This window comes from Molossus molossus, unplaced genomic scaffold, assembly GCF_014108415.1.
Source record: "Molossus molossus isolate mMolMol1 unplaced genomic scaffold, mMolMol1.p scaffold_m16_p_11, whole genome shotgun sequence".
Lineage (NCBI taxonomy): Eukaryota > Metazoa > Chordata > Mammalia > Chiroptera > Molossidae > Molossus > Molossus molossus.
Genome location: NW_023425346.1, coordinates 91,407,643 through 91,618,948, shown reverse-complemented (window position 1 = coordinate 91,618,948; position 211,306 = coordinate 91,407,643). Strand labels below are relative to the sequence as shown.

At 47.8% G+C, this 211,306-nt stretch overlaps 9 protein-coding genes across 12 annotated transcripts; 7 read left to right on the top strand and 2 right to left on the bottom strand.

The window, feature by feature from the left end:
- Positions 1-8,168: 8,168 nt before the first annotated feature.
- Positions 8,169-8,520, bottom strand: LOC118625055 (40S ribosomal protein S24-like). Its single transcript, XM_036253357.1, is given in 2 exon segments — positions 8,169-8,445; positions 8,447-8,520. Coding segments are annotated over 2 exon segments (351 nt in total).
- A 5,673-nt stretch (positions 8,521-14,193) lies between these two features.
- Positions 14,194-19,802, bottom strand: RETREG2 (reticulophagy regulator family member 2). 2 transcript variants are annotated; one of them, XM_036254669.1, is made up of 10 exons: positions 19,444-19,585; positions 19,049-19,155; positions 18,324-18,354; positions 17,836-17,971; positions 17,399-17,483; positions 16,944-17,087; positions 16,718-16,812; positions 16,181-16,316; positions 15,642-15,934; positions 14,194-15,536 (listed from the first exon to the last, which is right to left on the bottom strand). In XM_036254669.1, the coding sequence occupies exons 5-10, from the start codon at positions 17,451-17,453 to the stop codon at positions 15,321-15,323; spliced, it is 939 nt and encodes a 312-aa protein (XP_036110562.1). In that variant the 5' UTR covers positions 17,454-17,483; positions 17,836-17,971; positions 18,324-18,354; positions 19,049-19,155; positions 19,444-19,585; the 3' UTR covers positions 14,194-15,320. The 2 variants fall into 2 exon arrangements, with proteins under 2 accessions (XP_036110562.1, XP_036110560.1); XM_036254667.1 differs by having other exon boundaries at positions 14,454-15,934; positions 19,444-19,802.
- Positions 19,803-21,207: 1,405 nt separating this feature from the next.
- Positions 21,208-26,035, top strand: CNPPD1 (cyclin Pas1/PHO80 domain containing 1). The gene is made up of 8 exons (XM_036254442.1): positions 21,208-21,408; positions 21,842-21,950; positions 22,725-22,806; positions 22,965-23,085; positions 23,172-23,300; positions 23,874-23,935; positions 24,412-24,529; positions 24,757-26,035. The coding sequence occupies exons 1-8, from the start codon at positions 21,340-21,342 to the stop codon at positions 25,300-25,302; spliced, it is 1,236 nt and encodes a 411-aa protein (XP_036110335.1). The 5' UTR covers positions 21,208-21,339; the 3' UTR covers positions 25,303-26,035.
- Positions 26,036-28,072: 2,037 nt separating this feature from the next.
- On the top strand, positions 28,073-34,475 carry SLC23A3 (solute carrier family 23 member 3). Its single transcript, XM_036254740.1, has 11 exons — positions 28,073-28,237; positions 28,374-28,531; positions 28,646-28,743; positions 28,953-29,026; positions 29,210-29,391; positions 29,742-29,834; positions 30,060-30,105; positions 31,985-32,090; positions 32,374-32,541; positions 33,791-33,886; positions 33,980-34,475. The coding sequence occupies exons 1-11, from the start codon at positions 28,073-28,075 to the stop codon at positions 34,270-34,272; spliced, it is 1,479 nt and encodes a 492-aa protein (XP_036110633.1). The 3' UTR covers positions 34,273-34,475.
- On the top strand, positions 33,867-118,541 carry NHEJ1 (non-homologous end joining factor 1). Of its 2 annotated transcripts, none has more exons than XM_036254742.1 (8): positions 33,867-33,886; positions 37,911-38,087; positions 38,473-38,685; positions 46,132-46,270; positions 46,881-46,939; positions 115,888-116,005; positions 116,567-116,685; positions 117,144-118,541. In XM_036254742.1, the coding sequence occupies exons 2-8, from the start codon at positions 37,911-37,913 to the stop codon at positions 117,216-117,218; spliced, it is 900 nt and encodes a 299-aa protein (XP_036110635.1). In that variant the 5' UTR covers positions 33,867-33,886; the 3' UTR covers positions 117,219-118,541. The 2 variants fall into 2 exon arrangements, with proteins under 2 accessions (XP_036110635.1, XP_036110634.1); XM_036254741.1 differs by lacking the exon at positions 33,867-33,886 and adding an exon at positions 35,412-35,433.
- A 12,570-nt stretch (positions 118,542-131,111) lies between these two features.
- On the top strand, positions 131,112-137,700 carry IHH (Indian hedgehog signaling molecule). The gene is made up of 3 exons (XM_036254788.1): positions 131,112-131,877; positions 134,284-134,545; positions 136,261-137,700. The coding sequence occupies exons 1-3, from the start codon at positions 131,566-131,568 to the stop codon at positions 136,917-136,919; spliced, it is 1,233 nt and encodes a 410-aa protein (XP_036110681.1). The 5' UTR covers positions 131,112-131,565; the 3' UTR covers positions 136,920-137,700.
- A 10,713-nt stretch (positions 137,701-148,413) lies between these two features.
- Positions 148,414-183,622, top strand: CFAP65 (cilia and flagella associated protein 65). Its single transcript, XM_036253356.1, is given in 34 exon segments — positions 148,414-148,456; positions 150,641-150,726; positions 151,614-151,763; positions 153,459-153,643; positions 156,697-156,799; positions 157,281-157,447; positions 157,621-157,820; positions 158,108-158,253; positions 158,722-158,944; positions 159,305-159,570; positions 160,010-160,210; positions 160,423-160,782; positions 162,151-162,288; positions 163,613-163,858; positions 164,122-164,346; positions 165,195-165,353; positions 165,552-165,702; positions 166,144-166,272; positions 167,368-167,581; positions 167,864-167,992; positions 173,277-173,453; positions 173,712-173,778; positions 173,914-174,024; positions 176,526-176,717; positions 176,820-176,978; positions 178,145-178,288; positions 178,548-178,661; positions 178,859-178,966; positions 180,499-180,543; positions 180,777-180,979; positions 181,428-181,553; positions 182,047-182,550; positions 183,232-183,369; positions 183,490-183,622. Coding segments are annotated over 34 exon segments (5,742 nt in total).
- Positions 183,623-193,715: 10,093 nt separating this feature from the next.
- Positions 193,716-197,164, top strand: CRYBA2 (crystallin beta A2). 2 transcript variants are annotated; one of them, XM_036255055.1, is made up of 5 exons: positions 193,716-193,777; positions 193,945-194,109; positions 195,134-195,275; positions 196,421-196,563; positions 196,959-197,164. In XM_036255055.1, the coding sequence occupies exons 2-5, from the start codon at positions 193,949-193,951 to the stop codon at positions 197,104-197,106; spliced, it is 594 nt and encodes a 197-aa protein (XP_036110948.1). In that variant the 5' UTR covers positions 193,716-193,777; positions 193,945-193,948; the 3' UTR covers positions 197,107-197,164. The 2 variants fall into 2 exon arrangements, with proteins under 2 accessions (XP_036110948.1, XP_036110949.1); XM_036255056.1 differs by having other exon boundaries at positions 193,945-194,080; positions 195,165-195,275; positions 196,959-197,162.
- A 3,841-nt stretch (positions 197,165-201,005) lies between these two features.
- FEV (FEV transcription factor, ETS family member) lies at positions 201,006-204,610 on the top strand. Its single transcript, XM_036254975.1, has 3 exons — positions 201,006-201,195; positions 201,937-202,011; positions 204,024-204,610. Exons 1-3 carry the CDS (start codon positions 201,144-201,146, stop codon positions 204,608-204,610), a joined length of 714 nt encoding a protein of 237 aa, XP_036110868.1. The 5' UTR covers positions 201,006-201,143.
- Positions 204,611-211,306: the final 6,696 nt, after the last annotated feature.

The following is a 211,306-nucleotide window of genomic DNA, read 5'->3' as shown; positions in this document are numbered from 1 at the left end:
CGACACTCTAACCGCTGAGCCAAACTGGCCAGGGCAGGACTCCTGTTTTGTTTCTCCTCCATTCCTAAAGTGTGGCTGTTGTCCTTGTCCTAAATGAGTCTTTGTTCCAGGTAGCAGAATGGGGGAGAAGAAAAGGATGTGGAGGCATACCCCTGCCATTTAAGGGCATGACCCTTAATTTACATACATCACTTTTCTCCATGTTGTAACCAGCACGGTCACATGATCAGACCTAGACATAGGGAAGCTGGGGAATGTAGTTCTTAGCTAGGTGGCCATGTGCCCAGGTAAAATTTTAATTATTATGTCAGTGAAGGAAACATATTTGGGAGACAGCTAATGTCACAAAGGGAAATAAAGGACTTATGATATTGGACCATACTGAGCTTAGTAGGAGGGTCACTCAGTCACACAGCAGCCACGATTGCATAAGGCATTTATCTTAGCTCATGGGATTTGAGGATGAGAAAAACAGAATTGAGCGCCACTCTTATATTGTAGGTAGCTCACTCTGGGTTGTCCACTCGACAACCATTCCCCAGCTCCCTCCTTGAGAACAAAACCCTGATTTTAATCATCCTTTTCCAAACAGTTGTGTTTTTCATGGGTTCCTTTGCAGCCCCTGAGATGAGTCTCAAATAGTCTTCAGTGTTTTTCAAACCTTTCAACTGTTACATTAGAAATTATATTTTATAACCCAGTGTGTGCATGCACACACACAGACGCACATACACAGAGGCACAAAACTGATACTTGACCTTATTATATTTGCTATACTTTAATATTCTGTTCTATTTTTTTAAATGCTGGTTACCATGCACTATACTATTTCATCCCACCATCCCACTATTAATAGGTTGCAACCTTCAGTTTGAAAAAACCCAATGGCTCAAAGCCAATTAAACTGCCCTCATCCCCCTTGGTTAAGACATGTAAAACAATTTGAAAAAATTATCCCAAATGTTTAAAAAGACAAATGATGAGTCCTGGCCAGTTTGGCTGAAAGGTTAGAGCTTTGGCCCATGGACCAATGAGTCATGGATTCGATTCCACTTAAGGGCACATACCTCGGTTGCGGTTTGTCCCCACCCTGGTTAGGGTCATGCAGGAGGCAACCAGTTGATGTTTCTCTCTCACAGCGATGTTTTGCTCTCCCTCCCACTCTATCTGAACAAAAATGGAAAAATATCCTCAGGTGAGGATTAAAAAAAAAAAACAATGATGATTATTCATTTTTAGATACACTGCTACAATTTTTCTAATATGCCTGCTTGACCTTCATCTGATACCCTTGGGAATATAATTCTTGTCACAGTATATTTGACTAACATTCACTACTGAGACAAGCACAGAGTTTACAGCTCTCTAACATTAACCTGTAGAAATCAAAGTGTTTTTCTTGCACAGCCTTGAAGAAATATTAACCCCAAAGGCATTATTTTTAGCCCTATAGAATGTTAGTTTTGTATCTAACTTAGTAATTTTTTCATTTATTGCACACTCAGAGAACCAATTTTTAAAAATTCTTTACCAGTTCTGTTAATTATTTAAATAAGACCTTTATGAGTTCATACTGTCTATTTAGATGAGAATTTATTTCTACTCTGGGCATTTTCTGTGACACCCAGCACTGAGGCAGCCATTTGGTGACCATGATTGGAGCCGTGCAGAGAGTACAAACCAACAAGCTGAAGACAGCAGAGAGGAAAGATGAAAAGATCCAGGGTATTGATAAGTAATCAACCCTGGATACCACATCTGGCCTCATGTAAAAAAGTAAATGTCCTTGTTAGTAAGGTTTTCTGCATTTTTTAGTCCAAAGCTTCCTTTGTCATACACCTGTTATGACAACTTATCTTTTTTTTTTTCTTTATTAATTTTTGGGAAGGGAGAGGGGGAGAGAGATAGAAACATCGACTGGCCGTCTCCTGTACACCCCCCACTGGGGATCGGGCCCACCACCTGTACATGTGTCCTGACCAGGAATCAAACTGGCGACCTCTTGGTGTATGGGTAAATGCTCAACCACTGAGCCACACTGGCCAAGCATGACAATGTATCTTAATAAAAATGAGCATTTGATTCACCCAGCTGGAACTTTTTGCTGGAGTATTTTCTACATGTGGTGGTGGCTGTGATGGGAGCAATGAAATGATCGCTGATCTCTCCATCAACTTTAAAGACCCTCCCCTCATAGTTCTGGAAAGACTCCTGATATTATATTCTGTGCACTATTTTGTTGTTTTTAATTTTAAGTTACTTCCAGGGCTTTATAAATGCTTTTATTTTGTTTTAATACATAACTTTGATTTTAAATAATTCCTTTCATGTTAAACTATAATCATTTGGTTTTAAGAGTTTTATTTATTCTCCTCCCCCTCTATCTGATCCATCAGTGGCTTTAGAATTGTAGGCTTCCAGTTTTTGGAACCTTGCCTGAAGCAAACTAAACAAAGATAAACACTATCTCTCTCCCCCCTCCCACTCCACAAATGCTCAGATAACTAAATGCTCAGAGAACCCTAAACATAAAATATTTGGAACAGGCCGACGCTCTAACCGCTGAGCCAAACCGGCCAGGGCTGGAACTTTTTCTTGAGCATGAGCCAGAATGTTTTAATTGCTATAATGGACTTAACTCAGTGACCCCAGAGACCACAAGTGAGAGTGAAACCCTCATAGTCTCTCTTTCCCCAGGGAAACTTTTCCTGATAGGTTAGAGTCCAGATTAAGCTATTTGTGCTGATCAACAGCCTAGGTAGGGGCTCTGCAGATTTATTTTTGTTGTTGTTGTCGTTTTTTGTTTTGTTTTTATTTTTTAATTTAAATTTTATTTTTAATTTAATTTTTGTTACAGATGTTTCTCCTTTTTTACCCCATTGACACCCTCCGGGGCTCTGCAGATTTAAAATGGGTGATAAATTGGCCAAATACAGTCCCTAATACGTAGTTTGGATGTGAGTTCCTTGCTTGCTGTATTGTAAAGGACAAACACATGCCTTGCCCCCTGGATTTTAAGGGAATGGCAAGAACTATCTACTAATAGATAACCACTGCATTGTATAGATAACCATTGCTTTGTGTACACAGAAACTGTTCCCTCAGGCATAGCAGCTAACTGCAAATATCTGCTTCTGTACGTGCTTGCTTGCTCCAATACCCTTAATCCAAATTCCTTAACAGGGGCTAAGACAACTATATAAGCAACCCTTCCCCCCTGAGCTCGGGGCTGCTCTCTCCTCTGAGTAGGACGGGACAGTCGCTGCGTGGCTAATAAAGCTCTCTTAATTTGAACCCAGTTCGGAGTCTGAGTCTGGTCTGTCTCATTGGTCTACAACAGTATAAAGGAATAAAGGAGAGCAAAGAAATCCAGTCACATTTTCCACCTTGAACAGACTGTCAGAAGATATAAATTAACAATGGAACATTGCGTAGCCTCTTTCCTTGTAGACCAACAAAGCATACACAAATCTTCTAAGCATATTTTTGCTTCCTCTGTGGGTAACTGAGCTATAGTTTCCCACTGGAAAAGCAGAAACTGGCTTCTATACAAATTACAGTAGACCTCCTTATTCATAGGGGATTGTTTCAAGATCCCCAGTGGATGCCTGAAACCACAGATAGTACTAAACCTATAGATACTGTTTTTTTTCCCTAGACATACCTATCATAAAGTTTAATTTATAAATTTGGCACTGCAAGAGATTAACAATAACTAATAATAAAATAGAACCATTATAACAACGTACTGTAATCAAAGTTACGCAAATGTGCCATTATTAAGTAAAATAAGGGTTACTTGGACACAAGCACTGCAATACCATGACAGTCAATCTGATCACTGAGTGGGCTACTAAGTGACTAATGGTCTGGGAGTGTATTCAAAATGGATACGGTGGACAAGGGAGGATTTAGGTCCTGAGTGGGATGGAGGGGGATGGCGTGAGATTTCATCACGCTATTCAGAACAGCTTGCAATTTAAAACATATGAATTGTTTATTTCTGGAATTTCCATGTAATATTCTCAGACTGCTGTTGACTGTGGTTAACTGAAGCTGCAGAAATGAAACCATGGATAAAGGGACACTACTGCAGCAGGCGTAGTCATAACCACAAACACCTCTTATTTCAGCATTAGCAGGTTTAAAGCAGAACAGGTCAAAGTGAGGATACCAACAAGGATGTCTCCAGCCCAATTCTACTCAAATACTAGTTTAATGATTTTGGTTAATGGTTTGCCTCCTCTCACTAGGATCTGAGTAACTGCATACAGAAAGGGAAAGAAGACTGTTTTAGTTACCTGTCCTGTTCTTGCTTCGACTTACGTGTTAGCTTATTTAATCCCCCATGAAAACCTTTCGAAGTGGATATGTATTCCCATTTTGCAGAGAAGAAAACAGACTGAGATTAAGTTACTTGCTTATGGAGATGGGATCTGAACCCAGATTTTTGTGTTGCCTTAAGTCCCATGTTTTTTCATTATACAACATGGCCTCCCCAAATTTATTCTACAATCTTTTTAACAACTGAAAAGAGGAATATTAAATGGTGGTTTTCTTAGAGTATTTGTGTAAAATTCCAAATTTCTCCATGAGTTATCAATATAGGCATACCTCAGAGAGATTGTGCAATAAAGCAAGTTGTAATCTTTTACTGGTAGAGGGACTTGCTTTCAATTTGTAAAACAAAACCAAAAAACCCACAGCATCTGTGAGGCACAGTAAAGCAGAGAGCAATAAAACAAGGTGTGCTTGTAAGCAAACACCGGATTAGTGTAAGGTATTTAAATATCTAAGGATAAGCAGGGTGGGGAAGCTCTTTGACTGGAACTGGCTTTAGAACCCAGGAGATTTGTAGAGCAGCATGGCCCTGACCACCCTAGGGTTAGCCTCACTTTCTCAGGTATGTGATAGACAGTATTTGTGACAATACTCAGTTACTTGTCCTCAAGTGCCCTCTCCTGTGAGTTCCACTTCAGAAGACATTACAGGTTACACAGTGATTTCATATATATTTGATTCAATTCACTGAATATTAACCAAGACTTGTTAGATCTTACATGGGCCCTGGGCATAGAGAAGGGGAATAATTTCTGGTCTCTACCCCCAAGTTGTTTAATGTCTAGTAGTAAAGACACATAATCAAATAATTCAGATTGAAAAGTGCCCTAATACAGTGGCTTTCAAACTTATCTAACTTGACCCACAGTAAGAAATATATATTTTTTTTACTGTTTTTTTAGAGAGAGAGAGGAAGTGAGAGAGAGAAACATCAATTGGTTGCCTCCTGCAGGCCCCCTACTGGGGATCAAGCCCAAAACCTGGGCATGTGCCCTGACAGGGAATCAAACCGGGACCTCTCAGTCCATGAGACGACGCTCGATCCACTGAGCTACACCAGCCAGGCAAGAAATATGTCTTATGTCTCATCCCAATATATAAAAATATAAAATAAATGTTTTTTGTTTTTTTTAATCCTCACCCGAGGACATTTTTTGACATTTTGTTCAGATAGAGTAGGAGGGAGGGAGAGAGAGAGAGAGAGAGAGAAACATTGATGTGAAAGGGACACATCGAGTGGTTGCCACCCGCACGACCCAACCAGGGCTGGGGACAAACTGCAACCGAGGTACATGCTCCTAGAGGGAACCGAACCCGGGTCTCTCCAGACCGTAGGCCAATGCTCCAACCGCTGAGCCAAACCGGCCAGGGCTAAAATAAATGCTTTCTAAGGTCTACTAAATTTCTCTCATGACTCACTAATTCATGACCCCTAGTTTGAAAACCAGGCTCTAATAGATGTACAGAGGCCATGGGAATACAGAAAAGGAAGCCAGTAATGCCCAGGAGTGAGTTTGGGGAGGACAGTGAGAATTCTCCAGGAAGACAAGATGCCAAATGTATTCCAGCCATGGGGGGGGGGGGGGGTGTACACAACAGTGCAAATGTTATAGATTCTCCTCACAAGGAGAGCACAGAGGAGCCTGAGTGCACAAGCGGCTGGAAAGGTGGAAAAGGTGGAAAGGGGACTTTCTGTTAAATATAGTTCATTGAACACACATTTTTAATCCTTTCTCAAACTCTGCTAAAATAACAGTAAAGGAACAAAGAGCATTCTGGAAGAAAGAGTATGTGGAGATATGACAAAAATACGTTGGAAGATGAAGAGTTTAAGGAAGAGAAATGACTGGGATCTGAAAGCTGGAACCTAAGTGCTAAACGAGGAGCAAGCCAGTTTGGACTGCAGAGCCTTGGAAAGACTCAGGCTGGGAAGCAAGTACCTCTGAAGGTGGGATGGAAGGATGGGCCTGAAAACAGAAGGGTCAATTTAAAATCTATAGAAGGAGCAGTTATATTCCCAGATTCCCTCTAATCTAGGCAGCCAGTTGATTGGCCCTCTCCCACCCAACACAAGGCAGGCGATGGCCTCTAGAGTGATCCAGAGGAACTCTGGACTCAGAATGGATCACCAGATACAGCTAAAGATGGAGAGGAGAAACCACAGGTTTATTTCACCTAGATTTTTGAGCACTGGCAGCCAAGTTTATACTCCCCAGGCTGGAGATTGCAGGATTCTTTTCTAGGGAAACCGACTAGCCTAAGAGAAAATATCCATGGATATTGGCATTTGCGGATACCCAGGAAAATGCTTGTCAACCTATCAGTCCCGTCTGTGCTTAGAGAGCACTCAGTTGGACTTTAAGAGTCTGTTTGTATATGAAGGAGCAAGCTACAATGTAAGGGAAGTCTCTACCATGAAGGACCAAAATAAGAAAACAAAAACAAATGCAGGGTGGGAGTAACTGGGACAATATAGTTATATTTATAGGACTTAAAATATAACTATATTAATAATAATATAATAAATACAATAATAATGATTAATATAATATCTTCAGAGAGCAGATTCTTCATCTCACACTCAAAAGCAAGAAACCATAAAAAGGGATATTTGGACAACAGAGAAAGTGCTTAGAAATAAAATATATAATCACAGAAATAAAAATATTCAGAAGAATCATTGCCATGTAGAGTTGAAAATTATTTTAAAAAGTAGAACAAAAAAGATAAATAAGTGGAAAAACAGGAAAGAAAAGATAGGAAAACCTTAGTCTTGAAGAATAAGAGTTGGCAGATGGAAAGTAGGAGAAACTGTTGGAACTTAGACACAAATGCAAATGAATGATAAGTTAAAATGGAGAATTACAAATACTTGTTCTGTGGTTGGAATATCAAATTATAGAGGCGGGGGTAATGAGCAGAGACAAGAAGCCGAATACCTAGGAAATTTTTGTATTGCTTTGAAATGTGTGTTTATAGACATCTATATGCAAGTGGTAAAACCCACGTCTTGATTCCAAGTTTAGTGTTCTTTCCATATAGCCAGAAGTCAGAATAATTTAGACCACAAATTCTCAACTAGGGGCAGTTTTGCTTCCAGTGGACATTGTTGGGGAGGGGGTATGTTACAGGGCAGGGGGAGGGTGCTACTGTCATCTAATGGGTAGAGGCCAATGATGCTCCTAAACATTCTGCAATGAACAGGACAGCTCCTGTCACCACCAACCAAGAATTATCTGGCTCAAAATGTCAAAGTACATATGTCTGTCAACAGCTGAGAAACCCTGATTTAGATGAAAAGTAAAACTGGAGCTATTCTGACTGAGTTCAAATTCCAGTGCCAATAATTACTAGTTGTTAGAGATTGACAGAGTAGCACAAAATGACTTCACTGGTATTTCAGTATTTATTTTACATAAAACAATAATTTATTTTTTAAGTAAAATATTCAGCATTTAATAAAAAATTTAATACTTTTGAAAGGAAAATACATATTGTAAATATACACACAACTAAATATAAAATTGTAAGTTTTAGAAATATCTTTAAATATACATCATTTTAATATAAATTACCATATGAAATTAATAAAATATTAAAGTAAACTAAAAATTAAAATATAATAAATAATTGAAAAATAAAAATATTTGCTCTTTTTAAAAATAGTGATTTAAAGAACATATATAACGGTGTTACTGCTAAGTTGTAAGTGTATTTTTTTCATATAAAATTTCTTAGTTTATTAATCCTCTCATGAAAAATCTGCACCATCACCACAGATAAAGTCACTAAAGACTCTTTACTCCTTCTGTTGTCCAATCTCCAGCTCACTTTTTGCCAGCAGTCTCCCTGCCTTTCTTCATTCTGTTCCTGCATTCTTTCTGTTTTTCTGAGGTCTTCTTCTTCTCATAGAGGCCATGTCTTGCAAGTCTATGTTTGGGTTCATTTTTCTTTGCATAACTCAAGGAATCATAAATCATGCCCAAGTCCGTTGTCTTGCTACTACCAAAATGGGTTCTGAATCCAGACACAAAGATGACATCTGGCATGATCTTATACATTTTGGCTAGTTTTTCCCCTATTTCTGTCTTGGGTACTGTTGCCCAATGACCATTTGTTTCCCTAAAGTAGTCTGTTGGTCATGAACTTACTGGTCTGGATAGTTACTGTGTCATTCATGATGGAAATTGGTTTTCAAGCAGCCAGGGAGGAAAAGAACGTAAGTATATTTTTGTGTGCAAATTTTTCTAGCTGCTGAAAAAGTTCTTTCTGGTGTTATACTACTCAAGAGAATTTGAAGTGGCTATAAACCTAACCACAAATATAGTTCTCCAATTCTTGTTCAAACAATATAATCTCTTATTTGATAACTTTGAGGAGATTTTTTTGAGCAAATATTTTTGTTTCCTTAGGTGTGATATTTTTCTTTTAATTACTAGCAAGCTCTAGTTTTTGTTTCAAATGGAAATTTTCTGATTTATACTCTTTCATCTTTAATTTCATGAAGTAGATTTCGATTCTGATGCAGAGAACCTATATTAATTTTAATGTCCTGTTCCTAATTCTACTTGTTTGAAGTGTCTTTGAACTAGAAAACTTTTTCTTGTAATAAAAGTTTGTTTTGTCTATTGACATTTTTCTCCTCTTCTTGAAGTCTGTGGCATGCAACAATGCTTTCTAAACAAATGAACCTTTGTGTGTTCAGTTTTTTTTCTTTATTGATTTGAGAGAGAGAGGAAGGAAGGAAGAGGGAGAGATAGAAACATCAATGAGAGAAAACATCAATTGGTTGCCTCCTGCATGCCCCCTACTGGGGATTTGGCTCACAACCTGGGCATGTGCCCTGACTGGGAATGGAACTGGCAGCCTCTTGGTGCATGGGTTGACGCTCAATCACTGAGCCACACCAGCTGGGCTGTGTGTTCAAAATTTTAATGCTGCCCTGGCCAGTTTTTCTCAATGGTTAGAGCATCAGTCCATGGACCAAAGAGTCGCAGGTTCGATTCTGGTCAAGGACACATACCTTGGTTGCAGTTCGTCCCTGGCCCTAGCCAGGGTTGTGCGGGAGATAATCAGTCAATGTGTCCCTCTCACATCGATGTTTCTCTCTCCCTCTCGCTCTCGCCCTCGCCCTCGCCCTCTTCCTCTCTCCCACTCTATCTGAAGATAAATAGAAATTCTCAGGTGAGGCTTAAAAAAATTTTTAATGCCATTATACCTTATTTATAAATGATTCAGAATTCAGATTTTGTCCAGCCGGTGTGGCTCAGTGGTTAAGTGTCGACCCATGCACCAAGCGGTTGACGGTTCGATTCCCGGCCAGGACACATGCCCAAGTCGTGGGCCTGATCCCCATTGGGGAGCATGCAGGAGGCAGCCAGTCGATGTTCTCTCTCATCGATGTTTCCATCTCTCCCTCTCCTTTCCTCTCTCTCTAAAATCAATAAAGGAAAAAAAAAGTTTTTTTAAAAGAATTCAGATTTAGTTTTCTAATGTTGAAAAAACTATTTTACCTCAACTAAAGTTCTATTTTGGTACTTTAAAATATGAGGATATGTGAGAATACTAAAATACAGTAAAACAGTACCATAATTCCATCTGCAAAATATGGTGAGGGGAGTGGGTTCCTGTATCAAAGCACGGTGGTGACGATTACATAAAAGGGTACACAGAATATAATGAACAAAAAAGACCCAGAGACATAGGAAGGAGTAAGGTTCAGACTGACAAACTTAAGAGGAGGGGAGGGGGGTATGAGATAAACCAAAGAACGTATATGCATGTATGTGTAACCAATGGACATAGACAACAATGCCGGGGCGGGGTGGGATCGGGAGGAGGGTGTTCTGGGGTGCGGGGGGAGGAGAAACTTCTGTAACAAAAATAAATTAATAAAAATTGCAAAAAAAATATTTAGTTGAGTCTAAATACTTTGGTAAAAATCGTTTTTGAAATAATGTAATAATTTAATGCAGTCACAGATAATCAAGCTGGTTGGGCAAACTTACCTTAAACTCAGAAAAGCCTTTAGCTTCACAACCATCAAATATGAACCTGCAAATCTAGATCATTTTCATCGCCTTTAACCTAGTCCAGGAACAAAGAACTCACAAGTTTGTGGATAATTTTAACTCAGCTACCACCCTCCACTCTAGAACAATAACAAACAGAGGCAAAATATTTACTGTCAACAGATATATACCAACCTCCCAAATCTATTTGCATTGGCTGCTTCAATAGTGAGGACTTAAGTACACCAGTTTAGTTTAGTCCTACATAGATTTATTGAACAGCTACTATGTGCCAGACACTGTGCTAAGTTCTGGGAATATTCAGATGATTAAGACATAGTCTCTACCCTCAAGAATAATCAGTACAGTGGAAGCTACACATACACACATATACCTTTATACCCCTTGTACTATATTTATATATATATATATATTTTTTAAAAAAGAATATATATATAAAACTAAATCTGAATTCTTTTAAAAAAATATAAATATATATATATATATATATTTATATATCTCTATAAGAGAATGAAGATTCTATGTGACATGTGGAAAAATAGAAGTATACTGAGGCAGCACTAGGAGAGCAGGTCTGTTATGAGGGACACGTAACATGGGACATCAGGGAAGGCTTTGTGGATGAGGTATGACCCAAAGTACGTTTTAAAAGACAAGTGTTTCCCAAGCAGAGGGTTAGGGCATGTGTGCGTGTGTGTAGAGCAGGGTCAGGGAGGGCAGCACAACTGAACAGAGAGGACAAGCTCTTTGGGGTTGAATGCTATAGTGTAAAAAACAAGGCAAGTCAGGGGCAGATCTCAGGCTTCTTAACCATATCAGGGAGCTTGGGTGATGCCTTGTATGAAGAGAGCCTTTGATTAATATGAAATAGCAGAAAGGTCATCAAATTAGTATTTCAAAATAATGTAGCCATTTTGTTGGGCATGAATTTTGGTGAGGCCAAGAGTGTAGGCAAGGAAACTGTCACAGTGGGCCAGGTAAAAGATGAAAAGGGTATGAATCAGGGCTGTCATGGAGGTGATAGAACCAAGACATTACTTGGACATCAAATAAGCAGCAACTGGTGATTAACTGGGTATGGGATGAGGTAGAAGTTGACCTTCATAATTGGTGGTGCCAGAAGAAAGATGGCAAATACAGAAAGAGCCTACCTGTTTGAGGGAGGTGGGGATGATGGTGAAGTGCACAGTAAAAAAACAATGTGTCCACTTTTTGGTATGTTGAGTGGAAGGTACCCATGAAACCATCAAGTGGAGATGCCTAATTGGAAGTTCTGGGGAAGGAACTAAGATTTAGCACTCAATAGCATATGAGTAGAAACTAAATGGGTGAACATGTGAAATAGCCCAGACAGATTGCAAAGCAAAGTGAGCCAGTGATAGACCTAATGAAAAAAACAACATTTAAGGGAGCAAGTGGAGCAGGTCCAAGGAGACTTTATTTAGGTGGACACCAAAAGCAAAACAACATGGTGATATATTGTTCTTCCATGATGGAATGAACAATCCTTAGAATCTGTGTACTTGATCTTTTGTACTTACAAAGATGATTTAAATCTACTGTTTTGCAATATCCCTTGACCAGAAATACAAATTCTGCCTAGCACTGTTATTTTGTTGTTGTTGTTGTTTTATTTTTTTTTATTTTATTTTTTTTAATCCTCATCCGAGGACATTTTTCCATTTTTTGTACAGACAGAGTGGGAAAGAGAGAGAGGAAGAGAGAGAGAGGAAAACATCGATGTGAAAGGGACACATCGAGTGGCTGCCACCTACACGACCAACCAGGGCCGGGGACAAACTGCAACCGAGGTACTTGCCCTTAGCGGGAACCGAACCCAGGTCTCTCCGGACCGCAGGTGGACGCTCCAACCACTGAGCCAAACCGGCCAGGGCTGTTGTTTTTTTAGAGAGAGAGAAACATCGATTGGCCACCTCCAGCATGTCCCCCGCTGTGGATTTGGCCCACAACCTGGGCTTGTACCCTGACCAGGAATCGAACCAGCAAACTCTTGGTGCATGGGTCAACACTCAACCACTGAGCCACACTGGCCGGCTAGCACTATTATTTTTTGTTGTTGTTGTTGTTCAGACAGAGTGGGAGGGAGAGAGGAAGAGAGACAGAGAAACATCGACGTGAAAGGGACACATCGAGTGGCTACCACCCACTCAACCAACCAGGGCCGGGGACAAACTGCAACCGAGGTATGCGCCCTCAGCGGGAACTGAACCTGGGTCTCTCCGGACCGCAGGCCGACACTCCAACCTTTGAGCCAAACCGGCCAGGGCACTATTATTAATCAATCTCGTCCCAAATATTTAATTTGTCCTACAGATAACCCTTCAAAGGCTGAAGGCAGCTAATATGACTTAACTCAGGTCTCTCTTGGTTTAAACATTCTCAATTCCTTCAACATAGTTCTTATATGATACTTTTCAGCCTGCACCTCTGGAATCTGTTTTGGGAACACTGTAATTTGTCAACTTGTCTACAAGTGTAGCAAGCCATCTTCTGGCAGGATTCTAACTTGTGCACAGTATACCTAAGGTATTATCTTCCTTGCTTTGGAGACTATATTTCCAGTGATGTAGCCTAAAATAAAATTGTTTATGAGCAGCCACATTATACTGTTAGCTGTTTGAATGTATAGTTAAGTGCACTACCCTGCTCACTATATAAACAGATAAAAAACTCTCCTTCCCCCAGCCTGTACTTCTACAACTGGTTTTTGTTTAGCCTGACTGTAGGGTTCACATTTTTGCTCATTTTTCTTTCACTCACATGTAAAGCTTTCTTCTTGTCCCTTTCATCTCACAGCAGGAAATGGCCTGGACACCTGATAATAAAAAATAATTTGTAGACAAACATTTAGCAACCATTAATTAGACCACGATGAATGTCAAGAATGGACCCTCATGGAACTCCAAACCTGTGGTCAATGTTTTGATCCAACTACAGGCTTTTGATTGTCTTCAAATTTTGTTTAACAATAAAATGGATTAAAGGTAGGGTATATGGCAGCCAGTGTATGATTGGTTAATTCTAATGTTTATAAATTGTCTGTTTGTTGATTAGAACTGCTTTTCCATTTTCTCCTGAAATCTCTAGATGAAAAGTTTTTGTTCCTTCAGTGGAAGTGGACAGGGCCTCAATCATCCCTGATTTTCTCTCAGACAAATGTGAAACGAATGGAAAGAAAAAATTCTCAAAGCTTAAGGGAGACGTGGCATAGAAGTCAACCACAAAAAGACAAGTAGCATTGCCACATGGTACCTCTAGCTGAAGGCTGAGGATGTGAACTCATAAATGAGGCCATCTACTTAGTTCTGGGCTTTCTCTAATGTTTTTCCCCAAAGAGCAAGGATCGCCGCATCCATTCTTTGCAAAGCCGGGACATTAGATTGGTTCTCTAGTTTCCATGTCCTTGAGCAGCTCTCCATTTGTGCCTTATTAATGGACACATGCTTCCGGTTCCCGTGTGATTGCTGGAGCCAGACAGCTTGGGTTTGGATCCTGGCTTCACTGTAAAATGCAGTGAATAACAATCTGTATCTCGGCACCGTGAGGAAAAAAAATGAGTTAACAAGTATCAATCATTTTTATGTGTGAAGCATATATTATGTATTCAATTAGTGGTAGATATTATTTCTTTAGTGTTCCTTGGCCTGAAATCAATTTTGATACAGGTCCTTTTTGTTTGGTCCCCCCAGTATAGACAAATCAGAGCTAAGTGAGTTATTAGCATATTGATGAATAAGAACTTTTTAAGAAGACAGTGTTAAGGTTGTAGGAAACAATGGAAAACAACTGTTATGGTCCTAAGTTTGTATTGATTGGGAAGACGAGGCAATTTCCTCCTGCATACACTTTATTCATACATGCTAAATCTCACCGAACACATGACACCGCCAGGGAAGATGGTGAGGGCTGTCAGGGTAATCCTTGCTTCTGGCCTTATTTTGCACCAGGTAAATAAACAGCCAGGAACAAGACTGAGGACAAGGAAATAAGGGGTGAGGACGGGGCAGAGCAGAGTGTGGCAGGCAGTTCACAGTGAGGCAGGCAGGCAAGCAACAGCAATTCTAGCCAATCAACACTTTATTTTTCCAATCAACACCTGCACAGATGTTACTGTCTACTTCCTGACCCTAGTAGGGGGTCCCACCACACTTGAATTACCCATGCCCAGCAGAGCAGGTCTCCTTATCCTCCCTGGGACAGTAAAGAAAGCCCCTCCTCCCAAAAGATGAGCTGCTCACGAAAGCAGTGCTGGTACATGTGCTATGGGATCTCTGCTCTGCTCCCATATCATGAAAGGCCAGGACGAACTAGGCCAAGGGTGCAGGGAAGGTTCCACGGGCTACAATGACCTAAGTGCTCAACTACTGGCCTGACCCACCACCCCAGGTTTAGTCTGTAACTCCCAGACAGGAGCCTCCTTAAAATTTAGCCAGGGGAGTAGGAGCTGGCAGAGTAGGGAATGAGTTGCAAAGGACAAGACACAGCAGGGAAAAAAAGCAGAGAGGAGCACAGGACAGGAGAGAAAAATGATAAAGTGCCTAAACTAAACAACCAAGTGGGACAGGAGGATAGACCGGCACAGGTCCCTGAGGATAGGAGGAAAAAGAAAGGGATAGATCACCATGGTTTAGGGCGGAGTGGAATGAGAAGAGAGATGAGGCAGGGAGGCAAGTGCAGGCTATGAGAAGGAATTCCCTAGCCCTGTTCACATCCACTAACCCAAATGTAAAATTATTTACAAATTTAAAACCAATCCCAGGCACTGTAGCAGGCCTGAGACAGCAGGCAGGCAGGTAGGCAGAGGGTGGACTAGCTATCATCTGACAGTCAGTTTCCCTACATACTGTCCCCATAGAGTAGAGAAAGGAGAAAACAGTGACACCCGCAGCCAGGAAGCCTTCCTGTGCCTGCAATTCCTTCCATGGCTCATGGCTCTGTCATGGCCTCAGCCTCTTGTTCTGACTGTTGCAGAGAAAGGGTGTTGGGCCCTAGGAGTGGAGCATCAGGAGGCTCTAGGGATGTCTCTGGCCCCAACCCAAGCTCTGCATTCAGCTGCTCCAGCTCCCCCTGATCCAGCAACTCAAAGTCCTCAGTGGTGAGTGCCTCTTCTTCCTCAGGGGCAGGCAGGGGCTGGGGAGAGTCCTGGGGAAGAGATGGGAGCACTGAGAGGGAAGGGACTGGGTCACTTTCAGCAACGCAAAGTGGGGGTGACAGGGTACTCGAGGGAATGGCAGGGTCACTGCTCACAGCCTCTGGGCTCAGTGTCTCCACTGGTCCTACAGGGGAGAGCTTCACTTCATCTGTGGGAGAGCCTGCCCCATTGAAGTGCGTGTTCACAAAGTGAAGGGGAGATGAGAGCCGAAGCAATGTTTCCTTGGCTGCCACAACTTCCTCCTCCTCCAAGTCCACATCTTGCCTTGAGACGGCCTGAGGGGGGCCCAGCAGATCTTCGGGAGGGGCCAGCTCTGTCTCTTCTCCCTCTCCCAGCTCCCGGCTCAGGGCTTCCTCTGGCTCACTTGGCAGGCTCTGCTGGTCCAAATCTGTGCAGAAAACAAAGGGTCAGAAATGGGCCTGTTCTGAATGGCCAAAATAGACAACATGTTCAAGAGTGAGAATTCAGGACATGGAATGCTGGACTAGATCTTAGGTGTTAAGATCTTTCAAGATCTTGAAGCAGAATTAGTAGGTCAGTCTTCCAAAGAAAAGTTATGGGCAACAATCAGAGCATGGTCAGGATCTCACAACCGGGAACAGGAAGATTGGGGAAGGCAAAGGGTTTCCCATACCTTCCGAGACATCAGTTAGTTGTGGAGTTGTGGCCCGGGATACTGAGAAGCCGCCACTCTCCAAGATAGATGCCTCCTCATCTGACAGCTCTGAGTCTGTAATGGCCAAAGCCAGTGCTGTTTTCTTCACATCCACCTGCAGGAGAACCAGGATGAGGGGATAAGAGAACCAATTTTCCAGAAGCACCCCCTCACCAACTCCTACCCCTTGAGAGGTAACTGCTCTAAAGCAGATTCCCCACTGCCTTCATTTTTATTTTTTAATCCTCACCCAGGGTCATTTTTTCATTTATCTACAAATAGAGCAGGAGGGAGAGAGGGAGGAAGAGTGAGAGAAACACTGATGTGAAAGACACATCGACTGGTTGCCACCCACATGACCCGTCGGGGCTGGGGACAAACCGCAACTGAGGTACATGCCCTTAGTAGGAACCGAACCCGGGTCTCTCCGGTCTGCGGCCAACGCTCGAACTGCTGAGCCAAACCAGCCAGGGCCCCCCTGCCTTTACTTGATACCCCATTTCCCTTGGACCTCACCACAGGGGAGAAGCCAGCCAGTTCTGCCTCGCTTTCGCTCTCTGTCTCTGCCAGTGGCTCATCACCTCCACGGGGTGCATTCTTCCCTTGCCGCTCTAGAGAAACAAGAGCAGCAGGATACTCACCAAGCAGGGACAGTAGTGGGGGGAAAACATGGTCAAATTCCAGGGTGTTTCATGAGCCACAAGCCAAGGCCCTCCCCCGCCGGGTTACAGGAGCCCCTTACTCCTCTTGTCATGTTTGTGATGCAGAGTGTCAGCTTCTGCCTTCATGCTGTAGTCCAGCTGCATGAGCAGGGGCTCAAGGCGAGTATACATCCTCTGGATCAGCTCATGATACACCACCAGGGGCCACAGCAGGATACTCAGCACTAGGGGATAGAGCATCCACTCAGAGCTCCCTGTGCTTATTTCCTAAGGGCCCTTGTTCAACTGGTCCCTAAACAGAAAGGGCTGAAAGAAGATGAGGTCCTTTCCTGAGGCTGTACCAACCTTTTCCCACTATATCCCCTGCCCTCCTCCCCGATGATTCTTCCATTGTTACTAAGACTTATAGCATCATTTGGGAACCTTAATAAATGGGTAACTGAGCACAGAGAGAGCACAGTCCTCTCTTTAGGTCAGCCCAGGGAAAGAAGACAAAGAGAGGGCTTTGGGAAGGGCAAGGTTAGACCCTACTCACAGACAATGTAGGAAATCATAATCCCTGGAACATAGTGTCCCAGCACAGCCAACATAGCACAGCCGGAGCACACTCGAGCACAGAACTGCAGAGAAGAGCACAGGGTCTAAGAACTTGGGCTGAGGTATATGCCCCATTCATTTGGGTAAGAAATAACTGCTCAGCTGGTGAAAGGAGGGGTACGCCCTCTAGGAAGGCAGTGATCCAGTCTGGTCGAGAGGATGCCCAAGACCATCAGTTTAGGAAGTTTGCAATAGATACCACTGAATATCAGCTTATTTCCCGAGGCGAGACTGCCTCCTGTACCAGGCTAATAGCTGTGAACGTTCCCTCAAGTAGGCACCAGGTCTCTCCCTTCAGTGTCCAAACACTCCTCCCCACCCCTCACCTTTTTCCCCACAGTGCAGGGAATTGTTGTATGACATGGGGGAGGTTACCTGAGCTGGATTCTGCCTCTTGTACTGCAGCAACTCCTGCAGGTGAATCTGGAAGGTGAGCCAGCTCTCAGCCAGGTATCTGCACAACTCGGGCACACTCAGCAGGTGCGGCCGGGCGCCTGACCCCGCACCCTCACTGGGGAGACATGACATGACCCCTGGAGGCCTCAGATACCAGCTTCCTAGGCACTCAAATCCCTCTGAGAATGCCAATGAGATCTTCAGTCTAAGGAAATGGATAACCCTACCTCCCAAAGGGAGACTGTCCTGGTCCAGGGAACAAAGCCCAGAGCTCCCAACCCTGTATCCCAAAAGGAGCAGGCACTCAAACACCTACACAGGAACCTAGGACTAAGCTAATTAACAGTCCTTTCAGTATGTTGGGGTCTGTACCTACGGAAGCTGCAGTGTTGCCCTGCACCATGGTGACAGACACCAAAGCAAGACAGGATTTGGGCATTTGTCTTCAAGAGGTGGCCTGCACTCACCTGTCAGACTGTGGCTCCTCTGGGGATGATGCTATAGAGAGAGGAGGGGGACAAATTACTGACTGGTAGGGGCTTTGGGAGACACTCCCCAAGGCAGACATAGGTGCCCCTCTTCTGCAGTCCCAGAGGACTTTCTTCAGATACCAATTGCAAGGAGCATTATGTTGTGTTGTTTATATGTGTCTCCTTTTTAGACTTTACCCTTTACAAACATAGAAACTACACCTTATTCATGTTTACATCCTAAGCAACTTGCACACAGCCTGGCACCTAGATGCTCCAAAAAGCCTATTGAGTAAATACATGAGTAAAAAATAAAAACACAGTAAGAGCTAACATTTATATACTTCCTATGACATGTGAAGTTCTAGCATAAGCACATAACATTTACTAATCCATTTAATCACCACCTTCTGATGAAGTAAGGTCTATCATCCCTGTTTTACAAATGAGAAAACTGAGTTAAACAGAGACTGAGTGGCTTTCGCAAGGTCACACACATGGTAAATGGCTGTGCAGACAATGGAACCCAAGCAACCTGGCTGCAGAGTCCACAACCTTAACTACTACATTCACGGTAACACCAGTTTTGAGAATGACCAATTCTCGATTTCCTAATTGGGGGACTATTGGTGACTGGGAGGCAGGTGGCTCAACCCAGCAGGCGAGGTCAGCCACAAAGCAGTGCACAATGGGACCTGCTAAATGACGGAAGTAACACTTACCTGAGATGTCAGGGAGGAAGCGAGGCTGCCAGAGATCCAGCAGAAAATAGGCCAAAAGTGAGATGCTGAGTAGGAAGATGGGGCGGAGTGACGACGAAGACAGCAACCTTCGGGAGAAACAGGAACCTCAGCAGTGAATGGGTGAGTGGCTCCCGCAGCCATCGCAGAAGACGGAAAAACGCCCACTGATGCGGGAATGGGAACCTCCAGGCCTAACTCGAGACCCGAAGACAGAGTAACCGGGCAACCCATGCGCAAGGCAGTCTTTAAAAACTAGGAGATGGGTCATTCCCCAGGCCGAGTGTCAACCCCAGAAAGGGGAAGGGTACCGGGCCCCTCCCGCCCCCGCTCTCCCCACGCAGCCCGGCCCCGCCCCCTTCCCCCGCGGCCGTTACCAGAAGAGGCCGTTGAGCGCGGCGGCCGTCACCAGGCTGTGCAGGGGCTTCTCCCACACCAGCAGCCGCTGTGCGGCTGCCAGCACCGCCTCCCAGCCACGGAGCCGCAGCCACAGCGTCGTGGCCAGGCGTCCCACCGCCTCGGCCGTGGCCGCCGCCTCCTCCTCCGCCTCGCTGGTGGCCTCACCCATGCTTAGGCTCAGACCCAGGCCCAGGCCCAGCCCCGGGCCCCCGCCCGCGCCGGTGTTACCCCCGCCACTGCCGCTCGCCATAGCCCCGCCGCAGCCGCCGCCCGAGCCCGCGAGGAGCCAGGGCTGCGCGGCCGCCGCTGGGGGCGCGTCAGGCGGAAGGGGGCGCACGCCGCGATGAGCTCCGCGGAGGCAGCCGCTGGGCAACACGTGATGGCGGAGCGACTGCCCTGCCTGTCACGTGACGCGCCCTCACCGCCCGAATGGGACGGCCCGCGCCTGCGCGCGGGGTTACGGGTGACCGTGGCTCCCACGCAGGTGTGTTCTAGCTGCTAGAATCGTGACGCCAGGTCGGGTGCTAGGTGGTGTCTGTCTCCGGGCAGGACCGTCGCCGTGTTTCCCACCGCAGCCCGTTTTCTTCTCCCTGGGTAGGCAGGGCGGCTAGGGAGTCTGGGGCTGGCCCGGTATTCCGGTGTGGAGCGGCCCGAAGGGGCGGGCGGGGCTTCCAGGTGCCCAGCACCCGGGGTAGCATCAGTTTCTGCTCTGGCAGGGCGGCGCTGTCCCATTACTCAACCCTCGACGTACTGGTCCTCCCAGTTTCCTCCTCTCGGCGGGTAAACAAATCCCAGCGCGTCACCCCACAGACTCGAAAACAGCTTCACCTACTCAGAAAAGTTGTTTCCTCCCGGTCTCTTTCTGTAAACTTTCCCGCCCCCACGTGTCCGAGCTCCTTCCAATCCCCTGCTCAGAGCCGGAGATTGTGGTCAGAGGGAGAATTTAAAAATAAAATCCTGTTAAAATGCTGTTTACTCTTTGGAGGCATGTTAACGCCATTTATTGAGGTTTACAAAGTACTAGGCGCATTATAGTCCCTTGAGTCACTTAATGTCTGCAATAACCCTACAAAATGCATACTTAATTAGGTTTAAAATTCCAAACTAGCCTAAAGGTATACAGCAAAAAGTTTCCCTGCTTCCTCGTCCACAGTTCACTCACTGTTAAGTTTCTTGTGAATCCTTCCTGATGTTTATGTTCATTGCTCTGTGTGTGTGTATCTCCCCTTTAAAAAACAATGGGGAGCAACTCGCGGTCGTGCATCTTGTTTTATTAACATTAAAAACCCACATTACTACGAAAAGCCAGGCGGGCTCGTTCACCTTCAGTGCGTCAGGGCTCCCTAGGAAATGTCCCCATCTCTCAGATGAGGGGAGGGTACGCTGGGGCTCGTGACCTGCCCGGACTCAGTGCGAACAGGTTTGGAGCCCAGCTGCTTCCCGGCCTTAGGAATCGGCGGATCGGCCCAGCAGGCGGCAGGAAGTGGCGATCGCTGACGCCCGCGACACCCCCGCGGCTTGTAAACGCGGTACAGACGCGTGGCGCGGCTCGACACTGGATCAGTACGCACTGCCTCCCTGCCTGGTTTCCTCTCTACCGCGTGAGGTGAGCTCTCGGATCTGGGAGCCCGGAGCCCGGAGCCCGGAGCCCGGAGCGCGGAGCCCCGCCCGGGGCGGAACAGGAAGAGGCGCCCGCCTGACCGGGCCCCGCCTGCTGCCGCTGGCGCGAGGGGAGGGGGCGGCACTGGCGAGGGCGGCGGCCGGAGCGGAGGAAGCCGGAGGGCAGGTGAACCGGCGGGTCGGGGACAGCTCCGCACCCCCTTAGAACTTGTTCCCTTCCCATCCACCTTCGCAGGGCGGCGGCTGGAGGCGCGATGGATCTAGCCGGGCTCCTGCTGGATGAAGAAGGCACCTTCTCCCTCACCGGCTTCCAGGACTTCTCGGTGAGCGCGCTGCCCGGTCTCCCCGGCCTCGCCGCACTTGGAGCCTGGACCCCGGGCGCACCCTTTGGGGTCGAGCGGACCAACGAGCTAGCCTGTCTACCCTGGAGTTGGGAGGCAGCCGCTCGAGCTATGCTTACTTGAGGCCCCGGTTGCTTGGGCCCTGGGGGAGAGCCGTGGGGTACAGGATTGGGGATAGAGGTGGCCAGCCGGGGTTTTTTCTCGGACAATCTCATTTGGGGAGCCCTTAGTGGAGGAGGATTCCTCCTCCCTGTGGACCGGCTGCTTTGGCAAACAACCCAGAGAACACGGGGCTGGGTGGAGCACCCGACCCACTAGCAGTGAGGCAGGCCTACTGCCCCGCTCTCCCTTCTAGCCCGAAGCCAGGATCTCCGTCATACCCTTCCCTGCCCTTTACCCTCCTGCCCTGTTTCAGTTCCTTCCAGGACACCAGAAGCTGAGTGCCAGGATCCGGAGAAGACTCTATTATGGCTGGGACTGGGAAGCTGACTGTAGCCTGGAGGAGCTCTCCAGCCCCATGGCAGGTTAGACAATGTTGTGTGACTGGGCAAATGAGAAGCATGAAAATGGGGTTGTCAGGAGGCACCAAAATGACTCTAGATGTCTACACTTTAGGGCTAGCTCATTGGTACTTGGTATAAGGACTGGATTTATTTATTTATTTATTTTTATTTTGTATTTATTGTTAAGTGTATATTTTATTGATTTGGGAGAGGGAAAGGGAGAGAAAAACATCCGTGAGAGGCTGCCTCCTGCACGCCCCCTACTGGGGATGAATTCTGCAACCCTGGACATGTGCCCTAATGGGGAATCCTCCCTGACCTGGTGCATGGGATAAGCTCAATCAACTGAGCCACAACTACCAGGGCCAGGACTGGGTTTATGTTTAGCTTTTTTTTTTAGTCCCATATGAGTAAAAAACATTGCTGTCTTAAAAATCTGTATCACACTTGTTTTGTATACCAAAACCTCTTAATTTTCCAAGAACACCCATCATAGGTTTTCCAAATAAATAAGGCATGTTTATTTCTCAAATGAATAAGAGTGGGAGACACATTTAAGCAACTTCAGGTGACTGGAAAATAAGCCTTCCTACTGGAAGGAACTGAAGTTCAGACTTGGGACGGGCTTTCTGTCTCAGTGTGGGATAATTTCATCTATCTTGTTACTATGGTCTGTCTCCAAGGCCTCAGATAATATAGATCTATCTGGGTCTTCTGCTGAAAGCAGGGGGACTAGTGTGTGGGGGTTGGGGGGCGGGGTTGTTTGCTTACTCTGTCTTCCTTCTGCTCCTGCAGACATTGCTGTGGAATTGCTCCAGAAGGCAGCCCCCAGCCCTATTCGCCGTCTCCAGAAGAAATATGTAGCCCATGTATCCCGGTGAGCCTGGAATTGAGGGGGATAAGATGTTTGGACCCTAGAAAGAAGGGAATGGTTATCTCTAAAGAGAAGATATAAAGATACAGGGATGAGCATCATAAGAGTTATAAGAGCTGAAAGGCTCTTGGGTTTAATTACTTATTCCTTCCACCACCCAGGGAGGCATGTATCTCCCCATGTGCTATGATGCTAGCTTTGGTGTACATTGAGCGGCTTCGGCACCGAAACCCAGACTACCTACAGCATGTGTCCTCCTCTGACTTGTTCTTGATTTCTATGGTAAGACACCCTCCTCCCCCCCATTTTCCCAGTGAACTAGGAGCCCAGTGTGAGTTCTGTTGACACTACCTCTGGTTCCTCTGCAGATGGTGGCCAGTAAGTACCTCTATGATGAAGGGGAGGAGGAGGAGGTCTTCAATGATGAATGGGGAGCTGCAGGGGGTGTGGCTGTGCCCACTCTTAATGCCCTGGAGAGGGGCTTCCTGAGTGCCATGGTGAGTAGCTATTTTCTCTCTTGTTCTGTTTCCCTGGCCCATCTTTATGTTCATTTCACCCTTTTAGATTTCTTTCTCAGCCTTCTGTTTCTTCATTTCTCTTCTGCTTGTCCTTCGTGTGTCTTTCCTTGTTAGTATCTTTCCTTTCTGGCCCTCTGGATTAACTATAGCCTTTGGAGGTTCTTAGTGTGTGAGGCCAGAAATGGAGCATCTCCGCTCCCCCATTCCTCCAGGCCTAGCAAGGTGCACTCTGAATCAGAGTTTATCTTACTGGGTTCTGATTGTTTGCTTCCAGACTTTCTCTACGCCTAGACTCTGAGCTTCCTACGGGCATGGGCCATTTGCAGGATTATTTTCTCCCTATGCCCTTAATGGAGGGTGTAATGTGAATCCAGATATGTGATGATTAAATAAGTTAATACATAAAAGCTCTTGGAACAGTATTTGGCACATAGTATGTGCCAACTGAGTATTACCCGTAGTGGTGGTTGTAGTGCTCTTGCGGCTCTTGTTATTAAATGACTGTAGCTCATGTCTCAGCCTGGTTTGGTGCCCTTCTCTTCCTACCCACAGGATTGGCGTCTCTACACTGATCCTCGGGAGATCTTTGAGGTGCTGAGCTGGCTAGAGAGCTGGTAGGTTCCAGGAGGTGGGAAGAAGAGCTTAAGGGCTGAGGCCTAAGCCATAGGAACTAAACAGAGATGAGGGTCTGTAACTGGGGCTAGGGAGGAGACAGTAAAGAGAATTACCCAAGACAGTGGTTCCCAAACCTGTCTGTCCTCTTTGTAATCAGTCCCCTTTGGAGAGGTGGGAGAAACTTATCAAAAATACAGATCTTGCGCTGGCCAGTTTGGCTCAGCGGTTGAGCATCGGACTGCGGGCCAGAGAGTCCTGGGTTCGGTTCCTGCTGGGGCACGTACCACAAAAAAACAAAAACAAAACACAGATCTTGGTTTCACCCTCAGTTTCTGAATTAACAAGCAGCCAAGAATTTATACTTTTAACAAGTTCCCCAGTGTTCCTTGGTGGGTCCCAGGGAGAATGAGGATGCCTTTGGGCCAGCTGCAGGAGGGTTGCAGAAGATGCTCTGTCTTTTGTCCTCTCTCAACAGTGTGGCTGAGCATCAGGGATGGCGACGGGGCTGGTACACCTACACAGACCTGTGTGTGCTGCTGGAGCAGCCAGCCTGGCAGCTGGCTCTAGGCTCCCTCTGCCATCGGCTGGCAAAGGTGAGGAAGGGTCAGGAAGGATAGGAGGCTTGAGTGGGCTGGTGTGTGGGTGGGGTGATGTAAAGCAAATGCTCAAGGGCTCAGGAGATAGGGTTTGGGAGAAGATGTGACAGAGAGCTCTAACTTGAACTTCTAGAGACAAAGGGGTAGGTGTGTTAAAGACAGTCAGAAGCAGGTTTTAGGGGAAGGGTATTTGGCACTGACCTTTCTTATCTTCTCTCCTGCAGCTGTCCTGCCTATTAGCTATGGCATATGTCAGCAGTGTGGCCCTGGCTGTGGCATCGGTGGCTGTAATACATCAGTCCTTGGGGTTGTCCTGCAGTCCCCCACCTGGCCCCCCGGACCTTGGATTGGCCTCCAGGTGTCTCTTGGAACCCTGCATACCTTCTCCTGTGCCACAGTGCCTGCCATCTCCTGCTAATGTCTCCAGTTTTCTGGAAGGCGATGTAGGGCTGCGTTCACTCAGGGGCAGTCTTCTGGCCTCACCAACCCCCCTACCATTGCCTCCCCCAGATCCTCCTGCCCCTCCCACTCTTCTCCACAACTGTCCCCTTTGCCAGAAGCTCCAGAAAGACTCTCCAACCTGCCGTGCCTGCCACCATCCCAACTATACAGTCCCCACAGGGCCCCCAAGCCCCTGGCACCATTCCAATGGCCTGGCTCCACCATGGCCCTGGAGCCCAGTGCCTTCCCTGCTCCCACAGCCCCAGCAGTGTTCCCTGTTCAGCATCATGGAGCTGACCCGCCTCAAGTCTTTCATTTTCCCAGGCTAGGTAGGGTTCTGAAGAATGCATGAAGAGGACTCGGGAGTCCCTGAGAACCTGGAGGAGTAATGCTTGATTTAGATCCTCTCTACCTCTCTGGGTCCTTGACTGGTCCCCTGTTACTCTGGGTGAGGGAGCTTAAGGGGTAATGAGGCAAAAGGACTAAAGGTCTCTCGCTCTCCTAGACCTCAGCGGCTGGCTGCTTGGGCAGGGCAGTGATAGTGCCAGGGAAAGCCTTCAACTCAGTGACCAGGGACATGTCATAGATGGACAGAGGAGAAGCCCTTGTCTATTCACCTCTAGGTTTTTTTAGACTGTAGCTGTTTAGTTCCCTGTGATGGAGGGGTAAAGGTGGAAGATGGGAAGTATGAGGGAGGGAAGGAGGAAATGTTGACCAGGTCTGTGTGATGCCTCTGAAGCAAGAGAGCCAGGGATTGATAGGGCCAAGGTGGGAGCTGCTGGGGGAAGGCAGGGTGAGGTGGGAAGCCTAATCCACACCTGTCCTTTGGATGTAGTCTAAAGGACCTAGGTGCTACTGGGACCTTCAACCTTGCCCTTTTGTCTTCCAACCTTTTCCTTTTAGTACCCTGCTCCTGGGCTTCCCTCTTTTCTGGTTCCTCTTCTGGGTGTTCTCTTCACAGGCATCTCTGGCCATCTCTTTGTATCTGGGTTTTTCACGCTTTTGTAGAACTAAGGTTTCAATAAACAGTTTCAGTTGCATGGCCTGGACTTTTCCTTCTCTGGCAGCCCATGGAAGAATTTTCTTCCCCATATCTGTCTTCTAAGCCTCCCTACTTCCTGATCCCATCATCTTGCAACTCATGCTCTCTGAGCCCCATTTCAGAACTGCCTATTTGGTAGGCATAGGCTCCCATTTCAAACTTCCCTTCATTCCTGCTCCCAGCATGCTGGGGTCAAAGTGCTGCTCAATTTGGGTGTCATGGGGCAAAGATGACAACTGTACATGCCTGGGGTTGGCCCTGACTGTTGAAAGTTCTGGGTGAGCACTGTACTTGGGGATTCTGACGCACATCTTGTGGGAAGAGGCCAAGCCATGTATCCAGCAGAACCCCATCAGCTTCTTTTTTTTTTTTTTTTAATCCTCACCCGAGGACATTTTTCCATTTTTTGTACAGATAGAGTGGGAGGGAGAGAGAGGAAGAGAGAGGGAAACATCGATGTGAAAGGGACACATCGAGTGGCTGCCACCCGCATGATCAACCAGGGCCGGGGACAAACTGCAACTGAGGTACATGCCCTTAGCGGGAACCGAACCCGGGTCTCCAGACCGCAGGCGGATGCTCCAACCGCTGAGCCAAACTGGCCAGGGCCCCATCAGCTTCTTGAAGACAAGCTCCGAGGACACCTGTGAATCCTGACTTCCAATCCAGTCTGGCAAATGGTGGTAGTATTGTTAAGAGTAGTCCAAAAAAAAAAAAGAGTAGTCCAAGCTGGGTCATCATTGGAAGAAGGAAAACCTCTCTGGACAAGTGGACTGGGGGTGTTTGGGACTGCTAAAGATAATCCATAGCAGGGCTGTACTGCGTGCTTCCTAGGGGGCATTTTGGAAATTTATGGGGCTTTTTTTTTCTTTTTTTCTTGATTTTAGAGAGAGGACAGGAGAGGGAGAGAGAGAGAAACACTGATGGGAGAGAACATGGATTAGCCGTCTCCTGTATGCTCCCCACTGAGTATCAGGCCCACAACCTGGGCATGTGCCCTGACCAGGAATCAAACTGGTGACCTCTTGGTGCATGGGTTGATGCTCAACCACTGAGCCATACTGACCGGGCTGGGGCATTCTTTTGATGCAAAAATTTGAGGATATGCTATTAGCATTTAGTCAGCCTGGGCAAAATGCTAGACATCCTGAGATGCTCAGGACCCCTCTTGTTAGGAAGAATTCCCAAGATGACTATGGAATGACTGGCTGCACATCATGCATAGGAAAACTCTTTATATTTGATCTTAGAACTATCTAACTTCACATGTAAACACAAAGTCTTTCTGCACATTTGAAAAAGACTCAGTTTTCCAGGAATGCACCTCCATGCAAATTAAAACTTACTTTGCTTCAGCACGTTACCGTGACCTTGTTCACTATTTGGGAGCACCAGGTAACCAATGGCAGCACTGCCTGTGATCCATGAGTCAACACGAAAGTATCAGTATCAGTTGGCATCATAGCTACTGCATCCACAGTGATTCTACATGTGGGGGTGGAAACTGGATTACTTCGAGTCTTATTTAGTTGGGCCCAAACTTTCACATAATGAAAAACTTACCATAAATTACTTTTATTTCTTCTTTATACTAGTGAGGACATTCTATCATGGGATCAGTTGTCATGTGTGTCATTCATTACCCATGCATTTCCTTTAGAGGTTGTCCAGGGGGTTTGACCCTGAAAGGGCTGAAGACTACAGTGTAATGATGGTTCCAAATTGTGTGAGAAGGGAATACAGTCTAAAATCTTCCCAGGTTATTTTCTAGGCCTCACATCCTGCTTTATAGAGCCTGGAACAGGGGATATAGATGGAGATTCTTGGGGGAGGGATCCAGAACATGGCTCCCAGTTAATGGGTGATGGAATTTGCACAAGAACTGGGCAAAGGTGAAAGGGCTGTGTCCTGCCCCAAATCTCTCATTCTTTCGCTCTGCTTCATTGACACCCCAACCACCTCCCCACTCCAGGCAACTAACTTCACTCAAACTCTGACCTCTTACTCTACTTAATTCTGGCCCAGAGCAGTCAACATAAGACGAAAAGCAGGACAGCATGAGCCGATCACACCCCCATCCCATCCAACTCCGATCCATGGGCTCCGAGGATGCCCTGGCTGCCCTGCCGCCACAACCTGCTGTCCAAAATCCCTCCTCCCACTCTTGGGCCTCTCTATGTGGACCTCCTCCCTGGCGCCTCAGCTGTCTTCTGGCTTTGCAGGTAGGAGATAGATGTGCAGGAGTTGGTGTTGGCTGAGGTGGTATTTGGGGAGTAGATGTGGCAAGAGAAATTCTCTGGAAATAGGTTATTTCTGCCCTTTTCTGAAAACCATCCCTTCCCATACCTCTACCTGCAGCATATCTTGGTCCTGGCTTCTCTGCTCTGTGCCTCCCACCTGCTTCTGCTTCGAAGTCTCCCCGCAGGGGGACTCTCTTATTCCCCTGCCCACCTCCTGGCCTCCAGCCTCTTTTCATGTGGTGTGTCTACCACCCTGCAAATTTGGATGGGCAGCAGGTAAGGGGGACTCCCTAGTGGGAGAAAGCAGGGTCAGGCAGAGGGTAGGAGAGGCTTGGGAAGTCTGTTTGGCTGCCACTTGTTTCCAGACCTGCAGGGCTGCTGTTCCTACAGGCTGCCTCTTGTCCAGGTTCCATCCTTTGAGTTCCTTGTCCCTGCTCTGGTGCTGACCAACCAGAAGCTGCCTCTGGCCATCCAGACACCTGGAAACTGTGAGCACCGAACAAGGGCATGGGGTGAGAGTGGCGTTAGGTGCTAATCTGAGCATACAGGTGTAGGTAGGTGCAGAATGAGAATGTGCAATGGTGGGACTGCTAGGCACTCTGGGGTTTTGGAGCTGCACCAGGCATCAGCGAGGACTGCACAGCAATGAGTCTCCATCCCATTTATTTCTCTCCTCCGCATGCCTGCAACTTTTCAGCCTCTGACTTGCCGCACCTGTGTGAGGGGCCTGGCTGCCATAGCCTGGAGCTCTGGAACACTTCTCTCAGAGAGGTAACTGCTTGAGGATTGGGGATGCTCTGGTTTCCACTATGCAGGGACTGGGCTGCTCTAGGGGAAGGAGGTGGGGGTGACTCTGGGGGAGGGACCCACCCCTGGAATTAGTTAGGAAGTCCAGGCTGAGGTCACCTCAGTCAAGCAGAAAGTTTTCTCTTTGTCCTCTCCTCCACTCCACAGGTATCCGGGGCAGTGGTGGTGTCTGGGCTGCTGCAAGGCATGCTGGGACTGTTGGGGGCTCCTGGCTACTTGTTCCTTCACTGTGGGCCCCTGGTGCTGGCCCCCTGCCTGATCGTGGCAGGGCTCTCTGCCCACAGGGAGGTGGCCCTGTTCTGCTCAGGTCACTGGGGGCTGGCCTTGCTGTACGTAAGTCCTGAGAGCGGGTGGTGACCAGTGGGGTGTGCAGGATGGGGGAGGGCAGAGCTGCTGGCTTTACCAGATGGAGCAGCTATCTGAGCAGGGACAGCTTTGTAGATTTGGAATCCAGGGCTTTTGCTGGGTTCATATGGTCTCCCTAACTTTCACACTGTCTCCCACTGACCCCCAAGGTGCCCTCCTTCCCTGTCTACAGGGGCTTTCTTCTCTAGGACCCCCTTTTATGGTACTCTGCCACTTCTATTTCCATTACCTGCCTCAGAATACCTGTTTCCTCCTGCTCCTCAAGCTCCCTCTCTCTCCTAGGCTTATCGTGCTCATGGTGGTCTGTTCTCAGCACCTGGGCTCCTGCCAGTTACTCCCATGCCGCTGGAGGTCAGCTTCCACCTCTTCAACTTGCGCTCACATCCCTGCCTTCCGGCTCCTCTCGGTATGTGGGGTCTTGGCAGGGGCAGTCAAGATGAGAAGGGCTGGCATAGAACGCTAGCTTGACTGACCCCTACTCTTTGGCCTCTGTTACTCCTCTAAGGCTGGCCTGGAAGGATCTGGGGGAGGGGTTCTTTTCCATCTTAGTCTTCCCCGTCAGGTGCTGGTCCCAGTGGCCTGTGTGTGGATCATCTCTGCCCTTCTGGGTCTCAGCGTCATCCCCCTGGAGCTGTCTGCCCCCACTGAGGCACCCTGGTTTTGGCTGCCTCACCCAAGTATGTTTTCTCCTAGTCCTCCATCCTCCTACTGAAATAAAGGTGTCTTTTTCTTTCAAGATTAAAATTTTTTTTTAAATTTATTAATTTGTTTTTGTTACAGATGTTTCTCATTTTTCCCCCATTGACACCCTCCCCTTCCCCCTCTGCCCCATCCCCAGCTTTGATGTCTATGTTCATTGGTCATGTCAATTCAAGATTTAATGAATTTCATTTCTGAGTTAAATCCTGTGTTTTCTAAGAACACACAGGGAACAGAAATTGCCATTCTCAGGGGCAATGCCAGCCCCTCACCACAGATATTTTTTTGGTGTTATATCTGCAAACCCCACCACTCCCCACTGCTACTCCTTACCCAATTTACACATTGATGTTACCTACCCCACAGGCATTTGAGTTAGTGACCTATGTATAAAGATTGCTTTTAAGGTATTGTATTTGAAGTTTGCTCATTCATCAGTTTAATAAAGGTCTGTTGACTGCTGATTAAGCGCAAGATACTCGATAGGGGACATAGTGATAAACATGACAGACATAGTACCTGTTCTCATGATGCTTATAATCTGTTGGGCAGTACAGATATTAAAGAATAGGCATCCAAGTAAGTGCAAAACTGCTTGTGGTAAGTGTAACGGGAGGTACATTGTGTGATGAGAGCTTATAATGGGGAGTCTGACTTTATCAGAGAGGTCAGGAAAGGTATTCTTGAGGAAGTAATCATTGAGCTGAGATGTGAGAGATGAATGGGAGCTAACTGGGTGAAGGAAGAGAGAAGACCATTCTAGGTGGAGAGAACAGCAAAAGCCCTGTGGTGGCTAGCAGCACAGCAAATACAAGAGCCTTAAACAAGGCCAGTGTATCTAGAGTGAAGGAAGACAGGCAGAGTGTGGTGGGAGAGGAGACTAAAGGGACAGAGGTAAGGGTCTGACTAAAGAGGACCTTGTAGACCATGGTAAAGGGATGGTCTTTATCCTAAGAGTTTGATGGTTTTGTCCCAAGACATCGTTAAAGACAACAGGGCCTCTAGGATTCTTGTAGCATGGTCCTTTGGAGGCTAGGGGGATGCTTCAGACTTGAGTCTGGCTTCAAAGTGACTCTTTCTCCCTCTTCAGCTGAGTGGGTCTGGCCCTTGCTGACATCCCGGGCTCTGGCTGCAGGCATCTCCATGGCCTTGGCAACCTCCGTCAGCTCCCTGGGCTGCTACGCCCTATGTGGCCGGCTGATGCATTTGCCTTCTCCACCTCCACATGCCTGCAGTCGGGGGCTGAGCCTTGAGGGTCTGGGAAGTGTGCTGGCTGGGCTGTTGGGGAGCCCCATGGGCACTGCATCCAGCTTCCCCAACATAGGCACAGTGAGTCTTACCCAGGTATGTGGATGGGATGGGGGGTGGTGCTGGAGGTGCAGGAGAAGGAAGGGAACTCACACTGATTGACAGCTGTGTGCTGTACTGTTAGGCACTTCACATCAGTGCCCTCATTTAGGGAGGTGCTTGGAAGTGGTAGGGGCTAGGAATGTAAGGAAGACACCAAATCAATATTGAACTCCTTCTATGCCTCAGGCACTGTACCAGGGCTGGGATACCAGTTAAAAATGAGTCAGGTCAAGTCCTTGCTCTCTTGGGGACTTCAGAGACAGAGGCAGATACTTTAAGAAAGAAATGTAAATAAAGTAATTTCCCAGAGTGGTAATGCTATTAAGAAAACAAAGCAGGGTAGTGAGATAGTGGTTGAGTAAAGGAGGCCCCTTTAGGTAGAGTGCTTGGGGATGCTTCTCGGAAGGGTAACATTTGGTGGTCCAAATGGTGAGAAGAGGCCACCAGGCAAACACCTTGAATAGTTAAGGAGGTGGCTGTGTTTTCTAACGTCTCTTCTCCATGTAGGCTGGATCTCTGCGAGTAGCCCACTTGGTGGGGCTGCTCTGTGTGGGGCTTGGGCTCTCCCCGAGGCTGGCCCAGTTCCTCTTCACCATCCCGCTGCCTATTCTTGGTGAGTGGATGTATCAGCAGGACTGGTATTGACCTAGTATCCCCCAGTGTGGCCCAAATGGTTGCTGTGGCTGGCACCCTTTTTTCTGAATACCCTCCCTGATACATGGATATGTCAGCTGCCTTCATATTCTCAGCCCATTGGAAGCCCTTGACTGGTCTTCTGGCAGAATCAGAAATGAGCCTTTTGGTCATCTCTCTCCACCATAATCTGCCCCACCCTGCAATATTCCCTGCTATGCCAGCTCTCTCTCAACCTCTTTGATTACTTTCCTATGAGACAGGTGGGGTGCTGGGTGTGACCCAGGCTGTGGTTCTGTCTACTGGATTCTCCAACTTCCACCTGGCTGACATTGACTCTGGGCGGAATGTTTTCATTGTTGGCTTCTCCATCTTCATGGCCTTGCTGCTGCCAAGATGGCTTCGGGAAGCTCCAGTCCTGCTGAGCACAGGTGGGCAGAGGGGCGAGGGGAAGAGGAGTTGCTCTGTATGGCAAAGGTGAGGGCTTGAAGCTTGAGGCTCTCTGGACTGCAGGCCCCACACCCTTCTCTGGGCTTTTATATAAATAGTTCATTTGTTTAGCAAATATTTTTTTTTTTTTTTTTTATCCTCACCCGAGGACATTTTCCCATTTTTTTTGTTCAGGTAGAGTGGGAGGGAGAGAGAGGAACAGAGAGAGAGAGAGAGAAACATCGATGTGAAAGGAACACATCGAGTGGCTGCCACCCGCACGACCGACCAGGGCTGGGGACAAACTGCAACCGAGGTACATGCCCTTAGCGGGAACCGAACCCAGGTCTCTCCGGACCGCAGGCCGACGCTCCAACCGCTGAGCCAATCCGGCCAGGGCTTAGCAAATATTTTTTGAGCACCATGAAATTTCCTTGGGATACAAATGTGCCCCCAGTCTAGTAAAAGAAATTAGATGTGTAGGCACATAACAAGAAAGGTTCAGATAAAGAGCTGTGCTGCTCAGTGGTGAGAGAAATAGATGGCTTGTGGTTTGAGATGATCCAGCTAAGTTTTATGGAGAAAGTAACATTGAGCTGGTCTTGAAGGATAGTAAGATTTAAACATAGTTGGTGAGAAGGTCATTTCTGGTGAAGAAACCCTCATAAACAAAGACACAGAAGTAGGAAGCCCTAGGGGATATCCTGGGAGCAGAAAATAGCTTAGTTTGTTAGCTCAGCTTAGCAGGAGGCAGTGGTTCTCAACTGAGGATGATTTTTGCAATGTCTGCAGACATTTTTGGCAGTTACAGAAAGGGGAGAGGGGATTGTTACTGGCATGTAGTGGGTAGAGAGATGCTGCTAAATATCCTACAGTGCACAGGACAGCCCCCCTCAAAGAATTATCTGGTCTAAATTATTAGTAGTACTGAGGTTGAAAAACCCGGGCTAGAACATAGAAGGCAAGTCAGAAATAAGGTTGGACTTTCCAGAAACAGGGAGTCTGGAACTATCAAAGCCTATCTGGAGGGTATGTGGATGCTCAGAAGATAGGGTGTTGAGCAGGAATCCTGTGGGAAGGGCCAGGGTGTGGGAAATGGAGCATAGAGGGACAAAGGACAAAGGGAATGAAATAATGATTCAGAAAGATCTGTTCTTAGTCCAAGACTTAGATTTAGGTCAGGAAGTATAAGACTCTTTGGCCTTGCATAGGATCAGGGTTCCCTTACTGCCTGGTCCCAACATCCTCTAGGTTGGAGTCCCTTGGATGTGTTACTTTGCTCGCTGCTCACAGAGCCCATCTTCCTGGCAGGACTCTTGGGTTTCCTCCTAGAGAACACCATTCCAGGTAAGTTGAGGCCAGGCCTTAGCAGACTAGAAGTGGCCAGCAAGTCATCACTCCCTGGGTTGGGCAACGGCCTGACCAACCTCTGTTTTACAGGCACACGGATTGAGCGAGGCCTTTGTCAAGGGTTACCATCCCCTTTCACTGCCCAAGAGGCTCAGATGCCTCAGAAGTCCAGAGAGAAGGCTGCTCAAGAGTATGAGCTTCCTTTTCCCCTCCAAAACCTGTGTCCCTGCATCCCTCAGCCTGTCCGTTGCCTCTGCCCACTGCCTGAAGACCCTGGGAATGAGGAAGGAGGGCCCGCAGAGCCAGGAGAGACAGCCAACTTGCTGCCTGGTTTGGGGGAGCAATGCCCCAGGTCTAGCAGAGAAGAACTTAGGTCCCATTAATTCCAGGACTCATACTTCTGCCCTGGTTAGATAGCCTTATCTCCTTATCTCCCAGCTTGCTGGAGAATCAGCTCCCAGGCTCTGCTTTCTCCTAGGGAGTGTGTGGGTGTGTATGTGTAAACTGGGCCCTTCTTGTTTCCTAATAGGTGTGTTGCCTTTCCTCCTTTTAATTAGGCCCAACTGTTCCAGAGCAGGGGGCCATGAATTAATAAATGACATTTTGCCTGTGAAGTATCTATAACTAAACTCTAGCATTCACTTAATATTTATTGAGTGCTTCCCATATGCAAGGCCCTGGAATTACAGGTGTGAATAAGACAAGGTCCCTGCCCCCTCAAGACAGTTATGGTTTTAAAAGACTTATGTAATTACTAAAATCCAAAGCAGACGGCAGTTTGTAATAAAGAATAAAACAATGCTATGGGAACAAAGAGGAAGACACAATTCATTCTGACTAGGGTTGGTGGGAAAGGCTTCATGGCAGCAGCAGCACAGAGGCTGGCCTTAGCAAGAGGAAGATTTAGGATTCTGGAACATGCACAGGGAGAATTTTTCTGGCTCAGGTATCCAGCTCAAGAAAAACCGTAAGTTGTACAAAGTACAAAAGGATGAGTTGAGGGATTTCCAGCTTCTCAGCGGCGATGAAGCGTAATTATGGGACTGGAGGGAGGGAGAAATGAGACAAGAGAGGAGGTAAAGGATGAGGTCAGATCGTGGGATTTATGGTCTCCTAAAGAGCTCGACCGCTGCTGAGGACCCCGAGAGATAATCTAGTGAAGTTTAACCCTCTCCCTATGTATATCAAATATAGACAGGTAGGGGAGGGAGGGGAAGTGACATCTATTGACAAGTCCAAATATAGGGACCCCTCTCCTGCACCTCACCCTGCGTTCTTCCCACTCGGCCAGCCCCTCAACCCCTCCACCTCTCCACCAGCGGGTCGCCCCGCCTCTCCCGCTGTTAAGGCCAGGTGGGCCTCGGGCTCTGAGCGCTCAGTGGGCCCAGATGCCCCGCCCACGTCAGACCCGGGCCCCGCCCCAGTGCCCCAAGGCCCCGCCTCCCCGTGGGGGGGTGTAGGCCTCTACTCTAGGCCTTTTGGTTTGCGCGGGCGGGCGGGACGGTCTGCTGCGGGGAGGGTGGGAGCTGTAGCACCCTCTCACGGTAGGTGGGGTCGGGCTCGAACCGGGGACAGGGCCAGGACCGGGGCTGGGCGGCGAGGGGCTGCTTGGAGCCTGCATGCCTGCGCGGCCACAGGCGCTTTCTCCCAGGAGGGACCCGTGCGCGGCCCACGTTCCGAGGCCGACCTCTGGGGGTGGGCGGGGCGTCGGGGACGGCGCGTGCGCAGAGCGCCTCCCGACTGCGAGGCAAGGTCCAAGTTTATTCCTTGGCGGGCTGCTTTGAGCGACAAGGCCCCGGGTTGTCGGCTTTGTTACGCGCTGAGGGGTCTGGAGCCGCGCCTCAGTGCAGCCGGTGCTGTAGACATGGAAAGGCGGACAGCGAAGGCCCTTCTAGCGAGGGCGGTTGGACACGACGCCAGGCGGGGCTGCTGGGGTGGGACTGTGGTAACGAGAGCGAGGGTTCGTCCCCTCCCAGAAGTACCGGGCGTGGTCCGGTCCGGAGGGTTCCTGGGGCCTTGCTGCCCTCTGCAGGATGGCGAAGGCACTGCGCAGAGACGGCCTCGGCTGAGGGGCGCGCTTGGTGCAGACTCCGGGGCTCAGGTGACCCCGGTGTTGGCCCTCGGCGCACCGCCGCTTCATTTAAGAAAAATAAACGGGTGAATCTGCTTAACGTGGAAGTTAAAGGCATTCTTGAAGAAAACAAGAAAAAGATGGGATAGAGAGGGCCCACACTCAGAACAGGACGCGTGTGGGAGCAGCTAACCTCAGGTCAGGTGCTGAATATCTGACTTTTTATGGGCCTGTTGACCCTGGCCACACTTTAAACTCCTCCCCCAACCCCAAAACGAAACAACTACGAAACCCCCACATCCGTACAATTTGATGGTCCCGAGTTCCGGGCTGTCTGAAGTGACAGGCCAGGGTAATCAACCCAATTTTGATGAACCAGAGTACACTCGAGACAGCCTCTAAGGGAGAGAAGGGCTGGGCACTTCACTTGTGTTTGTGCCCTTCGGCAGCGTGGAACTCGGGTACAGTGAGGGTTGGCTTAATCATAGTAAGATCTCTTCCGGGCAGGAACAGCACGGGAGGGCTGACCATTCACCAAACTAGGTTTTGAAGCTGCTGCAAATAAGTCACGATGTATATTTATATTTCACTTGTTTACTGACTGTACAAATTAAGTTATGTTACAAGACTGCGTTTCAAAAACTAGGTTATGGTTGGAAGAATAATGGCTTCGACTGAGATGGAAATGACTGGGACAAACCATGTTGACTTTGTTAATGAAAATCCAAGGAATTTTTTTATATTCTGAGATGCCCCCTCACTTCACTTTGTATTTATATACTGAAATAATGAAGGAGCTGAAATAATGAAGGAAATTATAATACCCCCTCTTTTTAACCCACAGGAAAAATCAAACTTCTTGTCAAGTAGCTATAGTTACTGACTGTTTACTAGGTTAAGGCTACAAATTGAATTGTTGAAGTAGGGGAGTTGGTTTCTAGTAGATCTAGGATGTGCAGCAAGCAGGACATGGTATCATTGAAGGCAGTGCCTTGGGAGGGGGATGTGGAAGATGAGTGAAGAGGATGTTAATTCATCATCTCTTCCACTGTAGTGTACTCTGCCTTGTATTCATGACTTCTTAGTCTTTCAGGTTCCCCTTGAAATGGGATTTGGGCATTCTTGTTTGCTGTGGACACAGTGTTTATTAGCTCTTTTTGTGTGTCATTGATCCCTTTGAGAATTTATCTGTAGCTGCAGACTTCTTTCCAAATGAGTATATGCATGTATGCACAAGTTTTACACGTAATTCCAGAGGATTCGTATACATAGATTCCTGATTAAGAATCTGTCTTAGGGAATGTACATTTATATTATTTTATATTTATTGTTTATTATTATGTTTATTATATATTATATTTGTCATATATATTTATGGACTATATATATGTTTGAAGTTCTGAGAGCTTCCAGAGTTTTGGTTTTAGATAATGATCAAACAATTTGAATTTCCTCTGATGACACTTATGATTTACGATGTTTTACGAGACAAAAACTATTCCTTCTCTTCTAGAAGTCCTGGGAAAGGATAACATTGACATATTTCTTAGGAGTGTGATAAATACGCAACAAGAATCATTTAGGTTTCCACATTTAGTTATATTATTAGAAACCTGAAATACTAATACCAATATGCTGAGGCTTAAATGCTGTAGAAGAAAGAGATATTTTATACCCTCTGGGAACATAATATGGGGGGAAAATCCTTCAAAATTCTAAATCGATTTTTAGTGGCCAAGTGGTACTAAGATTGGTGTTCAGTTGTTTATATCCTGGAGGTGGGGAGGAGTGGGGGATGAGTGGGGTAGAATGTAAATCCATGCTTTTGGTTTTATTAGGAATTTCATGAGACATTAGATTTTGAACTATCTGGTGGTCCCCCCATCCCTTGTACCCTTGTACCAGACCTATAGTACTCTGGGACACTGCTAAATTAAGACTTTCCTGCAGATGGAAGAACTGGAGCAAGGCCTGTTGATGCAGCCATGGGCATGGCTACAGCTTGCTGAAAACTCCCTCTTGGCTAAGGCTTATATCACCAAGCAGGGCTATGCCTTGCTGATTTCAGATCTTCAAGAGGTGTGGCATGAACAGGTGGATGCTAGTGTGGTCAGCCAGCGAGCCAAGGTAAGTGTGAAGATAAGTACTGCTGGGTTGTGGTAATGAATATTATTTCTTTCCTAGTGAAGGTCAGGGGACATTAACATCAGTCAGCTTGCTAGCTTATCAGTTGTCAAGGAAGGTTGAATCAGGTTGAGACCATTTCAGTTAATGTCCTGTACTTCTACCTATAGCCCTGGGATCTTTCCATATGGGTGGGTGTGTGTGTGTGTGTGTGTGTGTGTGTTATGTGGTGCATATAGTACAAGGCAGAATTGTGAAGTAGGCCAGTTGATCTCTCTTCTCATGCCCACTGTCTTCATGTTAACCAGAGTTTTCCTTTGCTGTTACTTAGAACGAGTCAGTTTCCTTTGAGCACCCTCACTCTGTACAACTCCTGCTGAATTTTTAGGAGCTGAACAAGCGCCTGACTGCCCCCCCTGAGGCTTTTCTCTGTCATTTGGATGATCTGCTTCGCCCACTGTTGAAGGACATTATTTGCCCTGGAAAAGCTACCTTCTCCTGTGATCGTGTGGCGGAGGCACTGATACTGCGGGTGCGGAGTGAGCTCTCTGGTCTGCCCTTCTATTGGAATTTCCACTGCATCCTAGCTAGCCCTTCTCTGGTAAGTGAAATTCAAGTATTGGGTAGAGAAGGGGACTGCTAACTGCTTTGAAGTGAAGCTTTAGGTGCTCTTACTTTTTTTTTTTTAATGTTTTCATTGATATTTTTAGAGAGAGAGGAAGGGGAGAGAGAGATAGAAAAATCGGTGAGAGATTGATCAGCTGCCTCTTGCATGCCCCCTACTGGGGACCAAGCCCACAACCCAGGCTTGTGCCCTGACCAGGAATCAAAATGGAACCTCTCAGTCCAATGCTCAGTCCACTGAGCCACTCTGGCCGGGCTGCTCTTACTTTTTAGAAACTCCATTTGAAATTCTCTAATTCAAAAACTTTACTTGTCTAGGCAGAATGCAAAAGGGATTCTTGACTGGTACATCCCTTCCTTGCAAAGGGAGCAGAGTTTGGGTCTACACACTTAAATGGGTATCTTTGATTACTTTATCCAACATTTATTAAACATGTACTATGGGCCAATTGTTGGGTGTCCAGATCTAAGGCAACATAGCCTATTCCTGGAGTTCATAATCTAGTGAGAAGACAGGTAGGTAACAGGATAAAGTATGTTAAATTCTTTGATTGGTTAAGCCCAGCATGATTGAGGATGCAACAAACTTTTTTTTTTTTGTTAATCCTCACTTGAGGATATTTTTCCATTGATTTTTTTTTTTTTTTTTTTTTTTTTTTAGAGAGAGTGGAAGGGAGGTGGGGGGAGAGAGAGAAACATGCATATGAGAGACACATCAATTGGTCGCCTCCGACACAACTGGGCCTGGGGAATCAAACCTGCAACCCAGGTATGTGCCCTTGAGTGGGAATTAAACCCACGACCATTCGGTCCTTTGGCCAACACTAACAGCTGAGCCAAACCAGCCAGGGCTGACAAAACTTCTTGAAGGTTTCTGAGCTGAGTTTTGAAGATGAGTAGGAACTAACTGGGAGAAAATAAAGAGGTAATTCTAGGCAAGAGTGCATTTCGAGAGGCATGGAAAGGTTTTAGTGTGGGGCAAGTGGGGGAACTTCGTGACTGCAGGGCGTTGAGAGAAATGAGGTAGGCCGTGGGAAGAAGTGAGCATTGAGGTAGGCAGTGGCTAGATCTTGAAGGGTTCTAGTGAGTTTGGATTTTATCCCAATGGAAACATGGATTCATTGAAAAACTTTAAGCAGGGTTTTTTTGTTTGTTTGTTTTCTTTATCCTCTTTTTTTGATATATTTTGTTCAGATAGAGTGGGAGGGAGTGAGAGAGAAACATCGATGTGAAAGGGACACATCGAGTGGTTGCTACCCACACGACCCAACCGGGGCCAGGGACAAACTGCAACTGAGGTACGTGCCCTTAGCGGGAACCGAACCCGGGTCTCTCCAGACCACAGGCCGATGCTCTAACCGCTGAGCCAAACCGGCCAGGGCAAGCAGGGGTTTAACATGATTCAATTTGTAATTTATCAAGATCACCCTGGCAATAGGGTAGAGTATGTACCAGTGTTAGGTACATTTCTGGACATTATTTCATCATTTTATCCTCACAGTTGTGCTGCAAGATAAGTATTATATTCCCTGTTTTTTTCAGAGTAGGAAACTGATATTGAAGGTAATTTGTCCAAAGTCATCCAGCTTATAAATGAATGAGCTGGGATTTGACTTGCAGATAAGTCTGATTTGAAAGCCATTTTCAGACACTATGGGGACAATGTCCTCTGCTCACTTGTAGTTTTCTAGGTCCCAAGAGCTTTTATTAGAAATTGGTTAGTTGAAAGTGGACATTAAGAATTAGTTTGCAGGTATTATTGCCACTGGTCTCTTCTACACTTCTATATAAACAGAGCTTGTTTTAGTCAGTAGCAATAAAGGAGGGGGTTCTTCTGTGCAAGGCCTTTGGGTGTAGGTTTATCAGCAAGAGATCTGGCAAGTGGGCTTCATTCCCTATCTTCTTTCTTTAGTCTCCTGGAGGTGCTTTGGCATCAATAGGGTAGATGGAACAAAGTGCCTTTTGAGAAACTGTTCTCTGGTGTTTATTTTGATCTTGAACTGAGTAGAGCTAGACCTAAGTGCTTAGAGAACTATCCATCATTCAACTCTGAATTTGTAAGGCCCATAAAAAGTGCGTAGTAGATAAAGTTACTCATATTTGTTGATTTTAATTGAATTTCTGGTGAAATTTTCCATCCTGCTTTACATACTGAATTTACCTATTTGGTTCAAAACCCCTGTAACTTTTTCTGAGTAACACCAGGGGGCACTGTCCCCTCAATAATGCTTGTACTGGGACTAAAACATTAGGGCGGCCTTTGGGAAGCGGGAAAGATGGCTAGTCTCATTTTGCATCACACAGCTCTAGAAACTCAGAATAGGGAGGCAGTTCTCCTTGGAGGCTGGTAAGCCCTAATAATTTTTTCTTTCAAAAGAATATTACAATTGAAAATAATATGTAAAGAAAAAACTATTCTAGGCAAGTTCCTCTAATTGGAGAGCTGCAATAAGAAAAGAGGCAACAATGTTCAGAATGGAATGAGTCTTGGTTGGCTGTGGGGAGAAGTGAGCATCGAACAATTGCTTAACAAATATGCTTTAATGTAAAATAAAATGATTATTTTTACAAGAAGAAGAATGCCATCCCAGGGAAATTTCGGAACCTGAGGAAGCTTTATAGGGAAAAAGTTAGAGCCAGTGGACACTGGCAAGGATGTAGGTGGATACTATTTTAAGCTTATGTGTGTGTCTGTGAGGTCACATTGTCATAATTTTTGTTTGTTACTCATTCTTGTGATAGTTTTTATTTAATTTCTTTGAATGAGTAATTCATGCAAAAGAGAAACATTTCAGACATTTAAGAATATACAGTGAAAAAAATAGGTCTTCTTTCTACCCTCCTTTCCAGTCCCTCTTTTTCCTTCTCTAAAGCAACTACTGATATAGCTTCATGTAAATTCTTTTTTTTTTTATTATTATTTTTTTTTTATATATTTTTTTATCCTCACCCGAGGACATTTTTCCATTTTTTGTTCAGATAGAGCGGGAGGAAGAGAGAGGAAGAGAGAGAGAGAGAAACATCGATGTGAAAGGACACATCGAGTGGCTGCCACCCGCACGACCAACCAGGGCCGGGGACAAACTGCAACCGAGGTACGTGCCCTTAGCGGGAACCGAACCCGGGTCTCTCTGTACCGCAGGCCGACACTCCAACCGCTGAGCCAAACCGGCCAGGGCTCTTCATGTAAATTCTTAAAGAAAGCTCTATATAGGTGAGTATTTGTATGTATGTATATTTTCACACAATCAAATATTATCTGAGTCTATGTATGTGTTTTCACAAATGGCAGCAAGCTGTCCACACTGTTCAGAATCTTGCTTTTTTAACTTAATTGTAGAACTTAGAAATCATAAATCACAATACATTTAGAAGACCTGCCTTAATATTTTTAATAACAACATAGTGTTTTATTTAATTAATATATCCACATGTGTTTAATTGATATGCTACTAGTAGACACTTAAGTTGTTCCCATTCTTTTGTTGTTATATATGATGAATATCCTTGTATTTACTTTTTCTATGTGAGTTCTTAGAAGTGGAATAGCTGAGTCAAGGGACATTTGCATCTTCACTCTTGCTAACATAATGCAGATTGTCTTCTAGAGACATTATGCAGTATAACTCCTACTAGACATGCAGGAGAATAGGAGAGTACCTGTTTGCCCACACCCTCTACGACATAGTGTATTCACATGAATAATTTAATAGTTCTTAAGTCTCTGAAGGATATTCTGAGATATATAAAGCTTTGGGTTTCTGCTTTCCAACACTGAGCTCATTTCCACTTCTGGCCAACTTCTCTTATCTTTGCCTCCTTTCCACTGTGTATTCTTTCTAGTATCTAATGTAATTCTTTTTGTCGTTATATATATATATATTTTTTTTTCTAATGTAATTCTTGATATTCCATATTTTGACTTTCAACTTTGTCACCACTGGCTGTTTTATAATTCCTAGGACTCATATGCAAAGGTTTTTTTGTGGTAGAAAGAGTGAAGAACACAGGATTTGGAACTAGCAGGCCTGAATTTGTACCTCACCTCCACCACTTACATTACCTAGGATAAGTTACTGAATTTTTATGAGTCTCAATTTCTTTATCTGTAAAGTAGAGATACCAATCACAACCTTACTATGGACTTACGAGCATTAAGTAAGAGGACATATGGAATATTACTTACCTTTAGCATTATAATGGACCTGTGAGAGCAAATACTCCAACTTCATAATTTTTCTTTTTAGAAAAGATTGGGACCATGAGAGTACTTGGGATTAAGCCATTTTTACATCTAGGTACTCTCAGAGCCAGAACTAGAAGTGAAGTCTTCTAATTCCCATTCTTTTACCCTTCTCGCTACATCCAAACCTGATAGGATTTCTCTTGGGATTGATAACTGCCATTCTGCTCTCCTGCCTATGACTTGTGAACATTTCTTTGAGAGGTCTGAAGACATTATGGGAAAGTATAACTAGCTTTTCTTCTGGAGAAGATTGCCAGCTCCTGCTTCTATATCCACCACACTTCCTGACCTCCTTAACTCTTGAGCTCTTTGAGGGCATAGGCCTTGTGGGGTCAGAGCATGTATTATAGTAGATATTTGTTGAATTGACTTGTTGAACTGCATCTCTTCGTGTATTGCTGTCTATAAATGAAGGGGGTGGGGTGGGTGTGTCCCTGCCCTCCAAAGCATTTCAAGATTTTTCCTTGTAGTGTCTGTGGATTTGCTTTGAAATCTGTTCCTTCAGCCGCAATGCCTTGTTCTAATTAACTGATCTAAGTTAGTGTTCATCTAACTTTGAAGTGAGTTATAGTCCAATGATTCAGAGTGATGTAACCCAAACCTATGAAATATTTTAGAAGTTAAAATATTTACTGATAAAAACCATTTTTTGTTTGTTTCCTATATAGACACTGGAGTCTGATAGATAATTTCAGGTACCTGGCATAGCATTACCAGGTTTAATTAGACATGACATTGATTGAAAACTGCTTCTCATCATGTTTCATGTTGTTATGTTTACTACCACTCAAAGACATTGCTATTAAGGTGGCCTCCTGGAGAGAGGCTAGTTAATTAACTTTAGGAGTTTCTGTTATTTGAGTGGCTGTCACCAAATGGATGGTGATGCTGCTTGGTTAGCAAGTGGCAATTTCATTTCAGCCCACCAAACACTGACTTGCTTTCATCCAAGTACTCAGCTGTTTTTCTTCCTGATCTACCTTGAACAGGACCAAAGTTACCGAAAGCAATTCCTAAGAAGGAGGGTTGGGTTTAGAGCAGACAAATTTTCCCAAAGCAGAACTTCTGTCATATTCTGAACAGTACTTCCTGGAAGCTTAAGTTTATATGAAGGATCGGAGCTGGCAGACAGTACCAGCTTGGGACATGCTGTGTGATGAGAAGAGGTGTATGGGTTCTATAGCTGGACTTGAGTTTTGGCTTTCCACTTTGTGCCAGTACCCCTGCATTTCTTGGGTCCTGATGCTGGTACAAAATCTGCTACCATTGACCCCTAACCTACCTCTTCCCATGGGAAAAATGTGGAAAAAAGTCTTTTCCTCTCAGTTTGAGCCACAATACAACTGGAGTTTTTAGTAGGCAGTTTTATTAGAAAATTAATGGAAAACAAAAATGCAAAAGTCTGAAGAGTCAGACTTCTGATTGTGATTGAGGTGAGTCTGGCTTGCACATCTTATAGGAGAGTCCAGGACCGTTTCCTCACTTCAGACCTGTGTGGGCTATCTTGTTTAAAAGTTCTCTGTTTTAGATCGAGGACTGGGGTTAGTGTACTATGGCCAGCAGGCCAACTCTGGCTTGCTGCCTATTTTTGTAAAGTTTTATTGGAACCCAGCCACCCTCATTTATTACATGTTGTCTGTGGCTGCTTTCAGGCTACAAAAGCAGAGTTGAGTATTGCGACAGGGACTGTATGGGCCACAGAACTGAAAATATTGACTCTCTGGCCCTTACAGAAAAAGTTTGCTGACCTCTGGTCTAGGGCATTTCTTCATAGTGCCTCCTTCAGTTCATCTCCTTGGAGGAAGGGAAAGAAACTCTGATAACATTCCCAAGCCACAAATAGATTATTGATTTTAGTTATTTTCTTTAGCTAAGGCTTTCATCTTTCAAAGGCTAATGGATACCTTGCTTAGGTGAATTAAATGATAATTTTGTATAGCTGTACACTATCATATGAGAACATCATCCTAGCTACACAGCAGTATGGCTATGCTTGTGACCTTCTTATCTCTTGTAAAGAGCAGGGTGTGTGTGTTGGTGGTTTATTTCCTCCTAGGCTGGTCTCTTGGTGACTGGCTTGCTTCTATTACAATAGTGGCCTTAGACTTTGCTGCGTTGGTGGAAACAGATAGAAACTCTGGGCTTATTCTGGGCTATCATCAGCCCTGAAATGGCTCTTCATTAGTGTCTGGGTAAAATTTGACTTTGAATTTTTTACTTACTGTGGATTTTTGTCTCCTACTACACTCTAGAAAGCACACTCTGTTGTAGCCTCATCACCTTTCTTTTTTTTTTTTTAATCCTCACCAGAGGATACTTTTCCATTGATTTTCAGATAGAGTGGCAGGGAGGGATAGAGAGAGAGAAACATCTGTGTGAGAGAGACACATCGATTGGTTGCCTCTCACATGACCTTGAGCAGGGCCGGAGCTCAACTCACACCGCAGGCACATGCCCTTGACCAGAATTGAACCCGTGACTCATTGGTCCACAGACTAATGTTCTAATCGTAGAGCCAAACTGGTCAGGGCCTCATCACCTTTCTTGAAGGTTACGTGGGTTATCTGCCTGTGTCTCTCAGTCTCTGCTGAGAGATAAGTTAGCACTTTCCTCTTATCAGCTATACCACATCCTTCACTTTAAATCACAACTCTAGGATCTATTCATGAGTATTTATTCTTCCCATCTTTTTGTCCGCGACTCAAAGAAAATCCTTGAACTTCTGTAATATACTTATTTATTTTTATTTTATTTTTTATCCTCACCCAAGGACATTTTTCCATTTTTTGTTCAGGTAGAGTGGGAGGGAGAGAGAGTAATAGAGAGAGAGAGAGAGACATTGATGTGAAAGGAACACATCGAGTGGTTGCCACCCGCACAACTGACCAGGGCCGGGGACAAACTGCAACTGAGGTACGCGCCCCTAGCGGGAACCGAACCCGGGTCTCTCAGGACTGCAGGCCGATGCTCCAACCGCTGAGCCAAACCGGCCAGGGCTGTAATATACTTATTTAATAATTTGTGTTTACATTCATGTAAATGGATTGCTTGCCTATGACACTATAAGTTCCTATGAAAACATTTATTTATTTATTTATTTATTTTCTAGTTCCTAATACAGTGTTAGGGAGTATTTTATAAGTATCTGTTGGCTAATTGCTCTCTCTTCCATGAAAGGTCTCCCAGCATTTGATTTGTCCTCTGATGGGCATGAGTCTGGCATTGCAGTGCCAAGTGAGAGAGCTGGCAACATTGCTTCGTATGAAAGATCTAGAGATCCAGGACTATCAGGAGAGTGGGGCTACGCTGAGCCGAGGTGAGAGGACATTCTTTGAGATGTTGGGTGGGGAATAGCACAGATAATCAAAGGTGCCTCAGAAAAGGGGAAAACTTTATTTGCATTATTAGAGAGGTGCTTCCTTGAGGGAGGGTGCTAGCTACTGACCCAAACTGGAGACTTGATGCTTGGTGACACTTCTCTCTGCCTCGAGTACCTGGCTGGTGCCCAACTGGCCAATAGAAGCCATGACCCAGTCCAGACATGCCCTAGGCAATGGCAAGGAAAGACTTTGGAAAGGGGCCAATAGCTATACAAAATTGTACGAGGGCAACATGAACTTAGGACTTTAGGAAGCTATATAACTCCAACTTAAAAATAAAAATTTAGTTTGACCTTTGTCTTTGTGTTGGGGAAAACTCCCTCGAGCACATGCTGCCACCAAACCTGCCATGTGTTGCTAATCACCTTCTCCTCCTCCTGTTTGCCCACACACTCTCATCCCTTTTCCTGCTGGACTAGGTGCCTCTAGGTATTGCATCTTTGTGCTCTTTCCCAAGAAGTTTTGGGTTCTGTTTCATTTCCATCTCACAGGTATGAAGCTTGTCCTAAGACTCACATTTCTTTTCTGTATCCATTCTTATTACAGATCGGTTGAAGACAGAGCCATTTGAAGAAAAGTCTTTCTTGGAACAGTTTATGGTAGAGGTAGAGTATTTCTTATTTCCTTTCTCCTGTGCAACTTGGCTTTACTTCCTTTTTCCAGGTTCCCGAGTGGTGACTTGCATTTGGATATTAGGTTGCTTGCATGGTTGGAAAAGTGCTTTCTCTGGAAAAGTTGCCTATAGAAAGTCTGATAAAGCTTGAGATATACATGGGGAAGATGGGGAAAATAGGGGGAAAGAACGTAAAAGGCAAAAGTGGGGCTGATTAATATTAAAAAAACATCTCTGTTAAAGTACCTAGGTATTTCATTTGGAATTTTCTAACCTTGGAAAACTTGGTTGCCCAGTTGCTAAAATTTTGCTTGTTGAGATCTGATCGCAGGTCTAGATTCTGGAGCAGGGGGAGGGGGCACTAGTTATTATTACTTGTCAAGGCCCCTCCAACATCCCGCAGTAGAGGAAGGTGAAAAGCACAGGGCTACCATTTGGGGACTGTCTTGTGGGCACAGTAGGCTGTGGAAAATCACAGTGTTTATACAAGGGGACTGGCAAAGGAATGAATGGGGAGTAGATAATTGTGGCCTGTCAGAAGCTCCTGCCTAGGTTTCCCTTCTAAGGATTGAGCTTGGCCAAAAGAAACATCTGTTAAATGCCAAACAGGGGGAGTATTATTAATAGTGACCTTTGATAATACTAGTCAATATTGATCTTCTCCTTCTCTAACTCTTCTGGGACTTGTTGGTTGTACAGTTAGTACCTTAGTATTATTGCCCTATTTTGTAATTGTACATGTTACTCAAGTTGGTATTTTACTATGTAAGTAAATAATGCTATTATAATACTATGTTATGTATAAATTATTCACATTTCTATTCTGTCTTCTAGGCTAATTTGTAAACTTGTGGATAGGAGCTGTAGCTCATATTTCTTTTGAACCTGAAATTAGAACTTTTCACAGAGCTAAGCATAAAGCAGGTGTTCTTGAGGTGGAACTTTGTGTTCTGCCTTTGTGTGTTGACTGAGCAATGACTCCTTAGTGCTAGGGGTCTTAACGCTAAGGAGAAAAAAATGCGAGTTGAGTGCTAAGTCCATCTATTGAAGCAGTTTTAACTCTGGAGAAGGAAAGCATGTATTGTTAAGTCCTAAAGCAGAATAGGTTTCAAGTCTTTATGGGGAAAGAGAGACCATTAAACTGAGACTTAGAGATTTCCTAGTCCTTCTGTCTGTTAGCTTCCCCTGTCTATAAGTTTGGGGATAAGGTTAACATAGGTGGAAATGACATACTAGTTTGTGCCTCAGTCCCCTAGTTAAACAATGCAAGTCTTATTCTTAGCTCAGCAGAGTGGTCCCTTCCTGATCTAGAGCCTACAAAGCTATCCAGCTTGGTTTCTTGACTTTTTTTTTTTGGTATGTGTCCCCAACGGGAACCGAACCTGGAATTCTCTGGTCTACAGGCTGACGCTCCAACTGCTGAGCCAAACTGGCCAGGGCTTGACATTTTTCTTTCTTTCTTTTTCTTTTTAATCCTCACCAGAGGACATTTTTCCATTTTATTTTGTTCAGATAGAGTGGGAGGGAGACAGAGGAAGAGAAGAGAAACATCGATGTGAAAGGGACACATCGAGTGGCTGCCACCCGCACTACCCAACCAAGGCCGGGGACAAACTGCAACTGAGGTACATGCCCTTAGCGGGAACCGAACCCAAGCCTCTCTGGACCGCAGGCCGATGCTCTAACCGCCAAGCCAAACCGGCCAGGGCTTGACATTTTTCTTTATGTTCATTATTCTTCAGCCATATAGAATGACTTAAAACATTTTTTTTTTTTTATTGATTTTAGAGAGAGAGGAAGGGAGAGGGAGAGAAAGATAGAAACATTAATGAGAGAGAACATGGACTGGCTGCCTTCTGCATGATCCCCACTGGGGATTTGGCCCACAACCTGGGCATGAGTCCTGACCGGGAATTGAACCGGTGACCTCTTGGTGCATGGGTCGGTGCTCAACCACTGAGTCACACTGGCTGGGCCATACAGAATGACTTTTAATCACCAAAAATGCTTTTTCTCTAACTCTGTGTCTTTGTACACATTGTTCCCTTTATCTAGACTGCCCAATGCCCTGGACTTATCTACTTTGTACACTCCTATTAATCTTTCAAGTGTCAGCTTCAGCTTCTTTAGGAGATCTTTCAGGACTCTCTTAGTAAAGATAATACCTCATTCCTGCTGCTATAGTACCTTGGTTTGTATCTTTATTTTACCACTTGTAACTTTGTAATATTACTGTTTGTATGTCTACAAGACTCTCTTTCTCCTCTGCTGAGCTATGGACTACATGAGGGCTAGGACCATATTGAATGCTTTTCTATATCCCCAGCACTGAGCATAGTGCCTAGTACTAGTAGGTTCTCAATAAGTGTGTAGATGAATATGTTGCTAAATATATGCCAGGGGGATTTTATGAAAATTGTGGTAGTGTGGCCTGTAGATACAGTGTTGCTTGTTAGACCTGTCTTTGGGGTCTTTGGTATTCTCCTGGTTCATTTTGCAGCTTTGGATAAATCACTTATCTCAGAACCTCTATTTTCTCATTTGTAAAATTGGTGGCTCATTCCTTTCATGCTATTGGGGCAGGGAGCACCCTACAGAACTGAATATGAAAGCATATAGAGCTCTGGCCGGGTGGCTCAGCTGGTTGGAGCGTTGTCCTGTACACCAAAAGGTTGTAGGTTTGATTGCTAGTAAGGACACATACCCAGGTTGCAGGTTTGATCTCCTGTTGAGGTGCATACAGGAGGCATGTTCGATGTTTCTCTCTCACATTGATGTTTCGCTCTTTCTCCTCCCCCTCTCTTCCCTCCCCCCCCTTTCTTTCTCTCTAAAAAATCAATTAAAACAAACAAATAAACAAAAAAATATATCCTTGGGCGAGGATTTAAAAAAAGAAGACAAAAGCACACAGAATCCAGGTGCTAGTCCAGGAAGGTGCTAATAGTTGTTTTGGAACCAACTACTTCAACAATACTGGTCCTTTAGGCTTTGGGTGGATCACATCCAAACCACATAGACTTGTAGAATTTTATTATATCTGTAAAGGATCTGGGAGATAGGTAGCTATAGCTTTCCATTTCATAGATTAAGAAATTGGGCCTCTGAGAAGTTAAGTGACTTGCCTAAGGTCATAAAGCTATAGCTGTATGTTTGGGACCTCCTACATTTCTGGTCTAGGATTATCCCTATTTTGTTTTGTTCTTTGGTTGTACACACCAATTAGAGGAGATTTAAGGGCTAAGGTAATGTGGAATCTTGTGACCTCTGGGATCACTACACTGTCCTCTGGTATCACTGATGTCCTGCATCACTGCTAGAACTGAAAAGTTTCCTAATGAGACTGCAGAATCTCTTATGGCTGTTGCATCTTTTCAGTTACCCTGTTTGCCTGGGGTCCTACAAACAGGACACAGAAGGGTCATGGGGTCATTCAAGACTGAACTGAACGGATGTGCCATCAAAATAAGCAACATAGGAAGATAAACAAACCAGGGACAGAGAGCTCGGGATGAGGTGCAGGGGGGCCAGGACTGATGTCAGAGGGCCATGTGGTCAGTACCTGGAGTCTGTTTTTCCTAGTTCTCATTGGGATTATTGCTGAGCAGGAGGCCCTAAGATAGGGCAGGAGGCAGCAGGACAGGGAGGTTTCTAGGATAGTAAAGCCAGGAAAAATATTTAAGGATTGAACAGGGGTTACTTCTCCATATTTAGTCCTTTTGTACCCTCTCCCCCAAGAGCCTCTGATTTCTCATTTCCAGGGAGCCCAAGGGCACCAGTTGATGGTAGCCTAACTAGAGGGGGGATACTGGCAATGTTGGTACAAGTCAGCTGGGTGGGGTGGCTGCTAGCATGATACTCATAGAGGACAAGAGCCCCATACAGAGCATTTTCTAGGACTAGGGACTGAAAGTCACCTTTAGGAGTGGAAGATGAGTCAAGGAATTGGGGACTATTATTGCATGTCAGTAGGAACTATGTTAAATGGGGAACTTTAGAGTGATTGGGCTGGCACAGCCCACTCTCAGTCTAGTCCACTGGAGGGAGTTCCTTCCCTGGTCCTGTCCATGCCTTTCTCTCTCCATCTGGTTGCCATCAGGCTGTGCGGCTGCTGGCGGGGCTCTTTATTTATTTATCCCAGTGTAATGGGGTGAGGAGGGAGCTGGCCTAAGGCTGGCATTCCGAGGCCAGGCCACTGAGCCACAGGCGGTTTGCATGGGTGTGTGAGTCACTGGGGCTGCATGCTGCTCAAACCAGACTTGGCCAGGCTCAGGGACAGGCAGCCCAAAATAGAGCCCCGCCCTCTGCAGCTGGCAACCCCTGGCTAGGAATCAGCCCCTGACACCAAATCCTGGGCAGTTGCATGAAGTTGGCTTTCTTAGGGAGGGGAGCCTTAACAGAGATAGACATTTTGCAGTTATCTTCCTCTCTCTCTTCAGAGGAGAGTATTTAGCATAGCAATCACTTCAATTGTTGCATTGTGAATGCCTGGTAAGACTTAATCTGTTCAGTATACTACTTTAACCAATTTCTATTATATGGTTTTAGTTATATAACTACAGTTAACATTGATTTGACTCAGCATCCTAAATGTAGCCATGGCCTTTGTGTCGTGTCTAGTTTTAGTTACTATCTTCATCCGCTGTCTGGTTGCAGCCTGATTCTAGAGTAGATCTTTCAAGCAATGAAGATGGGAGTCCTTTAACCTAAAAATTGTTATCCTGTTATGTTCATTCACAGACAGCTCCTACTAGTTTTTTTTGCCTGGCTTTCCATTCTTTACCTGCCTTTTAAATGTTAGTGTTATGCATAAGTATGTCCTTGATCTTCTCACCCTTCACTTGCTGAGTTATCTCACTCAGACCCCAGTGTCAACTATCATAGTACACCACTGAGTACCAAGTTTATGTCTCTACTGTGTTTCAGGCCCATATTTCTTCCTGCATATTTGACATTTCCACCTGGATGTCCCACATGCAACATGTCCAAAATTAATTATCTACTCCCCCAGACCCATTTCTCTCTCTTTTTTTTTAATCCGCGAGGATATTTTTCTGTTTATCTCAGATAGAGTGGGGGGTTGGGGAGAGAAACATCGATGTGAGAGCGACACATCGACTGGTTGCCTCCTGCATGACCCCGACCAGGGCCAGGAACAAACCACAATCAAAGTAGGTGCTCTTGACCTGAATCGAACCCACCACTCTTTGGTCCATGGGCTGACGCTCTAACTGCTGAGCCAAACTGGCCAGGGCCCATTTCTCTTCTTATATACCTTATCTTGGGGAATTGCACCATTATCCATTCAGTTTTCTAGTTAGAAACTTAGAAAAAGTGGGAGTTACCCACTTTTCTCTTTGTCCTTACTTCCAAAGCCTAAATTGTCAACTGTCTTTTGACTCTGCTGTTTTTCTTTTTTTTTATCCTCACCCGAGGACATTTTTCCATTTTTTGTGCAGATAGAGCGGGAGGGAGAGAGGAAGAGAGAGAGAGAAACATCGATGTGAAGGGACACATCGAGTGGCTGCCACCCGCACGACCAACCAGGGCTGGGGACAAACTGCAACCGAGGTACGTGCCCTTAGCGGGAACCGAACCCAGGTTTCTCTGTACCTCAGGCCGACGTTCCAACCACTGAGCCAAACCGGCCAGGGCGACTCTGCTGTTTTTCTATGTTCCAGCTTCCATTACCTTAGATTCACCACACCTCACTTTGTTTTCAGTTTGCCCATGCAACAGCCTCCTAATGTTTCTCCCAGTCAGTACTTATTTCTTGTTGAACTTGCAGTTATGTCAAAGTGATCTCTTTGAGACAGAAACCTGACTATGTTACTCTCTTGCTTGAAGTCCTTTATTGGTTCTCAATAGCCTATAGGATACAGTTCAAAATTTCTTGCATGTCACACAAGATTATTCATGATTTGGCCCTGCTGACATCTTCAGCCACTTGGCCATAGCACCCCCAATTTCATCATGCTAAAGTACTGACAGCTTCCTGCCCGTATTATCTCTAGACCCATTTACTTTGTATTCTCTTCACTCTTGTCCTCACGACAAACTCCTATTCAACTTTCCCAACTCTGCTCCAGCATCATCTCTTTTGTGAGTTTTCCATGGCAATTTTTCCTTTCCTCAGCCCGCCCTCATTCTCCAAACATAGGTACGCTATCCTGCTATTTCATAGCTTCCTGTACCTATCTCTGCCACTCTGGTTTGAGCCATTGTCTTCTTTTTCCTACATTTTTGTAATAGCCTCCCTACTGGTACCCCTGCTGCTACCTCCACCCAGCTTCTGGCCAACAAAGTGATCTTATTAGAACATAAATCACATCATGCTACTCTCCTGCTCAAAGACCTTCACTGGCTTTACTTTTTTTTTTATCCTTATCCGAGGACATTTTTTTTCATTTTTTGTTCAGATAGAACGGGAGGAAGAAAGAGAGAGAGAAACATCGATGCGAAAAGGACACATCGAGTGGCTGCCACCTGCATGACCCAATCAGGGCCGAGGACAAACTGCAACCGAGGTACATGCCCTTAGCGGGAACCGAACCCGGGTCTTTCTGGACCGCAGGCCAACGCTCTAACCACTGAGCCAAACCGGCCAGGGCACTGGCTTTACATTTCACTTACAGGGTAAAACCAAGACCTTACGATGACCTACAAAACCCTACATGATCTGGACCTCATTACCTTTCTGACCTCATCTCCTACTACTTTCTCCCTCCCTATCTCACTGCAGTGACACTGGCCTCTTGCTGTTTTCCTAACACTCTAAGTATCACTTACCTTTAGGCTTTTATGCTGTGTGTTCTCTCTGCCTGAGATGATCTTTCTTCAGATATTTGTGTGGCCAACGCCCTCACTTCCTTTATGTCTGTATTAGTTATCTATTGCTCTATGACAAATGACTCCAAAACAAGTGGCTGAAAACAACAAACAAATAAGATTTAATATCTCATACAAGTTTTGAGGGTCAGGAATCTGGCAGCAGCTTAGCTGGGTGATTCTAGTTCAGGGTCTCTCAAGAAATTGCAGTCAAGATTTTGGTTGGAAATATAGTCATCCTAGCAGGCTGGAGAATTCAATTCCAAGCTCTCTCATGTGGCCATTGGCAAGAGGTGCCATTTCCTTGCCACATGGCCTCTGCATAGGCCTGCTCACATGAACATCCCTGCCTTCCTCCAGAGCTAGGAATCCCTGAGAGACCAAGATCAAGACCCAAAGAGAAGCTGTAATCTTTTTTAACCTAATCTCAGAAGTGACATCCCATCACTATCTTGCTGTATTCTCTTCAGTAGAAGTGAGTCACTAAATCCAAGCCACACTCAAGGGGAGGGTGATTAAGCTTCACTCTTAAGGGGAGGTGTGTTAAAAATTTTGTGGACATATCTACACGGACTACAATAATGTCTTTTTTCAAATGTCACCTTCTCAGTGGAGTTTGCCCTGACTATCCTATTTGAAACTGTAAGCCACATCCCTGCCCCTCTGCACCTGGCATTCCCATTTTACTTCACCATGTTTTACTTTTTATTTTTTCTATAGCCCTTATTTATGTTATTACCATAACATTCACTTATTTGCTTATTGTTTATGGTCTGTATCCCCCTGCTAGAATGTGTAAGCTCACCAAGGACAAGGATGTATGTTTTGTGCACTGATTTATCCAAAGTGCCTAGAACAATGTCTATATATATAGTAGGCACTCAATAAATCTTTGTTGAGTGGGTGAAGGAATCATACCTTCCCATTCCCTTTTATTTTTCCTGACTTACGAATAGGCCATCAACTTTATCACTTGTTGGTAGCCTGAGGCTCAGACAGTCCTTTGGTAAATAACGGAGTTGTCTAAGGAGAGGACCACTGTTCGATTATCATTCTATTACCTGCCTTGTTTCTTTGACACTTAGTTTACTGGGAGGTAGTCCCCAACTTTGGGATGAAGCATAAGCCTTGAATCTCTTATCATGGAGAGACCCTAGAACCTCTTTTATAGACCCAGTTAAATTAAATATCTCAAAAACCAAAATCCTTTATAGAACATTGGTCATAGAGCCAAAAGTAAGTTATTTAGTTTCTTCTTTCTTCTCTCTGGGCTCTACTTCCACAATTGGGGACATTGCTCCTTTGCACTGCACCTGTCGTTCAATATGTAGAGGAGGCATAGGATTCAGAATATGTTTTGTCAGTATCTTCATGAGCATTATACAGAAGGGACGGATAAGTCTAGATGCATCAGAATGTCCTCCCTGCCGTGGTGTGTGTCGCTTCTCTGATCCAGAGAAACTTGCAGTTAATTCATTCTTGTGGAATTCATGTCGTGCACGTGCAGGGTTCTGAACATATACGGTATGATAATATTGTCATCAAAGAGCTCACTGTGCTTAAAGAGTGATAAGAGGGGCCACAGTAGTGGAGTGACTGAAAAAAGCTTTCTGTAAAAGGCAGGTCTTGACTGGACTATCATGGTTTGTTTTCAGTTTTTCCAGGGAAATATTTGGAAGGTAATTTAGGTGGAAAGCACATGGGCAGAGGATAGACCAATAAGAATAAGAATGGGTGAGGATTAGTAGGAAATAAGGTTAGCAAGATAATAACTTGAGGCCAGGTTGTGGAGTGCCTTAAATGTGGTCTGGAAGCTTGGTACTTCATTCTGAGGGTAAATGTTTTTCAGCCTTTTTTCTGCCTGTAATCTATTTATTTGCCCATTTCTGTCCAGTTGTTAACATCTGTTGTTACATGCAGTGATTCTCAAACAGAGGCACATCTCCTAGGAAGGAGATGGGGCACTTCCTTCTTACAGTTATTAATTACTGTTGTAGATAGTGGGGAACCATTAAAAGTCTTGACTGGAGAATTGACATATGAAAGTAATCTTTCAGGAAGATTAGGCTGTCAGTGGTATGCCTGTGTGATCTGAAGAATAGTGGTGCCATTGACAGACTGGGAAAATCATGGGTGGGGCTCAATTAAATCTAATCTTGGGCATATAAAGGAATGGTTTTTCTTATTTTAAATACAAACCCACCAGCATTTGAGCTCTGGAATGAAAATCTCCAGGGAGGAAGGGATGATTGCACATGTTTCTCAACTATATTTCTTCTGAATTTTGCCGTCTCTTTGGGGTTTTCTCACTGTGACTCCTGTAGTCACCATTGAGCTCTGGACCAGGGGTCACCACTTCTTTTCTTTTGGCCCAAGAATGTATAAAAAGGCCTCTTTCTTTATTTTCCTTTTACAAAGCTTTATAAGGGCTTATACTTTCAAAAGAAAATTTATTAAAAATCAGAGGGAAAACTAAAAGGAAATAATATAGAAAATGCAAACGGGGTAAAATGAGTCATTTTGACAAGATAGGTTTCAGATTCTGGGAGTCCCAGTAGTGGACTTTATTGTGTTCCATATTCTCTTATCCAGAAAAACTCAAAACCAAATGTTATGAACTCAGATGCCTACAGAGGATAGGCATATAACATAAATACTATGTGTATCCGGCTGGATAAAAGATGACAGAGATTTGTGGGAGCCTGTGGAAAACTAAATCGTACATCCCCCTGTATCTCGACCCTGATACACTCGCACAGTTTGTATCAAACTGCTCCAGGGAGTTGTATATCTTACTTCATTCAAAGGAAGTTACCAACTCTTCTAAAATAAAAACTATTTTTTTGTTTGTTTGTTTAGCTTCACCAAATCTACTGTTAGTCTCTCACGTGGTTTTAATCTCCAGTCTGAGAAATCTACTTAGTTCAGAATTGAGTTTGAGGTAGTGTTGATTGATGCCTTATTTCTGGCAAGTGTCTAGCCCCTTTAGGCCTAACCTATAAGCTTCACAAGCTCTGGAGCATTTTGCTATGATTAACAGTTGAATCTCCCTCTTTCCCCACCTTGTAGAGGAAGGGTTTCACAAAGCTCCCTTGAATAAAATATGCCCATTTAACAATGCCTTTGCTTATAAAAAATAATCGATGGCTTATATATAATTAGAGTTAATTTGAAAACATAAGATGAAGATCTTTTTCAATACATGCTGGATTTAAATGGATTGTAAATAAGTGGGAATGCTCAGGAAAGAGTAAAAAAATAGAGTTGAAGCTTAGGTTGAAAAAAGGACCTATAGAAGTAGATTTGGGAATCATGTGCAAAGGAGCAGTATTGGAGAATGGGTGCATCTTCTTCTGGGAAGAGCATGGAGAAAAGACCGCAAATCCAATGATGAGATTTGGGGAACAGTCATAATTGGACGAAGTAGTAGGAATCAGTGAAGGACAAGTGAGTGAGACAGGATGAGAATCTGGATAGAGGAGTAAAGTTAACTAAGAAAGGGGAACTAATCGTTACCAAGCACTGTACTTGTGTTAGACACAATGTAGGTGCTTAATCTGAATTATAACTTTTATTTTATTTTATCCTCACCCGAGGACATTTTTCTATTTTTTGTTCAGACAGAGCGGGAGGGAGAGAGAGGAAGAGAGAGAGAGAGAAACATTGACGTGAAAAGGACACATCGAGTGGCTGCCACCCGCACGACCCAATCAGGGCTGGGGGCAAACTGCAACTGAGGTACGTGCCCTTAGCGGGAACCAAACCCGAGTCTCTCTGGACTGCAGGCTGACACTCTAACCGCTGAGCCAAACCAGCCAGGGCTGAATCATAACTTTTAATCCTTATAACAAACCTGTGAGGTCGGTGATACTCTCCTCACTTTAAAGACGAAGAAGCAGCCCTGGATGGTTTGGCTCAGCGGTTAGAGCGTCGACCTGCGGTCCTGAGAGACCCGGGTTCGGTTCCCACTAAGGGCACGTACCTTGGTTGCAGTTTGTCCCCAGCCCTGGTTGGGTCGTGCGGGTGGCAGCCACTCGATGTGTCCTTTTCACGTCAATGTTTCTCTCCCTTTATCTCTTCCTCTCTCTCCCTCCCACTCTATCTGTACAAAAAATGGAAAAATGTCCTTGGGTGAGGATAAAAATAAATAATAATAAAAAAAATAAATAAATAAAGACGAAGAAGCAGAGGCTTAACGGCTAAGTAACTTGCTTCAAATCACTCATTATTTGTCTTTACTCAAATCCCATATTCTTCCTGTTACCAAATAAGGTTATCCACAGTGCCACATGCGGGAGGGTGACTGCCTGACTCAGGCAATTCGTGATCTTGGGCAATATCAGCAGATTGCAGTGGTTTAAGAAGGATCAATTGATCTGGCAATGGAGACAACGAATGTAGAACCCTCATCAGAGAAGTCTCACAATGAAAAGGACGTGAGAGCTACCTGGAAGACTAGAAGGGGCTTATGCAAAATCCTTTCTTAAGATAGGAAAACATGTTTGAATGTACAGGAGAAGCCAATGGAAAAGGAAAGTGTGAAAGCAGGGTCCTATAGCGCTGAGCAAAGTGGGAGGATTAGTCCTTCCTCTAGGGCAGTGGTCCTCAACCTGTGGGTTGTGACCCCTTTGGGTGTTGAACGACCTTTTCACAGGGGTCGCCTAAGATCATTGGAAAACACATATTTCCAGTGGCGATCCATAACAGTAGCAAAATTACGGTTATGAAGTAGCAACAAAAATAATTTTATGGTTGGGGGTCACCACAACATGAGGAACTATATTAAAGGGTCGCAGCATTAGGAAGGTTGAGAACCACTGCTCTAGGGTTTGTGGATGGCATGGAGGCACAGGAGATATTTCGAAGATAGATGACTTGATTTCTGCCTATTTCCATCCTCTTTCCCCGGGACATGTAGCCTTTTCATCCTAAAATTATCAAGTCCTTTCCAAGGACATTTAATCTGCCCTATTTAAAAAGGGAATCAGCCCAGCCGGTATGGCTCAGTGGTTGAGCATCGACCCATGCACCAAAAGGTCACTAGTTTGATTCCTGGGCAGGGCACATGCCCAAGTTGTGGGCCTGATCCCCAGTGGGGGGCATGCAGGAGGTGGCCAGTAGATGTTCTCTCTCATCAGTGTTTCTCTCTCTCTCCCTCTGTTTCTCTCACTCTCTCCTTTCCTCTCTAAAATCAATGAAGAGAAAAAGAAGAGATCAGATGATTACTTGACTTCCGTTATGACAGAAATAGTGAAAGGGACAGAAGTGAAAGTGTAAGCTGTATTCTTTTCTTCTGAAATCCCACAGCACTTCGTGTCTTCCTGTGTCACTTTTCACTTTGGCCTTATAAGAATTTATATACTTACCTCCCTGTTAGAGTATACTTTTTTTTTTCTTTATTAATTTTAGAGAGAGAAGAAGGGAGAGGGAGAGAGAGAAACATCGATCAGCCGCCTCCTGCATGCCCCACTGCCCCTGGGGATATGGCCTACAACCTGGGCATGTGCATTGACCAGGAATCAAACTGGTGACCTCTTGGTGCATGGGTCAACACTTGACCACACTGATCCACACCGGCTGGGCAGATTATACACTTTTTTTTTTGGTACGTGTCCCTAGCGGGAACCGAACCCGGGACTCTCTGGTCTGCAGGCCAACATGCCAACCGCTGAGCCAAACCAGCCAGGGCTCACTTCTTAAGTGCAGCACTGTCAGGCTCATTTTGTTTCCTCTTCTGAACCTGCTGCAGTGCCTTGTAGATAGGAGGTACTCAATGACGAGTGGTTATAGCTTAAAGGTGTTGGCATTTGAGGAGTCTCTCACATTTGTAAATGTTTATATGGTTATAGAAATGAAGAGAGAAAACAAAAGTTATCAAACCATTTGCCTTTAAGCTTTACCTGATCTGTTGGCTTCATAACCATAGCCTTATAACCGAAAACATTCTCTTATTTTTTATTTATTTATTTTTATGTTTTTTTGTTTGTTTTTTTATCCTCACCTGAGGACATTTTTCCATTTTTTGTTCAGATAGAGTGGGAGGAAGAGAGAGAGAAACATCGATGTGAAAGGGACACATCGAGTGGCTGCCTCCCACACAACCCAACCAGGGCCGGGGACAAACTGCAACCAAGGTACGTGCCCTTAGTGGGAATCGAACCCGGGTCCCTCTGGACCGCAGGCCGATGCTCTAACCGCTGAGCAAAACTGGCCAGGGCTGTTTATTTATTTTTTAATCCTCATCGGAGGACATTTTTGCATTTAGTTTCAGATAGAACAGGAGGGGGGGCAGGAGAGAGAAACATCCATGTGAGAGAGACACATCGAGTGGTTGCTACCCACACAACCCCAACCGGGGCCAGGGACAAACTGCAACCGAGATACATGCCCTTAGCGGGAACCGAACCTGGGACTCTCTGGTCTGCGGGCCGACGCTCTAACCACTAAGCAAAACTGGCCAGGGCTAAAGCGTTCTCTTACATCTTTCACTTATGGGTTCTGTATTTTTGCTGTGTGAGCCATAGAGACTGAGTCCTATAGGTTGGTGGCTTAGCTGTCCAATATTTAGGATTTGTGGGCATCCTTGTTATCTCCCATAGGGAATTGTCAGGGCAAACATTGCCACAAAGTCTCAGGAAGCATTGTTTTTATTCTGTGTGGGAGATCTTTGCTCTATTTGTTTTTCTATTTGGAAGTTTCAGCTCTATGTGGATAGTACTTATAATAAACACCAGTGAAAATATTAAACATCTTGATATTTAATGTTTTGTGATACTGAAAAATTAAAACATAGTTTCTGCCCTTGAAAGATGGACTTTTAAGAGAGATTAGACCACTGGAATTTACACATATGCAAAGAATATTTTAAATACATAAAATGTATGTTATCCGAGAGGAAGATGAAATAGATTCTTTTGGATGCGATCTAGGGTTCATACCAGGTTAGTTTGGGTAAGATATTTTTGGAGAGATGAATCTTGAGCTAAGAGTTCAGAGGGATTTTGTATAATAAATGTCTGCTGAAGGGAAGACACACTGGGTATTTTATTCAGTTACACAACCTGAGAGGCTCCCCTGAGGTGTGGTGGTTTGAGGGAATCCTTCAAAAACTCTTTGGCATCTGTTACTCTTATGCTTGATGCCTGACCAGTTCTGGTGCTATACATTGTCACTTAAAATTTTTTACTCCAAAGAATCCTTTCCAATGTGAGTAAAGTTAGGAATAAGGAAGAGCTTTGAGACAATGGGGTGACAATACTTGGTTTAAAGAAAGAGTGGTTGAAGATCCTCTTGACATTTAGTTTTCTGTAGCCCTAGCATCTGGGGATGAGCAGAGTAAAAGTGCTGAATTTAGTGGGTACCTAGGAGATGAAAGTCTCAAGAAGAATATCCCCCCAAAATTTTGGAGTAACCTCTGATAATGAGATAAATGAGAATCAATATAAAATGGATGAGATTAGCTACAGAAGTCAGTCACCCAACTGTTTGTAAATATAGAATTGCTTATGAGATTAGGTTGCAGATCTCATTAAGGGCCTAGGCTATTACCTTAACAAAGGAAGTCATGACATCTCGTACAGAAGATTAGAGCAATCGAATTTTAAGAGCTTTAAGGGAGTTTATCAATCTACGAATATATCAAGTCTCTTTGTTTTACTTATGAGGAAATTAGGGCCCACAAAGATAAAAGAACTCTGTGTAGACAAACAATGGTAGATTTTGACACCAGACGTCAGAATTTAGCATCAGAACACTGGGCTCTAAACTTCTACTTCAGAGTTCTTCCATCATGCCCCATCACCTTGCCACTTGTTACATAACTATGCGTGGAACTTTATGTGGACAGTAGGCAAGACCGAGACCTACTCGTGAGCAGTATAGAGACCTAACTTAATTGCAAGATAGGAAAATGATGCATGACTAGAGAACTCAGCCCCAAGTACTGCCTGATTTCCTACTCCACATTCCTTTCTTCCAACTCTTGGTCTTGCGCATCTCTAGGCTCTTATATGCAATGGAGAAACACTGTTAAACAATTAATTCATGAGGTCTGAGGAAATGTACTAATAGAGGGGCAGAGTTGTATAGAATTTAAAAAAACAAAAAACTGAGGAGGAGCACTTCATTCATTTATCTAGCACAGTGCCAAAGCAATGCTACAGTAGAATGCAGATGAATGTCTAGCTCTTTCCACGGTGTATATGAACTATTCCATAAAGTCATTTGCTGTTTTTTTTGCCCTTTTCTGTGTTTAACGAGCAGCACTCTCAGTGTTTATTCAGCTTCCCAGGAAAAGTCAGCTGAAGATGTATCAGTCGCTAGTATGGTATCACCCCCACCTTGTAAACTAATATATTGGCATTTAAACTTCTAAATTAGTCTCTTATGATTTTATTTTTATTTACATTTTTTTTTCTTTATTGATTTTAGAGAGAGGAAGGGAGAGGGAGAGAGAGAGAAACATCAGTGAGAGAGAACATTGATTGGCTGCCTCCTGCATGCCCCCAACTGGAGATCTGACCCAAAACCTGGGCATGTGTCCTGGCCGGGAATTGAACCGGCGACCTCTTGGTGCATGAGTCACCGCTCAATCACTGAGCCACACCGGCCAGACACTTCCCTTTTATTCTGACTTCATTCACCAGTAGAGGAAGTACCTCTTTGCCTTTTTTCTTTTTTTTTTTCTTTACTGATTTTTAGAGAGAGAGGAAGGGAGAGGGAGAGAGAGATAGAAACATTGATGAGAGAGAACATCGATTGGCCACCTCCTGCATGCCCCCACTGGGGATGGGCCCACAACCTGGGCATGTGCTCAGACCGGGAATCGAACTATGACTCTTGGTGCATGGGTCGACGTTCAATCACTGAGCCACACCAGCCGGTCCCCTTTGCCTTTTTTCTTTTCTCACACCCATTTTAGGAAATTTAGTGTCAGAGGACTTCCTAGAGTTTTGTTCCCCTGGTATAGAGATCCCTAATACCCCAGAGTCTGAAGATTGGTTCTAGCTGTACTGATCTGGTCAGAACTGCCGGGATCAGCCAGCAGTGGTAAACAGACTAGTAGCCGCTCTCTCCTGAAGCTGCTTCTGAGGCCTTAGCCTGAATCAAACAGCCGTTGTACTAACCTCGTATCAGGGCTCAGAATGTCCGTTTTCAGCTGTCCTTATATATAAATATAGGTCTCTTTAGATATAAAAAGTGAGAGAGTCTGTAAGTTGCTTTTTTTTTTCTATACCCCCTTTCATGGGACAAGGTAATGAGATGCATATCATTAAAGACCTGATGTTTTGTGGGACGGAGCCTTTTAAACTGGATGTGCCTGGCTTAGTCATGGCAAATATTTACCAAAAAAAAAAAAAAAAAAAATAAAAAAAAAAAAAAGGGGGACATACCATATAAAATTAGAGTTCTGAAAATAGTACTGAGAGAGGGAGAAAGAAAGAAAGGAAGGAAAAAAAAAAAAAAATGGGACAGAAAATACAGGCCAGTCTGTTTGGGGAAAAGGGAAAAAGAGATAAAATGAGAGAAACCTCGGCAGTAAAAACAGCATCTTGGTAAACAGACTATAAAAAAAATTGTGACCTGCTTTCTGGCAGCCCTGGCGGCTGTCGAGCGGGCGAAGGTGGCGGAGCTGGCGTCTGTGTGGACACACGGTGCCCGGGGCGCACGGCTCCCCTGGCCGCGCAGGGCGTTAAATTTAGCCACATAATGATGGGCCTGAGGACAGCCTCTTGTTGACCACACCATAATTACTGCTTCGCTTTATGAATTTTATTTTGCTTATTCTGTTTCCTCCTTCTTTGGCATGAAGGAGGCCTGGAGTGGGGGAGTCCCGCCCCCACACCCCTCCCTTGCTGGACAAATGAGTCTTCATAGAAACTTGGGCTCTTGGGCCATCAGGGTAAAGAGTAAATTCCCTTTATTAATCAGAAAGAGAGGAAGATTTGCTGATCCCCAAGGCTTTTGATTTATCATAGCAAAGTCATAAGTGGGACTTGCTAGCCCTACTTCTCAGAACTCTTGAAAAAATGTCCTGAAGTTTTTGGTCTTAGAAGGCACCTTTGTGTGAGTCTATAGATGTTGATGTTCCTATTCCCATTTGTACCCTAAGAGCTAGTCTCCCAGGTTTGTTGGTTTTTGGTCTTTGGTCCTAAACTCCTTAGCTAGCTACTTTGAATTTTAGTTTTGCCAACCTCTGCATCATGAAGAGGTACATTGTTTTATGTGTGTTAGTCTGGGTGATAACTGGGTTCTCGAAGTTGAGGATCTAATATAATCAAATGACTCTGTTCAAGTAACATTAAAATACTTGATCAAAATATATTTTTGAAACCTCAAAAATTGTTGTTCTTGGGCACTTGGATGATGTGCATCTTCTCGGTTTTAGAGTTAAAATAACATGGTTTGCTAGAGCATACCGTGGTGTTTGTCAGAGTGGTGCTTGGAGGCTTAGCTTTACCTGCCACTCTGTGGAAGGGGCCAGAAGCCCCTGGTCTCAGACCAAAAGTACTGTACTGGGGAGAGAAAGTAGGCTATATAAAGAGCATTGAAGAGTTGTGTGGAGTAGGTACTGGGTCATTGGGGGTGAAGTTCTCGAATGGTGACCTAGGCTGGCGGCTACCTATGGCCCCGCAGTTGCCCTCCAACTGAGGAAGTGGTGGAAAAGGAAAAGCAAACAGGGGTTGTGGTCAGGGTACTGGCTTGTCTATCATTGGCCAGGACTGTCCTGTTTGTGTGTTAGGGGTGGTTGGGCTTCTCCCAAAGCCAGGCAAGAACGTGTCAAGGAGAAGCTTCTTGCAGTTCTTGTTTTCCCAAAACAAAGGAAGCTCCTTGCATTGCTGGAAGTCGCGTGCTTGGATGCTGAGTTTGTTATTGCCTGATAACCTGGCCACCAACTCCTGCCCTCCTCTTCACCCCTTACAGCCAGTAGCTTAGTGGGAGCAGCTTCCTGTTCCTCATCCTATGCAGCAGATTCGCTCTCTATTGTACCCAGAGGAGAAAAAGAGAGAAGAGCTAGCCCTCCTACCCCCATACCTATCCTCTTCACTTCTCATGGACTCTTCCAAAACAGTGCTTTTCAAAATAATCTGACACCTGGTTTTACTGCGCAAAGCTAATGTGCAGCACATGCCTCATGTGACAAGTTGAGTAATACTCAAACCATTTTATACCCTGTCCATCGAGGTGAGTTCTCTGAACATGTGTTTGGATGTCATGGCAATGTCGGATTGCTGTAAAAGTTTTAAAATACACTCAGTTTTTCGTCCAGCCGGTATGGCTCAATGGTTGAGCATCAACCCATGCACCAGAGGTCGCTGGTTTGATTCCTGGTCAGGGCACATGCCCAGGTTGTGGGCCCAATCCCTGGGGGGGGGGCAAGCAGGAGGCGGCCAGTGGATGTTCTCTCTCATCGATGTTTCTATATCTTTCTCTAAAAATCAATAAAGGTCCCTGACCGGTTTGGCTCAGTGGTTAATGTATTGACCTGCAGTCCAGAGAGACCCGGGTTCAGTTCCCTCTAAGGGCATGTACCTCGGTTGCAGTTTGTCCCCGGCCCTGGTTGGGTCGTGTGGGTGGCAGCCACTTGATGTGTCCCTTTCACATCGATGTTTCTGTCTTTCTCCTTCCCACTCTATGTGAACAAAAAATGGAACAATATCCTCGGGTGAGGATAAAAAAAATATATAAATAAAATAAAATATTAAAAATAAAATAAAATACACTCAGTTTCTGTCCTTACCTCATTATGAGCTAATAACAAAGAGTGCACAGATCAGCACCAGTTTGCTGATCACACTTTTAGTAGCATTGCTCTAGAACCTTAAGACTTAGTGATTTTGAGCTATATTTCCTATTGGACATGGAGCTCCTACCCTAAACCTGTTTAGTAGGGGATGAATAGAAAAAGGAGTTATTAAGAAATTTTAGGCAGTCAGAAATAATCTGATCTCAATTGTCATGCCATACCTAAGAACTCTGACACTGAGATGGAAGTTGGACTAGAAGGTTCAAGGTTTCTTTCCCAGTGCTGAGGTTCTGTGATTCTAGGGTTAAATGGTGAGCCCAAGAGATAAAGTTGACGACCATGATGATTTTCCATTAGGGTAGCAATTTTCAACTGTGTACCACAAGAATTTTTAAAACATGAAATACTATTTAGTCAGTGGCACTGACAACCTTCTCCTTAGACTGTCAAATAAAAAAATTACAATAGCCAACACAATAGCCATCCGGTGAGAACGATTCACAATTTTACCTATTTATTTTTCAGATCAGCAAAAAATACATTTTTTGGTGTGCCACATAATTTTAGTTTATGTATACCATGAGATGAAAAAAGCTGAAAATCATTGCTTTAGGGTATTGTTTCTAACCTTAAGCTGCACCTCTAGGTGACGTAATAAGGTAAAGAAAGAAAAGGAGTGGATGTGTTTCATAAAGTTTATTTACTAGTGTGTCGTTAACGTCTGGATATGAAGTCTTTCTTCTACAAATTGATCACGTGTTTGGTCAGCATTATCTTAATCTTTGGTTAGGAGGCCACCAGATTGTTTCTAGAAGTTGAGAGATCTAGGATTGAGGGGAAAAGTAAATATTGGCAGAGTTGGTGGAATTCAAGTAAGAGATAAGAAATGGGGCTTTGATTAGAAATGTGGATTATTGGCAGGGTCACCTGACAGCCCTAGTTGGGGGCAGGGTACGTTATACTTAGAAAGGCGGCTGAGACCCAGGTCCATAGGACAGCTGGTTGGAAAGGACTTGCCACGCGATCAAAGGTTTTTCTTTGCCAGAGAGATAAAACTAAGGGGACTGAGAGGGAAGACTGTTTGGAAAGTAAGACAACGATTTGAAAGGACGAGAGTTCCATGAGAAAGGTAGTGTGAACCTTCTGAATTCCACCCTTGCTAAAGGACAGAAGGAAAAGAAGTAGGCCCAGTCTCACTTCTGCCTCTTTTTTTTTTTTCTTTTTGTCACCTCACTAACCTCAGGGATCTGAAATCAGGAAAAGAAACCAGATGGAAGCTCCTGATTAAAGTAATTCTGGCCACGTGTCCCTCTTAAAACTGATCGATGACTTGCTATTGACCTTAGGATAAAGTCCAAACTCCTTAATAAAACCATTAAGGCCCTTTATGATCTGGTCTCTACTTGCCTCTCCAGCTTCATCTCCCACTCTTCTGCTAGGCTGCACTCACCCCCATCCATACTCCCTACCTTCAGTCCCAAATCTACGCTTCAGTCACAGTGAACTGCTGTCAGTTCCTAGAGCCCATTATTCTCCCTCTTATCTCTGGTCCTTGGCACATGCTGTTCCCCCTGGAAACCCCCTGGCACCACAGCAAGCCTTCTCACCTGGATAGCTCCGATTGGATTCATTGTTTAGATTTCACTGACGATGTCCCTTCCTCTAGGGCATTTTCCCTGGCTCTTTGAGTTCAGTTTAGTTACCTGCTATTTTATTTGCTCTATCACAGGCCCTGTCAACACTGCATTGTAATTACTGGTCTTTCTGCCCCCCCCCCCCCCCCAGATGGTAAGTTCTCTGAGGGCAGGGATATTATGTCTTGTTTAACTTGTTTGATCCATTGTGAGAACTCAGTAAATTTTGTGGTGTTATGTATTCTCCATATAATTTTTGTCTTTATTATTTAATTTGATTCCTGGTGAAATGAGCAGTCTTCATTGAGTAAAATTAACACAAACATACTGATCACCTACTCATAAAAAGAAGACTTAAAAGAAAAAATACATTTACATACTTTTTTTTTTTACCCCATTGGGCCACTTTAGGATGAGGAGATATGATGGATTGGCTCAGAGAAATTAAGTGATCCTGAATCCCACAAGTAATTGCAGTTGAAGCCAGAACCTCATCCTTTGACTTTCTAGTACAGGGCTTTTTTCCACTATCTCACACTGTCTCAGAGGCTGTGTTCTAATGAACTATATTTGAGAAGGGAGGATGCTCAGAGACTAAAAAGTGTTCCTGTAACTCTTCTTAAATCTGCCCATTGAAACACAGGCCTGAAATTATAGAAAACTGGCTAAGCACCAAACTAGAGTATCATCACATAGAAGGTCAAGAAAAAATGTTAGGACCATGAGACATGGAATGAGCTGAGACACAGTTGGAGGGGAATCCTCTATCTTGGAGAAGGATCTGAGAAACACTGACATTTTCAGCTGCCAAAATGTTTTCCTTGAGGCCGCCCTGAAAACAGGATAGCCAAGTGGGATGAGAACAGAACTAGGGGGGATACTTGTGGGCCCTCTTCCAACTCCAGCAATTTCTCGGCCACTGAACGAGTAAGGTAGATAAGCTAGAACCTTTAAGGCTGCCATCAGCCCTTTTTTTGTCCTTTCGTTCTTGGAAGCTGGAGGGAATTGATATCACTAAAATCAGCGGGAACCTAGTCTGTAGCAGAGCTGGCCACAGGCCAGGTTCAAAATTATTCCTGTGCCTTGGCCTTGGACAGGGGAGAGCATGGCCTGGGTTCTCTCACCAGCAGGGATCAGTAAATTCTAGCCATACAGGACCCAGACGCTCTTTGTCCAGCAATGTTTTCCCAGTGTCTCCTGGGGAGTGATTCAGGGCCAAGGTGACAGTGGGTTTGGAGCCCAGATGAAAGGATCGCAGGGACCACAAGACAAGATCCCTTGTGTGGTGGCCGGCTGGAAAGAGGAGGGAGTGAGTATGTGTGGAGGTCAGTGACGCAATTCTCCTGGCTCGCAGAGATGGAGGAGGAGAAGGCTCGTGGTGTGTCTCCTTATAAAGAGGCCCTTACCACATGAAGCAGGGGTGAAGGTGATCCCACTGTGAGTCACCCAGGAAGGGACACCGTGTGCCCAGAGCCCAGAAGAGAGGACTTGTGGATTTCCCACTCTTTCCTTCTATGATGTTTCGCGTAATATGGTTGCTTTAGTCACTCAAGCTGCGCTGCTTCTCTGCTTCCAGTCTATTCTTACTCCTCACTCTCTACTGTCTCTGATGTGTAGGGGTTTTCAGTCTATCAGTTTGTTCTTGATTTCTATAATTGTTTTGTTTTTTTTTTAAATCTGATGTTTGATATCTGTTGATTACAAGAGACCCAAACCATCCTAATTGTGTTTGCCTTGGAGAAGATGGCCTGGTGGCTCTTTGCCAAGCCTGGTTGTTCTTAGATTGTGTTTGCTTTCCTTCTTATCTTCAACCAAGGCAGGTATCACATCCTGGAGTGGAATCTGAAGGGATTCTAGGGGCCCCCTGGATCCAGTTGCCCTTCGGTTGAAAGCAGCTCTAGTCTGGCCTTTATTGAGGTCTGGGATTGCAGAGAGCTCTGGGGAGTGTCCCTGTAATCAGCCAGCCACCAACCCCACACTGCCTTGTAATAAAGCAGCTCTATATTTGTTCTGTTTATACTCTCCTCTGTAATAATGCCACAGCCCTCACTGTTCTCCCTCTTTGGGGAGATTTTCAGGGTAATAGAAAAATTTGAAATGTTAAAGAGGATTGTAGGCTCAGAAAATGTTTTTATCTAGGATGTGTCTTAAGTTGGGAAGATGCCTAGGAAATTCAGGCAGCCAGTGCTCTTGGGAAGGAGTGTGTTGTGGTGAGCCTGTTGTGTGTGTGACACTGTGGCTATAAGGACCATGAGTGAGGAGGGGAGGTTTGGAAGAAGCTGTGGGTGCATGCTGTGTGGTTGTAGCTGGTGTGGAGCACACTGCTCTCGTGGTGGTGGCAAGTGGAGAGTGTGGTTGGAATGGGAAGTGTGAGAGGTGTGCAAACGGGCCAGTGCAATGATGGAAAACCCTATTTTGGCAAATTTCAAAACTCTCAGGTATGTTAGATGGTGAGACCTAGAAGTTTAGCCCCAGAATGGAACCTTTTAGAACTCACATTCCATTCATTCTTTCAACTGACAATCTCTTTACTCTGGTCCCAGATTTTTCAGGCCCAGGCTCCACACAGTTCTGCTGACATTCCTTCTTCCTCCTTCCTGTTCCTTCCAGTTTCTCTTCTCTTTTCTTTGTAAACCAGGAAGAAGTCAGAGACAGACTGTTATGGAGAGGAGCTGAACAGTAAGCCACCTTGATCTAGATTAATGAGAGCATGTCCCAGGGTGATGGCTTGGAAGTTTACCTATATGATGAATACTGGGAGTTGTGGCTGCCAGGGCTCTTGCTAACAATTCTGATTCCTTTATTCCCCCTCCCCCCTTTACCTTTGCCCACCCCCACCCCCCGGATTCTATAAATACTTTATTATATGGCACTAGTAAAACTTCAAGTATTTCTTTTTATTAGAGCTACATAATATGGTAATTGTGTGACAGAACACAGCTCCCGTGAGCAACCCCCACCCTCTTCCTAGGTGTGGCCTCTCACCACCTCAGATTGGGCTAGGCCCACAGGCCTCTCTATTCCTCTTTAAGTGTGTGTGAAGGGGGCTGGGTCAGCTTTTCAGACAGAGCTAAGAGGTCAAGGCCTTTGAGTAGGATTAAACAGAGGAGTAAAGAGGTACTTTTCTAGTTTTAAGCACAGTCTGTCCTGGTGTGTGAGTACAGCAGGAATCTTATTATTAGCATTAATTCTAATCACTGCATAAGGCCATTAAACCAGCCTTTCCTTTTAATAGTGTTGTCACGTGCCATTGAATAGGTTTTGAACTTAGACCTAGGTGCAGGGGTGCATGGGTTTCTTTGGTTGGCTCTGATTCACAGCACTTATTTATTTGTTTGTTTGTTTGTTTGTTTGTTTATAATAATAGTCATCATTCTTTCTGGTGTCTCCTGGTTCACAATCTGTCAGTGCTAAAAGAACCTGATCCCTCCCATCTCGTGCCTCATCAGTCCATGAACATCTTTCCTCTTAAACCTGAGTCATTGTACTCTGTGTCCTCTAGTTTCATGAAAGGTGTGGTGCTAGAAACTCTACAGTCGTAGGTCTTTCATGACTGTTATTGTGTGACCTGCTAACTGTGTATTTTGTTGCCTAATTGAGCCTTATTATTTGATTCAGGTTTTTGTCCAAAGAGATATGACTTTGAACCTTTCCTACCCCTCTGCCGTAGCTATTGAACTAGGTCAATGTGTCTCTACCCGTTCTCCCCTGAGTTCAGTAGGACTTAGTTTCTGCATCCTTACTGCTGCAAAGCTTGAGAATTGGGGATTTCTGCCTGGGTAGCAGCTAACACAACCCTCAGTGCCAGGGACATGGGGCACAATGTTGAGTCCCTTCTTAACTACCCAGGGTTTGCACAGGGCCATCGCCCAAACTAGACTCTGCCATGCACTCTTTACTCCCCATGGAGACATATGGGCATATGCTCTTCCCACCTTTTGGGCCTAGCCAAGGTTAATATTAGACCTTCTCGAAGGGCTGCTGTTCCCGAAAGCCACAGGGTGTTGTTAATATTCATGTGACCACAGAGGCTCATCAATATTCATGAGGTATCTGCAGTCTTCCTTTAGGCCCTTAGCTTGGAGAAAACAGGAATGATTAGAGTTTCTAGGACTTAAAACTAACCTTATTTCCTAGAGTTTCTTGAGGAAGAGGCAAACCTTAAGAGTAAATGTCTGGGCCAAGAGAAAAAGGAGTTTATTTGCCAATATCCTAAACTAGTCTGACAGCTTAGTGGAGCTGTTCTGGGTGGCTGCTGTTAATACTATCATCGTTAGCCAGTGTTTATTGGCTGCCATGGGGTTTAGGTTTTTGGGTTTAGGTTTTTGTACGAGGTGCTATGGGGACTAGGAATTAGCATTGTTAAGTACTCAGTAGGTGCCATGATTCCTGCCCTGAGACACGTGTGGACAGTTAGATGTACACAGTCCTATGATCCAGGATGAGAGTGCTGTGTTAGTGATACACACAAAGTGCTAGCAGAGCAAACGAGGAAATCATTTTCTGTGGAGAAGTTAGTGAAGGGTTCCCAGAGAGCTCTTGACAAGAGGGTGGATCTAAGTAAAGTAAAGCAGAATCTTCTGATTCCTTTAATAACCCTCCCTCCACAAGGCACAAATCCCTCAAAATGCCCTTCCTGGGCTCCCTTCATACATACCTTTCCTGCTACTCCTTTTATCAGGTGCTTTAACTACTCCAATATCTTATTTAATAGAATTTCTTTCCTATAAAGTACCTTCTACTTCCTAGGTAGAAAAATTTCTCCTTTTCCTGAAAGATTTAACTAGTAAGCATGTGCTCCCAACTGTGACATAGTCTTTGGCATAGTGTGGGTGAGTAAAAAGAAGGGCATGAGATCCTGAGGCCACCCACCCATTATATTTAACACTAGTTGGCCTCTTAGAATTTTTGTGTCATGCTTGAAAGATGCATGGGGCCTGAGTGTTCTCAGGAAAATTAGGACAATAATAAAAGGGATCGAAACAGAATTTTTAAAAAAATCCAAGGAAAGTGGGATTATTTAATTCATAGAGTAGACTGAGTAGGAGTAGTAGCTCATTCTTTTGAATATGGAAATTTAGCACATGCAGGATGAAAGGTAGATTTTTTTGCATTTTATTCAAGACAATACAAAAAAGGATGAACTTGAGTTATAGCAATAAAGATAAAACTGAAATAGAATAATTTTTTTACCTAACTAGAATGTTACTAGGGAAGCTTTGGAAACTCCCTTCCTAGACTTCTTTAAGGTTCCTTTCCTAATGCCAGGTGTAGTACAGTGCTGCTTGGAAACAATTCGAGAGCAAGAGTAGGAGAGGGCATGTCTAGCTTTAAGATTCTCTAATTGATTCTATTCCCCTCAGTCGACTGGGTCATGCTAGGGCCTATCAGAAGCTTCTCCCTCTTCTACCAAATGACAATGCTTTTTATGGAGCCCCACATATTTCCTGTGGTGACATTTTGGGAAATACTTGCATACAATTTAAACTGTCAATTCCAGACATCTCTCCATAATTTCTACTAAAGACATGTAAATCTTGAGGTCTGACTAAGGAAGCTGACCTTGGACGCTGCATGCAGTTCCTAGAGTTAGGTCCAGGAGTGGATTTTAGGGGGAAAAACATATCCGTAAGGGTATATAATAATATTAATAGTTCTTTTTTTATACAAAGTCTGTTTATATTTTTGTCTTGCTCTTTGCTGTTCACACAGGTATTCTTTAAGATGAATGGGAAATTGTTAGACTGCCTTAACACATCAGATAAATGATGCTAGTATGGAGGCTCCTTGAGAGTAGGAACCTCATATGTCTTACTCAACACTGTACCTTCAACTTGTGCCTGGTTCATATTAGGTGCTACAGAAGTATTTGTTAAAAGGATGAACAAATGTTTGTATTTGTGAGATGAACTGACTTCTCAATGAACTTATTGCTTATTAGAATGTTTGCCCAGACCATACTGAGGACCACAGCAATGGTAGAGCAGTGTAAAGAATCTAAGCCATTGCTCACTGGGTGACACTGCTTTCATTCTACTGTTTGATGACAAAGGGTCATGGCATCTTGTGCAAAATTAGAATTTCTACCTAAAACCAAGAAAACCAAAACTGTGATATAGAAATAATTTTAATGTATATGGAATCTATTAAGTGGAGAAAGGACTTGTTGAATATTCACAGTTCTCAAATCAGAAAGACTCTTGGAGAAGGAACTTCACAGACTAATGGCTGCTAAGACTGAACCTAAAAACCCAGTGAGGAGGTTCTGGCTAGTTGGCGTTCCTAAGACATCTGTTCTAGGAACCAGATGGACGGAGCACTGGATTTGGTCATCTCGTGCCATGGAAATATTCCCTTTGGTAGAAGTTTGGTTTCTTTTCTTTTGGATTTTACTCCTTTTGGGCCTACAGTGAATTAAGAAGGTGAATTTGAGGTCCATCCAACTTTGGATCTATTCTACTCAACTGTCAGAAAAGGACAGCAGGTGGCGCCAAAACATTGTCATACTTCTCTCACTGGCTTTGGGAAAGACTCAAGGTGGAGAGAGGGAAGGATTCTCTTATGAATTGGGGACAGAGGGGGACCCAGGCTGTTGCTCAGGTAGGAAGTCCTTGTGGGCTCAGAGTCTTCTTGTTTCCATCACCTGGTATCTGTACCTCCCATGTTCTGTTTTGGGAGAGGATTGGTGGGGAGAGGAGCATCCAGCAAATCAGAGTGGAAGAACCTGCTCACTTTTGTCCCTGGCATGACAGTGTCTCCTTTAGGGCCTGATTCTGTCAGATGCCAAGGTTTCTTATAAAGCTCTTGCCTTATTCTGTGAGCCTCTGTTCCCTTTCTGTAAATTTATTTCTATCTTTTGACAGATGTCCATCTTAGGATATTTTTCTTGTTTCAGGACACTTTCCTTATGGATAGATTTCTTATTTTTCCACCTGCCTTCCATTCCAGTTTCTTTGTGAGGCTGGGAGTGAGGTTAAGGGCATGGGAATGGAGAACACTGGCTCCTGGATGAATGTAAAATGAAGGTGCTGGTCAGGAGAGTGGAGGACAGGGAAAGCTGCTCCCTTGGTTCTGAGAAAGAAGCAGAACACTATCAAGACGGTAGGGAGCCAAAACAAAGTGTTAAAAGCCACCTCCGGATCAGCCAGAACTCAGAGTCAGGCTCTTTAGTGTCTCTGTGCAGGAGCAGGCACAGCTCCTGAGCCCTGATTGATTCCCACAGCCTGGTCGTTAGCTCTCCTAGCATTGTCCCTGACGCCCCTCATTTCCCCACTCCCTTCATAAACCCGCCGGGCTGTCTCCAACCTTCATTCCTTGAGCTTGTTCCTTGGGCCGCCCCCCTTCCCTGGGGCGGGTTTAAGGGCTGGGCGGAGCTGTCCGCCTGAATCCCTTGTGGCCCCTTTGGTTCCTGGTTCTATATATATCCCTGTCCTTCTCTGAACAGGGTTTGATAGGGCTTTATGGGCATTTCCATCCGCTTCACAGGCACAGCCATCACAGAGACGTGTTTCACCCGAGAAACCTCAGCGGAGCCTGGCCTGTGGCGGACTCAGTCTGGCCCCTGAATCAAGGCTCTCTTCTCTTCCTGCCCTCCCCCGGTCCTCCCCCTCCAGCTCCCCACTACCTACCCCCAAGTGAATAACAGAGCTCTGGGGAGCACTCAGCCTCATTGGCAGGGCACTTTGGAACTCCAGAGGCTCATGGAGAATGCTTTAGTGTCCGTTTCTCCACTCAGTTAGCTGGGGAAGGTATGAACCCTGATTTCTGGCTTAGACTCTGCTGTAAAAGGGCAGTCGGGCATTTCTTGAAAAGAGTGGAACCCGGTGGGTGCTGGCAGGTTCTCTTGAGGCATATGAAGAGAAAGAAGAGCCTTTTGAACAGTCAATGGGAGTCTAGTGAGGAGGGTCAGGAGCAGAACTGGGTCATATGAGTTCAAAGGGATGAAGGGACAAGGGGATTCAAGACAGTGGGTAGGAAAGAATACTCCCCCAAGGGACTGACTCCCTTGGGCTCATTCTCTGGCCAGGAGATGGACCAATGGAGTCTGGTTTATTAAAGGAAAGTCTGCATAGAATAAAGGGGAAACCTGTTAAGCAGGTTAAGATTTGCACGGGAAAGCAATAGGACCCCCCGACCCCCTACATTTTAGGATGTTTAACATCCCAAATAATCATAATAGCTATCATTTTTGTACCTGTTGAGTGCCAGGCCCTCTGGCTGTAAATCTTGTTGCTGCTCTTCACAACCTTTTTTATGAGTTGGTATTTTCCCATGGTACGGAAAGTGAAACAGATTCAGAGAATATAAGTTGACTAAAGTCACATAGCTCATAAATAAGTGATGAAGCCAGCTTTCAGAGCCAGTCAGCTAAATCCAGAGTCCATGCTCTTTCCACTGTACCATGCTACCTCCCTAAGGAGCCCATGACAAGGTGACAGAGCTGATGCCGACTCAGTCTGTGGTCTGAATAATGTTTAGTCTCTTTCCGTTATTTAAAACTTCACATTTCCACATGGTTCTCTGAACCTGACACCTGTGTTTACTTGTGAGTTTCCCTGACATTCTGGCTGATTCCTTGAGCCTGGGAATTCCCAGGGCACCAGGATGCTTGGCCGTGCCCCATAAAGGATTGGCCCATCTGTGTGCATCTCTTTATTATTATTCGGCTGAGCTCAGGCAAGAAGGCAGCTCTCTGTTGTTGCCTAAAGGTCTTCATCCCTGGCTTAGAGACATCAGTCCATTTGTGACTTTGCTGTGTCCAGAGTGGCCTGGCTAGGTATTTTCTTTTCCTTGCTATGTTTACTGTTCTTTCGTGGGATTTCAGATTTCCATGATGGCGGAAGGCTTATAAAATGCAGGGGTGGGGAAGGGTTACCGTGGCAGGGGCCTGGGCCAGGCCAGGTCGAGCCAGCATTACAGACAGCTTTTATAATGGTGTGCAAGGCTAGGAGGCTTGTGAAGGCAATGCAGGCAGATAGGGGGATAAATCATGCAAGCAGTGGGCAGGGTGGTGAGCCGAGGTTAGGAATTAACTTTGTGTTGGATGGAGCCCAGGTTGTGGGATGGGAAGAGAGGCCTCTTCTCTTTTCCTCTCCTCTCAGCTCTGTTCTTTGCCTCTCCTTTCTGTTGGACCTATTTACTGCAGGCTGTGACATGTTTGCCCTGGCCCTTCCTGTCCCTCTTCCAAGTTGCCTGAACTAAATCAACAAGGTAGAGGGTACCCCAGAACAAGGGGAGAAAGTTATGCATGTTTCTACCAGTCACATTGCTTTGTTTTATTGCAAACATGGAATGGAACTTCCTTTCTGCAGCCGTAGATAAGGGTGCCCATTCCTAGTTCCTTTCTGCTTGTTCTCAGATATTATGACCTTACCTAGAAAATGGACCTGAATCCTTCGGGATCATGAAGAAAGCAGAAAATGTCCTTCTAGATATTATGAGATTCCCCATCTTGGTATAGAGTCTCAGCCTACCTGAGCCAGGGGGCAGACTTTGCTTCTCTTGAAGGCTAAGGTGAATCCTGATAGCTTCATTCAGGAATTATATTTGCTGATGGCATCTTTTTTTGGGGGAGGGTATCTCTGTGTGTCATGTATGGAAATGAGGGGGGAGCTGGGAGAAATGCAGAGAGAGGCCACATGAGTGGTCAGAATGGACTTGTGTATAAGAAGAAGTTGAGGTTAAGCGTTTTGTAAAGACTGCATGTGCATATAGTGGCTGAATGTTAAGAAGTGGGTGCTTACTGCAGGGGCAGTGTTTATAAGCCTGATATGTCTGTTATAATCTTTATTTTTCTTTACAGCTCTTTGCATAATGCTTTGCACATTGTGGGTGATCAATAAATGCTTTTGGCTATCTTTTCCTAGCTCTTGATTGTCATGATCAGCCAGCCTCTAAGGCCTCTTCTTCCATTCCTTCCTTCCTCTCCAACATCTCTCACCATAAATTGTCCCTCTAATCATCACAGCTTTCAAGTGGATGGCTCAGCCCAAAGTCAAGTCATTGACTGCGTTTCTTCTTCCCCAGATCTGTAATAATATCACTGCCACTTTCTTTCTAATTAGGCCCTAATTGAAAACTGGTTGCATTTGGACTTTCTTCTTCTGTTCTGCTTTTTAGTTCCAGTGGTGGACAAATATTCAGCTGAGGTTTGGGTTTTTCCTTTCTTTCCCCCACCCCTGTTTTTTCTTTTCCTCCAACTTCTTCTTCTTCTTCTTCTTTTTTTTTTAATATGGTGGGATTCTTTTGGAAAAGCTGTCCCCAGCCTGTTGGAGCCCTGCTCACAAACCCCAGCCTTCTCCTAGAAGACCGGGTCTTTTCAAGTGGTTTGCGTTGAACACGTTGGAGGCCCCCAATGCCTGTGACAGTTTCTGTTAATTATAGAGGCTCTTTCCCCCTCTCACATTAGTCAAAGGAGTTTTGTGTGTTTTAACAGCGTTTTCCCTTGGCTTGAATAAGACTCTGTTCAGACATTTCCTAGCGCTGGTGAGTCGGCAGCACACACTGGTACCCGGTAGCAGTGTTTCCTTATTTGCTTCTCTAGGGGCTTCAGAGGTTACAGTGGAGGGATGCTTCCTAGTACGCCTGAAATTTGGTTGTTTCTGGATTACAGACATAGTGCTTACACAATTAAAAGCTTCTGCAGTGTCTGGGCCTCAGGTATAAAATCGACGTGCCCTTGTGTGTGGAGTGGTTCTCCATGTCTCTAGGTCTCTGGGTCTCTTTTTTGTGCTTTTGATCTGTTCCCAGCCTTATCCAGTCCCTGTGTAAGAGTCTCCTTCTAGGCCTGTTGTTCTTGTTGGGTTACTTTAGAGCATTTCCGGGGCCATTTTCTTTTTTTTTTATCCTCACCCGAGGATATTTTTGCATTTATCTTCAGATAGAGCAGGAGGGAGAGAGGGGGAAAGAGAGAGAGAGAAACATTGATGTGAGAGAGACACATTGAGTGGTTGCCACCCACATGACCCCAACCAGGGCTGGGGGTGAACTGCAACTGAGGTACGTGCCCTTAGCGGGAACCGAAACGTGGGACTCTGGTCTGTGGGCCGATGCTGTAAATGCTGAACCAAACTGGCCAGGGCTCTGGGGCCATTTTCTATTTCTGTGGTCTTATTAGCATTACCTCTTGTAGGCCTTTGGAAAACTTATGTTGCTATTATCTTTCTTTTTTTTTTTACTGTTGATGTCCCCCATCCTTCCCCCTTTTGCCCCGCAGCTATTATCTCTCATAGTAAAGTATCCTTTTGTCTTGAAGCCCCCAAGAATGACATTTTGCTTGCTTAGGCCAAGGCGTTCTAAATAGGAATGAGCCCTGGCACATGATCTGCTTAGGGACTTCCCTGAGAGGTCAGTCTACTGGTTTGGCCAGGGGAGAGCAGGAGATCACTGAAACAAACAGGATTCAACTAGAAATCCCATGTGGGACTGCATTTTACTGAGTTCTGTTGAATGTAGGCAACCTGCATTTAGTCTGGGAGCAAATCAGCAGGGTCTCCCAGATGGAGCTGTGAGTGGAGGGTCAAGAGACCCCTCACAGGCAAAGCGTCCTTGGGTGCATGACTCCTAATTGCTTATCCCATTGTGGGCTTTATTGTTTTGTGTGGGATTTTTTTTTTTTTTCCCCAGAGATCTACTTAGCTGTGAATTTCTCTTTAAGAATATTTTGCTTTTGAAGATGCTTGTTTTCAGCTCCTATACCATATTTCTAGCCTAGAAACCTCCCTGTCTGAGGCATTGATTTATTTGGATGAGAACATTGTGGGAGGAGATCATGAAGAGTGACAGACTGAGGGGTTCTGTTCAGGGCTTCTCCTGTGAAATCTGGCACTTAGAGTGAGAAGGGTGAACTTTTTTTGGAGTATTAAGTGGGTGACAGTCTTAATTATGCTAACTCTCATTTCCCTCTTTCTAGAAGTATGGTATACTTGAAAATAGTATCAGTTCTGGCTATAGCTTAATAGGTTTGACAGGGAATCTTAGACCATATAGGGAAGGTCAGGTCAGCTAGCTCAGCTTCTTCATAGTTTGTAGAAGATGGAACTAAAACCTGTGGAGGCCATTGCCCGTGGAAAAGATGGGCATGGAGTGCAGAGAGGACTCTTTTCTACATTAGAAAAACAGAAGCCTTAGAGGCCCTGAGTGGCTGAACCTGGAGACATATTACTTCTCTGGAGCCCCTGAAGGGCACAACCATAGGAAGAGGGTTATGGAAATTCATAAGGATTACATTTTTTTAAAAGTTCTTGGATCCAGCCCTGACCGGTTTGGCTCAGCGGTTAGAGCGTCGGCCTGCAGTCCCCAGAGACCCGGGTTTGGTTCCCGCTAAGGGCACGTACCTCGGTTGCAGTTTGTCCCCGGCCCTGGTTGGCCGTGCGGGTGGCAGCCACTCGATGTGTCCCTTTCACGTTGATGTTTCTCTCTCTCTCTCTCTCTCTTCCTCCCACTCTATCTGAACAAAAAATGGAAAAGTGTCCTCGGGTGAGGATAAAAAAAAAAAAGTTCTTGGATCCAAATTTCAAGGAAAGTGGTTCCTCACTTAGAGTATAATTTTCCCATTCTCTTTCGCTTTTTTCCCTTGTCTATCTCTCCCCCTTCCCAGTTTGTTTGGAGTCTGTGCTTCAGCACGTGTTTGGGGTGCCAAATGCAGAACATCTTCCTGCCCGTGACCACAGAGACTGCAGCACTGGAGATTCTTCCTGAATTGCTGACACGGTTGTGCTGCATGTTGTTTATGTTTTATGACACACGTTTAACAATGTAAACTGTAATATATTAAGGTAAAACATTGAAGGAGTAAAGCAGAGTCAAAAGATACTAGTGACGTGTTTGGTTAGCCCTGAGGAGGTGAAGGACTTTAACTTCATCGCTGCAGTTTTCATGTGCCATAAAGTGATAGACGCTTGTCTACCCCATGCTTTGAAGGTGTGGAGTGTAAACAGTGTACCACATAAAGGCACAGGAGCTTTCTGTGAAACTGGGCAACTAGTTTCAGCAAAATCTTTTAATGTATTTTTCAAAGTATATTTATTTGAAATTCTTTCAGATTGTGATTCTTGGTGGCACATGTGTTGGGGAAGAGGGTGTTGTCATGCTCTACTCTGTGGTGATTGGATCAGACTCTTACGCTTATTATTAATCGTGAAAGTCACGAGTGTAAGGAAAATGTAAAAGAGGGTGAAGGCAGAAGAGGTTTGGAACAGAAATAAGTAGCCCAGCAGCTGTGATGTTTGTTCCTAAAAAACCATGGCTTGCCAGAAATCAGCTTTCAGAAGGTAGAATTGATGAGTCCTTTCTCTCCCTTTGTATTGGGACCTTTTGCAGCTGGGAGTATAGCTTTCGGGGCATATTTCAGCAAGTTGGCCTCCCTGTTATCCTGCAATAAGGGAAGCGTTTATGTGTATGCCTTTAGGAGGCTTAACAAGTTAAGGGGAAGCTCAAGTTCTCTCTTCTGACCTGGCTTTGCTCTTAGAGAGACTGCAGTTTATTGGCCAGTTTGGAGTATAAAGGTGCACAGTTAGCTGGGATAGAATTAATAAAAGTAATGATTTATATCTGTGTGGTGTTTATGGTTGGCAAAGTGCTTTCACTTACACAGTCTTCTTTTGGTTTTGTCTTTTTGAATTAAGACAAAGTTTTTGTATTATTACCCCTATTGTATAATTGGGGAAACTGGCCCTTCAGTTTCCCCAGATTACACGGCAAGTAAGCAGCCAAGCCAACACTTAGACCAGGTTAGTTTTGATTGTTCCATTACATTAAGTTGGTCACCTGGTCTTCTCCCTTATGACTGTTGGTTTGACCAAGGGCCAGGGTTCAAAAGGATAAGCTCCCAGTGTTCTCTCCATTCAGTGTAAATCTCTGTTATATTTTTTACTATTTTTAGCAAATTTTTTCTTTCTGACACTTTCCTTTTCCTCTCTATTTCTACTTTTCTGACCCCCCACTTTCAGAGACTGCCTTATTTGCTTTCCTAGAAATTCCTCTTTTAAGGCTTTTGGGAACTTTGACCTACCAGTAGTAACTACATTTAAGAGAGTGTTTAAAATCTCTCCTGCCCCTCTCATTCATCCCCCACCCCCAAAGCATGGCCTCGCCCCATCCTGCCATCGTGCTGGCCAAGCGCGTGGGGCAGCTGTGGTCAGTCCCATTTATAAAACTGGTAAATATGGGACCGGTTTCTGTCCCCTCCAAAGGTCAATATTTGTGCAGAGTTTAATTTTAACTTAACAAGCAGTTGTTTTCTGCAGCTGCCTAGTGTGTTGTGTTGTGTGTGCTTTCCTTACCCCTCCTTCCCACTGACTGTATGCGTCTATGTGTGTGTATCTGTGTTCACACTGTAGGCTTAGTTCTGGTCTTCAGAACCTGCAGCCCATGGGCTTGGCCAGGCTCTGTTCATAAAGGACATTTAGGCTGAAGGGAGCTAGATAAAGAGCAGTGGGCCCAGTATGTGGAGATAACAGCCTTTTTTCTAGGGGTCAGGGGACAGAGAACACTATTTAGTCTTCAGTAAACCTAATGTCATCACCATATCTTCCTTTGCAGGAGAGATTCTAGAGTGCAGGATTTGAAAGAGATGGTCCCCTCTTAAAATCTGCACTGTCCCCCTACATTGCTTTCTTAGGAGTGTTAACCCCTTATCCAAGAACCCTGGGCTCTAATTTCAGCAGCTGCTTCTTGAGTAAGATGAAGGGAATGCATAATATAATCTCGTAATGCCTCTTCCAGCTTTGAATAATACATGATTTTATGAATATTAGAGCTTTGGACTCGGTATCAAGAGTAAACTCTATTCCAGTTCCTAGCTTCAACATCATGTAAAAAATGATTTTTTCAGGGATATGACCTTTGTTCCTTACAAGGATTTTGTGCAAATGGATGAGGTTTTATTTAAAAGAACTCTGAGTGCCCGGCCGGTGTGGCTCAGTGGTTGAGCATCGACCCATGCACCAAGAGGTCACCAGTTTGATTCCCAGTCAGGACACATGCCCAGGTTGTGGGCCTGATCCCCAGTGGGGGGCATGCAGGAGGCGGCCAATCGATGTTCTCTCACATTTGATGTTTCTGTCTCTCCCTCTCCCTTCCTCTCCCTCTCTCAAATCAATAAAATAAATAAATAAATGAACAAAAGAACTCTGAGCTGTTTAAATAAGGAGAAATACTTTAATACCAAGTTCATTCTTATCTACTTGTGTCCCCTTTCACCAAGCTACGTAAGTTTCTTCTGCTTGTCCCTGGCTTAGACCATTTAGTGCAACAGGCGATCAGCCCAGCTCCTCAGAGCCATAGGATGTAAAGTGGAAGAGGAGCTGTCACGAACAATGGTATGTGGGCTGCAGGCACAGTGGCCACCTTATTCTTCCTTGAACATGCTAGACATGTGCCACACCTTAGGACCTTCTCACTTGCTGGTCGCTCTGCTGAGAATGCTCTTTCTCCAGATACCTGCAAGGCCCATTCTTTCTGTTCCTTGGGCTCCTTTTTCACATGCTATCTTCTAGTTGAGGACTTCCTGGCCACCCTATCTACAATTTGACCCCCACCTTCATCCACACCAGCACTCTCTGTTCCCTTTTCCTGCTGTTTTTCTCCATAGCACATATCATTACCCGACATACCATAGATTTTGCTTTTTCAAATGTTGTTTTTCTCCCCTGTGAAGGCATGGATTCTCAATGAGGGCAGGGATTTTTGTCTGTGTGGTCATTGCTGTCACCCCAGTGTCCTTAGAACAATGCTTGGCATATCAAAGCTTTTAAAATGTGTTTGTTGAATACGTGGAAGGAAGGAAGGGAGGGAAGGAGAAGTAGGCTCCCTAAACTGACGATTCTTCATAGGGGATACATAACCCATAGGCGAGGTGGTCAGAATAATTTGCAGGCCTTTACAAACTATTCATACACTTGCCAAAAAATTCTGATGTATGTCTGCTGTGCCCCAGGATGGTTAGGAATAAGTACATAATGACTTATAGTGACTGATGAAAATAGGTGATATGCCTCATGTGTGTTTGGTGGAAAAAAGTTGGGAACCATTGTCTTAGGCAGCCTGACAGGCCTGTCCCCTCCTGGCCTGTGAATTGCAGGCAGCCATCATGGCTAGGAGGAGATTTGTTGTTTTTCTCCCCCTTCCCACCTTCCCCTACCTTCTATATACCCCCAACCCATGCCTCCTTACCCCTCCCCTTTCCTTTATTCTCAGCCAGACACCCACCCACCTCCAGTACACAGGCTGCCTACATTGTGAATGGTTGTAGTTGGGACACAGAGAGCCCTTGATGGCAGCAAGCGCTTCTTGTGACATCAGCTCTGTGGCTTTAGGGGGAAGGCTGTGGCTCTGGGTCCCCAAGGGAGGGGGCTGTTTTTCTCTTCTTGATCGTTCACGTTGGTGCCGTCTGACTTATAAACTTTAATGGCCAGTTTTAAAGGTTACTGCCATGGGGCACCTTTGTTGCCAGTTTTAGTTTTTTAATTTGGAAACTTTTTTTCCCCTTGTGGTCTTGGGAGGAAAGATTTGGGGCCATTTGGGGCTGGGAATTGGTATTTGTGGGTGATGATGAGATAGCACAGCAGTATTCTGGTTCTGGCTCCAATAACCAGAATCCCTGCATGTTATCCAATGGTCCAAATGAACCCCCAATGAGAAGGGGAAGACTGACATTGGAATGTATAGTCTTGGGGAGTATCGGTCAAGGACATAGAGTTTGGGAGCTTATTGGGCTGTCTGAGAAGAATGGTAACCATAACACTGAGGCTTATTCTAAGCCTCTTAACTCTTCCTTCACCTGAGTCCTAGTCCTTTGCTCTGAACATGAACATCATTTACAATGGTCCGGTTTGATTGGGATGGACATGAGGCTTCAGATATAGAATTGGTAGTTGGGAATGTGGCCTGTTGGTTATTGCCCAGTGTAGCATGGATACAGAACTAGCAGCGAAAGCTGAGTCTTTTTGCTAGCAGGAACCAGTAGAAAGAAGGCATAGCTCAGATCTCCAAGATATGCAGTTACAAGGGCAGGGCCTTCTGGACATAATATAGGGTCTTGGATTCAGATCTCACTCCTGGCTGTTCCTCCTGGGCTGGACAAAACTGGATTTGCTTCTTGTTCCCTGTGTTGCAGGGCGGGGGAGGAGGAGTGGGGGTTGGCTCGGGGCTGGGCCACAATTAGTGACCTGGAAGCTGGGCTGGGCACTCAGAGGCTATAAATAGCAGACATGGAGCAGTCGCTGAGCGGACTCGAAGCCCAGCCAGACTAGCCGCATTTCAAGTGGTCTGGGTGGGATTTTTTTTTCCCTCTGTTAACCATTTGTACATCTAGTTTCCTCAGTGTTGGTGGAGGCAAAGGAGGAGGGTGGGGTTGTGAGTAGAACCAGAAGTTCGTGTGTGGAGTAACTCCTTGATTAGTTTTATTATATGTGTATCTTGGAGGTTCTAGGGTCCTTAGTAGGCATCTGGGCATAAGAATGGTGGCTGCTAGAAGATAAGGTCTCAGAGCAGGACATGTGGTGTAGGAAATGCAGAAGTCCTGCAGGGCCCCTGTCACTTAGGTATGGTGGGTGTTCTTGAAGAGGGAGGGAAGTGAAGTCTCAGAAGCCACTCAGATTATTTGGGAGTAGACCGGGACTTCTTATTTCTCAGTACCCTGTGAAACTCAGTAGCACAGTACCTCAGTACTCAGTACCATAGTCCCTCTGTGGCAGCCAAGCCAGCCTGCTCACCTCCTTCCTTACAGGCATTGCTCATTCTTGCTTCTCTGCATTTGTTCTTGATCTGCCCTGGATTCGAAGTCTGAATACTTTGGTTTAAACTCCAGTTCTTTCACTTATTTGTCACTTGGACATATTATTTAAGCTCCCTGGCTTCTGTTTAGTTCATCTGTCAATGAGCAATTTTCATAAAACATGCCCTAAGGCTCCTTCTAGTTTTTACAAGCCCATAAATTTATTTCAGTCAACCCATTTCTGTTTTTCTTCTTCAAAAAGAAAATTCACTTCTGCCAGGAAGTCTTCCTTGAATTATCAGTTTAATCTTATCTTCCTCTCACGTCACAAACCATTAGCAGTTACATAAGTAGCTTATCCCATTTTTTCTTGTATTTATCATCTTTTCTTTGCAGTTATTTTCTTGCTGTTTTTACATATTTATATTTTGTCTCTTCAAGTAGATTACAAGTTCTTTGAAGTAGAAAACCGTATCTTCTCTGGCTCTGCCCCTCACAGCACTTACTGTTGATGTGTAGCCACCGTAGAAGCACACTAAAACTTCCCGAGAGGCAGGGAGGCAGGTGGACTCGAGTGGCATGGGAAATAGGAAGAAATGAGTATGTGTTCAGCAAAGTCCATTTTAAGAAGCATCTTTGGTAGAGTAAAATGGAAAACAACGAATGAGAACACAGATGAGAGATTTCCTGCATTTGACCCAACCATGGGATTCCAGTCCCACTGCTTTGCTGATTCTTTCTTGCTCCTTTTTCTTCTTTCATCCTCTGGTGCTTTTACTTATAGGTATAGCCTGAACCGGTGGGTTTTTGGGACACTTAATAACACTGAGTATGGGGCTATGTTTTGCATAATGGTAAAAAGACTTTCTGTTCCAAGCATAGGCTCTTTGTATTAGGTTTCAGTTGTTCTAGTTTCAATAATCCATCTGTTTGTAGACTTCCTTATGCCTGTAGATAAGGATAATAACACTTGTTGATATCTGTGAAAACATATATGACATTGTTTTCTCTGAGTCCAAGGAAAACAGTGTCTCTCCTGGTTGTCACAGGGCTTTGATCTTTCACCCTTGTTTCATCCTTTCTCCTACTTTTAGCTCTTTGGGCCAGGCTAAACAATTCCTCTCCGCTTGGGTGTTTACACTCTCCCAATGTTAGCAGAAGGTTATCGTGTCTAGTCTCAGACGTCACTTGGGCCATCTGCCTAGCTTAAGCCCCTAATCACTCCTTTTTCATTCTTCGCTCCCCCACCCCAGGTCAGTTATGTTACTCTTCCTGGAACTCCCTCAAACTTATCTCTGTAGTTTTGGTGCCAGAGTGCCCAAGACTGGGCACATGAACCAGGCAATGTCTTCTTAAACCAAAGGAAAGAGACCGTTTCTCTGTCTTCAAGGCCTTTCAGCCCTGGGTTTTGAGGCAAAGAACTTGATTTTGTTGGTATTATCTTTCTTTCATGTAATAAACATTTATTGAGCACCTGTAATATGCTAGCTTCTTATTAGACCAAGAATATGATTCTATTTTCTTAAATTTAGCAGACATTTAAGTAATTACTATTTGCAAGACATTATGTTAGAAGATGGGGGTTGAAGAATAACTGAATTCAGAATTTACTCTCAAGGAACTTACAACCCAGGCGAAGGGTCAGACATGTAAATACTGAAATACAATGCAGTGCAGAACAAAATGAATGCAAATATAGATCCAAGTTATATGCTTTGGAAGAAAGGAATAAAGAAAGTTTAACTTTGGTTTTTTGAAGGAGAAAGGTTTGTGGGCAGCAGGAAGTGATCAGGGAAGACTTTGAGGAGAATAAATTTGATTTGGAGCTTGAAGGATAAGAACTTCTTTAAGTAGAGAATGAGAAAAAGGATATTAGAGTGAACAGCATTCATTCTTTCTTTCCAGATAGCATTTTTGAGAGAATGGGAAAGGGCACATTCACCAAATGGCACTGTTTCTTCTTCTTCTTCTTCTTCTTCTTCTTCTTCTTCTTCTTCTTCTTCTTCTTTTTTTTTTTTGTAGTATGTGCCCCTAGCAGGAACCAAACCTGGGAACCTGAGACTCTTTGGTCCGCAGGCTGACGCTCAACCGCTGAGCCAAACTGGCCAGGGCTCTTTAAGTAGTTTTGAGTGCCTCCTCTGTGCCTGGTCACTGTTCTAGATGTAGTGATAGAGCCATGGACAAAACAAGTTTTCATTGTCTTAGAATGTGTAGCCTGGTGAGTTGTAAAATAAATATGGCATTTGGTTCTGTGTCCTGTTGCCATTGTAATCCACGGTCCTTCTTACTGTACTAAGTCCTTTGAACTATAAAAAAAACAATGTCTTGTAACTCTTGGGCATTGTCATCTCCTTACTTGGTGCCATCTACATCTTTCTTCATTGTTTTTTTTTTTTTTTAGCCAGGTTTTTGACAGGTCAATAACTGAGACCAGACTCTGTTACTTCCTTAGAGAGTAGTAACAATTGATACTTTTTTAAAAAATCCTCACCTGAGGATATTTTTCCATTTTTATTTTTAAACAGAGAGGGAGGGAGGGAGGGAGGGAGGGGGAGAGAGAGAGAAAGAGAGAGAGAGATCAGTGTGCATCGACTGGTCACCTCCTGCATGACCCTGACCAGGGCTGGGGACTGAACTACAACCCTGGTCGTGCCCTTGACCAGAATCAAACTCGCAACTCTTTGGTCTGATGGCCAGATGCTCTAACTGATGAACCAAACTGGCACGATTGATACTTTTGATAAACACCCCATGTCATTGGAAGATTATGAGGTGTCTTATATTTTAGTGTTATTTTTATTTTACAACATACTTTCAAATTCTTTGAAAAGTGATGATCTGTATAAGTGACAAATGGTAAATATTAAACTAGAAAATATGATTAACTAGAATTCCCCTTCTCAATCAAGCAAGTGATTGGTACTCACTATTATGTTTACCTTGGTTGAATCTTCTCCATTTCTTTCAGTTACTGTGCTGATTCTCAGGACCCATCTTTTGCCCAACTGATGTGTGTTTCTGTTTTACCCATGGTCTCTTTATGGCTTTAGGCCATTTTAATTTGGTCAAGTTAAGCCTTTCTTCCCAAGTCTGCAATTGCCTTTGCCTCAATTCTAAGAGAGGCTGACAGTAGGAATGAATCCAACATTCCATTCATTTTATATTCACCACATCTGGGTTTCTTTTAGCATCATTTTCCCCCTTGAGAATATTTTCAAGGTTCTCCTAATTTTCTAGTGGCTTTTTTTTTTTTTTTTTTTGGTGGTGGTGGACGGGTGCCTTTTGGAAGATTACTAAGACATTTCCAGGATTGATTATCTAGTCTTGAGTCTATTTATGTATATCCCCCCTTCTCTACCACCTTCTCTCATACAGTAAAATTGTTTTCCTTTTCTCTCTTCATTTACTGTGTAGGCATCTTATTCTTGAGACCTGAGTTATTGGTGATACTTATCCTGTGCGTTCTGTCAGTTCTGAAGCTCTCTAGCTAGACCTTTGCAGTTGTCAACACTGTTCTCAACCACTAGGGGACACTCTGTTGGTCTAATTGTTGGGAGAAAGCTCCCTTTTCCATTGTCAGTCTGTATCTGGTCCTAGGGCCACCACATTCAGCACTGTAGGTTGTTTACTGCACAACTCTGGTGAATTCCATTCACATGAGGCTGATGCCCCTGAAGTCATGCAGTTTAGCTTAGCCTGCCTTTAACTCAACCAAGGCAATGTCAGTGTTTTGTTTTTCAAACCTTAGGCAAAACAGAACCCAAAATATCAAAACAAGAACCGCCCCTCAAAAAGTTTAGATAGGAATAAATTCTTCCCCACACTATCATTACATTATTCATATAAATAAGGCAAGTGCTATCAAACGAATAAGCAAACAGACAGACACTTTACATACGTGTGCTCTGGAGTTAGGCAGATCTGGGTGTAAATCCTGACTGTAACATTTACTGGCTATGTGACTTTGGGCAAGTTACTTAACTTGTCTAATTGGGGAATCCAGACTCAAGTAGTCTGGGTTCAAAACTGGGTTTTATTCAGTTATTAGCTGTGTGACTGAGAAAGTTACTTAACCTATCTAGCTTCAGTTTCTGTTTGTATAAAATGGGCATATTAATGCCCTCTATAGAGTTGTGAGAGCTCAGTAAGATAATAGAGTTAGGTACTTTTCATAGTGTCTGGCACATAATAAACATTCAAGAATGTAGGTTATGTATGTAATTATTTATTCTCATTTTCCTTTAGCAATCAATATATTTCACGAAGATAGTATCCTCTTGATTCAATGTTCATGTATAAAATTTGAAAGCAGTTTTTATTATTTGTAAACTAATATATCCTCCCCCACCAAAACAAAACAAAAAGGCATTCACATTAAGAGATGAATGAGGTTCTCTCCTCCTATCATTTGGCAAAAATTAAGATTGATTACTATAGCTTTGGCAAGAGCATGGGGAATTGGGCATTCTTTATACAATTTTGGTGGGAAGGTACATGGATACATTATTTTTGGAGGGCAATTTTTTTGCCAGTATCAAATATATCCTTTCATTCAGAAAGTAGGAATGTAAGCTGTGGAACTGGTAATATGCGAAGACATGTACAAGTATTTTCAAAGCAGCGTTGTTTATAATAGGGCAGATTGACAACATTTAAAATGCCCATTGTTGGGTAAGTCTGAAAAATGATGGCTTATTCATACACTGTAGTACACTGAAGCCATTAAAAAGAATGAGGTAGACTATACCTTGAAAAAATGGTTATAATATACTATTGAGTGAAAAAAGCAACATGCATAAGAGTATATGTAATGTGATCCCATTTGGGGGGAAAAAACACCTCAGTGTATGTATGTTTACATATGAACAGAAAAAAGTTTGGGAGGATGCACACCAAACTGCACAAAAAGTTTGGGAGGATGCACACCAAACTGCACAATGTGTTGGAGGTGAGGAGAGAGGGTTTTTATTTATATACTTCTGTACTGTTTAAACTTGATGTTAAGCATCAACTTAAGTATTAAGTGAGTATGAGGGATTTTTTGATAACTTTTTTAAAAGGAAGAAAATAAATGGATGAGTTTACCCAGCCCGATTCCTTATCTTGATAAAGTTCTTTGCCATTTCTTAGCTCCACTGGTCCAGCTTCCTGGGCTCACTAGTGTAGTTCCTTTCCTCAGCCTTCTCTAGGCTGGGGGTGGGAGGGATTTTCAGTCCCTCTGGGAATTTACATTCCAATTCTCTTCCAGAGTGTAAGCACTAGAATAGGTCCTCTGGATTCTTGGCCATATTACATTGTCTCTTTGCCACTCTGCCCTTTTTGGAACACCCTAATTTCTAATCTTCTAATGAGGAATATGCTTTTCTAATTAGCTCCAAGAATTCTACTTAGGGCTTTAGGCCTATCTGTACTAACCTTGCACAAGCTTCTTTCTTGAAGATTTCCTTAGCTCCTGGACCCTTGAAAACCTTGTTTGCAACTCTTGATAGAGGTGTGTCTGGTTGACTTCCTGATATTAAGGCTGGTGCTGTTCTTTGTGAAGCTTAGAAAATTATCCTTTTGTTCTAGACTAGTTCTAGCCTAGGGTTGGTAATTATAGTGTGACTTTTAGTGGCATTGCCACATTCCTGGCAGATTCTTACCTATGTCCACCTTCTTGCCAGAATAATAAAAGGCTTCCTTCTCTTGTTTGGAAGATCTGTGTCCTCTACATAGCCACTCCTCTTAGCGGACCTCCCACTGGACTCCACCTTTTGTTTAAGGAACACGTCTTACACTTCCTCATTCTGTCCTCTTTTCCCACCCATCCCCAGTTCCTGAACCCTTCCACTGTGGAATTAATAGTGCATCATCAGCAAAATCTTATCTCCAGTCTCTTTTCTGAGTATTTCTTTCTCCTTCTTGCTCAGAAATCTGGCTTTGCCCTGGGGACACTTCTTTCTTGGCAGCCTTCTCACATGGTGGCTATTTTTCCTCCTACGGTCCTCCAACAACTGAGTATTGAGGTGGGATATGTGTCCTTCTTGCATCTGATTGCTGCTTTCTCACCATTCTCCTTCCTGTTCCCTAAAAATCCTGGTTTTGAGTCTCATATTATCTAGTACTCTTCATTGTTGTTGTAATGCACTGGCTGAGTCACTCCCATTCATTTCTTGAGGACTTTAGCTCCTGACTCACTGCCACTTTCTCCAGTTTTCCCTAATTATCTTGATTTCTGCTGTATCACATTCACTGATTTCTGTGGACATGCTCTAGAGCAGTGGTTTTCATCAAGGGGAGATATTTGCCCTTAGGGAACATTTGGCAGTGTCTGGAGATATTTTGGGTTGTCATAAGAGGTACTACTGGCATTTAGTGTAGTAGGTAGCAACCAGGGATGTTGCTCAAGATCCTATAGTGCACAGGATGCCCCTCCCATGACAAAGGATTGTCCAGCCCAAAGTGTCAGTAGTGCTGCTGTTTAGAAACTCTGCTGTAGAGTCTACTCTAGACCTAGTCATCACCAATAACTGCAACTCCCCAGAAGCTCAGTTTTATACATCCTACTTTTCAACCACGTACTCCTCTATTGCTCCTGCTCTCTTTCCCTACCTCTACTCAACATTCCTTTAATCTCACAGAGACTTCCAGTTCATTGATCTTACCCTCCTTTCATTGTCCTGACTCCTTTGATGTCCTGTTTCCCTTTCTTACCCAGGTCCTATGGTCAATCATTGTAATCACTCTCCTGCATGTACTCTTGATTCTATTGCCCATCTCTATATTGTGTATAGTTGAATTAAAAGATTTCTACCTTTTCCATACCTGCATGCACAATATAACCAGGTGTAGTCAGAAAAAGAAACCTAACAACCATGCCGGCTAGTTTAAATTTAAATTCTTGACCATGAATCTCAAATGCACCCTTAATACTGCCAGGCATTCTTCTTATATTTCCCTAATCCATTCACTCTCCCACCATTCTAGGATGACTTTCACACCTCTTTCCTCAGGTCTCTATCACCTTAACCTTACTTCCTATTTTGCTGGGGATAAAAAGAAAAATCAATCAGAAGTGATCTTTAACAGTCTTATACCACCACTTATATTTCCTGCTAACATCTATACCCTTATACACTGCTTTCTACTTGTTTGCATAGATAAATGAGCTGTCTGCCTGTCTAAAGGCAATCCCTCCATTTGTGCATTAGAGTCCATGTCTCCTTTCAAAGAAGTTTGTTTAATAATTCTCCTCTCTGTAACTTTTTTCTTCCTATAGGCTTATCTTATTAATATACAAATGTACTATTATTTTTTCCATTTTAAAAATCCTGCTCTTAGGGACCTGGAGAGCATTATGCTAGTGAAATAAGCCAATCAGAGAAAGACAAATACCACATGATCTCACTTATTTGTTGAGTATAATGAGCAAAATAAGCTGATGAACAAAATAGACCCAGAGACATAGAAAGGAGTATGGTTCAGACTGACAAACCTCAGAGGAGGGGGCAGGGAGGGAGGGATGAGATAAACCAAAGAACTTATATGCATGTATGCATAACCAGTGGACATAGACAACAATGCTGGGGTGGGGGATGGGGAGGAGGGTGTCTAGGGAGAAAAAGGAGAAACATCTGTAACAAAAATAAATGAATAAAAATTGCAAAAAAAAAAAGAAAATCCTTAATATTTCTTAATACCCTGATTTGCCCACCAGTTACTACCCTACTTCATTGCCCTCTTTGCTACAAAACTTCTTATAAGGGTTGTCTATTTTTATTGTGTTCTTCTCTTCCAGTTCTCTCTTAAAACATGTCAGTGGGGTTTTGACTTCCATCACTCTACTGAAGTTGTTTTTGCAAAAGTCACTACTAACTTTCTCATGGCAAAATACAATAGTTAGTTCTTGGTTCTTATTTGATCTATAAGCAGCCATTGATGTAATGGTTACACAGTCCTTCCTCTTCTTCTTAGTCTTTTTTTTTTTAGTCTTCTATACTGTATTTGAAAAACATTTGGAACTGAAAAAAAATCTTTTTAGAGATAATGTCCTGAGCGCAAAGTCTGTCCCCAGTCATAAAGTTTTACATCAACTCTACAGAACAAAATTAGCAGCAAGTAATCTTTGGCACTAGAAAGGGTAATTTCATAACTGTTCATACAATACCAAACTGCACACCTCATGACATCAGATTGCTGGTTAACAGTTGAATTTACATTTAAATTATCTTAAAAAGTTGGAAGTCCTAGTTTAGTTTTTTGGTATCAATATGCTAACCATAGCTAACACTTAATGCCTGCGGTAAAGACTTCTGTAAGGGATTTATTTATTGATTGATTGATTTATTTATTAATTATTTTTTTTAATCCTCACCCGAGGACATTTTTCCATATTTTGTTCAGATAGATTGGGGGGGGGGGAGAGAAACATCGACGTGAAAGGGGCACATCGAGTGATTGCCACCCGCACGACCCAACCAGGGCCGGGGACAAACCGCAACCTGGGTACATGCCCTTAGTGGGAACCGAACCCGGGTCTCTCTGGACCGCAGGCCGATGCTCTAACCGCTGAACCAAACCGGCCAGGGCTGTAAGGGATTTATTTATTAAAGGAAACAATTGAGAGTACAATAAAGAAAAAGATTTCCAATCTTGGAAGCATATAGCTAAATGTCTTTGCTGGTTCAATAAGCCAGCCTTTGAAATACAGAACTCATACTTTAATTTCTGTAGAGATTGTGCACAGGAGTAGACTTTCTTCTGTTTGGACTCCTGGATTTCGGAATTATGTGAATAATGATGTTAACTGAGTTTGGGTTGTGCACATTCCATGTTAGTAATCACCTGGTCCTTCTTGACAAACTTTCTTCATTTGGCTTCCAGAGTTGTGCACTATCCTGGCTTTATTTTCCACTTCTGGGTTACTTCTTCACAATCTTCTTTGCTGATTCCGTCTTTTCTTTACTACCTCCAGAGCTCAGTCCTTGCTCCTCTACTATTCTTTACAAACATTTACTCTGCTGGTGAGTGCATTCAGTCTCATGGCTTTAAATGCCTTCTTTGCACCTATATCCCCAGCCCAGGTCCTCCCTGACCCCAGACTGTGTTTCCAGCTGCTTGTTCAACATTTCCACTTGAAAGTCTAAGAGACATCTCAAACTCAACATATTCAACTTGAACTCCTGATCTCCCCCCCCCTCTCTTTTCCCACCACATGTATGTCAACCATGCTTCCCCTATAACTTTCTCCTCAACTAATGGCAACTCCATCCTTCCACTTGCTTGGGTTAAAACTTTTGGAGTCATGTTTGACTCTGTCTTTCTCTCATATCCTACATCCAGTCCATCAGGAAATTATATTGGCTCTTATTTTAAAATAAATACAGGCTCTGCCATGGCTTCTACAACCTTGATCTGAGCCACCATCATTTCTTGTTTAGACAACTGAGGTAGCCACCTAAGTTATGGCTGGGGACAAACTTTGCACTCGGGGTCTTATCTCTAGGAAGATTTTTTTCAATTCTAAATTGTCTCTGTGCTTCCTCCTTTGCTCTCCTACAGTATTTTTTTTTTTTTTTTTTAACTTGGAAGCTGGAGTGATCCATTAAAGTTTTACAAAAGCCACCTCGATAGTTAGACTCAATGGAAGTGAGAAAGGACAAAGCTGACTAGGCCAAGTGTTTTCTGTCTTTCTTTCATATCCAGTGCCCACCATCTCCTTCCAGGAAGGGACGGATACAGGCTTTCACATCCCTGGTCAGTCTTTTCTTTAGATCCTCCCTTAGGTGCCCTTCTACTCTGACTAGTGGCCTTTGGGGTGGGGGTAGGGTATTAGTCACTGTGGTGGGAATCAGAAGAAATAAAATTCCTCTCCCACTCTCTTCTGTTTTGGTGGGTTGGAGGGCCGGAGCCTTGACAGATAATGTTTTATTATCAACAGGTGTTCAAGATGCCCTGTAACCAGAGCCTATATTTGGTCCTTCCTTCATCCCCTCACCTGGAGATGAACCCTGGAGTAGCTTGCTCTGTTCCCTAGGGTCAGCCTGATGTCAGGGCTGACTGTTCTCGTCTCCTAAGTGAGCTCGAGGATAGGGGGTTAGGAAATTCAGTGGGAATCAAACCCACAAAATTATAGCTTCCTGTGTCAGTTAAGAAATGTTAAATTAGGTACTCAAGGCATTCTCTCCTCCTCAGTACAACGTAGATCCGAAAGAGTGTGTGATATACTATACCTACAAATGATCTGGACATTAGAGTACCAGGATTATAGCCAGGAGAGAGGGCAAGGAATGCATAAGTCCTGACCTGAGGTACCAGAAGTCTCAGGGAACAGCTTTTATTTTTTTTAATCCTCACCTCACCCAAGGATATTTTTCCACTTATCTTCAGATAGAGTGGGAGGAAAAGAGGAAGGGTGGGAGGGGGAGATGGGAGAAATAGAGAGAGAGAGAGAGAGAGAGAGAAACATCAATGTGAGAGAGACATCAATTGGTTGCCTCCTGCACGACCTTCACCAGGGCTGGGGACTGAACCACAACCGGAGTACTTGGCTGGAATCTAACCTGTGACACTGGTCTGAGGGCCGATGCTCTATCCGCTGAGCCAAACTGGCCTAGTGCTCAGGAAGCAGCTTTTAGCCTCAAGCCTGTTCACATCCATAGGAGACCTGTCTTCCTTATCAGACCTGTCTTGACTCTTCCGCAGGTCCACACTTCTCTCCTTCTCCAGCCCCCTTCTCCTACCACCCACTCTCATTGCCCCTACTTTGCCACTACACTCCTGTTCTGAATTGAGGTCTGACTTGAAGTATATCTTTTAACCTCTGCTTTTTTCTCCCTGTATTTCATCTTTTTTTTTGGTGTCTCTTTAATGCCTAGTTGGACCTGCTTAATTTCCCCTAAGCAGGTGCCCTGTTGTGAATGAGTATTTTGAGTTAAACTGCTGGAAGATAACTAGCAATTGATTGTCTAGCATTTCAACTTCCTAACCCCACAACCTATTAGTCTTCTTGAATTTCTGGAAAGTGACTTGGTATCTACATGGCTTTTTACCTGCCCCTCTCCCACTTCGAGTCTTTGACTCCTTGGAATCCTTGCCCTTCTTTACACTGGAGTCCCTGGGCCAGGCACTGGCACTGGTTTAGACATGTGTCCTTCAATGGACTTGCGGTGCTTGGACTTGGTAGTCACTGTGGATGTTGTGTTAAATAATTTTCACTTTTTCATTTGGATGTTTGATTTGGATTTCACTGTTTTTTAAAAAATGTTTTTATTATAAAGTATTTATGACATATAAGGTATAAAGGATAATAAAATAAACACTACCAACTACTCACTGCATTTTAAAACAATTAATAGTAATATTCAAACCCTTGTCCCCTGACTTCTCCTTTCCTCTTTGCCCTCTATAGACAGTGAGAAATGCAGCTGGAGAACAATTGAGGGTCATTCTATTCCCTCTATAAAGAAGTGTCCCCAGGCCTATGTCTGTCTGGTGGGGGGCTAGGCATTGACCATTGGTGTTACTTTTATAACAGGAAGGCTGTTCAGGACAGTGTATCCTCCTCAGTTTCTCCCCCTTCAGTAACATAGAATATCTTTACCATGCATTTTCCAAGAGGACCTCAGACAGTTTTGGTTTCTTCTTCTGGACATTTATGTCTTCCTTTTGCCCTTGTCCTCCATAAAACTAAAGATCTACAGTGATTCAGATAGTACTGGGACTTCTTTATTGATTTTTTTATCCTGCTCCATTTTGTCTAGCTCCTATGAACTCAATATCTAGGGATAAACTGCCCAGTTTGCCTGCCAGGTCTAGCCACCAGGCAGCTTTCCCTCTTCCCCTGAGGCATTTGATAACATCAGTATCCGCTGCAACAGCTTCGTGGCGATCAGCAGCTCTGGGCTTTCCAGGATTGAGAGTGTGCGTACTCTGAGGTATTAGGAATTGACAATCCAGCAGAATGTTAATATACACAAATAACATAGCGTATTGTAACATATTTCAGTAAGCTCATTTGTTTACGTTATTGTCTCAGTAATTAACTATAAGGAAGAAGATCCCCTCAATTAGCTCGAGTAAAAAGGCAAAAAGGAAATTGACTGAAAAGGCACAGGGAAATCTCAGTATCAAATTTTAAGATGGTTATCCATGCCTCATAGGACCTGGAAAGGCAACTTCTTTCTCTGGGACCTCGGGAGCGCTCATCTCTGTCCCTCCCAGCCGACCCACTGGCCAGTTTGTTTCTGCTCCTACAAACTACTGACATGTGTCTTTGGCTTGTCTTGTTGCTAACTCTGACTAGCTCTGCATGGTCTTTTAAGTGCCTATTGTCATCCAGTAAGAGTCTCCACAGCAGGGGTTTTCATCCTGGGGTCCATGGATCCCTTGAGAATCCATATTTGGAATTCAAGTTTTCATGAAATGGATGGGGGAACAAATTGCATCTTTATTTTCATTCATCTGTAGCTGAAATTTAGCATTTCTTTTTATTATAAATGTAAGCAAAAACCACTGTGGTTCCAGAAGTATCTGTGAGGTGAGGTTCTCGCTAAGGGCAAGTATCTCGGTTGCAGTTTGTCCCCGGCCCTGGTTGGGTCATGTGGGTGGCAGCCACTCGATGTGTACCTTTCATGTCGATGTTTCTCTCTCTCTCTCTTCCTCTCCCCCCCCCCCCCACTCTATGTGAACAAAAAATGAAAAAATGTCCTCGGATGAGGATAAAAAAAAAAAAAAGAAATCACAGATATTTTCCTATCTTTTTATAGTTGCAGATATCATGAAATATAGTTTAGGTTCATTACTACTTGAAATTATGGTAGTTATCAGTCCCACTACTAGATCTTGTAATTTAATGTGTCAATAAAGAAGCAAATATGGCCCTGGCCGGTTTAGCTCAGCGATTAGAGCGTCGGCCTGCAGTCCAGAGAGACCCAGATTCGGTTCCCACTAAGGGCACGTACTTCGGTTGCAGTTTGTCCCCGGCCCTGGTTGGGTCGTGTGGGTGGCAACCACTCGATGTTTCCCTTTCACATCGATGCTTCTCTCTCTCTCTCTCTCTCTCTCTCTCTCCCTCCCACTCTATCTGAACAAAAAAAAAAATGGAAAAAAATGTCCTCTGGTGAGGATAAAAAAAAAAAAAAAAAAGAAGCAAATATGTTATTGTATTGCAGATTTGTTTTTTTAATATTTGGACAATGGCATTTGAATTAATTGATTTATTTGGTAATTCTGTATGTTTTGTTCTATGCATTTAGAAAGGGTCCACAGGCATCACCAGATTGCCAGAGGAATTCACAACATAAAACAACAACTACCAGACAACTAAGAATCCATTCTCCATGACTTTTGGGTCCCATAACTAATAGAGAGAATCTGGTCCAGGGACTGAGTTCTCTTGGGTCAGGTGTCTACCCTTCATCTAAATAGCTTGGGCCAGGGGATTAAGGTCACATAGTACAGATCTGACCCCTTCCCTCATCTTGCCCTTTCTAGGAGGGCTGTGGGTACACGGGATATACTTCCAAAGAAGGGAGCTTCACTGAACTAGCTACCTTAGTTTACTCTGTAGTGATTTGTATTTGATATAGAGAAGTTTTTTTTCATAGTCATATTGTACCATCCATCTAGAAAATAGGTGCTATTGATCATCAAAGGAACCAGGAAGTATAGATATGTCAATATGAATTCAGAAGGAGCCAGCCATACTGATGGCACTAAGTAGCATTATATTAATATGGAAAGAAAACATAGTAGTGATTGGAATAATAGCAAAGTTTTGATGTTGAATAAAAAAATATATATTTCCTCCTCCTGTCAGGATCCTGGATCCCAGGAGAGCCACTCTTCCACACTTATTTTCCTCCAACTTGTAGTTTTTTCCATGTTGATTATAGAAGGGCTCAGTGTATTTATCTAAGATTTGAAAAGTCTTTACACCAGGAGAACAGCATGATAATACACTACCTGCTCCAGAAGAGCAAGGGAGATTAATGCAGAGATTTCCAAAGAAATTCATTTTCCTGAGACAATGACAGTCTCACACAGGTTTAGCTGCAAAACATCATTTCCCACATAACACTGTTTCTCCTTGCCAGCTTTCCCATAGTCCCATCATCAATTCTGCTAGATCTGGCAGCAGAGATTTGGGCCGGGGCTATTAGTTGCTTGGTTCCTGTGGATTTGCCTCCTGTTTTCAACTCAACATGCTGTTCTGATTTAATGGACATACCTTGACCCCAGTCCCACCCCCCAGATATACCCCAGGGTCCTGCTTCTGTTTGCCTCCAGTGCAGGTTAAAAGCAGGGAGTTTGGAGGTGGGGCTAGGAAATCCCTGACAAAGATGACAAATCCTGCCTGCTTTCTGCTGTTCTCTCATAGTAGACTGTACACAGACCTATATCACAGAACTGAATTTATTTTGCTGAATGCACAATCATTCATTTATTTCTTTGGACCTAGAACAATCTGGCTCAGAGAAGGTGTCTAGTAAGTGATTCTTGAATGAATAAATGTATTTGTTTCTGTAGCTTTAGACTTTTTCCCTGATTCTGCTTTCAGGACATTATCTCCTGCTATTAAGCAAGGATTTATTCAGACACATATATACACACCCTTGTTCATTTAATAAAGAATTTGAAGCAGCTCTTTCAATAAGCCTCTGAATTTTATTATCTCCCAGTCTTGGAAAACAGTGTCCCTTCGGCCTACCCCAAGAGTTTGCAGTAGAATACACTTACTGGAGACTAAGTCCACATCCCTAGACCTCAGGCTGGCTTTAACAGGAAGTACCGTTTGGGATGAAGTCAGTCTCAACAGTAGAGAAGCTCAGACTATGAGAAGCAGCTCTCTGAGAATCTCTGGGCACTGACTTTGAAAGGTGATGAGGGCTCAGCGCTTCCAGGTCCAGTTATTCCTTCTCTGTGGACCTTAGGGAGACTCTCATCTACCTGCCCCATCCCCACTCCAGCCAGTACATCCTTTGCCTGATACCGACTATTCTTGCTCTTAGAATGCTGATATGAAGAGCTTTATAAGGAAAGAACTTGCAGAAATGGCTCTGAGGTTGTGCTGTTGGCCCTAGCTTAAACTTCACTGGGCTGTGAGTATGGGAGTCAAGGGCTGCAAAAGGAAGAACTGAGAAGTCCCCAGAGTTTCAGCCATTTGATTTTTGAACTCAGTGAGAGATTGGCAACCAAGGGCTCGTATCCACTTGGGCTAGTCAGAAGAGGGGCCTCAGCCACGATTGGGCTAAACTTTCATCCCAAACCTCTGCAGCAAATATATACTATGAACGCCATGAGGGCAATGGCCATGTCTGCACCCCCAAAATGTAATTCCTGGCACCTACTTCAGAACCTGGCACAAGTAGATACTTGGTAAATATTTGCTGAGTGAACCTGAACTCTAGGAGTTCACAGCCTAGTGGGGGAGATAGGAAACAAATAAACAAATAAATAATTGAAAATAATTACAGTCGTTTTGAGGGAAAAGAATAGAGTACTCTAAGAACAAATTCTTTAGGTGACATGGTCAGGGAGCCAGAAGAAGTGACATTTAAACTGAGATCTCAAAGATGAGAAAGAACCAACCACTCGAAGAGCGGGTCAGATAGAATTCTAGGAGATGCCCTTAAGCTCCTGACCAGTTCATGGTAATGCTGAGGAGGCAGTCTGCATGCCTATTTATCTAGATTCTTGTAGACTATTTATAGAAAAAAAGAAGGGTCTACTGTTGATTCATGGTTAGTCTGTTCACCGCTGCCCCCACCCTATACCGTTCCTTACATATCCAGCTTTGTTTTATAATGCCTTAGACCTAGTGTTATTGACTGGGAATCAAAGGCTCCAGTGTGTGCCTGGCCATGAAGAACAATTATTTGTTTATGTGTCTGACTCCCTAGCCAGACTATGAGCTCCTTGAAGGCAGTGAACTCCATTTTCTTCTTAGGACACAGCACACTATCTGGCATACCCAACCATTTTGTTTAATGATCCAATCAATAATAACAGTTAATATTTATTGAGCGCTTTCTATGTGCTAGGCTGTCTGGTGACACTTTTCTTGCATTATCTCATTTAATCCTCACCACCATAACTCCATCATGCAGGTGATGTTATTATTCCCATTATACAACTGGAGAAACTGAGGCTTAGAAAGGTAAAGTAATGGACTTGGGATTTGAGCAGTTCAATTCCAGAGCCTACACAGCTGAAATAAAGTGTGTTTTTTAGTTGCCTTCAAGTAGCTGAGATCGGTTGGAACTTTCGAGGGAAAGGAATTAATATGTTACATACATTATTTCATTTAACAATCCTCACAACAACCCTCATTGATAGGAATTATTTTACTCATTTACAGAGAGAAAATTGAGGCTCAAAGGGATTAAGTTACTTGGCCATAAAAACAAATACGTAAATGGTGGGCTTTTCCAAAACTAGTCCTGTGTGATTCTAGATCCCGTGCTCTGTCCCCATTCTATGCTAACTCCAGTCATTCAGTTGCTTGGCAGGAATCTGCTCCATCGATTATATTAAAGTTATTTAAAAGTTGTCCTGGCCCTGGCCGGTTTGGCTCAGCGGTTGGAGCGTCGGCCTGCGGTCCAGAGAGAAACCGGGTTTAGTTCCCGCTCAGGGCACATAACTTGGTTGCAGTTTGTCCCCGGCCCTGGTTGGTCGTGCAGGTGGCAGCCACTCGATGTGTCCCTTTCACGTCGATGTTTCTCTCTCTCTCTTTTCCTCTCTCTCCCTCCCACTCTATCTGAACAAAAAATGGAAAAATGTCCTCAGGTGAGGATAAAAAATAAAAAATAAATAAAAGTTGTCCTGGCCTGTGGGGAGCCTGAGAGTCTATTCCTCAAAGGGAACAGAGTGGAGAGGAGGCAGATGAGAGGGGAAGAGTAGAAGACTTTATCTTTTTAAATCCTTTTTAAAATTGAGATATAATTCACATACCATAACATTTACCAAAAAGTGTACACCAGAAGTGCACAGTTCTGTGGTTTTACAATATTCACAAGGTTGTGCAACCATAACTACTATCTATTTCCAGAACCTTTTCATGACTCCCAAAAAGATACCCTGTACCCATATGCAGTCATTCACCATTCACCTTCTCCCAGCTGTTGGAAAGCACTAACCTACTTTCGGTCCCTTTGTGGATTTGCCTATCCTAAATATTTCATACAAATGGAATCATGCAACATATGGTCTTTTGTGTCTGAATTCTTTCTCTTTGCATTATGTTTTCAAGGTTCATCCATTAAAGCAAGTATCAGTACTTCATTCCTTTTTATGACAGAATAATATGCCATTAATATGGCTGCATCGCATTTTGCTTATCCATTTGTCAGGTGATGGGAAGCTGGGTAGTTTTCACTTTTGGGTTATTATGAATAATGCTGCTGTGAACATTTGTGCATGAGTGTTCATATGAACATATGCTTTCAATGCTTTGGGGTATATGCCTAGGAGTGCAATTGCTGGGTCACATACTTACAGCAAATACAACTTTTTGAGGACCTGCAAAATTGTGTTTTTTCTTATCATGGTTTATCTTTTATTAATAGACTTTCAAAATTGAAATGTAAGATGCATACAGAAAAGTGTGCCCATATCACAAGCATACAGCTTGAAAAATTATTACAAAATGAACATAGCCATGTAATCAGCACTCAAATCAAGAACTGGAAAATTGCCAGTACTTAGTACCTCCCACCTCCGAAGGGTAATCACTCTCCTGATTTCCAATATGATAGATTAATTTGTCTGTTTTGAACTTCATATAAATGCATTCGTATGGTATATACTCTTTTGTCCCTGATTTCTGTCACTCAACAAAATGGAATGAAATCTAGTCATGTAATATGTAGCAGTACTTTGTTAATTTTCATTTCTGTATAATATTTCATTGTAAAACTGTACTACAATTTATTTAGCCATTTGTGTTAGATGTACAGGGTGGGAAAAAAGTAGGTTTACAGCTGTGTATGCAAAACAGTTTATTCTTGTATTATCATTATTTATTAATTATTGTATTTTCTATACAAACAACTGTAAACCTCCTTTTGCCCCACTCTGTATACACAAAAGTGGAATGGTTGTTTCATAGTTATGCATATGTTTAGATTTAGTAGGTATTGCCAAACAGATTTCCAAAGTGACTATATCAATTTATACTCACACAGGCAGTATTATGAGAGTTCTGGTTGTACCACATTCTTGTGAACACTTGCGTTATCTACCTTTTTCCTTTTAGCCATTATAGTAAATATGTAGTGATATACTATTATGGTTTTGATTTCCCTAATGACTAATGAGGTCCTGTACATTTTCATGTAAATATTGGTCATTTAGATATGACCCAGCCCTTTGCTAGTTCTCTGTTGGGTTGTCTTTTTCTTATTGATTTTTTTTTTTAATCCTCACCCGAGGACATTTTTCCATTTTTTGTTCAGGTAGAGTGGGAGGGAGAGAGAGGAACAGAGAGAGAGAGAAACATCGATGTGAAAGGGACACATCGAGTGGCTGCCACCTCACGACTGACCAGAGCCGGGGACAAACTGCAACCGAGGTACATGCCCTTAGCGGGAACCGAACCCGGGTCTCTCAGGACCGCAGGCCGAGGCTTTAACCGCTGAGCCAAACCGGCCAGGGCAGAAATTTTCTTTTTCTTATTTTTTCATTACAGTTTACATTCAATATTATTTTGTATTATTTTCTAGTGTACAGCATAGTGGTTAGACAATCATATACTTTACAAAGTGTTCCTCCTGATATTTTCAATACTCACCTGGCACCATACATGTTTATTACAATATTACTAACTATATATTCCCTGTGCGATACTTTACATCCCCACGACTATTTTGTTACTACCAATTTGTACTACTTTTTTTTTTTTAATCCTCACCCGAGGATATTTTTCCATTTATCTTCAGATAAAGTGGGAAGGAGGGAGGGAGGGAGGGAGGAATACAGAGAGAGAGAGAGACATCAATGTGAGAAAGATACATTGACTGGCTGCCTCCCACATGATCCCTACCAGGGACTGGGACCAAACCGAAACTACGGTATGTGCCCTTGACTGGAATTGAACCTGCGACTCTGGTCTGTTGGCCGATGTTCCAGCTGCTGAGCCAAACCGGCCTGGGCTCCAATTTGTACTTCTTAATCCTTTTACCTTTGTACCCAGTCTCCCAACACCCCTCCCTTCCGGCAACATCGGTCTGTTGTCAGTATCTATGAGTCTTTCAATTTTGTTAGTTTGTTTATTTTGTTCTATAGATTCCATGTATAAGTGAAATCATATGGTATTTGTCTTTCTCTGACTTATTTCACCTAGCATAATATCCTCTAGGTCCAGCCAGGCTGTTGCAAATGGTAAAATTTCATTTTTTATGGGCGAGCAATATTCCAGTGTGTATATATACCACAACTTTTTTCTTATTCATCTGTTGATGGGCACTTGGGTTGCTTCTATATCTTGGCTATTGTAAATAATGCTGCAATAAACATAGGGGTACATATATTCTTTCTAATTAGTGTTTTGGGTTTCATTGGATTTATATGTGCCCAGAAATGGAAGTTCCATTTTTAATGTTTTTCATAATGGATGCACCAATCTGCATTCCCACCATCAGTGCACGAGGGTTTCCTTTTCTCTACATTCTCACCAACACTTGTTTTTATTGACTTATTGATGATGGCCATTCTGACAGATGTGAGATGATAGCGTGGTTTTAATTTACATTTCTCTGATGATTAGTGACATTGAGCATCTTTTCATCTATTTATTGGCCATCTATATGTCCTCTTTGGAGAAGTGTCTATTCAGGTAGAAGTTCCTAATTTTAATGTAGTCTATGTTATCAATTTTTTCCTTTATGATCTGTGTCCTGTTAAGAAATCTTGACCTACCTAAGGTCATGGAGATCAGGCCTTGATCACAAGTGTGTGTGTGTGTGTGTGTGTGTGTGTGTGTGTGTGATGTGGTGCATCACCCTATAGAGTAAGATTTTGCAGGATGGTGAGGACACTGTGACACCTACAGGGAGCAGGCAGGGTGGGGGCAGGGAGCCCATGAGATCACAGCCACAGTAGGCTGTGTTCCCAGCTGTCAAGCGTGTAATCTGGAGTGAAAGAGAATCCCTTTGGTGGTAGATGTTCTACAGAGAATACTACTGGGTCCTCTAAATCACCTTTGTGTCCTACAGACCCAGCTGACTGTCCTCTCTTCTCTACTAAAACAGGGAAAAAAAGGAAAGAAACATGCACTTACGTGCTGTGCTCGTGGCACAGGGCAGGGATCCCAGCTTTCAGAGCCAGATGCCTGCCTTATAGCTGTGATGTCCTTTTTGTTATTAAACTTGATGCTTTTTCCTTTCTGCTTTCTACCACATTGTTTTGTTTCCATTTGGGAAAAGGATCATTCAGACTTATCCCCCAATACCCTGGTTGGACCCCCTCCCTGAGCCAGAGCTGACAGGAGCTGCTTGGTCTCCTTGGAGAAGGAGTGGGAGTAGAGAAAAGAAGGAATGAGAGTTGCTACTGCTCTTTCTGAGGGCCTCTGAGGATTCGTACCCCCAGGAAACCACTTTTGTCCCCCCAGCCCCTTGCTGCTGTCAGCCACTTTCCAGACTAGAAAGCCATGGTTTGTGCTATGCCTGGGTGGGGCTTCAGGACAATTTAGGCTCTGGCCCTCCAAAAGAGGGAGGGGGTGGGTGGTTAAGGAGTGAGCAAAGGGTCACAGCTTAGGCTGTACCATTTGCTTGTCACCTTGAGAAGTTCCACCTTGTCTAGCAAAACCTCCTTTCAGAGGCAGCCACCACAAAGGGCTCTTATGAGAGCAGCGGCCCCTGCCCCCACTTTCACTTCCACTCCCTTTGCCATTATTTTTCTTTTGGGGCAGAGCTAAGGGGCCTTCCTGCTATGACTTTGAGGGGCTGAACTTATTTTAAAAGGCAATTTAGAGTCTAGAGCCTCCCCATACCAGAGATTCATTTTTCTGATTTTCTAGTACCATTGGAGGATACTCAGGGGGTTAAGTCAGCTTTCCTTCTGTGGAGGGAATTTTGTCTTTTCCCTCTATCAGCCTCTCGAGCTATTTGGAGATTTAAGAAAGGTGAGAGCTAGCATCTAGTATGACTAGACCTCAGAACAGGGACCAGCCTTCTTCTGGGGGTGGGTGGGAAGGAGAAATGGATGTCTCATTGGGTGATTCTAAAAGGCATCATAGTGTAGTGGTTCAGTGTAAATGCTGGAGTTCAGCTTCCGGGGTCTTCCGCCTCCCCATTCTGCTGCTTTTTAGCTGTGGCCTTGGTCAAGTCACTTAACCTTTCTGAGCCCTTGTTTTCTCATATACAAAACAAGAATGATTTTAGTGTCTAGATGATAGGATTACTGTGGAGATTAATTGAGATAATGCATTAAATGCTTATTAGCCTAGTACCTAGTACTTCGAACACATTCCAAAATGTTAATCTTACTAGTATTATTCAGGCTTTCCGTTTGGACCTGTCTGTATTGTTTTTCTTCCCACCAGCCTTCTCTTCTGACTCTGTAGTTCAGGGAGCTAGGTAGGCTTCAAGTGGAACTACAAAAATATGAATAATATAAGACTGGACTTTATCTCAAATTGTTTTGAATTCTGCACTTATCACTGTTGTATTTCTAGCATCATGAGAGAGAGTGAGGCAGCAAAATTATCCCATTTTGATAGGTGGCCACAAAGAAAGTGAATTTGTGATTTAACTAGATTGCATACATGCATGCTTGAATATATGTATATATGCATTCATCCATTCTCTCACCTTGTTTTAAAAGGGTGGAGGGGTGAAATGGACTATAATTAATTTGCAAGTTCCAAGATTAAGTTCAGGCCTCTCTGTGTTTTTTCTTAGCCGAGCCCAGCATTGAATGGGTGGTGCTCAAGAGTCAGAGGCTGATGGAGAGCATGGGGAGGTCAGCAGCGGCAGGGCGGAATGGTCAGGGTAGGCCTTGTGCGGCACAGACCCAAACAAAGCCAACCCAGACCAAACACAGGAGCAGTGTCAGCTGTCTCGTCGACTTCACACACGATCTTCAAGGGCAGCATGCCTTGTATACTTAGGGTACTGTGTTCTTGCCCAAACCACCAAGGCTTGTGTTCAGTGAACTGAGAGAATAGAGGGGTATTCTGTGAGGGATAGAACAGAGAGGGACCCCTTGGGGTTGGATCTTGCCTGAAACTCAGAAACAGCTCATCAAAGTTGATGCTGTGGAAAAAAATTGAAGTGAGGAGAAGAGAGAATGAGATGGTTATCTTTTTCAAAGCTAGATACCACCATCATCTCTCTCTCTCTCTCTGTTGAATTATTGTGTTTATTTTTTTCTCAGACTTTGAAGAAACCGTGAGATTTATCCCATCAAAAATCATTTGGCTGTGCCTTGACTGGTGTGGCTCAATTAGCTGGAGCGTCATCCCGTGCATGGCAAGGTTGCTGGTTTGATTTTCGGTCAGGGCACATATCTAGGTTGGGGGTTCAATCCCAGGTGGGGGTGTGTATGGGAGGCAACCTATCGATGTTTCTCTCATACATCAATGTTTCTCCCCCACCCCTTCCCCTCTCTTTAAAATCAGTAAAATATATCCTTAGGTGAGGATTAATTTTAAAAAATAGCCCAGCCCTGCCCGAGTGGCTCGATTGGTTGAGTATTGTCCTATACACCAAAGCGTTGCTGGTTCGATTCCCAGTCAGGGCCCATACCTGGGTTTCAGGCAACTGATCGATGTTTCTCTCTCTCTCTCTCTCTCTCTCTCTCTCTCTCTCTCTCTCTCTCTCTCAGCATGTCCTTAAGTGAAGATTTAAAAAAAATTAAAAAAATTTTTTTTTAAATGGAAATAAATAAAACAACAAAAAACATTTGGCTGTTAACTATTTGGATGACATATCTGCAGGTTCTGTTTTTCTTCTTTCAAAATGGTCTTTATTGAGTATATTACTTTAAAATGGAAATGCCATAGTGGAGCCTCTTGCACAAGCCACATGAGGGCGCAGGCAGTGGTGGGGAGAGCAGCTTCCTGGCTGCAGTGTTGATGGACAGGTTGGACTGTGTGGAATACTTAGGCTAAAACTTTCTGAGGTCAAGCTGTTTGTGCTTTGTGTGCTTCTGGAGAGGGTAGCTTTAGTCTCCTCTATTATACCCATCACCCCAAAAAGAGGGTAAAGAGAATGAAAGTGAAACTTTGGCCTCATAGGAAGCTCCTGAATGTGGGGAGAATAAAGGAGATCTTTGAGAAGCAACCAGAGCAGTTTAGGGGAGGTGTGGAGACATAATATACAGGGTGGGACAAAAGTAGGTTTACAGTTGTTTGTATGGCAAATACAATAATTAATAAATCATAATACAAGAATAAACTCTGTTTCGCATACTCACAACTGTTAACCTACTTTTGCCCTACCCTGTACAACTGAGCAGGCAACCTTTGCAAATATTAGCTTGTGTAATCCTTCTGTCAGTCTCATAACAGTAGGTATTGGTCTCCTCATTTTTCTAGTGAGGGAACAGAGGCTAAAAGAGGTTAGTAACATAGCCGCTAACTGGCAAAGCCAGGATTTCAAACCAGGACCTTCTGATACAAAAGCCATGTAGCCTTGGTCCTTGCCAGAAACAGGAGTGGGCTAGTGTGGCAGTGGTGGACAGTGAACTACCCACTAGTTACCTCCCTGCTCTGCGCTTTGACTAGTCACTGAATTGTTAGACGGCAATTGTTAGAAGGGTGCAGTGGGGAAAGGTTAACGATTGGGTCAGACTCTGGCTTCTCTGTGCATTATAGCAGCATTAGGCACTGGACTGGGGCCAGACAAGAAAAGTCTCTGTGTGCCTTGCAAAAGGGAGGGACACAGATTTTAAGTACTTAACTCTACTCTTCTTTAATCCTTTCACAAATTCTATGATGTAGATGTTGTTACTCTCACCCCCTTCATATCTGTCTCTACCTTCCCTCCCTCCCCTCACCCCTCCCCTACCTTCCTCCTCTCTCTCTCTCTCTCTCTCTCTCTCTCTCTCTCTCTCTCTCTCTCTCAAAATAAGATGTTGATTAAGTATAATAACTAACCCCAAATGTCACAGCTAGCAAATAGAAGACCAAAGATCTTAGGTACAAATCCAAGTTTTTGAGACTCTAAAGACAGAACTTAAAGCTTGTTTTTACTTCTCTTTTTCTTTCTAAGAATTTAAAAAAAAACTAATTCCTAGATAGTTTTGCCTCTTCCTCGTCCACTTTCGGCTTTCTATTTTCAAACCTTGATACTTCCCTTGAGTCTTGGGTTCACCTTTCCTTCTGACTCACTCTTTTACTACCAAACTGGATCTGTAGTGTGGACCCAGGAGTTACTTCAGGGGTTATTAGCGTTGATTTAAGGATTTTATTCTAGATTTCTGGATCATCTCTCTGTAACATCTACCTTATTCCCTGGAGTGGAGTTTTCCTTGACTCCTTTCATGTCCTACACCAGTCCATCAGCAAATCCTGTTGGCCATGCCTTCAAATATGTCCAGAATCTGATTACTTCCTACCACCTCCACTGCTACCACCCTGACTGAAGCCACCACCATCTCCCACCTGGTTGTTGTAGCAGCCTCGTGGCAGATCTGCCCACTTCTTCTCATGTCCTACTACACTCAGTGATCCTTTTATTTTTTTTAAATCCTCACCCAAGGATATTTTTTCCATTGTATTTTAGATAGAGTGGGAAGCAGGGAGGGAGAGAGAGAGAAACATCGATGTGAGAGAGACACATCGATTGGTAGCCTTCCACATAACCCTGACCAGGGCCAGGGATTGAGCCGCAACCGAGGCACGTACCCTTGACTGGAATAGAACCCATGACTCTTTGGTCCACAGGCTGATGCCCTACCACTGAGCCAAACCAGCCATGGCTCAGAGTGATCCTTTTAAAATGTTAACCAGATCATTTCACTCTTCTGTTTGTGAACTTCTAATGGTTTCCCATCTTAACAGGGATAAAAGCTAACATACTTTATTATCTCACAATTTTAAATAAACACAGATACATGTGGCTGCTTGCCATGCTCTGATATAGGGTGGCCAACTAATTTTTTTTAAGCTCCATAGCTTTTAAAAATATATATGTTTTTATTGGTTTTTTAGAGAAAGAGGAAGAGAGAGAAACATCTATGTGAGAGAGAAACATTAATAGATTGCCTCCTGCACGCCCCCTACTGGGGATCGAGACTGCAACTCAGGCATGTGCCCTGACCAGGAATTGAACCGGGACCTCTCAGTCCATGGGACAATTCAATCCACAAAGCCGCACCGGCTGGGTGAACTTACTGTCCAAATTGGGACACTTGTAAGAGAGAAAGGGAGCTCTATGAACAAACAATAAGCATAACTTGGGACTGGACCCAGGCAAACTGGGATTCTAGTCACTTGACCCAGATGCGTGGATCATTCTCTCACTTCCATTGAGGTCTTTTAAAAATTTCACCTCTACACCTGAAACTAATACAAAATAATATGGAATGCAAACTGTAAATGAAAAATACAATTTTAAAAAACGTCACCTTGCCCTGGCCAGTTTTGCTCAGCAGTTAGAGCGCCGGCCTGCGGTCCAGAGAGTCCCAGGTTCGGTTCCCGCTAAGGGCACGTACCTCAGTTGCAGTTTGTCCCTGACCCTGGTTGGGGTCGTGTGGGTGGAGCCAGTCAATGTGTCTCTCTCACGTTGATATTTCTCTCTCTCTCCCTTCCTCCCTCTCCCCCTCCCGCTGTATCTGAAGATAAATGCAAAAAATGTCCTCAGGTGAGGATAAAAATAAATAAATAAAAACGTCACCTCAATGAGGCCTTCTTTGACCTCTGTTTGAAGCTTCGACACATTCCTGCCCCTGTACCATAATGCCTGTGCTGGTTTATTTTTCTCCATGGTGCTATCACCAACTTGATCTCCCCTTTCTAGAATGTAAACTTCAAGAGGGCAGGGTTTTTTTCCCATCTCTTTTGTTCATCATACTATATCCCCAGCATCTAAATCATCCTGAACACTGTAGGTGGTAAATATTTGGTGAACGGATGGGGGAGGGTTCTATTTCTTGAAGAGTGTTTCTCATTAGAGCCCCCTTCCTAAAACATTTTCCTTGTTCCTTTCTATTTATCTTGGTAACCCTTTGGTAATTTGAGACCTTAGAAGAGTTTTCCAATGTGCCCTTACCCCTAATGGGAGCTGATGACAATTTCCTAAACTGAGACTTGGGCTCCCTAGAAAAGAAGTTTGTATCCAGTACCAGCACAGTTTACCAGGTTGCAAGAGGCAGGAGAGGAGTTTTTACGCTTAGGAAGTCACATGTTGGGAACCTGTCCTGCAGTCGTGACATTGTGACAGTGTCAGTGCCTTGGGCTGTACCAGCTTCGGGGGCTGGTACAAGCACCAAAGACCTGCTCACGGCTGATACTGGGGAACTCCGGTTTGCTCATTTCCCCCTTTTCTTCTTTTAAATCTGTATCCTCAGCCTGTGGTTCTATATTGAGTAGGTGAGCAGTGTATCAGCATCCAGCATTTTCATTCCCAGCATCCTAAAGGTTTCTTTTCTGAAACAGCCCCACAGGAAGGTAGAGATGAGATGGGGGTGGGGTGGGATCAGACCTCTTATTTCTAGTTAAAGTGGCATTGGGATCTCACCAACAGATCCCTCCCTCCTGGAGGGAGTCAAGATTCCTGGACCACGGGGAGTGAATTTTAGGTTTGATGGAGATAGGAGTTAGCGCTGAGAGGGGACCGTGCGCCCTCAGTACCAAGATGGACTGCAATAGGGACAGGAGAGGAAATAAAATGCCCTGTAGGATTTCTGTAACTTTGGTCTTCTTAAAGCTTCTGAAATGGCTGTACAGCAGAGGCTAAAGTCCTAGTGGATTGGAGATGAGAGAGTAAAATCACCCTTGGAGACAGAAGAATAATATAGCTCCTGTGACTATTGAAATGCCACAGTCCTAGCAGTAAGTGGTGAAGTATTAAATGAGTTTACATAGATATAACAGAAAGACTAAAAAGGGAAACCTAGAGGAAGCTTCTGATTCCTCATCTTTGTATCAATATTAGTTTGGAGCCAAGAAAGCCTTGACAGGCAGTTGGATCATAGAGAAAGCCACTTTATAAAACAAAAGGAAATTCCCACAGGCAGATCCCTAATTCAGAATGCGAAGTCCTTTGCAGTCTGGTGGATACGAATTTAGCCTTCTGGTCTCATTTCCCATGAGATATGTCGGTATACCCTGTCTTTTCATACCTTTGTGCCTCAGAAACTTCCCGTGCATTCAAAGTCTAACCTTACAGGGCTTAACTTGATGTCCCCACCTCCGAAGCTTTCTGAAGACTCTCAGTCAAAATGTGTCCCTTTCTTCTCTGAGTTCCTATTGTCCTTTGTTTATAATTCTGTTATAGCCTAACACCTAAATATATATATATTTATATATATCTTTCTATCTCCCTTTGAGGCAGGGACTCTGACTTATTCCTGTTCTGAGGAGGAAGGGACTGATGCGTTCATTTCCCCACCCTCCATCCTGCAGGGCTTGGCACATGGTAGAGTCTCACCTTTTTAGCTGAGTAGAATTGATTCTGGTTAATCAGATGAACATATTATACAGTAGAACAAATTACACAGTATTCTTCCCCTCCCCACTCTGGGCAGTGACCCGCTTTGTGGCTGGTACACCTTGCTCCTGGATCAGTCACACTTACAGCAGGGGAACTGTTATTTGCTTTTCATAGTCTTGACTCCAGCATTCTCCCTTTGATCTCTGCCACCCGCCCCAGCTCACCCCTACCATTGTCCTGGGCAGGGAGCTAAAGTTTCTCCTGCTCTGACTCCGGCCTCTCCACCTCTCTTCCCTAGCATACTCTGCAGATGATGCCTAAAGAATCCGTGATGACAGGGAACAGCTAGAATAAGATTAAGGGTATGGCCTTTCAGCCCCTGAGCCTTCCAGGTAGGACCAGCTGCCCCTTTTCTGTCTGTTCACTTTGTTCTTATCACCTGAGGGAGCTTGTTGCTGGGCTGGATGGAATATAGGCAGATGATCTATGATGTGAGGGATTGAGGGCTGTGATCCTGGGAAAGGCTGTATTTCCTTTTTAATTAAAATTCTGCTGTTTAGAGAAGTAAGTAGGGTAGTCATTATGTTTGTGGGCCCTGAGGCCAGACTGTTCAGATCTAATCCTGTTCTACCATGTACTAGCTATGGCTTCCTCAAGGAAATGGGGCATACTGTTGCCTACCGTGTTCATTCATTCACAAATAGTTATTGCTCCCCTACTATGGGCCAGTTTGTTCTAGGTGCCAAGGAAATAACAGTGAATAAGACAGAATGGGTTAATATAGTAAATACTTAGAAAAGTATCTAGCAAACAGACCACTATTCTTTTCCTAGTACTTTGGCAGCAACTGTAGGAGCAGACCTCTCTGAGAAGGGGAAGGATAGAGGGAGGGCTAATATATAGCTTCTAGATCTGGACTTAGGTCCAGGACAACACTGGCTTTAGTGGCCTTTCAGTTCTGGCACTTCATTTTGAGACTAAATAGCCTGGCTAAAGATCACCCTGGAAAAGTGATGAGTCTGGAGGAGCAGAGGAGATCACCCTGAACTGCCTAGATTGTGCCTAGTCCGTTTGTACAAACAGTATAGTGCCAACCGAGCTATGTGTGGATGATGCAAAGAGAGGCCACATCTTGAGCAAAATGAAGGGAGATCCTAGAGACATGAGATGAAAGGAAGGGAACACTGTTGGCCTCTCCCCTGTCAGCGTTCTCCGGCTGTGGAGTAGAGGACCTTCTGTGGGAGGAGGTGGCTTGGGGATTGGAGAGCTGAACCGGGAAGGAGAGTGAGGTGAGGTGGAGGTGCATGGCCTGATAGTTGAGTTGGCCTTTTCTGTTTCAGTTCATTCCTCAGGTAATGCTGCCAAAGAGAGCTGTTTTGCTCCTAGTGTGATTACTGGCTAGAAGTAAAGTTTGCTCTCGTGGCTTCCGATTCATTGTCTGTGGTTTCCAGTGAAAGTCCAAGACTGGTATAATCTTTATGGTGCGAATTGGGTTGGAATAGAAATGTATGTTACATTTTCTGGGATCAACAAGTTTTTCAGCTACTACCATGCTCAGAGAAAGATAACTATAATCTTGACCATGGTTCAGCAATTACTTCACTGCTTCTCCCTCTTTCTCTCTTCCATCATTCTCCCACAGTGGGTTTTCAGAAATGTATGCCCTTCCAGCCCAGAGAAAGTGCCCTTGACAAGAGATATGGGCCTATTCAGGATTCTTGGGTTGGTTCCCATATGAGCTGCTGGCATGGCTTCCTTCGAGACCTGCTAACTTGGCTGGGAACCATAACAATTTGCATGCATAGGGACAGATGAAGTAGTTCTGGGCCCTTTCCAAGATGCTTAAGTGCAGCCAGGTTTGGGAACACCGGATACCATACTCTTTCATCTCATTTTGATTGCACTTTCTTCAATCTTCAGCATTATTTCACCTCAGTTCAGCCAATATATGAAAGTCAAACTAGGCAAAGCATTTTGCTGTGAATATAAATAAATCCATACAGTTCATTCTGGATTGAAGGAAACATAGATATAATGCAATTATAGCAATGTTTCTCAATTTTTTTTTTTTCATTATCACCTCCCTAAAGAACATTTTAAGACCTTTATCCTAATCACCTTCCCCTCAGGAAATTTTAACATCAGAAATATACCAAAATTCTGTTTATGTTTATGTATGTCTGTGCTTTATACTTTAAAACAGTAAGATTTTTCCCCGGCCAGTTGGGCCCAGCGGTTAGAGCATCGACCCATGGACCCATGTGTCTCAGGTTCAATTCCCGGTCAAGGGCACATACCTGGGTTTCAGGTTTGATCCCCAGGCCCAATTACCCTGACCATGGCTGTGCAAGAGCCAACCAATCTAAGTGTCTCTCTCACATCGATGTTTCTCTCTCTCTCTCTCTCTCTCTCTCTCTCTCTCTCTCTTCCTCTCTCCCTCCCTCCTTTCTACTCTATCTAACAAAAATCAATGGAAACTATCCTCAGGTGAGGATTAACAAAAATTAAAAAAATTTTTTTTTACCCCTCAAGAACTAATATTCACCCCCTTGGGGGAGATATTCACCATTGCGAGTTCATGGATTAGAACAAAGCACAGTGGGATTATGGTAGGGAATATAAAAATTTCAGGTTAGCCTGCCAAGCTTTCTACATTTTACTTCTCCTTTCTCCTCTGACTGAACATCACAGCTTCATAATTTTTTTTGTCCCTCAGTCTGTCATTCCCATATTGCCCTCACTCTCCCATCCTGGACCCCTCACTCAACATTTTTCTCTCTAGGATGGAGGTTTAGGAGTGAATTTAATTCGAATAGGAATCTGTACAATTCAGGAACAATTAAGGGACAGTGGTTTCCTAAAACAGTCCTCTAAGAGATTATCCTTTTTTTTTTTTTTTTATTCTCACCTGAGGACATTTTTCCATTTTTTTTTTTGTTCAGATAGAGTGGGAGGGAGGGAGAGGAAGAGAGAGAGAGCGAGAAACATCGACGTGAAAGGGACACATCGAGTGGCTGCCACCCGCACGACCAACCAAGGCCGGGGACAAACTGCAACCGAGGTACGCGCCCTTAGCGGGAACCGAACCCGGGTCTCTCTGGACCGCAGGCCGACGCTCTAACCGCTGAGCCAAACCGGCCAGGGCTAAGAGATCATCCTTTTAAAAGAAAGAGCCTAGAGGCCTATGGAGTATTCATGGGAAAATGTAATAGACCTAAATATTGGGGGAAATAATGATACACCTTTGGAAATGGCCTTTCAGAGGAGATTTCCTAAGAGGTCTTTGTATTGGTCCCAACAGGCTTGGATATGGGTGCCCTCTATGGGATCTGACTTCTTTATAGAAATTCTTTCGGGGTTGATGCCAGTTCTGCCAGTGGAATATCAAGTTCCTTTTCTCTGGCAATACATTGTAATCAATGACAGCATCTCCTCTCCTGATAGAAACTTCCAGAGGTATGCAGTGTTGGTGATGGAAGAGCCTTTGTCACAGATCTGCAGAATCTGTATGTGGCAGTCACCAGACAAGAGGGCCAAGTGAGGCAGCAGCATCAAAATGCCGGTGAGTAGCTCCAGGGAACTTGGTTTCCCTGGGGTTAGAGTTAGGGTCTAGGTTTGTGCAGTCTAGGTTTGTGATAGCTCTAGCTACTTGGGACTATTTAATAAAAATTAAATAAAATGGACATTGTATTTCCCCATTTGCTCTAGCCACATTTCAAATGCTCAACAGCCGCTAGTGGCTACCAAATTGGACAGAGGAAATAAAGACCATCATTGCAGAAAGTTCTATTAAACTGATCTAGGTGCTTAGGAGAATTAGTAAGAGAACCAGGAGAAAGATGAATCTCCCTGCCTGAAACATGTCAGGAAATGTGTAAAAGAACAGTTGTCTATTTGAGTCAAGGAAGCTCTTTTCCTACCTAGTGAAAGCGAGCTTAGGGAATCTTCAGAGTAAAAACAGGGATTTTTGAAAGTCAGCTGGGAGTTGGATTTGTGGCTACTTCTGCCTGTTCATTTATTAGTACCAACCCTGGCCTTTGTCAGAATGCTTGGTAAATTCTAATGTCTTCTTGGTAAGAAGAAGGCATTTACCACTGTCTGCCCTTGATCTTTCTGATTTCAGGAGATCCTCAAACTTCAAGTAGTGCCTCCTCACAAGGACCTGATAGCCAACTTCTAAACCAGCCAGAAGAGCCGGTTTTCTCAGCACCATCCCTCCCAGTGCCTGACAGAGAGCCCCCGGTGAGTCATGAGCAGCTTCCTGGATGGCATTCTGAGCATTGGAGGAGTCCATACCTATAGTCCCCAAGTCTGTGGTCCCTGGGATTGCCACCTAGTTGATGCTGCTTTAATATTATTGAGGGATATTTGTCACTAGGCTTCCAAATTGTGGCTTTCTAAACAGAGTCATAGTTTTTACATGTTCTCTCTGCAGATCTTGTACCAAATAATGGACCATGACTTCTTTTCTACCTTATCCACTTCCAGTGATGGTCTATGAGGTTGTTCCCTGGAAGAGAAGGGATATATGCATCTCCTGTGTAGGGTCTTATATCACATTCACTGCCTGACATAGACTCCAAAACATTTATCAGCCACCTCAAGAAGGCCTCATCCTATCCAGAGCCATGGGAGGAACAAAGGTCCTTTCCTAACTGAAGTGGAACTGCTCAAACCCCTATTAATTTGTTTTTCCCTAGTGTACTTCAGGCCCTGTGAAGAGACCTCAGCTATCCAAGGTCAAGAGGAAGAAGCTAAGGGGGCTCTTCAGTTGACGTGTCACTGTTTCAGCTGCCGAGGATGGAGCCGGAGAACAGCTTCCTGGTGCCACCTTGAAAGGAGCTCCAGTGGCAGCAGGATCTCTGACAGTTACATAGTCAGAGGCAAGAGCACTGAAGCTCATGTTCACAGGCCACCTGAAATGGGTGCTATTAACTGAGGGAATCTTGGCTCCAACCCATCGGGCATTGGCCTTCCCTATTAAAGGGAAATCAGTCTCTGGGAATCTCATATCCTCCTCCTTTTTGGTGAAGGTTCTTTAAACCAGGACCCTACCATGGACTTTAGGTGTATAAGACAAGTCAACAAAAAGGCACAACACGCTTAGGAAGCCTTGTTTGTCTTTCTCAAGAGTCCCTGGCCAATTCCAGGTGCTCCTCAGAGACCCATTTCTCTCTTTAGCGTGGAACAAAAACCACTCACACTCCCCTGCTTTTGAGAGTACTTATTCACTAGGACACATGACCCACTTCACTTTACTGGATCCCACCGCACTGTTGTCTCTGGATACAGTCTAGGCCCTCAGTCCAGTCCTTCAGGTTCTTCTTATGAATCTCTATTGTGGCCTGTGCTAAGCCTCCATGTGGAAACTTTGATCTTGAGAATTGTCTCCATGGTGGGCACAATGCAGAACAAATAGCCTATGCTTTTCTTTGCCTAATTGATGTGGTGTGGTTTTGTTTCTTTTTGTTTTTTGTCTCTTTCTAAGGCATAGACAACAGATTAAATCACAATATGAGACTGAAATCACAAAGAGCTTCAAACAGTAGGGTCAAGGGAGTTTCCCACTGGAGTGGGAGGAAAAGGAATTTTACCTTCCCATCCTTCACTCCACTTCAAATAACGTAATAACTAGAAGAACTAGGAAAGATAAGATGACAGGGAACAGGAAATGGCCACAGTAGTTTGTGAGACAACGTAATTGACCAATAGAATGAATAGTGCTTAGCAAGAAAAGTCATAAAGGCTGTACGAGATAGGCAGAATCTTAGATATTTAGAAAGTCATCTCTTTGCACAGATCTGGTGAGATTTAGCAGACCAGGATTGGCAAAGTCCCTTGGCCTTCTCTGCTAGGTTTTCCAATATAGGTAAACCATCTGAAGCTCTACCTTGGAGAGACAGGAAGGAAAATAGAACTCAGGTGTTAACTGGGAGTGTTAGGTAGAGAAAGGGGTCAGGGGCAGAACCCACAGAGGCCTTTTCTGTTTTTGTTTTTGTTTTTGTTTTTACCTATGGTGGTCAAATGCTTCCTCACCCTCATATCCTCACTAGCTGGGACTGGTGTTTCTGTCCTCAAGTCATGGAAGAGTGGACAATCCAAGCAATAATAAAATAATAATGATTATAATGAGAACAACAGTAATAACATTTTTTGAGCAGTCAATGTATACCAGATTAATATGTGCCTGCCATTGAATCCCCACAGCATCATATGAGGAAGATACTGTTAACCCACTAGGAAATGGAGTCTTAAAGAGATTAAGTGGCTTATCAAAGGTCCCACAGCTAGTAAGTTACAGCCAGAATTTGAACCCAGACAGCTGAATTCATCATTCTGTACATTACTGAAAACATTTTCCAGGATGTCAGGACCTTTTTTATCTTCCACTGTAACATCCTATGACCCTACCTACTTTCAGTAGGATGTTCCACTCATCATTGTTCTTCAAGGCAGGAAACTTGAAGGACTGCAGGACCTATCCCCATGTCCTTACCTGCTGGCAGAGTCTGAGAGCTGCACCAGGGCCCATCCAGTTGTTGCTGATAACTTCCTTTACCTCCAGACCACAAAGTCCTAGGGTGTACCCCACGGCCGTGACTGTCATTGAAATGAATTGGAAACCAAGTAAAAACAATCTCATTTTGTTCTTTGGTTTCTTTTTGGTATAATTTATTTTATTTATTAATTTTCTTTATTGATTTGAGAGAGAGAAAGAGGAAGTGAGAGGGAGAGAGAGAGAGAAACATTGATGAGAGAAAACATTGATTGGCCGCCTCCTGCATGCCTCCTAATGGGGATCAGGCCCACAGCCTGGGCCTGTGCCCTGACCCGGAATTGAACTGGTGACCTCTTGGTGCATGGGTCGACGCTCAGCCACTGAGCCACACCAGCCAGGCATCTTTATGCTGTAATTTAAATAGCCAGATTTTAGGATCTACGAGATATGAGACCACATGGAAAATGGAAACTTTCCCAGCAAGCTGGAAGAAAATATGTTTGTTTGTTTTTTAAACCTGGATAATCCTTCTACCTTGAGAGCACAGTCTCTAGAGCAGGACTTTTTAATCATAGGGGGATCAGGGGTTTGTGAATCACCCCAAAATTATAAGTAAACTCCTAAGAGCATAACTTTTTTCATGTTCTTCAAAAGAATGTACTTTTTAAAAAGGTTAAGTAAGAATATGCCTAATGACCTCCCCATCCACTGCCCACTGTATCCCCAAAGGTTGCTGTCTCCATGGGGATATTGCCCAAACACATCCTTCCATAAACATTGCTTCCAGAGGCCCTGCCTCAGGCATTCTTGCCCTGAAGCTCTTACCCCCCCAAACCTAGGGGTGGTGGTTGAGAATCTTTCGTCCCAGGGAAATCCCTGCCTTGACAACTTGGCCTAACCAGGCTGTATTCCAGCCCTGCCCCCTGGCTTGGGCCCCTCCCCAGGCCCCCAGCCTGGCCCAACCCCCACTCCAAATGCACATAAAAGGGTCGAATTCTCGTGGCTGCTCCATAAATTTTATTCCGTAAATATTAGTTTTCCCTGTGTTTAATAAAGCAGTGGCCCACCTCCCCGCCTACCCGCCCGCTCCCCGGGGCCGGGGCTGGGGCCAGGGCTGGCTGGTGGGAGAAGGGACTCTTTCAATTGCTTTGGAGTATTTTTAGAAAAAAAAATAATATAAGGTGGTTTACACGAGCAAGCCAGCAAACCAGGAGCAGGACTAGAGACCTCGAGGAAGTTCCTGCAGGAACTTCACCTAAAAAGTAGAGAAATAGCGCCACCTAGGCTGCAAGGCCTACTTGGCCTGGCTGGCCGGCTCACCCTTCCCCCACAGTCCGAACTGGCCAGCTCTTTGCTGGAAGAGAAATCTTCATCCTTAGCACTCCAGCTGGGCAGCACCTTCTTTACTCAGGCCTCACAGAGGCCTTTCCTAGCAGTCCTTGAAGTCTGAGCTCAACCTGGGTCCTGGAAAATCTCACAAGGGTCATTCTCTTTTCTCCTGTGACAGTTAGCCAGTCCCCCAGATCAAAGAGTGTGTCCAAAGGATGGTAAACTTATTGAGAAAGGAGGAAGGAGCCTCTAGTCTCCATCTTCATACTGAACCCTGAGGAGCTCACTCTGGAATTCTCAGGGTATAAGGTGGCAAAAGAGTGAAATCTGTGCTCCTTTGCACTGGACTTGGCAAGAATCTCTCCCTGTCAGATCAAGAGCCTTGATGCAGGTCCCCCGTAGTGAGATACTCAGGTCTCCTGCATACTCAGCCCTCCTGCTTAATTTTATCCTGTGGTACATCTGAACTCCTTTTCTTGCCTTCCTATTCACTAAAATCTCCCCTTTTCCAAAGCCTTTACGTCCTTCTTTGCCCTGGCCCTCTGGAGATAAGCAGGAGCCCCATGCATTATTCTCCATACAAAGATGGCGGAAGGAGAGGGCGTAAAAGGTCGTGTCTCTTCTCCTGGTCCTGATTTCATCTCATTCTTGACAATTTCACCAGGGCATTTTTTTCTCTCCAATTATGATGTCCCTCGTTTTCTCCCAGTTTTGTTAACTGGGTTTTGACACAACAGGAAATACTTTTCTAAGCTGCTCTAACGTTTTTCTATCTTTGAATTTTCCCGAAGAAGAAACTGTATAAAAGAAGTGACATACGACAAGGAAACCACCACACTCCGAGCTCAGGGTCCTTGGTTCCTAGTCTCCGTTACCAACGTCAGTCAACCTGTGGCTCACAAAATTGTAATGGATTATGCCAGGCACTTAGATACCGAGAAGGGGGCCCATGCTTTGGAGGGAGGGTTTTTTCTAAGACCTCCTGGAAGCTGCTACTGGGCATTCTTGTTGAAGGCTTCTATTGCTATCTATCCATCGATCTATCTATCATCTATCGATCTATCTATCTGTCTATCTATCTATCATCTATCTATCTATCTATCTATCATCAATCTATCATCTATCTATCATCCATCTATCTATCATCTATCTATCTATCTATCTATCTATCTATCTATCTATCATCTGTCTGTCTGTCTGTCTGTCTTCTCTTTTGGACAGGGCCTCCAAAGATCCAGCCCTAATGGGAGGTATGAGGTGTGTGAGAGAAAGGAACCTGAGGGAATCCCTCTCTACTTGAGGAACCACAAGCCCATCTTCCCTCCATCTCTCATTCCAGACCCTTGAGGAATACTTCCTCATCTCCTAAGATTTTGTTTTGGTGGCCCTTTCTACTTCTCCTAGGTTCTGGGGTCTCATGTCTCTACCCTGGCACAGGGGAAATCATTAGGTAGCATGACTTCCAAAGCATTCCAGCAAAGATTCAATTGCTCTTCCAACCTGTTAAGCCATACCCACACTCAGTTTCTCTGTCGGGCGTCCAGCAGGTTTGGCTGTGCTTTCCACACTGCTGGACCCTTTGAATGAGTGCTTGCCTCTCCTCGCCTGACTCTCATGGGCTCCTGAGGCTCTGGGCCAGCCCAGGGGAACCCGGAAGAGGCACTGGAAGAACTCCAGGGTGTGGGGAGCTCACAGCCATTGACTCACCTGGGAAGATTGTGCCCGGATTACTTGTCCTGCTGGGCCAAGGGCCAGGAGTTAAAGGAGCATGCAGTACCACACTCTTCCTCCTCTCACTCCGGGGCCAAAAACAGTAGCAGAGTTAGAATTGGGGACCAGGACTCTGGGGCTGCTTGGAGTGCCTTCTGAAATCTGGGTGTTGTATTTACTTTTTCATATTGGCAGCTGGAAGGGGAAGCCCATCCCAGCTCGGCATTGTTGTCTAACATGGTTAATCAGATCCTATAATCCTGCTGTGGAAATATTGGGCCTCACTCAAAACAATAGAGACCAAGAATATTGTGGTTAAATTTCAACCAACTGCCTCCCTGGCCTGTTTGCCTAACCCCTACCCCCCTCTCTCGGGCCAGAGTCCTCCTCGCTTTATGGACCCCTGATAGGATCGACAGCGGTCAGAAATCGGTGACAGGAGAAGGGAGAATGGAGTAGGGGAAGGGTTATCCTCTTGACTGGCACTCTGTCCTGCCTTTCCCCTCCCACCATAGGCCTTGAAGGGTGAGCAGGGGTTGGTGAAAGGAGTTGGAGTTGGTGGGGAAGCCCCATAGGTCTGGATCTGTGTTCAGGGGTCAAGAGCAGTACTTCTGGGAGTCCTGGGCGGTAACGAGTTCCCTTATTCAAGGCAGAAAGAATGCTGCCCGATCAGAAGGAGAGACTGCTGGTTTCCTTTATTATGGCTGCCTGGCGCTTCCAGGGCACAAAGCAATACCAGTTCGTCCCATGTCACATGTGGGAGAAACAGGAAGGCACTGGTTGGGAGAAGGAGGGTTGGCAAAAAGGATTTGTATTTGACTAGTAACCCGATATAACAGCAATATAAATAATAATACTCTGATGATGTATGAAGGTGATACTGATAGTCTCATGGAGTGGTTTTATGGTAGTGGTAATGTCCATTACGTTGCTGTCTGTAGTGAGTAGGAATTAAATGTGGCAGGATAATTGACATGATTAGAATAGCAGCACAGAGGGAATAGATAAGCTGTACAGTGAGTGTGAATCAAAAAAAAGATGCAGTGTTTGCATGGTGCTAAAGGGGAAAAGTAACACAGCGATATATTCACCAAAAGGCAGAGGATGTTCCTCTTGCAGACAGTAGGGCACGTGGCTTGTGAAGAGGCTGACTTGGAGATTGTACTGGGCTCTCATGCACCCAGGATGTAGTGCACACAGGTTGCAGCCACATGGTTTTCGAGTGTCACCAGTCAGTGCGGTGCAGTGAAGCCCTGGCTCCAGCACCGTGGACTATTGAATGGTCAAAGCGTATGTGCACTTTTAGGATTTGAAGAATGAAATAGCAGAACTGTGCCAAATGCAGCTATTTTTATTTAATCTGTTCATACAGGGTGGGGATCGAGGAACACCAAAGAGCACTTGATGTTTCTCACCCAGGGTGCTGTGTGATAATTCAGGGACTGACATGGTCCCTGTGGGTCACCTCAGCACAGCCATTTTCAAGCAGGGATTGCTTGGTGGGAGCTGAGCTTCCCACCAAAAGACGTCTGGAATACAGTTCCTGGAGTGAGACTCTAAGAGGTATGTATGCTTCTGGATAGGAACCTCAAAACTAACTTAATGGCAGTCATCAAATGGCATTGCAGTAAGTATGAAACTGACATCAAAATGATCTAATGATGATGGAAAACATTTCAACAGTTAAGCAACTTGAGTAACTAGTGTGAAGAATTCAAAGAGAAGAATGATCCCCAATGGAAGTGTCAGAGAATGGACCATATTTCTGACCAAGAGGGGGGATGACGAAGCCAAACTGGTTGGTTAAATCTTATGCTATACACAGACTTGAACTGTAAATGGGACTATGCAACAGGTCATTGCAAAGGAATGAAAAGAAATGGCACAGGTTTGTAGGGAATGTGTTGGGAATGAGAAAAATCCATATTCAATAAGAAATAATGATTAAAAATACATTTACTCAAGTCATCTATATATCTCTATATAGACATAGATACACTCACTAGCATCCCGCCAATAGGCATTATGCTGCATACACATGTACATGCATACGTTGTGTATGGCCACAAAGACATAGCTCTTGCTTTCAAGAAAACTACAATCCAAAGATGATATTAAAAGGATGGACTTTTTTTCCTAAAAATGTATTAAGTGTATGAAATAAAAAGTGAGAGGCATGACTATGTAACTCTTTTTTAAAAAGTTTAAAAGAGCCCTGGCCAGTTTGGCTCAGCGGTTAGAGCGTCGGCCTGCAGTCCGGGTCCTTCGGTTGCAGTTTGTCCCTGGCCTTGGTTGGTCGTGCGGGTGGCAGCCACTCGATGTGTCCCTTCACGTCGATGTTTCTCACTCTCTCTCCCTTCCTCTCTCTCCCTCCCACTCTATCTGTACAAAAAATGGAAAAATATCCTCGGGTGAGGATTAAAAAAAAAAAAAAAGTTTAAAAGAATCGTATGTATAAATACTATTTGTTACCTGCTATTACTTTTGCTTAACTATACTGTGTCCATATTTATAGGTCAATACATACATTTCTTTAAAGGTACATTATCTTCACTCTGAGCTTTATAAAAAGTTTGGAAACACCCTCATAATCAGAAAGTAGAAAGTCAAGCTTACTCACTCCATCCCCCCCCACCCCATGGCTTCACCTTCGACCCAGTGCTCTCCTTGCTGTTTCTCTGACACACAGCCCGTTAGGGCCTTCGCTCTATGCAGTTCTCTCTGCTAGAATGCTCTTCCCCTAGTTACCCATTTAGTTGAAGCCCTCCCCTCTTTCAGGTCTTTTCTTAAGTTGCACCTTATTACTGGGCCTCCACTGACACCGCCCCCCCCCCCAACACCTGCCTCCGGACCGCACCCCCTTCCCTCAAGCTGGCTGCATTCCCAATCCTTTTATCCCATTTTATGTTTGGTGCTCACAGCCCTTCCTTATTCCCTTCTAACACATTATATATTTTACTTATTTTTATATTTACGTTTAATTGCCTGTCTCCCCAAGTGCCTCCCCACTTGAATAAAGCTCTATAAGAGCAGGAATTTTGGGTTTTGTTTTTGTTGTTCTCTCATATCCCAAGCACCTTGAACAATGTCTGGCACTTAGTAGGGGCTCAAAAATAGTTGTTGATTGAATAAATGAAGAGAGATTGTCTCTCACACACATGTGCATGAATACACACACGTCTGTTCACACCCACAGTCTCTTGAAGTGGTTTTAGAAATTTGTGGAGATAAATGGATGTAATCTTTGTTGTTTGCAGCAACCAGTTGTAAGGTGAGAGTGGGGCTTAAATATCATTTTGTTAGCTATAACCATAAGGGAATGAATGTATCATTTTGCAGAAACTAAGCGGTGTGGCTCAGTGGTTGAGCATCGACCCCTGCACCGAGAGGTCACCAGTTTGATTCCCAGTCATTGCACAAGCCCAGCTTGTGGGCCTGATCCCCAGTGGGGGGCATGCAGGAGGCGGCCAATGGATGTTCTCTCTCATTGATGTTTCTATCTCTCTCCCTCTCCCCCTCTCTCTAAAAAGTAATAAAAAAATTTAAAAAAGAAAGAATGCAAGTTATTAAAAAGCAAGTGACTGTATACCCTCTTTATTTAGCTACAGAGCCCCAGCATTCTTAGAATGCTATCTCTACCAAGAGAGGCTGGTGAGAGAGTGCTGGTGACCAGTACAAACCAGTTACAGAATGTTGACAGGCATGTCAGGAGCATCACTTGAGTATTAAAAGAGTAGTACTCCTGTCCCCCTTTACTGAACAGTCACTGAACTGGTATTTTCCAAGATTCTCTCTAAGCAACAATTTTTACCTAAATAGAGACACTGGGGTGGAAATAAAGTCCATTATTTAGTAAACATGTTATTATCCATATATAGAAATATATTTATATGTATGTCTTCCTATCTATAAGAGTTTCCCACAATCTTTGGTCTCTGACGTGAGGGGAAAACACCTTCTCTTTGTAACTATTCTGCAGCCTTTTCCTCCCCTTTCAAAGTCATCAAAGCAAAGTCTTTAATGCTTGGATCTCTCTGAAGTGCCTTGTAATGAGCTTATTGTTTGGGCAAAGGTAACTCGACATTCCCATTTCTAATCAATAGCTAGCTTTCAAAGCATTGTTAGTTTTGAGTGGCTCTAATTGGATCTCCGAATGCATTCTGGACTGATCTGAGGCTTGCAAGACAGGCATGCTCCCATTTCTGCATCTGGGCCAGATTTGGTGGAGTTGCTAACCTCTTTAAAAAATCTACAGAAGTTAGAGTGCTCCCTACCAGCTGGGGAAGTGGTCAGTCAAATAAAGTTTGGAGTCTTAAAAGCCAAGATGAAGATAACAGAAGAGTCCCCTAGATTTAGAGAGAAAATGAGTGACTTGAACAAAGGTCAACAACCCAGCATGCTTGTCCTAGGAATCACTCACCAGGAAACTGATGATTATGGAGCCAAACAAGCCTGGATTCCAACTCCAGCTTCCTCACTTACAAGCTCTGAACCTCAGTTCTCATTTGTAAAATGAAAATAATGGTGCCAGCTTCATAAGTTTTTTGTTAAGGTTACATCAGATGATATGGGGTTTCTCCCCTTTACCAGATCATTCAGCTTGGCTCTTCATTATTACACGTACCATCATCTTTGCTTGGACGGGTGTCCTTTTCTGGGGATCCTCTTCGTTTTTGTCAGTCATTCCTATCCCTTCTTCAAAACTGATTTTTCCGAAGAAATGTCATCCCAGGCTCATCATTTTTGTTTGTTTGTTTGTTTTTGGTGTGTTTGTTTTTAATTAAATTTTCATTACAGTTGAAATTCCATATTATATTAGTTTCAGGCATACATAATCATTTCTTAGTTCTGTATTCTTGTAGACCAAGTTCATCTTATCTATTAACATGTCTGTATAATAATACATTATTCTGTACTCACTAATGAGTGGCATTCATGGTTTTGTAACTGCCTTTTATTCTTGTGATTTATCTTTAGGTTTAAATAGTAAATCCCTGGAGGACAACTGTCTTCTAATTTTCTGTTTGCATTTTCTATCCTTATACCTATTATACTAGTGTGCACAAGGTAGATGCTCCCTAATAGAAAGAAGTAGGGCCCTCTGTGCCCACTCCTGTCTTGGGGCTCACATATATGAGCATCCTGGCATATTTCCCCTAGATGGGTAACAGGAATCAGAACACTGAGGCTATGGCTAGTGGACCCAGCAAAGAATGAAAATGAATTATACACAAGATTTATACTTTACAGCTTGTATTTCAACCCTCTCAACAACCCTATGAGGTAAGTGACACTAAGTTTCACTTTATAGATGAGAAAACTAAAATTAAGAGAAGTCAAGTGACTTGCCCAAGGCCACACAGGTTGAAGGCATCAAAGACAGTGTTCAAGCATAGATCTGCCAACTCCAGGCCTAGTGCTCTTTCTACTGACCGAGCTGCCATGCACAGAGTCATTGGAGGATATTTGACTAGCCGCATTCTTGAAACTTGTTTGGTTGTGGCTCAGCACCCGTGGATTGAGAGCAGGATTGGTCTGGTCAAGTGACAAGATTAGGAGAAAAAAGACTACTTGCATATAGCAGTATGGACTTTGTGTGTGTATGTGTGTGTGTGTTTATATACACACACGTATATATGACTATATCACTCTAAGTATACTATATTTGTACTAGAATGTTACATTCAAGATTCACTGAATACTAACCTGGTAGTCTACTAAATAGATGTTAAATGATCAGTTTCTATGGTATATTTTCCTCCCTCCTTTTCCTTCCAACTAATTTTTCCAACTTTCACTCTGCTGAACAAAAAAATCATATTATCCAAAGAAATAGATTTTAGTTTGTTCTCTTCAAAATAGAGATGATTAAGGGGTACAGAGCTCCAAAAGTGAGCGAAGAAAAGTAATTTTGCCAACTGGCGCAGGAATCAGATGTCAGGTACCCTGTCACTGCTGCTCAGACCCAGGCCTGTGGTGCCTCCAGAGTGGACACCTCGGTTCCCCAGTTTCCCTGCTGACAAGAGCCTGGCAGTGACCAGAAAAAGAGCCAGACTTTATTTGATAGATCTAATGGATTGGCCCAATTCAAAAGCTACCCTACATCTACTGAACAGCTAAGAGCATAAGCAGCCAAAAAATAACTAGGGTTCTTAGGCCGAACTTGGATTAAAAGTGCTCCAGGGTCACTGCTGCAGCAATTTCTCCCCTCCTCTCCCCCTCCTTCTGCTGAAGGAGATTGGACTGATGCTGGTCTAAATTTGAGCTTTAGCTCTTGAACCACTATTGTGTCCTGAGAAGAGACTATAGTTTTGGAGTAAAAAATCTCCAGGTTCAAATCTTAACTGTGGGATCATAGGCAAGTTACTTTACTTCTAAAGCTCTAGAGTTGTAGATTTGTAAAATGGGAATAATAATTACTGCATATGGAGGGTTACTGTGAAGATTTATTTATTTATTTATTTATTTATTTATTTATTTATTTATTTATTTTTATCCTCACCCGAGGACATTTTTCCATCCTTTGTTCAGATAGAGCGGGAGGGAGAGAGAGAGAGAGAGAAACATCGATGTGAAAGGGACACATTGAGTGGCTGCCACCCACACGACCCAACCAGGGCCGGGGACAAACCACAACCAAGGTACGTGCCCTTAGCGGGAACCGAACCCAGATCTCTCTGGACCGCAGGCTGACGCTCTAACCGCTGAGCCAAACCAGCCAGGGCGTATTGTAAGATTTAATAAGTGTTGAATGCACCTGTCATAGAGAAAAGATTTGGTCAATGTTAATGTTAGCCCCATGTGCTTCTCCCAGTACACACACTGATCACTGCTCCAAAGTCTGTCAGGCCAAGGAGGGTTAGGTTTAGTGCAGTACAATCTAAAGCAAGGAGGTCGTGCAGCTGTAGAAGCACCCCCATCCGAACTGCATCAGCACTGCATAAGTAATTCTTATCTGACACTGAACCGATCTTTACCAGAGATTTGTACTCAACAGGACCACAGTTTAAGAAGAAATAAAGAGGAAGAAAGGCAAAGTTAATAAATCATTGTAACTGAGCACCTCTGAGAGGATCTTAAAGAAATAATCTTTCACTAGGGAAAAAAAAAAAAGATTGAAAGTGAATCTAACAACCCTTCAAGACCTTGTGTAGGAGATACTAAGCAGGATACTGGCCCTAGTAGCTAAGGCCAGAGGAGGAGGAAAGGGGAAGAATTTGCATTAGAGAAGTAGGAAGAAGGAAAGATTGAACTTGAGGCAAAACTTGCATAGAAAACAATTGTAGAAGACTGGGATAGGTGACCATGGAACCCTGTGGGATCTTCTCTCTTGGAACTCTGTGCCTGTCTGGACTGGAAGAGGTCCTGACCTGTTGCATGGTGTGCCCCAGAAATCTGAGCAGGAGGGTGGGGGGCATTGCAAGGATAATTCTTGAACCCTGGAAAACATAAGTTAAAGCACCGTGAAAGATTTCAAAGAAAAAAAAGAACCTTAGAGTGATCTGTGACTTGGAGACCTAAAATCCAAATGCTAATGTGAGAATGAATGGGGTGTGGGGAGGAAGTATGGGCGAAGGGGGAGGAAGAGACACAATCTATTTTGTTTCAAAGTGACACACACCACTCCATGCTAAATTCCCTGCTGTGGGCCTCAGTCTCCTTTTCTGTGATATAAAGTGCTTGGGTTAAGCCCTCTCTTAAGTGAGTCCCTTCCAGTTCTGAATTTGTGTTCACAAAATTGATCTAGAGAAAGTGTGAGTACATCTGTGAAAAGTATACCTCAGCCCCAAACCCAGACATTACTGGGTGAGTGGGTGCTGCACAGAGAGAGGGCCAGTATATCTTCTGTGGGTAGGACAGTGCCCCCCCCCCCCAAGTTGAATCCCTGCCTGCTCCTCACCCAGGGGCAAGTTGCTTATCCTCTGAAATGCAAAATCATCACTTGTAACATGGGGATAATAATAGGTCATTTGGGGTTGTGAGTTTAAATTAAATAATGCAAGTAGAATATTTGTTTTAATAATATCTAACAGTTTCCATGTATTGGGCATAAGTACCAATAAATCTGGTACCTATTGTATGAATGTTCTTGGAATGAAAAATTTTAAACCTGTTAATTTCTTACCCTTTCATTTCTATTGCTATTGACTTTATAGAATATATTGCAACCAAATCATATACGTGGTTTGTTGTGGCTTTTTCTTTCTTTTAACACAATTGCCTTTTCTTGTTTTAGCAGAATGAAACCTAATTCATTCAGCTTTCCTGAATGGCATATTTAAAATACACACACAGCCCATGTTTACTTCTCCAGCTGCCTCTATGTGTTCTCTGTCCTTGTTAATTTGTAAAGTAGAACTAAGAGAGTAATTATTTAGCAGCTCCTGTGCTGTCTTTGAATCTTTTTTTTTTTTTTTCCCAGTCTTAGCAAGCCCCCTATGTCGCCCCTCTTTAAGGTAGCCAGTCTGGGTTTCTCTCTTATTCTGTGGATGTCACCATTTTGGCTGCTCTTCTCTACACCTTGGCCTATCCTTTTACAGTTTCATCTTGCTCCTTTTAATAGTGCTCCTTAGCTTCACACCCGGCGGCCGTGGGATGTGCACCGGGTTGATACAGAACTCAGTTCCACCAAGCTGAGAGGGCGCGTCTCCTGGGCGAGGGTGGGGCACCAGGTTACTAGCGGCCTCCTGCCTTTTGGGTTTACTTCCCCGCAGGGGACACCGTAGGCGGCTGTGCGGTCCGGCCACTGCCCCCCGCCCCTCGCGTCCGGCCGCGCCGTGGGTTGCGGTCGTTGTGGGGGTGGCAGCTCCTGTCCGGGAGGTTTGCGCCTGGCTGGGCACCCCGGAGCCGCGGGGAGCCCAGAGGCGAGGCCAAGGCGGGGTGGGGCGCGTCCTGGCGGGGAGGGCGAACTCGGGCAGTGCAGGGGGCGCCGAGGGCAGCGGGCGGGCGGACTCGCAGCGGAGGAGCGAGCGGGATGAGGGCTGGCTAGTGCCGGGGGCCGCCCGCCCGAGGGGGAGGAGGCTGTGCTGCCCTTGCTGCAGGTTCGCTGTCGAGCGCACAGGAGGCAGGGACATGGGTAGGGTGCGGTCTGCGCGGGGCCCGAGCCCGGATCTCTTCCATTTCCCCTCTCACTCGGCCCCGGGCTGCGCCGCAGACGGCAGCAGCTCCCGCTCCGCCCGAGCCGCCTGACCGCCGGGCCGGGGTGCTAACCGCGGGGCCCGCCAACCCGCCGGCCCGGCTAGCCCAGCCCAGCCCGGCGGCCCGCAGCCCCGCCGTCCGCCGCCCCCCGCCGCCGCCGCGTTGCCAAAACAAACGGGCCGGCCTATTTATTGGCGGCGGGCGAGCCGGGCAGCTCAGAGTCGAGGCGCCGAGGGGGACAGCGCGCCGCCACCAGCCAGGGCCCTGGGCCCCCGCCCCGCACCTGAGTCCCGCCGGCCCTGCGCCACGCCGCGCAGCCCATGGCGCCCCCACCTGGAGCCCCCCGGAGCCACCCCGACGCCTGAGCCCCCACAGGGCCCGGGTTGACTCGCCCACCCATCAGCCCACCAAGCGCCCTCGCCCGCTGCTCTCCCGGGCTCTCGGCCATGTCTCCCGCCCGGCTCCGGCCCCGACTGCGGTTCTGCCTGCTCCTGCTGCTGCTGCTGGTGCCGGCGGCGCGGGGCTGCGGGCCGGGCCGGGTGGTGGGCAGCCGTAGGCGACCGCCACGCAAGCTTGTGCCGCTCGCCTATAAGCAGTTCAGCCCCAATGTGCCCGAGAAGACCCTGGGCGCCAGCGGACGCTATGAAGGCAAGATCGCGCGCAGCTCAGAGCGCTTCAAGGAGCTCACCCCCAATTACAATCCCGACATCATCTTCAAGGACGAGGAGAACACGGGAGCCGACCGCCTCATGACCCAGGTGAGCGCGACCCGCCCTCCCAGGGCGCCGCCGCGGAAGCACCGCCACCTGCCCGGCCCTACCCGCCCCCCTGGCACCTTTTCTCGACTGGCTGGCACGCCCCCTGGCACCTGCCCCTCTCGCCAAGCTCAGCTGCCTCATGCCCAAGATGGGATAGCCAGGGGTCCCGGCGGGAGTGTCGGCATCCCCGAGCCCGCCAACGGCTCTGAGAAGAGCTCCCTGCTCCCGAGCCCCCCAGCCCAGCCGGTTGGCCGCCGCGCCTCTGCCCCCGAACGCTGGCAGCTCGGTCATACACGGCACCCGGAGGCACCTCCGCCCGGCTGCCTCCTGCGCCGCCGGGACCCCGGCGGTCCTTCCCGGCCTAACCCGCCTCACGGCTGCGCCTTCTTCATTTAGAAGCCATTCAGCACACCGAGGCGAAGAAGCTCCGGGTGCACACGGCCGCACGGCCTTTCCTGCACGCGCGCTCTTGGTTTGATGCGCTGCTCCCTCCTGGAGTAGTGTCCCGGTGGGGTCTGGCGTTAAGGAACAGCGAGAGAGGTGGAGGTGGGAAAGAAAACTTTCGGGGCGAGCCCACGTGTCTATCCAGAGACCTGAGAGGCGCCCCTGCGGTTGAAGGGTGGGGGACAGGGGCCTTCGGGCGCCGATACCGAACTTGGGGGAGTACTTTGCTGTGACCATCGGGACGGGTTGGATTGGAAGGGAGGTGCTCGAGTGCTCCGAAGGCAGGGAGCAGAGCTAAAGTTAGTCTCTGCGTGCTGGGACCCGCACAAGCACTGGGGGCTGATGGGGTGAGGGGCAAGATGGGGGAGAGGCGCACGCTTTCTTCCCTGCAGCCGGGTCCGCAGTGGAAGAGACCTACGTCCCCTTCCTCAGCAGTCTCCTGGAGCTTCCCCTCAGACAGGCAGCCCACGTTCTAAGTGCTTTAGGAAAAGCAGCTAGACCGCGGCCCTCAGCATGCGCCCTAGCGCAGGGGTTGGCTGGCCAGTGTCGGGGCGAAGGTTGGCTGGTGGCCGGGCCGGGCTGGGCGCAGAGGAATGCAGATAAGGATCCGGGCCACGGGCTGGGCAATCATTGACAGCGCGCGCCCCGGCTCTGGACCCGAGGGGGGGGGGCGGGGGAGAGAGGTGCGGAGAGCAGGGGCCCACCGGCGAACTGGGTGGGGAGCTAGAAGCCTGGAGGCAAGAGCACAGGGAGTTCCCTCCCGGGAAGTGAGAGCCCCAGCTAGTCTGCGCGTTGGGGAGGACGGCCGGGCCTTGGGTTGTAACAGCTGTTGGCTCCTGGGAGACCGAGTCCAAGGGTCTGTGGGGCCGGGCTCTGGGGGTGGGGGTAGGTTGAGACATGGGCTGCCCACGCCTGGCGGCACCTCGAACTTCAGAGTCAAGGACTGTGAAAAGGCCCCCTCTCTTGCCGTCCCCTCCCACCAGTCAACTGCAGGGTCCCTTGGGCTGCGGGCACGTGGGGAGTCAGCACAGACAGGTGATCTCTCCCGTCCTTCCACCGGGTGCACTTCTACCCCCACCTCATGTGAGGCGGAGCGTGGAGCCGGGTCCCTGAGATTAGAGGCTCGTCTGGTTTCTCCAGTCCCTTCCCAGATGTGGGCAGCGCAGAGGTACAGAGGACCCTGGGCTCAGGAGACGTTGCCTGGGATTATCAACCCTGGGGAGACCCTTGTAGCTGGAAGTGCTCGGTGTGGCCCTTAATCGAGCCAGGCCAGGCACTAGTCTTTCCACCAACTTCTGGTTCCAGGGCTGCCCTGTTTCTGGCAGGTTTTAGACAGAGGGTTTCAGCAGGAATGCTTTACGGCGCTGGAGGGATCCAGGTAGCGATTCCTTTCCTACACCTCCCCACCCCTCCGCGGCCGCTACTGGGGCTCCGCACCTGCCAGGCCTCTAGGGCTGGTGTCCCCCGGCCTCAGCCCTGAGGCTACGGTGACACCTACTGGGCATCTCCGGCCTTGCACGCCTAGCAGGCCAGCCGCAGGCAGTCGGCTCCGCTCCCACCCTTCCAGGTAGCAGGCTGTCCTTGTCTCCGGTGCCTCGGTGAGACTGAGGGACTGAGCACTGGAAAGGTGTAGCCCGGTCTGTGGAAGAGACGGTAACCCGAGCGGGGAAGAAAGAGCACAGAAGGAAGGGACCACTCATCAGAGAAAGGAGCGCTAAGGGTGTAGAGCTTGAAGGGCCCTCCGGATTTGTGGCGTCACTGTGCGGTCCGGGCAGGTCCCTGGAGCAGCCGGATGCTATAACGGAAGGAAGCGAATTAGGTCTCTGTGTTCTTAAGTGACAGGGAGAGAGCAACCTCCCGGGTTTCCCAACTCCAGCGGTGCGCTGGGAGAGCGAGGCTGTGTCTCCACCTGCCCGCGGGCCTGCCTGCTCTTCCTCCTAACTCCTTGCTTTCCTCCTGCAGCGTTGCAAGGACCGCCTGAACTCCCTGGCCATCTCGGTGATGAACCAGTGGCCTGGCGTGAAGCTGCGGGTGACTGAGGGCTGGGACGAGGACGGTCACCACTCGGAGGAGTCGCTGCACTATGAGGGCCGCGCAGTGGACATCACCACGTCGGACCGCGACCGCAATAAGTACGGACTGCTGGCGCGCTTGGCAGTGGAGGCCGGCTTCGACTGGGTGTATTACGAGTCGAAGGCCCACGTGCATTGCTCCGTCAAGTCTGGTGAGCCGCTGCCGGGGGACTGGGCCCGGGGCCGGGGCCGCAGGGCGTGGGCAGGCGGCGCAGGGCCCGCTGGGGCCGAGAAGGTGAAGAGACCCGCCCTGGGATGGAGGCGGGAACCCCGGGAAAGAGGACGTCGGAGGCGCTCCCCGCTTCTGCTTGTGACCGCCTGCTCCTCCCGTGCCTGGTAGTGTCAATGGCGGGAACCTAGGGAGACAGGGCCCTGTCCCAGCGCTGCTGGGTGCTGACCTTGAGGTCCACAGTCCAGAGCCTGCAGCAGGAGGTTCAAGACAGAGCAAGCTGAACAGACGTGGAAGCCAGACTGTGACAGAGACAGCCTCCCCACCCATCATGGTGCAGAAAAGAGGCGGGTGGTGGAGGGGCCAGGGGCCAGGGGCCAGAGGCCAGGATGTGCCCAGACACCAGCACGTCTGACCAGGAGCCAGGAGCCCAGAGGTTCAGAACCTACAACCGGGCTGCAGGTCAGGCCCTCCCTTTAGGGCACTATGCGTGCTCCTCCCAGGGGGCGCAGGCGTCCCCAATGGCTCCCTCCGGGTCCTGAAGCTGGGCATTTGGGAGCAAAGCCATCCATGAGGGCCAGAATAAACAAAGTGGACTTAATAAAGTGGATTTTCCCAGATTTGCCGCCTTGTTGATCCGAATTGGCAGGCACTGGGGCCTTGCCCCCCTCTCAAATCTTGTGAGCCTCCCCCTCCCCGTTACCACACTGAACCCAGTTATGGATGCTTCCAGTGGTTCCTGTGACTGCCAGCCTGGCCGCACGGGGCTGCAGGCTCAGCCCTGCATGCTGGTAGCAGGCAGTAGTCACACTTGCAGGTCCTGCACACAGAGACCAGGCCCGCTTTTACTATTCCTGATCCCCCCTGGGCCCATAGTGGTGACCCTACCCCCACCCCCACCGTTCCCCCCAGCACTTTCCAGCCAACAGTATCTACTTCAAGTCACATCCGTCCTTCAGCTGCAAACGCTGGCCCGGTGCCAGCTCCCAGAGTGGCCACTTCCATTCATTATTCCTGACCCCGAAACACTGTTCTGCATCCCATCCACTGATGCCACTGCATCCTGTTCCTACACAAGGACCCAGCACACGAACTGCCACAGTGCTTTCAACCTTGCCACTGAGCCAGGTTTCCCTGGAGTCTGTATTCACCCCACGGCTGATCCTCCTCTCACTTCCATATAGACTTCAAGGGCCAGCTCTGGCACAGATCTTGGGGTGTCAGTCTGAGAGGGCAACTTTGGGGGAGTGTCTGATCAAAGGGTGAGAAATAATGGCACATTTAGACCCCAGGGAAGCTAATCGACTCACCTTCTCCACAAGGCTGCAGCTTTCTGGGTGTCAAGTCACAGCTGACCACTGCCTGGCTCAGCTGACCTTTGACCTCTCTGCTTCATAACATTGTCAGGATTGAAAACAGATGGGGCATCCTCTGGGCTTCAAGATGGCCTTTTCTTCTCACTCACTGGAGCACAATATGCTCCTCTCATTGGCAAAGGATTAGACTGGGGAGCAGGGTAGAGATCACACTGTAGGTTGCAGTGGGTTCAAGGCTGCATGGAAAGTGGGGATGGGGCCAAGATCTGGTGATGGGGGCTCTCTGGGGGCAAGAGGAACTCTGGCTGGGCTTGGGAAGGGTGCTGTGACTGGGGATCTGAGCTCTGCAGCAGTAACACCTTCCTGTCCCTTCTTCCCACAGAGCACTCAGCGGCAGCCAAGACAGGCGGCTGCTTCCCTGCTGGAGCCCAAGTGCGCCTGGAGAGTGGGGCACGTGTGGCTTTGTCAGCCGTGAGGCCAGGAGACCGGGTGCTGGCCATGGGGGAGGATGGGAACCCCACCTTCAGTGATGTGCTCATATTCCTGGATCGAGAGCCAGATAGGCTGAGGGTCTTCCAGGTCATTGAGACCCAGGACCCCCCAAGACGCCTGGCACTCACACCCGCCCATCTGCTCTTCACCGCCAACAATCACACAGAGCCAGCAGCCCACTTCCGGGCCACATTTGCCAGTGAAGTGCAGCCCGGCCAGTATGTGCTGGTGGCTGGGGTGCCAGGCCTGCAGCCTGCCCGGGTGGCAGCTGTCTCCACACATATCGCCCTTGGGGCCTATGCCCCACTAACGAGGCATGGGACGCTGGTGGTAGAGGATGTGGTGGCCTCCTGCTTCGCCGCCGTGGCTGACCACCGCCTGGCTCACTTGGCCTTCTGGCCCTTTCGACTGTTTCACAGCTTGATGTGGGGCAGCTGGACCCCGGGGGAGGGTGTGCACTGGTACCCCCAGCTGCTCTACCGCCTGGGACGGCTCTTGTTGGAAGAGAGCAGCTTTCACTCACTGGGCATGGCTGGGCCAGGGAGCTGAAATGATTCCTCCACTGTCTTCCTGGAACTGCCCAACTGCATCCAGAGGCCTCCCTGCCAGGAAGGCAATGGCCCTGGAAGGGACCTGAGCAGGAGGTAATGGGTCCCACCATTTCCTCCACTACAGAGATATACCATTGAGACTTGACTGGGCAGCGCCAGCGTCCTCTGCCACCATCTTGGTGTAGTGACAGAACTGCAAGCTGAGCTGGCAAGGGGGGTGGTCTGTCCTTCTAACCTGTAGACCTCCGGGCTGGCACAGTGGGTCCCAACCCAGCCAGCTCTCACTATGGTTTTTCATGCCTGCCTTCCTCAGTGGGGAGAGCCCGTTCCATCTGTCTGAGGCCCCCTTGCGGTGGGCTTGCACCTCAGTTGATGCTGCTAGATTCCCTGGGAGCCACCAAGGAGCTGGCTGGACTCAATGCTGCCTGGAACTGAGAAGGCTGCAGGGTGGGGCAGCCATCCTGGCCACACTGAGATATGTCCTTCCTCCCTGGCCACACTCCTTGGGACACATCCAGAGACTGTTGCTGTCAGTAGGCAGAGTTCTGTGTTCCAGCCAATGTGATCACAGTGCCTGGGACCAGGGGAGTGGGCTGAATGTCCTTCCCACCCCTACCCAGGCTAAGCTCCCCCTTCTGCTGAACCATGACCCCCACGCCCTCCTCTGGTCAGTCTCCCCCACCTTATTTATTGGCGCCAAGGGGGAAGTCCATGGGAGAATTTTGGGGATGTTTTGGTCTTTTCTTCCTTTTGTAATAAAAATTATTTAAGTTGTTAGAACCATAGAGTCCAGAATGCTGAATGGGTTTAATACCTGGATAGTCTAGAGCCAGGGGTGGGCCTGTCCAGGGGTGTGCTCACCTTCCCCTGAGGACAAAACCTCCAGTGCTCTACCCCCTCTGCAGACCCTTTCTCATAAGTACGCAGTAAAGTCCCAAAAGAATGCTGTGCTCATGCCAGGCCAGGCCTTCGCAGGCTGACCCCAAGGTTGGACCAGAGAGAGGTGAGGTAACTAGTCCATGGTCACTTCGCTCATCTATAACCACCTCCTGTGCTCAGTCGAGGCGCTTTGGGGGCCTGGATTTCTAACTCTTCACTGTGATAACGGACGGTGGCATGAAACAATTCTGGAGATGTCACATCTGCCTTCTGACTTCTTGGATAAGTCAGGGGTCCCTAAGTTAGCAGTTTTGAAACCTCAGAATCACCTGGGCAGCTTGTTTTGTTTTGTTTTTTTATCCTCACCCTTGGACATTTTTGCATTTATCTTCAGATAGAGTGGGAAGGAGAGAGAGAGAGAAACATCGATGCGAGAGAGACACATCAACTGGCTGCCAACCACACGATCCCAACTGGGGCTGAGGACAAACCACAACTGAGGTACAAGCCCTTAGCGGGAACCAAGCCCGGGACTCTCTGGTCCGCGGGCCGAGGCTCTAACCGTTGAGCCAAACTGGCCAGGGCCTGGGCAGCTTGTTTAAAAATTATTCTTGGCCCAACTTTCAAGATTTTGCTATAATAGATCCAGAAGAAGGCCCAGGAACTTAGTTTTTTAAAAACACCCCAAACACGGCAAATGATCCAGGGACCACACTTTAAGAAACATTGCTCACTCTAGAGAAGGCCCAGTTTATTGCCCAAACAGGATGACCCCTGTCTTCATTTTGTCTTGGTCTCTTCATCCCAAGGTAGGTTATTCTGTGCTCACTACAGGTCAGCTGATTCCCAGGCTCCGTGATAGAGTTGTTAAATTTTCAGGAATTTCATGAGCCAGTTGATATAGACCATGGTGGGACTACTTACACCATGAAAATTGGTGTATGCTACACTGTGGAGAAGCCATTGTTAGCATGCACAACTGCCCAGGTTCTATCCTCCTACAGAGATTACTGTATTGGGGGTGACTGCTCAGATTCTTACCCGTCCCCCACCCTCATGGAGGAAAACTTCATTCCTTGGGAACTCTGTTATCTGTGGGAACATAGGTCCCCACAAGGCTGTAATGAATAAAAACTGCTATCGTTTAATGAAGATTCCCCATTGCTGGACATTGGTTTAAGTGCTTCACATGTAGAACCCAATTACTTTCCATAACAGCCCCATGTGGTATATACTATAATATTATCACTTTCAGAACACAGAAGCACAGGGAGGTTAAATAACTCGCCCAGGATTATGCAACAAGTGACAGAAGAAGGATTTGAACCTATGTATCTGGCTCTCGGGCTTACTGATTTGCTTTGTCTTTTAATTGAGGTAACATTGGCTAATAACACTATGTAACTTTCATAACATTATAATTCAGAATCTGTATACACTATAGTGTACTCACCACTGTAAGTCTAGTTTCCATTCGTCATCATACATTTGGCTCCCCCCTTACCCATCTCCCTCCCCCACCTCCCTAAGGCCTAGTTTTTACTGCAGGCTTTCCCCTTGGTGAACTTGGGTCCTCTCTGGAAGGTCTTCTGAGCATGTCAGGCCTGGAAATCAATCTGCTTTGTTAGAACATCTACAGTGGACTCATCACTCTGTGGCAGACTCTTATGCACCAGGCTCATGGGAACCAGAATATCCATGACATTACTTATGGTGACAAGCAAAAGGTCAAGGTCAAGATACTCTTGTCTACTCATTTGCACATTCTCTCCCTTGCAGGCATTGTGTGTGTGTGTGTGTGTGTGTGTGTGTGTGTGTGGAGAGAGAGAGAGACTCTCTCCTATGAACTTAGGGGGCAGTTACCCACCTCTCCTCTCCTACTGGCCCTAGGTACACTCTGTCCTGTAGACACAGAGCCATTTGGTGTCCCCAGACCTTTCTGTTCTAGATGGGCCTCCTCAGGAAAAAACATTCATTCTCTGACAGAAGGCTGCAAAGGTTCAGGAAAAACTTCATCTAAATTCAGCTCCTCAAAAGACCAACCTTGGGGTGAAGGTGGGGCCCTGCATCTTTTCTAGGAGTCCGGGACTCAGGTCTGAGGAGATACGTGAGCACAGAGACAAGGAGAAAGAGCCTGAGAAGTCACCCTCCACTTCTGCAGTGTGATGGCCCTAATCCCTCGTCCAGAACCCAGCTTGCCCCGTCCTCTACATGACACCAAAGCCTAGTGAAAGGTCAACCATAGAGCCTAGGCCCAGGCAGCGACTGACCCAAACAAAGCCTGGTCCATGCTCAGCCCTCGGCCAAGGCTGCCGTACCCACAGTTGTAATCTGCATTCACCTGTTCAGTCATTATTTACTGGACACCCTGTGTCAGGCACTGTGCCAGACCTGGAAAGAGGCTGCCCCTGCCCCAGTGACCTGGATGGTAGGGAGCAGCATGGGGAGAGAGATGTCCCTGCCATGTGCCGAGTGCTGTGCCCCACATTGGAGGCTGGGAAGTAGGAAAACTTCCTGGAGATGAGGAACATGCAGGGAGGGCAAGGAGGCATTTGCATGGCAGGTGAGTAAAGGAAGGATCTGGGTGGAAAACACAGTAAATGCAAAGGCTTGGAGGCTTGAGTGAGGCTGGGGGCTTGAAGGAACCACCGTCAGGTCAGCATCGCATGTTCAGTGCATGTGGGTTTGACAGAGGCAGACAGTGGGCAAGAGTTAGATTACACAGAGCCTTGTGTTCCATGCATTTGGACTTTATCTTGAGGGCTTGGCGAATGCTTGGAGGGTTGGCAGTTGGGGAAGCTTGCAACTAGATTGTTTCAGCAAGCTCACCTGGCTTCAGTGTGGAGGACAGACCAGAGAAGGCAGATATGGAAGCAGGGAGTCCATATACTGGGTAAAGAAGTTCACCAACTTTTGGAGTGAAGAGGTGACCATAGGGGTCAGATAAAAGGTAATGAACTGTAGACATTTTGGCAGAAAAATGGCCAGGACTTGAAGCCAGTTTAAATGAGCAGTAAGGGTGAGAAAAGGGCCCAAGTCAACTTTGGGTTTTTAAGCCCAAGATCCAGCCCCCCAGTGCCCAGAACCCTTGACCTTGGCCGCGAGGCCTCTGGAGCAGCCTGTACAGACTGCCCTCAACACAGGGGCCATCCACCCTGGCTTCTTGGCCTGTCTGTGCAGAGGCCTCTCCTCAGGTACCCATCCCTAAGTTGTCCTTGCCGTCTTCTCTCTCGTGTTTGGAAAGACCCATCACTCTGGGCGTGGCTCTTCTGAAGCAACATGGGCCTGCACTCACCCTTGTCCCCCAACACAGTCTGAAGGTGCTGTCTGCTGCAGATGGCTTCTGACAGTTAGTGGTGCTGTGCTGGGAAGGGCTGAGCTGAATGCAACAATCCTTTAGGCAACCAGGCTTGCTGCTAGCACCTGCAGCCTGGGCGTGGGAACTGGAAATAGGCACCTCTTCATTTAAAAACTTAGCAAAATGTCCCCTGAAGATATCCAACCAGAAAAGGCAACTCTTCTAGCCTGGCACCAGGAGACACTTGTGAGTGGGGCATGCTGGGGTATTTAGCACGTTTGGATTTTCTGGCAAGGGTGGTGATGGCAGCTCCCCTGACCCCAGGCCCTTTGCCCCTCTGGGTGGGACGCACCTCCTGGGGCTTGGCCTCATGTCCCACACCCCAGCCTGTTCTCAAAGCCTCTTTGTTCGACTGGGACAAGCTGTGGCCAGCCTGGACCTGATAAGGCTGGGCCAGGTCGATAGCAGCCCAAACCACACCCAGGCTGACTTGCATGCATGTTGAATCTCCCCCAGATGGTCATAGATGCAGCATGCTTCCTGACCAAATTGGTGTCTAGAACCTTAACCTCTGGGCTGATCCTCACTTTGTCCATTTAAGACCTCCTCTCATCTGTCTGGATGGGGAAGCAGGATAAGGGAGTTATCCCCATTTTAGAGATAAATAAACTAAGTCTCCAAGAGGAAAAATGACTCGCCCACAGTTATTCATTCCACAATCAAGAGCACCAACTTTGCTAGGTCTGCTATTTATAATATCTTTTAAAATCCCAACAGCCTGCGAAGTGAGATTGTTCCTAATTTCTGCTTTGCAGAAAAGTGAAATTTAGAGGCCCAGAGAGGTTAAGTCACTTTCCCACGGTAACACAGTAACAGAGGCCAGACCAGAACCCAAGTCCCCTATAGCAGCAACTGAGAGAGGAGGGAACTGACAAGTCACCATCTCAGATGAATGGGAGGAAGTCACTCCCAGCATCAGCCTAAAATATCTGGTGGAGCTACCTGGTGGCCAAGAACCTGTCAGAGAAATTGGTCTTGGAGGAATAGATGCTATGAGAGAATCCCATTTTGGTGGGAGTGGCAATGGTTAAAATATGTTCATAAAGCCCTGGCCAATTTGGCTCAGCAGTTGAGCATCAGCCTGCATGTAACACACACACACACACACACACACACACACACAAATGTTCATAATTACTGACATTCTTCTCCCGTTGAATCTAGCCTGAGGTTAGAAAAGGCCATGTAGCCTCTTCCGGGTTCTACTGAGACTGCCAACCTGGAGCAGCCATAGATAAGTGTTCCCGTTCATAGCCTAGCGAGTGCCCAGCTGACAGCCAGCATGAATTTTCAGCAATGTGAGGGCACCATCTTAGACGTCCAGCCCAGTGGAACCTTTGGATAGCTGCAGCCCTGGCCAACATCTGAATGCAACTGCGTGAGAGACTCCAAGTGAGAGCTGCCTGGCCAAGCCCTTCCCGAATTTCTGACCCATAAATGCACACGCAAAATAAAATGATTGTTGGGAACCTTGAAGTTTGGAATAATTTCTTGCACAGCAATTGTAAACAGAACAAAGGGCAAAGAGGAAATGGAAACAAATGAAGGCATCTTCTAAGGCTTTCCAGGGGCCTTTACTACATTTTTATACAAAAGCCTTTTATTTTATTTTAAAAATTTTGTTTCTCTGTTGATTTCAGAGAGAAAGGAAGGGAGAGGGAGAGAGAGATAGAAACATTGATGAGAGAGACACATTGACTGGTTGCCTCCTACATGACCCCACCAGGGCTGGGGACCAACCACAACCATGGCACATGCCCTTGGTTGGAATCAAACCTGTGAATCTTTGGTCTTCAGGCCGATGCTCTAACCACTGAGCAAAACCAGCCAGAGCTACGAAAGCTTTTTAAAATGGAGCCTGCATGGGGTAGGAGGAGGTGTGATGCCTCTTCATCTTCTAAAGGGGCAGTGTGAGAAGACACACTGACTTGGAATAAACTTGGGGCAGATAGAGATGGAGACAAGGGGAAGAGTTGAATAAACACATCTCATCACACTCAACTGATTGAAAAATGTGTTTATCTGCTCTGGTGGCAGGATCTCTGATACTAGCAAACTCTTAGAGAAATGAAGAGCCTTCTGGAAAGAGGGAAGCTCATCTATTTGGGCTAGTGGCTAGCAACAAGTTATGCATGGCCAAATGGGAGAAAATGCTATTATCGATTTTTGAAAACCTAGTGTTAGATGTTGAAGAAAGGGCTCAAAAGTCAGGGACAGACTGGGAAAGAGCTGGACATTCCTGTGGACAGTTGATGGCCACATTTTCCCAGAGTGCCCTTGCAAACAGAAACTTGCAAGGCCTCTACAAAAGGGTCCATGAAAATGAATCAGAAGCACTCTGTTGCCCTGATAAATACCAGGTGTGTCTGCATCTACCTTCTGCATGCACCTCCAAATGCCCAACTTAAGAAAACCCAGAGGAACCCACTTGGTGTGGCTCAGTGGATTGATTGTCATCCATGGACTGAGGGGTCCAGGTTCAATTCCTGGTTTAAGGCACATTTTACAAATAATGGACAGTACTCTTCAAAAAAGTCAAGATCATGAAAGCCAAGGAATACTCAGGAAATGCTCCAGGTGGAATCCTGGATTGGATACCGAAATGGGAAAAGGACGTTAGTGGACAATCTTGTGAAATCTAAATAAATCCTATACTTTCATTAACAGCATTTGTTGTACCAAAGTTAACTTCTTAGTTTTGATAAATGAGCTATGATCGTGTAAGATGTTAACCAGAGGGGCAGCTGGGTGAAAGGTTTATGAGACTCCCTGTACTATTTCTGTGACTCTTCTGTATTTCTAAAACTAACTCACAATTTTAAAAAAAATCTACAGGATAGAATCTCATAGACCAGTCAAAGGTGATTTTCTCTATCAAACATGAAGTTCAAGCCAACTTTCACACTCAGAGGAAGCCAACTGCACTGAGCCAGTGTCACAGAGTGACTCCTTTACCTGAGGGAGGACCCTGGTCAGAACTGGATTGGGAAAGGTTTTGAGGAATTAGATAGAATGGAAAGCCACAGAATACTGGTGTTCTTCATTCATTCAGAACCTACAAAGAGCCAAGCACTGTGCTAAGTTCTTTAAATATTTTGTTCCACTTAAATTTCACAACCTTTGAGCTGTTAAAGCTTTCCCTGTTTATGGAAGGAACAAGATCATAGCTAAAAGCTGGTGCAGTTGGGGCTCAAATCCAGTCTGCTTTACTCCACAGCTTGTTCTTAATTACTCCACTGTACTGTCTTTTCAGAGGGATGTCCCTCATTTAGTTCATACCTCAAGGTTTCTGCACTGGAGTGGGTGGGGAAAGAGGAGAGGCAGAAGGCAGGGGAAGTGGATGGCCTAGGATGGGCTGGTCAGCGGGAGCTGTCCATGGTGCTGGCCAGAGAGGCTTGGAGCTAGAGGGCCAGCAGGAGAGTGTAGGGAAGGCACAGCTGGGAGAGCTCACACAAGAAGGAGCACTGCTCAGAGTAGAAGGAAAGAGTGGTTAGATGTGGGAACAGGTCCTTCACCAAAGAAGAGGAATTAGAGAGGGAAAGACTTCAAGTTTTGGCTTGAAATAAATAACCGAGTCTACAGTAGCCGGTGGGTAGGATTTGCCCTTAGATCTGACTTGCAACTAATACTGTTCAGTATAGCTATACTGATTATTGAAATCTGGAAATACTTTGGTACTAGTTGGTAAACAGTCACTGACTGAGTCCTCCACTGCTGTGGCTGCTCTCCCAGTCACCTCCCTGCACTCCCAGACTCCCCGATGACCCAACAACTAAAGAGTGAAGGCCTGGCACAATGTGGGCTCCCAGAACCCTGCTCTGATTCCAAGTCCCATTCTCATAGGTTGTACCCATACCTTACCAATTATTAAGCATTTTGAATATTACCCCTGTTTGTTCCCATCAAACAGATGAGGGTCTGGAATGTTTAAAAATTTGCTTGAAATTGCTCAGCTACTAAATGCTAGAATAATGACCTGAACTCAAGTCTTCTGGGATCAAACCTCAGACCTTTTCCCTCCATCTCTTTGCTGCTTGCCTGCATGTCTATCTACCTTTTGTAGTGGGAGAAAGTTATCTACAGGGGTTATATTGGCACAGGAGAGTCAGAAAACCCTATGGGGTCCCAGGCAGAATAAAACACTTTTCTTTGAATTCTCTTGCCCTGTGGCAGTCTACTTCCAAACCCCTGCTATTTTTATGCCATGGTAGCTGTTTCAGGCTGGAGGTGCCATCAATCACTTAATGCACCCCTCCAGCCCTGTTGTTCCGAAGGAACACGGCACTAATATAAAGATTGCTCCATGCCTGCTCCTTGATCCAGCCCTGAACCACCCAATGACCCTCTTGGCTGCAGTCTTCTCTCACTCTTCACCCTCAGGCTGGGCTTAGAAGACTTATTCCACTAATTGCACCTCCTTATCTTCTTCCTGTAAATTAACTATGCCTTGGATGCAGACCTGATTTCAGAACCAACACTCCAAATGGAGTCAGTCAGTCACAAGAGAAGGAAGATGGGAGAGAGTTTTGCAAGTGCTGGAGCTGGGTTGACTTGCCATCTGGACTGCAGAACACTCTGGCATCTCCCTTTGTCTTTCTCACCCTGGAACAAGCAAGGCAGCCTCCTTCTTGGAGAAACAAGAGGAGGATATGGAGAGGAGAGAAACTTCTCACCTCTCCAGTGTGCAGCAGAGAGGCTGGGAGGTAGCAGGAGAGGAGGGTGCACAGGCAAAGTGGTTTATTTATAGGGAGCTCCCATGTTGTGAGTGACCTGTGTGTGTGCGTGTGTGTGTGTCTAACTTTGTTGTCTTCCATGGGTCAAGTACTTTACACATTCCTGATTACTGGGTCCCTACACCAGCATTTTGATAGTCATCCTCAGGTAACAGATGAGGAAAGTGAGGCTCAAAGAGGTCATGTGACTTTCCCAAGGTCACACAGCCAGTAAGAGGCAAAGTAGGATTAGTATCAGGTCTCCCTGATGTCCCAGCCCAGAGTCTTCTCTATTCCATGGTGGTGAGAGTTGGGAGTAGGGAGTGGTGGGTACTGTGAGTGTGTGGGGAAATAAAGCTTAGAAAAGATACTTTCGTGTGTGTGCTGAAGCCCAAATCATTGTGTTTTATCTTTATTACCCCCATGCCCAGCTTCCAACTAGAAGGATTGGAGTCTGTCTCCTACCCATCCTCCTTCCTCCCTTTCTTCCACATCCTGGTCCTCATCAATGTCCTGAATCATCACTCACCTTTGTTTATAACTTTGAACCAAACAGCACCACTGCCATTGTCTTTCTTGGATCCATGAAGGATACAGTCACTAAGACCCAGCACCCATTATCTCCCATGGGTTCTGGACTCCTAAAAAGGTGGACTTCTGAAGCATCTGGCTTCCTCTCCCTTCCCCAGTTTCAACCCCTTGCCATGCTCCTTTCCATGCTGTTCACCTCCTGGGGCAAAGTCCAGTTTGGGCCTCTTTTTGCATCTAAGATACACCTTTGAAATGTCAGAGTAATCTCCTTCTTTCAGGACACAACCCCCACACCAGAGCATAAGACCACAGAACCCCTCATTGTTACCTTGTTCCTCACACACCATCTCTCTGTGTTGTAAATGTTCATTATTAATTATGCTGTACCCACCACTGTAAATAAGTGCGTATCTCTGTTTAACTTTTTATTCAGTCCCAGAGATTTTCCTGCTTTGCTTTCTCTCACCCCCTTAATCTACATCAATGGATTTTATGTAATTCTCCTTACATCTCCTCCTATTATTTTAATGTATAAAATGAGCTATGAAACTGCCATTCTGCAGAGTTTTTTTTTCAGTCCATTGAGATTTTTACTTCCTGTCCATTTCGCTCAGATAAACTTAAAAATTCTCTACAGGTTTGGATGTTTCTTATGTAGACACTACTAAGAATCTTTTTAATTGTCCCAAGTCCAGAATCCACCAAGGTTTGGGCAGATCTCTGGAGGGATAGTCTCCCAGTGAAGAGCACAGGATGCGTGACTCCCAGCTTGAGCTTTCCTCCTCTCTGTGGTTTTGTCACTGGGGTACCTGAGGCCACCACCAAGCCTTGCCGCTAAAGTCACGGATCCTTATTTCTTTTTTACCTAAAAATGAACAGGTCCCATAGTTCCAAATGAGTCAGGATAACCATTTCAAAAGAGCTTAGGGGAAAAATAAAAGGAAATCATTATGGAAACTACAAACAGTATAAAAGTCATCATGCCCAAATTTTCAGGTCTCAGATTCTGAGAATAACATTAACACCAGTGAAAAGCTCACTGAATTCCACATTCCTTGATCACCAGTAAACTCCAAACCTAATTGTGCTTGCATGACTTAACAGTCCCCCACTCTGTCCCTTCCCTCCAAGTCCAGCCAACCTCTGTGATCTCCCAGGCCAACTCAGGCCACTTTGTCATCAAAGTCTATCTTTCACCTTTCACAAGTAAACCCCAACTTTCCCAAAATGATAATTTATTTTCTGGGTTTACACCTGGACTCACTAAGGTTTCTCCCTGTAACACACACTCCCATTACTGTCCTAGGTAGTGAGACATCTTTAATTGTCCATGAATGAACGTTTAGACTTTTGGCTTTAACCACCAAAGACATATTCCCCCACAATGTACATCCAGACTAGTGAACAAAGGGCTTCCCAAAATCCACAGTATGTATAACAATGCGTTCTTCATACATTAACCTTCAGATCCCTTCAAAGAGTTAACTTTGTGCTGGCCAGGAGCTAAGGACACCTTCTCTCCAATCAGCAAAAGGAAGCCATTTGCAAAGCAATGTGCAAATAAGAAATTCTAAGGGCTGCTTTTTAAAAAATTTTTATTTATTGTTTTTGTTAATTCTCACCCAAGGATATTTTTTCCATTGATTTTTAGAAAGCGTGGAAGGTCGGGAGGGGGAGAGAGACAGAGAGAGAAACATCGATGTGTGCATCCACTGGTTGCCTCCCAACACGCTCTGACCAGGATGGGTTGAACCCGCAACCCAGGTACCTGCCCTTGACCAGGAATCGAACCCTCAACCTTTCAGTGCATGGGTTGACGCTCTAGCCACTTAGCTGCACCAGCCAGGGCCTAGGAGCTGCTTTTAAATGGCAATCACGGAATGAAGTTCCGCTTGAGATTCTGACCCTATGTCACCAACCGCCGTGGGGAAAGAGCAGGAACGCCTGCCACTGCGGAGGTGAGGACCCCGTGAAATAGCCTTCTGTAGATTTGGTCGTCAAGTAAAGCCACGATGGCGGGGACGGCACGGCAGCTAAGGGATTGTACACACCATGGTGCGGCTGGTGGAAGCCCAGTTACTATTGGCAAGAAAAGCCAGACAATTTAGAATGAGGATAGGAAATAAAGTTGGGCGGCGCTTTCGCCTTCTGCCTGCCAAGACTCATTCCGGCTGCCGTCGTTGCCCTGGGATACCAGGAGACGCCGCGTCCTGTGCGTCCTGTATCTATGGAGACGGCAACATGGCGGTGGTGTGAGATTTGAGCGTTGATCCTGGGAACCCACAGACCCAGCGACCCAGGGGGCGGCGCGAGTGGCCAGGGAAGGTATCTGCACCGGGAGACCGCCTCCTCCGGGAAGTGGCCCGGGGTCCCCTCCATCTCCTTCAGAGAGTTCCGTGGGACTGAGACTTGGGCGAGATCAATCAGACTGGGGATCCCGAAGAGAAAGGAGGAACAGCTCTAAGTAGATATTGCCCCTTCATTTTACCCATTTCTTCCTCCCTCAACTCTACACGACGACCTGCCTCTTTTTCCACTGGTCATCTTAGGAATATTTAGGTTGGAATTAGAAAATTAAGCAAGCTGATAATATATTTTTTAAAGCCCTTGAGATGAGGAAATTGGATTAAAAACACCACTTCCTTGCCCAGTGTGTTCACGATGATTGCAGGTGTGCCTTTTGGAAGAGTGGTGCAGGCTAGTGTGGAGGTTACCGTTGTTAATTATAGTAACAGAGGTTTATCTGGGGCTCTTTCAAATCCCCTATTTCATTTGAGCTTCACATCAAGTTTGTGAAATAGTTAGCAACACCCTCACTTTCCAGGCGAGGAGACTGAGGCTCTGGGACTTGGAGAAACTTGCCCACCGCAGATGAATCTAAGCAGATGCCGGAACCCAGCTTTCCTTGCTCCAGGACTAGTACCTAGGCCCTGGCCTGGACGAGTTTTCTGCCTCGCCCTCTCTCATCTTATCTATGCTGGGATGTTCCCTGTGTTGGCTGGAGACTTTTTCAGAGCCCCGAGGCAGGGTCTGTCTGTAGAAACCCCTGCAGTCACAGACATTAATGTGTCAGGGTAGAACTACAAAGCCATCCAGTAGGAGAAAAGCAATGGGACCCTTTTCTCTGTCTCCTCAGCTTGTATTTCTTTGATTCCATTTGAACGTGCACTTCACAGTTGAAGAAAGGGGCCTTGCCTCTCTTGTCCAGTGCCTAACAGGCACTCAGTAAATAAATGAATGAATGAATCTAAGATAGTCCCCTCCAGAGGGTTTGGAGATATTGCCAATTAGGAAAAACTGAATGAACAGAATTGTTTGCTCTGGATGGGTGGTGGGGATGGGATGAGAGAATGTCTGATGGAAGTGTGTACATTTCTAAAGGGTGATCATAAAATTGTTTACTAAAGCATAATATATTATAATAAGGAGCTTACAAACCTGAAAAAAGAAAATTTTAAACCAAATGAAAGACAATTCACATTTAATCATAAACTGTTTTAAGGGTTAAAGTACATATGAAGGCCTTACAACACTGCCTGGCACCTGGAAAGTTCTCAGTAAATATCAGTAGAAGTTTTTGTTAATTTTGATATTGTTATTCAAAGAGGTGGGGAAGGATACTGAGTTGTCTGCAAAATATACATATGTTCAAAAGGTATTAGATTGATGCTGTCCAATATGACAGCCACGCCTGGGTGTGTGCTGAAGGAAGAGGGACTTTGAGGAGATGGAACCACAGCCAGCTTGAGACATTTGTGTGTTCTCCTACAGCAGGGCCAAGCATCCTTCTGAGCATTTGGTGAAAGCTGTGGACACTCTCCCTGGAAAAGGCCACAGGCCCATACACATGATACTTTGTATATAATTTCCAGCTGCAGTTCATCCATAGATCCCTCTGCTTTAAAGGTTGATTCATTTATCCGTGGAAGGAGTCATTATTTCAGTGAGTGCTTACTTTAAACCTGGGCTACAGCCCTGGCGGGATTGGCTTAGAGTGTTGGCCTGAGGACTGAAGAGTCACGTGTTTGATTCCTGGTCAAGGGCACATAGCTGGGTTGTAGGTTCGATCCTTGAACCCGGCCATGTGGGAGACAACCAGTCGATGTGTCTCTCTCACATCCATGTTTCTCTCTCTCTCCCACCTCCCCCACTTTCCACTCTATCTAAAAATTAATGAAAAAAATATCCTCGGGTGAGGATTAACAAAACAACAACAACAACAAAAACCCTGGCCTCCAGGTTGCATACTGATAGAGGAAACCTAGAAGACGGAGAGCCCTCCTGTCTCATTTGCCTCTTTACTCCTATTCTTCTCCTCACAGGAAGCAAGACACATTCAGAGAAAAGAAATAGAGTAAAAGCCAGACAAAGGTAATGCATATAGGCCCGGCTGGTGTGGCTCAGTAAATTGAGTGTCGTCCCATGGACTGAGAGGTTCCAGTTCGATTCCTGGTCAGGGCACATGCCCAGGTTACAGGCTCGATCCCCAGGGTGGGGTGTGCAGGAGGCAGCCGATGACTGTTTCTATTTCTTTCCCTTCTTCTCTTTCTATTAATTAGTTTATTTTTTTTATCCTCACCCAAGGACATTTTTCCATTTTTTTGATCAGCTAGAGCAGGAGGGAGAGAGAGGAAGAGAGAGAGAGAGAGAAACATTAACGTGAAAGGGACACATCGAGTGGCTGCCACCCGCACGACCCAACCAGGGCCGGGGATAAACTGCAACCAAAGTACATGCCCTTAGTGGGAACCGAACCCGGGACTCTCTGGACCGCAGGCTGACACTCTAACCGCTGAGCCAAACCAGCCAGGGCACCTTCTTCTCTTTCTAAAAAAAATCAGTAAAAACATAAAAACAAAAAGGTAATATATATGCTTCAGTACCTCTCACTGGGGGCTTTTTAGAAAGTGCCAGTGTGGCCATGGAGGGTAGCGTCCCTCTTCCAAGTGCCTTTGCTGAACGTGAGTCTCTAGGCTCCCACGAAAAGGCCTGGATCTTATATTCGGGCTTGTTCCTTATGGTGTCACCTCACACCTGTTGCCAAAGCTGGGAAGCAGGCACTCCTCCACGGGCATGTAGAGTCTACTCCATCGGCCTCTCTTTTTCATGTCCCTCCTGACTCTCCTCTGGTCTCTTCCCAGCTCCAAACTGGCAGGAACCTCTGGCTCAGCCAGAGTGCTCCCCTTAAACTTGTGTCCCGGTGTTCATCCAGGCAGCTCCAAGCCCCATCGCAAGGACGAGGGACAACAGGGACTGCACCATGACCTCCAGATCATACCTGAGTACCAGCACAGTGGCCATTCCCACTATCGAGGGCAGCAGTGTTGCCATGAGCGCCTGCAGCAGCAGCGTCAGTGCCCGTGTGAGCACACGTGCGGGCAGATGGGGCAGGGTGCAGCAGGGGAGGGCTGGGGGAGGGGGGCCGTAGGGGTGGGTAGGACTCTGAAAGGACCTGACTCTCCTGTCTAACCCAGCACTAGACCCTGCAGAGAGGGAGCACCAAGCTGGCTGGAGTGGTGGTAGCAGTGAGTGACAGCGGGGGGAGGGTATAGGGGCATGTGAGTTGGAGGCAGATAGAGTAGCCAGGAGCTCTCTTTTCCTTCCGAAGTTTCTTCTTGTCATGCCCCTAGGACTCTGTGTTTAACCCATATTTGGATGTTGATTACTCTTTGAAGCTCTTAGAGTTCTCTCTATGTGACCGGGGTTCTCTCTAAGAGCAGGTTACTTCACTATCCCCTAGTTATGCATTAAATTCCTTGTTTCAAATACCCAGAATGGCTTCTGTTTTCCTAGTTGGACTTGACCAATGCACCAACGGATATTTTTTTTAAAATTGATTTTATAAGAGAGAGGAAGGGAGAGGGAGAGAGAGCTAGAAACATCGATGAGAGAGAACATCGATTGTCCGCCTCCTGCATGCCCCCACTGGGTACTGGGCCCACAACCTGGGCATGTGCCACAGGAATTGAACCAGCGACCTCTTGGTGCCTGGGTCAACGCTCAACCACTGAGCCACACCAGCTGGGCACCAACGGATATTTTTAATAAATCACCCTTGCTCACCCATGCCACCTTTACTCCATGGGCAGATTGGAAAGAAAATACTATATTGGCCAGCTGACACTCTGTAAATATTGACGCTGAGAGTGTAACTTCCAAGAGAGGAGGGATTTGTCAGTCTTGTTCACTGGTGCTGTCCTGGCACCTAGCTCCGTGTCTGGCTCAGAAGAGGTAGTCAACAAATACTTGTTGGACAGATGAATATAACCTCATGATATATAACAATATTAAAGCAGTCCTTGGGCAAAGATGCAATAGACTGATAATGAGTTGAGCCTTCACAGCAATGACTGTGGCAGAAAGAGACACCTGGTTCCTCCTCCTTCCACTTTGGCCCTCGGGGGTTTCCATTCCCCTCCCTCTTCAAACAGAGGAATTAGGGATCAGCCCATGAAAGAATTTCCCATTATAGATGGAAGCACTGGTACATGGTGCCTCTGGTGTCATCCGGAGTAGTGTTTGGAGTGGCCCCAAAGTCAGGGCATGGGGTAGGGTTGGTTGCAGGCAAATTGGCTCCTTCCTTTGCTCCATCAGCCAGTGGAGGGATGAGAGGGAATGGTGGAGTATCACTGTGGTCTGGAAGAGTGCCTGGGATAGGCCACTTCGGCTATAAGAGGCTTCTGCAGTGAAGGGGGAAGATGGGGAGGAAGAGGAGGAGAAGGCAGCATCCGGGAGTAGTGGTATGTGAGGGTTCACGGAGGCACAGCATAGGCCAACTAAGACTACTTAGTGTGCCGATGGAATGGCCAGATGAGGTGGTACGGGGAAGGCTTTAGGGGCAGGTCTCAGGGAATCTAGTTGGAAAATCATTCCAGTGATCTTGGAAGAGGTACCTGATTCCAAGGTCTGCCTACCCCTCACCTTCTCTCCCCAGACCATCCCCCAGGGTGAGGTGTGATTCATTAATTGTTGCAGGTGGAGAGATCTTTGCCTGTACCCTGGGTCTTTGAGTCCTATCCCAATAATTTGTCCTTCTGTCTGTCTGCCAACTGAACAGCCAACCAGCTCCATGGACATTCAGATGTGCTTCTCGAAGAAGCAGGACAAAGTGAAGAAGAGGGTCATCTGGGGCATCGAGGTGGCTGAGGAGCTGCTGTGGAAAGGCTGGGAGCTAGGGAAGGAGATCACCAAGAACCTGGTTCTGAAAAACCTATCCTTGAAAATCCAGAAGATGAAGTACAGGTATAAGTGTGAGGGTTCAGAGACCCATCTCCTGAGTCCTCAAGCTCCCAAAGCAAGCACTCTTTTTAAAAAATCTTTGAAAATGTCATATAAATTCAGAAGAGTATAGCCCTGGCTGGTTTGGCTCAGCGTTTAGAGTGTCAGCCCACAGACCAATGAGTCACAGGTTCGATTCCGGTCAAGGGCACGTACCTCGGTTGTGGTTTGTCCCAGCCCTGGTCGGGTCATGCGGGAGGCAACCAGTCGATGTGACTCTATCACATCGATGTTTATCTCGGTCTTTCTCTCTCCCTCCCTCCCACTCTATCTGATAATAAGTAGAAAAATATCCTCAGGTGAAGAATAAAAAAAAATTCAGAAGAGTGTATAAAACATGTACAGTTTGAAGAATTATCAAAAATGGAACCCATGCAACCAGGTTAGATAATAGAATAACAGTGGCCAAAGCTCATTTTCTCCCATTGTGTGTCCCTCCCCTATTGGAAGACCTCCCTTACCATAAAGGTAATCATTATCCTGTTTCATGATAATGATTTTCTTGCTTTTCTCAATGGATTTACCACCTATGTTTGTATCCCTAAATGATAGTTTAATTTTACCTTGTTTTGAACTTTATATAAGTGGAATAACACGATACACTTTTTAACACTTTTATTTTGCTCAGTTATGTTTGTGAGACCCATCCATGTGCAGCTATAGTTAGTTCATCCTTTTTCGTTGCAGTTTAATATTCTAATGTATGCTTATACAGTATTATAGTGTATTCATTCATTCTTTTGTTGAGGGACATTTGGGCTCTTTTCAGTTTGAGACTGTTATCATTCATGTATACTTTCTGGTTGCACAAGTATAGAGTTTTTCTTTTTTTTTTATCCTTGCCCCAGGACTTTTTTTTTTTTTTTTTTAATCTTCAGATAAAGCGGGAGGGAAAGAGGGAGGAAGAAAGAAACATCAATTTGAGAGAGACACATTGACTGGTTGCCCCTCACATAACTCCAACAGGGGCTGGGGACAAACTGCAACTGAGGTATGTGCCCTTAGTGGGAACCGAACCCGGGTCTCTCTGTTCCGTGGGCTGACGCTCCAACCACTGAGCCAAACCAGCCAGGACCAAGTATAGAGTATTTCTATGGTAGATACATAAGAGTAGAACTGCTGTGACTTAGAACATGTACATTTGCTTTTAGTAGATAAAGCCAAACTATTTTCCAAAATACTTGTATTGTTTATATTCCCACCAGCCACGTATGAGAGTTCCCATCCCTCCACATTTTTACCAACAATTGCTATTGTCAGGAAAACATTTTTTTTTGCTAATAATGGTAATTTGTTGTAGTTTTAAATTTGTATTTCCCTGATTACTAATACAGTTGTGTGTCTTTTCATACATTATTGACCATTTCATTTGTGAAATTCCTGTTTAAGTCTATGTGCCTATTTTTATTTATTTATTTATTTTAGAGTGGAAGGGAGAGAGAGATAGAAACATCTATGAGAGAACATCGATTGGCCGCCTCCTACATGTCCCCTGTTGGGGATTGGGCCCACAACCTGGGCATGTGCCCTGACCAGGAATCGAACCCGCGAGCTTTCGGTGTGTGGGTCAATGCTCAACCACTGAGCCACACCAGAGGGCTATTTTTTTTTTTATTAGGTTGTCTTTTTAATTATTTTATTTTTTAAATATGTTTTCATTTATTCAGAGAGAAAGAGGAAGGAAACAAGATAGAAACACTGATGTGAGAGAGAAACATCAACCGGCTGCCTCCTGCATGCCCCCCCCCCCCCCGGGGATTGAGCCCGCAACCAGGGCATGTGCCCTGACCGGGAATTGGACTGGTCACCTTTTGGTGCATGGGACGATGCTCAACCAACTGAGCCACACCAGTCGGGCAGACTGTTTTTTTTTAAATTTTTAATTTTTTTTCTTTATTGATTTTTAAAGAGAGAGGAAGGGAGAGGGAAAGAAAGAGAGAAACATTGATGAGAGAGAACATTGATTTGCCGCCTCTTACATGCCCTCCCACAACCTGGGCATGTACCCTGACGGAATCAAACCAGTGACCTCTTGGTGTTTGAGTTGATGCTCAACCACTAAGCCATACAGCCAGGCTAATATTTTTAAATTAAATGATCATTTGATTTGTAAAAAATTTGTTAATATGGTGGATTACATTGATTTTCTATGTTAAACCAACCATGTATCCCTAGAATAAGTCCAACTTGCTTATGATTGAGTATTTTTTCTATACATTGCTAAGGTCTTTTAGCTAATATTTTATTTATGGGTGATATTGGCCTGTAATTTTTTCATTCTTCTCCTGCCTTGGTCAGGTTATGATGGATTCATAGAATACGTTGGGGAGTATTTTCTCATTTTATGTTATTGGGAAGCTAAGGCTGGGATTATTTGTTACCCAGTGCTTGGTAGGACTTGTGAAGCCATCCAGCCTAGCATTTTCTTATGGGAAGATTTGACTACATATACAACTTATTTGATTATTTTAGTAAGGATGGCTGTAAAATTTATTGTTTAATTCTTAAGTTAGCTTGGTAAGTTATGCTTGCTTAGGAATGTAAACACATTCATATAAACTTTAACATTTTTTGGTACAGAGTTGTTGGCAGTATCATTTTCTTATTAATATTCTTAACGGCTGCAGTACCTACAGTTTGGACTCACCCTGGAGCTCTATTGCTCTGTCAAGGTCTCTGCTTGAAAAGGCATCCGCAGTACCTCTGTTCCCACCTTAGTTTCCCCAGCTGAGCACTCGGGGGTGGCAGCCTGCCCCAACCCTGTTCCCATGCCCGCCATGGGCATCCGATACAAGTACTGCCCCTCGCTCCTATATCTTTTTGGTTGGTGCTCTGACATCTGGAGTGAAGGTCTGTAACAAGAATAATAAGACAAGGGGGTCAGGTTCTCCTGTGAAAGAGCCCCTGGGTTTCCCCCTTTATGGTCTCAAGGACTCAAGTGCCCTTAGCTTTCTAGGGTCTTCCCTTGATCACGCTGCCCTGACCTTGAGTGCTTGTCTTCGGATTCTCTCCTGCAGGCCCCCCAAGACCAAGTTCTTCTTTACAGTTATTCCTCAGCCCATCCTCCTGAGCCCAGGCATAACCATCACGCTCCCCATCATCTTCCGGCCTCTGGAGAAGGTAAGGTCTACCCTGGCAAGCAGAGGGCAGTGAGGGACACGTGCACAGTGACCTTGGAACTGACAGGGCAACAAAGAGCCCCGACCGTGCACACATCCCACCAACTGTAGCAGAACTCTAGCTTGGGAAGCCCTGGAGAAGCTCAGACATTAAACTCATTAGATGGAGGGGTTTCCAGTTGGATGTTGGCTGTGCTACTATATTAGTCATCAGAAAGCCCCAGGTTCCTTGGCCTCTTCCTGCTCTCAAAATGTTCCCTCTAAATACTTTGTTCCCCGCAGAAGAGGCCCCATATCTCTGAGACTGAGACAGATAATCCACCCTCTCCAGAGAGACTGAGAGAGAAGGCCACAGCCTAGCCCACTGCTCAGTGGCGTGTTGGGGGGATGGCCAAGGGCTGGGGTCTGATGTATGGTCCCTGAGTACCACCCAGGTATCACTGACCAGGGACCGCCTCTATCCCCCTTCCCCAACACTGCAGAAGGAGTACATGGACCAGCTGTGGTTTGAGAAAGCAGAGGGGGTGTTCTGTGTGGACCTGAGGGCCACCCTGCCTTGCCACAGTCTGATCTGCCCACCATCCCTGCATTTGCCCATGTGTGCTGTGGGGGACACAGCTGAGGCCTGGTTCTGCCTGGACAATGTAGGGTGAGGCACACAGGTGGGGAGAGCAAACACTGAGGAGGGTACCTGGGAGAGGAAAGACCGGCTGTCTGGTGGGGAGAGGGGGGAGTCGAGGGTGCTACCCAGCATCTCCACCTTTCTAAAGCAGAGCAGTAAGCAGAATGAGCCCAGTGGCTCTGACTTGCCCCACCCTCCAGGGACCTGCCCACCTTCTTCACCTGGGAGTTCTCAAGCCCATTCCAGATGCTGCCCACCACAGGGCTGCTGGAGCCAGGTCAGGCTTGCCGGATCAAGGTGACCTTTCAGCCTCTTGTGGCTGCCATCCATGAAGTTCAGGCCACGTGCTGGTATGGCGGGGACAGCAAACAGAAGAGCAGCATCCAGCTGCAGGCTATAGGTGAGGCTCAGCCTCTCCCTTGTCCCCAGAGCCCACCTGCTGCACCTCCCTGGGTGTGTCCCCTGCCCCACCTTCTGCCCTGGCCTGGCCCCCACAGGACGTCTGCCAACTTCCCGCCCTCCCCCTATCCCTGCAGACTTTGCCTTTCCTCTGCCTTCCTTGCTGTCATAGGCCAGTGATTTTCTAGAGACACCTACCTTCTTCAAGGGGCTGTTCAGCTGGGGCCACAAAGGCCCTGGTGGGTTTTTCCCCAAGACCTGCCCCCCCATCCCCGATCTCTGCCCCAGCCAAATGTGCCCAGCTGCTGGTGAGCATAAAGCAGAAGCAGCCACAGGACCAGGATATTGAGGGCTTCCAGAAAGTACTGCACTTCGGCTCCGTGGCTGTGGGCCGCACCGCTGAGAGGCAAATCCAGCTACATAATCCGTCGGCGGTATGCATCCTGTGCTTGTGGGGCTGGGTGCTCCTGAAGCCCACCCCTCTCTAAATGCCCCCTATTTTCCACACCTTGGGCTCCAAGCCTCACATAACCCATTCTATTATACACATATGTGTCAACAGGTGTCCCCTCTCCTCTCAGCTGGGGGGCTGTGCTGAGGTATTCCCCGATCCTCCAGATCAATCCCAAGAGCAGCCCCAGGACTGTCCTGACCCCAGAACCACAGCTAGCCTTACGGTACATTTGTCCGGGGGAAGTTCCCCTCTGGTCCATCCCAGTACAGGGCACACAGCTTGGCCCCTTTCTTACTCCTGCTGGAGGTAGAGTTGCCATGCCCAAAGCTGACAAGTGAGGCACAGGCTGGATGCCAACTGCCTTCACCCCCTTGGCTAGGCACCTTGGTAATGACAGACTGCCCCACCCTGTGACCTGACTGCTCCTGTTCTCACGTGTGCCCCCCAGGTGAGTGCCCCCTTCAAGATTGAAGTGGTCCCAGACATGCTGATCAAAGACCAGGCCTTCTCATGCCCCACGGCCTATGGCACCGTGCCCCCAAGAGGGAAGAAATATGTGTCGGTGTTTTTCCACCCGGAGACCTTGGACGTCAGAACTGTGGACTACTTCTCTGTTATGCCCTCTGGCAGTGCCTCCCAAACCCTGCTTAAAGTCGTTGGTTTCTGCAGAGGTACTGGCAACCCAGGACTTCTCGGGACAGAAGCAGCCCATGCTTAGGGTGGGGAAATGCTCCTTGCCTCCTGAGAGCTGGGTGCCTCCTTGCCCTTCAGCCTTGGTGTCTGCTGCCCCCTGGTGGGCTCAGTGAGGAATCAGTTGAGGACACCTGATCCTGTGCCTGCCTTCACTCCTGGTGACTTGGAGGTCTGCCCAGGCTGCTGGGGCTCCCAGCCCTTCCAGCCTGGCCTCTGTCTCCAGGCAGCACCACCTCCTATCAATGGGACCCTTCCTGAGACACCCTTGGGGAGGCTGATACTCTAGCCCCACCCAGGTAGCAGGGCCCACTCACAGGGACCCCATCTCCTATGCCCAGGTCCTGATGTGTCCCTGCAGCACTACTGCATCAACTTCAGCTGGGTCAACCTCGGAGAGCGCCCAGAGCTGTCCCTGGGGATTGAGAACAAATCGGACTGCACGGCCCACTTCCAGTTTGCCATTGACTGCCAGGAGAGTGTCTTCAGCATCCGACCTACCTTCGGGACCCTGGTGGGCAAGGCCCGCATGACCCTGCTCTGTGCCTTCCAGCCCACTCACCCCATCATCTACTTTCGGCGAGTGGCCTGTCTCATCCACCACCAGGTGAGTGGTAGGGGAGGGGTCGAGGGGGGGGCTTCCCTGGGAGCTGGAGGGGCCACTCTGAGGCCCAGTGATGAAGACAGTGCTTGGTGCTCACCTCTGTATTCTGGAACTTCTGGGGCTGTGTCTGCCCGGATCATCTCCTCCAGGGCCCCAGCCTGGGTTTTGGAGCCACAGCGTGGCCAGGACCACACCAAGTGCACTGAGCCACGTGGGTGTGCCCACTTTGCCCTGACTGCTCCGGGCCAGGGACTTTGCTGCTGCTGTTGCTAGGGAGAGGGGGGATGGACCTCACCCCACAGAGCATGTGCAGGACCAAGAGCTTTAAAATGAGCACCCAAACACACGCTCCTGGCAAGCTCACTCAAACTGTGCCCTGACCAACTGATGCCTTGCAGTGGGTGGGGGCTGAAATCTAGCCTCACATGGACAAATGTCACAGGAGCCGCTGTTCCTGGACCTGATTGGGACCTGTCACTCAGACAGCACCAAGCCAGCCATCCTGAGGCCTCAGCACCTCACTTGGTACCGCACACACCTGGTGAGGGGCCTGGCACTCTACCCCCCTGACATCCTGGGCCTCATGCTGAGCGAGAAGAAGCTGGAGCAGGACAAGAACGGCGCTCTTGTGATTCCCCCAGAGGTTCGATGGACCCCACTGGGCACTGGGGGGCAGGACACCCTCCCAGGTTTATGCCCCCTACTCTAGCAATTCTTGGGAAGTCCCGTGCCCCCAGAGTGCTGTGGGGTGACCTGTTTAGAGCTCTTACAGCTTTTTCCAGAAAGGAATATACAGATGAAGGGCATGCAGGAGGAATGGCAGCTGGGCCTCCACCCACCTGTTCTTCCCACCAGGACCCGGAGGACAGGCCAGCCCTGCAGTATCCCATCATCCCCCCCATGACTGAGTACTTCTTTGATGGCACCAGAGACGTGGCCATCTTCCCCCCACCTGTCAGCCTGGAGCCTGGCGAGGTGGATTTCGGTGCCTGCCCCGGGCCTGAGGGTCCCAGCCCTGTTCCACTGTGCCTAATGAACCACACCAAGGGCAAGATCACTGTGGTCTGGACACGCAGGTCTGACTGCCCCTTCTGGGTGACCCCAGAAACCTGCGATGTGCCCCCGCTCAAGTCCACGGCCATGCGCCTGCACTTCCAGCCGCCCCACCCAAGTGGCCTCTACGCCGTGGAGCTTGAAGCCTTCGCTGTCTACAAGGTGTGTGCAGGCAGGCAGGGCGGGGAGGCAGGTTCTCTGTCCCGGAACCTGAATGGCGGGTTGGGGTCCGAGGAGGTGACAGAGGGCTGCCACAGGGTCCATCCTCTCCGTGCCTTCTCCTGTCTTCTTGACTGGACAGCAGCCTGACTGGTTTGTCCCTTGGCTGAGGGGCTTCTTGGCCCGTCTGATTATGTCTCAGTCCTGTGTGGCCTCCTACCCGCTCCAGAGGGGAGAACTCAGCTGGGGTCCAGCCCTTGGGGAGATTTTGGTGGACGAGGAGTAGCTCCGTGGGCTCCTGGCTTCTCTTCTAGACCCGAACTAGGAAGTAGTCCCTCTAGAAGAGCCATGGGCAGGAACCAGGTAATTAGATGGGGGGGGGGGGGGCTTCTAGCCCAGCTTCCCTTGGCCAGGAAGGAGGAGCACAGGTGACAGCAGCCCGGCCGCAGTCCCAGGCACACATCATTCCCTCATATCCAGCCGGTCCTGCCCTTTACTTCTCCCTTCTCAGCTCTGCCCCCTGCTTCCTCTTCCAGTGTCTGGGTACTGGGGTCGCGAGAAAAGCTGAGTCAAGATTAGAGTCCCTTACCAGCCATGTGACCTTGGGCAAGTCCCTTAATGTCTCTGAGCCCTGGTCTTTCCATCCGTTCCTTGGGGTCATGTCCAAACTTTCAAGAAGGCTCTCTAAAGCTGAGTCTTTAATTGCCTCCATTCTAATATCTTGGCAGTAGAATGTGGAGGTCTGTAGAAATGAGGCTGTGGACACCTGCCGTGGCCAGCCCGTCAGGTTTTCAGGCTACATGCCTAGCCCTGCGCTGTCCGATTCGGCCGCCGCCGGCCACAGGTGGCCTCCAAGCACTTGAAATGTGGCCAGTCCAAGCTGAGATGTGCTCTAAGGCTAAAAGACACTCTGGATTCCGAAGACTTAGCACAATAAGAATGTAAAATAGCTCGCAAATCATATATATTGATTATATGTTGAAATAAGATTTTAGATTTATTGGGTTAAATAAAACAAAATTGAAATTAAGTTCATATGTTTCACTTTATTAATGTGGCTACTAGGACCTTTAAAATTACGTCTGTGGCTCACATTTGTGGTTCTTGTGATGTTTCTATTGGCCATCGCTTCTCTAGGCACATTTCCCCAGGATGTCCCAGGGCTGCTGAGGATTAGAGTGTTTGCTGAGCGCTCAGTGTGGGGAGCCAGGCGCACAGTGGGAGGGGCTGCCGATGTCTGCACTGTCTTCCCAGGGAGCCCCTCCCTCTGTGCCCCATGTAGCACTCCTGCAGTACAGGGGGCAGGCTGGGGTGCTGCACAGGGTCAGACACAGGACTCTGAGCTCGCCCGTGGGTTGGACGCCTCTGCAGGTCCTGCAGAACTTCAGTAATATCGAGGAGGACTGCACCGTGTGCCCGTCCTGGTGCCTGACACTCCGGGCACGAGGCCACAGCTATCGTGCTGCCTTGGAGCACCACATCCCCCAGTATTCCCTGGAGGTCCCCAAGGTGAGCATGGCCCAGCAGCAGGGGGAGGTGGGACAGGAGAGCCTGGCTTCTGCCTTGGCCTGCAGACCCCCTCCCTTCTCTGATGCTCTGAGAAGCGCATCCCAGCACCTCCCTGGCTGTCCCAGCCTCCCCACTCTCAGCCCCTGGGGCTCTGGGCCAGTAGAGGACTCTCCTAGGCCACAGCCCTGGAACCGGGGACAGTCTGGGGCTTGGACAGCTGGTTCCTGCCCGCTCCATCTGAAATACTTCCCCATCCTCTCACACCCGGGTTAAAACTCTCCAGATCTTTCATTTGTCTGCGGCCTGTTTACTGAACCTGTTGGGGGTAGGACCACCACAGCATGAACCCCTGCCTGTGGGGATCACCCAGGCCTGCATGGGCCACAGAGCCAGCCCCTTGGCTTAGCTCCTTCCTCGGGGAGTCATACTTCCCAGGCCTTTCCTCTCTGAGCAGCAGGATGACATAGGACTTGGCCCTGGAGCCAGACAGCCATGTTCCAATTCTGGTTTCTCTTTCAATGCCGTGGCCAGATGTTCATCCATCCTCACTACCCTCATATCTCCACTGTTGGAGAGTGAGCTGGGGTGTTCCTGCTCCTCCCTGCAGCTACTCTTCTGCAGAGGGGCACCCCTCCCCATGGTCCTCCCTGACTGCACAGGGTTTCCCTTGGCCAGTTCCTTCGGGTGGCACGTGGCCTTTGTTGCCATAGAGCACATGCTGGGCCCGTGCGTGTCGCGACCCCGCTGCCTCACGCAATGTGCTTGGTGCCCAGCGGGCACCTTGGTCAGCGACCTTGGGCCTGTGTTTTGCGGCCTGCTCAGCTCTTAGGATGTGCTGACCACACCCTTGATGCTTAAGGAGTGTTTGGAAGCTGGGATTGCTGGGCCTTTCACTTTCTCAAAGCGGGGTTCCCCTTGGCCACCTATAGGAGAACCATCTAGAAGGAGCTGCTTACCCCAGAGCTTCTAGACGAGGATCTCTGAAAGTGGGTTCTCCAAAAGATGATTTGAGAGCACCCTAAAATGAAAGAATTTCTCCTTAACCTTGAGGAGGGGTCTGGAAGGCTTGAGTTTTCTGGGGCCAGTTCTCACGGTGACTTCATCTCCCTGTCTGGAGGTCTCTGGAGGACGGAAGCATTTTTTGGTGCCAAGCTGTGGCCTCCCTCCATCCCCGGCTCCCAGGAAAGTGTCTGGGACGTGTGGAGGCCTCTTGGATCCCCTTGGAGATAGCCCTACCCAAGCCCACGCAGACTTGCCTGAGTGTGTGCCAGGGGTGGGAGGGCGTGTAGATCTGAGCATGGGTCCCTCTTCTCTTGCACCCCAGCTATTTCCTGCAGTGTCTCCCAGTGAGCCCTCCTACTGCAGCCTGCTCCTGACCAACAAAGGCTCCATGCTGCTGACCTTCAACCTGGCCCCCAGAGGCAGCTCAGACCTCTCCCTGCGGCCCAGCTCAGGCCTCGTGGCCCCTGGGGCCCACCACATCTCCCTCATCTGCACCTGCCCCCGGGGCAACTCCTGGAAGCAGCACACTTTTTACTTGCAGTTCAATTTTTGCCCTCAGTACCTCAAGGTAGGAGGCAGGGGTGGTGGACCCATATCTGGCCCATGAAATGGTCTGTACATCCTCTCTCAGTCCCTGAACTCTTCCCGAGAGCCACCTCCTGAGTCAATCCCGAAGGTGCCTGCCTTGACAGAAGGTGCCCAGGCTGATGGAGGGCCTTGTGCGGCTTTCTCCAAGAGGGAAGAGCTGCCCACCCATGGCTTTCTGGGCATTCAGGGGATCCCGGGCTATGGGATGAGGCCATGGTACTGCCCTCTCTTCTCTGGCCCCAGGAGGTGAGCATGCAGAGCCGGGAGGAGCCACTGCAGCTGAAGCTGGACACCTACAAAAACGTTTTCTTCAAGCCCACCCAGGTGGGCTTCTCCTCCACCAGCCTCTTCACCTTCTCCAACCCCTCACGTCTGCCCCTGGAGTTTGAGTGGAGGATCTCCCAGCAGTACCAACGGATGCTGGCCGTCCAGCCTGCCAGGGGGCTTATCCAACCCAACGAGAGCCTTGTGAGTTCCCTGCCCCACTGCCGAGGGCCAGGGGACAGGGTACCGCCATCCTCACCCCTACCACCTCTCAGGGGCCAGGCTTACTATGTGCCCCCCCACTCAATCCATGATCACCCCCCACCCCAGTCTTATGAGCAGGTGTGATAGTTATCACTTCCCATTTTACAAAAAAGAATGAAGACTTAGAGAAGAAAAATCCATTTCTAAGATTAGAAATTAGGAGGTGCAGAGCTGGCCTCACAGCAGGGTTTCTGATACCACTGCCCAGAGGCGAGTCCACCCTTCACCCATGGTCCCCAGACTATGCGATTACAGGGGGGGGCACCTGGATTTGGGGTCAGGGGGTGACTGTCTTTGGGAGTGAGGAGAGGGACTCCTAGTGGTCCCAGTGGCTGTCTGAAGGGGAACACAGGCTGAGATCCAAACTAGCAGATCCCCGTCCTGGTCTAGGACCTTACAGACTGGTTGGGAGGCTAAACAGGCCACAAACCACCAACACACGGTAGGGGTAGTGACCGGCGAGGCGAGAGACCACAGACTCTGGAGGCAGCCTAACAGCGCACCCCCAGCTCCCACTGAGCGCCCTCACCAGCTATGTGACTTTGGGCAGGTTACCCAGTTCTCTGAGTCTCCAGCTTCTATCAGAAAATGAAGCACTAAAATAGCACCATTTCCTGGGAGGGGACAAAGGATTCAGAGGCTTAGGGAAGGAACATAATATACAACGTATGTAAGGTAAACACTCAGAAAGGGTTCCCATAGCTTGATACCTTGCGATGGGACCTCAGCCAGGAGTCTGGGCAGGGGGTTTCCACGATCCCACACAGGGAGAATCTCTGTGACTGCAGACGCTGACGTGGACCTTCAGCCCCCTGGAGGAGACCAAGTACCTGTTCCGAGTGGGGGTCTGTGTCTGGGAAGCCAACCTGCCCCCAAACGTCAAGCCCCCCCGCACCACCCACTACATGATCCGGCTGGTGGGCATGGGCATCACCAGCACCCTCTCTGTGAGTGAGAGAATCCTGGAAGGTTGGGGTGGGGTGGGGTGCTGGGGGCCAGAGCATAGGCCAAGGCACCCCAGGAGACCCGACTCTGAGAGGGCAGCGGATGGGAGCCCTCTGGCCCTGGACCTTCTTTTCCTTGGGGATTCTCTAGGGCCGGGGGTGGGAAAGCCAGGGCCCCCGCTGGCTGACTCTGGCCCTCAGGCGAAGGAGAAGGAGCTGGACTTTGGGAACGTGGTGGTGAACAGCAACCAGTCCAGGTGGCTGGTGCTCCTGAACGAAGGCAACTGCACCCTTGACTATCGCCTGTTCCTGGAGCAGAGCAGCCCTGAGGGTGTGAGCAGCGGCCCTCCCGGTACTGGGCCTGGCTGGGGCTGGGGCCGGGGGGACGGGCACTGGTTAAGGTCAGTTCATCAGACCAAGGTCTGTGGGCAGGCAGAGCAGAGCTTAAAACTTGGTGCTTCTACTTTCTAGATGTATGGCCTTGGGCTGGCCCCCTCTGAGCCTCAGCTTCCTCATCTGTAAAATGGGGCTACTGGAGGCACCTACCTCACAGGCTGCTAGGTGGGGCAAAGTGTTTAGCAGGTGCCAATGACACAAAGACAGGTCCCTTCTGTCTCGGTCTGGGAGGAGGGCTCTGCTCCTGATTTTCTGGCTCAGAGCCTACTCCGTAGCCAGTGTTATGCCAGCCCCAGGGAGGATATCTGGAGAGGAACAGGCGGGGGTGGGGCAAGGCCTTTCTGGCCTGCACTGAAGGCCCTGTGCCCTTGACCCCTCCCGGGTCACCCCTGAGCAGCTTTTCAGCTGGAGCGCACAGAGGGGAGCATTCCACCCCGCTCCCAGGACACCATCTGCCTGACTGCCCGTCCCAGCCACCGGTCCCAGTACTCCTGGACCGTCAGCTACTCTCTCGTCTCCCACAGAGGTACGTGGGCCACCTGATGGAGTCAGTGCCTGGAGGAATGGGGGCGGGCTGTGTGAGCAGGACTTGGGGTGGGGTGCGGAGGCAGAGCTAGCAGAATGAGTGTGAGTGTGCTAGGGTGTGCTTTTGGGTGACTGGTGTGTGTGCCCCGTACCAACCACCTGTCTGTGTGGGTGTCCACGTTTGCGGTGCTGAGCTATGGAGGGCTCGAAGCGAAGAGTTTAGTGCTGTGCTGATTTACTGTGGGATCGCAGCCAAACCCTTAGCTGTCCTGGACCTCAGGCCCTCCTCGGGGAATGGTGTTCCCAGCCTGCCTGGGGGCCACAGGGTGGCGTCTGGAGCAGCCCAGAGGAGTGGCCCAGAGTGTGGACTCCAGCCAGACTGCCCAGGACTGGCTCCTGGCTCCTGGGCTTATTAACTATGTAACCTTAGCAGGTTGTGTAACCTCCCTCTGCCTCCGTTTCCACATCTGTGAAATGGGGATAATAACAGGGCACAGGCAAGAAAACATAAAGAAGTACTGATACAGGTTACCACGTGGAAGGACCTTGAAAACACTATGTCGAATGAAAGAATCCAATCCCAAAAAGCCGCACGGTGTATGATTCCATGTATGTGACGCCCAGAATGGGCAAGTCCCTAGAAACAGAAAGCAGATTAGGGGTTACCACGGGTGGAGGGAGGGGACAGTGGGAGTGACAGCTCCTGGGTTTCTTTTGAGGTGATAAAATGTTCTAAAATTAGAGAGCGGTGATGCTTGCACAGCTCTGAAATAGAGGAAACACTGAATTGTGTGTGTTAAACGGTTACGCTTATGTGTATAAAGTATGTTCAGTAAAGGTGTTAGTAAGAATTGGTTTGAGCACAAGTGTGGTGCACATCAAGTGCAGTGGTCTGTGTGGAGCACTGGGGCCTGCGCCTCATACGTGGTATCACCAGGCAAGGGCTGGCTGTCCCCGTCTGGGAGAATGTCCCACAGCCTGGGAGACATCTGCGGCTCCCGACAAGGTCCTAGGGCAGTTTGCCCAGAGGTCCTGCCCACCCCTCCCCCAGGGGTGGCAGGTGAGCCTCTCCTGTCATCCACATCCTTACCCCCAGATAACAAGGTTGGGGAGAAGCAGGAGTTGTGCCGCGTCTTCCTGATGGCCGTGTACCCCTTACTCTCCGTCCTGGATGTCTGTTCCATGGGTAGCGCTCAGGGCATCACCCGGAGGCACCTGTGGCACCTCTTCTCCCTGGACATGCTCAACAGTTACTTGGAGCGCGACCCCACCCCCCAGGAGCTCACCTACAAGGTGCCCACCCGGCATAGGTGAGCCAAGCCTGGGAGAGGGGCAGGGCCTTTTGGGGATGTCCTTAGAGCTTTCTGTCCACACTCCAGCACCAGGCCCCTCCAAGAATGGCTCCCTATCTCTCCCCCCAAATTTTGCCCACCCCTGGAGGGGCCTGGAGAAGGCAGGGATTGGCTTGACCACTCTGCCCAAGTGGCAGAGTCTCTAATTCCCACCTGAGGAAGATGAGTGCCAAGCCACCCCCTGGAGGGCCCCACCCTGTCCTATCCCTGACTCTGAGCCCATGTCTCTGCCCTATACAGCACAAGTCAGATCCCCCCCATCTTCACCCCTCTGAAACTCGACTTCAATTTTGGGGCAGCGCCAATAGAGGCCCCACCCTCTGTGGTGCTCCTGGCCCTGAAGAACAGTGGAGTGGTGCCCCTGGACTGGTATGGCTGAATCGAAGGGGGTGGCTGGGGGCCTGGGAGGCAGATGCTGGAGGCCCTCACTTGCTGGTGGTAGACCTGGCTGTCTGGTGTCTGTGAAAGCGGGTACCCCCTTGGTGGGGTGTGGAGGCCAGGGTGGGCCTGGGGTCGCCCAGCAGAACGCAGGACCTGTCACTGGCTGAGACATGTCAGCAGGCTCAGCAGTGGTGGAATGACCCTGCTGGAGACGGGCGCTGTCGTCTGGGTAAGTGAATGAGAGGTGTCCACTGAGCAGGCGCTACATCCAGGCAGTGTGCTTCACAAGCTTTTCCCTCCAAGCCCACACTGACCGTGTGAAAAAGTCCTCTGCTGACTCCTTCTCAGGCGGGAGGTGAGGACTCGGCAGAGCCAGGTTTAAACCCAGATTTGCCCAACTCCAGAGCCCCCACCTACACTGGCTTCTCAGCAAGCCTTCGAACTGCTCTTGTGTACCAGGCACCGTGCTGGGCACTGGGCAGCCCTAGCAGAGCCCCAGCCAGTGGGAACAGCCTGCGTGGGGGAGTAAAGTGTTTCACAGTGGGGTGGGGTGGGGAGAAGGACAGGGATCTGCTCCCATGGCGGTGTCAGGGAGGAAGGTGTGACTGAGTGGAGCCACAGGGCTGCGGGGAGGGGGAGGGCCCGTGTGGGGAGGGTGAGGGCCCGGTGCGGGGAGGGTGAGGGCCCGGTGTGGGGAGGGTGAGGGCCCGGTTCGGGGAGGGTGAGGGCCCGGTGTGGGGAGGGGGAGGGCCCGTGTGGGGAGGGTGAGGGCTGGCTGCGGGGAGGATGAGGGCTGGCTGCGGGGAGGATGAGGGCTGGCTGCGGGGAGGGGGAGGGCCCGTGTGGGGAGGGTGAGGGCCCGTGTGGGGAGGGTGAGGGCCCGTGTGGGGGAGGGGAGGGCCTGGTGTGGGGAGGGGGAGGGCCCGGTGCGGGGAGGGGGAGGACCCGTGTGGGGAGGGTGAGGGCCCGGTGCGGGGAGGGGGAGGGCCCGTGTGGGGAGGGTGAGGGCCCGGTGTGGGGAGGGTGAGGGCCCGGTGTGGGGAGGGGGAGGGCCCGGTGTGGGGAGGGGGAGGGCCCGTGTGGGGAGGGGGAGGGCCCAGTGCGGGGGAGGGGGAGGGCCCGTGTGGGGAGGGGGAGGGCCCGGTGTGGGGAGGGGGAGGGCCCGGTGTGGGGAGGGGGAGGACCGCCGTGGGGAGGGTGAGGGCCCGGTGCGGGGAGGGTGAGGGCCGGTGGTGGGGGGAGGGCGAGGGCCGGGTGTGGGAGGGGAGGGGCCGTGTGGGGAGGGTGAGGGCCGGTGTGGGGAGGGGGAGGGCCCGGTGTGGGGAGGGGGAGGGCCCGTGTGGGGAGGGTGAGGGCCCGGTGTGGGGAGGGGGAGGGCCCGTGTGGGGAGGGTGAGGGCCCGGTGCGGGGAGGGTGAGGGCCCAGTGCGGGGGAGGGGGAGGGCCCGTGTGGGGAGGGGGAGGGCCCGGTGTGGGGAGGGGGAGGGCCTGGTGTGGGGAGGGGGAGGGCCGGCTGCGGGGCAGGCTGCACCTCTCTAGTAACCTGGGGCCCAGGCCCGAGACCTGAGCCTGCCACACTTGGCCCTTCCTGTGCTTGGCTTTCCTCACCCTGGGGCCCCAGGCCCGGGCTCGTGCCCAGTAAACATCCCGTTTCCATGCCAAGGCTTTTCTGGTTCTTCCTCCCTGTCTCTGCCACGCGCCTTGATTTCCTAGTAAACTTCCTTTTGATGACTTCCAACTTTCCTTGGCTGCACAGAGGTGAGAGAGAAGTGTCCCATCTGGGTCAGACGGGAGAGAGAGCCAGGAGTCCAACCTGGGCATGGCGGTGGGTGGGTGAGATGGAAAATATGCAGGCAGCGGCATGCGGGACCTCAGGAACCCTCCTGCCTGAGCAGAGAGTCTTGGGGGGGGCTGCATCATCAGGGGTGCAATGGCTGCTCTGACTCCCTGGCTTATCCCCCCACTCTCTGTGCTGGGGAAGCTGGCTCAGTAGGCAGCTCTTGTCTGAGAAGGGCTGGGACTGTGAGTAACTGAAGGCTGCAGCCCTGAATGACTTAGGGAGCTTGGCAGGCAGGGCGGCCGGCCTGATGGGGAAGGCCCAGGGCCCGCCTTGAGCTCCGTGTTCGCCATTCACTGGCTCTTTAGTGGCTGGGAGCCAGGTCCTACAGGGCCCGGGGGCGGGGGCAGGAAAGGCGGCTGGCCTGTGTCCTGGCACAGGGCACGATATTTTGGTGGATCGTGTGTGCGTGTGTGTTTGTGTAGGAGCAAGCCAGCTCACACTCTCCATGGAGAGGGTCCAGGTTGCTGGAAACCGAGGCGAGAGGAAACCCAGGCAGAGTGCCCGCCGAGCGGGGCCCATCCATCAGGAGATCATTTGAGGTTCAGGAAGGCAGTCTGTGCTTCTTCCAGGATTCCAAGCACAGGGAACCGTCCTTGGATGGCTCGGCTCTCCTAGGCTTTTTGTGTGCTGTATTTCCTTTCCCTTCCTTAGAAGGCTATTTTTGAAAATTCTAGCTGGTCTCTGCTGAGTTTATAAAGAATAAACTGAAGGTTTTATTCCTGCCAAGACCAGCAAGAAGCGGGGAGTGTGGACTTGGCCTGGAGGCAGCAGCAGGCAGGACAGATGGAGTGAGAACCCCAAGGATGAGGAGAGTAGGGGGGAAACAGGGAGCCACACCGCTGCCCACTCCCTTCAAGCCTTCTTCTCTGCGCCTCACCTCTGCGCTTGGCCGAGATGTGGGGCCTTGCGTTAAGGGGAGATTCCTTGGGGGCTGGTGAACACGGCTCGCTCCCGCGTGCACGCATGAAGCCACTGGCTGCATCTTTACTGGGGCCTCCCAGGTGTGGGCTCCAGGCTGCCCTCAGAGCAGAAGCGCAGGTGCGGCAGGGCTCTCTGGGCAGAGACAAGCCTTTGGTGCAGGGTGACATGTGCTATGAAAGACCCGTGGGCATCCCTGGAGGTCACGTCACCCCATTTGGGACGTGGGTAGGGGCCACCACTAAGCCAGGCCTGCAGCCTCCAGAAAGAGGCAGAGAGGCTGCGCAGAACCTCCCGATAGAGCACCCGGCTGCGCGTGGTGAGAGGGCAGCGCCAGTGACTGGAGCGTTGGGAGGGAGGGAGGAGAGGGCCTCGGATGTGGCTGGGTCACCCGACATGGCCCACGGTCTAGGCCTTAGGATTCTTCTCCTGAGGATTTGGACTTATTTCTGAGAGCTTCGATGCCATGTGAACGGCAATGAAGGGCAAAGACATCAGCTTTCAAGGCCTGTCACTCTGGTCTGGGTTGCAGAGAGAAAAATGGATTCATGGCTTGAGGCAGGGGAACAGGCTCTGCAGTCCCCAGGTGGGGGAGCCCACATGGTAGGGAAAGGGGGACAGGGATCATTTGGAGGGAGACTGGGTGAGGAAAACGGAGATGTTGAAACTATCTAGACGACCCCAAAATAGCAAGATCTCCCCCAGATAAAATGACAGAAGCAGCTTATTCAGCTGTAACAAGTCAACCGATACAAGGATAATGGAGGAAAAGTAAGACCTTCCCCAGCTCCCTCTCCAAGCCCACCCTGCTGGGGTGACAAGAGCGCCCTGTCTCAGCACTTGTACCGCTAACAGACAGGACAGTTGCAAGGTTGTTCTGTTTCTTTCTCATTTTGTTTTTGCAGTAATGGCATGATACTTTACATGCTACTCTCTGCTCAGCATTGTATCAACAACATTCCCTTTACATAAATACAGATCAATATATAGATCTAACTCATTCTTTTTAATAGTTGCATCATACTCCATTTTTTACCTTAAATTATTAAACCACTCCTTTATTGGATGACATAAGTTCTTCCCAGTGTTTTAAAAAAAACATTTTTTTCCCTTTATTAATTTTTAGAGAAAGAGGAAGGGAGAGAGAGAGAGGGAGAAAGAGATAGAAACATCCATAAGAGAGAACATCGATTGGCTGCCTCCTGCATGCCCCTCACTGGGCATTGGGCCCACAACCTGGGTGTGTGCCCTAACCTGGAATTGAACCGGTGACCCGGTGACCTCTTGGTGGGTGGGTTGACACTCAACCAGTGAGCCACACCAGCCGGGCCTCCAGTGCTTTTTCTTTTTCTTTTTTTTTCCACTATAAAGAAAGTTGTGCCCAGCTGGTGTGGCTCAGTGGTTGAGCATCAACCCATCCACCAAGAGGTCGCCGGGTCACCAGTTCGATTCCTGGTCAGGGCACACCCAGGTTGTGGGCCCAATGCCCGGTGAGGGGCATGCAGGAGGCAGCCAATCTATGTTCTCTCTCATCGATGTTTCTATTTCTCTTCCTCTCCCTTCTTCTCTCTCTAAAATCAATAAAGAAAAAAAGTTAACAGAAAAAAGAATGTTATAATAAACATCTTTGTGTGGGTACACATGCGTGCATTTATTCCTGCAGGTTACTTCCCTTAAATAGAATTTCTGAGTCAAAGGGCATATGCATTTTTTTTATTCCAAATTTCTACAAAAAAGGTGGTAGCAGTTTCTTCTCTTCCTACCTTGTTTTGAAGGTGTCTCTTCTTTCTAAACATAACAGCATTGGATGTAACTCTTCACATTACTGATGTGAATATATTTAAGATGGGCCGGAGGGAGTTTTGATTTGCTTTTTCAAACTCCTGTTGGGCCTCTTCGGATGTGTTGGCCATTTTCTTTACCCCTCTGACTTCTCCCTCTTTATAGCTTCTGCCAGTTTGGGGCCATCTCTTTGCCAGATCTCAGATTGTGACTTTGGGTCCCCTTTGTCACTTGTTTTACTAGCTTTAGAGTACAGTGTCTACTTTACCCAGGCATTTCAGGGGCATTAATCTAGGCCCAGCTTTGCTTCAGATTCCGGAGTGCCAGTCTTGCTGGGACATCTGTTCTCTGCTCTGTTCTCGAGCTGGCCTGGACACGGCCCTGGGTGGTACTGCTGGCCTTCTTAGGAGCCTCAAAGGGATCTTCCTAGGAGTTTTGGCACAGAAACACCTCCAGGGTTAATAGCCAGCTCCAACCAACCCACATATATAAGTGACCTCCTCAACCCCCCGCACCCAAATGGGAGCCCTGACCTTCACTCCTGCTTAGTCATTGTGCAGTGGGAATCCACCACAACCACGTTTGCCCAGCCATGCATGGGACAGCTTGCCAGATGGCGGGATGAAGTGGGGAGCATGGAGGAGGAGGCCACCATCCCTCCAGGGGCTCAGAGCTCCTGCCTCTCTCTTCTGACTGAGAGGCTTCACTCCTCCTGCTTTGTACCCCTTCCCAGGGCCTTCCTCTTTCCAAGCGACCAGCAGATTGACCTGGAGCCGTGGGCAGACGAAGCGGAGTTTGACTGCATCGAGCTACACCAAATGCGTGTGCAGGACAATTGCATATTCTCCATCAGCCCCCGGACGGGGAGCCTGAGTCCTGGGCAGGAGCAGGTGGTGGAGCTCCAGTACAGGTGCTCACCCTGCACTTCCAGTCCCAGAGATCCCCCCTTTCCCCCGGCTCCTGGTGGATCCTGGCCTGGCACCACCCTGGGAGGACCCTGCCTTCCCACTGCAGGGGAGTTTAATTCCCCTTTTGTCCCTTCCCAACTCAGGGGCTTCCACATGCTCCCGGGGCGCCAGCTCAGAGTCACAGGCGTCCTGTGATCGTTTGCTCTCCCACTGGTGCCAGGGCTCCCTAACTCATCCCGGACTTGTGTCCTCCCTTCCAGCCACCTCTTCATTGGCACTGATCGCCTCCCAGTGCTCTTCAAGGTGTCCTATGGCCGGGAGATCCTGGTGAGGCCCCAGCCCTGATCCTGTCCTGGGACAATCAGGGAATTATGGCCCCAGGGAGCTGGGGTCTGAATCTCTCTCCTGGGTGCTTCACTTCCTCCCAAGGAAGGATGCTACTCATGAGCTCTCTGTTTCTAGCTAAATTTCGTTGGTGTGACAGTGAGGCTGGAGCAGAAGTATGTGCACTTCACCTCCACGAGCCACCAGTTCATCCCTGTCCCCATCGGTGACGCACTGCCGCCGCAGCAGGTCAGTGGTCTAAATCATCCTGGCCCCCAAGAGGCCTACATGGTGATCTCTGTGTATCTGCAAAAGTTCTTGATAGGGTGACAAAGATACTGCCTTCCAGAAGCCCTCACTCGAAGCCCTCAGGGGCTACAGGTTGAACCCTGAGACTGGGCAACTGGCAGAGACCCAAGGCAAGAGGCTTCAGCTTCCTGGTGCCTGGTGCCCAGCACTCAGCCAGGCCTTGTTCTCATGCAAAAAGAGGCTTATTATATTTTTAGCTCTAGCACAGTGTTCTTCAAACTTCTTTGACCATAAACCACACTAATGTTTGTTGTTTGTTTGTTTTTTGTTTTTTTATCCTCACTCGAGGACATTGTTCCATTTTTTGTTCAGATAGAGCGGGAGGGAGAGAGAGGAAGAGAGAGAGAGAGAGAGAGAAACATCGATGTGAAAGGGACACATCGAGTGGCTGCCACCTGCACGACCAACCAGGGCCGGGGACAAACTGCAACCGAGGTACATGCCCTTAGAGGGAACCAAACCCTGGTCTCTCTGTACCGCAGGCCGACGCTCCAACCGCTGAGCCAAACCGGCCAGGGCCACACTAATGTATTTTGGATGATAACCCAGTACTTACATACACATACAACAGATCACAAATCAATATATACACTACTATTTAAAAGAACTCTGGTGTTTTGTTTTATTATATTCTGTTCCATATTTTTTTAATGCTGAGCATGACCTACTAAATAGGTTTCATGACCTGCTCGCTAACAGGTCTCAGCAACAGTTTGAAAAGCACTGCTTCAAGGACCTCCTCCTGGATGTGGAAAACTGGAATATGAATTCTCACAAAGCTATAAGATTTTCTTTATTAGCTGGAGGGAACTGGGTTCCTTTGCTGTGAAAATGTACATTGGAAATCTCCAAGAGGGGGACATAGCATTTCCCCAAACATTTCATAGCTTTGAAATTTCCAACCATTTAGAAGCCCTTGTGTTTCTGGGCAGGGGCCTCCAGCCATTCAGCCTCGAGGCAGAGGAATGGGCTCCCTGGACCTGAGTGGAGGTCGCCAGCCCCACGCTCACACCTCCCTTCCCTGCACCACCCTCTACCCCACTGGCTTCCCGGAAGCACCAGCTGGGGCTGGGCGTGCCCAAGCCTGCAGAGGTCCACACACCCCAAAAGGAAGGCAAGGACTCAGGTGCCTCAGGAGAGGGACCAGACCACTCTCTTGTGGCCCTGAGCACAGACAATAGAAAATGTCTCCAGATACGGAGCCAGCAGACCCAGTTGTGCCTCCAGCCAAATTCCACAACTGTGGCCGAGCTTTCTTTCGGTCATGAGATGATGACAGATGATGGCCCGGAAGAGGGCCATGGAAAGAGAGAGAGGTGAACAGATTTAATTTGCATTTTAGAGGTAGAATCATCGGGACTTCCTGGGGATTGGATCTGGGAAGTAAGAGACACGGGGAGATTGAGGATGTGTTGGACTCCTGGTTCGAGCTGCCGGGAATATGTAGTCCACTTACTGAAAGGAGATGCACTGTGGGGGAGGAATAGGTTTTAGAGTGAAGAGTTGCATTGTGGTCAATTTTGAGATGCCTGTGAGACAACCAAGAGAGGTTGTCAAGGAGAAGTTAGTCTGACGTTCAGAGGACGGTCCCAGGGGTGGGCGCTGAAATCGATGAGGCCGGGCCTCAATCCACATGAACTCTATTCTCTCTGGCTTCTCTTTGCTCATCTCTCAAATGAAGGCTTGGGCCAGAAGCTCTCTGGTTTCTTCCAAAATGTTCTGTGATTCCAAAACTTTGGAGTTAATCTCGAGGGACCTCATACCTTCCTTCCGCTCTCTGTTCTGCCTCTAATAGCAGATGTGGAAAGTGGCAGCCTCACAGGTGGTTAGAACCAGAGCCTAGGAAATGATGAAGGCCCTGGCCGGTTTGGCTCAGCGGTTAGAGCGTCCGCCTGCGGTCTGGAGAGACCTGGGTTCAGTTCCCGCTAAGGGCATGTACCTCGGTTGCAGTTTGTCCCCGGCCCTGGTTGGTCGTGCGGGTGGCAGCCACTCGATGTGTCCCTTTCACATCGATGTTTCTCTCTCTCTCTCTCTCCCCCTCCCACTCTATCTGTACAAAAAATGGAAAAATGTCCTCGGGTGAGGATAAAAAAAAAAAAAAAAATGATGAAGAGTCAGGATGGTGCCTGCTTGGACATTTGCCTAAACTCCAATACTAAGGACACGAGCATAGTGTCCCCTTATACCTTAACAAAGGTAAGTCGAGAGCAAATAGAATAAGGATTACAGGTTATCTCAAAACATCACAGGTTGAAAATATAGTTACATGCTTCTTGGATGATGAAGCCAAAAGGGAAATTCGAGGTATTAAGGGAGCTCTGGGACTGTAAGTGTGACTTCTGGAGATCAACCTGCCCACCTGCAGTGGACACAGAATCCCGGGCTCTCTGCATTGCAACCCTGAGCTGGTTTGGAGGTTTTCCTATTTCCACCTCCTGCAGATTTATGAGATGTACAATGGTGGCTCGGTGCCCGTGACATATGAGATCCAGACCAACGTCCTGACTCATGTTCAGGAAAAAAATTTTGACCACCCCATCTTCTGCTGCCTCAACCCCCAAGGGGAGATCCAGCCGGGCACAACTGCTCAGGTCCTGTGGATCTTCTCACCTATTGAAGCCAAGACCTACACAGTGAGCAGCAGCCTGGGCTAACGTGGGGCAGGGGTTGGAGTTGGCCTCCTCAGCAGGCCCTGCTCTGACCAGTCCTTTCCCCCAACCCTCCTAACTCCCCAGGTGAACGTGCCCGTACACATCCTGGGATGGAACTCAGCCATAATCCAATTCCAAGGAGTGGGCTATGACCCCCATGCCATGGGGGATACAGCCCCTTTCCACAATATCTCCTCATGGGACAACAGCTCCGTACACTCAAGGCTGATGGTCCCTGGACAGGTAGGGGACGGGAACTGGGAAGGCATGAGGCCTAGGAGGAGCCTGAGAGCCCAGCGTGGCCAGTGCAGAGGGACGGGGAGGCTGAGAAGGAAAGATGATGATGTTGAGAATGGAAGGATACAGAGAGGAAGCCTGGAACCAGCCCTCCTCCAGAGTTAGGAGGCAGCACCAGCTCCACAGGAGGCTTACCCTGCCACCTAGTGACCACAGGTGTTCTTGCTCAAGCCACTCCACCCTCTTTTCTGGGCATTAGGATGGGGTTATTAGAAAGGGTAGAAAGAAGCTCTCCCATTCTAGGGTTCTAAGGTATTATCTTCAGGCAGAACAGCCCAACCCTGGACCCAGATGGATTTTGCTGAAAGATAACTAGAGTCACTAACATTGTCTTTAGTTCACATACTCCTCAATGTTGGGAGGTCTGATCCATTTATCCATCCACCCATCTATCCATCTCCCCACTGACCTGTATACCCATTTACTCATCCATGTATCTATCCATCCACCCACCCAGCTCTCCATCCATCTTCCCTGCACCCATCCAGACTCTGTCCACTTCGACATCTGCCTGTCCACCCTTCTGCTCTTACCCTTTCAGACTCTTACTGCACGATGAGCCCTGTGGAGGCCCTGGGAACACAGGGAAGAATCCAACGAAGTCCCAGCCCTGGAGGCAATCAGTCTGGATCGAGAGAAAGTGCTCCTTGCATGTGGCCTCAGTCTTTCCAGACACCCCTACAACATAGCTACTATTTTGTGCCCAGTTTCAACAAAAACAGCTGATCACCCATTCATTTACAACCAGAGCAAGGGACTCAAACTGTGTTGGTTGTAGTTCTGTCTTATCAAAGCGAATTCTGATTTCTCAGCCTTCCCAAGCCCATTTTTATGGTCAAAAAGGTTTTAGAGTGAGACCGTCTGGGTTTATTCCAGCTGCACCTGTAAGAGACCTTTGGAGAAAATATTTATGTTGTCTGAACCTTAGCAGCACATCTGTAAAATGGGGACAATAGTAGTACCTGTGTCATAGGGCTATTGGGAAGATCACATGCATGTAAATGGCCTCCCATGGTACCTGGCCTGTTGAAAGCACTCAGTAACTGGCAGTGGTTACTATGGTTATTATTTCTTCACCTCCCAAAGTTCTGTTGTGTTGTCTCCACCAACAGAATGTCTTCCTGTCCCAGTCTCGCATCTCACTGGGAAACATTCCTGTGCAGAGCAAGTGCAGCCGCTTTCTGTTCCTCAACAACATCTCCAAGAATGAGACAATTGTCTTCGTCTGGCAGCTGAAGCCTCTAGACTTCGGGGAGGTGAGAGCCCCTTGTGTCCACAGAATCCGAACCTCCAGCACGGCTCCAGACTTAGCCTATCTCCTCCCATCATGTCCCATCTCAGCCCATCCCATTCCATCCTGTCCCATCCAGTCTCATCTTGTCCCGTCTCACCCCACCCTCCCCTATCCTCCCATCCCATACATCCTCCCATATCATACCACTCCATCCCCTCCCATCCCATCTTGTCCCATTCCATCTCCATGACGATCCAGAGACTCCTTCCCCAAATCAACAGGTGTCTGTGAGCCCCATGAAAGGGAAGGTGGCCCCGGGAGAGTCAATCCCATTTGTGGTGACTCTGAAGGCCTCAGTGCATGCCAGTTTCTACAGCATGGACCTGGTATGCAAGGTAGGACCAGCCCCGGAGAGAAGCTGGGATAAAGCACAGCTCCCAGCCCCGGGGAGTGGGGTGGGCTATTGGATCCCCAGAATCCCAGAGAGAGCCAGCCCCTGGAAAGGTTGGGGGGCCCACAGCACAGGCCCAAGGCAAGGCCTGGCTGCAAGTCTCTCAGACCCTGGTCTTCTCTGTCCTTGTCCTGGGCCCAGGTGTACCAGCAGGAACTCCTTCAGGAGTTCCATAAAGAGCTGCAAGAGTGGAAGGATGAGCAGGTGCGGCAGGAAGTGGAGTTTACAATCACGGACAGGAAAGTGGAGGTGCGGAGGACAGAGTGGGCCTTGAACACACAGATCTTTCTGATTGGCCTTACCAGAGGGGACAGAGGTAGTGATCCGAGTGGGTCTTAATGCAAAATTGGCCAGCCTGCCCTAAGAAATTAGATTTCTTTCATTAGACTAAGCACAGCATCTCTCCAAGAGACTATTTGAATACAGAAGACTGGCTGACCATTTCCTGTTTCATGTAGCTAATATTTAACAAGTGCTTTTTTTTTATTTTGCTTCGTTTTGTTAATCCTCACCCAAGGATATTTTTCCACTGATTTTTTAGATAGAGTGGAAGAGAGGGAGGGAGAGAGAGAGAGAAACACTGATGTGAGAGAGACACATCAATTGGTTGCCTCAGAGTCAGGGATCAAACCTGCAACCCAGGTATGTGCTCTTGACTAGAAATTGAACCCGTGACCCTTTGGTCCATGGGCCGATGCTCTAAGTGCTGAGCCAAACCAGCCAAGGCCAACACGTGCCTTTGAAATGCTGGGTACTGGAGACCAGGGAAACAAGATAGAGTTCACCTCCTGACAGAGAACAGTACAGGATGGTGGTTTTGGGTGCAGGCTCTGGGAAAGCGTTGCTGGTTTTGATTATTTCTAGCTCCATGATCTTGGTCAAATTATTTAACTTCTCAGTTCCCTCAACTATAAAATGAGGGTAATATGACATCTGGGATTGGCTTCAAGGTCATTCAGAGGTGGGATGGAGATGAGACAAGATGGGCTGAGAGCGGCTAATTGTTGAATCTGGGTAGCGAGTAATGGAAGATACGTACTTTGTAGCAATCTTTACAAATTTTGATATATTTGAAATTTCCCAAATTAAGAAGGTTAAAAATAAAAGTGTAAAAAATGTTTTCAGGTGCCAGTAAAATATTATCTGCTCTACAGTACTGTTGGGAGGACTAAATGAGTTAATATATGCAACATGTCTACAACAGTGTCTGGCCCCTAGTGAGCATTCACTGAACACGCTATGAGCATTTGTCAGGGGAAAACGGTAAACATGAGATGAAACACGTCTTGGTTCCTCCCCCAGTCTCATAGCCTTCCCATGATGGTCTTCTTGTCCCTCAATCACCTCTGTGTCCACCACACTGAACTCCCAGGGAGAGACTGCTCCTCTCTGAAGCTCTGGCCCAACCATGAATGCAAATCACATCTTGAGGCCACAGAAGAAGGGATTTCTGAATTAAGTTGTAATAAGGGGGGCTGTTCCTTATCACACCAAAGCACAAAGCTCCAGGGCACAAAGATAAACTCTTTTGGGGCAGCCTACACATATTTGGTGGCACTTCCTATTTCCTTCAGTTGGATAACCAGATTTTCCTTGTCTATAGGTCACACTTCCCTCGGGAAGTTTCTGGAAGAGGGTGTGGCTAGGACTTGGGCAAGTCCTAGAGGGCAACAGGTCCTGGCATTGACTGCAGGTCTTTGGTGGGTCAGTAGAAAGGGTAGGAAGAGAAGAGTTCCTCTAGTCCTCTTGTATCCTAAGCAGGGGTCTCTTTACTCCCACAGAGAAGGGTATATTGTACAGCCTGTGGACCTACGAGGAAGTACAAGGTAAGGCCATAAGCCGCGGGCCCATCTCCTTGGATAACTTGAGAGGGTCCTTGCTCGCTCTCAGAGATACCTCCAATCCGTGGTCCAGCCTCCTAGAAGGGAGGGATAAAAGTGCCAATGGGTGAAGTCAAACCCCTGTGTGGCCCAAAAGGTCTGGTTGGTGAGCTAGGGACCCATTGGTGATGTGAATGCAGTTCCCAAAGACTTGCCATCATGCCTCCCCTTTCCCAAAGACGCTGCCCCCTATCAGGAAACAGCAGTCTCTCAACCAGCCCACCAGCTGGAATCTTAAGATCCCAAAGGAGGAGACATCTTGGCCACGTCCCCAGCCACCTTCACCAATCATGCTCTACTTGGGCCTCACTGCCCGTGCCCATGCCATCGACTACTTCCTGGCTAACTTCTTCTCCGACTTTTCCCGATACTTCTTGCACAGGTGATCTCTCAGGGAGTGAGAGGTCTCCTTCCTCTGCTCTCTGTCCCCTCTCCCACTCCAGAACAGGGGTTTTCCAGACCCAATCCTTGCTGAGGGCTTGGAAGAGGTGCAGTGGGGGACCTCAGGTCTAATAGGGCATTGCTAGGTCCAAGCTGCCCCCATTTCTGCTTAGGCCCTTATGAGGAGAGGGCAAAGAGCCAGAGCCCCCAGAGAATCCACCTAGGCCTCCTCATTCCTCCCTTTACAAATTAGAGCCTCTCCAGGGCCTGCACTGACTCTGAGCATTGGGTTTAGTTCCCCAAATACAGTAGCACCATGTTTGGGTTAAGACTGGGTCTAACCCAAACTCATCTACGTCCTCATGGCTATGAGGCCACCACCCCTGCTCATGCCCCCAGCCCTAGCATGGTGGCTTGCCCAGGCCATTCAATGTCACGGCTTGCCCCAGGGACCTGCCAAAGAATTGTGTCAGGGAGGAGTCAGAGGCTTCTGAGAAAGAATCCCCTGACAAGTGGGACCCTGCCTCCAAGCAGAAGAAGCAGCTTCTGGTTGACTGTCTCACCGCCATCATCAGGTGACTGTCCATTCCCTGGATCCTCACCCCCTCCCCATTTCTCCGGCCCATTCAGTCAACTCTGGGTCCACTAACAGCCCCTGAAGTCCTAGCCCTTTCTTTCCTGAAAAATATAACTTCCTCACAAGATCCTCCCATTGGTGGCCCCAGGAGGGATCATCAAGGCTGGATTCTGCCCTGTGCATGGCTGGTAGATGAGGTCTGAGCCAGTTTACATTCTCTCCAGGGTTTCTGCCCCTCATCCATGTAACTCTGACCTCCTGGTTCTGTCTCCACCACATAATGTTCACTTCTAAGACTCCATGGGGTCCAGAGACACCTTCCTCTAAAGAAGGATAGGAGGGGCAATGGACCAAGGGCTCCCCTTCCCCACTTTGCTCCTGTTTGTGAACACAGTAGGCAAGAACCACTACTTGGGGAATACTGAAACCAAAACTCATAGGGGGCTGCAAAGCCTCTCAACGACAAACTTCTCTTCCTCCCTGCCACCCAGGGGCCTGTTGGAAGACAAGACCTTCCATGAGGCCATAGAACAAACCCTGGTGGAGCGGACGCCTTACTTTTGCCAGTTCTGGAATGAGCAGTCAGCCAGGTTCATGGCCCACAACAGCAATGTGTACTTAGAGCCAGACTCATCTCTATCCTCCGACAGTGGAGAGAATGCGGAAGCCAAGGAGCAGGAGGAGGACAAATGGAGGCCGGGGAAGCAAGAAGTAGGGGAAGAGGATGAGGAGGAGGAAGAAGAAGAGGAGGAGGAGGAGGAGGAGTTAGAGGAGGAAGAGGAGGAAGAAGAGATAAAAGAGGAGGAGGAAACAGGCAAGGAGGAGCTGGAGGTGAAGGAGGAGGTAAAGGAGAAGGAAGAGAAGTTGACCCGGACAGGGATTGAATCCACACCGCCACCTATGTCCCAGGAGTTGCAGAAATGGTGGTGGCAGCAGCAGCTGAAGGTCATAATGAAGGAGGAGCAAGAGCACGATGAGAAGGAGGCCATCAGTCGGTGAGCAGCTAGACCCAGGTGAGGGTTTGGAGGGGGGGCTGTATGCAGAAGGACCCTTCCTGCAAGGCGATGGTATACTGGGGTGACCTCTACTATACGCATCTCTACCCATGCAGTGTTCACTCACATTACATTGGAAGGGTAAGGCCTGGGTGCGAGTCTTTACAGAATGGCGGGCTAGTTTTAATTTTTTCTCCAAGACCTGGCTATTAACATTCACCATCATACCACTTCAAGGAGGATAGTTATAGTCTTCAAGGTTTCTTCAATGGGTTTCCAGAACCAGAAAAGAAGTACCACCTCTCCTTGTACCACTTTCCCCCGGGGACTGCTCTGTGGTTGCTTTCTGTTGGGGTTGGAATTTCCTTGGCCCTGTCGACTCCCTTCTGCTGTCTCTCACTGCTGGATGCCTTTCCCCAAACCTGGTTTTGGAATGTGGACTTTGATTACTTGAGTTCGAATCCCACCACTGTATCAGCCGCATGACATTTGGCAACTTGGGCTCTTTTAAGTGTCTGTAAAATTGGAACGAGGATGCTTCCTAGTGTTGGGAGGGTGAGGAGTTAAATGAGAATCCATGTAGATAGAGCGCGTGGCACATAGTACAGCACAGAGGAGGCCACCAGAGGACAGCATCTTGGCAGGTGATGGCGCTGACCCTGCCGCCCTGGTCCCCCACAGGCTCCCGGCTTTCGCCAACCTGCAGGAGGCGCTGCTGGAGAACATAATCCAGAACATCCTGGTGGAGGCGAGCCGAGGAGAGGTGGTGCTCACCTCTCGGCCGCGCGTCATCGCGCTGCCACCGCTCAGCTTTCCCAGGTGGGGGCACCGGGGCGCCGCAGCAGGAACCGCACCAGAGAGGTGTGGAGGGGTGCCAGAGGAGGGCATTCTTGGCCAGAAACGTCGCCCTCACCCCTGCCTGGGCTTTCTATCTTCCAGAACTCCGACTCCAGACCTGCTGGCGACAGCTCCCCTAGAGTCACAGCAAATAGTGCCCCGGCTGCTGGCGGCACCGCCCTCTCCTGATGTATTGCGGACACAAGCGCCCAGCCCCTTGAACTTGCTTCCCTAGGTTCTGCCGGACACCTCTCCACTGCTCCACCAGTAAAACATCTAGCCTTTAAAAAAAAAAAATCTGCCTTTACTTTATTCACTGATGTGGGAGCGACTCTGCGCGCACGTTCTGACAAACAGATGGTGGGAGCGGCCGATCGGACCGCAGCGACTCCTTGGAGACAGGGCCTGACTGGGAGGTCGCGCCTCTCCACTCCATAGCACAGCTAGGCGAGGGTTCTCTGACTGGCTGCTTGGCCCTGGACCTGGTCAGGCCAGGGGAGGGCATTTCTGCTGGGGCCTGGCTGCCTTTGCCCCAGCGCAGGTGGTGGTCAGGAACTGAACGCCAGGCCTGTTCCGTGCAGCAGGTGGTTGCGAGTGGAGGTGACCACTCCAAGGCCCGGGCACTCCGCCCTCAGCCTTTTTCCGGCAGCTGCAGGGCTCCTGGAACTCTGCTAATAGATTGGAAAGAAAGGGAAACGGAGGCACATCTCTGAGGGCCAAGAGCTATAGACGCTGGAACGCGGGTGCAGGTCACCCCTAGACAGCGGGCCACAATCTCTAGGAGCTACTCCCATTATGACTAGGAATTCCCTGACCAGGGGATGTCCCGCCTTCCTAGGATACCCACCTCCTGCTCCCCCTAACCTCGGCCAGGCAGCCTCTGTCCTCTGCTCTTCGGCTCCTCCCATCCTCCCCCCGAACACTCCGCCAGAGGCGGGTGGGTGGAAAAGTGACATCTGGTGTTGTTCCAGAGGCGCCCAGGTCCCCACCCCCCCCCCCAACACCCCCATCCCGCCGCCAAGGCCTCGGAAGAGCTCTGGCCCCAGAGCCCCGGCGGGGGTGGGGAAGGGGTTGGGGCGCTCCGCCTCCTCTGAGTCAATATTTGCCCCGAGCAAACGGGCACCCGCACAGGTGTGAGTGTGCGTGTGTGTGTGTGTGTCTGGGGGCGGGGACTGAACAAGCCGTATAAGAGCGCGCTGAGCCCGAGCTTCGGCACAAGCTCGGAAACGTGCACTGGGGACCAAGCCAAGCAGGGCCCGATCGGGTGGAGGGTGGCCAGGAAGGGAGGGGCAGACCAGGTGCGCACCTGTGGTGGCCGCCCGGGGCCGCCGACGTGTCAGCCACAGATGCGCGCAGGTGAGGCGGCGGCTGGTGGAGCGCGGCGCGGCACTGCGCTCTCGGAAGACCAGGACCTGGAGATCATCGAGGGCCACCGCCAGGCCCCGGGCCCTCCGCTCCCGCCCCGCGACGAGCCCCTCGCACAAACCGGACCTGAGCGTTTTGTTCGTTCGGCTCGCGTGAGGCAGGGGCGGCCTCTCAGCACCCGCCCGGAGGCCCAGCCCGATCGCCACGCAGGCACCGGCCGCCGCCGCCGCCATACGGGTCGGATAGGCTGTGCGCCGCTCACAGGGGAAATCCGGCTCCCATCCGGCCCCACCCGCTTTGCCTTGTCCTGCCCTGGCCCGCAACTCCTGGGCTGGGCTGCCGGGCTCCGTTCGGGGTGATGCGGGCCACTGAGCAGGTCCCACCGGGTAGCATAGGGGGCTGTAACCCGGAACAGGAGCATTTCAGAGAACGTGAAACCGGTTTCTGGCCCGACTCTGTCCCAGCGACTTCTGTGGCCTTGGGCAAGTCATTTCTCGGGCCTCTCCTGGGATTTTCTCATTTGCAAAATGAGAATGTTGGTCTGGCCTCCCGTGAGGGCCTCACCAGTCTCCATATACTGGTTTCTGGGCTTCTAGCAGTATATCTGAGGCCCCTGACCTGGAAAGTTGGAGGCCCTCAGAAGAGTTGGAGCAATTAGTGGTGAGGTGTGGAAAGTCTGGGAGGGGTGGGCTAGAACCATGATGAAGGATCATGTCCTTCCTCCAGATCCCTACAGTACTGTCATCCTGAGGATTCACTCCCTGTCACCTCCCCCACCCCTCTTTCAATCTTCCCATATCTGAGACAGACAGACAGACAGACAGACAGATTGATAGGAAAGGACAAACACAGGGTCCAGTAGTCCCTGCCTGATGGGGTCCCCAGGCACAGCAGCGCATCACCTTTCCCTAACTTCATAACTCCAAGGCCTCTTATTTCAGGGTGGGGGTGGGGTCTATGTGGCCCTCAGCTTAGCTGGGAGTCCATGAGTCATCAGCTACAACCCAAATCTGGGACAGACCATCCCCTTTTCTGGAGACTCAAAGTGTTAAGATCTGACATGGAGGAGGGGGACAGATATTATTCGAGACCGCTGGCCTTCTGCTCGGAGACCCTAGAACTGAGGGCTCCACACAAGGCCTGGAGCCAGTCTGAGTCCCTGGCTGAGTCTGTCCTGTGACTCCAGCTGTCCTCCACTCCTCCTCCCAAAATTGATGGTAATGCTGAGCCAGCCCCAGATGGAGGGGCTAGTTATAGATGGGGTGGAACCAAGGCTCCTTGGACAGCAATATGGAGCCCCAGTTCCCCCTTAGGGTGAGGAAGCCTTGTGGGAAGGGACTGCACCCCCACACACCCATGGCCTGGGCAAGCCCTCAGGGAGATGAGAGTGAGGGTCAGGAGTCACTGGTCCCTTTCAGCTCCAATATCGATGTTGCTGGAGGTGCTTGCTGGCTTGTCCCCCCCCCCCCCACTCCATTACCATCCCTCACCTGACCACCCTCATGTTCCATGGGATCTGCTGAGTCCTTGTTGCAGAGAAGGGAAGGGAGTGAGGATGAGATGACCCTGACAGATCCCAGGCAGGTCTGGGGAGAGGGGGCACTGCAGGTGGCATCTGCAGGCAGCAGCTTGGAGGGGAATGAGGGGGTGCATGGGTCCCAGGCTGGGGCGTGTGCAGCCCCCATTTTGGCCTCCCTGAACAGGCTTCCGTCCTGGGCCTAGCCCTCTGCTTTTTGCCTGGCACTGAATGGTGTGCCTGTCAGGGACTAGGCCTGGTGCTGGCACGTCCTCCTGTGTCCTCCCTGTGCCTTGGACGGGTTTTCTCCCAACCCCCAATCATAGAAGGGGGCTAGCGCTCTCCCTTATCTGGCTGGGATTCTAGAGATACTGGGGCTGCGCAAAAAGGTCTCCCCTGGAATGACCCCCAACACACACACACACAACAGTCCTTTGGCAAGGGATTGTTGAGAAAATGAGGCCACCATTGCTCTCATTTTCTTGTGACAGAGCGCCACTGCCTCTTTCCCCCAGAGCCTAATTTCCCTGGACCTCCATCCCCCACCCAATCCCTAGACCTGCATTTCCTGGCCAGGGATCTGTCCTTTCATCCAGGCCCCTCCTTCCCTGCCTGGCCAGGGGTGGAGTCTCCAGACGCCAGGCAGACCTGCAGGTGCAGAGCTGGGTGAGGGGGGTGCTCAGCAGCTGGTGTTCCAGGCGGCCCCCTCCCCCCTTGCCTGTCTTGCTCCCAGCCAGAGCCTGCTTCCTGTCATCTCTGTCAGCACCCTGGACGGGGGAGGGAGCAGGAAGAGGAGTGTGGGCAGAAGTGGGACTGGGAAACTGCTGATTGGAAATGGAACTCGGGAGAAAGATGAGAGGAGGAGGGCCAAGAACACAACCAGGACGGGAGGACAAACAGAGGGCACAGATGAGAAGGGTGTGAGAACAACAGGGGAAATTTCAAGGCCAGAGAAACTGCAGACCACCCTCCCCACTGCACACACAGTGTAAACAAGAGCTAGAGAGAGACCTGAGACAGTGGCAGAGACCACCTGAGAAAACCCAGAGAAGAGGGACAGAGACCACCAGACATGTACACTTCAGAGATGGAAGGATTTGAAGACGGAGGGTCACAGGTCAGGTAGCCGGAGGTGGAAGGCACAGTGTGTGTAGAAGAAGGGGGAGGTGTCCGTGGAAACAGCCTCCACCCCACATTGGTAAGGGGAAATTGCCCCCAACAGAGGAGAAAGAGGTGGCTTCTCCGTGGCTGCAAATGGGACAGCCAAGGATGGAGGTGGGAGTGACACCCCTATCTTGGGAGACCAGTATCTCCCCATTAAGAAGCAGAAGGTGAAGAGGGGCAAGGCTCAGGCCATGAGTGGACACTGGGGCTGATCTGACTCCATCTTTCCCCCTTTCTCTCTTGGCCACAGCTGGACAGACAACCGTGGCAGCTGCCCTGCCTCCACTGTCCACCTGCTGATTCTGGCCCAGCCTTGGAGCTTCTGGCTGTGGAGGCTGCCCAGGGTCTACAAGAGAGTGGGGATACCTGGGCATGGAGGTATGGAGGGTGGTTCATACCCAGGTGCTAATCCCCATCCAGCCAAGGCAGAACCAGAGGCTCACTGACCTTCTTGGAGATTAGTCCCCATGGCGACAGCAGGCAACTCGCCCCCTCACGCTGGCTAGGCCTGAGGGGAGGAGGGAGGCTGGGTGGGAAGGGGAGGGAAACTTCCTGAGGCATCACAGGATCTCAGAAGTCAGGCTGGGAGGCCCATCCAGGATCAGCAGTTAGCTTAGTTTACAGGTACAAAACCGAGGCCCTAAAGGGGGAGTGACCTGCTCAAGACCACATACAGAGTCAGAAAAAGTGCAGGGACCAGAAGTCTCCAGTTTCACTCCCAAGCATTCTTTCCAGGAGACCAGAGGCCTAAACAAAAACAAAGGATTGGGCTACTCCCCTCTGACCCTCCCAATCCTCCAAACTGAGGTCCTGAGCAGAGTGGCTGGAGTGGGGTGAGGTGGGAAAGGCCCTCATCCTGAGGGCTGGGCTGGCTTCCAGGAGCAAGTGTGGCAAGGGAGAGCAGCTCCCAGTCGTGCTTGCTGCGTGGACTCTTCCCTCCACCCACCCCAGCCCCAGGGCGCGGGGAGAACCAGGCAGCAAAGCCGGTCATAACCACAACGGCAACAGTAACAGCTAACGTTTATTGGGTGCATACAGCAGGCTGTGTTTTACATGTAGTTAAATCTTCACAACAGTTTTTAAGACTATTATTCCCATTTTACAGAGGGAAAAGCTGAGAAACAGTGCAAGTGCCTATAAGCAGAGGAGCTTGGATTTGAACCCGGGCAGCGACGTGACTCCAGAGCCCACTCTTCGGTGTCTGTATGATGGTGGGTGGGTGGCTGAGCCGATCTCCAGGTGGCCATGGAGTGGGACATGTGCATGTGAAAGTGCATACTGCTGTGTGACTCCGAACCAGCACAGTGCCTGGAACATAGTACATCCTATTAAATACTTGAGAAACAAGTGAACAGTGTCTGCCCATCATTGAGTGTGACTTTGAGGTGTCTATTAAATCCTAGGACACTGTTCACCTGTAAGGCATGTGGGACCCATCCATGTGCCTGTACTGTGTGAATGTGTACATGCGTGTGCTCTCCCTGTTGCCCTGTGCCAGCCCTGTAGCTTTGTGTCTGGGTGAGTGGGTGGTGGTGAAAGCCTCCTCCCATCTCTGGATGCTGGCCAGCTCTCCATCCCTACTGAGGGCTCTGTTCATAGCGGATGAGAGAATAGGTCTGTGTGGGTGGAGCTCCCGCCCCCTCAAGACCCACCTCTTTGGGGCCCAGCTGTTGGACCCTGCCAGAGCTGAGCTGGTCTCTCACTTGTTATCTCTGTCTCCCAGGAGACCAGACCTCACAGCCCCAGGGAAAGTGCTCATCTGCCTGTTCCTGGCTCCAGACCTGGGGTGGGGGCAGGAAGTGGAGGAGCAGGGCTGCAAAGGAGGGGGTGGTGATGGTACCGAGGTGCAGGAGGGCACCATTCACAGAATTTGCATATTCAGTCACCAAAGCCCTGGCTGATTTCCCAGTGAAATGAGGGGGAAAGGGTGGGAACAGGCTGACTTGATAGGACAAGGGCCACCAGGCACCTCTTAGCTACCCAACAGTCCTGAGAAATCGGGCCTTTCACAGGATGGGGCTCTATTTGAGGGAGACATCACTGCGCTGGGGATTTTCAGGGTCTTTAACTGGGATGGGGACCTTTAACTGGGGTGAGAGCCCAGGGTTGGGTTTAAGGGTTTCTTTGTTGGATCTACATGTCCCCATAGGGAATGAGGGTATGATCAGGATCTACAGGACACAGAACTGGGTCTGAGGGTTTCTCTGTGAGATCTTAGGGTACCCTTATGAGATAGGTGTTCGGGTAGAATCATCAGAGGGGAAGTGGTCCTCAGGATTTTTCTGCGGAACCAAAGGTCCCTACCATCACCACCCCCTCCTTTGCAGCCCTGCTCCTCCACTTCCTGCCCCCACCCCAGGTCTGGAAGAACTGAATGGGGTGGGATGGGATTCTCTAAAGGTGATGTGATCCCTATGAGATACTGAGGTCTCTTGGAGGTGTAAATCTGGAGATACCGTTTGTTTGTTTGTTTGTTTGTTTGTTTGTTTGTTTTGTCTACCTAACTCTCCCTCTCCACACCTAAAGGCCAAGGCTGTGGATGTGGAGGAGGTAGGGTGAGGGTGCTGAGCTGGCAAACAAAGCCACCTGTGCATCCATCCTTCAGGAAGCTCTGAGCGAAACTGATCTGGGAAAACAAACAGGACCAGCTGCTGGGGGGTGGGAGGGGGCTAAGAAGAGGTTGGGTGAAGGGAGGCTGGGGGACTGAAGCTGGACCAACCTGGCGGACAGAGGAAGCTGGGAGGGGGTCTATAGTACAGGAAAGGGACTGAAGCCCAGAGTCCCATTCTGGCACACTAGGAGGAGCCCCCTGACAGCCCCTGTCTTGCTCCTTCCCCTCAGTGGTTCATTCTTTCCTTTCTTCTGTGACTTTGAGGCCTAGACCAGGGAGGGGGAGGGTGTGGGGAGACCCTGAGAGAAGTCTAGAGGTCTTCTGGGCAACTGGCTATTAGCTGTGTTTGGTTGGTGTGCAGACAGCTAGAAGGAAAAGCCGCAGACTGTAGGGTGGGGGCAGTGGTACCTATGTACTATTTTCCTGATGGAGCTGAGAGGTGCAAGGGAGGGGAGAGGCTGGCTAGTGCCACACAGCTTCCTGAGGCAAGCCAAGATCAGAATTTAGGGTTCCAGTAGGAACAGTGGCCCTGCTCACACTCAGGGTCTCCACCCCAAATCCCAGTGGACTCCTAATTCTAATTCTAATCTCAGCTCTACTACCCCCACCACTTCCCCCAAGCCTTTGAACACACACACACACACACACACACACACACACACACACACTCTCCTTCGGAATACAGTCATCTGACCAACACCTGGACTGGAAACAGTCCTCCCAGGTGGAGCCCCAACCCCAGGGGCCTGCCCAGACCCTGGGCCCCAGCTCCTGTAAACACAGCGTCCAGTCTGACAGACACCCCACAGCCTCGGATCTGACACTCGGTACCCGAGTCACGGACCAGCGAAGACGCACATCCTGACGCACTCGCCACCCGCGTCCGCAGCCCCTCCCAACCTCAGCCTCACATCGCGGCCTCTTCCACCCGCCCTGCGGCCTCAGCTTTCCTCTCAGAGCGGCCCTCCCGCGCCCCCTGGTGGCCGAATCCAGAATTGTCCGGTAGAGAGCGAGGAGGAAGGCAGAAAAGAGAAAAAGGAGGAACTGGGTTCCTCACTTCCCATCACTGCCATAGTCTCAACTTGGGAAACCAAGGCCAAAGGCCAGGTCACAGAGCCTAGGATTGGCTCTTGCCTCCTTTGATAGTTTGTACTTCCCCTCTATGGTTTTGGGGAAATTATGGCCTGTTCGTGTCTCTCCAACCTACTGTAGAGTAGTCAGGGGACTGGGCATGGTTCAGACCCATTTCTAATCAAACCTGGCTGTGTTTGTCTCTGCTGTGACTTAAATCCTCCTAATTTGGACTTTACTCCCTTGTTCTAGGATACTCACCTTTACACACATTGTGATCCTCAAAAGCAATTTCTCACCTGTGAAAAAAGAGACCCAAAGGAAACTTTGACTGCTCTCAGCACCTGTTCTTGGCACCCCAGAACTTCAGGGTACAAGAGCAATTTCTCACCTGTGAAAAAAGAGACCCAAAGGAAACTTTGACTGCTCTCAGCACCTGTTCTTGGCACCCCAGAACTTCGGGGTACTCGTGCACTCTTACTGCAGAATTTCCTCCACACCCCTTCCCCCATGGACATTTGACCTAACCTGACCACCTTGTTCACTCATTCAAGTTTTACTGCACGCCTACTGTGTCCAGCACGGTGCTAAGATCTGAGCATAACAAAACTGACACAGCCCACTTAAATAGAGCTTACATTCGGTATAGCAAGGAGACAACTCAGCACACCCACAAACAAAAGATAAAAAAGACAAATTTACAGAGTGATAAATGCTGTAAAATGCCCTGGCCCATGTGGCTAAGTGGTTAGTGTTGGCCCAAGGACCAAAGGGTCTCGGGTTTGATTCCTGGTCAAGGGCATGTATCTGGATTGCAGGTTCCATTCCCCCACCCTGGTTGGGGCACTTGCCAGAGGCAACCAATCGATGCCCCCCCCCCTAAAAATCAATGGAAAAAATATCCTCGGGTAAGGATTAAAAAAGAAGAGGAAAAGAAAACAGAGTGATGTGATGAACAGTAAATGTCAGGAACAGGATTACCCAGGGGGTAACAGAGGAGCCAGCCATGCCAAGATCTGACTAAGACACTCCAGGTAAAGGAAACAGCAAATGCAAGGGCTCAGAGGTGGGGTTGAATCTGGCACTGGGAGAAGGATAGTAGGCCAGCAAGGCTAGACTTGGGGGTGGGGAGGAGGGCTGCATCTGGTCTGTGATCCCTTTTAGCCACAGGAGACTGGATGACAAGAGCAGTGGCTTTGGAGTCAAAGGGTCTAAATTCGAATCTTACCCTGAAGCTAACTAGTTCTAATTTGGACAAGACCCTGCATCTCCTGGAGCCTCAGTCTCCACATCTGTCTACCCAAACCTACTTCATTGGACTGTCGTTGAGTCTGTGAGGAAAACAGTCAGCTCATGGGAACAAAAAAATACTAGCTCCCTTCTCACTCATCCCTCCACCTCTGCTGAACTACTTCTTTCTTTAAGGAAAAACTCACAATTTTGTCAGAAGCCTTTGTGTCTCTGAGAGCTGTGTGGATAGAAATCTGGCTGCAGGTTGTGAGGAAATGTTTTCCCTGGAGCCTCCCTCCGGACCCCATGCCTTTCATCTCCTTTTCCCTCCCCTTCTCCCCTCTCTTCCCCACCACACGTGGCATGGGGATTTGGGGCAAAGGCCTAGGACCTACAGTCAAAACAGAAGCCCAGGCGCACACCTCAGCTGGGCTACTCCTCAGCTGGGACACCTCCACCACGTTTCCGCAGGACCTGTCTGAGCCTGCGCCTCTGTGAAGTGCAGAGCAGGACAGTGCGGACCTCACGGGTTCGGTACCAGCACGGAAAAGCTCCGAGCGGAGCGCCTGGCCGGAACCGGGCGCTCAGTAATCAGCTGCTAGCTCTCAGGTGGACGTCGGGACCCGAGCCGCAGGCCCGGGAGCTCCGTCTGGAGGCTGGCAGCATCACGGTTCTGGCCGCGCTAAAGTCGAAACGTTCTTCCCAACTACTCCGGTGTCTTTCCTCGGTGCTTTGCAAATCCGCGCCCTCCTTTGGGCGGTTCAAGTTTCCAGCGCTCACCGCCGCTTTGCGCCCCTCTCCCGCCACAGCTCAAGAAAACCCTGGAACCGCCGGTCTGGGAACTCAAGTTTGGGAGGAAAGGGGCTGCGAGGGACGATGAACTGATACTTTAGGGACCGAAGGGTATGAAGAAAGTCGCGTGTGGGGAGCCTGTCTACCTCTGCCCTAGCATCGCCCCAAACAGAAGCCTCGATCTAGGGCTAACGGAGAAGTGGAGTTTAGACTTTGGGAAGAACTTCCTCGCCTCGAGCCCCGAACGCGCGCTGTCAGCGGGGCCACTGGGTAGCCTCTCTCCCTGACGGTGTCCCAGGGAGGGTGCGTTCTGCTGAAAGGGTCGGGTGCGCTTGCCTGGCTCTGGCCCCCAAAAAGAAACAGCGGTGTCAGCCTTGGCTGCCGCGGGCGTGGGACGTGTACCTCAGCACTTTCTATTGTAATCCCCGAGGGCAGGGGCCAGATCAGCGGCTGCGGGAACGGCCTCGGCTCCCAGGGGACACTAGAGCTGACCGCAGCCTGCCCGCTGACTCAGCTCTCCCCACCCTGGCGGGAGAGGGTGCAGGGAGGGGGCGAGGCCGGTATAAAGCAGCGCACGCACGCCCCGCGCGCAACTTCCCCGTCTTCGTCAGTACTGCGCTCACCCACCCGGCGAATACTCGGTGCTGGGGTCTTTTCAGGGCGGTGGAGGGCGAGATGAGGGGGAGCCACTAGCAACCCCGGGCCAATCCCAGGGTCCTTCACCCCCGACCCGGGTGGGGCGGGTCTAAATCTGGCCGGAGGGCGTTGTGGAAACGCTGAGCACTCGGTCCCGTTCTTTTTGCCGCAGTGGCATGAGCAGCGCCCCCGCCCCGGGCTCGGCGCCCGCCGGCCTCACGCTTTGGGACGAGGAGGACTTCCAGGGCCGCCGCTGCCGGCTGCTGAGTGACTGCGCGAACGTCTGCGAGCGCGGAGGCCTGCGCAAGGTGCGCTCCGTCAAGGTGGAAAATGGCGCGTGAGTGATCGCCCCGGTGCGGCTGGGCTGGGTTTGGAGGCTCTGTGCTCCCCTAACCCAAGCTCGAAGCCTGGGTCCTCATCTCTCAGCCCTCCGTTCCCAGTTAGTAAGCCCTGTCTGATAGACACCCACCAACACAGGAAACCCTTGGCCTCCCCAAAATGCCCACTCGCCCCAAGACAAATCATAAGAATGTGAGCTAAAAGGATAAAGGCGAAAAGCAACCCTTTGCTAAAGGGGCAGAGGAGTTGTGGGGCCAACTTGAATCCTGAGGGGTTCCCAGTGTAATGTCCTCTTCAAAGTTTCTTTCTGTGCAAAGTTAGATGGCTCTGTGCTTCTTTTTTTTTTTCCTTAACATTTTTTATTGATATTAGAGGGGAGGGGGAGAGGGAGAGAGATAGAAACATCGATGAGAAAGAACATTGATTGGCCGCCTCCTGCATGGCCCCCACAGGGGATCTAGTCCACAACCTGGACATGTACCCTGACCGGGGAATCCAACCATCCAACCGGGGACTTCCGAGTTCCGAGTGCATGTGTGGACGCTCAACCTCTGAGCCACTTCTGCCAGTTGGCTCTGCATTTCTTTTAACAAAAGCCAATCTCTTCCGCTGGACCCACCTTGGTCTCCTGGAGCCTGGGGCCCTCAGGAGAGCTGATTGTTGTTATCACAGGTTGCTACCTGGCAGATTGAGATGGGGTGGAGTTCCTACACCTACCTTTGCAGTCATCTAAATTCTTGATGTAGAAGCACTTAGTCAAGTGATGTTTGTAAACTGGAAAATTCCATCCACCATAGGGGCACTGAGCTGGAAGCCTCGACCCCTCACACCCTAGATAGCAGCCTGTGTAGGGTCTTTCACTCTAGAGGGGCTGGTTTGCGATGCAGTGTGTTAGAGCAAAGGCCTGAGATTAGAGGAAAAGATTGGTTTCTCAGTCTTTTCAATCACAGCAAGCAAGGAGGAGAGGGAGGACATAGTGCCGCTGGGGCAGATGCTTTCCAGCTTCCCTTATCTTTCCCCAGTTGGGTGGCCTACGAGTACCCTGATTTCCAGGGACAGCAATTCATTCTGGAGAAGGGTGACTATCCTCGCTGGAACGCCTGGAGCGGCAGTGGCGGCCACCACAGCGACCAGCTGCTCTCCTTCCGGCCAGTGCTCTGCGGGGTGAGCACAGCCCTTCCCCTCTTCTTCTGCCTCCTAGCTCCTAGTTCTGGACCCTGGTCCCACAATGGAGCCTCCGAAAGGCCATCTACTCACTGTGTGGGGGCGTGTAAACACAACTCTTAGATGGGTGGAAATGACATTACTTCCCAGAACCAGAGGGCTTTCCGTTAAGCCCGGCGCCGGAGGTCAGCACCACGGACAGCGCTGAGATCATGCCAGTCTTGCGCACGCATGGGGTTTCTTACACCAAGTTGTGGGCAAGAAGGAGCGAATGCCTCTGTTATCACACAGCCCTGTGAGGTCGGGTGGCTGCTTATTAGCCTCATACACTGGTGGGGAAATGAGGCTCAGAGGGGCGAAGTGACTTGCCCTAAGTCACTAAGGTCAACATGAAGATGAGACTAGAATTCAATTCAGGAATCAAGGCTTAGAAGGGTGAGTGTGTGTGTCTGTGTGTGTGCGCGCCTTGTGGAAAAAGGACAATAAATCAAATATACTAAAGGGGAGGATCTCACTCCCCATTTGTGCTGACTTAGGTACCATACTAGTGAAGCCTGGGGCTGAGAGGTGGAGGGCAGAGACCAGGTGCTGACTCAGCCAAGCTTCTCCATTCCAGGAGGCCAAGGAGCTCTTCAGGAGGGAAGGACCTGGAACTGTGGAAGCCTAGACCCAACCAATACTGATGCCCTGGCCTTCTGTTCTGATTCTGCCATCCAACACCCTTAGCTGGGCCTTCCCCTGTGAAAGGCTGGCCAGGGTTCTGGGCAGAGGATTGGGTAGTCAATGAGACCCTTGGGGAAACTGTCTTGGTTAATACACCAAATTTCTCTCAAGACCTCTGATTTTTCCTCATGAAAAACAGGTCAATGTCACATGATGCTTTCTAGCCCTGACCCCGAAGGGTGTCTGGGACAGCCCCTCCAGTCTCACCACCTCAACCCAAAGGCATAAAAGGGATCAGACTGGGGACCTCTGAGCACCCCAGTTTCAGACTGCTAGGAAGCTAATGGAGTAAATGACAGGAGTGTTTGTGGAGCCTACGTGTCTGCACAACTTGTGTTGAGTAGTGGAGCTGGGGGAGTGGGGCTGAGAATGTTTCCATTAACACATTTCAGGAGGGCTGATCCCTACTTTTACTGCTTCAGAACCACAGTGACAGCTGTGTGACACTATTTGAGGGGGACAACTTCCAGGGCTGCAAGTTTGAACTCAGTGATGACTATCCATCCCTGCCCTCCATGGGTTGGGCCAGCAAGGATGTGGGCTCCATCAAAGTCAGCTCTGGAGCGTAAGTTCTGGGACTGGAACAGGGGAGATGAGGAGAACAGGGAGGCGGTGGGACCAGGGAGGAGAGTGAGGCAAGGGAAGGAAAGTGGTGATAGTCTGGGAGGGAGGGGCAGGCAATAAGAGAGGAGGAGTCAGGGCAACAATATAAGGGCAGTGGAAGGGATTAAAAGCTTGGATGAGGAGGCAGTGGAGGGCAGGAATAGGATACAAGGTAGGAAGGCGATAGGAAGATGTAGAGCAGTGAGCAGGGCTGGGAGACATCTATGTAGGAACAACTGAAATAATGCTTCCGGAGCTGGGGCTGGGAACTGTGAAAGGAGGACTACCACTGATGGAGGACATTGATGAGGGTGAGGGCAGAGCCTACTTACCACCCTTTGGCCCTCACTGGTCTAGGTGGGTGGCCTACCAGTACCCAGGCTACCGGGGTTACCAGTACGTACTGGAGCGGGACCGGCATGGCGGAGAGTTCCGTACCTACAGTGAATTCGGCACACAGGCCCACACCGGGCAGCTGCAGTCCATTAGAAGGGTCCAGCAGTAAGTCCTATGACCCCACACCTCCCCTGATGACCCTCAATAAAGTCTCCTAAACCTGCCTGTCCCTCTTGCTTCTTTTTAGTGTCTTATTTGTGATTTCCATCCTCATCTTTCTGAGGGTCCTTCCCTGCCAACCAGACCCTCCCTTCAGGCTCCAGGACCCTTGATTATGGAGTATAAACTGGCTTAGGATGTGTGTGGCTAGACTCATGGGGCTGAGAAGAAACTGCTGCTAAGAACCCTGGGCATCCTATTAACTACAACCAGTCCCACACCACTCCGTGGTAAAGGCCCATCAGCTTGGGACAGGGGTACTGCAGCCAAATGGCACCTTTACATTCCTCTGATTGGGGTGCACACAACCCCACAGCAGGGCTTAAAGCTGAATGTCAGCCAGCACACACCCCTTGAGCTCAGCACCATCTTGCCGGGCAGGACCTCCTTAAATCTATGCAGGAGCTGTTGGGTTCTTCTCTAACTCCTAGGGCACTTCTAAGTCTTTATTGTCACCCTAGCTTTCTCTTCGGCTAGGGAAGCGGCATCCCTTTCCCAGCCTTATAGACTCTTTGCCTTATGGAAGAATAAGGTCTTGAGAGGAGAAACTCAGTGATGACTACCCATGGGAGGTCCCACTGTTTATCAGGCCTTTCTAAGTGGACTACTTCCTCTCTCTGAGCAGAGCCTCCAGAACCTTTGAATAATGATGACCCCTCACAAGGTCTGAGCTCCAGCATTTACAAAGCGTTTTCACACCCCTCTTCTCTACTACTCCAAACAACCCCCCCCTTCTTCCTCTTCCTCCCCACTCTTCAGAGAACTGGTGAGCTGGAGAGACAACTCCTAAGCCACTGACTGCAGTAAGCCAGGGCAGGTAGCAGAAGCCCACAGACGTGGTGGGACTGAGTATGGCAGCAGCCACCAGAGGTCCTGTTGTCAATGTGATTTCTTCCCAGAGTCCTCTTTTGCCCAGTTAATAATACCCTCAGTCCCACACAGGCAGGGCCTCCAAGGCCTCAGGGACTCCTCTCACCCTGTCCCTCTGGGATGTCTGTGTTTTCAAACCCCTTGTAGACCTATCAATAGGGAGGTGTGGCCCAGATCATCCCCCCAGCCCAGGGAAGGCAGGACAATGTTGGAGAACAGTCAAACTTGGACCAGGCATTCCCCATAGGCCCAGCAGTGCAGAGTCAGGCATCTGCTCCCTTGGAAAGAGCCTTGAACCAGAAGTCAGACCCAATCACACACTACCACTGAGCCTCAATTCCCTCTCTTGTGTCTGTGTCACAGGGATGTTGTGAGGATTCAAAGAGAACCCCCTGAAAATGTTTGTGGTGTTATAGAAAAGCACTGAGACAGTCAACTAGAACCCTCCTTCCCTTCCCCTGTTTCCCCCCATGGATCCCAGGGTTAGGTCCAGAAACCAAGGGACAGAGCTGTAGGTGGGGTCTAGAGTCCATGGTCCATATTGTAGTTGGTTCTCCTAACATATTCCATGCTTCATCCATCTTACCAATGAAGAAACTGGACCTCTTTTGAGAGGGAGAAGCCTTAATGTGGGCACCCTTTTTGGTGACTTGAACCTCAAATTTGGCTCCTGACCCTAAATTCATGCTAAGTAGAGGCTGACTTGAACTGTGGTTTACAGCCTCAGGCTTCAGCAAAGCTCCAAACCTTTGTGGGCCAAGGGTCCAACTCTGCTCTCATACTGGCAACTAAGGCGTGTGTGTGTGTGTGTGTGTGTGTGTGTGTGTGTGTATGGGGGGGGGGTGCTCACAGAGGCCAGGCTGGGACTGAGTGTTTTCACTTTCCATTCCAGGCAGGCTGATGGTCTGCAGAACCCTGTGGGACTTGCACCCTGCCTGGAACTTGCTCATTGATTGCACTCAACCAAAGGCCAAAGGGGATGGGGAAGGGTAATTTCTTACTGGTGCAGACTCTCAGATACCCCCCCCTCTGGCCCCCCTCCCACCAACCTCCTCCCCTTCCACAAACTTCTCCTGGAGCCCACCTACCCCTCTGATACCTGAGTCCTCAGTGTGGCAGAGACCAGAGCCTGAGATGTTGATCCATCACCAGTTCAGAGCTGGGATGTCTGGATAGACCGCTCACTCTGACAAGCCTCTCCTTTCTGCTGAGAGCATTAAGTGGCTGAACCTTGGTGCCTCCCCACTCTCAGCTCTGACCTCCTGCTTCTTGTTTTCTATCTGGGGAAGTGATAAGAAAACATGAAGAAGAGGGATTGGAACCTCAGCCCCACCCTCAAGGCCCTCCCCTCTTGTGAAGCCCTGAGTTTGGTCCCCAAAGAGCATCCCAGCCTCTCATTTTTGCTCCCACCGGACTCCACATCCACACACTGAAGCCCCCATCTTGTCCCTTTGGGATCCTCTGGGGTCCGGGAATCCCTTAATTCCCCCTAGTCTCTGCCTCCCACACCCCCCCATGGCTCCTCTGGATCTTTACACACTCTGCCAGTAAAGACAATATTCCAGTAGTTACAGCAAGAACCCGCAAAGTTAGACTTTCCAGCTATTCTGTCAGATGCCCCAGGACCACGGATCCTGCAGAAAACCTGCGCACTCTAATCCATGTGCCCTGGAATCCCAGGTCTCCTGACCTCCTGGCTCAAGCAGTGGGAGGAAAAGGCAAGATGCCAATTCCAACAGTAACCACCAGGTACTAAAAGGCTGCAAGAGGGCTCCCAGAGCTTCAGCTTTAGTTGGCACCCCTCCTTGGCAGCCTATCCAGAGTTAGAAAACCCCACAGGTACTCAGAGATTCCAGGCCACCTGGGAACAATGCGAACACACAATCAGCATCTTTGCTACTTTTTTGGAGTGGATTTCAGCCTCTACTTCTCCTGGGTTGGGGGCCTTGTACAGTACACGACCCTGTTTTAGCCCCTCTACTCTTGTAAGAGCAAGGTGCCAATTCCCGACTGATTCACGGATAACCAGTAGTTGTGAGGGTGGATGAGAAGGTTGGGAGAGCAATAGTTGGGGTGGAAGTAGAAGGGGGATCATGAGCTTACTCTATGCCACAAATTAGTGCGGAAGAAGTGAATGAGAAAAAGAGGAGAGAAATAAGGGAGAGAGAGAGAGAGAGAGAGAGAGAGAGAGAGAGAAGGGGGAGATGGGAGCAGGAAAGACTAAATGGAAGAAGGGACCCAGAAAAGGGGGGAGAGGCAACCCATTAGAAGTTGTGGGGGAGACGCCCCAGCTCTGGCCCAGAGGCCTGGGCGCCCTGGAAAGGCAGACGGGGAAGGAGATCGGGTCTCCAGGGAAGGGCAGAGAGTGGAAGAGGAGGAGGAGGGAGCTTCGGGAGAAGAGGGTGCAGAGATAAAGTGAGCCACGGCTGCCCGGCCTGGGAGCGCAGCGACAGGAGAGAGGGAGGGAAGCGGAAATTTAAAAGTGAAGATGAAGATAACGCAGCCTGGAGACGGGAACCCGGGTGGGGGAGGGAGGAGGAAGGGGGAGGAGAGTGGAGCGTGAGGGGGCAGGGAACGGTTGGGAAGCAGAGCCGCGACCCTGAGGGTCCAAGGTGGGGCCGGGTGCTCCGCCCCGTCGATGTTTGCTGAGAGTCAGGGAGGCGGAAAAGAAAAGCGCTCCCGACCCCTGTCAGAGCCCGACGCCCAGGCCCATCCCCCGCGCGTCTCCCGGCTGCGGGGCGCGGGGGGCTGCCGGGTGCGCTTGGCTGCCGCGCGGCGTGTTGGAGACTTTATTGCGATGGGGCGATAAGAGGGGCGGGGGCGGGGTCCCGGGGGCCGAGGCGACAGCGCTTTAATTAAAACGGAAATTGCGGCCCCTGCCCGCGCAGGGGGCCGGAGGGTTCCAAGCTGCCTGGTAGCTGGGAGCAGCGCTCCAGGACCCCCTTTGTCCCCCACCTCACCCGGCCAGCCCCCTCCCGCCAGGCCCTGCTGGACCCGGCGCTGTCTTCATCTCCCAGTTACCCGCGGCCGCTACGGGCGGGGATCAGTACCCCGGAGAGCGAAGCCTGACGCGTCCCCCTCCCCCCCCCACCTCCCACCGCCCAGCCTCTGGCGGCGATGAGACAGAGCGGCGCCTCCCAGCCCCTGCTGATCAACATGTACCTGCCAGGTACCAGGGACCAGCTGGGGGCTGGAGGCTGGAGGCACCGGGACCCGGGGCTGGAAGTCTGGTCTGGGGCATGGGAAAGGGACTATAGGGATCCAAGGGAAGGGGCGCGGTCCAGAGACTCGGATTGCTGGAAGGACTGAGCAGTCTAGGGCATCAGAAGATGTTAAAGGCAGATGGAGAGCTTTGGGGCTTTCGTGTGAGGTCTAGAAGACTCGAAGTGAGCAGATCGGGAGACCGGGAGGCCGAGGGCGCCGGCTCAGGGGCTGAAAGAGTCTGGACCGGGAACAGGGGTCTTCGTTGTAGTGAGGGACCAAGTGCGCGTGCAGTGTTGGGCGGCTGTGGTCCACCGGCACCACCCCTGCACCCTCGTGGCTCCTCACCTTCGTGCTCCGAGCGTTCCCACCGGCCCATCCTTCCAGGCGCCCCCGTCTCCTCTCCGATGGGCTTCGTGCGCTCCCGCTCGGCTGGCGCAGTCCCGGCTCGGCTTTATAAGGCTCCCGCCGGCCCGTTCCGAAAGCGGATTTCCTTTTTCCTGGACGCGTTTCCTGACTTGGGCGTTATGGAGGGGCTCTGCGCGTCGCGCGCCGGGGCCAGGCTCCGAGAGGAGGAGCCCGGTAGCTCGGGCCCCCAGCCTCACGCCGGGAACCAAGGCACCCCTTCTCCAGCCTTGGCCCCAGGGCCCTTTGGGTCAAGCCCACAACCCGCCTGGGTCCGCCTGACTATTTTCTTCTGCTGCCACAGATCCGGTTGGAGACGGTCTCTTCAAGGAAGGGAAGAGCCCGGGGTGGGGGCCGCTGAGTCCTACGGTACAAAAAGGTGAGCTGGCTGGTGGACTGGGTAGGCAGGGCCGAGGACAGTGGACGGGAGCCAGGGCATCCACCCAAGAAGGACAGGCGCTACGGCTACCAGATAGAGGATCGAAGTGGTGTGCACTGCAAGGCTCTAGGAAGCGGAGGGTCTGGGCATAACTGTGGGAAGGATGGGGGTGAGGATGGGGCGAGAGGCATTCACTTGGCCTTGGGCTCCTGCATCTTCCTAGTTTTAGCGCTGGACTTGCAGGCCAGGGCTGAGGGAGGGAATCCTGACCCCACTCACCTTTTTGGGGAGAGGGTTGGGGGCATTTGGTGTCTTTTCCATGCTACCAATAGGAGTGCAAGGCCCCGGCACTGCTGGGCACAGGGACCTGAAGATTTACTTTCTGGCCACTAGCACCACTGGCACTGGGGCCAGCACCTACTTGTCTCACTGACCTGCAGTGGCCAGGTTTCCCCCACCAAGTCCACTGGGTCATTGCAGTCTATTCCTGTGTTTGAAGCCAGCTCTCCTCGGGTGGCTACATTGCCCTCTGCCTTGCTTTGTAGGTGGAGGGGCCTGACTGGCCTTCCAGGTACAGCCTCCCTACAGCCCTGCACCCAGTCGATAACCTAACTCTCACGGTTACAGTAATCATAAAAACAAGGCTGGCAACAGCTTTATTCAAAAGGGAACATGACTCCCATCAGGAATGCATTTCCAGGCCTCTGATGTCGCTCTGCATCTGTACCAGCTGCACATTTTTACCCAAACCTTCCTTTGCTTCTGACCCTAAAACTCAATGCTCCCTACCTGGAGCCAGGCAGTTCCTCACTGGGCTCTTGTGGAGGGACTGGGGTTGAAATTATGGAGGGCAGCATCTGGGTTCTGAGCGAGTCACTGAAAAAGAAAGAGAGGTTCCCCAGGCTCGATTTGAAGTGATAATCAGACTTCAAGGAAAATCCATTTTATTCTAAAAGGGGGAGCGATTGTATCAAGATTTTCCCCTGTTTGTCCAATTGAGGCTCCAAGATAGGGGAGTGGGAGTTCTGGGGCATCTCACTCTCTCATCACACGAATATCCGAATATCCGGGAAAAACCTCCTTGTCACTTCCAACAATCCCAGAATCAAGAGAGGTCAGAAGAGCCTGAAGATGGATCAAAGATGGGAGAAGGCAGGGAGCAAAGTGCTGTGGTTTCAGGGTCTCAGCCCCTCTCCTCAGAGCTGTGCATCTCCCTGGGAAGTATTACTACTTTGCAGGTGGGGAATCCCGCCTGTTCCGAAAAAGGAGGCCGAGCCTATTTAGCGCGGAGCCTATTTAGCACCGGCACAGCGTTCTGGGCACCAGACCACACGGCAGGGGTGGAGAGCCTTTAGAAGCTGCTCCTCCTCTCAGCATAGGGGGCCACTGACCCCATTTGAGTCTGACCCCATGGAAGACAGCCACCACCTCCTCCCCACCTTAGATGACTGTCCAACTGTGTGCCTTTAGGGACTGGGCCTTGTGCAGTGGCCCGGGTGGTCCTGGTGCATGCCTGCCTCTTTTCTCTGGAGCTCTGGATGTGGTCCAGCTGGAATGTGGGTCTAAACACCTTCGAAGGCTACTCCCTGCAATTGTGCAGGCTCTGCCCCAAATTAGGACGTGGGGCCAGGGTGGATGCAGGGGCTGATATCCTGTCCCTACTCACCTCAGAGAGCCCAGTGTCTTGTCGGGACGCTGCCTCCCTGCAAAGGAGGTGATGCTTCTCCCTCTGTTCCCAATTCTCACACAGCCACGCGCCCGCAGGGCTGCGTCCTCCTAGGTGGGCTCCGTGTTTCCATTGTGGAAAAGCGCGGTAGTGGTTAGGACAGCTTTGCTGATCAACCCCTCCCTGGCCAGCCGCTCCAGCTGCGCCCAGCTACACAGCTGGACGAGTCCTTTCCCTCCCGGACACAGGTTTCCTCAGGCTGGGTGGGTCTCCTGTCTCGTTTCACCCCTTTCCCCACCTTCAGCCTCCCCACCCCGCCGGTGGCTGATCATCCCCTTCCCCACAGGCAGTGGGCAGATCCAGCTGTGGCAGTTTCTGCTGGAGCTGCTGGCCGACCGCGCCAACGTCGGCTGCATCGCGTGGGAGGGTGGCCACGGCGAGTTCAAGCTCACGGATCCAGACGAGGTGGCGCGGCGCTGGGGCGAGCGCAAGAGCAAGCCCAACATGAACTACGACAAGCTGAGCCGTGCGCTGCGCTACTACTACGACAAGAACATCATGAGCAAGGTGCACGGCAAGCGCTACGCTTACCGCTTCGACTTCCAGGGCCTGGCGCAGGCCTGCCAACCTCCCCCGACGCACGCCCAGGCCGCCGCCGCAGCGGCCGCCGCCGCCGCCGCCGCCCAGGACGGCGCACTCTATAAGCTGCCGGCCGGCCTTGCCCCGCTGCCCTTCCCCGGCCTCTCCAAACTCAACCTCATGGCCGCCTCCGCCGGCGTCGCGCCCGCCGGCTTCTCCTACTGGCCGGGCCCGGGCCCCGCCGCCACGGCCGCCGCCACCGCTGCGCTCTACCCCAGCCCGGGCTTGCAGCCCCCGCCCGGGCCCTTTGGCGCTGTAGCCGCCGCCTCGCACTTGGGGGGCCATTACCACTAGACCCGCGGCCCGGGTGCCGCGCATCCTCTCCCAGACGCCCAGAGCCTCGCTCAGTCTTATCCACATCCTGGGGAGTTGTCCCGGCGCCTCCCCCACCGTTCCTTTGACCTCAGATGTGACTCCATTCGCTGCACCCAGCCCCCGGGGAAGGGATTTGAACCCGTCTCAATCACCCTTTAACAGTGGATCCCTTCCCCCACCTCCCAACCCTGAAGGGAGGGTGACTGTGTCCCCTCACTTCCTCTAACCTCCATCTTCTTCTAGACCCCAGATCGGGCTTTCCGTGTCTTTTCCTCTCCTCCACCTGTACTTTAGGCCTGGTTCCTGGGAGCCCCTCCATTATGACCCCTCTCTTAGGAATTCCTAATCATTTCTCATGTTTTCTCTTCCCATGGAGCTGCCCCATCCCAGTGTGGTGGAGACCTCTCACAGTCCACCTTCTCCTGGGTACCTCAGTAGGCTTGGTAAGGGACACTGCCCCCGTGACTTACCTAGGTGGCCTCCAGGCCCCTTCCTCCCGCCCCTACTCTCTCGCAGGATGACTGGGTGTGTTTCTATTCCCTTCCAGACCCATTAAAGCTCCCAAGTTCCCTGCTGCCTCCTCTCTCAATTTTTTTTTTTTTTTTGCTGCACCAGAACCTTTTTTCAGGGAGGAAAGAAGTGAGATGCCCAGCTTAGGCCTGAGCAGAAAGGCCTGCCAAAGAAGAGCTGGAGAAAATGAAGGCAAAGAAGCTGGGGTGCTTGCTACTGGAGGGCAGCGAGGAGCCCATGGTGGCCGGCCCAGCCAAGAGGGGGGTGCACTGTTGCAGACCCCCCATCCCCACCCCCCCCACACCCTGTAGTCACCCTGATTTCCACCGGCACCTTCACCCTGCTCTATCCCAGTTTCATCCCAACACGCACGGGCACATCACCTTTTCCCATCTCACCCATCCTTCCACCTGCCCCTCACCTCACGCTAACCTCCATCCTACCTTGCCACATCTTCACACAATCTCAACCTTTCCTCAGTCACTCCCATTTAACCCCCTTCTAACCCTCACTCAGAGTTTCTCTCTCTCTTACCCTTACTCATTAACACCCCCCCCCCCCTTTCTATCGCTCTCTCAAGAGCTACCTCCTTATTTTCAGAGGGAGGAACCACCCTACCTCCTTATTTTCTTCCCCCGCCTTCCCCACCTGCCATTCCCAGCTTCCCTTTGCAGTGGCACCCGCCTTCTCGCGGGTGGCGCGCTCCCTCTGCTGGTTGGAGGAGGGTAAGCCCGGGCCAGGTTTTGCAGCTAAGCCTGGGAAAGCTTTGCACAGGGCGTTTGGAGCCTCAGGTGTCTCTCCCAACGGAGGGCCTGAGGACCCTGACACTTCCAGGCTAACTTGGGCCTTCAGAGAGGAGGGTGAAAAGAGGGAACCCAGCCCTGCATTCCAGGTCCAGCCTCAGGAAGTCCAGGAAGTGGGTCAAGTGGGTCATTCTTCTGGCTGGGTCCTTTCCCTTACCACCTAGAGGCGCTTCTGAATGCTGCCCCCAAGGAGACGTCAGCTCTTATGTTCTCTCTGCGCCTTTTACAAAACCTTTTGGCAGGAAAACTGCCTTGAACCCGTTCCTATAGATAGAAACAACACCGGGGAGGTACCAGAATTGATAGCTTGGGCCTCGAGCTGCACAACTAGGTAATCTTTTTGCTCCTCCTTCCCTTTGGTCCTGGTGTTTCCCAGGGTCACATCCCTTCCTGGACCAAAGGCAGCTGGAGACTGCTTGGGCTCCCACAAGGCAGTTAAGGAGATTTCCTTAGGCCCCGTGGGAAGGAAGGAGAAATGCAGGTGGAAGGCTGGACAGTTCTTGCAGCAAGAGCCTGAATGCCCCTTCCCAAAGAGTGCTGATGAAATCATCCAGGTCCACCGAGGGAAAGAGTCTTGATTTCTTTTCATTTGATTTTTCTGGTTTTCCAAATAACACGTGCTCAGCATAGAAAAGTTGGAAAAGATAAGGCTCCCATTCAATATTAGTTGGATGAAGAGTGTAACGAAGTATGGGAAAATGTCACCTACAGTCCCATTACACAGAGGCTACTATTCATAATTCTTTGTCATAATCTCCTGCCTTTTCTTTATTTTTTCTTTATTTTTTGGTACGTGCTCCTAGTGGGAACCGAACCCAGGACTCTCTGGTCCGCAGGCCGATGCTCCAACTGCTGAGCCAAACTGGCCAGGGCATCTCCTGCCTTTTCTTTATGCCTTTTAGAATGTAATGTATCCTGCTCGAGTCGCCTAACATTTGGTGTCATATATGCCATGCCATTATTGCCCTATAGACCTCATGAGGTGGGAGGGTGAGCTCATATATTCCAGGGAGCAGATGAGCCAGGGGAGGAGTCCTTAGTGACTTGGAGGGAGAGGCAAAGGGCCTCTTTGCAGGGGGCAGGAACTGGGAGGAGAAGGGATGCACTGGGGATACAGAACCAGGTTTCAGAAAGATGAGGGCAGCTAAGAATTATGGGTTGAATGTAACAAGGTAAACTTTCCTGGCAAGGAGTGTAAGGCCCTGCCCTTAGATCTATAACAGAAATGACAGGAGGCTAGGGTGTGAGGCATGGCAAGGATGGGGCTCAGTAGAGGCTGTGTGTAAATTTGTGGTATCTTAGTCAACACATTCAATAGGAGCCTGTAGGGTGAATGTTGAAAAATCATAGTTATCTGAGGATGCATTGATGGAGCTATGGCACATAAGATGAAGGAAATGATTCCCTTGTTCTAATTATTGTGGCCCCAGCATATTTTACATGATGTTAGATGACACTTCGGGAGAAGACCAAATGGAGAACATTACAGAGTAGAGGAACAAGGAAGTGGAGAGGAAGAATGCTGGGGAACCAACAATGGTAGATATGGTCTGGAAAATCAAAGTGCAGAAAGGAATATAGAGCTATCCTCAATTATTCACAGAGCTATCCCGTGGCAGAGAACCGGCATGTATGTAACTAAGGCAGTGTGACTGGGACATGTGGTAGGAAGCTACAGTAAGACATATGTCAACTTAATCTAATGAAGAACCTTCTTCCATGGAACATGTCATATGAGGAGCTCTCTGTCACCAGTGTGCTCAGCAGACCCTTCCTTGGGACAGTGCAAGGGGAGGTGGACTAGGTGACTTCTCCAACCTTGAGACTTTTGAAGTCCTACAAGTGAAGTGAGTCAGTAAAGGAGGGATTTGAGGCATCATTGGGCAGCTGGGGGAGGTATTGTTAGTTTAAGTGGTCTTCTTACCTAGGAAATCACATCCTTAAATCTCACTCTGCCCCTCTGTTCTTTCTTACACACCAAGCCAGTTTAGGAAGCGAAGATACAGTACTGGGAACTGGAGAACCTAAGTTCTGTTCCCATCTTGGTAACTAACTTGCTTTGTGACCTTCAGATAATCGTATCTCTGGGATGCCATTTACTGTGTGGTCTTGGGATGACTCTACTCCACCCAAGCCCTGAAGAAGCCACACTCTTACCACACTCAGCTTCCTGATGTTTCAGACCAGTCCTCATTGACCCTTCACTCCTTGGTCCTTGGTCCTTCAAGGTATTGATCCCATCATTGCTTCCCTCACCCAATCCAGGGTTGAGTACCTCTTGCACTCCTTGATGTTTTGAGACTGTTCTCTATCTATTCATTCATGTCCTTGGTAGAAATATGTCTCCCTCTGCCATATGCTATCACAACAGACTTTATAAAACACTCTAATATCCATTGTTTTATTAATTCGTTATTTTATTAATCCCCTCCAAGGTCAAGGAAGAAGACAGGGCAGAAATTACTCTATCCACTTGGAGGAAAAGTAAACCAAGTCCAATATGTTAAGAGACTTGGCCACAGTCCCAGGGCTTGTTCTAAGACTTGTGTCTTCTGGTTCCTCTCCCAGGCCTTTTTCCAGTGCTCTGAGTGCTTTCTCAATAGTTTTAAGTGGCCTTCGGTAGCCTTGCTTGTAGGATCAACCCTTCCCCAACCCCCAGGATTACACGAACCCACCTCTCCTCCAGCAATGCATGCTCTGTGCAACCAAGCTCCACTTGCCTTCACATGCAGACAGAATCAAAAGCCCAACTAGCACACTGTATGTAGTCCATGTCCACACAGCTTGAGACCTGCACAGTCACAGAACAATGACGCCACCTAGGGCACCGAGGCGTGCAGGACACTTTCAGGTACGTTAGCTCCTGTGACCATAGAGAGACATCAAAACGGCTGCTGTGATGTACTTTTCTCAGGGCCTTAGGCTTCTCTGGCCTTTATCTCTCCTTCAACATTTCTTTAAAATGCACTTAACTTCCACTTGTTTCCCAACATGTTTATAAGTCATATCAAGTAGAGCTGCTAATAACAACGTACGCTACCACTTATTAAACCCGACTCTGTGCCAGGCTCTGTCTATGTTAATGCTTTCCATGTGGCATCTCCTTTACCTGGCCACAACCTTGCCAGGCAGAGGTGTGACCTCCATTTTCAGATGAGGAAACTGAGGCTTAGAGAAATTAAGTGACTGTCCCAGTGTGTCACCCCAGAGCTCAAATCCTCACCATCACACCAGATCCTTTCCTGCTGGGCCTCCTTGGAGTGCTCTTCCTCATGTAAATGTGACCTGCTGTTTGGCTATTGCAGGTGTATTTTGTCTACCTGGCTAATTGTAGCAGAAATAGTTGATTATAATGGATGAAGTGATGGTTTGTTTTATGAGTGTTCTTAGTTAGGGCTCTCAACCGATAAAGAACAAAGCAGAGACTGTTCTGTTGCTCCATTGTCTTCTGCAAGCCTTCACTTCCCTAATTGTGTTCTTACTTGGCATAGATCACTGTACTCTGGGGGTGGGGCTCAGGGTCTGAATGCAGCTTGACTTTGGTGGCAATTCCTGCCTAGTTTGGTCGGTGGGATTTCTCCCCGACTCTCCTCTAATATGGGATGGTTGGTCTCAGGACTAGAGGAAAGTGGCCCAATGTCCCATTGACTGTGACTTTTTCTGACAATTCTCTCCCACTGGATCCTGTTTGCTATTTCCTTCTTTTCTTTTTTTGTAAACAAAAGGCAGCATTGCAAGGGCTCTGGGGCTGGACTTCCTGGGTTCTACTGTTGGCTCATCACTCACTAGCTGCGTGACCTCACATTACTTATTTGTGCCACAATTACCCCATCTGTAAAATGAGTATGATAATAGCAGAACCTACCTCATGGGGTTGAAAGATAAAAGTGCTTTGGTTTTCTATGATTAGATGAACAAAACCCCAAACAAAGCAAGTACCTGCCTCTTCCCCACTAGTCCCAATCAGATGCTACTTCATACCCTGGGAAGGAACTTGAGTGGCTATACCTCTGTTTCCTAGCCAATCCAGACCTTGTCCTGGGCCCACCTGTGAACGTCACCAAAAACCAGCCTCTTCACTCGTTATAAGGCCACAACCCACCACTGTGGCATGGGTCAGTCTCCTATACTCAAGACATCCTCTATTTCTTTATGGAGTAACAAGAGAATGTCCTGAATTTGGAATTATAGGATTTCTGCCAGTTACCAGCTGCATGAGTTTGGAAATATATCTATATCATTCAGGGACTTAGTTTTCTCCTACAAAATGTGGATAATAGTAGCACTTACATTTCATGGTTATTGTGGGGATTAAATTAAAATAATATAAGCAATAAAACTTAACACTTTTCACACTTAATAATGCACAAATAATATCCTAATATTTCTCTCAATGTGGCAGACACCGCTAGCTCTCCCCTTTGAGTTGCATTCTCCTCGTTTCGTAGAGTAGACTTGCCACTGGGAAGTGGTTGTCCATACGGAGTCTAATTTCCTAGCCCTCCTTGTTTTTGCTAATGGAATATGAATGAAACAATAATAAGTGTTGCTCCTAGGCCACAGCATTTAGAAGTGGATGCGCCTTCTTCATACTCTTATTCCCTTTCTGCCACCTAGATTCAGAGGAGGACTAGTTCCTAAGAGACTTCAGGGCTACAACATAGAAGGATTCTGGTCCCCAGGACATCATATGGAAAAAAGTCACCCATCAACATGCATTGGACTATGACATGAAATTTGGAGGCTTTCTTGTTAGAGCAACTAACATTGCAATAACTGACATCCAAATCACATTTAATCTTTACTACAATCTTCTGAAGTAGACATTATGATTTCCCCCATTTTTTTTTTTATTCTTTACTTATTTATTTTTACCCTCACCTGAGGACATTTTTCCTTTGTGTTTAGATAGAATGGGAGGAGAGAGAGGAAGAGCATACGAGAGAGAAACATTGACATGAAAGGGACACATCAATTGGCTGCCACCCGCACGACCCAACCAGGGCCAGGGACAAACTACAACTGAGGTACATGCCCTTAGCAGGAACTGAACCCAGGTCTCTCAGGACTGCAGGCCGACGCTAACAGCTGAGCCAACCCAGCCAGGGTTGATTTCCCCCATTTTATTGGTGAGAAAACTGAGACATGGAGGAGTTAAGTCTATTACACAGTAAAGCCCGGCTGGTGTGGTTCAATGGTTGAGCATTAACCCATGCACCAACCGGACGCTGGTTCGATTCATGGTCAGGGTATATGCCCAGGTTGTGGGCCAAATCCCCAGTAGGGGGCATGCAGGAGGTGGCCAGTTGAAGTTCTCTCTCATCGATGTTTCTATCTCTCTCTCCCTCTCCCTCTAAAATCA

What these genes read in the sequence shown, in the direction of transcription:
- RETREG2 (XM_036254667.1), bottom strand. Translation starts at nt 19,715, where the DNA reads ATGGCGAGCGGCAGTGGCGGGGGTAACACCGGCGCGGGCGGGGGCCCG. An exon ending in CTTCCTCCCTGACATCTCAG is followed by an intron (nt 18,355 to 19,048) that starts GTAAGTGTTACT and finishes CTCTCTCTATAG; the next exon opens with CATCATCCCCAGAGGAGCCA. An exon ending in TATGATTTCCTACATTGTCT is followed by an intron (nt 17,088 to 17,398) that starts GTGAGTAGGGTC and finishes TCTATCCCCTAG; the next exon opens with TGCTGAGTATCCTGCTGTGG.
- CNPPD1 (XM_036254442.1), top strand. Translation starts at nt 21,340, where the DNA reads ATGGATCTAGCCGGGCTCCTGCTGGATGAAGAAGGCACCTTCTCCCTC. An exon ending in GCTCTCCAGCCCCATGGCAG is followed by an intron (nt 21,951 to 22,724) that starts GTTAGACAATGT and finishes CTGCTCCTGCAG; the next exon opens with ACATTGCTGTGGAATTGCTC. An exon ending in GGGGCTTCCTGAGTGCCATG is followed by an intron (nt 23,301 to 23,873) that starts GTGAGTAGCTAT and finishes TCCTACCCACAG; the next exon opens with GATTGGCGTCTCTACACTGA.
- SLC23A3 (XM_036254740.1), top strand. Translation starts at nt 28,073, where the DNA reads ATGAGCCGATCACACCCCCATCCCATCCAACTCCGATCCATGGGCTCC. An exon ending in GGAACACTTCTCTCAGAGAG is followed by an intron (nt 29,027 to 29,209) that starts GTAACTGCTTGA and finishes TCCACTCCACAG; the next exon opens with GTATCCGGGGCAGTGGTGGT. An exon ending in CACTGGGGGCTGGCCTTGCT is followed by an intron (nt 29,392 to 29,741) that starts GTACGTAAGTCC and finishes GTCTGTTCTCAG; the next exon opens with CACCTGGGCTCCTGCCAGTT.
- NHEJ1 (XM_036254742.1), top strand. Translation starts at nt 37,911, where the DNA reads ATGGAAGAACTGGAGCAAGGCCTGTTGATGCAGCCATGGGCATGGCTA. An exon ending in TGGAACAGTTTATGGTAGAG is followed by an intron (nt 46,940 to 115,887) that starts GTAGAGTATTTC and finishes CTCTCCTGATAG; the next exon opens with AAACTTCCAGAGGTATGCAG. An exon ending in TGCCTGACAGAGAGCCCCCG is followed by an intron (nt 116,686 to 117,143) that starts GTGAGTCATGAG and finishes GTTTTTCCCTAG; the next exon opens with TGTACTTCAGGCCCTGTGAA.
- IHH (XM_036254788.1), top strand. Translation starts at nt 131,566, where the DNA reads ATGTCTCCCGCCCGGCTCCGGCCCCGACTGCGGTTCTGCCTGCTCCTG. An exon ending in CCGACCGCCTCATGACCCAG is followed by an intron (nt 131,878 to 134,283) that starts GTGAGCGCGACC and finishes TTCCTCCTGCAG; the next exon opens with CGTTGCAAGGACCGCCTGAA. An exon ending in GCATTGCTCCGTCAAGTCTG is followed by an intron (nt 134,546 to 136,260) that starts GTGAGCCGCTGC and finishes TTCTTCCCACAG; the next exon opens with AGCACTCAGCGGCAGCCAAG.
- CRYBA2 (XM_036255055.1), top strand. Translation starts at nt 193,949, where the DNA reads ATGAGCAGCGCCCCCGCCCCGGGCTCGGCGCCCGCCGGCCTCACGCTT. An exon ending in GTCAAGGTGGAAAATGGCGC is followed by an intron (nt 194,110 to 195,133) that starts GTGAGTGATCGC and finishes ATCTTTCCCCAG; the next exon opens with TTGGGTGGCCTACGAGTACC. An exon ending in TCCGGCCAGTGCTCTGCGGG is followed by an intron (nt 195,276 to 196,420) that starts GTGAGCACAGCC and finishes TTACTGCTTCAG; the next exon opens with AACCACAGTGACAGCTGTGT.
- FEV (XM_036254975.1), top strand. Translation starts at nt 201,144, where the DNA reads ATGAGACAGAGCGGCGCCTCCCAGCCCCTGCTGATCAACATGTACCTG. An exon ending in GATCAACATGTACCTGCCAG is followed by an intron (nt 201,196 to 201,936) that starts GTACCAGGGACC and finishes CTGCTGCCACAG; the next exon opens with ATCCGGTTGGAGACGGTCTC. An exon ending in GAGTCCTACGGTACAAAAAG is followed by an intron (nt 202,012 to 204,023) that starts GTGAGCTGGCTG and finishes CCTTCCCCACAG; the next exon opens with GCAGTGGGCAGATCCAGCTG.